Here is a 288,358-nt window from a genome sequence, read left to right as displayed (position 1 = left end):
AGTCCCGCCTCCCCACTTCAATAGGGAACAGACCCAACCCTCACTCGTTAGCCCATCCCACTAAAGACTTCACGTTCCTTAGTTTAAACTGCCGCTCACTCCCCAAGCACAGAATGGATATCTTTGACCTTCTTCTTGATGAACAACCAGACGCTCTATTCCTTATGGAGATCTGGCTCCATGAGAGTGCCGGCCCTGATGTTGTAGCAGCACTACCACCGAACTATGCCATTGTCAGAAAGGATAGAGTGACAAAAACGGGGGGGGGGGGGGGGGGGTATAGCTATCATTTTAAAAAATCATTTCCTATGCAAATTTGATCCGCTAGATTTCCCCAATTGCGAAGCCGCACTATTTAAATTATCCCTCAACCCCAATTTTATGTTTTCTGGTCTTCTAGTATACCGCCCGCACCCCCTACTCCTTGGGCTACATCCTTTCCCAGCCAAATAACCCCCTTTCTTATGAGCTCCAAAAACTTCTCGGTCCTTGGCGACCTAAATTTACATCTAGATGATCTCCTAAATTCCACATGCAGCAATTTCATTTCTGACCTAGCAGCTATGAATATCAACCTACTAAACTCGGGCCCTACTCACATAGCTGGCCACCTCCTTGACCCTATCTTTTCAAGCCTTCCTCACATCCACTGTACCCCAGCAGTGCCCATATGCTGGTCTGTTAATTTTATATCCAAGTTCAGCTTTGCTCCCCCTTCCACCCCCACTCCCTCGTTCCCCTCCTTTAAGATTCCAAAAGAGACTGGAAAAACTTGATCTAAACGTCCTTAACAAGCTCCTATGCCTTAATCTACCCACATCCGATTCGAAGGTTGAGGTACTTTCAGGTAATGTACATAATTGGCTTTCAGGTGCTATAGACTCTTGCCTCCCCCTTACTAATAAAAAACTCAACAACCATCGTCCTCCGGCCCCATGGTTTAATGAAACCTTTAAAAATTGAGAATTCTAAATGTAAAACCTTAGAACGGAGATGGAGGAGAGACTACGCGCCTGACTCCAAAGATGCTTACAAAAAGGCAAAAAAATGATACCACAACCTCTGTAACTCTGCTAGGGCCAGCTTTGTCTCCAAAACCATCTCTGAAGCTGCTAACTGTTCAAAGACACTCTTTGGACTAGTTAAAGAGCTTGCCGGCTCAGAGACCCTCTAAAAAAACAAGCGATGAGGGGTCTTGGACAAGAGTCTAGACCTTTACTCGGGGGACCAAGACAATGAGTCCGTTGAATTTCAAGCATTGGATCAAAATGCATACCAACCAGTTTGGGAAGAGTATCCCATAGAAAACCTCTAATATTCTGGCCTTCAATTCCCTCTGGAAAACCAAAAAAGTGAATATTATCTTCTGCTGCAATCTTCCGAATCAACCAGCTTGCTACGGAGAAACAATAGTTCTTGATTTCTGCTTTGTACTAAATCAAATTTATTTTCAACTACTGTTAGGCGCTGTTCCAGGCTTTCTGTTTTAGTATGAAATTGGACTATGTCTGCTCTTATTGATTTAGCCTCTGATGGAAGGGAAGAAATGTTAATATCCATTTCCGTTAAACGGCAGCTGATAGTAGAAATTTCTTAAAAAAGGCGATCCATAATATCTTCTGATAGTGCAGTTGAAGTATTGTGAGGCTGGTTAGATGATGGTGAGGCAGAGCTCTTTGTAGACATAGGGCCCTATTACGATGGCGCACCATAACGGTGAACGGGATGTCCGCCAGAGGTGTGGCGGTCCCGCTATGGCCATTAGGATGCCACCGTGGTGGTGGCATCCCCCATTCACAACATTGTGGTGGGCGGTGCTCACTGCACCGCCCGCCACAATGCTGTGAATGCACCTTGTGCATTCGCATGCACAAGGTGACAGGCACTGCACGGTGCCTGCCACCTTGTCCATGCCAATGTAGGGGGGTACCATAGGTACCCCCGAGTGCAGAGTGGAGGCAAAATCCACATGCCTTTCCATGGCGGCAACGCCACCAGGGAAAGGCACGTCTCCGCATTTATCCTAATATGGATGTCGGTGTCTTGCAGACACCGCCACCATATTGGAGCCCTTTTCCGCCTGGTCGCCTGTCTGACCGGCGGACGATCTTTCCGTCTGCCGGGGTCCCCCCCGCAATCGTAACATGGCTGGGGGGGGGGAATGGTAGATGGGTGGAGGGAGATGGCGATCCGCCCGCTATACTAATGACCGCCATAGTATTCGATTGCTTAAGTACGTCAGCGAAAAGTGGCTGGTTGGTAGACTTGTTCTCGTTCTTGTTCTTAGACATTACCTGCGAATATTTGAAGAAACAATAATGGTTCAAACTTGCCAGTAGAAATGAAATGATTTATGGTTATGTAATGTTTGTGACGGAGTGTCAAGCATATAAACTTTTGTTGGTTCTTTTTAGATAACAGCCCAGTATGTGGTCCTGGCCAGTTGTTTATGTGAGACGTAAATTCAGGTTAAGAATCGGTAAGTCCTTATTGATGAAGCAAATAATGACAAAGAAGTTTTAACTGAAAGACTTCATTCTCCAGAAATAGGCAGCTGAGAAAGTATTGCTTACTCAATAGGCGTGAATTCAGTATGCAAATGACTTGGTAAAATGTTCATTATATAGCAAGGCTTACAAAACCCAGGGTAATTGATATACAGCACAACGTGATAGCGCTTTTATTCCCTAATGTCAAGGAGGTGCTAACAGGATGTTAATACGGCATTTAACCTCTGAATCTCTGTTTATAAGTGACCACTGCGATGTGAGAAAGACCGTAATAGATTGACACTATTCAGGGCAAATACATCAAGCGCGAAACTCAGCTGAAAATAAGCTTCCTTTGTCTTTTGTGCATTGCAAGGTGCTCTATATGCAAATTGCAGCAAACTGCATATTATGAAAAGGAAAGGGTTGAATTTGAATGTAATAACCCTAGGAACACGATGGCAGGGGCCAGAGCAAGATTTTGGCTGATAGAGGAATTAACACTTATTTGGAAATAAATTGTTTTGGCACAAATAAGCTAAATGCTGTCAAAACTCTGAGCTTATTTATCTTCATTTTAAGTTCAGGAGTGCCTCACTTCAAGAAAAACTCCAGAAAAGAAAGTAAAAATACTCCGTGCCTGGAAAGCCTTCATTTACTCTTTGAATAGCAACCTTGACACTGACCTTATCTGTGAAGACCGTTGAAAACCTGAGAATTGTCTGCCTCATATATCTCTGCTGTCGAGTTCAGTTCATCAGGAAGGCAGGTGTGCGCATTACGCGAGGCCTGAGGATTCCAAATACGTCAGGAGGCCCGGTGTTCTAAGGAGCTGTGCTCCCCCATCGGTATGTGCTCCCCCTACGTCATAGGGGAGCTGACAATTATAGCATCAGTCTATTGAGCTGCGCTCCCCCATCGGTATGTGCTCCCCCTACGTTTCATGCTTGTTGTGGCGCTCGTCTCCTCAGACATTCCTCAGCTTGAAAAAAGCCCCAAAAGAAGGTCGCTAGTCAGAACAAAGCACACTGTTCATGACCACGTTATTTCACCTTCTCGAAAATGTCTACTTATTAGCCCCAAGCTCGCTGTAGACGACGCTGCCTCCGAATGGGTGCCGTCCCGGAGCTCTTCTCTTAGGCGGCTATTCTCCCTCGTGGATAGACCGTGCCCTCCCCCCCCCCCTCCCCCCCGTAACTGGGTTTTTAAAGGCAACAAAGAAAAACAGTTTATGGGGCATGCATGCTTTTATGGATCCCACTCCAGTCTACAAGGAATGTTTGCAAATTATATTATTTACCCGTTTCTTCTATTGGTTTTATATGGTAAGATACAAAATGTAAGATCACATTTTCACAGCACGCTGTTTAAAATTAAATTATTATATAGAACTATGTTCTATCTGCAAAGCTATTAAAGACAGACTCCATTGGGCAACTAATTCATTTAAATAGAAGATTTAATGCATTTTAATGTTGTCATTGTTTTGGGATCGAAACCTGGGCAGAATAACCAAAAGGTTCCGATTTAAATACCCTTTCCTTCTTGGAAAATGGTACAAATAGCTTTGTGTCTGTTAAGATGTGCCCTTTATGAAACTACACTGTACACCGGTTTTCTTTGCTTGCTATTGCATGTAGGAGATGTATCATCTCAGCAGGTGAGTATGAATGTAAATATTTATAACATGGGTTACAAGGAATTAATCTCCTATAAATGGCGCTACCCAGACCAACTGCCTGTGGTGTAAATGTGGAATAACACAAATTTATTGGAAAAGGCCAGGGCTCCTATTTGCACTCGCTTCACAATAATTGTTTCAATCAGTGAACGTGCGCACACACTACTGCACAGAAAAACATGCGCACACACACATATCAACGGCCCAGCGCTGATAATGCTGTCTGTCTCCCTTGCTTAGCCGCTCAGTGGGGGGTGACGACTGGTACTGTAATTTATTTGTGTAAGCCAAGCTTGCCAGTGCCTGCTGCTCACCGGCTACCAAACCCTCTAATGTTGCACGACTCACATAGCTCAGCAGTTAGGGTTGTGCTGGAAGTTAGACACTGCGTGCAGCACACACCACCAAGAGGCAGAGTGATCTGACTGGAATTGGTGGTGTGTACCCAGCACAATGATGAGGGAAGAATATGGCCAGCCAGCTTTATTTCTAGACAGTGAGGCATACACAATTAATTTCCTCTTCACGTGTAGTGCCTTGGCAGAAAGCTTCGTCCTGCACCCACGCAGTCCTAGCCTGCCTCGCCCCAGCTCAGTCACGGGTTGGCCTCAGACCCAATTATCTAATCAGCATCAGCAAAATATGAGAAACCTTGACAGACAGCCATGCTGACATCACTAACGTCTGATGCAGTGTCATCATGATGCCCGGACCAGCGTGGGCTTGCTTGAGAAGACACACCAGGCAGTGACCCTGAAGGGCAGGTACATTTGTTTTGATTAATTATCGGGCCCCACCACTGACGAAGGAAACATTTTATAGCCCCGGCCCTGTAAAGTAAGTGACAGTGCTGAGCACCGGATACCACCTGCAGAAATTAAGCACTGCTTTACTACCCAGAGCTCACTATTTCTGCCCTCCTAAAGATTGCAGAAATCATCTTTAGGTTTAAAGATCAGGCTGCTCACGCTGGAGGTGTGGCCAGCCTTCATGGAGGTGTACACCTCCTGCATACCCAATTTACCACCTTGCCTTGGTCCAAGTGCATCTGGGGCGCAAGGGGCTGTGTCCTCCTCAGGGGAACAGCCCAGATGCATATCAGAGGCGGTGCAGCTTTGAAGCGCACTGCTCTGATGTGTCACTTCACTACCCCTGCTTGGGAGGAGGAAGGTGTGACCTCCTTCCTGCCCACACCTTTGTTCTGACTCCCGGAGTGCTCACACTGCCCGGCAGGAGGTCAGAAGTCTGTCTTGACGGTAGCTGAGTTGAGAAAATGCTGGCTTGTCACCCAAAGCACATGTCAACTAGGGTAACCATGTGGGCAAGTGCTAGGTAGTCACCTGTTTGCATGCCAGCCTTCCTTTGACACCAGTTCCATGTCAGGGGAGAGAAGGCATGTTGTTTGACATCAAACCTGACATATTTAGGTGCTACCGTAAGGGAGCTTCCAACCCGGGTATGCTTGGGTGCATGTCCCATGTTATCCCATGGACCGCCTATCACTTATAGTGAACTTTAATGGTAAAATCAATATAGAGACATATACGCTTGCACTTACATGTCTACACTCTTAATATATTTCACCCTGCCTCCTGAGCTGAAGAGAACTTCTATAGGGGTGACTGACATATACCAAAAGAAATGCTGTGACTTTGTCACCCATGGTTAGGACAAAATCAAAATGGAGCAGTGAACACGGTTCCTGCAGTCTGCAATGGCAGGCCTGCTGTCAACTGTTTACCTGTGTCACTTCAGGGTGGCACAACCAGTGCTGCAGCCCTGAGTACCCCTTTACCACCCCTGCCCTGGGTGCCACAGTAAGACTTACTAGGGACTTATAAGGGCGGGGGGGTAAAGTCCTTGTCAATTGGAGATGCTAAATACACATGTCACTTCTGGGGAAAGAGCACTGGCACTGGATCCTAGTTAGCAGGCTTCAGTGCACTGTCAGAGTCGAAAACCAGTATCCAATAGTCCAAATGGTGGCAAATAGTGGATGGACACCTGCAAAACACCCTGTTTCCTAACACCCTGGGAAGCCAATGGTGTGGTGGCCCATTCCCGCACACAGGAGAATGCCCTGCCATGAGCAAGAAGTGTTTCAAATGCGGTTAAATGAATCATGATGCCACGGTGTGTCAGTCAACCCCAGAGCCAAAAACCAACCAAAAGAACCTTGTGAACACCATAGAACCCCCGCTGAGCACTCTGGAAGATGAAGACGTGGACGATGATAAAAAGGAAGGTACTCTAAATGTCATTCAGGTGGTGAAGCCATTCTACTCTCAGGCAAGGACCACTCCAAAGTGCACAGTGCAACAAGAGGAACAGACCCTGAGGACGTAATTGACACTGGGGTGTCTATAAACATCATGAGTTTTTGAGACTATAGACAAGAAACCCAAACTCCGAGTAAACAGCGTGAAGATATATGCATACTGCAGTGCCAACACTTCCTGCTGGCCAGCATGTTTGCAACTTATATCAGTTATGAAGGGCGTTCCACTCACAACAATATATACATCCCTAAACAAGCCACTGGCTGCTCAGTTGTCAGACTGTTGAAAGAATTCAACAAATACAGTTTATGGTCAGCATATGCACAGTCTGGATTAGTTGCTGGAAGAATTCCTGACCTTATTCCTGCAATACAGTGCTTGAAGCAGAAGATGTTGTGGCCATTGACCGATCTGTCCAGTCAGTGGCCCTGCCCCACTGTCTATGGCTTTACATCTCTGTTCTGAAGTAGAGGAACAGCTGAAGAAGTAAGAGGCAGCAGACATCATCGAAACAGTGGAAGGCCCTACCCCTCGGTATCCTCAATTTTGGTAAGCAGGAAGTTGAAGTAGCCAGGTGCCGTAAGGATAGGCATGGGCAAGCGCTTCCCGAACCTAGCCATCAAGCAAGAATAACACTTGACCTCAACAGTTGACCTTGGATATAGAATTAGATTCTGCAACTCCAAAAGTACCAGTTCACCATCATGTACAAGCCGGAAACTCAGAACCCTGCAGATTTCTTTTCCCGCCTTGCGCAACAGAAGAAGAAATGATCACCGTTGACATTAAAGAATATGCAAATGCTGTAGTGGAACAATCCAGACCATTACCAATGTCACTGAGAGCAATAATTGAAGCCACCAAACTGATTGTTACATAAAGCTGGCGGTGAAAGTCATCAAGTCAGGAGATTGGAGGATTCCCTGGAACAACCTACACTGCCAAACAAGTGCTGGCCCGTAAGTAGTCATAATGTCGAGCACATAATATCGTTTAGACATAATATCGAGTGCAAAATATTGAAAGTTAAAAATATCTTTCAAAAACATATCTATGTATTTAATATCGATTTTGTGTGTTGTAAAAAATTTCGTTGTAAAAAAAATAGATGACAAAAATATCGGTAGTAAAATATATCGATATAGTAATTTTTTTATATTGTTAAATGTTTTTAAATTATATATATATTTTTTAAAATAAATAAATTGTATAATAATTTTTAGGAGCGGGTTAATAGGGGAGAACGATGGGTAGTGTATTAAAAAATTGAGAGTAAAAAATGTATCAATTTTAAATATATTTGAATAATTTGTAATATATTTTTAGGAGCAGGGTTAATAGGGGACAAGGGTGGGGAGTGTTTTAAAAAATTGAGAGTAAAAATGTAATCATTTTTAAAAATATTTTAATAATTTGTAATATATTTTAGGAGCAGGATGTTGGGTTAATAGGGGATAAGGGTGGGGCGTGTTTGAAAAAATGGAGAGTGAATATTTAATACATTTTAAAATTATTTTAATAATTTATAATATTATTTTTGGAGCGGATGTTGGGATAATAGGGGATAAGGGTGGGTAGTGTTGTAAAAAAGTTAATTTTTACTTTTTACATTTTACATTTTTTTTTTTTTAAATTTGGAAATATTTCTATAGTGGAATGTAGTGTTAATATGGGATAATGGTGGGTAGTATATTGAATTTTTTTATTTTAAAGACAATTATTAAATATTGAAATTAAATAAAAAAATTAAATTCACGAGAGTGATTATTTGGTGAATATTTGGTAAGATTATTTCATTTTTATTAAAGTATTTAATACACTTTTATTTAAAATTACAAAATTACATTTCTAAATGTAGAAAAATTTATGAGTGCAATATTTCTGTATTTTTTTTTAATTATGTAAATTATTTATGGTATACTTAGGATTACATATTTTATTAATATTAACATTTTATTAATTTACTACTGCTATATTTAGTTTATAGTGCTTATAAATTAACATATTTTGTTTGAAGTAAATATTGAATTATTTAAATATGATAAATTATTATTTAAAAAAAATCATTTTTATTAATATTATTGAGAGTAAAGATTGTGAGTATTGTGTACAATTTTGTTTAATGAAGTGTTTTATTTTATATTTGTATAAATATTTTGGAAAATATTTGGATAGTATAATTTAGATTTGTTATCACTTTAAACATACAGTTTTTATAAATATATATTTCTATTATACAATTTATATTTTTGTAAAGTAAAATAGATACTTTATGTGTGTATTAATATTTAAGAGTTTATATAATTTATAATGGGAATAGCATATTATATATTTTTTGTACAGTAATTTTTATTATTGTATATATTTAGGTGCCGATTCCGATCTGGGTCGGAAAGCCCTCGACCGAGCCGGATCCGGAGTGTTTTCCGAGCGAGCCGGAGGCCTGCAGTCCGACCGAGCGAGTACGATGTGGCCGTATGCTGCCGGACTCGGTTCGGTCGGACTACCATAGAAGTACAAGTGCGCCCCCTACAGTGGGTACGTGTCGGTGCCATTCGCACCGTCCATGTCTGTGTTGGGGAGACCCATGGGTTTCCCCTGTGTCCAAGTCGTAGGGCTGCGGGTGTCAGGGGGTCCGACGTGGACCCCCAAAGGCAACCACCCGGACGTTTTGCGAGCCAGACACTCCGGCTCGCACAGGCTGTCCGACGCGTGCATTGTACTGGCTCGGTCGTAAATCGCATCCATTGCACACCATGGTTAGCTTCCGACCGAGACATACGGAGCGGTTCGGACCCGGAAATGACTCGGTCCGTGAATTTCACGTAGCTCGCATCGTACTTGCTCGCTCGTACAGCTGTACGAGTTGGCTGGAAAACACGAGTACGGCTCGTAGTTTTTCCGGCCGGATCACGTTCGGTCCCCTTCCGACCCGGATCGGAATCGGCCCCTTAATAGTGGGGATAGTAAAATATATATTGTAAGTGTGCAGCACTTTTACAGATTTAGGTGCCGATTCCGATCCAGTAAAAAAAAATACCGTACGACTCGTATCCGTATTTTTTTACGTATGAGTCGTACAAGTACCGTACAAACGGCCAAGTACGATCTGTACGCGAAAAATATCTACGAATAGCATCGGGAAAAGTCTACGAGAGTGCGCCGGAAATTTTTTACGTCCGAATATCATCGGGAAAAGTGTACGAGAGTGAGCCAGACATTTGTACGTGCAAATCGTAAAACACAAGTCCGAATGCGCAAGTACGATCCCGACCGTCCGTCCGAATACACAATCGCACGGAAAAAGGCCCGTATGGAGCTAATGCAGTAGCACACATGTACACGGGTAAACCTATGCCCGTGTACGAGCCGTACAGCCCCCCCACCCCCAATTCTGTCAGCACCATACACCAGCCTGTCCGCACTGTACCCCAGCCCCGCAACTGTACATGCTGTCCCCCCTGTACGCGCATCACCCCCGCATGTACGCGCCGTACCTCCGCATGTATGCACCATACCCCCTGCCCCCCACCGCATGTACGCACCGGACCCGAGCACCACCTGTACGCACCTTACCCCCTGCCTCCCCCACCACATGTACGCACCGTACCCCCTGCCCCCCACACCGCATGTACGCACCATACCCCCTGCCCCTCACCGCATGTACGCACCGTACCCCAGCACCGCATGTATGCACCGTACCCCAGCACCGCATGTACGCACCAAACCCCCTGCCCCCACCGCATGTACGCACCGTACCCCCTGCCCCTCACCGCATGTACGCACCGTACCCCAGCACCGCATGTACGCACCGTACCCCAGCACCGCATGTACGGACCGTACACCAGCACCGCATGTATGCACCAAACCCCCGCCCTCCCACCGCATGTACGCACCGTACCCCCTGCCCCCCACCGCATGTATGCACCGGACCCGAGCCCTGCCTGTACGCACCTTACCCCCTGCCTCCCCCACCGCATGTACGCACCGTACCCCCTGCCCCCCCACCACATGTACGCACCATACCCCCTGCCCCTCACCGCATGTACGCACCGTACCCCAGCACCGCATGTACGCACCGTACCCCAGCACCGCATGTACGCACCGAACCCCCTGCCCCACCACCGCATGTACGCACCGTACCCCCTGTCCCTCACCGCATGTACGCACCGTACCCCAGCACCGCATGTACGCACCGTACCCCAGCACCGCATGTACGGACCGTACACCAGCACCGCATGTACGCACCGAACCCCCGCCCTCCCACCGCATGTACGCACCGTACCCCCTGCCCCCCGCCACATGTACGCACTGGACCCAAGCACCGCCTGTATGCACCTTACCCCCTGCCTCCCCCACCGCATGTACGCACCGTACCCCCTGCCCCCACCGCATGTACGCACTGCACCCCCCCATGTACGCGCCGCCCCCCCCCCTATACGCGCAGTACCTCCGCATGCACGCGCCGTACCCCAGGTCCGCCCGTGTACGCACCGTACCCCCACCGCATGTACGCGCCGCACTCCAACACCGTACCCCAGCACCCACACCCAGCATCGCGTATGTACGGATCGCACCTACGCGAAAAAGACTCATACAGAACCAGGACACTGTAAAACAGCACAAGGAGGGTCAATTCGACTCGCACAACACCACCAAACACAGCCACACGACAAAATACATCTCAATGACTGACCTATAACATCCAAACAGCCAAAAAGAGGCCCCAAATCACAACCACCTCTTATAACACACCCACCAAAATTCAAACACAGCCACACCCAAAAATGGACCAATAAAAAGGGTCCACACACACAACCCATGAGCCTTTGCAACAGACCCACTGCTGCCAGAACCCACACACAAACAACTCCACATGACTCATACCTTGACTACACCTTCACTCACACACCTTCACACAACCTCCACCACAAACATCCCCCTCTTCACATTCACACACACACACACACTCACATATACACCCACACACCCACAACCATCCACACCCACACCCCACACCATGCCCACAGACAAGAATCCAAAGTTCACTACGGCGGAGCTCGAGCTCCTTGTCAACGAAGTCATCAGAGTCGAGCCACAGCTGTTTGGAACATTGGTCAGACAGACCAGCATATCTGCAAAATCTGCCATGTGGCAGAGGATTGTCGACAAGATAAATGCTGTTGCGCCCGTCCGAAGGACCAGGCATGAATGCCAAGCCAGGTGGTACGGGCGGTCAAGAGGAAAATGAATGAAGAATATGCCCAGACTAACATCACTGGAGGTGGGCCGCCCCGCAGACCCGTACACTACCATCCCTGGGAGGAGAAGGTGATGGCCCTGCTACCGCCGGTGGGAGTACACGGAGTGGAAGGAGTCGCAGAGCCTGGTGAGTACACAAACAACTTACGTAACATGGGGGCAATGGGGTCCACACAACATATACACCAAATGCACGCAACTTCCCCCAAGCACTCACCGCACACAACCACACTCACAAACCACGCTCATGCCACTAACGTCTCCATGCACCCTTCACAAATCAAGGCAAGGCCATGTCCAAGGCTACAACAACCACAAACACAAGACTGGATGGCTGGGAGGGTGGGCCCCACACAACACATTGTGGAAATGAGACGCAGACAACAATGCCCTCAGCCCATATGGCATAGGTACATACCCATGCACAATGCACAGGGACTGGCAAACTACTGACAAGGTAGCTGACACTGGGCCCTGCTGTATGCAGCACAAGGCCCTCCTGGGACCACTGTACACTCAAACTCCAACTCCACAAGCACAGGTATCTAGCACAGGAACTCACACTCACTGTCATGCCAGCATGCACCATGAGGGGACAGACACATCACCTGGGAGACCCAATGACAACTCACACTACACACGACAGCACGCCCGGTCACACCCCCCCCTAACACAAGCACACACCCCCGAGGCAGGCAACGGATTTACACACTCCCACAATGGACATGTGACACAACTACACCAATCCAGAGCCAAATAAGCATCAGAGCCACCAATCTACAGGTCAAACACTCAGGAGAACATCCCAATATGTCCCCCGCAACATACCCATACCCAAGTGGACATTGAGAGGAATGCTAGGGACAACCAACTACCTGGAGGAACTGTGTCAACTTGAATATGTATGAAACATAGATGTGGCAGGAAACACCATTTACATTGTCTCTCTCGCACACAGGGCAACGTCGTCGATCTCCCCCCAACACTGGGGGGGAAGAATCACTGTCCCAGGCTCCACGTGAAGACGATCCCACCGGCAGCGACGACTCTCACCATTCTGTGGATGACCCCGACCAACCTGGCCCCTCTGGTGCCCAAGCACCTGCAGCACCTGCGTCAGGTACATCTGTGCCAACCACCACCCCCATTCCTGCCACATCCCAGGACACACCCAGGAGCCCTGCTCACACTGAACAACAGAGCCAGTCTGACCAGGAGGGACAATGTTCTGCGGGCACCCAGGAGGAGGCAGGCAACCCTGCAAATGCCATCCTTCAGGGGTCCCGTAGACCCGATGTGCCCACAAGGGCAGGCCAGGCTCAAGTGGGCAGGGGTGGTGAGAGTGGAGGCAGGCGGAGGCGCGAACCTGACCAGCCAGCTCAGAACCCCGGTATGTCACACATACGCAACATCCTGGACTCATACCGGCGTGACACTAGAGACATCGACCAGGTCGTGTCCAGACTTTCCGGGATGCAGGGGGCCCTCGATGAGATTAAGAACCTGCAGGTCGAGCATCATGCCAGTCATCAACAACACCAAGGACGGATGGAGGCAAGACTGGCTGAGCTCCTGGCGGTGCACAGGGACGTGAGCCAATCACTCCGTCAGATCGCCCAAAGCCTGGCAAACCCTCCCTGTACCACCAGGCGTAGACCTGCACCAGACACAGGGAGGGACGAGGAGGAGGAAGATTCGTCTGACGGAGCGTCCCTAACATCGTCAAGGCCTGCATCTGAGGGTCCCCGGAGGAAGGTGGGTCGTCCACGTAAAAGACCGTGAGAGTCAGTGGACCATCCCCATCTCCCAGGTCACCTGGCCTGGCACCTGGCCCTCTGGCGCAACAGCAGCACCTCACGCAATGACATTCTCTGCCACATGGACTTGCTGGTCACAGTCTGACCAATGATGACCAACACTGTGGTCTGGACTCTGATGACTCCAACTGACAAGGATGCCATCTCCCCCTGTGAACTTTGGATTCTATTCCCCCGGTAGTGCACCTTAGCACATCTACCAAAAGACTCACCCCAACAAAAATAAAATCTTAATTTTCTGCACATGAGATGTTGCTGTCATTTGGCATTATTCAACGACATATGTGTGTGGAAATGTCTAACTATGCCTGAGTGTTGAACTAACTCCAGCCATCCATACCCTGAGATCAGAGTCTGGTACAGGACACACATGGGTCACAAGGTATCATACAATGTAGGCATGGAGCACAACATTCACCTGTGATGGCCTCTGGCTGCTGAGGGGGTGCTTGCTAAACTGTGCGGAGAGACCTATTTGGGAGATTATCATCAAGGCGTAGGGGTCATGGCTCATGTGGAGGTACCCGGGGAGGGAGTCCCAGGTATGTGTGGCCAGGTGGGAGAACAATGTCCTGTATGCTGGAGTATGGTGGATGTGAAGAACGGTGCCCAGGGCAAGGTTGGATGCACGGAGATGGCCCAACGGGATCTAGGATGACAGACGTACAAGGTTGGTGTGGGGTCGGGTTTGTGGACTGCCTCCTGAGTGTGGGTGGAGAGTGTGGAGGTCATCCTGCAGCAGACAGTGATCCATTGCAGCTATCTATGCTGGACGGTGAGGTGGCTGGGGCGCAGGGTGTTGAAGCTGAGGTGTACAGATGCCCCGTGGAAGTGGACCAGTTTCCTGGGAGTTTGGATGTACTTGCTCCGTAGAGGGCAGGGCAGTTTTTGACACGGATGTTGCCATGGATCTGGGGGATGGTCTGTCTTTACTTGGAATGGATCCATCTGTGGATCAAGTGCATAATGCAGAGGGCGTTGCAGCAAGAGGTACAGATGCTGTGGACTAGCATGGCATATGTGAGCCAGCCAAACATGATGCACACCATCTTGTGTGTGTGGCCACTGGGTGCTTGTGCAGGGCCCGCAGCAGCAGGCGCCATCTCCCTTCAATATGCCACATTTTGCACACAAAGACTAGGATGTCAGAAGGACAACTGCAACAGGCGCGGGTGTAAAGTAAGGAGTGTCCAGTGTCACACCCAGCGACAATGCATGCACAATCACCAAAGAGCCATTACAGCGGATCAGGAAACTGAAGGCCGGCCTGCGCACAGGAGACACACCCTCAGCAGCTGTTGATGGCCCATTGTGTGGTCGACCTAGCAAAAAAAAATACACGACCATGTACTACATGCCCAATCGGGAGCCTAATCCATGAGCAACTGCATGCATGTCGCTAAACTACACATGGACTCCTATGCATTATCTACAACAAGTATGCCAGATATGCCGCATGCTAAGTGGCAAGAGACCTGCATTGACAGAGATGAGGCACCTTGGAGTGTTACGAACACCTTTATTACTCAGCCTCACACTAATGGAAATGCAACCATTGGAACAGACTCACAGGTCATTTGGCTGAACATGTGTGACCTACACTGGACACCCCCTTCAACACACAGATGTGGTAAATCCTACAGAGCTGGCACACAAGTGAAGGGGTTGAGCCTAACACCACTGCAATTCCCCATTGAGGCTGTCATGGGGATGTCCCACACCATGTCCACCATTAGCATCCCGTATGTTCCTGAGGGACGTTATACACACATTGATGCCTTCATCAGAATTCACAATCCATGACAGATGACTGTCAGGAAGGGTGACTATCAATTCATGGGAGCCATGCAACACGTCATGTGGCCCATGGTGAGTCGACATGTATGCATGGTAACACAACATGCACAGGAGCAGTCCCCACAAATCACAAACACGTACCACCCACAAAACGCCTTGCTGCACTCCTTACCTCAAATGAATGTTCACCATGTCTGTGCATGTCACTCTGATCCAGCACACGTTGCAATACTCATGAGGAATAGCAGGACGGCAATGATGACATGAGCAGACGACAGCCGCAGGAACCTGGGGAGGACAGACACACAACAAGTCAGCTAAGAGCTAGTAATCCGCAGACATGTACATGTACTCTACAGGAATGATGCTGTCGCCATGCTATTAATGATTTTTGTGTTCCCGCAAAAATGTGTGGATTGACATCATCACTTGAATGACACATCAGAACACACCTCCAAGTCACTCAGCACACAGTCAGCTCGACACACACATTGCAACACATGCCACACAAGGCTCTAAGCGTGCACACTCAGACACAGGGACTCACCATCATGAGAAGAAGTTGCGGATAAGCTGACTCCGGATGTCCTCATCCTCATCCTCCTCCTCATCCTCACTTGCCCGGTGCCCAAGCCCTTCATCCTCCACGGGTGGATGATCCTGCTCATCGGGATCCAGGATGAGTGGCACGGCCTTCTCCACTGCCATGTTGTGCAGCATGCAGCACACAAGGAAGATTTTGCAGACCTTCACCGGGGCATATGGGAGGGCGCCGCCGGTCTTGTGGAGGCACCGGAATCTGCTCTTCAGGAGGCCAAACGTCCTCTCAATAACGCGCCTCGTCTGCCCATGGGTGTCGTTGTACCAGTGTTCTGCGGCAGTTCTGGGGTTGCGGAGAGGCGTCATCAGCCATGGCATGTTGGGATAGCCAGAGTCCCCTACATGGAAACATCATGGGCAGAAGTGGGTCAGGAGAAGCAGTAAGATATTGAGATACCGCAAAACACTGGACTAACAAAGTAAACCCACCAACAAGACATGCACGTTCGTTGCGCAGCTGCAGCATCATTTCAGGCACCCTGCTACGCCTCATGATGTAGGCATCATGTGCTGATCCTGGAAAACGGGCACAGACATGGGATATCAGCATGTTAGCAAGACATACCACAAGGGCATTGATGGAGTGGTAATGCTTGCGGTTACGAAAGGCTACCTCCTGTGCCTGTGGTGGTGCCAAAGCCACATGTGTCCCATCAATGGCCCCAATGACATGGGGCATCCGTCCCAGGGCATAGAACTCACCCTTGACACCTGTCAACTGCTCACGAGTTGGAAAATGTATAAATTCATCCAGGTGTAACAACATGGCCTCTAACACACGGACACGGCTGAACATGGTCTGGGACATGCCACCTACATCAGCTATGGTCAATTGAAACGTACCCGTGGCAAAGAAATGTAGGGCTGCCATCACCTTCCTCTTGGGTGTCAGTGCAGTAGGATACCTGTGTAGCGGTTGGAGGTGTGGTGCCAGCCTTGCGGTCAAGTTGTCAATCAACGGTTGTGAGAAGCGGTAGCGGCGTATACAGTCACGTTCCCTCATGGTAGCCAAGTCTGGCATTGGTCGAGGGAGAGGCGGTACCCTGCAGAAATTTGGAATCAATAACGAAGATTGAGTACATCACTACACAAATGTCAATGAACAGAGCACATGTCCAACAGCTAATACACATATGCTACATACACAGTCTGTTCTGTGCAATGCATCCAGGCCACGTATGGCAGCCAGGTGATACTCCTACCAAGAGTCAGCTACACACGTGGGTGCTCAAGGTCAACACGACATGCCATGAAACTAGCTGTGGGCCAGTGTAAGTGAAAAGCCAGACGCATTACAGGAGTGACAGACATCCACATATCAGCATTTGAAGGATGTCATCTCATAGAGCGAGCTGGCGGGAGTCTAGACGCACAGGTCACATGTAATCTTGAAAAGGACAGACAACACACATTACCATGAAGGGGTACATGTCAAAAACTGATGACACAGACATTGAGAGAATGCAGATATTGCCTCATGTCAGGGAGTCATCTTCGAACCATCATGACACATGTAACGTGTGAGTCCACATGTGGCATGGTGTGCATATATGTGTGTCATGCACATATGCACACAGACACATGTTGGATGCTGCAACAGCAGATGGATTTGACGGAACACCAACCGCTCATGGGAACACATGACACACACTTGACATAGTCACATCGTGGCACGCTGGGAGTCACATGTGAGGTGTAATTATCCGTGTACCTGTCATCAGGGGACAGTTGCGGGTGTTGCTGACTGTGCCATACCAGTGATGCAGTGCTTGACACGTGTGTCCTACATGCACACATGTGCAAAGTGTGAATGGGAAGTGTGCCACGTAGTGCCCCATCACACATGACATGTGTAAACAGCTCATCACACATCTATTGTGCCACAACATGAGGAGACATGTGCCACATCACTGCCTGACACACCTAGGCCCTGCACATGAAGGACTGCACTGACAATGACTTGATGTACAGCCTTGTGCGAGGCTGACGCCTCCATTCCTTTCGTGTGCGCCTCCTATCACCAGTGTAAGCTGTGAAAGGCAGTACACACGGTCTGAGGGCGTGTGTAGGGCCCGTACTCACGCGTGAACGGGCCGTACACATGTGAGTACGTGCCTATCACTAGGACCTACGGTACCCCCAACTATAGTGATACGGGCCGTACTGATGCGTGTATGGGCCGTACACGCGTGAGTACGTGCCTATCACTAGGACCTACGGTACCCCCAACTATAGTGATACGGGCCGTACTCACGCGTGTACGGGTCGTACATGCGTGAGTACATGCCTATCACTAGGACCTACGGTACCCCCAACTATAGTGATACGGGCCGTACTGACGCATGTACGGGCCATACACGCATGAGTACGTGCCTATCACTAGGACCTACGGTACCCCCAACTATAGTGATACGGGCCGTACTGATGCGTGTACGGGCCGTACACGCGTGAGTATGTGCCTATCACTAGGACCTACGGTACCCCCAACTATAGTGATACGGGCAGTACTCACGCGTGTACGGGTCGTACACGCGTGAGTACGTGCCTATCACTAGGACCTACGGTACCCCCAACTATAGTGATACGGGCCGTACTGACGCGTGAGGCCCGTATCACTATAGTTGGGGGTACCGTAGGTCCTAGTGATAGGCACGTACTCACGCGTGTACGGGCCGTACACGCGTGAGTACGGCCCATATCACTATAGTTGGGGGTACCGTAGGTCCTAGTGATAGGCACGGACTCACGCGTGTACGGCCAGGAACACGCGTGAGTACGGCCCGTATCACTGTAATGATGGTGCCCTAGGGGTACGTGCGAAAAGCGCCGTACCTGTGTGGGGAGTTAAGAATTACAATGGGGACACATGAGGGACAAGTATTAGGGCCTAAATGCATGCAGGTTGTCATGGATACCGAGTTTCACGTTCAAAATTGAACATCATGTGGTTTGGAAAAATCAGTTGGCCACATTTAACAATGTTGCAAAGTGGTTGTTGACTTGACATCATGCTGCAAAGTCGAAAGATGCAAAGGCTGTCACTGGTGTCTGTTTAAAGGGATTGGAGGAAACGTAGGATGCAATCACTCTGTCCTCCTGTAAATGAAATAGCCCAGCAAGGCAGATATAAGGCAGCCAGGACCCATGAGAGGGCACTTCCTGCACAACATGTCCGTCGATACCACTGCTGCTGTATTGTCTCCCTCTGGCACCATGTCAAGGACTGTGGAGAGGGCCCAGCCTTTCACCCAGGAGGAGAACGAGGCCCTGCTGGATGTGATCCTCCCACAGTACCCCATGCTGTATGGTCGACCAGGGGAGCAGGTGAGTGCTGACTCCACTATCTTTGCCTGTGCACCTTTCTTGTGTCTGTCACTTCTGGCATTGTGGCCAGGTGTGACAGACATGCAAGGTTGGTTAGAGTGGGTCCCAGGGAGGGGGGGCTTATGTCTCTCATGCAGGGCTTGATGTAGTTCATGTGTGCACTCCTCACTTGCATTGTGCTTACTGTGACATTCACTGCATAGTGCATGGCACATTCCGCCAGCCTAATCCTCTTGGGCATTCTTGTTCTATTGTCCTGCGGTGATTCAGTGGTCACCCCGGTGTGACAGGTGACTGCACCCACAGATGTGTGTGAGAGTTGAGTGGAGCTGTGGTAAGAGTGGTGAGAGTGTCCAAATGATGTGTACGCCCCCTGGACATTGATGTGTGTGAATGTTCCTTGTCATGTGGGTGAGTGTCCATGTGGAGTGTTGCACCACAGCTGCATGGAGGAGGCAACTGCTCAATCCATATGATGTGTGAAGTAAGCCGTGCTGTGTGTCTGACTTGCTGAGGTAGCCCCACACCTGTGACCCCCCCTGGCAAGTGGCACATGTGCAGAGTGAGGTGTGCATCCGCAGTTGGCCATGGCAGGTGATTGATGTGTGCCTGTGTGTGTCTGTGTACTCTGCTGAGGTTTTGTCAGTGGCCTGGGGCATGTGACTGATTTTCGGTGCTGTCCATCAGCCTTCTGTTGCTTGGGATGCACAGTGTGTGCCATGACCAGGGATTGTTTCGCACCCCTCATGCCACCTGTGCACTTACTATGCCATGTTGTGCATTGGTGCGCCCACAGTGGAAAAAGTCCCTATGACTAAGGTGCTATTACTTGCCAGCTTACTATGCCCTGTTCAACAGATCAAAGATGTTCAAATGTGTGTCTCTGTAACATGGTGCAGGTGTAGTGATGTTGTCCCACTTTGTCATCCACACAGGTATCCACCTATCACAAGAGGAAGATCTGGAAGGATGCCGTCAAGGCCGTACAATCGGAGGAGGGTCGAAGGCGGCGCCTGCCACAAGTGAGGAAGAGATGGCAGGACATCCGGTGCTGGACCCGGAGGATCGCCCGGGTCATGCTGAAGGAGGAGGAGCCTCGCAAGCATGGCGGGCGCCGGCGCCTGACCCACCAGATGCGGCGTGTCCTGGCGGTGGTCTTCCCTGACCTGGATAGGTGGATACGGGAGTTACAGCAGCAGGAAGGGGGTAGGTACATGTGTGTTTGTTGTGTGTCGCCAGCTTTTTGATCTGCTCAGTCACCTGGATACACTGCCAGGCTATATATGTGCAGTGCATATCCAGTTCCCCAAAGTCAACCTGTGCTGTTCTTCCTCCCTTCCCCTCCTTGACATGTGTTACCTGGTCTGTGTGCCATCACTATTGCACATGGTCATCTAGGCTGCCAGTTTATCAAGGTGCACACTGCTTTCAGCATCATGTGTGGGGGTGGTCTGCCTGTGCCCTGTCCTGTTTGGTCATTTTGGGCTGCTTAATTGTTGGCACTGATGCTGAGTCTCAACATAGGAGTGTGAGGGTTCAAATGAACAGACTTGCAGCATGCATTACCAATGTTGTGGCCTCAGACATGATGTGCATGAGTGGGACATATGCTTAGTGCCGGGACGGTTGCTCCTGCGACAGGCAGCTGATTCCAGGACCATGGAGCAGTGTGCACACTACAGTCCCCTGACACAGCCTGCCCTCCTACTCATGTGTGTCATCCAACACTGTGCACATTCACTGTGGGTACATCATGGCTCTGCCTCTGTGGCATTGTTCCCTGGCCTAGGTTGTATTTTTCACATGTGTGATACATTTGTCCACTGGACAGGGATACACCAGTTTGCTTGTGCATACTCACACTGGGCAGTGCCTGTGTGGCTATTCACAACAATCTGTTGATGTTTGTTTCAGGCCAATATGTTTTGCCAGCCCTTCAAGGTGATGTCGTGTTAATGAAGCTAGTTTTCAAGCACAGTTATTGTAACCCTGAATAAGAGGTGTCACTTCTTGATCGGTATCAGTCACATTGACTCAGGTATGGGTGGGTGTGTGCGGGAGGGGCGTACATGTTCAACCCTGATGTTTCATTGCCAGTTCTGACTTGTGTGGGATGAGTCGTAGTACAGACAGTCATCGTGCAGTGCCCCCGTGATGTTGGCCAGTGCTTAATGTTCGTGCGTCATTGCCAGTGTCAGTTTTTGACAATCATGTATCCTGGTTGTACATTTTTGCCACCTGTGTGTGGTTCAGATGCTACACAGTTGTGACTTTGTGTGCTGACATCTGTGGGTACATTCTGCCTTGCCATGAGGGGCAATCCACAGTACAGCTAGGCTTTTTTGCTACACAATTGCAGGCCCATTAGCTTATGCATTGTCCTGGGTGTGGACATGTGTGCCACTCCAGATGACAGTCAGTAGGTCATATGTGTAGCCAACTGTGTGATCAGGTGACGGATAGCCATGTGACAAATGACATGATTCAAGTTGTTACACAGAGAAAATGTCCATTGGCACTCACCACACCTGTCAACATGTCTCAATGTTTCATATGCGTGACCTTGTTGTTTTGTTGTGAAGGACAATGATGTGCCTGCATGCCAGATGTCTCCCAAGGAAGTGCACAAGACACCACCTTTACACTTTCCAGGGACATGCTGGCACATTTTACAGTAAGGCACAGTTTGAACAAAACTTGTTTGGAGTTCATACATATACATCTTTCCACAGTGTGCTAGCAATTGGGTTCGGCCTTGGTTGTTGCTGATACCAACTTACGAGTGTCAAGTCATCCAGACCACCCTGGTGCCATGTATTTGTACTTACTGATACGCCATTTCTGCCTAACAGTGGCTCATTTGAATGAGTCTGGCAGCTCAGACAATGACTGTGTACATGTAGTTTGGTGTGCACCTCCTTGTGTGACTTCTGCTATACAGACACATGTGTGTTGTGTTCACAGAGTGCCACATTCACACATGCTAGACATGTCCATTATGTAAAGGGTTGTGAATCTCCAGGAGTCACAATGTATTGCTTTGGGGTGTCAAAAGTACTCACAGGTCTCTGAGTGTGGGGACACCTTCTGCATTGGCATGTGGTCTTTGGCCTTCGTTGCAACAATACTGTTTGTTTCACAGTGAACAAGTGGTGGCATGCCTTCATAGTCTCGCTGTGCTCAACTGATCCCAGACACTAGCTTCTCATGATCTTGTGATTTCAAGTTATTTGCTGTTGTGTCCTAATTTTATTTTTATCCAAGTGGCATGGTGCGTCAACCAACTGGGGAGTGCAGGCCTTACATATGTGGGGAGTATCCTAGATGTGACTCATGATGCCTTTCCTGATATGCAGTGTTGCCTATTTTGTTTGGACTCATGTGTCAGATGTATACAGGTGACTGATTTTTTCCTGTCTCTTCACCTTGCCCACAGCATCATCTGAGGACACCGAGGGAGACACCGGCACGGACGTCGAGGAGGGATCGAGCAGTGGTGCCACCACTGCTGAGGAGTCGGTGGAATCCAGTGGCATGGAGGGCGAGGGGATTGAGGCGGAGGACCTGCCCAGTACCAACACAGGCTACGAGGCAGACAGGTCCGAGGCTGAGCTCCCAGAGAGGGTGGAGGCTGCTCCCACAGCTGAAAGCAGCAGTACATCTCTCGCCGCCCCCTCCATTCCCATCACCGCCCTCCCACTTGCTCGGGTCCCTTCTGTCCGTGCTAGGCGCCCACATGTCTCCTTTGTGCCAGGCACCGCACCCCCTACCCCTGTCCCCCCTACTGCCCTCGCTGCCGAGTCTGTGGACATTCAGCGGCAGTTGCAAGTTGGGCAGACATCGATCTTGACTGTCCTCCATGGCCACACCAGACTGCTGACACAGATGGTGTCGTACATGGAGGGCATGTCATCATCATGTCTGACCAACGGAGGTTGCTGAGGTCCATGGACTCAACACTGACGGCAGTAGCAAATCACCTGCAGCGCTGCGTCCCCCCCCACCCCTGCCCCATCCACAAGTCCCACAACCATGCCTGTCCCAGTCACACCAAGACATCCACACACACGCACCCCACCAGACACAAGCAGCACACCACCACGTAAGGGCAAGCGCACACCTCCTGACACGCACACTCAGGGGGAAGCAGGCACACCCACTGGGTCTGGGGTACACAGGCAGGCATGCAGCCACAGTCCTCGTCCACATGACTCACTCCCTAGTCCCTCCGATGTCACTCCCCTTGGCTCCCCTGCCCCAGATTCGGAGAAGGAGGCCTACTTTGCTGGGCTGGGCCTCAGCCCCACTAGTTCACCTGGGCGGAAACGGTCAAGGCACTCCACGGGTAGGGGAGTTAAGTCCCCCAGCCCGTCCACCACCTTCCCCAGTAGCGCTGCAACCCATCCCACCGACCCCCCCCCCCCTCCTTGGGGCCTGTTGTTTCTCCGGGTGCAGGGGAGACGCTTGAACAACTGGCAGAAGTGTGCAGCGCCGAGCTCGCCTCCACCTTTGGTGCTGCCCCACCCCCTGTGGTGGAGTCGTCCGTCCCTGCACCCACCACACCTACCCTTCCCCTTCCTGTCCCTGCGGTGCCTGGTCCTTCCCCACATGATGCCCCCCCCCCAGTCGACGACACAGTCTTGTGATGTGCAGGCAAGCTAGGGGAGACGCATGGCCATGTGGCCCCCCCCCAAGGACTGATGTAATGGACTGGCCATTGGCCTTTGTGAATAGTCTTGTTTACACATTATTATTTTGCTGCTGAATAAAGCCTTTTCTTTTTCGTTTGGAAAGTCTTGCATTTCAGGTATTCATGTTGATGCTGATGCTACAGGAGTTGGGGTTGTGGGCATGCGTTATGTTTCAGGGACATGTTGTACTCTGCTGCTCATGGGGTGGAACCTGGTATCTGTGTGCCATCACATGGTCTCTGCAAAGATTCTTTGTCGTGTCTGCTCTTTGTGTTTGGAGACATTGTCCCAAGGAGTGTTCTTTCATCTGTGTCACCTGGCATCTCCCCTGCAGAGAGTTGCACAATTGTTGTGTTGCCCTGTGTCTACATATCCTTGGCTGGTGATGGATCCCTTCAACTCTGGCCATGCCTGCTCAGCAATGTGTCCGGCTGCATAGTCTGTGCCATCCTTGGTACTCACTGTACTCATGTATAGAGTGTTTTGCCATGCCTTCACGGAGACATTGTCCCTTTTCCGCACAATGCATGTGTGTAATCCCAGCCTAGTACACATATGGTACTTGTCCTGCTGGGTATTTAAACACCTGACTCACAATTGTGGCCTTTGTATCTGTGGGAACTCCACCAGCTTCCTTCCGTGACAGACAACATCTTGGTGGCTAGGCCAGCACCTGAACATTCCTATGATGTGCGTGTCAGTGTGTGTTCTCTTTGGCTCTCTTAGTTTATTAGGCAGTGGCATGACTATACAGTCTTGTGGCATGATCTCAGTGTGTGTATTGTGCTGCATCTGCCAGGGGTGGGTATGCATGTGTTATTTGTCCTCACACCCACATGTGGTGTGTCATGCAGTGGGGGAATGACATCCATCCTCCTGGGAGTGGGACACTGCTGTCAGTGATGTGTTGCTATGGCACTATCATCATTGTCCTAAGTTATGGATACGTACATTGACCCATGGAGCTGTGGTCATCTGAAAATGATGTACACCCCCCCATATGTCTGTCCACTGCTGGGAGTCCTCTGTACCCACCCCCATGGCTCTGTCCACTGCTGGGAGTCCTCTGCACCCACCCCTCATATGTCTGGGCACTGCTGGGAGTGATAGGCACCCACCCCTCATATGTCTGGGCACTGCTGGGAGTCATAGCCACCCACCCCTCATATGTCTGGGCACTGCTGGGAGTGATAGGCACCCACCCCTCATATGTCTGGGCACTGCTGGGAGTGATATGCACCCAACCCTCATATGTCTGGGCACTGCTGGGAGTGATAGGCACCCACCCCTCATATGTCTGGGCACTGCTGGGAGTGATAGGCACCCACCCCTCATATGTCTGGGCACTGCTGGGAGTAATATGCACCCACCCCTCATATGTCTGGGCACTGATGGGAGTGATAGACACCCACCCACCCACTTGCGCCCTTGCTGTGGTACACTGCTTTCCTGGCCATTCACCACCCCCAATTTACAGCTGATGTGCTGCACCAAGCCGTACGCCGGCATCCGTGGCGTGTGTACGCCTTGTGTCCATCATGTAATGGGGCTGTAGGGGTACGCGTTTACAGACCGTACCCATGCTCTGGGGGCGTGGGTACGGTCCGTACACGCGTACCCCTACATCACCACTACTATGGTGGTACGGACCGTACCCACGCTCTAGGGGCGTGGGTACGGTCCGTAGACGCGTACCCCTACATCACCACTACTATGGTGGTACGGACCGTACCCACGCTCTGGGGGCGTGGGTACGGTCCATACCACCATAGTAGTGGTGATGTAGGGATACGCGTGTACGGACCGTACCCACGCTCTGGGTGCATGGGTATGGTCCGTACCACCATAGTAGTGGTGATGTAGGGGTACGCGTGTACGGACCGTACCCACACTCTGGGGGCGTGGGTACAGTCCGTACACGCGTACCCCTACATCACCACTACTATGGTGGTACGGACCGTACCCACCCTCGGGGGGCGTGGGTACGGTCCGTACACGCGTACCCCTACATCACCACTACTATGGAGGCACGGACCGTACCCACGCTCTGGGGGCATGGGTACGGTCCGTACATGCGTACCCCTACATCACCACTACTATGGTGGTACAGACCGTACCCACGCTCTGGGGGCGTGGGTACGGGCCGTACCACCATTGTAGTGGTATTGTAGGGGTACGCGTGTACGGACCGTACCCACGCTCTGGGGGCGTGGGTACGACCCGTAACACCATTATGGTGGTGACGGGTACGCGTCCACGTCCACTTCCGTTGTGGTGGGACGTGGGATTGGTGGACACAACCCCCAAAGTGACCAGACCATGGAGGTAATTATTGTGCAGGTTGTATTTGTATTTTGTGGGGTGTGGGTTATCTTTCCTGCCCCTTGCACCCCACCCCTTTGCCCCTGGGGGTTGTTCTGACCTTCTGCGGCATCTGCGTCGGTTTCTGTACACGAGGTGGTAGGCTATGAGGGCCGGGATGACGTGTAGGTTGGGGTCCATCGCTGTCCGTCGCGTACCGGTGCTCCATGTTCGCGTCGTCCTCAATTTCCCGGCAGTTTTTGGCTCCCGTAAAAAATGCTACGTGCGGAGTGACGTAGGCACGACTCGTACTTGCTGGTCCGTAATCGCTGCCTGACTCTGTCCGGACGTCGCGTCTGCGCCGTCCAGACTCAGATTTGTATGTATTTTTTTGCCGGTCGGTGTTTTTTACGACTCGTACGGAAATGGTGTTTCTGTACGATTCGTACTTGCGAGTTTGTAAGGTGTTTTTCCCGGGTACGAGTCGGACGGAGAAAACGCTCCGTACGACCATTTGTACCCGGGTTTTACTGGATCGGAATCGGCACCTTAATGTATTTTGAAGTGGGAATAGTGCTTTTTAAAATGTTAGTGTTCAGTGACTTTATATAAATTGCAGTCGGAATAGTAAATAATATATGTTTAATGTCCAGCACCTTCACTGAATTATTATTCATTGAAGTGGGTATAGTAAATTAAATATATTTAGTATCCAGCACCTTTCATTAGTTAATGTAGTTTGGAGTGGGAATAGTAAAGTTTAAATACTTAGGGGTCGATTAGGATGGCAGTCGGAAAACCATTCCAACCGCCGTGGTAGCAGAAATTAACTGTCTGCGTGTACCACGGGAAACCGGCGGTCAGATTAGGATGATCCGCCAGAAAAATCCGACTGCGGCGGACGGATTCCACGAAACTCCACCAGGACCGACCGGAGCAGGTGAAAATCTGTCCGCTGTGGTCAGATGTGCTGCAGAAAGACCCAAAACCGACGCACGACCAGCGGATTGACCACACTTGAAATTAGGATACGATTGCGATGCCAGCGGACCGAACAGTTGTTTCCGACCGCCGCGATCACAACAATTGATGAATGGGAGAGCCTTTAGAAGGGCTGTTGTATTCCGACCGCCGCGGTCGCTCCGGAAGAGTAATAGCGGTCGAAAGCAACCACACAACAAAGCTACCAAGTGTGGCCATTAATCTGGCTCAGCCTCAAAAAACACCTAACACACCCCAATGACACATCCCCATGGCAAGTAAAAAATACAACTCCCAGGTTAACCCGCACAACACACCTGACATGAATACTCCATTTTGACCCACACACGTAGCTGAGTATAAAATCAGCCCCTTCCCTGACCAGAATCCTTTGCACAATTCCACAACTGAAGGGCCCAACCCCACAGCACAAAGGAGAGGCATATTTGCACACATCACACCCTCACAACCACACACACTCCACACACATCACCACCACCACCACCTTCACAACTGCACTTTTCCCAAATTTGCACATCGCACACCATGTCACAGAAGAAGATGCCCAAATTCACTGACAATGAGTTGTCAGTGATGGTAGTTGAGCTAATCAGAGTAGAACCACATCTGTTTGGAAGCATGGTCCAACAGACACCACTAGCCACAAAAAATCAAATGTGGGCAAGGATAGTCAACAAAGTCAATGCAGTAGGGACCACCCCGCGCACCCAGAATGAGATCAGAAAGAGGTGGAATGACCTCCAGACCAGGGTGAAAGAGCGTGCCAACAAGAACCATGAGCTGACTCAGAGGACTGGCGGTGGCCCTCCCATTCCACCACGAACATTCACCGAATGGGAGGAGAAGGTGCTTGCCATACTGCATCCAGAGTCTCACAGGAATACCCGGGGGAATGGAGGCTGGTAAGTACGAACACATGTCTCCCATTACACTGCTATGTACTGTCTTGCAAAACTACAAAGCTACACTTCCTAGGCCCAAATGCACTCATGTGCAACACACTCTTCCCAACACATGTCTCACAGATCTAACATTTACTCCCTCTGAATCACCCCAAAAGTAGCTAGCAACATTACCAGTGGGGCATGTGTACAGGCAGCCAGCACTACATCTCCCTCCCGGCCCTCTTGTCCCACAGCAGACCAGGTTGGAACACTCCTCACACCCACAACCATGTGGCAGCCATTGCATTGCTCTCTTCAAACTCACAGGTAGGTAACCATCAAAACAGGCAGGGGTGTTTGCGCGGGGGAAGCCAGCACTACAACTCCCACCAGGCCCCCTTGTCCCACAGCTCAGCAGGATGGAGCACCCCCCCCAGCCAGAACCATGTGGCAGACATTGCATTGCTCTCTTCAAACTTACAGCTAGGTAGCCATCCTAACAGGGGGGTGTTTGTGGGTGGGAAGCCAGCACTACAACTCCCACCAGGCCCCCTTGTCCCACAGCTCCTCAGCAGGATAGAGCACCCCCCCAGCTAGAACCATGTGGCAGACACTGCAATGCTCTCTTCAAACCTACGGGTAGGTAGTCATCCTAACAGGGAGGGGTGTTAGTGGGTGGGAAACCTGTACTACAACTCCCACCAGCCCCCCTTGTCCCACAGCTGAGCAGAATGGAGCACTAACCCCCCTACCACAACCATGTGGCAGACATTGCATTGCTTCCTTCAGACTTACAGGTAGGTAGCCATCCTAATAGGGAGGGGTGTTTGTGGGTGAGAAGCCAGCACTACAACTCCCACCAGGCCCCCTTGTCTCACAGCTAAGCATGGTGGAGCACTCCCCCCAACCACAACCATGGGGCAGCAATGGCATTGCTCCCTTCAAACTCACAGGTAGGTAGCCATCTTATGCTCTCCTGTCCCACCCCTGAGCAGGATGGCACACTCCTCCATCCAAGAGCCATGTGTAACCTATTCCCTCCTCCTGCTCCACTGCACAGGGAGTTAGCCATCTTAACAGGGAGGTGGGTTTGGGTGTGGGAAGCCAGCACTACAACTCCCACCAGGCCCCCTTGTCCCACAGCTCAGCAGGATAGAACCCTCCCCCCCAAGCCAGAACCATGTGGCAGACATTGCATTGCTCTCTTCAAACTTACAGTTAGGTAGCCATCCTAACAGGGAGGGGTGTTTGTGGGTGAGGAGTCTGCACTACAACTCCCACCAGTCCCCCTTGTCCCACAGCTCAGCAGGATGGAGCACTCCCCATAACCATGTGGCTGCCATGGCATTGCTTTCTGCAAACTTACAGTTAGGTAGCCATCCTAACAGGGAGGGGTGTTTGTGGGTGAGGAGTCTGCACTACAACTCCCACCAGGCCCCCTTGTCCCACAGCTCAGCAGGATGGAGCACTCCCCATAACCATGAGGCTGCCATGGCATTGCTTTCTCCAAACTTACAGGTAGGTAGCCATCCTAACAGGGAGGGGTGTTTGTGGGTGGGAGGCCTGCACTACAACTCCCACCAGGCCCTGTTGTCCCACAGCTCTGCAGGATGGAGCACTCCCCCACCCACATCCATGTGGCAGCAATGGCATTTTTCTCTTCAAACTCACAGGTAGGTAGCCATCTTATGCTCTCTTGTCCCACCCCTGAGCAGGATGGAACACTCCCCCATCCAAGAGCCATGTGAACCTATTCCTTTCCTCTGCTCCACTTCACAGGGAGGTTAGTCATCTTAACAGGGAGGGGGGTTTGTGTGTGAGAAGCCAGCACTATAACTCTGACCAGGCCCCCTTATTCCACAGCTCAGCAGGATGGAGCACTCCCCCCCAGCCAGAACCATGTGGCAGACATTGCATTGCTCTCTTCAAACTTATAGGTAGGTAGCCAACCTAACAGGGAGGGGTGTTTGTAGGTGGGAAGCCTACACTACAACTCCCACCAGGCCCCCTTGTCCCACAGCTCAGCAGGATGGAGCACTCTCCCCAGCCAGAACCACGTGGCAGACATTTCATTGCTCTCTTCAAACTTACAGGTAGATAGCCATCTTAACAGGGAGGGAGGTTTGTGGTTGGGAAGGGAGCACGACAACTCCCACCAGGCCCCCTTGTCCCACAGCCCAGCAGGAAGGTAAACCCCTCCCACTCATAACCATGTGGCACCAATTCCCCTCCACTGTGTCACAGAACAGGTAGGTACACAGTGCATGCACCCTGCCATTCCTCTCAAAAAGCATGGAGCCATATGACCACACCAGCCCTCACATGTCACCCAAATTGGCATCGATCCAAAGCCATATCCAGTGTGCAGACAGCTAAGCATACATAACAGTCACTGAAATCAAACTTTGACTCACCAAGTCACATGTTGAAGAAATTCAGGGCCCAATCATGCACAGCACTGAATGCTATGTGTAAGTTCCATGGTGTCAGAGCATGAAGGCCCATATGAACACAAAACATGCATGGTCAATCGGAAAAACATATGAAAAAGGTATGCATAACATTACAATGGCTTGTTCTTGCTCAGATGAAACGTCTTCCATGCAGAGCAAACCTAAAAGACGCATCACATAAAGTTGATGTGCCACAAGTTGTTAGATGACGATGTCCTTGTAATCAAACAATCTGGACGTGGAACTTGGTATCTATTTACATGTCACACCATGGACAAATAATGTATGCACCTCCACATCATGTCATGGTGCTCAGTACCTTGCAGCCATACAAACTGATTTCAATGTAAACTGTGTGGTGTATTACATGTAACATCCAAACGTCTATCACCAAGCTTGTGGAGTGCATTTCAATGACCATTACACCTCTGTTCAACAGGAGATCCACAAGCAACTGCTGCAGAACACAACACCGACCTGTAGAGCCAGTCTCCCCTCCCACCCCTGGAACATGAACTCTTGGAAGTAGACTCCCTACATTTCCCGGATGAGGAGTGTTGGAAAGGCGTTCGCCGGAGGGGGGTTCGATGCCCGTCTCGCCCACCCCTTTGACCCACCTCTCCCACGTAGGCCGAACTAGGCGCGCACACCCTGATATACACTACGAACAGAGTGACACCACACGTATTCTTTGTAGGACGATAGGTTCTTTTATCGATGATTTTCAAGGGATCTTTATGATCCAAGATGCAAGTAGTACAGCAGTGGCACAAAGTACCACAAATCGGTCGTGGGGAATGGGGGTAGCGGGACAGTCTTTCAAGATAGTGTCTCTGCGAAATACCCTGCGGATAGCTCACAATCTTCGAGCTGGAGGGTGTCGATTCTCTGGGCGATCTCTTGCCGAGTCGTCCTCAAGGGGAGCGCCGCGAGTCTCTCAGCAGGCACAGGTGGTCGGAGTTCGGGAGCCGCGATTCCGTCAGCAAGGCTCAGATGGTTCAATAGCTGGGGGCCGCGAGTCACTCAGCAGGCCCAGGTGGTTCAGTGCTCGGGAGCCGCGACCTCGTCAGCAGGGCTCAGATGGTTCAATAGCAAGAGGCCGCGAGTCACTCAGCAGGCCCAGGTGGTTCAGTGCTCGGGAGCCGCGACCTCGTCAGCAGGGCTCGGATGGTTCAATAGCAAGAGGCCGCGAGTCACTCAGCAGGCCCAGGTGACTTCAGCGTTCAGGAGCCGCGACAGCGTCAGCAGGCTCGGATGGTTCCAGGTCTTCTCTACCTTCGTTTCTCCGGCACCCCTTGTTATACTCCGCTTGCTCTTTGAAGTCCGGGGTCCTCCCAGAGGGGGGACTGGGGTGACGGAGGGGGTTCGGCGGGATTTCCTGCCGCTCACTTCTTTGGTCTTTTCAGGTGGGTCTGGGAGGGACCCCAGACGCTCGGCAGGGGAGGCGCCTGCTCCCCAGGGGCCTGGTGGCCGATCGAGTCTTCCCGGGGAAGGCGACCCGAGGTGTGACTGGGCTGGCGCCTTTGGGTCTGGCTCGAGGGTTCCCGCTCCCTCGGTCGGACATGCGTGGTAGGGTGTCGAGTCTGTCAGGGCGCTGGCCGGCCCTCGGATCTGGGTGGCTGGGGCGGCCGGAGTCGGAGATGTCGTGTCTTGAGGGTGGTTGCAGGTTGGCTGGATGATTGGGAGGGCAACGCCGTGAGGCCGGTCTCACACGCGTCCCCCCCAGCTGAAAGGCGTGGAGAACTACCCATCCACTGGGGGATTCTCCTCGCCAAAGCGGAAGAACCGGGACAGGCCGTCGGCGTTGGCATGATCCGCCCCGGGGCGATGTTCGACAGTGAAATCCATCCCTTGGAGAGAGATGGACCATCGTAGTAGCTTGGGGTTCTCCCCCCTCATCTGCATTAGCCACCGCAAGGGCCGGTGGTCCGTCTGTACTCGGAAATGGGTTCTGAACAAGTAGGGCCGTAGTTTCTTGAGGGCCCAGACTACGGCAAAGGTCTCTCGTTCTATAGTACTCCAACGCTGCTCTCGCTGCAGCAGCCTTCGGCTGATGAAGGCTATGGGCTGATCGATGCCCTTGTCGTCGAACTGCGAGAGGACGGCCCCGATGCCGTGTTCGGATGCGTCAGTCTGGACCACAAACTCTTGGGAGTAGTCGGGGGCCTTGAGTACGGGGGCGGTGCACATGGCGGTTTTCAAGGCGTCGAACGCCTGCTGGCACGGGGTGGTCCACTGCACCTGCTTCGGAAGCTTTTTGGAGGTCAACTCCGTGAGGGGCCCCGCGATACTACCATAGTTTTTAATGAACCTCCGGTAGTACCCTGTAAGGCCCAGGAAGGCCCGGACCTCCGTCTGCGTGGTGGGGGGCTCCCAGGACTTGATGGCGTCGATCTTCGGTTGGAGGGAGGCGACCTGGCCGCTGCCCACCTGATGCCCCAGGTAGACCACGGAGCCTTGCCCGAGCTGGCATTTGCTGGCTTTCACTGTTAGGCCGGCTTGGCGCAGGGCCATGAGTACTTGTCGGAGGTGCTGGAGATGCTCGTGCCATTGAGAGCTGAATACGGCGATGTCGTCAAGGTATGCTGCGCTGAACTCCTCGACTCCGGCCAGGACCTTGTTCACCAACCGCTGGAACGTGGCCGGGGCGTTCTTCATCCCGAACGGCATGACCCTGAAGCGGTAGTGGCCATCTGGTGTGGAGAAGGCAGAGCGTTCTTTCGCTCCCTCCGTGAGAGCAATCTGCCAGTATCCGCAGGTCAGGTCGAAAGTGCTGAGGAACCGGGCGGCCCCCAGGCGGTCGATGAGCTCGTCGGCGCGGGGGATAGGGTGAGCGTCTGCTCGGGTGACCGCATTGAGCCCCCTGTAGTCCACACATAATCTTAGTTCGGGGGCGACCCCCGGGGAAGCCGCCTTCGGGACCAGGACCACCGGGCTGGCCCAGGGGCTGTCGGAGGGACACACCAGTCGGTGACCCTTGGAATGAGGGAGAAGAGGTCTGCGAATTGTCTGAGCAGCTGGCGGCAGTCGTCGGACTGTTGGGGAGTGAGGGTGGTTGAAAGTCTTACTCCCTCCACGGAGCCATCCAGGACTTTAGCGCACAGGGGGTCAGGCAGGGGTTCGGTGTCTTCTTCCGCCCCATCATCGGTGGCCAGTAGCAAACTTAATTCCGTTCTCACAAAGTGGGGCTTGAGACGGTTCACGTGGAGGACCCGGAGGGGGTTCCAGGGGGACTGTACATCGACCAGGTACGTGACCTGGCTCTTCCGCTCGATCACCTTGAAGGGACCAGTCCATTTGTCTTATAGGGCGCAGGGCTTCACCGGGGCCATGACCCAAACCTGCTGGCCCGGCTGGAACTCGACCAGGGTTGCGTTCTGGTCATACCAGCGCTTCATTTCTTCTTGGCTGGCCTCGAGGTTAGCCTCTGCGAGTTCTCTGAACTTCCTCGTCTGGTTGCGGAGCGCCAGGATGTAGCGGAACACATCAGGGGGTGTCCCCCGGGGGCTTGTCTCCCAGCCCTCTTTGACCAGGCTCAGGGGCCCTCGGACGGGATGTCCGTATAGCAGTTCGAAGGGGCTGAACCCCAGAGACTTTTGGGGAACTTCTCGGTATGCGAACAGGAGGCAAGGGAGGAGGACGTCCCATTTCCGGCGCAGGGGCTCTTCGAGGCCCAGGATCATTCCCTTTAGGGTACGGTTGAAGCGTTCCACTAGGCCGTTGCCCTGGGGGTGGTAGGGGGTCGTGAACTTATACGTGACTCCGCACTGCTGCCACAGGGACTTCATGTAGCGGGATATAAAGTTAGTGCCGCGATCACTCACAACCTCGCGGGGAAATCCGACACGGGAGAAGATCCCCATGAGAGCTCGGCCCACCACGGGAGCCGTCACGGTGCGGAGGGGGATGGCCTCGGGGTAGCGGGTGGCATGGTCCACCAGGACAAGGATGAATCTGTGGCCCTGGGTGGTCTCCGGATCCAGGGGTCCCACGATGTCAATGCCGACCCGCTCGAACGGGGTACTCACAACGGGGAACGGTTGTAAGGGAGCTTTGCGTTTTCCGCCACTCTTCCCACTGCCCTGGCACGTGAGGCAGGATTTGCAGTGTACTTCTACATTCGCTCGCATCTTGGGCCAATAGAAGTGGGTAACCAATCGCTGATATGTCTTGTCTTGGCCTAAGTGTCTTGCCAAGGGTACATCGTGGGCCAGGCCCAGGAGGAAGCTCCGGAAACGCAGGGGTACCACCAGTACCCGGGCTGCGCCTAGCTCGGCGGACTTTTGCTCGCTGTATAGGAGGCCATTGTCCCAATAGATCCAATGGGTTCCGGTTCGGTCACCGGCGGCCTGGGCTTTGGCTTGTTGTCTGAGTCCCACGAGGGAGGGGCAAGTGGCCTGTTCCTGGCAGAATTCTTCCCGGGAGGGGAGGGCCCCCCCTCACAGCGCCACTGGCCCATCTCGGGCAGTTCTCCGAGCTCAGTCAGGGCCTCCGGGGCGGAAGGTTCTGGCCCTTCTCCCGGGTTAGTGTCTTCTTCTCCTTCCGAAGGAGGGTTGTCCGCTTCTGGTAGAGGGTCCCGGCTCTCGGGGATAGTGTTCGGTAGGAGGGCCTCACTGCCCTCGGAGAGAGGCAATCGCGCGGCCATGGAGAGCGTGGTGGCGCAGACCCATTCTGGTAGGCCCATCATCTCCAGATGGGCTCTTCGTTCTACTTGCCCCCACGGGGAACTCTCCAGGTCGTTGCCCAGGAGGCAGTCTACGGGCTGTGATGTCCGGACCGCTACCTTCAGTTCTCCGGAGACCCCTCCCCACTCGAAGGGCACCAGTGCCATCTGGCAGAGGCTCTCAGAATTGTCGGAGGATACGACCGGACAGAGGGCACCGGTTAGGATCTGGTCTTCTGAAATTAGGCTGCGGTGGACCGTGGTGACACTCGCCCCGGTGTCGCGGAGGCCCTCGACTCGGTGGCCGTTGATGGTCACCTGCTGTCGGTATTTCTTTGTGTTGGCGGGCAAGGGTGTCCCGGGGACCATTTCTCGATCACCAAGGGAGACCAGGGCCATGGCCGCCGGTTCCCATTCTTCGGAGTCCTCCATCTCTTCCCCCAGAGCCACGGAGGCCATCTGCCGGGCCGGGGGGTTGGTCGTTGTGGTTCGCTGATACTGGGGACACTGGGGGTCATTGGCGTAGTGTCCGGGCCGTTGGCAGCGGAAGCAGGTGATCCTAGCTCGTGGACCTAGCCGTCCTGCGACTCCGGTGCTTGCTGGAGACGGGGCTGAACCCGCCGCTGGTGGGCTGCCGGGGGGGCTGGTTGAGGACCCCCCGGGGAAGTCTCTTGGTCGGCCGTGGTTCCCTCCGCCCCTCTGGCGGGGGGGGCCTTGACTGTGGCGGCCGTAGTCCCCCACGGGGCCTCGGGTGGCTCGGGTATTCACCTAACGATCAGCCTCAGCGGCCAGCTTCCGAGGGTCGGTGAGTTTGCTGTCCAGGAGATGCTGGCGCAGTTCTACAAAGCAATTGGCCGCTAAATGTTCCCAGGCAATCAGATCAAACAGTTCTTCGAAGGTGGAGACCTTGCTGCCCTTGATCCACCCGTCCAAGGCTCGGCTGTAAAAGTTCACGTATTCTACCCACGTGGTGCCCGGTATCTTCTTACAATCTCGGAACCGTTGTCGGTACATTTCGGGGGTGAGTCCATACCGGCCCACGAGGGCTTCCTTCATGTGGCTGTAGGAGTTCATGACCGTGGAGGGCAGATCTAGCAGGGTGTCTCTTCCTTCGCTTAAGAACCGGCCCCATAGGCCAGCCCCCCAATCCTTCTGCGGGACTCGGTGAGAGGTCATGGTGACTTCGTAGGCCTTAAACCACTGCTGGATATCGTCGTTCTTGTAATACTCTTTTACCACATCCTTTGGGATGTGGACTTTGGTTTCCCCGGTGGGAGCGGGCGATGGATTCCCGGGTGGCTGTGACTTTTCGTTTTTAGCCCGCCACTCGATCTCCTTCAGGCTGCGTTCATGTTCTAGCTGGAGCTTCTTTTCGTCGTGCTCTCTTTGGCGTCTCTTCTCTTCGAGTTCCCCTTGTAGCCGTAACTGCTCGACGGCCAACTTTTTCTCTGCTAGTTTTATTTCTCCCTCGATTTTTAGTTTTGCCAGTTCAAGTTCGTGGTTGCGGCTTCTCTCTCGGTCCGCTAGCTCCTCGGGGGACAGGTTCCCCTCTGGCCCGTTGTTTCTCGCCGGGATGCTTTGTGGTTCATGGGCAGAGTCTCCTTCCGTTTGGGTCGGGGGCGCCCCCGTCTCGACCCAGGTTTTCAATACTTTCTGGAAGTCTTCCTTTGTGCTTAATCCGGTGGTAGCGATGCCAAGGTCTTTGCAAAACTGTTTTAATTCTCTATGTGTGTAATAGTCCAATTGATCCTCTCGGAACGGTGAGCTTATTTCGGTACCTGCGGCACCCAGGGAGGTTTCTCCTTCCATCTCTGTTTGGTAGTGTGTCAGTCGTTTACTGCATGCTCTCTTTCGGTGTCGGCTCGGATCCCGTCGTCTGCCACCAAATGTTGGAAAGGCGTTCGCCGGAGGGGGGTTCGATGCCCGTCTCGCCCACCCCTTTGACCCACCTCTCCCACGTAGGCCGAACTAGGCGCGCACACCCTGATATACACTACGAACAGAGTGACACCACACGTATTCTTTGTAGGACGATAGGTTCTTTTATCGATGATTTTCAAGGGATCTTTATGATCCAAGATGCAAGTAGTACAGCAGTGGCACAAAGTACCACAAATCGGTCGTGGGGAATGGGGGTAGCGGGACAGTCTTTCAAGATAGTGTCTCTGCGAAATACCCTGCGGATAGCTCACAATCCTCGAGCTGGAGGGTGTGGATTCTCTGGGCGATCTCTTGCCGAGTCGTCCTCAAGGGGAGCGCCGCGAGTCTCTCAGCAGGCACAGGTGGTCGGAGTTCGGGAGCCGCGATTCCGTCAGCAAAGCTCAGATGGTTCAATAGCTGGGGGCCGCGAGTCACTCAGCAGGCCCAGGTGGTTCAGTGCTCGGGAGCCGCGACCTCGTCAGCAGGGCTCAGATGGTTCAATAGCAAGAGGCCGCGAGTCACTCAGCAGGCCCAGGTGGTTCAGTGCTCGGGAGCCGCGACCTCGTCAGCAGGGCTCGGATGGTTCAATAGCAAGAGGCCGCGAGTCACTCAGCAGGCCCAGGTGACTTCAGCGTTCAGGAGCCGCGACAGCGTCAGCAGGCTCGGATGGTTCCAGGTCTTCTCTACCTTCGTTTCTCCGGCACCCCTTGTTATACTCCGCTTGCTCTTTGAATTCCGGGGTCCTCCCAGAGGGGGGACTGGGGTGACGGAGGGGGTTCGGCGGGATTTCCTGCCGCTCACTTCTTTGGTCTTTTCAGGTGGGTCTGGGAGGGACCCCAGACGCTCGGCAGGGGAGGCGCCTGCTCCCCAGGGGCCTGGTGGCCGATCGAGTCTTCCCGGGGAAGGCGACCCGAGGTGTGACTGGGCTGGCGCCTTTGGGTCTGGCTCGAGGGTTCCCGCTCCCTCGGTCGGATATGCGTGGTATGGTGTCGAGTCTGTCAGGGCTCTGGCCGGCCCTCGGATCTGGGTGGCTGGGGCGGCCGGAGTCGGAGATGTCGTGTCTTGAGGGTGGTTGCAGGTTGGCTGGATGATTGGGAGGGCAACGCCGTGAGGCCGGTCTCACAAGGAGCAAGAACCTGGCCCATACGGACTACCAGGGCGTACCACGTCCCAGTCCCCCATTGTGCCCGCCACCACCAACTCAGCAACAACAACAGCGCTGACCCCTGCTGCAACGGCCTGTGCGGCCTCAACCACCACCACCACCAGCAGTGCTGCCTGCAACACTCTCCAAACCACCACACAATCAGAGGAGGGCAGGGAGAGTCTGCGGGTGCGTCGAGTGCCAATGCCACAGATGCGGGACAGCAGGGCAGGTGGGAGGGCAACTGAGGGACAAATTCGAGAGGACACTGGGACCAAAGCCCTGGCCAACATCGCAAGAGTCCTTGGGGCATATGAGCAGACCCAGGGACACATGGGCCAGGTTTTGGAAGAAGAACGTGAGCTCCGTCTGCTGCTGAGGTCCAGGGACACGCATATGAGCAAAATTGTGGACCTTATGGGCCAGCTCGTGGGTGTTCTGAGGGACAGTCATGCGGCCCAAAGGATGCTCAACCCCCTTCCAGTGGCCCGCAGGATGATACTACCGCCACCTCAGCTGCGGCCACAGAGAGGAGTGAGCTGCATAAGATAACTCCTCAGACACTGCTGAGCCCGCAGCAGTGGCCCCCCAGCAAACCGTAAAAGGGGCCATCCGAGAAACACCACGGGAGGATCACATGGCAAAGCACCATCCAAACGCTAGTCGGCGAGTCAGCCATGATGGCACATCTGTTTCCCTTGACATTGACTTTGTTGACTATCCTTACCCACACTGCCATGTTGATGGCAGGTGTCTGTTGGACTGTGTCACTACATCAATGTGGTGACTACTCTAGTGTATCATTTACCATCACTGACAACTCATTAATTCACTTAGCACCATTTTGTAAATCATCACTTTTCGGTTACAAATACTCATTGTAAATAAACACTCTTTACACCCCTTCTTTGCGTCAACTTCATGTTTATCACAGTATGTACAATGGCTACTCAGATTCCAATATACCACAAGCTCTGATTGTGACGAGACATTGAGAGGGTGAAGAGACCTAGAAAGGCACAAGAGAATGACATTTACTTGTCAGGTGATGGAATCACAGCTAGTACACAACACTAGTTATCAAGGTACACAAACCAGTACACATTACAATGAGTAACAATATCAATATAGACATCATGTAGCTGGTCATAACTAGCCTGTGCCACAAACATCAGCCATTAGCACAGAGCCAACAACAGAAAGCAGTCAAAAAGCTCTTCTAAGCCTTGTCACTACCATCAACGACAGCAGACAATGTCACTGTTGTACAATGTCACTCACACTCAAGGGAAGTAGTTGTTGATGAGCTGTTGACGCAGGTTGGCACCTTCCTCCTCTCCACTATCGTCGTCACTGGACATGTGTGGGTTTGCTGGGGGGCATCTGCTGCTCATCATCGCCCATGAGCAGGGGGATCTCTGCGCAAGGCCAGGTTGTGGAGCATGCAGCATGCAACTACGATCTGACACACCTTTTGGGGAGAGTAGAGTAGTGCACCTCTGCTCTTTTCCAGACACCGGAATCTAGACTGCAGAAGCCCAAAAGTACGCTCCACCACACACCGTGTCCTCCCATGTGCATCATGGTAGCGGACTTCAACCGGGGTCCTGGGATTCCTCAGTGGGCTCAGCAACCAAGGCCGGTTGGGATATGCAGAGTCACCTAGGAGTGAGATACACAGTCCAATTTTGTAATATAACAGTAGCTGAGGACAGCATGTCACACATACAGCACACTACTTGACTCTGCGTACTCACCAACAATCCACGCACACTCCGGATGCAGACTTGCCATCAGCTGTGGTATGATGCTGTTACGCAATATGTAGGAGTCATGTGCTGATCCTGGAAATCTGGCACAGACATGGGAGATTATCATATCCGCTTGGCATACCACTTGCACATTAATGGAATGGAAATGCTTCCTGTTCCTGTATATGTGCACACGTGCCTGTAGTGGAACCAGGCCAACATGTGTGTAGTCAATGGCGCCAACAACATTAGGGATGCAGCCAAGGTCATAAAAATCACCTTTTCATAACTGCAAATTCATGTCTCCTGGGCAAATGGATGTAGCGGTCCTTGTATGTCATCATGGCGGACAGGACATCACGTAGCACCATGCTGAACATTGGTTGAGACATCCCACCTGCGCTGGCCACCGTGTACTGGAATGAACCAGTTACAAAGAAATGCAGAGCCGCCATCACCTTAACTGTTGGTGTCAAAGCAGTCGGATAGGTTCTGCGAGGCCTCAGATGGGGCTCCAACTGACCACATAGGTCTTGAAGGGTGGGTCAATCCAAACAGAATTTCTGTATGATGTCCTCATCCTCCATGTCCGCCAGCAATGTGAACGGACGATGCACATTTGGTCGTCTCCTACATAAAATGAAAGTGGACACATGTCAAAATAAATTTCCCTATGAGATGTGTCCAACATCTTACGTCTTGACTGACAACAATGACTGGACTGAAACAACAGCTTAAAGCACAAGTCACATGCAGAGACACCTTGATCTCAAGTAGTTGTACATGTGTTCAGTATGTACATACTGACTACCCCCAAAACAGATTCTGACTATGTGAATGGAAAATGGTACATTCCGACATCTTGTGTCACCAGCCCTGAGAGTAGTTGACACAGCACATGTTTGAAACAGCAACACTGCTGGCTTCTACGTAGCTGCTGTACCTGCCACACCTTCTTGCGTAAGTCAGACAGAGCACACATTTTCAACACAATGAGCACATTGTGTGTAAGCAGATCAACTATCAAAATGATTTCAGCAATCCACACAGTTAAATTGGCACATTATGTAGTCAGTCCATCATTACTGTGGGTTGATTAGCCATCTCACACATTGACATGTTCACAAATTTGAGAGTCAATTACACAACAGATCTGTGTACATGCACACAAACATCATATGTGACATGTGAGGAAGGACATGCCAATGCATGTTATCCTGTGCACTGACATGGCATGTGTAGTCTTTTTAACGCAAATAATAAGGACCCCCTGAAAATTCCTAGGACAGGGTAATATATGTTTGAAAAATAACAACCTAGGCAATTCTTATAAGTAACAGCTGGAAGTGTTTTCTATCTAGTAGTCAGAACAATTTAAGCAGTGAGACGAAAAATGAAAATTATAATTCTTTTTTAATTATAAGTGTTTGGTACATTCACAATTAAAAACAAATTTATTATATACATAGTAAAAAATCATGACAAATGATAAAATAGGTTGTAGGTTACATAGGGATGAAAAGTAAACAAATGTGGTGGCACAACTGTATACTATTCGACGCGCGTTTCGGCGTAGTTAACGCCTTCGTCAGGAAAAAAAGCCACAATTCCTGTGCTCCAAGATGCAAAAGTGAGGGTTCCAGGAATTTAAGTAGGTTATTTTTCTTGTAAATGGACACCTTGATAGATGTTTATTCATTCAGTTACAGTCAGTTGATTTTGAGAGGGGATGACTATTCTTTTATACTTTTCGTTTCGATAAACCCATGTAAATAGCAAGACCTTATTTGGTGGTAATTTACGAATGAATGATAGTTCTTTTATACTTCATTGCGAAGAGTTCATGTGTATATTAAAACCTGGTTTAATGGTGAATTCTTGCAAGTGCCGAGTCTTGATAAAATGATTGATGCATAAAACAATGGTAGTAGAAGCGTAGTAGGTATGATATAACCTTCGTGCTAGACGCGTTTACGATGTCGAGCCCGGTCATCCCCTCTCAAAATCAACTGACTGTAACTGAATGAATAAACATCTATCAAGGTGTCCATTTACAAGAAAAATAACCTACTTAAATTCCTGGAACCCTCACTTTTGCATCTTGGAGCACAGGAATTGTGGCTTTTTTTCCTGACGAAGGCGTTAACTACGCCGAAACGCGCGTCGAATAGTATACAGTTGTGCCACCACATTTGTTTACTTTTCATCCCTATGTAACCTACAACCTATTTTATCATTTGTCATGATTTTTTACTATGTATATAATAAATTTGTTTTTAATTGTGAATGTACCAAACACTTATAATTAAAAAAGAATTATAATTTTCATTTTTCGTCTCACTGCTTAAATTGTTCTGACTACTAGATAGAAAACACTTCCAGCTGTTACTTATAAGAATTGCCTAGGTTGTTATTTTTCAAACATGGCATGTGTAGTCACCAGTGAGTTCAATGTCACACTAGCATTGAATTTACCAATCAGGTGGCATGATTCATTGTAAGTGTCTAGTGTTCAAAGATGAGAAGTGGCCATTGCCATTGCCATTGCTACAGCATGATGTGTCCATAGGTGCCATATGTGTGCACCGCTACCGCAATCATGGTCATTGGCACCAATTGAAAAATGACAATTCACGGTAGCAACTGCCTGGACCCCGCAGTGTGACACCGCCAATGCCCATGCCCTACCAGCCAATGGGAACCGCGATCGCGGTAGTGAATTACACATTTGAAAATCGCAGTAGGCGTGCTCCGCTACCGCGGGCCCGGTCATTGGGTACTATCAAAAGATGCACAATTGCGGTAGCAGCCGCCTGGCCCCCGCGGTGTGACACCGCCAATGCCCATGCCCTATCAGCCAATGGGAACCGCGATCGTGGTAGTGAATTACACATTTGAAAATCGCGGTAGGCGTGCTCCGCTACCGTGAGCCCGGTCATTGGGTTCTATCAAAAGATGCACGATTGCGGTAGCGACCGCGTGTCCCCCGCTGTGTGACACCGCCAATGCCCATGCCCTACCAGTCAAGGAAACCGTGATCGCGGTAGTGAATTACACATTTGAACATCGTGGTAGGCGTTCACCGCCACCAAGGGTCTGGTCATTGATTACATTTGAAGAAAGCTGACCAGGAACACCAATTACAGCAGCCGAGTGCAACTGAAACAACCCCAGGGGCTATATATGTCTGTGAGAGAGCCACACATTTCCACTGCATCCAGACACTGCTGTCCGCCATCCTTCATCTCCATCTGCTGATGTTCCTGTCTCATGGACCAAGTGATGGCGAGAACTGAGAACATCAGGGCCCGTCCCTTTACCACAGAGGAGCTGGAGGTCCTGGTGGATAAGGTGCTTTCACAGTATGGGAGGCTATATGGTGCTCCAGATGTACTGGTAAGTGTTTCAGAGTGACAGTTTGAGAGTGCTCACAGTGCTCACTTGATAGTGCTCTGCAGTAGTATGTGCCTGTGTGTGCAAGTTAATGTGCACGCATCCTCATTCTTGATGTACCATGCTCCATAAATGGCCTAGTAAATATTGCACTTGACTATTTGTGGAGAATGGCAACATGGACATTTCCACATCCCTTCTCCAGCAAGTGATATACAAATGTAGGTGTGAGACTTGGTGATGTAAATGAGTGATGAACTGCCCGGCATGCTGACGTCATGTTGATGGGGTGTGTAGCCTTATGTCCACAGAACCATGGGTGCATTGAAAGACGGGAGAGACATGCAGTGTTTTGCAGCCATACTGTCACACTGCTGGTTTACACAGTCGAAGTCTGAAAAAACATTGCCTGGGCTATGTGATGACATAGTCCACGAGGTTTTCACATGCTCATTTGTGACATTACAAAGGTATGTCTTCCAGAGTGTAATGAAGAATGGGTTTACAGGTTTCACATTGCACCCATGGATATGTGTGCATTATGCACAAGAGTACAATGCCTGAGTGTAACACTTTTGGGGGTAATTCACCTGTGACGCATCAGATAAATTTAATTTGGAGATATCAGCCTTCCATTGTTTTCATTATGTATACTCACTCGCATGTGTAGGCACTGTTTGCCCTCTCATATTGTACATGCATGTGAATGTTCTGATGGCCCACGTTTAACCTCAGTGTGAGTGCCCCTGACCTGCACAGAAATTGCCCAATTTGACAAGGACCCATCAGTAAATAGACAGAGTCAAACACATGTGTTGTCTGCCACCCTATTCCTCAATGAGCAATCTTAGGCCTGAGGATTGCACAAGACAGGACTACACCTTGTGAGAAGAGTGTGAGAATGTAAGATCATGGCCGTAAATGTGACCTCCATTATACAGGTAGCCATTCACTGGCCAAGGATATTGAGGGGTGTGTAGTGTCGGACACATTGAGTCTGCCCCAACACATCATTACAAATGTATTGTATGTATTGCTCACTCACATACTGCATCACAGATGAGTCTCTTCTTCACATTGGTTTCTGTGCTGGCACTCTGCATGTGTATGAGATGGCCATGTACTGTGTCCCTGCTCATACATGTATACGTTTCTATGAAAGTATTTGATGCAAGTATACTACGTGTCATGCTGTATGGCCTCTGCTCAACATTTATGTCTTGGTGTGCTTTGTTTTTTCATGCTCCTGTACTGACACACAGTGGTACATGAAACAGTGTCACTGAAACTTCCTCTTCTTGTCTCCCATGCTTGCAGCTTAAAGTCCACCAGCGTAAGGCCATATGGAGGGCCATTGCATGCAAGGCGCGGGCTCTGGGTGTTTCCAACCGACGACACACACATTGTCACTAGAGGTGGGTTGACATCTGCCGGCTAAGCAAAAACATGGCAGAGATGACGCTGGGGGTGCTCCCTTGGACTGGCAGGTTGGCGCGCAGAAGCATGACACCACTAATGACCCGCATCTTGGCAGTGACACAGCCAGAGCTGCGTGGACGTTTGAGGGCCATCAGCAGCAAGTTGGGGGTGGGTATTCTGCGAAGGGTGACTTTGGGTGTGAGTGACTGCATGAATCCCAACCCTGAGCCAGTGCGGAGCTCTGTGATGTTTCTAGTGTGATGCAATGGCTTGTAAGTGGCCTCTGTGTTGAGTGCAGCTGTCATGCATTTTCGCTACATGTAGTTTCTCATGTGTTTGATACAATGACCCTTTACATTGCAAGATGAGATGTGGCCTTGTGACATATGCTGCATCGTGGGTATCGTAGACATCCCCTGGCAGTGAACAGCAGTGAGCATCATCTTAGTGTGCTTTTGTAGATGTGTGCTGTGCACAACTTAAAATTTGTGAGAACTACACATCTGACACCAATGTGCACCTGTAGTTGTGCTTCAAAGTATACCATGGTAGATATCAGGAGCAGGGCCAGACTGGGAACTGAAAGCAGCCCTGGCAAATTTTTCCACACCAGCCTCCACCCGGCATGTAGCGAGGGAGCGCAGCGAGCGAGCCCGACCACTACTATGGGGGTTTGGGGGGGTTCTCCCCCCATGAAAATTTGGGAAAAAGACAGACCAAAATGGTGCATTTGACAGCACATTTTTCATTACATATTTAATTGTATTAACTTTCAAAGCACAGCAAATAGTAGATGACCTTAAAGAGCACCAGGTTACCAAGTCATATGTACCCATAGACATTATTACAGAGAGCACCAAAAATAGACACATGAGTAGTGAATCAGAGAGAACAAAGTATAAGTGAGACCAGCCCCCATATGGTGTGTAGCGAACAAGTGCAGTGAGCAACCACTACTAGGGGGAGTTTGGGGGATTCTCCCCCTAAGAAAATATTGGAGACAGAAAGGGCAAAACAATGCATTTTCCAACACATTTTTCATTACATATTTAGTTGTACTAACTTTTAAAGTATAGTAACTGATGACCTTATGGAACACAATGATACCCAGTCACAAATTACAGACATTCCTACAGAGAACACCAAAAAATGAAATAATGATCACGAAACATGAATTTAAATATAACCGAGCACATAACATGAGCACCCAGGCCAGAAAGCATGGAAACGTCACACATAAGCACCCAGGCAGCCAGAAAGCACCGAAATGTCATATATAAGCAGACAGGCCAGAAAGCATGGAAACGTCACACGTAAGCACCCAGGCAGCCAGAAAGCATGGAAATGTCACACATGGCACCCTGGCCAGAAAGCATGACAATTTCACAAAAAAAGGCAGCCAGGCCAGAGAGCATAGAAATGTCATACATAAGTACCCAGGCCAGAAAGCATGAAAATGTCACAGGCAGCCAGAAAGCATGGACATGTCACACAGGGCACTCTGGCCAGAAGCATGAACATTTCACACAAAGGCACCCAGGCCAGTGGCACTGGAACACTTTTCAGAGTGTGGGTGCTGCCATCAATGTTACATCACTGAAGTCATGGGATTGTGAACAATTAAAGAATCACACAAACAGCAAGGGTGGCAATTGAGCCTCGCCTACTCCAGGACAGATAAAACTCAAAAGTATATTTAAATACACTGCACTCTGCATACTGCACCATGCCTTGTGGACAGTTAAGGAAGGGCTTGCGCTAGTGGTGACATCCTGGAGACATATGTATTAAAAGGTAATATTTTTAGGCCTGGCAAAAGGTTCCCTTTGCCAGGTCAAAATGGCAGTTTTACAACTGCACACACAGATTGCAAAGGCAGGCCTTGAGACATGTTTAAATAGGCTACTTAAGTGGGTGGCACAATAAGTGTTGCATGCCCACTAGCAGCATTTAATTAACAGTACCTGGGTACACGTATAACCACATTTCTAGGGACTTACAAGTAAATTACATTTTCCAATTGGGTGTAAGCCAATTTTACCATGTTTAAAGGAAAGAGCGCAAGCACTTTAGCATTGGTTAGCGGTGGTAAAGTGTACAGAGTCCAAAGAGCCAACAAAAATGGCTTAAAAAAACAGGAGGGGTGAAGGCAAAAAAGTTTAGGGGTGCCCCCACAATGAGCGGAAGGTCCAACGTTACTGATGTGTATTGCTATTTATTTTTGTTTAGTTTAAGGGCATCAAACCCCTCTCCCACTCCTGAGGATCCTACACAACTTTCCTCCAAGGATAAATAAAAAGAGCCATTTTGTAGAGTCAGACATTGTGGCCTGAATCTGTGCCTGAAAAAACCATTACTCATTATGGCAGGGGTTCGCATGAGCACCCAAGGAGGATCTGAGTGCCACCTCCTGCCCGTTAAAATAGGAACATAGAATATTCAAAACCCATCATTTGCATGCTAATAATGTCCTAATTGCCCTACTTTAATGCATCAGCAGTCGTTAGCAGAACTCGAGCAGGGCTGGGCAGGCCGGGATTCTTCACTGTTTGGCCACGCTGCATGACAGGACTGTGTGTTATGTGAGGGATAAATGGGATGGTATGGTGCGTGTAACCTACACAAGGTCAGGCCACAGCTGTATTAAGCCCAGGGCTGGAGATAATCAGTGAAAACCCTAAGTGCCTCAAAGCCATTCCATTTTTGTGAGCCTAGAAACATAAACACCACATACACTTTTAATGCTGGGTAGTTTTTCTTAAAGTCTGGAAATACGCATACTCTGTGAGATCTTGCCCCATTTTTTACAAATTTGCTTGAATTTAAAGCACGCACCATGCTTTGCATATTTGAACATTTGAATTTACATCTAGGAACATATTAATAGCACATGCTCCCATGAGAAAAGAATAAAACAGTCTCCAATTACTTTACATTTACCCCTGCGATGACTACCCAGTGCAAGGGTTATCACTGTAACGTAATGATCACGTGGAAACATGGATTTTGAACTTCTGTGAACACCCCCAGTCCTTTTTGCGGAGATAAATCCTGAAGTATAAGTGTGGGGATTTCTGCTTGCTATTGATTGCTGTTTTGAGACCCAGTCTGAGGCTGGACCCTTTACTAAGATGAAAGCCACAGAAAAAACAGGAAATAGTCCATTTAGTAGGCCCGCCACATAACAAACAAATTCAGGTCCAATCAGTCCAAGCTCACCAACCAACTGATTCAAACTTACCAGCAACTTGAAAGAATTCGATGATAACATGAACAATCTACATGCCAGAACTTGTGGTAGAAAGTTAGCAACAATAGCACAACTGAATGGAATAATGAAAAGATATAACGCTCTTTCTTCAATGAGACAAATAGGTATATATCCCTTTGCAATTTTGAAATTTTGTTTGGCCTGGAGCAGTTAAATCTATTAAACAAGCCCCTTCAATAAGAAAGCCTGGACAATTTCCACTCCCGAATGTTCGGAGGTGCACTTTTGATTCCGACAGTGTATTCATTTTGTACAATATGGAACAGCCTTTTGTCACCACATGCCATTCCTAAAAGTGATTTCTAATGTTTACGCCTTAAAGCACTTAGGTATACAGAGAGTGCAAGTTCTTACTTTTTAGTTGTCGATCATGGGTTCAAGATGTTGCTTATTCCTGACACCTTCTCTCGCTTTTGACTGGGAACACTTTCTATGGTAAAGGCATTTTTGATACTTGTGTTGCTGTTGCCAAAAGAAGGTTTTGACTTGCTATTTTGGGGCAGATGAGGACGACCTGTCGATTAAAATTTGGCATGCTCTCTCAATTCCAAGCCTACAAACGTAAGTATGTGCTTCCATCGTTACACTGACCTGTGACCTCATCGACTCGCAAGGCCTAAAAAACATTATGTTTATGCTGGGCATCTAATTACATACCTGGGTCCCTCTGTCATGGATCGCCTCATCAGGATACATAACAAGGGCAGCCTCCCCTGCTGTAGCACCATCCGCCCCATTGCACCTACAATTTCAATTTAAGGACACTTACTTTATACAGAGGAGGACGGCTCAGGCCTATGCACTTGACTTAGCACTCCACTGCTTGCTGGCAGCTTCTACTCTTGTGGTGCCTCCATGCCTGCGATGTGTGTAACAGGACCAAGAGTTGATGTGCGTACTAATATGCAGGCGGGCAAACTTGGGGAGGGGACGCAGATCATTGGTCAGACTCGTGCGTCGGACCAATGATCTGCACCCCTTCCCCAAGTTCACCCGCCTGCCTCCCGTGGCCGCGCCCTGAGGGGATGATTAGTCTCTGGCCAGGTGACGTGACGGTCACTCCCTACATGAAGGCGGGTGACGTCCGGGCCTGGTAACGAGTTGTGACAGTGTGCATGGTGCCGAAATGTTAACGCGGCCTGCGTGCACCCTGCACACAAGCACTAGTGTAAATTCACCCGTCCACAGTACACAGTATGCACCACCACTGCCATTTGTGAGATCACCTGCACCTCCCCAATGGTGCTTTTTACCTGCACGGAGGTTAGAGTGCAGAGAGACTGACTCTGGCATGGACAGACCGGTGGTGGCCTTCTGATTTTGTTACTGGGTGACGATTTTGCTAAAAAATCGTCCCCCAGCAACAAACCCAGCCCCCTGTGAAAAAAACAGCCCCCACTTCATCCGGCCTACTGGAGGATTGCCCAGTGCCCGGATTCACCAGTCCGGCCCTGATCAGGAGCTTATGGCCATTGCAAAAGGCCATTGTGAGTCAGTATCTGTGTTGTTCCCTTAAATTGACTCCATATGTGACAGAGACAACAAGTTGAGATGTATATCTATCTCACCTACAGGTACACAGGTATGCTTACAGAGATTAGTATGTTAGGTTACAAGGAGGCACGGGCCAGCTATTCGGCTGTGTCAACGTCACATGGGTCATTCATGTAAAGTATGCATGTTTCCATGAATCGTCTAATGATTGCATAAAGGTTGCACATGGTGGTGGGCAACATGGGGGGATCATTTACTAGTTTTGTGCTTTGCTTGTATATGATGTTTGTGAGTATAGCACTATACTGAACCTACATCTCTGTCTATTGCAGCATCTACCGAGGGCACGGAAGGACAGGGGACGGACACCAGTGGTGAAGTTTCTGGCACGACTGCTACACATGAGCACACTGACACTGATGTGACCAGCGCCTCGGAGAGGGACAGAAGTGCCCTGGATGAATCACACCCGAAAAAACCAACCTCAACATCATCTGACTCCAGGGGTGACTCCTCGATGTTGGCGGGCACAGGGAGTTCAAAATCTGCCTCATCTTCCACCACACATCGCCCAGTGCCCACCCTCCCGGCTGCTTCCACTAGTGCTGTCCGTGCCCGCAGCCCCAGGAAGGGTACAGTTTCCTTACCACCAGCCACCCCTGCCTCCCCTGCTGCCCTCAGTGTGGAGGCGGTGGACCTTTTGCGCCAGCTGTGTATGGGTCAGGCTGCTCTCCTAAATGCCTTCCAGGATCATGACAAGAAGTTGGCACAAGCAGTTAGTTGCCTTCATGGAGGCATTCATTCTGACGTGGGTGGGCAACAGAGAACTGTCCAGTCTTTGTCCTCCACAGTGACAGCAGCCATTCAGCTGTCACAGGCTCCCAGTCCAGCTCCTGTCCCTTCAGCAACCACTCTGCCAGTGGCACCACCTGACGAGAGTGCCCACACGCCACAGCCCTCAGGCGCCAAGCCCTTCACATGCAGCACACAACAGCAGCGCTCCAAGCGGCGCAGAGCACAGACACCATCCCCAAAACACAAAACAGGCACACAGGAGCGCAAAGGCAAATGCTCATCACGTGACACTCAGGGGCATCGGGCTAAGAAACAGGCCTCAACCTCACATTCATCCATATCACCCCCATCCAACGGCACTCCCATCCCCACATCTGCTCCCACAGACAAACAGTTGCCCTGTCTGCTGTGAACCTGGTACCTGCAAAGACTCAGCACAAACACTTCTCTAAGGCCCATTCACCCACAACCTCAACTCCCACTCACACCCCTGTGAAGCTGGGACAGGAGAGCAAAGTGGCGGGCAATCCTGGACAACAGGGGATGGAGTCGAAAAGGCAAGGCCATCACAAGCGTACCACCAGATCCAGCAAATCCATACTGGGCGAGCCACCTGCACCTGACACACCTTTGGTCGAAAGTGAGGCTGTTGTGCCCACCTTACTTCCCACTCCGGCCAAGACAATTGTGGGATATCGAATCCCCAAGAAGTTGAGACCCAGCCCTCATCATACACCCTCACACACTGTCTCACGGCAGCATGTCTCCGCCTCCCTGTGCCACAACACCACCCGGTCCAAGCAGCCCTCAGGCTCCCACAGCCACTGATGCCTCTACCTCAGCTGGTCCTCTCTCTCCCAGGTCCAGTCATCCAACTGGCCCTGACAATCAGCCACCTCCCAGTTCAACTGACAGCCAAATCTGAAGCAAAGTCCTCCTCCCAACACCATCTCTCCAACAGCGGTGCCTGGACTGCCCATTTGTATCCCCAGAGCTGTGGTGATTCCCATGGCAGTGGACGGTGTTACCCATTCCATGTGCAGTTTCTCATGCACACATGTGCACACCTGAACTCATTTTTATTATTAAAATTTGTTTTTATTGATTTTCAACAGCAATTATCCAGACATCTTAGAGTGAGACATGAACATACATGGCATAGTTACATATGTTTACAACCAAATTAGAAGAGTACACATTCACATTGCATAGGGTCTATGAGAGTCCCTATATGTCATTGCATAAAAGTCTTAAATCGCTGAATGAGTCTCTAACAGCAGGACATTACGGATAGTACACAGCATTCTCGCCTACATCAGAAGTGCAGCATAACATATCATGGTTAATCAAATCTATCATGACCTATCACATTTATACCATCCTAACAAAACTTACCCAACCCTCCCTCTCCCCGCAAGCTCAGCAATAAGTGCCTATAGTAGCACTTTCACATGTCCAGATCTGAAATGTGCGTGTATCTCAGTTCCACAGTCTGTCCTAGGTGTACTGTGCATTCCTGCTATATTAAGTAATAGATCCCCCTGACGCTGTAAGGAGCTTGTGTGTCCCATGCCAGTGGTCCAAGACCCCCGCAGAGGGCGTCATGACCCCTTAGTAGGATAATATATCTATCGCTGCATATTCCTCCATTGCATTCCAGCTCATCGATATCGGTGTTTTCCGTAGGCCTCTATACTCCTCTCTTTTTAGTTCAGTCCCTTCCACCGTACCCCATCTCACTACTTCCGTATGCCAATCCTGTAGGGACAGAGCCCTAGCGGCTTTCCATTGTGTGGTTATGGCTCTTTTAGCTAGAAGGAGCGCAAGATTAGCAAACCGATAAATGGGATTACCCTTCTTTCCACGGGCCCTAGTTCCAATATACAGTATTCCAGTGTGTCGTTATGACACACCGGGGCTATAGCCGTCATTATTTTGCATACCGTCGTCCAGTAGTGTCCCAGTCTAGGGCAATCCCATACCATGTGCATCAGCCCCGCGTTGGGAGCGTAGCAGAGTCGGCAGGTATCACTTGCCCCCGGAAACATAGCACACAATCTGCGCGGGGTTAAATAGGCTCTGTGGAGTAACATCAATTGAATAAATTTAAATTTAGGGTTACAAGACACCTTTTTGGGGTAGCCCAGTATAGTGTCCCATTCCTTGTCTGTAAATTTGCAGCCTACGTCCTCTTCCCATCTGTTGCGCGATGGTCCTAATGAGATCGCCGTTTCAGTCCGAATTCCGTGAGTCATCCATTTTGTCAGGCGTGCCCCATGTCCCAATTAGGTATTGCATGGTAAGTAGCGTGTTTGTGGTTGGTTCAGTATCCTCTGGTGACCATGTAGTGCGTATATATCTGGATATATGTGCATGCAGTAGGAACAGTGTATCGGGGGCACCATGTACGCGTATAAACGTTGCATGTGTCATTAATACACCCTCAGAAAAGAACTCTCCTATCGTGGTAATGCCCTTATCAGTCCATGCCTGTAAAGCACGGGTAGTGACCTGTCCCGTTCGTGTGGGGACACCTAGCAGTGGAATGGTGGGAGCATACGGTGGTGGTGCACACCTGAACTATTGACTGGTCAATGGCCTAGCTGTTTGTCCCTTTGGATGCCCATTCCCTGTGCAGTTTCTCATGCATACATTTACATACTTTGAATTTGTACTGGCCAATGGCCTTGCTGTTTGTCACGTTGGATGCCCATTCCCTGTGCAGTTTCTCATGCACACATGTACATACTTAGAATTTGTACTGGCCAATGGCCTTGCTGTTTGTCACTTTGGATGCCCATTCCCTGTGCAGTTTCTCATGCACACATGTACATACTTTGAATTTGTACTGGCCAAAGGCCTTGCTGTTTGTCACTTTGGATGCCCATTTCTTGTGCAGTTTTTCATGCACACATGTGCACACCGGAACTATGGACTGGCCAATGGCCTTGCTGTTTGTCCCTTTGGATGCCCATTCGCTGTGCAGTTTCTCACGCACACATGTGCACACCAGAACTATGGACTGGCCAATGGCCTTGCTGTTTGTCACTTTGGATGCCCATTCCCTATGCAGTTTCTCATGCACATGTAAATACTTTGAATTTGTACTGGCCAATGGCCTTGCTGTTTTGTACTTTTGATGCTGTCTGGGTATTATGTAATAAAGACAGTTACTCCTGTTGTGTGCTTTGTCAATATCCTTGCTAAATAAAAGGTTTTATGTATGGCTATGGATTCATGTGACACATGCTCTGTATGCCACTTTAACATTGCCAATTGCTTGTTTTATTTTTGCAGAGGTTGCCAGAGGTGACAGGCACTTTTGTTCTTCTTGACTCTGAGGCTTGAGGGTGCAATGATGATTGTTTGTGATGATCTACTCTTATCCTAATCATTCTATGCTCAGCTTTGCTAAATTCTACACACGTCATGTTAGGATGCAATACCACAACAGAGGTGAATTCTATCCACAGGATTACTTGCAGGGTGGCCAGGGTCCATCATATCTGTGGGATCTTTCTTGATGTGTGAACAGCAGTATTGATGTGTAGTCATCTTGTGTAGGCCTGTCTTCATAGTCACATGGGTACATTTGAATATGTGAACTTGAGTAGTCATACAGTGTGAATGGGCTGTCATTGTCAGTAGTGTTGATGTGTGTGTGCCCCTGGAATGCCAACTACACACATGTATAATCCAGGTAATGAGTGCCTGTTGTTTAATTTGTCAGCCATGTGCTTCAGATTATGGGCACACAATAGAAGCTGGAGTGAAGTTACACTCCACCGCCGGTTGCACATCTTTTTGCATGATTATTCACCACAACAACTTGATCCACTTTTCAATGATTTTATTTTCATTTCCTGTAATCCAATGAGTATTCATTCAATGTTTCTTTCCGTTTTTCAACTTTTCACATATGCGGCCTTAATGAATATAGAGCCCGAAATGCATTGGGTAAAATTAAGAACTTCTGGATGTTTAATGGATTCATCATGTGCTAGAAAAAGGCCCGAATCGGCATATCTGCGCACGAAAAACTATTGAATACATTAAGGTCGCATATGTGAAAAGTTGAAAAACGGAAAAAAACATTGAATGAATACTTGAATAGTTTGTGCATTGTGATACATTCAGATGTGTGATGCATGTGTAGTGTGCATTTCTTGTGTGTATGTCAGATGCAGCAATGTGGCTTCATGTCCATGAACTTGTTTTGAGTGCGCAATAGTGGTTTGTCCTCCTATTTTTGGCCTGTCACTTGTCAGGATTGTGCATGTGCATGCTTGTGGTACACTTAGACACCATTTTCACTTGCTGACTTGTGTGGTGTGTATGTGTGTGATAGCTGATTTGTCCCCTAGATCCCACTTATTGTTCATGATTGTTTTTTGATGATGCAATTCTTGTTTGTGTTGGGGTATGGTTTCCGTGCATTGGTCCTGAGTAACAATGTTGTGTATTCCTGTTCTGTCTAGGTTCACATTGCCTTTCCACTGTTTGGCTGCACATGTCTGGGCTTGTTGGACTTCTGTGGATGTTGTTTGTGAGATTTGTGTTTGGCTATTGGTTTTCTGTCAGCACTGGTTCAGGCATCCCTGAGTGTGAGTTTGATATTTGTGGATGCACCACAGGGTGTGTGATTGGTTGTCAGTGAACTCACAGGACATCATTTGCACCTGTATGTGTGTTTCTCACAGGTGTTGAGTGTTGCAAGTGAGAGGTGGGTAGATATGGGGTATGTGTGAAGGTCCTACTTGGGTTTGACAGTCAGGGAGTGTGACAATGAGCCGTGTGTGTTGTGCTGATGACATACACATGTCAAGTAAGTTGACACTGATGTGTGGCTGGTCACTGTATGAATTCTGACACTTGATATCATTCCTATGCCTATGCCTATGCATTGCTTGCATTGATGTATCCCTGAGTTGTTGCACAGAGGTCACTGTGGTTTAATTTCACTCACTGTGCCACCCATGTCTGATTTGAGGGCCTAAGGGTGGTGTGATATGTCCCTCCTCTTGCATGTGATGTACACATGCTATGTGGCTTGCTCCATGGCTTTCCAGCATTGTCCTCTTAATTTTGGGCCAGCCCATTTATTGTCCTCCATTGCTGCTGACATATGGTATGAGTATGTGGCAGAGTGTCAGTGTGGGGTCTTTCTGAGGGACTTGCCAAGCAGTGTGAACAGTTCAGTGAATGTTCATATGCAGTGTGAGTCTTTATTTTTTAATTATACTCTGTTTGAGTCACATGAGTAGAAGGCGGAGGGTTGTCCAGCCCCTGACCTTCTGTGCAGGGTGTTCCTCTTCAGCACCACCTTCCCAGTCAATCTACCTTGTCCTTTGATGTGTGAGGTGCGAGGCCTGTCTACACCTGGCTGATAAATTGTGCAGGGGGCACAGGAGGGGCACACAGCCTGTGCCCAAATGGGTCTGGGAAGTGTACTGTGGGAAGGGTGAGGGTGGAGCCCTGTGAATCTGGGCATTATGCACATGCCTGGCGCCGGCCCTGCCTACTACATCGTGCGCAGGGTTTCCTGCGTCTTCACCGCTGCGGTGACTTTCCCGGGACATTGCAGTGATTTCGCGGTTGATGGGTGACCCGGATGCGGAGGTGTGGGTTTCTATCAGGTAGGACATGTGTGAGTACACTGGGGAATATGTTCCTGTCCCCACCAGAGTGTCTGATGTGGACAGGAACCATATGTCAGCACAGTAGTTGTGTGTTCTGGTTGTATGCGGAGTTGTGTTTATGCTTACCTGCAGTGTTGTCCGCGGCGATGTCTTATTTGCTGGTAGTGGATGAGGTACAGCAGCAGAAAGGCTTGAAGAGCTGGATCCATAGCGGGCAGGACCGCATGGAGGTGACCGGGATTCGAGTTTCACTTTCTGCAGTAGTGCTTCCGCCGTCTCCGGGTGGCTGGATTCTCCGCTGCGGTGTGATGGGCTGTTTGGGACATCGTGATTTGTACGGCGGACGGGATGTCATACCGCACGATGGTGTTTCTCTATTGGCTCCCTCCACCACCGTTGCGGACGGAAATTTCTGGCGGTTCACGTAACTCCGCAGCAGACGGAAAATGGGCTATGTTTGCCCATCGTAATATGGCGGCCGCGAAGACCGCTGATGGAGTGCGGAAAAGCACATTTTCCATCAGCACCGCGGATGTGCCTCCGTCCGCATCGTAATGAGCCCCTTAGTGTCCAGCGCCTTCCCTGACTTTATATAAATTGGAGTGGGAATTGTAAATAATATATGTTCAGTGTCCAGCGCCTTCCCTGACTTTATATAAATTGGAGTGGAAATAGTAAATAATATATGCTTTCTGTCCGCACATTACCTGAATTATTAATAATTGAGGTGGGAATAGTACATTAAATATATTTAGCCTATAGCAATTATCATTATTTAATTTATTTCGAAGTGGGAATGGTAAAGTTTAAATACTTAGGGGTCGATTCAGATCTCGCTGATAATGCCCTCCCAGAACCATCCGTAGTCTTACCTTCCGACCAACTCGTTCCGGGAGCCGGTCCATCCAAACAACAAAGTACGATGCGCAAATGTGTCCAATTCCTAAGCGACACATACGCTCCGATTCCAGCACAATTTACCGTACGAGCCTGATCCTTCAACTCTGAATGAAGTCGTCCGGAGCAATTACCAAAGCAGTTTCCAGCCGGCCAAGTATGATACGTACTTCCTACGCGCCGAACAGGTCGCCACCTCCAGCACATCACAGCATCCGGTACAGCTGTATTTCAGCTCCGATTCGCGCCACAACTCGATCACCATGTATGAGACAAAGCAGCCATGTATCCGATCGCGCATGTCATCCCTATACTCTATGCTTACGGTCGAATCAACAATTGGAACCGACGCGTACATCACAGACGGTAAGTCAGACACCGACCACACACAAAAACGACACAATCCCGCGAAAGGCAACACACCCATAGGGGGTGTATGCCTAACACTATCCAGCATTGCCCACCCCATAGGGGGTGTATGCCTAACACTTCCAGGATTGCCCACCGCATTGGGGGTGTATGCCTAACACTACCAGCACTGCCCACCACATAGGGGGTGTATGCCTAACACTACCAGCATTGCCCACCACATAGGGGATGTATGCCTAACACTGCCAGCTTTGCCCACCCCATAGGGGTGTATGCCTAACACTACCTGCATTGCCCACCCCATAGGGGGTGTATGCCTAACACTACCAGCATTGCTCACCACATAGGGGGTGTATGCCTAACACTACCAGCATTGCCCACCTCATAGGGGTGATTGCCTAACACTACCAACATTGCCCACCACATAGGGGGTGTATGCCTAATACTACCAGCATTGCCCACCACAATGGGGGTGATTGCCTAACATTATTGCCCACCCCATGAGGGTTGTATCCTGAACACTACCAACATTGTCCACCCCATAGGGGTTTATGCATAACACAACCACCACATTGGGGGTGTATACCTAACACTAGCAGCATTGCCCACCCCATAGGGGGTGTATGCCTAACACTACCAGCATTGCCCACCTAATAGGGGTGATTGCCTAACACTACCAGCATTGCCCACCACATAGGGGGTGTATGCCTAATACTACCAGCATTGCCCACCACAATGGGGGTTATTGCCTAACATTATTGCCCACCCCATGAGGGTTGTATCCTGAACACTGCCAACATTGTCCACCCCATAGGGGTTTATGCATAACACAACCACCACATTGGGGGTGTATACCTAACACTAGCAGCATTGCCCACCCCATAGGGGGTGTATGCCTAACACTACCAGCATTGCCCACCACATAGGGAGTAATTGCCTAACACTCACCAGATAGGGGATGTATGCCTAACACTACCAGCATTGCTCCCCATGTAGGGGGTGATTGGAAATCTGAAAATTCTATTTTGAATAACTTTGGCGCCGGTTGACTTAGCTTTGTGAAATTTTCAATACTAATGGGGCGCCCCGCTCAGCTCATACCCTGAAAGTCTCAGGGTGATTCATCAAGCGGGGGCTGAGAAAAAAGGGGGGTCCCAAAACGCGTTTTCCCCATGCATTTTCCCATAGGACCTTTAGTCGAAGGTACAGCCCGAACGGCTGAACAGAATTACTTGAAATTTGGCAAAGAGGTAGTCCTCAGGTCAGGCATGTGCCTTTTGCTTAAATGGTGTAAATCCGTTCAGTAGTTCCTGAGAAAATCAAAAGTAAAATCACATATATATCTGGGCGGAGCCTAACCACACATCTCATCGTGAGATCTGATTGGCTGTCAGCACTTCATCCAAGAAGTGTTGGCAGCCATCTTGGGACCAATATACATGATAGCACCTCATTAACAAGCATTGCAGTTAATAGAAGGTTTTAAGACTTTAGTTACATTATAAATCATTTGTTGATGGTACCATACTCATTTTAGGAATTGTGGTGTGTTCTAAGGTGATTTAACCATGTGAAAAAGCCTTCTGCTGTGATATCATGAATCATGTTTGAGAGAAAACTATTTTCTCATGCTTTTCCCACAGAGGTTTGGAAGGTGATCTATAAGCTAACTGAGAGCATATTTTCTGTAAATTCACATTATCTTTCTCAGTCATGTGAGAATGAAGTCTGACATTCTCAGTAAAACATGTACATCCAACAAGGGCAGAGACTGTCAGTTGAGTCTTTGTGTTCTACTGCAGCTTCCCAGAGTGTTCTAAAGAACAACTAGAGCGCTAACAGTCCTACTTATGACAAACGTATGGCACACCTGAAGCCATCTTGGTTGGAATAAAGTGGTAATTCTTAAAACATTTAATTTAAAAAGGAACAAAATGACGGGGTTCATTTTGCCATAGAAAGTATGATTAGTGCTGCAGAAAGAAAAAATAGGGCATATTTTGAGTGACTTCTCAAATCCTCTTCTATTTCATTAAAAAATTCTGACATGCAGACTGAAACATGCACTTTCAATACCAGCAGCAGACTTCCCTGGTGAGCAGTAGCTTTACTACAGTGATCTAATAAGCATCTAGAATGCTAACATTCTGAATTTATGGCAAATTTGTGACACATCTGAATGCCTTCTTGATGGAATCAAAGTAAAAAACTGAAAGTATTTCCTACTGAGGAGACTGTAGTAAATGAGGAAATTTGGAAACATCATAACAAATAAGTCTCCCAAAATGGCCACCAGAGACAAAAGAGCCCAAATGTAGCCCAAATATCACCCAGATGTAGCCCAAGTATAGCCCAATGACAGAATGTCCCAGAGTGTTCCAACGAACAACTAGAGCACTAACAGTCTTACTTATGACAAAAGTATGGCACACCTGAAGCCATCTTGAATGGAATAAAGTGGTAACACTTAAAACATTTAATTTACAAAGGAACACAATGAGGGGATTCATTTTGCCATAGAAATTATGATTAATGCTGCAGAAAGAAAAATTAGGGCACATTTTGACTTCTCAAATCCTCTTCTATGTCATAAATAAATTCTGACATGCAGACTGAAACATGCACTTTGAATACCAGCAGCAGACTTCCCTGGTGAGCAGTAGCTTTACTACAGTGATCTAATGAGCAACTAGAGTGCTAACATTCAGAATTTATGGCAAATGTGTGACACACCTGAATGCCTTCTTGATGGAACCAAGTAAAAAACTGAAAGTATTTCCTACTGAGGAGACTGCAGTAAATGAGGAAATTAGGAAACTTCATAACAAATAAATCTCCCAAGATGGCCACCAGAGACAAAAGAGCCCAAATGTAGCCCAAATATCACCCAGATGTAGCCCAAGTATAGCCCAATGACAAATGTCCCAGAGTGTTCTAACGAACAACTAGAGCGCTTACAGTCTTACTTATGACAAAAGTATGGCACACCTGAAGCCATCTTGATTGGAATAAAGTGGTAACACTTAAAACATTTAATTTACAAAGGAACAAAATGAGGGGGTTCATTTTGCCATAGAAATTATGATTAATTCTGCAGAAAGAAAAATTAGGGCACATTTTGACTTCTCAAATCCTCTTCTATTTCATAAACAAATTCTGACATGCAGACTGAAACATGCACTTTGAATACCAGCAGCAGACTTCCCTGGTGAGCAGTAGTTTTACTACAGTGATCTAAGGAGCAACTAGAGTGCTAACATTCAGAATTTATGGCAAATGTGTGACACATCTGAATGCCTTCTTGATGGAACCAAAATAAAAAACTGAAAGTATTCCCACTGAGGAGACTGCAGTAAATGAGGAAATTAGGAAACTTCATAACAAATAAATCTCCCAAGATGGCCACCAGAGACAAAAGAGCCCAAATGTAGCCCAAATATCACCCAGATGTAGCCCAAGTATAGCCTAATGACAGAATGTCCCAGAGTGTTCTTAAGAACAACTAGAGCGCTTACTGTCTTACTTATGACAAAAGTATGGCACACCTGAAGCCATCTTGATTGGAATAAACTGGTAACACTTAAAACATTTAATTTAAAAAGGAACACAATGAGGGGGTTCATTTTGCCATAGAAATTATGATTAGTGCTGAAGAAAGAAAAATTAGGGCACATTTTGAGTGACTTCTCAAATCCTCTTCTATTTCATTAAACAATTCTGATATGCAGACTGAAACATGCACTTTTAATACCAGCAGCAGACTTCCGTGGTGAGCAGTAGCTTTACTACAGTGAGCTAATGAGCAACTAGAATGCTAACTTTCAGAATTTATGGCAAATGTGTGACATATCTGAATACCTTCTTGATGGAATCAAAGTAAAAAACTGAAAGCATTTCCTACCGAGGAGACTGCAGTAAATGAGGAAATTAGGAAACTTCATAACAAATAAATCTCCCAAGATGGCCACCAGACACAAAAGAGCCTAAATGCAGCACAAATATCACCCAGATGTAGCCCACATGTAGCCCAATGACAGAAGTGTGCAAAACACTTATTTTTTGTGTATTTGAAGTTTTATATAGTGCAGACTTGTCAGGTATTGGAATGCTTTACATGAGCATTGGTTACATCACACAAGATCAAATTCATTTTGGTTGTAGACATGGGGAGATTAAGTGATTTGACCACAATCACAGAATGTTGAGCTGCAGCAGAAACTCCAACCTGGTTCCCCAGTTGCAAAGTCTGCAGCTCTGGATGTAACACCACATCCTCTCCCCTACGTGCAACATTTAATCAAGTGGTCAACTGGATAAAAAAACATAAAGATTACAAATAATTTAAAAGTTCTTTGTCGCTATTTGAAAACTCAGAAAATATGTCCTCATTTTAGTTTTTTAGAGCACTAACCATAATTTTGATGCAAATAAGACCCTCTCATATATGTAATTTCTAAAGGAAATACTCTAGGTATTAGAGTTTTGATTACATCAAGCAGCAGACTTCCCTGGTGAGCAGTAGCTTTACTACAGTGATCTAATAAGCAACTAGAGTGCTAACATTCTGAATTAATGGCAAATTTGTGACATATCTGAATACCTTCTTGATGGAATCAAAGTAAAAAACTGAAAACATTTCCTACTGAGGAGTCTGCAGTAAATGAGGAAATTAGGAAACTTCATAACAAATAAATCTCCCAAGATGGCCAGCAGACACAAAAGAGCCTAAATGCAGCACAAATATCACCCAGATGTAGCCCACATGTAGCCCAATGACAGAAGTGTGCAAAACACTTATTTTTTGTGTATTTGAAGTTTTATATAGTGCAGACTTGTCAGGTATTGGAATGCTTTACATGAGCATTGGTTACATCACACAAGATCAAATTCATTTTGGTTGTAGACATGGGGAGATTAAGTGATTTGACCACAATCACAGAATGTTGAGCTGCAGCAGAAACTCCAACCTGGTTCCCCAGTTGCAAAGTCTGCAGCTCTGGATGTAACACCACATCCTCTCCCCTACGTGCAACATTTAATCAAGTGGTCAACTGGATAAAAAAACATAAAGATTACAAATAATTTAAAAGTTCTTTGTCGCTATTTGAAAACTCAGAAAATATGTCCTCATTTTAGTTTTTTAGAGCACTAACCATAATTTTGATGCAAATAAGACCCTCTCATCTATGTAATTTCTAAAGGAAATACTCTAGGTATTTGAGTTTTGATTACATCAAGCAGCAGACTTCCCTGGTGAGCAGTAGCTTTACTACAGTGATCTAATAAGCAACTAGAGTGCTAACATTCTGAATTTATGGCAAATTTGTGACACATCTGAATGCCTTCTTGATGGAATCAAAGTAAAAAACTGAAAGTATTTCCTACTGAGGAAACTGTAGTAAATGAGGAAATTAGGAAACATCATAACAAATAAGTCTCCCAATATGGCCACCAGAGACAAAAGAGCCCAAATGGAGCCCAAATATCACCCAGATGTAGCCCAAGTATAGCCCAATGACAGAATGTCCCAGAGTGTTCTCATATATGTAATTTCTAAAGGAAATACTCTAGGTATTACAGTTTTGATTACATCAAGATGACGTCAGGCGTTCCACACTTTTGTAATAAATATAGAATGTTAGCAATCTGGTTGTTCATTGGGATACTGTTGAGAGGCAGAGGCCAGGGGCACGGACTGTGAAAATTGAAGGCAGGTAGGAGAGTGCAGAGGCAACAATTTGACCACACTGGGCAGGCAGGAAGGGCAGTGGCAGCACAACAGACTATGGAGGGCAGTGGAAAGGTGGGCAGGGGCAACAAACCAACAATACAGGACTGGCAAGAGAGGCTGTGGCAATATAATACACCATTATGGGCAGAAGGAAGAGGCAGTGGTAGTACAACCATACATGCCAACAGACCCATTGCAGCCAGGAAACGTCCAATGTTTTTAAGCTCAAATGGGCTTTATTTGATCTGTCTCCTGTCTACAATCTCCTCTTTTTCAATGTAACTGAAAGGGGAAAATCAATACCCAGTTTTTTTTCAAAATCTCCCTCTTACCAAGTTCAAAATGTTCGCAAGTATGGTACATTGAATCATGGTAGGCAGGAGGAATTGGGGTAGGGACATGGTCTCCGATAACAGAGGACAGGAGGGACATGGAGAGGTGCACCAAACTGACCCTACAGGGCAGGCATCAGGGTTTGCAGCAGCACAATACACCACACAGAGCATGCGGGACGGGAGTGCAGCACAACAATCCATATAAAGCAATAGGGAGGGGACAGGACCATGCACATGGACAACAGAGAACAGATGGGAAAGAGGCAATGGTAGCTAGCTGACCATAATGGACAGACAGGAGAGAAAGCTGCAGCATAACAGACCATAAAGGGCAGGAGTGACGGATCAGGGGCATTACAATGGGACAGACAAGCCAGGAGGGAGGGATTAGGGGGTCTGCACATGGAAACAGAGGGCTGGGGGCAAGGTGGCAGGGCAGGAGCAGCAAGATGACCATGGAGGTCATGAAGGATGGGCACTAGAAACAAGACACACCATGGAGAGCAACAATGAGACTATGGTGGCATACACACAGGCCATGGAGGGAAGGTGGGAGGGGGTCAGGGGCAGCTAGCTGACCACACAGGGAAGGTGGGATGGGCCATGGCAGCACAGAAGACCATGCATGGCAAGCGGGAGGGTTAGTGGCAGCACAATGGCTATGATGGGCAAGAAGGAGGGTGCAGGGGCATGCACAAAGGACCATGGAGGATAGAAGGGAGGGTCAGGACCTGGGCACAGACAAGAGAGTTCAGGGGAAGAGGCCTCACAACAGACCGCGCGGCAGGCAGGAGGAGCAGTTGCAGCACAACAGATCAGGGAAGGCAGATGGGTGTGGCAGTAAAATGGACCATGGAGGACAGGAGGAAGTGGATAGGGGCATGGCATGTAGACAGGCAGGGTGGAGGTGGCAGGGACAGGTTACAATCATCTGACAATGCTAGGCAGGTGGGAGGGGAGTGGCAGCTCAACAGAACACTCAGAGTAGATAGGAGTGGCAGGTCCATGGGAACATAGTGGGCAAAAAGGATGGAGCAGGGGCATGCACAAAGACATCGGAGGGCAGGGGGAAGGAGAATAGGGGCAGCAAGTTAAGCACAGAGGCTAAGCAGGAGGTCAATGATGGGCCATAGAATTGGGCAATGGAGGGCAGGAGGAGTGGACTGGTACATCATGCTAAATGGAGGGCAGTGGCAGCACATCAGAACATGCATGGCAGGAGGGAGGAGGCTAGTCCATGGATTCAGACAACAGAGGATAGGGAGAAGGTGGATGGGGCAGCAAGCTAACTGTTCAGAGAAGGTGGGTATTAGGAACTTTATGGTTTTTAAAATGTGTGTCTGTGCGAACTACTTAAAATATGAACAAGTATGCAGCATAATCTCACTTTTATTCAGGAAGAAGAGGACGTTTGTGACTGTGACTCCGGGCTCACTTGGCAAAAACACCCCCTGACCCTCCACCCCATCGCAAAATGTAATGCCCGTGAAAAGGGTAGGTGGACGCAGTGTTATATAGAACATAGTCCAGAGAGCACGATTGAAAATGAAAACTAGATGTAGTATATGGTATAAACTATGCACCAAAAAGTGTGATATAAGATGAACCGGGGCGTGAAATATAATATGCAATACATTGTGCGCAATGACAGATTCATTGGAGAGCGCGAGATAGCACAGGCACTAGCGTGTGCTATGCGATATGCGCCTTGGAGTGTAATATGCACAGGGCAGTGTTGTGTAACATAACTAGTCTCTAAAGTTGTTATATAAAATATGTGCTGGGGAGTGTAACGTTGCATATGCACTGTGACAAAGATATGGATCCCAGATTGTAATATGTATGGCATAGCGCTGTGCGTTATAACATACACATCGAAGAAGGCACATTAGATGGGGCAATATAACCCGTGCGAAGGCAAGTGTGGCATGACATATTCACGGGGTGGTGTTACAGTGCACATGGGCTAGAGAGTGTCATAGCATACGCACTAGCTGGTGGAATACAACACAGAGGTGTGAGGCAATCGGCGGGCACTGGTGGGTGTAACACAGCATTGGGCTCAGCCAGGAGCACGCTGTGACTCTCAAGTGAGGTTCGTCTCCTTTCCAGAGAGTAAAATGAAAAGTACTACACATCCGGCGGTGGATGTGTTTTTTATTAACCGTGAGGGGGGTTTCTTGCATAGTGTGGTTGAATTTTTGTCGAATCCCCTTTGAATGGCTTGGTGTGCGTGTATATTCAATGTGCCCGTCAATAGCTACCCATGTTTGTATAAATAAACGACAAGGGTGTCTACTTGGAGAGTACCCACCAGCGGGGGCGCCGGGATTAGGCACGGTAGGGCGTCAGACACGTCAGAGCTTCACTAGCGGTGTAAATACATTCCATGTGGATTCATTCTATGCATAGTCGCCTTTTAATGAACATCACGCAAATCGTCATGGTGATAGGTACATATGGTTTGTCCAGCATGTCCTAGGTGTTTCTATAAATATATATATTTTTAAAATAATAAAAAACAAAGGCCGGCCCCGGGGGATGTGGTCCCCGGAGCCATAAGTGGCCTGAGGAGGGGGGCAACGCAGCCCCCTCTTAAAGAATTTAAATAAAAAAAAGGCCATGACACGGGGGTTGGGGTCCCCGGGGCCAATTAAGGTCTTGGGAGGGCCAAATTAATTTTTTTCAACAAAAAAAATTAGGGTGCAGGCCCTGGGGGATGGGGTGACCAGGGCCAGTAAATTAGAAAAAGAAGGGGGGCCACACAGCCCTCCTTCTTAAAAAAATAAAATTAATAAAAGACCGGCATCGTGCTGGAGGCCACGCCCCCTCCTTGCAGCACTCTGCAAACGCGCCCCCTGGCCAGTTGTAAGTTGGGGAATTAATTCCCCTTCAATTCTGAGGGTCCCTGAGGGCCAACTAGCCCAACAGGTATCTCCAGTGTGCGCCAGGGAGCTGCGTTGCAGACAGGTGTTCTGAGGCCACGCCCCTTTTTACACCTCTATGCAACGCAGCTCTGTGGCGCTTACTGGAGGTACCTAGTGGGCTAGTTTGACCCTAGGGACCCTTAGGATTCAAGGGGACTTAATCTCTCAACTTAGAACGGCCACAGGGCGCGTTTACACAGTGGTGAAGGGAGGGGACGGAGCCTGAGGTGACGTGTGCAAACACGCCCTGTGGCGCGTTTTAAGTTGGGGAAATAATTCCCTTTCAATCCTGAGGGACCCTGAGGGCCAACTAGCCCACCAGGTGCTTCCAGTAAGTGCCACTGCTCTGCGTTGCAGAGAGGTAGTGCAGGCCGTGCCCCTTTTTACACCTCTCTGCAATGGCGCGTACTGGACGTACCTAGTGGGCTATTTTGCCCCTAGGGATCCTCAGGATTCAAGGGGACTTAATCTCCCAACTTAAAAAACGGCCACAGGGCATGTTTACACAGTGGGGAAGGAAGGGGACGGGGCCTGAGGTGACGTGTGCAAACACGCCCTATGGCGCGTTTTAAGTTGGGGAAATAATTCCCCTTCAATCCTGTGGGCCCCTGGGGGCTAACTAGCCCACCAGGTGCTTCCAGTAAGCGCCACTGAGCTGCGTTGCAGAGAGGTGGTCCAGGCCGTGCCACTTTTTACACCTCTCTGCAACGCAGCTCTGTGGCGCATTCTGGAGGTACCTAGTGGGCTAGTTGGACCCTAGGGACCCTCAGGATTCAAATTAACTTAATCTCCCAACTAAAAACGGCCACAGGGCGTGTTTACACAGTGGTGAAGGGAGGGGACGGGGCCTGAGTTAACGTGTGCAAACAAGCCCTGTGGCGCGTTTTAAGTTGGGGAAATAATTCCCCTTCAATCCTGTGGGACCCTGGGGGCCAACTAGCCCACCAGGTGCTTCCAGTAAGCACCACTCCGCTGCGTTGCAGAGAGGTGGTCTAGGCCGTGCCCCTTTTTACATCTCTCTGCAACGCAGCTCTGTGGCGCTTACTGGAGGTACCTAGTGGCCTAGTTGGAACCTAGGGACCCTCAGGATTCAAGGGGACTTAATCTCCCAACTTAAAACGGCCACAGGGCGTGTTTACACAGTGGGGAAGTGAGGGGACGGGGCCTGAGGTGGCGTGTGCAAACACGTCCTGTGGCGCGTTTTAACCCTTTCTGTGCCCATGACAAGCTGGACTTGTCATGGAGCACAGTCGCGTTGTGCCCATGACGAGTCCAGCTCGTCATGGCACCCACCCACGGGGGAAGCGCTGGCGCTCCCCCCGTGAGTGGTCGATCTTTTTTTTTTCACTGGGAAGGCAGGGGAAGACCTTCCCCTGCCTCCCCCCACCCCCTCGCCCGCGTCATCAATGACGTCAGCGCGCGAGGCGCGCTGACGTCATCGGAGGTTTCCCCTTTGCTCTCCGAGGCGCAGGAAGCCATTTGCTTCCTGCGCGTCGGAGAGTAAAGGTGAGTTTTGGAGCTGGGGAGGGGGGATTATTGCGATCGGTGGGTTAGGTAGGGTGGGGGCACAATGTTGGGGGGGTAGAAATGTTTTATTTTGGGCTCCGCTTTGTTAGTGCGCATGGATCCTTCAATTGCAGTAACTTTGAAGGTGAAATGGATCCAAAAAATAAACGCACGCTCTCGAGAGATGCCCTTTTCCTCTCGTTTTGTCTGTGAGGGGTGCTTCTAGCGTCGGATGGGGGGTGGGGGGCGAAATAAAGTAAGCCATAGGGGTTGCAAAGTGGCCAGATTGCTTTTATTTGCATCCAAATACACCAGCATCACATAGTTTGCCAGTGAAGTGCTACTTTCGTTTTCTCGTCTTCCTTTGAGCAGTATTGTTGTTCCCGGGGGGCAAAATGAAGTTAGACAGTGGGGTTGCAAAGTGGCCAGATTGATTTCATTTTCATCCAAATACACCAGCATCACAGAGTTTGCCAGTGAAGCGCTACTTTCGTTTTCTCTTCTTTCTTTGAACAGCATTGTTGTTCCCAGGGGGGTTGAAATAAAGTTAGACAGAGGGGTTGCAAAGTGGCCAGATTGGGTTTTTTTCATCCAAATACACCAGCATCACAGAGTTTGCCAGTGAAGTGCTACTTTCGTTTTCTTGTCTTCCTTTGAGCAGCACTGTTGTTCCCGGGGGGCAAAATGAAGTTAGACAGAGGGGTTGCAAAGTGGCCAGATTGATTTCATTTTCATCCAAATACACCAGCATCACAGAGTTTGCCAGTGAAGCGCTACTTTCGTTTTCTCTTCTTTCTTTGAACAGCATTGTTGTTCCCAGGGGGGTTGAAATAAAGTAAGACAGAGGGGTTGCAAAGTGGCCAGATTGTTTTTTTTTTCATCCAAATACACCAGCATCACAGAGTTTGCCAGTGAAGTGCTACTTTCTTTTTCTCGTCTTCCTTTGAGCAGCATTGTTGTTCCCGGGGGGCAAAATGAAATTAGACAGAGGGGTTGCAAAGTGGCCAGATTGATTTCATTTTCATCTAAATACACCAGCATCACAGAGTTTGCCAGTGAAGCGCTACTTTCGTTTTCTCTTCTTTCTTTGAACAGCATTGTTGTTCCCAGGGGGGTTGAAATAAAGTAAGACAGAGGGGTTGCAAAGTGGGCAGATTGGGTTTTTTTTCATACAAATACACCAGCATCACAGAGTTTGCCAGTGAAGTGCTACTTTCGTTTTCTCGTCTTCCTTTGAACAGCATTGTTGTTCCCATAGGGGGCGAAATAAAGTAAGACAGAGGGGTTGCAAAGTGACCAGATTGATTTTATTTACATCCAAATACACCAGCATCACAGAGTTTGCCAGTGAAGCGCTACTTTCATTTTCTCTTCTTTCTTTGAACAGCATTGTTGTTCCCAGGGGGGTTGAAATAAAGTTAGACAGAGGGGTTGCAAAGTGGCCAGATTGGTTTTTTTTTCATCCAAATACACCAGCATCACAGAGTTTGCCAGTGAAGTGCTACTTTCGTTTTCTTGTCTTCCTTTGAGCAGCATTGTTGTTCCCGGGGGCAAAATGAAGTTAGACAGAGGGGTTGCAAAGTGGCCAGATTGATTTCATTTTCATCCAAATACACCAGCATCACAGAGTTTGCCAGTGAAGCGCTACTTTCGTTTTCTCTTCTTTCTTTGAACAGCATTGTTGTTCCCAGGGGGGTTGAAATAAAGTAAGACAGAGGGGTTGCAAAGTGGCCAGATGTTTTTTTTTTTCATCCAAATACACCAGCATCACAGAGTTTGCCAGTGAAGTGCTACTTTCTTTTTCTCGTCTTCCTTTGAGCAGCATTGTTGTTCCCGGGGGGCAAAATGAAGTTAGACAGAGGGGTTGCAAAGTGGCCAGATTGATTTCATTTTCATCTAAATACACCAGCATCACAGAGTTTGCCAGTGAAGCGCTACTTTCGTTTTCTCTTCTTTCTTTGAACAGCATTGTTGTTCCCAGGGGGGTTGAAATAAAGTAATACAGAGGGGTTGCAAAGTTGCCAGATTGGGTTTTTTTTCATCCAAATACACCAGCATCACAGAGTTTGCCAGTGAAGTGCTACTTTCGTTTTCTCGTCTTCCTTTGAACAGCATTGTTGTTCCCATAGGGGGCGAAATAAAGTAAGATAGAGGGGTTGCAAAGTGACCAGATTGATTTTATTTACATCCAAATACACCAGCATCACAGAGTTTGCCAGTGAAGCGCTACTTTCATTTTCTCTTCTTTCTTTGAACAGCATTGTTGTTCCCAGGGGGGGCGAAATAAAGTAAGACAGAGGGGTTGCAAAGTGGCCAGATTGTTGTTTCCAGGGTGGGAGAGTGTACCATTCCTGGAGGTACTGCAATACCTGGTTGATGGGTGAATTGGAAAACACAATGTGCACCATGGCTCTGTGTTTATGGATGTGGTCTACCATACTGCTTATGTTTTGTAAGGATGTAAGCAATGGGCAGTGAAACGGTTCCCTCATGTCCATAACTTTTCAGGTGAAACCACTCGCTGATTTCTGAATAGTTAGTGAGAGATCGTTTAGGTAACCATGTTGTTTCTGCTTACATTTCACATGCTTTGCATTCCCTATGAGTGGTTGCTTTTTTTTTCTTTTTAGGCAGCGTATTACTCTTATCAAGTGCATAATTTGAATTGAGCCACATCCAAGACCTTAGACCTTAGAAGGCTTGATGTCTTAGAACAAGCAGGTGTACTGTAGTGGTGTCAATTGTGGGTTATCCTTGAAGGCCTGTCCACCACAATCCATACTGAAGTTCATCTCCAGTGTTGCTGACAGGCCTACGAAGCAGCACACCCTAGAGCAACAGTGATCCAGTCGCTGTGACTGTCACTGAGGTCACATGAACCTTGAGCAGGTTAGGGCGATGCGAACGGTGTGACCTCACTGGGTACCTATTTCGGGTGGGTGTTTGCATTGTGCTGAGGGGATTACCAGGTAATTGTTCACGCAGCTCTCTGATGGATGTCACATGAGGTAAAATACTGCAATAAATGGCAGACACTCTGAAAACAAGAGCAAACATTATGTTACGTGAGGCAATGGTGCATGTATCAAAAGCAAACAAAATACAAGAGGTAGCAAACAATACGTTACAAGAGGAAAAGTGACATGTGTGCAACTTACAAAAGAGTACAAAGTACAAGTAGAGGTATAAAAGTGCAATAAATGGCAGACACGCAAACCACAGGAACACACTGGGAAGGCACTTCTACGGTCATGGAGAACAGAATTTCCTATAATGTAAAGACTTCCTTCAGACAATAGAGAGGGCGTGAATTAAGTTTGGAAGTGTCTTTGCAGGAGGAGAACTTTGAGGTCAGTTTTGAAGGACTGGGAAGAGGGAGGGGGTGGTCCGGAGCTGAGGCTCAGTTCCAGATTCTCGCCGCGTTGCTTGTAAAGGATTGGGCCATCGATCTTTCCTTCTTGAAAGTGGGAGGTTCTAGTAATACATTTTGCGCAGTACGTGATGGTCTAGAGCATTATATGCATATGTGACAATAACGTTTTTTTCTCCTTTTTATTCTAGTCTACAGCTTTTCGACAGTGGTTGTTCTGCAGTTCTGTGTAGTTGCATTGTTTTGGTAAGATTTATTTTTGTTGTTGTATTTACTCCAAATGAGTAATATTATAATGTCTGAATGATTTTTTTTGTAAGTGATGTCATAATGGCGGCATATTTAGTTAGTGGCTTGAGCATGAAATTCTCTGCAATGTGTTTTGCATAGTCTTATGTGTAATTGCTTTTCTCTTTCTTTTTTAGTTGGATATTGTTGATCCAGACTGTGTCTGTACAGAGTAGGTGGTGGTGAGTAGTTTAGCTGCCTCTGGCAAGTGAGTGGTATTGTTTTGGAGTATATATGAGTTTTTGATAAAGGTGCTTTTTGTTTATTACTTATTTTATAAAGTGTTTGTTGTTGTTGACTTGTTTGACAAGTTTCCTTTATTAGTAAGCAATATGGCTAGCCGTAGAATGACTGCTCAACAGGTGGTCGGTATGCTTCTTGAATCTTCCTCTGAGCATGATTATGAGACTGACAGTGCGTCTAAGGGAGAGGAGGGAGGGGAAGATTCTGTAAGTGAGTTTTCACTCAACATGGAATCATCGGATGATGAAGGTACTCTCAGTGCAGATGAAGGTACTCTTGGTGTGGATGAAGCAACTCTGAGTGCGGATGAAGTGCCTGTCTTAGAGGAGGAAGCTGCTGTGTCGATGGTGCAAGAGGCATCTGGATTGCAGTCTGAGGCTGCTAGGCTTCCTACTGGAAGTGCTGGACTTTGGGTTGATCCAAACATGGTGCAGCCGGTGTTGCCTGCCTTTAGCGGTGATGCAGGGTGTACAGTGCTTTGTGAAAACGTTTTGCCTATACAGTTTTTTCAGTTGTTTATGGATGATGTATTTTTGGGTGAGATTGTTGAGCAGACGAATTTGTATGCTGAACAGTTTTTGAGGGACAACAGCGACAAACTTAGGCCCCAGTCTAGAGCTACCCGGTGGACTCCCACATATCTGGAAGAGATTAAGAAGTTTTTGGGTTTGACTTTATTGATGGGTGTGGTAAGGAAGCCAACCTTGGCTTCATATTGGTCTACTAGCCCCTTGTTGGCAACTGCCATATTTCCTGCAGTTATGACTCGTAATCGGTATTTACTTTTGCTACGTATGCTGCATTTTGTTGATAATTCTACAGCGTTGCCACGAGATCACCCTGACTGTGACCGTCTTTTTAAGATTCGGCCCGTTCTTGATCACTTTGTAGATCGATTTTCTGAGATCTATACTCCAGGGAAAGAAATATCTATTGATGAGTCTTTGGTCTTGTTCAAGGGCCGTTTGGTTTTTAGGCAGTACATCCCTAGCAAGAGGTCACGCTATGGAATTAAGCTGTATATGTTGTCTGAGAGTAGGACAGGATATGTTTTTAATTTTCGTGTGTACACTGGTAGAGATTCTACTATTGACCCCCCAGGTTGTCCGTCCACTTTTGCGAGTTTCAGAGAAAATTGTGTGGGATCTTGCTAGAAGACTGTTTAACAGAGGCCACCATTTGTACCTTGATAACTTCTATACTGCTGTGCAATTGTTTAAGGAATTGCATAAAGTGGACACTTTTGCATGTGGCACAATCCGCTCTAACCGTAAAGGTTATCCGAAAGAGCTTGTTTGCAAAAACCTTCAGAGGGGGCAGTGCAGTTCCTTGCGTAGTGATGAACTACTAGCTGTAAAATTTGTGGACAGGAGGGATGTATACATGCTGACTACCATCCATGATGAGAGTACCTCACCTGTGGCTGTTTGTGTCAGGTTGCTGAAGTGCGCAAACCTGTGTGCATTCTAGACTACAATAAGCACATGGGTGGTGTTGACAGAGTAGATCAGAGGTTGGAACCTTACTCTGCTATTCGGAAGGCTTATGTTTGGTATAAGAAGTTGGCCATCCATTTCTTCGAATTAGCAATGTGCAATGCTTTTATTGTGTTCAAGGAGTGTTCTCCTGCGTCAAAGTTGACATTTCTTCAGTTTCAGCACTCTGTGATAGCTAGCCTTGTTGTTGTGGAACAGGCAAGTGTTCCTAGATTTGGAGTGGTGGAGGATGTGGTTCGATTGAAAGATCGCCACTTTCCTGATGTCATCCCTCCCACACCGGCAAAAGATTTTCCCACTAGGAGATGCAGAGTCTGTTGGCGAAGAGGTACGCGGAAGGAGATTCGTATGTACTGCCCTGACTGTCCATCTAAACCTGGGCTGTGTGTCCCTGCTTGTTTTAGAGCGTACCACACGCAAAATAATTTTTGGGAGCATTCATGAGTGGTAAAATGAACTGCCTGGTCTGTATTCTTTAAAAAATTTGATTCTGTTTCAAGGTTGGCGTTAGTGCAATGTGTTTAGTTTCTGATTTTGTGTTTGTAGATTTGTATCTATTTGCGATTTGTTTGTGTTTTTATTTTTGTCTAAAATAAATCCTAAATGTGTTGGCGGTGTGTGTGGACTGGCACTTGGTTGGCGGTGTGCGTGGACTGGTACTTGGCTGGCGGTGTGCCTGGACAGGGGCTTGGCTAGCGGTGTGTGTGGACTGGTGTTTAGCTAGCGGTGTGCGTGGACTGGCGCTAGGCTAGCGGTGTGCGTGGACTGGCGCTTGGCTGGCTGTGTGTGAGTAGAGACTTGCTGCTGGTCACTACACACACTGCTAGCTGAGTGCCACTCCACGCAATCCATCAGCTTGTGTAGTTGCTGTGTCAGGAATGTGGGCGTGTGAAAGTGATGGGCCCTTGAATGGCGCTGTGTGCTGGTGTGAGTTTTGTTATGTGATGGGCCCACGGCTGGCGGTGTGAATGGTTTTGTATGTCTCACATGTATGAAAGGTGTATGAATGGCCTGTAAAGAGGTTGGTGCCTTGTCGTGGCTTTACAGCTCACGAGCTGTGAGTCAATGGTTCAGTTTCTCGCCCTTTCAATTATTATCAGTGCATTTCATTTTTGTGAAATCACTTGCTAATACAATTGTACATACTGAACCATCACTCACCCTCGTGCCAAATCCAACCAGTGTGTGTGTGTGCTTGAGGATTAGATGGCTGTGCAGTAATATTTGCCTTTCTGAAGCAGGGTGTACCTTGTCCCTTTTGTGAATTTTGTAATGTGTTGGTTTTGTGCCTGGTGGTGTGAATGGTCTTGTGTGTATCACGTATGAAAGGTGTGTGAATGGCCTGTAAAGCGGTTGGTGCCTTGCCGTGGCTTTACAGCTCACGAGCTGCGAGTCATTGGTTCAGTTTTTTCTCCATTTAATTATTGACAGTGCATTTCATTTTTGTGAAATCTCTTGTTAATAAAATTTAATATACTGAACCATCATTCGCCCTCTTGCCAAATCCAACCAGTATGTGTGTGCGTTTGAGGAATAGATGGCTGTGCAGGAATCTTTGTCTTTTTAGTTTCTCTGCCAAGGTGTATGTTCCATGTAAGAATAACCCACCAACTGTACATATTGTTGTAAACCCACGGGAGTTCATGGTGAAGTCTCTCTTGTGAATTCCAAAAAAGTTATTTTATCCACAATGTCCTGCAAACCTCAAAATGTCTGTCACATTTTCCATGCAATATTGTTCCGAAATTCTCACGCTGTAGAAACAAACAATGTCAAAACGATCTGGTTTTGCCTGTCGCGGGTACTTGGGCCTCCCACACAAGTGAGGCACCATTTTTACCGGGAGACCCAGGGGAACGCTGGGAGTTGGGAAATTTGAGTGAGCCCGGTGATGCCACAACTTTCCCACACAAAAATGTGTGAAAAAAGTGATTTTTTCAGCTAAAATTGAGGTTTGCAGGGGATTCTGGGTAAGGAAACGTTGGGGGATCCACGCAAGCCATACCTCCCTGGAAGACCCCGGGTGTCTAGTTTTCAGAAATGTATGGGTTTGGTAGGTTTCCCTAGATGGCCGCCGAGCACCGGGCCAAAAACCCAGGTGACCCCCCTTGCAAAACCAGGTGGTTTTGAGATAGGCAATGTTGATGTCACCACACTAAGTTTTGGGACCTTGCCTGTCGCGGGCACTTGGGCCTCCCACACAAGTGAGGCACCATTTTTACTGGGAGACCCAGGGGAATGCTGGGAGGTGGGAAATTTGAGTGAGCCCGGTGATGCCACAACTTTCCCACACAAAAATGTGTGAAAAAAGTGATTTTTTTCAGCTAAAATTGAGGTTTGCAGGGGATTCTGGGTAAGGAAACGTCAGGGGATCCACGCAAGCCATACCTCCCTGGAAGCCCCCGGGTGTCTAGTTTTCAGAAATGTATGGGTTTGGTAGGTTTCTCTAGATGGCCGCCGAGCACCGGGCCAAAAACCCAGGTGACCCCCCTTGCAAAACCAGGTGGTTTTGAGATAGGCAATGTTGATGTCACCACACTACGTTTTGGGCCCTTGCCTGTCGCGGGTACTTGGGCCTCCCACACAAGTGAGGCACCATTTTTACCGTGAGACCCAGGGGAACGCTGGGAGGTGCAAAATTTGAGTGAGCCCGGTGATGCCACAACTTTCCCACACAAAAATGTGTGAAAAAAGTGATTTTTTTCAGCTAAAATTGAGGTTTGCAGGGGATTCTGGGTAAGGAAACGTTGGGGGATCCACGCAAGCCATACCTCCCTGGAAGCCCCCGGCTGTCTAGTTTTCAGAAATGTATGGGTTTGGTAGGTTTCCCTAGATGGCCGCCGAGCACCGGGCCAAAAACCCAGGTGACCCCCCTTGCAAAACCAGGTGGTTTTGAGATAGGCAATGTTGATGTCACCACACTACGTTTTGGGCCCTTGCCTGTCGCGGGTACTTGGGCCTCCCACACAAGTGAGGCACCATTTTTACCGGGAGACCCAGGGGAACGCTGGGAGGTGGGAATTTTGAGTGAGCCCGGTGATGCCACAACTGTCCCACACAAAAAAGTGTGAAAAAAGTGAATTATTCAGCTAAAATTGAGGTTTGCAGGGGATTCTGGGTAAGGAAACGTTGGGGGATCCACACAAGCCATACCTCCCTGGAAGCCCCCGGGTGTCTAGTTTTCAGAAATGTATGGGTTTTGTAGGTTTCCCTAGATGGCCGCCGTGCACCGGGCCAAAAACCCAAGTGACCCCCTTGCAAAACCAGGTGGTTTTGAGATAGGTAATTTTGATGTTACCTCACTATGTTTTGCGCCGTTTCCTCTCGCGGGCACTAGGCCAACACACACAAGTGAGATACCATTTTTCTCTAAAGACTTTGGGGAACGCGGGGTGGGTGGAAATTTGTGGATCCACGCAGATTCCGGAACTTTCCACGACAGAAATGTGGGGAAAATGTGTTTTTTTTGACAATTTTTTAGGTTTGCAAGGGATTCTGGGTAACAGACCCTGGTGGGAGGCAGTCAAGTCACCCCATCCTGGATTCCCCTGGGTGTCTAGTTGTCAAAAATGTATAGGTTTGCTAGGTTTCCCAAGGTGCCCGCACAGCTAGGGTTCAAAAACTACAGCTAGTCATTTTGCCCAAAAAAGGGTCATTTTTCACTGCGAAATTGAGGTGTGACCACGTCGCCTTTTGCGCCGTTTCCTGTCGCGGGCACTAGGCCGACCCACACAAGTGAGGGACCGTTTTTCTCGTAAGACTTTGGGGAACGCGGGGTGGGTGGAAATTTGTGGATCCACGCAGATTCCGGAACTTTCGACGACAGAAATGTGGGGAAAATGTGTTTTTTTTGACAGTTTTTTAGGTTTGCAAGCGATTCTGGGTAACAGACCCTGGTGGGAGGCAGTCAAGTCACCCCATCCTGGATTTCCCTGGGTGTCTAGTTTTCAAAAATGTATAGGTGTGCTAGGTTTCCCAAGGTGCCCGCAGAGCTAGGGTTCAAAAACTACAGCTAGTCATTTTGCCAAAAAAGGGTCATTTTTCACTGCGAAATTGAGGTGTGACCACTTTGCGTTTTGCGCCGTTTCCTGTCGCGGGCACTAGGCCGACCCACACAAGTGAGGTACCGTTTTTCTCGTAAGACTTTGGGGAACGCGGGGTGGGTGGAAATTTGTGGATCCACGCAGATTCCGGAACTTTCCACGACAGAAATGTGGGGAAAATGTGTTTTTTTTGACAATTTTTTAGGTTTGCAAGGGATTCTGGGTAACAGACCCTGGTGGGAGGCAGTCAAGTCACCCCATCCTGGATTCCCCTGGGTGTCTAGTTTTCAAAAATGTATAGGTTTGCTAGGTTTCCCAAGGTGCCCGCAGAGCTAGGGTTCAAAAACTACAGCTAGTCATTTTGCTAAAAAAGGGTCATTTTTCACTGCGAAATTGAGGTGTGACCACGTTGGGTTTTGCGCCGTTTCCTGTCGCGGGCACTAGGCCGACCCACACAAGTGAGAAAACAATCCTTAGCACACGTACTATTTATACAAAATAAAGATGTAACGTGTTTTCACAGTGCATTTCAATCCAGTGTACAAAAGAAATGATTTAGTCTTTTTCTTCTAGATGGTTATTTTATTCATTGCCAGTCTTCTCAGTGGTTCATAACAGCCAGCCAACACGTGTTTCGTCGCTACAAGGGAATGTGGTCCCGCGACTTTTTCAAGGCTGTGTTTGCAGAAAAGATTAAAAGAACTATAGTGTCTCTCTTTAAAAAACATGTTGTACTTAATGACAATATCACAGCAACACGGTAGTGGAACTCGAAACCCAACGAAATGTGGGTGAAACTTAGATCCAATTAGAGAGACAACATATACGACCAAAGTCAACGTCACCATATATTGTGAATTCAATAAATGAGCAGAAAATCTATGACTCTAATCACGATGGAGAGAGCTAAAAATGTGCATTTAGTGAAGACGTTCGCTAAATACTAAACGAATCCTTAATTGTGAACAACACACCCACGTAGTGAGTTTCAGAACGAAGTGAGGTGGGTGTGGTTTGGTGTATATAGGTTCTAGGGAGTGTGAGTTCGCGCATATTCAAGTGGATAAAAATGTGTGCTGTATGTTGGTGCCAGAACTGTGAAGAAATATATAATAAAGTGCATATGATCATAGCTACCTATTCTTGGCTTGGTATATATATCTGGAAGGAATAATAATATCTATATCACACTGATGCCAAGGCGAAAGTAATCTTAAGAATAAAGAAATCTAAGAGTAGAAATATCTTAAGTGAAAGACCTACTTAGTAGGTGGTGATAATTCCAAACCACCTATGGTTTCTGAGGTAATGGCGTCACTTGTTATTGTGGGATACTGCAATCCTTGGCGAAATCCTGTTTCCCTTCAGTACTGTGAAAACAAGTTGAATCCTAATTAACCCATAGTCATGGTCTCCAACCAGTTAGGCTACAAATGATTAATAAGTAGTATGAGATGTGGTTATAATCTAGTGGAGCATGATATTTGTGCAATACTATTATGACAATGTCCCATTATAAGAAACTGGGTGGTCGAGTAACAGTATATCGGGGGACTAGGCACGTACCGATATAAAAGCGCCAATAAACGTATCTCGTGCGTGAAATCAAAATCTAAATAACCCCGGTTTTAGAGCAGTCTAGTCCTGATCTCAATATGCAAATTTCCCAAAATAAGTGGATCTTTAATATTATAAACGCTAAAGTGACTATGTCTCTACTGTGGATATTTGATCCGTTCAAAATCCCAGGCTACCAACATACAAAGTAATACCGGTGTATCGGAAGGTAAATTCCAGGACCTTCCCTATGTTCTACACCCTTCTGCAAGTCTCCAACTCTGTCAGGCTATTGGTATAATCATGAACTAATCTTCATAGCTAGTAATGTATAATGGGAACCGGTCAAAATGCAGTACTCAGTTTTGATAGAAAAAAAGAAAGAGAAAAGGGGAACGTGGTTCTCACTCGGTAAAAATATAACCGGCAAAGTAACCTATTTGTATCTCTCGTTAATGCATTCTATTCTATGAACAGCACCGTGTTTGGCAAAGCTTACCTTATTCGACTGAACAGTGATTCTGACGTGACGCCCGTCCCTGGTATCCCGGTCTCGAGTGCGTGCATGCAAGAGGTTTCCCTTCCTTATATTCAAAGTTTAGAAACCGGGAAGTGTATTCACGTGTGTGGCTCGGTCTCGTCCAAACTCACGTAACGTGAATAAAAGAAGGACTAAAGATATCTGGCTAATACGGCGGCCATTTTAAAACATGTTTGGTTGTGCGTAATACTAAGGGTCCCAACATATACGGTGGAAATGGAAATAGTGCACCTGTCTTGTGCTTGGTGAGTATCAACGAATCTTTAAGAGCCTATTGTTCTCTCCATCTATTAGACTCAGTACATACCTATTCAACGGTGTAACGTGAAATTCGAAAACCAATATTTCTTTGGTAGAGAATATAAGAAAAAAGAACAAATATCACACATGTACAAATTATAAAGAACACGTATTATACAACTGAGAATTGAGAAGAAGGTTGCTCATTGGAAAAACGGTCATATCTAATGCATTCGTGGCGTAAAACCCATTCGAATCTGTCATTGGTATTTACCAAAATTAAATTCTTTCTAATAGGAGTTACATTAAGTAGTGTTATGCTCGGTATGTATAGTTCTTTTTAGCCCTCTGTCAGATTGGGTATAGGCAATCAGGAGCTTAGATTTTAATCAATCTGATATAGTCCCATAAAAACTGACAGTGGGGGTCTTAATTGCCCAGAAAGTAGTGTAATTCATGATCAATGTTAAGACCCTGTTCCACACTGTGCATTTTTAAAATCCAGTGTGCCTCTTTTTGTCTTAGTGTGAGTTCTCTGTTCCCTCCCCTTGGATTTCTTGGGACATGTTCAATTCCGTAGAATTTAAACGTGCGATTGGGTGACTGGGCAGGGCAGATTGACATGTGTGCTGCCAACGGGTATCTCATGTCCCCCTGTTTAACTGCCCTGGTGTGTTCCCCTATGCGTTCACGCAATGGCCTGATTGTACTACCAATGTGTTGTTTTTTACATTTACACTCAATTATGTACACCACAAATTTTGTTAGGCAGTTAATGTTAGAGTGTATTTTGTATCTTCTGTCTCCTGGTCCTGCGAAGTCTGTCTTGCGGTCATCAGCCCATTTGTAAGAACTGCAGTGACCACATATGTAAAAGCCCTGTGAGTGTTGGCTTAGCCAATTTGTTATGGTTGTTGGTTTTGGGTAGCTTGGACTGAGTAAGCTCCTCAGTGAGACCCCCCTCCTGAATGTGATGTTAGGTTTGTCTGTTATAAACTCCCTGAGAGTATTGTCCGCCTTGAGTAGATGCCAGTGCCTGTTAAGGCTCTTTCTCAGGATTACTGCCCAGTTGTTATAGCCAGTAATAAGTCTGATTTTTTGGTCTTGTTCTTTCTGTTTGGGTTTGTCCCTTAGGGTTTCAGTTTGGGTGACTTTGTCTATTCTCTCTTCAGCTCTGGTCAATAAAGACTTGCTGTAACCCCTCTTTTTAAATCTGGTCAATACTCCTTTTTTGTGAGTCTGAAATTCATCATCCCTGCTGCAGTTGCGTCTAGTTCTAATTAGCTCCCCATATGGAATTGAGCGTATTTGGTGAAAGGGATGTGCACTACTTGCATGCAACAGGGAAGTGCATGCTGTTGCCTTGCGGTACAGTCTACTTTCTATTTTGTTGTTGTGTATGTAGAGTTCTACGTCTAGAAATGAGATGTTAGTTTTGCTGTGTTCCATGGTAAATCTGATGTTGCATTCATTATCATTGAGAAATTCGAAAAAGCTTAAAAGTTTCGAATGAGTCCCTGTCCAAATCATGATGCAATCGTCTATGTATCGACCCCAAAACATTATTGAGTCGTTCCATTTGGCGCCCAGTGAGCCCCAGATTCTCATCTCCTCGAACCAACCCATAAACAGGTTGGCATACGAGGGAGAAAATCTGGAGCCCATTGCTACTCCCTGTGTTTGTCTGTACCACTGTTCCTTAAAAAGGAACACATTATTGTCAAGTATTAGTTCTACCATCTCAATTAACATCTCTGTGTGGTTCCAGGAGCTAGCAGCCCTTCTGTTTAGCATCCTCTTCACTGCTCTTATACCAATGTCCCTTTTGATACTGGTGTAAAGAGCTGTTACATCCAATGTGACCATAGTCATGTTGTCATCCCAGTTTAAATCAGCTAAAGTACTCAAAATATGTTTCGTGTCCCTTATATATGAAGCTAGGTTGGTTACTAGTGGCTTCAAAAAGATATCCACATATTCTGATATCCTTTCTGTGGGACCACCTATTCCAGATATGATAGGCCTACCAGGTGGAAAGGGAAGGTTTTTGTGTACTTTTGGTACGGTGTAAATGCAAGGATATCTCGGTCGATCTACCTTCAGATGGGTGACCTCATTCTCGTCAAGTAGTCCCTGTTCCTGCCATCGTTTGAGTTGGATGTTAATATACTTAGTTAGTGTCCAGATTGGGTTGCCTGTTATGATCTCATAACATTCTTGATCATTCAGTTGGGTCAGTATCTCATGTTCGTAATCTGTGCTGCGCATGGTCACCATATTTCCTCCTTTATCAGCCTCCCTGATTGTTATGTTCCTGTTGGAGCTGAGTGTTCTGAGTGCTATTCTTTCTTTATGTGTGATGTTGTCTTTCTTCATACGGGAAGCAGTGTTCTTAATGTCATGTTTGTCTAGCTCAGCAGTGACCAATTTATAAAAAAGATCTATGTTGTTGCCTGCTGTTAGTGTAGGTGTCCATTTAGATTTTTCTTTTAGATTACTAATGATACTATAGTCCATGTTGATATTTAAGTCTCTCATGATCATATCAGATGATACAACCTCATCTTCACAATCTGTCAAAGACAATAACAGCCTGGTGTCTAGTACATCTTGTATTGTTTGCTCGTTAGATATTAATAAGCCAAGATTTTGCTGCATGTCTTTATTTGCAAGTTTGTTTAGTTCAAAATGTTTCTTTAATTTGATACGTCTCATAAATTTAAACAAGTCAATTTTTGTTTCACAGATGTCCCCAATACTACTAGGACAAAAGCTCATCCCTTTGGATAACACAGACAACATATCATCAGTAAGATCAACATCAGTTAGATTCATAACGGATAAGTCATTCACTTTCTCACATTCCATGATCTGGTCCTCACCCCGGGGCGTTCCGTTTCTCTTGCCCCCTCGTTTTCCCCTCCTTGTTTTTCTACCTGGATTGGTCTGCGATTCTCTCTGTTGCCCTTTTTTATTCTTCTGACCTCCAATAAAAAACTACTTTCATTGTTGGAGACATTCCCTGTGCCTTCCGCTCTATCAAGGTCGCTGTCACTAGTATGCTCGGTGTCCAATGAAGTGGTGCTAGAGTGTACTGATTTTCCTTCCCCAGTTTTAGCTGGTATTGTTTTGGGAATCAGGTGATCATACTTTTTAGCAAAAGTGAAAACTCTACCGCTAGAGTAGTCTCGTTCATCCCTTCTAATTTTTCTCATTTTACGCTGCTTAATGTCTGCCACATGTCGTTCTATGATATAATTTAAGATTACATAGTTTTTGGTCATTATTTCCGGTAGGTTGAGGTCTTTAATTTCAGTTTCTAATGTTTCAATGTCTTTCTGCAATTTCGCAACCTTCCTTTCACAGTTCTCTATTAAAATTTCCATTAGTCTGTTCGAATTATTGTTAAGTTCTCTCTCCCAATCTGCCAGTAAGTCAGCTTCTAAATCTTCGTAAGTTGGTATTATTTGGTATCTCAAACCCCTAGGTACCCTTTTCACTTTTATATATTGTTTCAGCGTCGCTGCGTCCCACCACCTGGACATTTCATTAAGTCTCAGTTTTTCAAGTCTGATGAATTTTTCTTTCATACCCTCTTTTTTAGAGGATTGACTAGATAGTGGTGTGGTATTGGGTCCCTGATTGGTATTGGATTCTGAGACTGAGAAGCAGCGAAGGCTGCCACGCTACTCTGCTCCGTGAATGCTGTTTTTAAAATTACATTTTATGCTTACTTGTACTTGTACTGTGTGATTACCCTCTGTGTTCCTTTCCCGCTTTGACTCGATCCGCCTCGGCTGGTGCCGCTAGAGCGGCGTGTCCCTGGCAGCGGCACTTCCGCCCTCAGAGATTCGGGGAAGGGGATTGGACTAGCCGCCCCCACCCCTAGGCGCAGTATTGGCTACTTAACACACGTGTTGTGACCGGGCTCATTCTGAGACTGAGAAGCAGCGAAGGCTGCCACGCTACTCTGCTCCGTGAATGCTGTTTTTAAAATTACATTTTATGCTTACTTGTACTGTGTGATTACCCTCTGTGTTCCTTTCCCGCTTGGACTCGATCCGCCTCGGCTGGTGCCACTAGAGCGGCGTGTCCCTGGCAGCGGCACTTCCGCCCTCAGAGATTCGGGGAAGGGGATTGGACTAGCCGCCCCCACCCCTAGGCGCAGTATTGGCTACTTAACACACGTGTTGTGACCGGGCTCATTCTGAGACTGAGAAGCAGCGAAGGCTGCCACGCTACTCTGCTCCGTGAATGCTGTTTTTAAAATTACATTTTATGCTGACTTGTACTGTGTGATTACCCTCTGTGTTCCTTTCCCGCTTGGACTCGATCCGCCTCGGCTGGTACCGCTAGAGCGGCGTGTCCCTGGCAGCGGCACTTCCGCCCTCAGAGATTCGGGGAAGGGGATTGGACTAGCCGCCCCCACCCCTAGGCGCAGTATTGGCTACTTAACACACGTGTTGTGACCGGGCTCATTCTGAGACTGAGAAGCAGCGAAGGCTGCCACGCTACTCTGCTCCGTGAATGCTGTTTTTAAAATTACATTTTATGCTTACTTGTACTGTGTGATTACCCTCTGTGTTCCTTTCCCGCTTGGACTCGATCCGCCTCGGCTGGTGCCGCTAGAGCGGCGTGTCCCTGGCAGCGGCACTTCCGCCCTCAGAGATTCGGGGAAGGGGATTGGACTAGCCGCCCCCACCCCTAGGCGCAGTATTGGCTACTTAACACACGTGTTGTGACCGGGCTCATTCTGAGACTGAGAAGCAGCGAAGGCTGCCACGCTACTCTGCTCCGTGAATGCTGTTTTTAAAATTACATTTTATGCTTACTTGTACTGTGTGATTACCCTCTGTGTTCCTTTCCCGCTTGGACTCGATCCGCCTCGGCTGGTGCCGCTAGAGCGGCGTGTCCCTGGCAGCGGCACTTCCGCCCTCAGAGATTCGGGGAAGGGGATTGGACTAGCCGCCCCCACCCCTAGGCGCAGTATTGGCTACTTAACACACGTGTTGTGACCGGGCTCATTCTGAGACTGAGAAGCAGCGAAGGCTGCCACGCTACTCTGCTCCGTGAATGCTGTTTTTAAAATGACATTTTATGCTTACTTGTACTGTGTGATTACCCTCTGTGTTCCTTTCCCGCTTGGACTCGATCCGCCTCGGCTGGTGCCGCTAGAGCGGCGTGTCCCTGGCAGCGGCACTTCCGCCCTCAGAGATTCGGGGAAGGGGATTGGACTAGCCGCCCCCACCCCTAGGCGCAGTATTGGCTACTTAACACACGTGTTGTGACCGGGCTCATTCTGAGACTGAGAAGCAGCGAAGGCTGCCACGCTACTCTGCTCCGTGAATGCTGTTTTTAAAATTACATTTTATGCTTACTTGTACTGTGTGATTACCCTCTGTGTTCCTTTCCCGCTTGGACTCGATCCGCCTCGGCTGGTGCCGCTAGAGCGGCGTGTCCCTGGCAGCGGCACTTCCGCCCTCAGAGATTCGGGGAAGGGGATTGGACTAGCCGCCCCCACCCCTAGGCGCAGTATTGGCTACTTAACACACGTGTTGTGACCGGGCTCATTCTGAGACTGAGAAGCAGCGAAGGCTGCCACGCTACTCTGCTCCGTGAATGCTGTTTTTAAAATTACATTTTATGCTTACTTGTACTGTGTGATTACCCTCTGTGTTCCTTTCCCGCTTGGACTCGATCCGCCTCGGCTGGTGCCGCTAGAGCGGCGTGTCCCTGGCAGCGGCACTTCCGCCCTCAGAGATTCGGGGAAGGGGATTGGACTAGCCGCCCCCACCCCTAGGCGCAGTATTGGCTACTTAACACACGTGTTGTGACCGGGCTCATTCTGAGACTGAGAAGCAGCGAAGGCTGCCACGCTACTCTGCTCCGTGAATGCTGTTTTTAAAATTACATTTTATGCTTACTTGTACTGTGTGATTACCCTCTGTGTTCCTTTCCCGCTTGGACTCGATCCGCCTCGGCTGGTGCCGCTAGAGCGGCGTGTCCCTGGCAGCGGCACTTCCGCCCTCAGAGATTCGGGGAAGGGGATTGGACTAGCCGCCCCCACCCCTAGGCGCAGTATTGGCTACTTAACACACGTGTTGTGACCGGGCTCATTCTGAGACTGAGAAGCAGCGAAGGCTGCCACGCTACTCTGCTCCGTGAATGCTGTTTTTAAAATTACATTTTATGCTTACTTGTACTGTGTGATTACCCTCTGTGTTCCTTTCCCGCTTGGACTCGATCCGCCTCGGCTGGTGCCGCTAGAGCGGCGTGTCCCTGGCAGCGGCACTTCCGCCCTCAGAGATTCGGGGAAGGGGATTGGACTAGCCGCCCCCACCCCTAGGCGCAGTATTGGCTACTTAACACACGTGTTGTGACCGGGCTCATTCTGAGACTGAGAAGCAGCGAAGGCTGCCACGCTACTCTGCTCCGTGAATGCTGTTTTTAAAATTACATTTTATGCTTACTTGTACTGTGTGATTACCCTCTGTGTTCCTTTCCCGCTTGGACTCGATCCGCCTCGGCTGGTGCCGCTAGAGCGGCGTGTCCCTGGCAGCGGCACTTCCGCCCTCAGAGATTCGGGGAAGGGGATTGGACTAGCCGCCCCCACCCCTAGGCGCAGTATTGGCTACTTAACACACGTGTTGTGACCGGGCTCATTCTGAGACTGAGAAGCAGCGAAGGCTGCCACGCTACTCTGCTCCGTGAATGCTGTTTTTAAAATTACATTTTATGCTTACTTGTACTGTGTGATTACCCTCTGTGTTCCTTTCCCGCTTGGACTCGATCCGCCTCGGCTGGTGCCGCTAGAGCGGCGTGTCCCTGGCAGCGGCACTTCCGCCCTCAGAGATTCGGGGAAGGGGATTGGACTAGCCGCCTTCTACAGCGGACTATTTAATATGGGGGAGTGGCGGAGGCGCAGCGGACGGGCGCAGCGAGGGCGCCGACTTCGCGCCGAAGTTGCGCCAAAGTTAAGCCCGTCTGCGCCCGTCCGCAACCAGACGGGACCAGGGACCACCCCCCCTGCATCGTGCTCCACAATCCCCAGGCTTTACTATTCAAGCCATGCCTTACGATCTCTTCGTTCCCCTATGAATAATACTTGCCCCTGCTTACGGGCCTTGGATGCCCCTACATCTTGTCAGATTTGCTCCCTGACTTTAACTTCGGCACCCTCACTCACCCATATTCCTAGTTCTACGTTTTGGAAACCCTCTTCATGTCAAATTATTCCCTCCCCCACTCATCATTCCACGGAGTTCACTTTCCTGAGCTTGAACTGCAGGTCCCTGCCGAAACACAAGAGGGACATTTTCGATCTTTTGGTTTCTGACAGTCCAGCGGCCCTATTCTTAACAGAAACTTGGCTGTCCGACTGCACGGGACCTGACGTTGCTACAGCTCTCCCTAATAACTACACCTATGTGTGCCGCAATAGACAGGGCAAGGAGGGAGGTGGCATTGCCATCATATATAAACGTACCTACTCATGTAAGTGGGAAGATTTAGCCATACCCAACTGCGAAGCTGGCTACTTCAAACTATTACTTAATCCTAACTACACCTTGTCGGGTGTATTACTCTATCGTCCACCGGGCGCTGTTGGCGCATGGGCTTCCTCTTTATCGGAAAATTTAGCTCCTCTATTGCTTCAAACCTCAAACTTCCTTCTCCTTGGCGATTTTAATATCCACTTCAACAACTCACTCTGTCCTATCCGTACACACCTTCTTCAAGATTTGGCCGCTCTTAATCTACATCTCCATAACACTGGCCCTACACACAAGGCAGGTAATTTACTTGACCCCATCTTTTCGAACCTTGACGACATTACCTGCCTCCCTTCCAAACCTATTACCTGGTCCGACCACTACATTATCGAGTTTAACATCCTGACGAGTGTCATTGCCGGTCCATCTGTGCATATTCAGACTCTCAGACCGAATAGAAATTGGAAAAAACTCAAATTGTCACAACTGAATCACCAGCTTGCCTTAACCCTACCCTCTCTACCCAACAATATTACTACTAAAGATGAAAGCTTAATTAACACATGGCTTTCTTCAGCCGTTGATATCTGTCTTCCGGCCCGTAATGGAAAACATAATTTCACTCACCCCCCTGCCCCCTGGTTTAATGACCAACTCAAATGCGCCAAATCCAAGTGTAAGAGACTGGAACGCATATGGAGATCTGCGTATTCCCCTAACGATAAAGAAATTTACAAAATGGAACTTCGAAACTACCATTCCCTGTGCAAATCTGCTAGGGCTAACTATGTTAACACCTTTATTCTATCAGCCCAAAACCGACCAAAAGCTCTTTTTAAAGCAGTCCAAGAACTCTCTGGACAATCAAACTCGCCAAAAGCCCCCTGTTTGGACACAGTTCAGTGTAATACTCTTGCCGAATTTTTTACGGAAAAAATAGACCGTATTTATGCCGGTTTTGATGCCTCCCCACGAGCACTCGACATTCCTTTCAGTACTGATCCTGACAATGCCATCTCTCAGGACACTACTACCTTTGTCCCGCACACTTCTATTGACAAATGGGATTCGATCTCTTTGGAACTCTTCTCCAAACTCATGGCTAAAATCAAATCTGGCTCCCCACTTGATGCTATGCCTCCTCAAATTTTAAGCAGTCTTGATACTCCCGCTCTTTTACCCATCTTAGCCCTTCTGAACGCATCTTTGTTGGAAGCCACCGTCCCTGCAGTTTGGAAACACGCTATGGTGGTTCCCCTTCTCAAAAAAACCAACGCCGATCCCAATAACCCTTCCAATTTCCGACCCATATCTCTTCTCCCTTGTCTTTCTAAGGTTTTAGAAAAACACATTAACCTCTGCCTCTCCTCTCACATTGAGGCCACCAATTTCTTGCACCCATCCCAGTCTGGTTTTAGGGCTGGATTCTCCACTGAATCCACCCTGCTAGGTGTCACTGAGGCAATTAGACAACAGGTGGACAGAGGAGAGACGGTGGCGCTTATCCTGTTGGATTTAAGCGCGGCATTTGACACCGTCTCTCATGACATCCTCCTCTCCACCCTAAAGGCCGCTGGCATCCATGGCATGGCTTTAGCCTGGATTGCCAGTTTTCTGTCCGCACGCACTTTCCAGGTTTTTTCCCCTACTTCTGTTTCCTCTGTTCTCCCGTCCCCTCACGGTGTACCCCAGGGCTCTATCCTGAGCCCTCTCTTTTTCAATATTTATGTTAGTCCTCTCGCCTTTCTCGCAGAACAATCTGGTCTCTCTATATTTTCATATGCGGACGACACCCAAATTATTTTCTCTCTTTCTTCTAATAAACACGCCCCTACTTCTTCTCTTCGATCTGGGCTTATCAATATTGCCAACTGGATGCTGACCAATAAATTAAAATTAAACGGCGATAAAACCGAACTTCTTTTATTCGGCCCTGACACCTCTCTCTGGGGCCCTAAGCATTGGCCTCTGCAAATGGGTCCCCTGCCGGTTCCATCCACCATGGCTCGTAACCTGGGAGTTACATTTGACAGCCAATTGTCTATGAAGCAGCATGCTGTGAAAGTCTCAGCCATCTGTACTAATATCATGCGATGGCTGAGAAAAATAGCATGGATGCTGCCGCCTGATACCCTACGAACTGTGGTCCAGGCTTTAGTAACCTCCAGGTTAGACTACGGTAACGTGCTCCTCCTTGGGGTTAACAAGGAAGTAACACGCAAATTGCAAGTGGTGCAAAACATGGCAGCTCGCCTGCTTTGCAATTTGCCCAGAACTGCCTCTGCTGCTGTTTCCCTGCGCAGCCTTCACTGGCTGCGCATCGAATCTAGAGCAAAGTTCAAAGCTCTCTGTTACATGCACAGGATTAAAACAGGCAACTCCCCCCCTTACCTTTCCACTCTGGTTCAACCATACTGTCCTGTGCGTACCCTCAGATCTTCTTCTCTTGGCACCTTCTCCGTGCCACGTTTCAATCGCACCAGAGTTGGCGGTCGCTCCTTTTCCTATCTGGCGCCATCACTCTGGAACTCACTCCCTATTTCTTTGCGCTTTGAAACTTGCTACCTGAAATTCAGGAAGGGCCTAAAAACCTGGCTTTTCTCTGCTTAATGTCTACTTTCATCTTGTCTCCCTGCTTCTCTTCCTCTGTTAGCGCCGGGAAACCCCCGGGTATCTGTGCGCTTTATAAACTCAAATATAATAATAATAATAATAATAAGTTATTGAACAGATCCTCTGCCTCTTTGTCTCTTTTTCCCTTATCATTAGCAAAGGTAGTCATAATGCTTTCCCGGCTGCCACCTAGATGTATAGACTGAAATGCTGCAAACGGGGGTTTTGGGTTTAGGTAAAGGCGCCACAGGGAAAATACATATTTATATGTCCTGAACTTATTAGTTGACGGTGCTACAAGGTGAGAAGTACCACCTGACTTCCCAGAATTATGAGCCTTTGCCCAGTACAATTCAGAAAACAGTGTGGAACAGGGTCTTAACATTGATCATGAATTACACTACTTTCTGGGCAATTAAGACCCCCACTGTCAGTTTTTATGGGACTATATCAGATTGATTAAAATCTAAGCTCCTGATTGCCTATACCCAATCTGACAGAGGGCTAAAAAAAACTATACATACCGAGCATAACACTACTTAATGTAACTCCTATTAGAAAGAATTTAATTTTGGTAAATACCAATGACAGATTCGAATGGGTTTTACGCTAAGAATGCATTAGATATGACCGTTTTTCCAATGAGCAACCTTCTTCTCAATTCTCAGTTGTATAATACGTGTTCTTTATAATTTGTACATGTGTGATATTTGTTCTTTTTTCTTATATTCTCTACCAAAGAAATATTGGTTTTCGAATTTCACGTTACACCGTTGAATAGGTATGTACTGAGTCTAATAGATGGAGAGAACAATAGGCTCTTAAAGATTCGTTGATACTCACCAAGCACAAGACAGGTGCACTATTTCCATTTCCACCGTATATGTTGGGACCCTTAGTATTACGCACAACCAAACATGTTTTGAAATGGCCGCCGTATTAGCCAGATATCTTTAGTCCTTCTTTTATTCATGTTACGTGAGTTTGGACGAGACCGAGTCACACACGTGAATACACTTCCCGGTTTCTAAACTTTGAATATAAGGAAGGGAAACCTCTTGCATGCACGCACTCGAGACCGGGATACCAGGGACGGGCGTCACGTCAGAATCACTGTTCAGTCGAATAAGGTAAGCTTTGCCAAACACGGTGCTGTTCATAGTATAGAATGCATTAACGAGAGATACAAATAGGTTACTTTGCCGGTTATATTTTTACCGAGTGAGAACCACGTCCCCCTTTTCTCTTTCTTTTTTTCTATCAAAACTGAGTACTGCATTTTGACCGGTTCCCATTATACTTTACTAGCTCTGAAGATTAGTTCATGATTATACCAATAGCCTGACAGAGTTGGAGACTTGCAGAAGGGTGTAGAACATAGGGAAGGTCCTGGAATTTACCTTCCGATACACCGGTATTACTTTGTATGTTGGTAGCCTGGGATTTTGAACGGATCAAATATCCACAGTAGAGACATAGTCACTTTAGCGTTTATAATATTAAAGATCCACTTATTTTGGGAAATTTGCATATTGAGATCAGGACTAGACTGCTCTAAAACCGGGGTTATTTAGATTTTGATTTCACGCACGAGATACGTTTATTGGCGCTTTTATATCGCTACGTGCCTAGTCCCCCGATATACTGTTACTCGACCACCCAGTTTCTTATAATGGGACATTGTCATAATAGTATTGCACAAATATCATGCTCCACTAGATTATAACCACATCTCATACTACTTATTAATCATTTGTAGCCTAACTGGTTGGAGACCATGACTATGGGTTAATTAGGATTCAACTTGTTTTCACAGTACTGAAGGGAAACAGGATTTCGCCAAGGATTGCAGTATCCCACAATAACAAGTGACGCCATTACCTCAGAAACCATAGGTGGTTTGGAATTATCACCACCTACTAAGTAGGTCTTTCACTTAAGATATTTCTACTCTTATATTTCTTTATTCTTAAGATTACTTTCGCCTTGGCATCAGTGTGATATAGATATTATTATTCCTTCCAGATATATATACCAAGCCAAGAATAGGTAGCTATGATCATATGCACTTTATTATATATTTCTTCACAGTTCTGGCACCAACATACAGCACACATTTTTATCCACTTGAATATGCGCGAACTCACACTCCCTAGAACCTATATACACCAAACCACACCCACCTCACTTCGTTCTGAAACTCACTACGTGGGTGTGTTGTGACGGAGAATTTCTTTGAATTCAAAGGCCAGATCTATAAACAGACACAAGGAACTTGTATGGGGAGTACAGTTGCTCCTAGTCTGGCTTGCCTGTATATGTCTGATTTTGAGACCCGGTACATTTATCACGACTCCAATCCCTTCAACACAGACATATACCTTTGGAAGAGGTTCATTGACGACATACTCATCCTCTGGAAGGGGGATATGTCGACCTGCACTGAATTTTGTGATTGGATCAACACTCTTGACCCACACCTCAAGTTTTCACAGACAGTGTCCGACAATACCATTCCTTTCCTAGATCTAAACATCAGTCTACATAGGGGCACGTTATCTACCTCCCTGTACAAGAAACCAACAGATCGTAATAGTCTATTACTATACACAAGTCATCATCCCCGCAGTCTGAGGGATAATTTACCCATCGGACAGTTCCTTCGGGTAAGACGAAATTGTAGTGACTTATCAGACTACAGAGTAGAAGCGAAGAAATTGGCTAATAATCTTCGGGCACGTAACTATCCTGCCAAACAGATAGCCCTAGCGAGTAAGAGAGCCCGAAACAACAATCGTGAAGCCCTTCTGGAACCCAAAATGACAGCTTCAAACAAAACCCTGACCTGTGTCACATCATTCACCCCATTGTCAAATCAGATCACTAAGACAATCAAAAAACATTGGAACATTTTGAACACAGGTACCATGCAACTTGAAATTCCTAGATTTGCATTCAAACGCACAAAAAACTTAAAAGACACCTTGATTCACACTCGTCCACGTCCACAGGGGCAACCAATCCAAAGACAATTATGGGATTTGCCACCTGTAACCGGACATTACCCCTGTGGCTCATGCTCGGTATGTCCCATGACTACAACACACAAGTCTGTCCTCTTTGACAAGAATTTTAAATGGGAGCTACGTCGCCACACTAATTGCAACACAGCGAATTGCATATATCTTATCACATGCCCCTGTAGACTGCAATATGTGGGCATGACCACCCGCCCTATTAAAATACGCATGACTGAACATCGCAGCAATTTTCGCTGCAAAAAAATCAACACTAGAATGTGTACCCATTTTCTAGAAAAGGGACATCTCCCAGAGTCATTCACCTGGCTCATATTGGAATCGTTTCCCAATATCACCAAGGAGGCGTTACTTGCAAAAGAACAGAGGTGGGTGTACAGGTTGGGCACTCATGTGACAGGATTAAATGACGCCATTCCTTGGGCTTCCATCAAACCTCCTTGAATCACGCCTTTACTAATACTAATGCTTGACATACTGCACTCTCCTTAACCGATATATAGGTTTGAGTGGATAACAGAGCGTTCTACAATTGGAGAGCCTAAAGAAATAATCAGAATGAATCATACAGACCCACAATACAGACTCTGCTCCTTGGGGTGATTGCCTCTAAATGTACATGCAACATCAATCGACTTTTTACAAGAAATGTTGCCTTTTCAGAAAGTCATGATAACAATGAAATCAAGTAGACTCGTAAAATATACCCGGGTCCTAGGGGCGATATGCACAGACAACTACAATCGATTATAAAATTAGACCCACTGCACTTCACGAGCTGTTATACGACACATAATCGACAAACCCTCACCCTCACTCAAGATGGCGACCGTATTCACCACCGGTCGCTATTGAGCGATGCAATCTCCAGTGTCCCTGCAACTTCCGGGTCTACGTCTAACAAACGCCGCCTTCAAATACTGAAACGAGACTCTACACACCGCCGCCCAGTCCTGGTAGAACGGGGTAGGTGTGTACGAGACACGGACTCGGCGTGTCAGTAAGTAGACTTACTGTTTATTTTTATCCCTATTGTTTGGATTCATAATTCTCGAAAACAAAGGTGGGGCATTTGATGATTATACTTTGTAATACGGGACCCGCTGTGTCAACAAATAGACGGGAACCTGATAGTGTTAAGGCAGAGGTTTTAACGAGGACGCGACTCGATAGTTTACCGCGACCCCTCCAAAGCTCATAGATTTACATTACGTGTGATATTTATTCCTGGGCTTCACACTAATAGAAGAAAGCTTTGACTATGAGAGCCAGCCTCTAATGAGATACCATTATACGCTAACCCAGTCTGTGTGGTGCTTGATCATATGTTTTATCGACGTAATCACAGCACACAGCTACCCTGATAAAAAGGTTGGGGCAGCCATTTCGACATCGTCCAAATAAATTTATTAAGTAAGAGACTAGGGACAGCACTATCACCAGACATTAGGGTTATAGTCATAGCCCTCATCGACTGTAGTTCTCTGAAAAGTATGATCCATCCATACCTTCACGAATATAGAGAAGGGAGTGTTTTAAATCAGATAAAATGTGTTTTTCAACCATATTTGCCAATTTCACGATGTACCTACAGCAATAAGAGAAGGGGTTACCATGACCCTGGAGTTTGTCATTTTTAACTACCCCCGTTCCTCTAGCTGTGTCCATATATAATTACAGAACGCGAGGAACTCCTTGCGTTTATCTACCAGGATCTGCAGTGGACTATCCTTATGAATTGTTAGGGTAAGTCCATTTACTAATTTCACCACCACCATGTATAGTAGAAGTCACTTCACAGGGTTCAGTCTCATCTAGTTTTTATCACCCTTCACGTTTAGAGTGCACTTTCACCACATTTGCACTCAGTTGTTCACGAGATATTTAATGTCAACAGACAGTGACTATACCATGCTTTCTTTAACCTCCTTGGCCTTTATCCCCCTACAGGTAGACCGAGCTGCAGGTAACACTACATTTGTGACAGAGAATGCTCACTGTTTATTTAGACATTATGTTGAATTCTAGATGTAGATAGAAAAACATCTTTTTGGTCCTGAGGAATGGCCAGAGTACTTCTCTAATGGAGCGAGAAACATGTCGACCCGACTGAGGCAGTGTATATAACTTAGTTGATAACCCTAGGTTAATAACACTTAACCTCAGAATTTTTTAATTAGGGGAGAAGACTTCCTAATAAATTGGTTGAGTAAGTACTTCGACCCCTATTTTTAACAATCAACGCATTTCATCTACATCACTTTAGAGCCCCACACACCCATGCATCCACCGGCTTCATTGGATTAAAAAGATCTCCATAAAAGTGCTCCTTAAAAAAGAGCCCGTCGGGTATTGCACCAGCCGACTCGACGCAGGAGCAGCCCGATGATGATGCAATACATTCGAAGGGGTAACGTGAATTACGATACCCTTTAGTTTGTGTGAGGGCCTCAATATCCAATATTTTAAGTGTCCGTGAACACATTCCTTCCCATTTCCTTTCCTTGCCTTTTCACTTACAGGAACAGCTTTGTTATTGTTGTTGTACTTTCTGAGGGCACACATAGCTGGACCTTTTTCATAAAGCGCCCTTACGCCCCCCCTTTTCATTTTTGTGGTTATATTATGCACGGATTTCTATCCGTGGGGCATCTTCCGGTGGGTTAACCTGTGCATATCCCCCACTTTTAAGGTTTTAATGTTTCTTCCCCTTTCAGCACAAAAAGAACTCCTTTTTGTCAGTTCACCTGAACCCTGAAACTGGCCTCTACATTCGATAACATTAATACAATAGAGAGAGTATCTTATAACCGTAGACCATTACTAAGATCATTACCACAATGGAAGGTCAAGGGTTAAGTTTTGGGGATGATTTTGTCGATGAGATACTCAATGCCCCCTCAATCCTGGGAGCCGATGGTGGGGCAGCCACAGGGAGCCAGTCGGAAGACTGGCAGTCCTTATCCTCACTAAAAAGAGACTGGGTGAAGATCACACTTCATGGCGCCCTGATGACAGAATACCTGAGGGCAAACATCGCCCCTAATGGTTTAATAGTGAAAATCTTCCCACGTATTTTCCTAGAGGACGGAACATTCAAGACCGATTGGTCACAGGTGTCATGGAAATGCACCAGAGATCTCCTCATATTGATTATTAAGACAGCCAAGAGACTAGCAGATACTCTCTTAGCAAGGATCCAGTTGGCAGAAAGCACGTTGAAAAGTGCGACATCTACGACTCTTTTTAAATCGAAGTTGTCGGAAATCAATAATGAGATCGCGGAACATCGCGAATATTTAATGAGACAAAAGGTTAAGAAGTTACAAAAAGACGTGAACAACTTCAATAAAGAGAAAATGTACCCCTATTTAAAAGAAGATTTTGTACCTCCGAGCGCCAACAACTCTGGAGATTCTGACGCAAATTCTAACTCCACTAGAAGAGGCTCCTCGAGCAACAGCAACTCGAGCACTGACTCAACCAACCATGGTACTTCACGTAAGGGGAATCGTCAAACCTACCCTACCTTCCAACCGGCTGCCTTTCAATATCCAACCTTTTGGCAATACCCCATGAATTTGCATGGCCAACCTCAATATCCAATACCACCACAGGGCCCGCCACAGCTCTACCCCCCGGTATACAACCAGCCTTTTTTAGGCAGAGGTTGGGGCAGAGGGCGCGGGCGAAGAAGCGGAAACAATCAACAAATCCAACAAGGAACCAGAGTCCAGTGGGAAGACACTCCGAGAACAATGGAAACCCGGAGCCATACCAACACCAGGAAGAAGACCTAGTTGTCAACCTTTCTCAAAGAAATCTCACTGAAGTCGAACACAAAGTACTTCAAAAAGGGTTGGGCTTTGTACCAACACCTCAGATCGATGAATTTAAACAACAGTGCGAAATTCAACAATTTTTTCGCAAAATTAGGTTAAGATCCTTTTTTGATGGAACTGAAACCACAGAACGAACAGACAGTGGTTTGCACACAAAGTCTTCCTTCACTCCGAATATGTCAATGATCCCACCGGAAGTCTTGACTTTCGAACAAGCCGTATTAAAAGACCTTGCCAACATAACCAAACCTAGGAAATACAGCAACATGTCTAAAGTGGAGATTGAGGCTATTAAGAACTTGTCTCATGATACATCAATCACCATAAAGCAAGCGGATAAAGGTGGGGCCACGGTAATAATGGATACATCAGAATATGAACTGGAATGCAGACGACAACTGAGTGACAGAACTTATTACACCCCTGTCTCCATCAACCCCACCCAAAGCTTACTTGCTACTATCACAGCCTTAGTTTTCTCGGCTGAGAGTGAAGGCTGGATTAGCAAGAAGGAAGCCATATTTCTGGTCAAGAAGAATCCACGCACTCCATATTTTTATACCCTACCAAAAATCCATAAGGGTATTTCACCTGTCCCTGGAAGGCCCATCGTATCAGGGATAGACTCAGTCTTAGAACCCTTGTCCCAATTCTGTGACTACTTTCTGCAACCTCTGGTTAAAAAGACTGCATCTTATATACAGGACACCTCAGACTTATTAAGACTCTTGAATGAACTACCATCCACGGATGAGATCACACTATTGGTGACCCTAGATGTACAAGCACTGTACACAAATATACCACAGAGGGCTACTTTGAATGTGGTAGAAGAAGTCCTGAATCAGGGAGTTTGGGAACACAACACCCCCACTGGTTTCATCATGGAATGTGCCACTCTAACATTGACGGAGAATTTCTTTGAATTCAAAGGCCAGATCTATAAACAGACACAAGGAACTTGTATGGGGAGTACAGTTGCTCCTAGTCTGGCTTGCCTGTATATGTCTGATTTTGAGACCCGGTACATTTATCACGACTCCAATCCCTTCAACACAGACATATACCTTTGGAAGAGGTTCATTGACGACATACTCATCCTCTGGAAGGGGGATATGTCGACCTGCACTGAATTTTGTGATTGGATCAACACTCTTGACCCACACCTCAAGTTTTCACAGACAGTGTCCGACAATACCATTCCTTTCCTAGATCTAAACATCAGTCTACATAGGGGCACGTTATCTACCTCCCTGTACAAGAAACCAACAGATCGTAATAGTCTATTACTATACACAAGTCATCATCCCCGCAGTCTGAGGGATAATTTACCCATCGGACAGTTCCTTAGGGTAAGACAAAATTGTAGTGACTTATCAGACTACAGAGTAGAAGCGAAGAAATTGGCTAATAATCTTCGGGCACGTAACTATCCTGCCAAACAGATAGCCCTAGCGAGTAAGAGAGCCCGAAACAACAATCGTGAAGCCCTTCTGGAACCCAAAATGACAGCTTCAAACGAAACCCTGACCTGTGTCACATCATTCACCCCATTGTCAAATCAGATCACTAAGACAATCAAAAAACATTAGAACATTTTGAACACAGGTACCATGCAACTTGAAATTCCTAGATTTGCATTCAAACGCACAAAAAACTTAAAAGACACCTTGATTCACACTCGTCCACGTCCACAGGGGCAACCAATCCAAAGACAATTATGGGATTTGCCACCTGTAACCGGACATTACCCCTGTGGCTCATGCTCGGTATGTCCCATGACTACAACACACAAGTCTGTCCTCTTTGACAAGAATTTTAAATGGGAGCTACGTCGCCACACTAATTGCAACACAGCGAATTGCATATATCTTATCACATGCCCCTGTAGACTGCAATATGTGGGCATGACCACCCGCCCTATTAAAATACGCATGACTGAACATCGCAGCAATTTTCGCTGCAAAAAAATCAACACTAGAATGTGTACCCATTTTCTAGAAAAGGGACATCTCCCAGAGTCATTCACCTGGCTCATATTGGAATCGTTTCCCAATATCACCAAGGAGGCGTTACTTGCAAAAGAACAGAGGTGGGTGTACAGGTTGGGCACTCATGTGACAGGATTAAATGACGCCATTCCTTGGGCTTCCATCAAACCTCCTTGAATCACGCCTTTACTAATACTAATGCTTGACATACTGCACTCTCCTTAACCGATATATAGGTTTGAGTGGATAACAGAGCGTTCTACAATTGGAGAGCCTAAAGAAATAATCAGAATGAATCATACAGACCCACAATACAGACTCTGCTCCTTGGGGTGATTGCCTCTAAATGTACATGCAACATCAATCGACTTTTTACAAGAAATGTTGCCTTTTCAGAAAGTCATGATAACAATGAAATCAAGTAGACTCGTAAAATATACCCGGGTCCTAGGGGCGATATGCACAGACAACTACAATCGATTATAAAATTAGACCCACTGCACTTCACGAGCTGTTATACGACACATAATCGACAAACCCTCACCCTCACTCAAGATGGCGACCGTATTCACCACCGGTCGCTATTGAGCGATGCAATCTCCAGTGTCCCTGCAACTTCCGGGTCTACGTCTAACAAACGCCGCCTTCAAATACTGAAACGAGACTCTACACACCGCCGCCCAGTCCTGGTAGAACGGGGTAGGTGTGTACGAGACACGGACTCGGCGTGTCAGTAAGTAGACTTACTGTTTATTTTTATCCCTATTGTTTGGATTCATAATTCTCGAAAACAAAGGTGGGGCATTTGATGATTATACTTTGTAATACGGGACCCGCTGTGTCAACAAATAGACGGGAACCTGATAGTGTTAAGGCAGAGGTTTTAACGAGGACGCGACTCGATAGTTTACCGCGACCCCTCCAAAGCTCATAGATTTACATTACGTGTGATATTTATTCCTGGGCTTCACACTAATAGAAGAAAGCTTTGACTATGAGAGCCAGCCTCTAATGAGATACCATTATACGCTAACCCAGTCTGTGTGGTGCTTGATCATATGTTTTATCGACGTAATCACAGCACACAGCTACCCTGATAAAAAGGTTGGGGCAGCCATTTCGACATCGTCCAAATAAATTTATTAAGTAAGAGACTAGGGACAGCACTATCACCAGACATTAGGGTTATAGTCATAGCCCTCATCGACTGTAGTTCTCTGAAAAGTATGATCCATCCATACCTTCACGAATATAGAGAAGGGAGTGTTTTAAATCAGATAAAATGTGTTTTTCAACCATATTTGCCAATTTCACGATGTACCTACAGCAATAAGAGAAGGGGTTACCATGACCCTGGAGTTTGTCATTTTTAACTACCCCCGTTCCTCTAGCTGTGTCCATATATAATTACAGAACGCGAGGAACTCCTTGCGTTTATCTACCAGGATCTGCAGTGGACTATCCTTATGAATTGTTAGGGTAAGTCCATTTACTAATTTCACCACCACCATGTATAGTAGAAGTCACTTCACAGGGTTCAGTCTCACCTAGTTTTTATCACCCTTCACGTTTAGAGTGCACTTTCACCACATTTGCACTCAGTTGTTCACGAGATATTTAATGTCAACAGACAGTGACTATACCATGCTTTCTTTAACCTCCTTGGCCTTTATCCCCCTACAGGTAGACCGAGCTGCAGGTAACACTACATTTGTGACAGAGAATGCTCACTGTTTATTTAGACATTATGTTGAATTCTAGATGTAGATAGAAAAACATCTTTTTGGTCCTGAGGAATCGCCAGAGTACTTCTCTAATGGAGCGAGAAACATGTCGACCCGACTGAGGCAGTGTATATAACTTAGTTGATAACCCTAGGTTAATAACACTTAACCTCAGAATTTTTTAATTAGGGGAGAAGACTTCCTAATAAATTGGTTGAGTAAGTACTTCGACCCCTATTTTTAACAATCAACGCATTTCATCTACATCACTTTAGAGCCCCACACACCCATGCATCCACCGGCTTCATTGGATTAAAAAGATCTCCATAAAAGTGCTCCTTAAAAAAGAGCCCGTCGGGTATTGCACCAGCCGACTCGACGCAGGAGCAGCCCGATGATGATGCAATACATTCGAAGGGGTAACGTGAATTACGATACCCTTTAGTTTGTGTGAGGGCCTCAATATCCAATATTTTAAGTGTCCGTGAACACATTCCTTCCCATTTCCTTTCCTTGCCTTTTCACTTACAGGAACAGCTTTGTTATTGTTGTTGTACCAACATACAGCACACATTTTTATCCACTTGAATATGCGCGAACTCACACTCCCTAGAACCTATATACACCAAACCACACCCACCTCACTTCGTTCTGAAACTCACTACGTGGGTGTGTTGTTCACAATTAAGGATTCGTTTAGTATTTAGCGAACGTCTTCACTAAATGCACGTTTTTAGCTCTCTCCATCGTGATTAGAGTCATAGATTTTCTGCTCATTTATTGAATTCACAATATATGGGGACGTTGACTTTGGTCGTATAAGTTGTCTTTCTAATTGGATCTAAGTTTCACCCACATTTCGTTGGGTTTCGAGTTCCACTACCGTGTTGCTGTGATATTGTCATTAAGTACAACATGTTTTTTAAAGAGAGACACTATAGTTCTTTTAATCTTTTCTGCAAAGACAGCCTTGAAAAAGTCGCGGGACCACATTCCCTTGTAGCGACGAAACACGTGTTGGCTGGCTGTTATGAACCACTGAGAAGACTGGCAATGAATAAAATAACCATCTAGAAGAAAAAGACTAAATCATTTCTTTTGTACACTGGATTGAATTGCACTGTGAAAACACGTTACATCTTTATTTTGTATAAATAGTACGTGTGCTAAGGATTGTTTTCTGAATTGTACTGGGCAAAGGCTCATAATTCTGGGAAGTCAGGTGGTACTTCTCACCTTGTAGCACCGTCAACTAATAAGTTCAGGACATATAAATATATGCAAATTTTCCCTGTGGCGCCTTTACCTAAACCCAAAACCCCCGTTTGCAGCATTTCGACCCACACAAGTGAGGTACCGTTTTTTCTCGTAAGACTTTGGGGAACGCGGGGTGGGTGGAAATTTGTGGATCCACGCAGATTCCGGAACTTTCCACGACAGAAATGTGGGGAAAATGTGGTTTTTTTGACAATTTTTTAGGTTTGCAAGGGATTCTGGGTAACAGACCCTGGTGGGAGGCAGTCAAGTCACCCCATCCTGGATTCCCCTGGGTGTCTAGTTTTCAAAAATGTATAGGTTTGCTAGGTTTCTCCAGGTGCCCGCAGAGCTAGTGTTCAAAAACTACAGCTAGTCATTTTGCCAAAAAAGGGTCATTTTTCACTGCGAAATTGAGGTGTGACCACGTTGTGTTTTGCGCCGTTTCCTGTCGCGGGCACTAGGCCGACCCACACAAGTGAGGTACCATTTTTCTCGTAAGACTTTGGGGAACGCTGGGTGGGTGGAAATTTGTGGATCCACGCAGATTCCGGAACTTTCCACGACAGAAATGTGGGGAAAATGTGTTTTTTTGTCAATTTTTTAGGTTTGTAAGGGATTCTGGGTAACAGACCCTGGTGGGAGGCAGTCAAGTCACCCCATCCTGGATTCCCCTGGGTGTCTAGTTTTCAAAAATGTATAGGTTTGCTAGGTTTCCCAAGGTGTCCGCAGAGCTAAGGTTCAAAAACTACAGCTAGTCATTTTGCCACAAAAGGGTCATTTTTCACTGCGAAATTGAGGTGTGACCACGTTGCGTTTTGCGCAGTTTCCTGTCGCGGGCACTAGGCCGACCCACACAAGTGAGGTACCGTTTTTCTCGTAAAACTTTGGGGAACGCGGGGTGGGTGGAAATTTGTGGATCCACGCAGATTCCGGAACTTTCCACGACAGAAATGTGGGGAAAATGTGTTTTTTTGTCAATTTTTTAGGTTTGCAAGGGATTCTGGGTAACAGACCCTGGTGGGAGGCAGTCAAGTCACCCCATCCTGGATTCCTCTGGGTGTCTAGTTTTCAAAAATGTATAGGTTTGCTAGGTTTCCCAAGGTGCCCGCAAAGCTAGGGTTCAAAAACTACTGCTAGTCGTTTTGCCAAAAAAGGGTAATTTTTCACTGCGAAATTGAGGTGTGACCACGTTGCGTTTTGCGCCGTTTCCTGTCACGGGCACTAGGCCGACCCACACAAGTGAGGTACCGTTTTTCTCGTAAGACTTTGGGGAACGCGGGGTGGGTGGAAATATGTGGATCCATGCAGATTCGGGAACTTTCCACGACAGAAATGTGGGGAAAATGTGTTTTTTTTTACAATTTTTTTAGGTTTGCAAGGGATTCTGGGTAACAGACCCTGGTGGGAGGCAGTCAAGTCACCCCATCCTGGATTCCCCTGGTTGTCTAGTTTTCAAAAATGTATAGGTTTGCTAGGTTTCCCAAGGTACCCGCAGAGCTAGGGTTCAAAAACTAGAGCTAGGCACTTTGCAAAAAAAAGGGTAAATTTTCACTGCGATATTGAGTTGTGAGCACCTTGCGTTTTGCGCCGTTTCCTGTTGTGGGCACTATGCCTACCCACACAAGTGAGGTACCATTTTTATCGGGAGACTTAGGGTAATTCAGTTTTGTAAAGAAACTGTTATTATCTATTGACTTTCGATGCATTTCTGCCTTCCAAATGAAAGATATTGTGTAAAAAAGAAGTCATTCTAAAAAATGACTGATAATTCTCATGCTAGTATGAGTATTCCCAATTTCAGAAATGTGCAAATATCTACTGTTTCTAAACTCTATATTTTGTTCCCATTTCAGAAATACATAGGTGTCTTTCATACCAAGTTTTCCATGTACACTTTTTTACAGAATTATTACTATATACCCGGTACAAAATAAAAAACCATTGCAAGTTGCTGCTCAGTTTTTGGCTCTGGGTTCGTCGGGTTCTTGGTGAACCTACAAGTCCTATATATCCCCACAACCAGTAATGCCCAGCGGATGCAACGGTATATTGCTTTCAAAGAGCTGTCATAATTAGAAAGAGTTACAGGTGAAAACGTTAACACAAACGGCAGTTTTTCTCAACTAATTTTTAATTTATCCTATATTTAACTGTTTGTTTCTATAAAAAAACCTTGATGGATCTACACAAATGACCCCTTGCTGAATTCAGAATTTTGTCTTCTTCTCGAAAATGTATAGTTTTCCAGGATCCATTATTGCTTTTGTACCCATTTCTGCCATTAACTGGAAGGAGGTCAAAAGCACAAAAAATAGCAAAAATCGGCTATGTCCCAAAAAAATGCCAAAACTGTGTAAAAAATGTTGGGTTTCTGACAAAAGTCTGGTATCCCCGAAAAGCTGGGAAAATGATGATTTCAACCCCACAAACCCTTTTTTGATAACATTTACAGGGAAAATCCCAGATGCTTTCATTTGCAGCCCATTTTTCCAATTTTTCCCAAAAAAAACAAAGTTTTGCTGTATTTTGGCTCATTTCTGTGACCCCTCTAGGATAATCCACAAACCCTGAGTACCTTTAGAATCCCCATGATGTTGGAAGAAAAGGACGCAAATTTGGCGTGGATACCTTATGTGGTCAAAAAGTTATAGGGGCCTAAGCGCGCACTATCCCAAATAGCCAAAAAAAGGCTTGGCACAGGAGGGGGAAAAGGCCTGGCAGCGAAGGGGTTAAGAGGTAGTTTTAATCCCCTGCCCTATTATATACTAGGGGCTTACAGAGGAGGTCATGCTGATCACAGGGGGACCCCAACGCATAGTGTTCCCTAGTGTATGTAGGTGTTTTCACTGTATTCTGAATGTCTTTTAACATAGCACTGGCTCTAGGACTGGTTAGTCAGACTCAATTACCACCAGTATCTGTCTGAAAAAGTTGAGGGTACAGGATGATTTTGCAGCAAGGCTTCTTTCTGCTCTTCTGTTTGTTCTTTCTGCACGTTATCCTTCTTCCTGCACTTTTGTTTGTCTTTGAGGACTTCTGTTGCTTCTTTCTGCATTTTTTTTTTCTTTCTGTGCGTTTTTTCTTCTTTCTTCACATGTCCTATCTCTGTAGGCATAGTTAGAAATTAGCATTTAAAAAACCTTTGAAATTCACTGAAAAAACCATAGGTTTCAGGCACGTTATAGTTAGGAATTAGCATTTAAAAAACCTTAGAAATTCACTGAAAAAACCATAGGTTTCAGGGGCGTTACAGTTAGCTGGACTTTTCACTCGTACAAAACCATTGAAATTCTCCCGTTATAGTTAGTTCAGCTAACTATAACTCGCGCGCCCGCAATGCACTGCTGATGACGTCACATATTACATCACTCACGACATGGTCAGTGACATCACTCATGACATCACTAATGACATCTCAAATGACATCACTAATGACATCACTGATGACATCATCCTTGTGTTAGAGTGGCAGACCTCCTCTTCCCCTAATATAACCTTTGATACACACATTCAAAAATAGAAACTACAATGTTCAAAACAATGGACATACCAATACCAGTTACAACAACCTATTCAGTAATTCTAAGCTCCACATACACATCCACTCATTCACCAACAGTCCTATACAGTCACTCATACATGTACTCAATCATCATATGTACTCACACACCTATACATCCTGTTACACAACGCCACTCATCCGTAGAGTTACTCACACACATAGTCACTCATGCTAATAAAGAATCAAACATCCATTTACTTGCATATACAGTTATACACACACCACCACACTTACTTCTACAGAAACTTACACATACTTAGTCTTTTAAACAATCACTTATAGAAACACATACTTATTCATACAGGAACTCTTTCAATCTCTCACATATACTCACTTATATACACCAATAGTCACATATACTAGTTTAAAACATATGTAGTTACTCATAAAGACACTATTGAGACAGTCTATCACTCACTAACACACCCATGCACACACTCATCCACCCATACAGTCCTGCACACATGCTGTCTTCAACACATACAAACAGTGAGTCACTCATTTATGCACCTATGCACTTCGTAATACCCCCCACCGAACCATACAGATACTCAGACACTCATACTGATACTCAAAAAAACAACTAATAACCTATATAGACACTCATGTAGCTACTCACCAACCCATGCAGCCACTTATACACAAAGTGAGAGACTGATACAGATATTTACACATTTACACATTACTCACTAAGCCATGTATTCACTAAGATACACTTAATCAGTCAGTTATACAATCAATTTTTCAAAAACAAATCATCCATTTAGACACTTATATACCCATTTATTCTTCCATCGACCTTGAGATATACATATATAAAACATATGTAATTTTCAGAAAAACACACATTCACTGGATGATGTCATCAGTGATGTCATTTGAGATGTCATGAGTGATGTCATGAGTGATGTCACTGACCATGTCATGAGTGATGTAATATGTGACGTCATCAGCAGTGAATTGCGGGCGCGCGAGTTATAGTTAGCTGAACTAACTATAACGGGGGAATTTCAATGGTTTTGTACGAGTGAAAAGTCCAGCTAACTATAACGCCCCTGAAACCTATGGTTTTTTCAGTGAATTTATATATATATATACACATTTTAAAAATAAAGAAACAATTTACATAATTATACATTTTTTAAACCTTTAATATCAAATAGAAAATGCTGTTAATTGATTAATTAATTAAATTTCCACACTATACTCCCACATACCTAGTAGCCCAAATATAAAATGTAATTCAAAGAAAAAATGATAACACAATTAACATAGTAAATAACAAATAAAATAATTAATAATTAATTGTTCACTAATTATTACTTAAATAACTTCCCATCATATCCCCTTAAAAACACAACACACACCTAATATATAACATAAAAAATATATTTATTAAATAACTATAAATAAATTGCATATTTTAATTAAAATAATTCAAATGTAATATTCACTTAATTTAACTTAATTATTAATCTATTATTGCTTAATTAACTTCCCACATCCCCTACAAACCCAACAACCTGCACCAAAAATATAATAAAAAAAATAATAAAGACACAATTTACATAATTATCAATTAAGTATTTGATATAAAAAAGTATTAATCATTAATTAATTATTATGTAATTAACTTCCCAACCTATACCTCTACAAACCCAACATGCACCTAAAATATAACTTTAAAACATATTTAAACAATTTACATATATAGTTATCTATTAAATAATTAATAACAAATACAAAGATAATTAATAATTAATTTTACTTAATAAGCTTCCCACCTTGTACCTCTATAAACATCACAACCTGCTATGACACTATAAATTATAATTAACAATTAAATTAATATTATAAATAACTTAAAATGACAAACTATATTTAAAAACATGAACAACAATTATACAATCAATACATAACAGATACAATTAAAATATCATTTAAAACACAGATAATTAAAAAACTATTTTGTTTTTACAAATATCTTACAGTAAACGATATTAACAACAATATTCTTGAAAACAATATTACTTACCTTAAAAAACCGATATTTTTGTCAACGACATTCCTGCATCACGATATTACTGTGACACGATATTAAAAACTCAATATTAGAGTCACTCGATATTTATGACTCAATATTTTGTCCAAATACCATTTAGGTGTAAATCTACACTTGGAAATGGTGACTGCAATTCTGGAACAACAGAGGCAAGATGGCGTCAGAGTAACTCGCCTGTAGACTCCTCGTCCTCCCACCTTCCTCGTTCTGCGGTGCTTCTGCCACAGGGATGTATGCGGACCCCGACTCATCTTTCTGTAATGCCAGATCAGTGGCGGCACATTCACACCCCCCGAAGAAATGCTGATCATTTGTACGGTGGGCGCCTGGAGCAAAACGCAGTTAGACGGAGCGGCGCGGCACTCATCGCCCTGGTTTTCCCGATAGTGCCACAGGAGCTGACCTTCCCTGAGCTGCCCACCAAACTGCTCACCTTGTTTGCAAGACTTTCTAGACCAATGGCGGGCAGAGGACCAAAAACGCTGAGGACCAAAACTCCAGCTGCAGTGCCGACCTCGGCCTCTCTTCCAGCTAGTTCGCTCACCCAGAGCACTCCCGAGAGACCAGCACAGAGGGGAGGGGCTGGAGGAGAGGTGATGATGCAACTGGCATCGGCAGAAAGTCCAGCCAAAAGCCGAGCCGTAGAGTAAACAGCAACGCAACCGCTGAAGGGCAACCGGCGATCTCAGACATAAAAGAGATGATTACTGCTGTTCCCCTGATTACCACTACAGCTGCTTCTGCACAGTCGGATGAGGCTGCAAGTGTGGATTCCCACCTGAATGAGAATCTTAGAGTAAGTGGAGACAAGGCTCAGGTAATCAGTTCAATTGTGAGCCCAGTGAGTGACTTACCTACTGAAAATGTACTCTCTAACACTGTTCACTGAGCAGGTATGACCCGAAGGGTTGGGGGCCACCTGCTAGCTTCCCAAGATCTGTAAGCACCATTCCCTCAGAATCTGGCTCTCTGGGGGATGTGACGGCGATCTGTTCTCTGGAACCAGTGGGGGGTGGAGAGAATGTTTTGCCTCCCACCGACAATTCTGACTCCTCAATGCCGGTTATAGAATCCTCAACTCCCACATTGTCGTGCTCATCCAGCTGTGATTCCCTGGACGAGTCTGTTGTCCATACCAGAGGCAAAAGTTGGTCGAGCGGACGAAGAGACAAGAGGAAATCTACGAGCCTATGGAAATACACGCGGGAAGCGGCAAGAACATCGATGTCTGGCATAAAGGCTCTCCCCGGAAAGACACCCTCAGGCTGAGATGGGACTACTCGTCAATCCAACTACTCCATCAACATGGGGCGGAGCGGAGAGGTCAGAATCAGGCAAACTTCTATACTTAAATGCGTGTTCAGGACCAGCGCGTAGTGATACTAGTGAATCGTCATTCCCCATTATTCTGGCTGCCATCAATCAGACGCAGGAGAAGGTTAGGAACGATAGCCGGAGTGCTAGGTAGGCCTAAAAAAAACTACAAGGCGCCGTCAGGAAAATAAGTAAAACCTGCTCTGAGATCTTTGATAGGATGACTATGGTGGAAGCGCGCACAGAAAACCTTGAAGCAGAAGTGTCTGAATTAAAAACTTTGCATGTCTCTCAGGGCCCCAAACTTACTGACATGATGTGGAAGCTTGAGGATCAAGAGAACAGACAAAGGAGGAATAACCTGAGACTGCTGGGCTTTCCTGATGGTGTCGAAGGGCGAAACCCTAGAGACTTTGTAGTCAGGCTCCTAAAAGGCACCTTCCCAGAACTTATCGGATGGGACAGGGAGAAAGAAATTTAGAGGGTACATAGATTCCCCCTAATCCTCAAGAAACAATAAACCGGCAATAATGCATACCCTTGGGTGGTTTTGGTGTACTTTGGCAACTTTTTGTTAAGACAGAGCATTTATGATCTGGCACGTCCCAACTCTAAAAGAGTTTTTGAGGGAGTCTCCTTTTTTGCTCGGCCAGGCTTTGTCCATGCCACCGTTGAGTGACGGTGGTGTTTAAGATGAATGTTTGCTCCTTTTCAGAAGCTAGGCGCCGAGGTATACCTGCAAAACCCAGCAAAATTAAAAGTAGTTTTCAAGGGGCGCACAAGACGTTTCTTCTCAGAGGTGCAGGCACAGGAATATCTGGATGAGTTAAAAGGGGGGTCTCAGTCAAAGAGTCAAAAATAAGGCAGAAAAAAATAATAATATAGGTGATCAAAGAGGTGAAAGGAGATGATGAATATGTACAGAGAATGAGAAATAAGCAGCTGAAGAACAGGGAGGGGGAAAGAAGAAAAAAAGGTTGTGAGGGGCAGAAGATAAAAAAAAAAGAAAAGGAAAAAAGAGAAATCTATGGGGTGTTGCACTCCGACTGAGGAGTTAGGGAGCGGGTGCAGGTGAGGTTGGGGGGAGGGGTAGGGGGGCCCCACACACTCGGAAAGAAAACAGGTAGAAATGGGGAATCGCCTAGGAGAGTGAATACGCTTAGTAGTGTTGCTACGTTGAGAACCAGGAGCCAGATAGCTCTCTTCTTTTTTTATCATCAATAGGATAAATGGGTGACAAATAGAGGATACGTATTGCCTCCATCAATGTCTGTGGCCTGAATTATCCCAGAAAAAGATCAACAGTTGCAATAGGAATACAGGTTCTGAAGGCAGACATCATTTGTTTACAAGAAACACACAATGAAGCCTCACAAAGGGATGTTTTAAACACTATTGAATACAATCTTATTGGTGCAACCTCACAAGGGGCACGTTTATAGGGGGTGGCAATTCTGGCCAAAGGCAATTGGTTGAAATTTACACATGTGGGTGTAGATACTCAGGGCCGATGGGTGGTTGCAGTTTGTCATACTGCCAGTTGAGATAAATGTATTCTCTGCTCAATCTATGGTAGTATCCTAGATGACTCCTCTGTTGTTGACCAGCTATCCAGGGAATTCATACTTCGGCCCCAACCCATAGTGTTATGCGGGGACCTGAATATCAATCTCCTGAGTGATTGGAATGTAGTGGCTCAATTTCCATACACCGGTCGGAAACCCAAAGTATTTAAAGCCCTAGAAGGGCTGTCTAAAGAACATGGTCTTTTTGATGTCTGGGCTAGAATGAAGCCAGCAGAGCATGGTTACACAAATGTTTCTGCTCGACATTCTACACATGCCCGTCTGGACTACTTCCTTGTCTCACTTGGTTCCTTGCTTCTTGCAAAATCAAGCGATACCCGTGGTTCCTCTTAGACCATAATCCACTGGTATTAGAAATCCCAGGAATTGGGGGTAAAACCAGAAATGCATGGAGCTTTGAGCGTGCCCTGTCGCTAATGAAGACGATTGCACACATATTAGTGAGTGGATCCCAACAATCTTTAAAGAAAATGCTAGTAGTGCCCCACTGGGCATAGTCTGGGATACTTTCAAGACCTGCCTCAGGGGCGAGACACTTAGGTTTTCATTGAACAGGCCAAAGATAGAGAGGCAGAATGTGCAGATCAAACAAGACAGCTTAGCTGCCGCAGAGGAGAACTTGATTAGAGGTTTACAGCAAGGAGGGGATGTGAAGGCACCCCAAGTCGGGGTAATAACAGCCAGTGCTGCGATCGATGCAATTTTGCAAATAGAGCAGCAGAGAAATATACAGCCTGGAAGGAGAGAACATATGAATTCAGCGAGCATGTTGGGCACCAGTTGGCAGTCAGAGCAAGGCAGAAAAACGTGAATGGCGTGATACAAGAAATTTGCGATCCTAATCTCGGGTTGGTCTCAGATTCAAGCAAAATCAGAAGAACTTTTCAAACTTATTATCAAGCCCAATATACCAAAGATATCAGGAGCAGATTGCCACATGCTGAAGAATTTCTTCAAACGATGGTCGTAAATAAATTGTCCATTGCCGAGGGGGAATGCCTAGAAGGAGAACTATTATGAGAGGAGATTCTTCTAGTCCTTTCCAGACTACACTCTGGCAAAGCGACGGGAGTGGATTCCATCCTCTCGGAATTTTATAGAAAATGTGCCCCCCAACTTAAAAATCAGCTAACTGCACTATTTAATCAAATATAAGATGACGCTACTCGTGGTTTGTTGCTAAAATTGTAGTCTTTCTGAAAACAAATAACTCAGCAGTGGAGTTAGGGTGCTATCGGACGATAACATTAATAAACAGCGACTTACTCTGTTAACCATGAAATTAGCGCAGGTCATAGCAAAATTGGTGGCAAACCAACAACATGGATTTATTGCGGGAAGGGATACCACTGACCATATCAGACATGTTATATCGCTTTTCGATGCGGTACAAGAGTCAGGAGACCCTATGGCTTTAATTTTACTCGATGCTGAAAAAGCGTTCGATAGGGTCTCCTGGCACTATCTTTGGAAGGCTATGCAAGCAAGGGGCATTGGCTCAATATTTTTTCAGGGAGTAAAAGCTTTATACTTTAACCCGGTAGCAAATGTCTGCATATCTGGGGATATGACAGAGCCGGTGATGATAACCCGTGGAACATGGCAGGGATGTCCCTGTTCTCCACTCCTGTTTGCCTTGTATATCGATCTGCTTATAAGAAAGATCACTCAAAATATCGCGATTCCCCCTAATAATCCTCCAGGGATTTGAAAGTAAAATTTTAGCTTATACGGACATCGCAGTAGTAACCCCAAACCCTGAAACAGCTATCAATGTAAGAAGGAAGCATTCCTCTTTAGGGGCATCTCTGGCTTCTCACTGAATAAAGAGAAAACCCAAATTGTTAGCAACGATAAAATTGTACGGGCAGATAAACGAGTAATCTACCAAGCAGTATACCTTAATCGGAATAGAGGAGTGGTGGTGCCTCTGGAGGCAATTAGAAACGAGTTACTACAACAAAGTATGGTTTAAGTGCCTCGTGGGAGCCTTTAAGGTATGGTCAGCTTTGTGGAAATTGCTGTGCCTAAGGAGATTGAACTATTATACCCTGATTCAGAACAATTCAACTCTACCTGATATCTTTAGGGATGGCTATATACAAAATTGAGCTTCGGGCGGTATAGATAAATTGCGCAACTTTTTTCCCGCCCATTGTTTGGTTACGTTTGACAAGCTGAAGGCGCATTTTGCCATTGACAACAAGGATTTTTTTTTGTACCTACAAATAAGGGACTTTTTACAGCGTAAAGGGAGCGGGCCTAATAGTTTTGACAAGAAAGAGCTGATGGACATTTTACGGGCACAGACCTATATACGCATTGGGACAGTATATCATCTATTAAATAATGAAATGAAGGATGACCTTGATAAAATCTCCTGAAAGTGGCAAGAGAAGATTGTAATATCAGAAGCCGATCTCTCAAAAGTTCTTAGCATTTTCCATACTGTTTTAATGTCTGCTAATCTACAAGTGCAGATTTATAAAACCTATTTTATGTTCTGTTATTCGCCTGCGAGAATTGGGAAATGGGGTACAGGCCGTGGGACAAGTTGTCCGTGTTATGCATCATCCTGTGCTGTTATAGTCCATATGTTCGCCAATTCAAGATTTTTTTATGTAATAAATTAAATATAGAAGTGTTACTGACTCCAAAATTGATTCTATTAGGATTACCTGGGGAGGAAAAGGCGCAGGATACAGAACAGTTCCTTGCGGTCGCAATGGTGATTTTAAGACTGTCAATTGCCTCAACATGGTTCGATCTACAACCCCCACTGTTTCAGTTGTGGCTGGCTCGCCTGCTTTCAGTTTCTAACCTTGAGAAAGCGATTTATGCTAGAAAAGGCCATAAAGCAAGGAAAAAAATGCGTTCAATCTGGGCCCCCTCAGCAAAGTGGGGAACCTAAGTTAATATATATATATTTTTTTATCGATTGTGTATTGCCTGGCGAGGCCTTTGCACCTCTCTGCACCTGTACCTCAACATTTTGTGATGCTTAGTGGAATATTACACTGTCTTGCATATTTTAGACGTCCAGCTCCTAGTTCCTATGAATTTCTTAACATCTGTTGTATATTTATTCTCAACCCGACAGTCATGAATTGTCTTGTCTTTGGTATTCTGATATAGCTTCTGAGCGTGTGGGGGGTGGGGAGGGAGGGAGGAAAAGGGGGTTTGTCTTGTAAAAATAAAAAAGGAAGTCCTCTTTTTGATGAAGAGACAAAAAAAAAGGAAATGGTTACTGGCAAGAAAAGTGTATCCTCATTCTCATGTGCAAGAGTGTATTCACATGTAAATAAACCTACACGTGCAAATTTACCTTTGGGATTAGGGCCCAGTATGTACTGGAGATCGTGGTAATACTCCCCTGATGCTATGCCCTTGTGTACAGGAAATGTGTATTTGAACACAGAGACTGCCATGGCATTACAAGGCAGACCCTCTGTTAATCAGTCAGAGTTTCAGTTTCTGAGAACTTAAAAGATGTTGTAGTATCCGGCTGGATACATTCTAGTGTTCCACCAGGATGTAACATACACTCTACACCCACCCACCACAGGCGTCACCAGTCAGGTGACCCTGTCAATAAAAAGGGTCCGGGCGCACGTGCCCTGGGCCCAGTAACTGTACCTCACTAGCCTGTGTCTGTGTCCGTTACTGTCTCACCAAATGGGCCTGAGGCCCAACACTACAGATATGAGTAGGAAGAAAACACCGTGGGCCTCATGTAGGTAAATAAATTTTACCGGTTCTTAAATTCCGAGCCGTACCGAATCGGTAAATTAGAATCGGTAAGTTATATGTAGGTAAAAATTCGGTAACAGTTACCGATTCGGTAACATTCGGTAATCACGAATCGGAATTCACCGAATCGGTAAATACCGAGGTGGTATTTACCGAATCGGAAAATACCGAGGATACTACCACCTTCCCTTAACTAAGTAGCAAATATCATAATTATGTTATAATAGAAGGTCTCTTAGGCTTGAATAGGGGACCCCATACCTCAAAAATCAGCTCAGTGAAATCACATCACAGGAGCATCAGGAGCCGTCTCGCAGGAAGGCCCGTCTTCGGTCTGAATAATAAACATGATGTCTGTGATATGAAAAGCACCAACTGTCAGGTATTTGCAGCTGCGCGTGTGTCATGGCTAAATAGTGGGCCGAACAACCTAGAGTGGAAAACATGCATCGTGTAAAATTCCAGACTGTGTGTCACAGCATGTACAGACCAAGGTCGCTGCGCAGAGCTTGGGATGGGAGCAACAGAATGCACTCGTCTGAAGGAAGTCTCGAGTCAGCAGTTTATTCAAGAAAGAACATGTAAACGCAGTGTCGTGTGCAAAGACAAAAAGATGGCTACATAACATTCAACGTGGTGATGCTAACTGAACAATGTATGTACGTATTCAGGGAGAACTCACTACACGCCCCCTTGAGCGAAGCAATATTCAATAGGCAAGAAAAGAGAGAACGCAGAGTTCAGTTTCGTCAGAGCAGAACAAGGCGTAACCAATGCAGCGCCAAAGTCCTAAAGTCCAATTAATTGCAGCAAAAAATTCCAAAAAACACAATGCAAGTATAGTAAAAAACTCAAGCCTACCATCAGGAAGAGAAAAAAGAGAAATAAAAGAAATAAATGTTGCGCCAGGGTGCTGTCCAGTAGCACAGGCGCAATGGACGACAATCCAGTTAATCCATGAATGTATAGACAGCATATGTGGCCACGGCTTCCAACAAAAAATCGTTTGCAGGGCCACTAAAAGTCTCAGCCATCCAATTAAGTAAAGAAAAGGAACATACGTGTTCTCCAACCAACGGAGCCTCTAGCACAATCAGAGGGCACCCGGAATGTTCCTCCAAATAGCTCATGGACAAGAAGTCGTAGGCTGCCGCTGAGATGTCCCAATTACCCAGGATACCATGCGCCGCACCACACGCCATGATCCGGACACCAGAACAGGACAACTCGTGAGACACTAAGGGCCTCATCAGTCGATCGAAATCCGGCACCGGAGACACCATGTTGGTCAAGCACAAATCCAGAGGCCATTCAAAGGGACAATCCAGGCAGTGTAATACAGGTTGTACGCAGGTGAAGTAGGAATACCTGAAGGATAATCCATAAGCCAGGCTCAAAGTCGCCAATGGCAGAGTACCATAAAAGTCAAGCATCCTATCACGAAGAAGATGCAGAACGGACAGGTGCTCGTGTGGCACAGAAGGAGCAGCCATTCCGGAGTATGAAAAGGACAAGCAGCACACCTGCCACTAGCGCCAGGAGCAGCGGGACACCTCCAAAGATGCTCGAGAACAGTGAATGAACAAATGCCGGAATTACACCAAAAATAGGATGGAAAGAGGTCACGAGACCCGAGCCCACATGTGTAAAAAAATGAGCCAGGCCGGCCGTGGACGAGGCATTGAAAATAGTTTGGATCAAAGAGCCGAAATGCAGGGGGAGGTCAGTATTCAGAGGCGCCTGTACCTCAGTGCGCGTATTAGCAACGTGAAGGACAAATGTTTCACGAGAGGAAGTCAAAGGCACCTGTTTGTGGGACAATAGCGCTCTATTCTGCTCAACTTGTTGAACTCTGCTTTCAAGGTTGGAATCGAAGGCCAGATGGAAACATCCAGCCGCCCATGCGGGGGTGGAAGAAGAACAGTATTGCAGCAGACAACTTTATGCGAGACAGTCATGTACGGGATTCCCACTCACATCCCGCAGCAAGCTTCATTATTCAACATTAAATAAATGCCGTTTGCAGGCAGAGTGGAAGGAGGTGTAATCACAGGCACTGGGATACCTCGTAGGACGCACGCCAAATTCGGGGCTTGTACATTGCATGCGCCGTGTACTTGCATGTGCCTATTGTCTCATGTATGAATCCTAGAAGAGAGAGTGCAGAAGCTATTATCTATAACGGCTAAAGCCTTCTCCATGTTTGCTTGGTCAATAGCTCTCAATCTGGAAGCCGCCTCACTGTGCGACAACTTGCAGACTTCGTTGTAAATAGCATACGCCCACCTTTTGGTTGTGCCACCCACGGGACCATTCACAAAATCATTCAATTCGGTATGCACATTGATGGAGTGGGTGGACTTCCTGATCCTGTAGATGTGCTCTGTGTCAGCTGGTGGACAGATTGGGATGTGTGTACCATCAATGCAGCCAATGAAATGGGGGAACTGTGCCATGTGAGAAATGTCTGTTTTTGTTTACTGCAGTGCAGCCTGTGTGTTGTGGAAGCTGATGTAGTGGTGCATTCTCTGCATCATGGCATCCAGGAACTTCCTGAAGGAACGGGACAGGCAACTCTGGGATACACCACCCACCGCAGCTGTCACCACCTGATAACTGCCGGATGCCAACAGATGTGGGCTGCAGAGCACCTGCACATGTGGGGGTATGGCGTGCGCCCTTCTTATTGGCTGGTCCAGGAGTGGGTGCAGGTCCCTGATTAAGGCCATGATGTTTTCGGGGTGTAGCCTGTACCTCTCATGTATCTCTGCATCAGTCAGCTGGAATAGTGTGATGCGCTGTCTGTAGATGCGTTCCTCCCGTCGCCAAACCCTCAGTCCTGCTGCCTGTAGATGTAGGCGCCTTGCAATGACGTACATAGCGGGCATGTTGTCCACGCTGTTGCATTTTGGGATTGCTTATCTGCACTGTTGATGGTTACCACCTGCTTTCAATCCGTGTTAATTACCGACTCTTATTTACCGATTTTCTTGGATTTCTTAATTACCGAGTGCTCCTACATGTCATTTTCATTTTTACCACTTCATTTTTACCACTTCATATTTACCACTTCATATTTACCGATTCGTTAATTATGTATTCGGTAACTCTGAATCGGTATTTTGGAATTCGGTAAATATGAATCGGTATTTACCGCCTCATATTTACCGAAAAGTGGTTTTTGGACTCCTACATCTCACTTGTCTGAATACCGGTCGGTAACGGCATATTTACCGAAAATCGGCCGTTACCGACCGGTATTTGGCTACCTACATGAGGCCCCTAGTGAGGCAGGGGCCTGCATCGACCTATCACCTGCAATGACCGACAGGTGGGGGGCTGGTTTTACAAGACCTATAATCAGGGCCTCTGGAATTATGCAGCAGGGGAGGGTCAAATTATGTGGCAGGGTTGACTAAATTATGTGGCAAGAAACGCCAAATTATACGGCATTTTGATGCGCATGTTGTGATAGTATTATTTCATTATTTTGACATTTTTAAACTTGATAGCACTGTGTGTGCATTAGTTGTACCTCATTACTACCAGTTCAACACCCAAATATAGCAATAAGTTATAGAAAGGTGACCAGTCAATCTTTGCAAAGGTCTCTCCACTGCGTGGAAATGTGTCACTGTGTTTTTTCTAACTTTTGAACAGTTTGAGTTGGAAACATTTTTTTTTGTTAAACTCTGCAGATTATGCGGCAGATGATGGATGGATTATGTGGCAAATATACAATTATGCGAAAAGCGCTGCTGCCCCACAGTCACATAATTCCAGTGGCCCTGCCTATAATCCATGAAAGGCTAAGGGGTGTAAGAAGGGGGCTGCTCAGTGACCAAGATTCCCAGAGAGCCAGCCATCTTGAATCTCCACACCGCTTTGCAGAATGCAACTACCTGCACTGTGGCATGCTTCTGATATATGTACGTGGGTCTGTAGGGCTTCTCTGCGCACACTGCTGTGGGTGCCTGGGGATTAATGTTGTCTGTTTGTGTGAGAGAAAACAATTGCATCTTTCCAGTGACGCATCCCTTTTACGGGTAAAAAGCATTCTACAGATTTATCATTAGCATCTAAATGCGAATGCGCCTAAATAATTCAGAGCAGTATCCAGCTGGCATGTCCTTGACCCTCCCTGTACATCCCGGCAGAGCCACCGAGGGATTATCTTTCTGCCACCTTTGGAGGGGGCGGAAAACGTGCGCCTTAAAAGGCGGATGTGGGCAGAGAGCGAGGAACGGGAGACTTTTTTTTTTTTTTAGCTTTTACTTTATTTAACTTCTAAATTTAGACCCGGGCTCCGGACCGCGTGTCATCAAATTCGCGTCCAAATTCTCCTTTAATAATCCTAATGCAGAGATTTCTCCAATCAAAGCTCGGCCTCTCTGATACCTGACGCCAGCTTGCCTGCTAATGTAGGCCACAGTAGCAAATCCAGAGAGATTGAGTCGGACGCTCAGAGTAGCCCTGTCGATCTTGCTGGTTTCCCCTCCCTCCCTCGCTCCCTGTCTCTCTTTGTTTCACTGTTGTTTATAATAAGAGGGAAGTCATAGCAGGGATCATTAGCTGAGAGCATCCCAGCTGGGATCCGGGCTGAGAGCAATGGGTGGGGAAGGGGAGGCGTCACTCGGGGATGGAGCGCGCGGCGAGGAGATGGACGCGCTCGCGGCTCAGGCGGACTACCGGGTTAATGAAAGCATGAGGTGGCTTTTAGGCAGCAGCTGGCGGAAATTTGGACATGCTGGCAGGGGCACGTACGAGTGGTTAACCAGCGAGCCGGGCCTGCCGCTTCTGGAAACCCAACTGCAGGTCAGTCGCACGGCCTTGCGCGGCGCAAGGGGGTACTTTGTGTCGCGAATTGCACTTTTCTTGTGTTTGGGGCTTGGGTTTACTGGAGGAAGGTCCAATGTGCTTGTCAGACTCACTTGTGTCATGCTAGCTTATGGAAGGGAACTTATTGAATTTTCTACTTTTCCTAAATGAAGAGCAAGTTGTGTGGAGCATGACTTGAGTCTCACTCTTTAGTAGTGACACTCTACTTGACAGTTTGCCAGCGACTCACTTTCTTGCTCTTTGTCAAAGTTTTGTTTTGTATTTGAGCACTGTTGAACAAAGGAGAGCATAAAAACAAGTACAACTTTTTGAGCTTTTGTGTGTATAAATGCCACACGCAGTCACCTCTATTTACTCCAAAGACTTGCGTTTAGAACCCCCCAATCTTAAATGGTGCATAGGATGAGAAACAGAGACAGTTGTGGTGTTTTAGAATAAAAAGTTGCAGGTTTGTCACTTCGTTCATGTTCAGTTGTGTTAGAAAACCACCTTCGGTCTCCAGTGTGTGCGGACAGGGACTGTGATCTGACTGCTGCCCCACCTTTGCTCCTGTCTCTCCACCCTGAACCCTGCCTCTGCCCAAGAGCTGTAATAACTAAGCCAATGAGCTCCTACAATAGGTGTGGGACTCCTGGCCCTTTAAAGAAGGCAATTATTGGGTTTTCTGTAAACCTCCCTTGTAGGTGTTCCTAAATGTTGGCATGTAAGGGTAAAAAGAGAACTTTCCATCATGTCCCGCGCCCTGGTTAATGGAGGGGCTGAGTCCAGAATCAAGCCTCTAGTAGAAGTGGATGTGAAGTTTGCTTTTGAGGTCCATCTATTCAAAGCAAAGTCTCATAAGTATGTCATAATTTGGTTATATTTATTGTTGCTCTCCTGTAATGTTAGGAACAGCCCCTCCAGAGAGCCTCAGACCACCTTACTTTCAATGGGACTTAGTCAGCAGGAAAGTTCAGACATCTCTCAAAGAGATTCCCCATTGGCAGGTGCCATTGGTGGGGCTGCACATGGTACAGTTTTCTCTTTCTTAATACTGGGGTGGGTTTCTGCCTGTTTCACAGTGAAAGGCAGGCAGGCGTTCAGTGCAGAGCTCCTGAGGGGTTTGCGTAGAGTTGTCGCTGCCTCTAATCTGCAGGAGACCTCTCACCCATGAGCTGCTCTGAAGGCGCATTACGCCGCTCTAATGCTGCTTCACTCTCTAAGCTGTGGCCGTGATTACTTTTCAAAGGAGCCGAGGGCAAACTTGCTAAATTGTGTAGGGGGCTTGAGGGACTCTGTTGCAGGGGGATATGAACCATGCACAGCGTTTGTTCGCGTGCCCTACTATAGTGGCTATAGACGAAACCCCTTCTAAGAGGGTTCGAATCAGGGTAGCGGGTGGACGGAGCACCCCACTGTTTTTAGAAAGGAGGCTCCATTCCCCTTGGCCTGAGAGGTGTCACCGTGTGCCACTGCCCTACAGCTTCCTACAATGGCAAACACTGTCCTCAGAATGTTTGTAAACCTCCATCCGACTGCAACATCCCCTTCATGTGGGAGCATGTCCCAGGAGGGGTTATCTTTTAATCCCTCATCAGAGGAGCAGAGAACTTGACAAAGGTAATCCTTCTATTGCTGAGCGCACTGGAAAAGAAAAGCACTCTTTTTTGGGCTTTGGTGCTGGATAAAGAACACTAGCAGGAAACAAACACAAATTAACAGCACATTTTATTTATTCACTAAAAGGGGGTTAAACGTGTAATTTCCAAGTTTCACGCATCTGTTTAAAAATATTGTCACTTTAAGTCAGTTCCAGGCTTAATTATACATTGACAGTGCTGTATAAAAAGTAAAACCAGAAATATTCTTTTGACATTCTTTTGTGGTTATGTTAATTTGTTGTTTTAGTAAAATAGACCCTTGACCATTTAAGCGAGAATTACAGGGGTGTAGTTTGGCCAATAATTTTGGAGGGGGGGTCACATTTTTCAAAATCAGGCTGGTGTATAATATTAAAATACATTACATGACAAGCAGGTGTCATGAGCGGGCCTTGGGGGCAGTGGAAAGGTGAGGAATGTAGATTGGTAGGAATTCTAAGAGAGAAACCACAATATTTTGCAAAATATCCAACATTTTTTAGGACTTTCAAAACTGAGAGGGGGAGATTGTGTGTGCGTTTTTGTCTCTGTATATGTAAAGATTCCTGTTGAAATCTGAAAGACATCTCACATGCCCGACTGAAAGCACCTCTAGCCAACTACTTATAAAAAAAGCTACATTTATTAGGGGGGTGTAACACCTAAACACTCGTGAAGCTACGCCCCTGGAGAATTATTCTGAGTGCTTTACATCACTTCCTGTGACGCCCCAACATGTGACGTCATTGTTGTTTGCATATGATAATTGGATTCCTTACTATTTCCTTACAACGTGTACCCTGGTTGGAATGGATGCAGCAAAATAAATGTGTGAGTTATAAATTGTGTCAGTATAGATTGCTCATTTCAGTGATTGCAATGGCTACTTTGGTAATCTCTTTTAAAACTTAAAAAAAGGCAAAAACGGGATATCTGTGCTTGAGGGCTGCTTTCCACTTCATGTGGAGCAATGTGTGAGGAAGACAGTGCAAGAGGTCAAGTTATAAAGAATCCGAATTCTTTATTGTGCCAGCCTGTCAAAGGCAGGCCATGCAATATACAATACATACATGATCGACAAACATTAAGCATTTGATAACATACCAAAAATATGGCAACATTTAAGTAAAGTCATAAAGAAAACCAACCAATGGTGCATTTTTCAAAGACACACTATTATTGGATAAATGAATGTAACAAACTGTGCACTATTATGACTTCTAATAAAGGTCCAATGCGAAAAGAGAAAAATGCTCATTTTTTACGCTTGTAAATGCGTGATTTAAGCTCCAATCCCAAAGCTATCTGTGCATTTAAATTCAGCTTAGAAGTGAATATGAATGTATTTATTCTCCGCAAGTAGGATTTGCTCACACTAAAATTCTCACACTTTGGTGGAATTTGTATGTGAAGTATCAGCGTTGTGTTTGTGTCTTTCCTGGGAATCTCACCAGCACAAGCTGTCAAACACACAGAAATTGATCCATTAGTGAGTATTTACCGAAGCTTTGCAGCTACTTTCCTACTCCACAAGTTCTTGCAAATTTACAACTGTCAAGATCAGATATAAATGCGTTTTCAGGCTACGCATGGGAAAGGAGAAACCACAATATAGAAGGAAGATTTCTTTTACCAGAAAAATATTTTCCCTAAGGAAATGCAAAACAAAAAAAGTCTTGATATGAAAATGCGCATTGGCGTCAAATTTATGCATAGAGAAATCTACAGCTGTTACATTTTCCATCGCAGCAATGGTTTCTAATGTAAGTTATTTAGGTATTCTCTGTGAATTAATAAAAAGTCAGAAATCTTTTTAAAAAATAAGCATAAGCTTGGAGAAGAACATTTTCAGCAATTTTTCTGCAGCAGTTTGTTTTCTCAGCCACTAATAGAGAGTGAAATCTGTACTACTAATGACAACGCTTTATTTCTTTACAAATTATTATTTTCAAACACCTGAGAAAAGCAGCGGGTAGTTTTATTTTATGAAGGTATTACTCTTGATAGAATAAACAGCCCTGTCATATTTAAATACACCTTGAAAAAAAAGTTGAGTGGACACCAGAAGGAAATTTTAAAAAATCGCCCAGTAACTGGGTGATTTAGGGGACAGCAGAAAGTATTAGGTAATGTAGTCCTTTCTGAGGAGAAATCTTTGTATACAGGCCGGTAGGTAAGGTGTATCTCTGGGCACAAGACACAAAGATTTCTTGTTGGACAGGTTTTTTTGGGTGTTAGAAAACGTAGGCACACATTGCTTAGGCATTAATAAGTCCAATAGATCTGACTTTTGTATAACAGATACACTCTGACACACAAAGCATACATGCTCCAGTCAGACATAAATCACACATACACACACATGCAGATCTACTGGCTCCCATCCATACTGATCAACAAACACAAAGAAACCTATACACATAGGCTAACAGACATACCCACACCCATACACACAGACAAATATGTGCCGGTGCACACAGAGTAGCAGACAAACATACACTTATGCAGACAGGGTAACAAATATACATGCGGTTAGGCGTGTATCTAACACACATTAAGGCTTCCATGCACACAGGCAAATAGACACAAAGCCACCCGTTCACAAAGAACAATAGAGACAGAGGCAGTTTATGGATTTAGCCTAAGAAACACAGATGTGATTGTCCACGCAGACTTACAGACACATGGACATGAAGGTACTCACACGCCAAAAACAGACACACAGGTGCTTAATGCATATTGACTAACAAAAACCCATGCACAGCGACCTACAGACATATAGGGGGATATGTACAATGAAGTGGCGGAGCGTGTTGTTAGCCTCCTGGGCTTAACGACACGCTCCGCCACTTCGGAATGCAAGGCTGTACCATATTTACAAGAATGTGGTGCAGCCTTGAGTTTCCCCCTGCAATGGTGCTAAGTTTAACAACTTAGCGCCAACGCAGGCACCCTTGCACCAGAGTGCAAGGGTGTCTGTGTGCAGGGGAGGATTGGTTATGTGTAGGAAGGGGTGCCTTCCTGCACATAAACAATCCTAAAATGCCATTTTGTAACTTGCATGTGTGCTGCTTCATTCAGTGGATGAACTCTCAGAGGACTGGCCATTGCTGTGACCTCCTGTGCACTATGCAAGACTGTTTTGCTGTACTTGGAAGGACTGCCTTCCTGGAACCCTTGGAGGCCAGCCCTGCATCTTCACCTGAACCTACCAGTGCGACTCCAAGGACTAGTTTACTGGCCTCTTCTACAGAGCCACAGGGACACAAAAGGCACCCACCATCTTCAACCCACACCTGTACCCAGCCTGAGTGAGTCCTGAACCCCAAATGGGTATTCCAACAGTCCTGGACCCTTGGTTGTGGTGCTAAAGGTACCTGATGCCCAATTCCCAAAACAGAGTACTTAGAAACATTTTGTCCAAAAACTGCTCTGAGAACCGGTAGGAGACCAGGACCAACCTACTCTCCTATCTACCTGAGATGCCTTCTCCTGTCAATTGACTTTGTAGCTTGTCCTGCTGCGTTCTTCTCCACAGCAGCAAATTCTTTTCAGTGGTCTGGCCTCGTGGCACTGTCTTTTGCTACAGCCGTTTGCCTCTTCTCGCTGGAGGATTTCAGCTTCCATTTCGGAGACTAAGTATGAATCTAGAAATATTCACCGCAGCGTCGACCCAAGGCCATCCGGCGATGATGCTCCCTCTTCGAACATCTCCTGAAGCCCTGCTGGCTGAACTTTACCTTCTTAGGCAATTTTTCTCAGAATTACTTCTAAACTCGAAGGAAAGGACAGATTGGGCCCAATCCACTTCTTGTATCGGAACTGCGCTGCATCACGGTCGGCCATATTTTTTTACTTTGACCTGGTTTCGTGCAACTGGATGTTTGTTAGTGGTTTGATCTTTTAGGCGCTAGTTATTACTAGAAACTTTAAAAGTTCATAACTCCAGTTCGACTGATTGGAGTTTTGTCGTTTTGGTGTCAAATCATTTATTAAAATGTACTCTATTTTTCTAAATTGGATTGGGATTTTTCTTCTGTTGTGTTTTCACTTTATTATCGTTTGTGTGCTGCATGAATACTTTACACATTGCCTTTACGTCAAGCCTGACTGTTTTTTTGTGCCATGTTAATCGGGGTCGAGTACAGGTTAATTCTGTGACTTTTTGTGGTTCACCCTGCAAGGGATTGTGGCTGTTATTTGACCAGGGATTACAATCCAGTAAACTAGCAGCTCAATTTCTCCCAGTCCTCGAGGGCGATACCTTTTTTTAATGGGAAAGGGGCAAGAGGTCCCCCTCCCAGAGCCACTTAAGGGCCATGGGAACCCCCATCCTCCTGGCCTGATTTTTGATTTTTGGGGAGGGGTGTGGGTTCTTGTTACCCCTCTCCGAGCTATTTTTTATATCATTTGTTTATTGGCATTTCAACAATATACATACATTATCGCATTGCTGAATGTGTATTGACACATGTAAGTGCCAATAAGTTGATCTGTTAACTTAACAGCAACTGCAACATAACAAACATAGGCCAAAGAGTCAGATACATGTCCACACATGGTCACCTGGGCTGTATCCTGTAGGAGAGTAGGATCTGCTTCACATGGGTACCCCACTTTTTGCTGGTGTTTCACTGTTTTTCGACCTTAGTCTGGCTGTGGCCCTGCTAATGTGGACCACAGCCTAGCTGCTTCCTCTCTAAAATGGTTTCCATGTACATTAGGTACATATCTAATTGGATTCTGGAGTGCCTTATAAACCCCTAGTATATGGTATACTATGTACCTAGGGCATAGGTACCTCAGAGGCCTACTAGGGGCCGCAGCATCTATTATGCCACCCCTGGGAAGCACTCCAAAATGGAACCACAGGTCTGCTACTGCAGCCTGGGTAAGGGTGTGCTTGCACCCCTTACAGTGGTATAGGCTACCTATATCCACACATATATACAGACACATATAAACCTATAAGCCACTCCTATGGCAGGCCTTGACAATCCTGAAGGCAGAGTGCTTGGTTTTATGTGAGAGGGTGCCCAAGCATGAGCTGAGCCCCTCTGCAGCTTTCGGAAATACTTCCTTATGGCTGTTCTGTGATACAGCCATACCATATACTCTTAAGTGCACTATAACCTCGCGGTAAATGCTAACTTTGGAATGGCTGCATCAAAACATGTTGTGTTTGGTGTCAAACATCTTGGAATACTACCGCCCCCCCCCCCACCAGTTCTGGCGGCGGGGGTAGCATTCCACCCTTCTAGAGGGAGAGATATGTTCACACTGGTCAAACCCGGTAGGACTTTCCTGAGCCCTGGCATCACAAAATGGATGCCTCTGCCACAGACATGGGTCTGTCCTCCTGCTGCTGACCGAAACTCCGGCAGGGGAGGCCTGGACAATAGGTTTCCTGTCGAAAGGAGGTGTAACCACCTCCCCAGACAGGCAGAAGTGTATTGGGGCTGGGCGGGAGCACTCTCTGGTGCTTTGAAGTCCTGCACTGGGGGCACCTTTGCTGTCCCTGTGCATAGTCCAGTTCAAACCGGTTGCAGGGCCTACCTGCCCCTGCTCTGGCGCGAAACTGGACAAAGGAAATGGGTGTAACCACCCCTCTTTCCAAGCCCACCCATAGGTGGGCCCTTAGAGTTAGTCCATCCCCTAAACTTGGTATAAGTATAGGAACCCAGTCCCTAGGACTTAAGATTACCCTGGACGAAACTCTGCAACATATATCCTGGACCTTCAACGTTCTACTTTAACTAGAAGACTGAAGAAATCTCCCTTGGGGTCAAGGAGTGACTTCCCTGCTTGGTAGGCACCAAAGAAGCAAGTGACCGGTCTGCATCGCTGAAGCTCCCGCCGGACGCTGAAGTCTTTGCATCACCAGAGGTAGATTTCCAGACTTCCCCGAGGCTACCCTGAGTCCACAGCAAAGCTGAGGCCCGTGGGCTATCGTGGGTGATGTGGAACCGTGACCCCTGGACACCGTGACATTTTGCAGCAACACTATCTTCCTGGTCCTCCTCGAAGTTGTGCTTTGGGCTCCGAGTAGCCCCAGCCTTGAGCATCTCCTGCACCGAATATTGTGGGCCTCCACTCCACGAGTGACCCGTGGGCCCGTTTCAAGTGCGACCGCTCGAGGCTCCTTCGCGATCACTAGCTCGTTGGCTAGCAGATCCCCCACGAAGGCAACTCCTCTTCTTCTTGGGCTTTCCTAGTTGCTCCAGACGTTCCCTGACTTATCCTTGCTGGGTGAGTCTCTCAGACCTTGCTGGTCTGCACTGCAGTCCTTTCTCTGAATTCCAGTGACTTGCCGTTGCCAAGGCTTGTTGGGTCCAATCTGGTCACCGATACCGCAGCACTCGATAGACTTCATGGGGCAACTCGAATCCGGCTCATGGACTTCGTCGACGCCTCCTGGACCTCGTGGCTGAAGAGTTAATACACCCATCAACTCACCTGAAGCACCCGACATCTGTGGGCATTGGTCCATCCTGCCCTCGGTCACTGGCTAGTGACCCAGATGCTGTCCCCTCTGCTTTCAGGTTCCTTACATCCTAGATCCAGGCTTGGATCTCTTCGGATACTTCTCCTCTTCACGGTAGCAGCAGTTCTTTGCAGGCTTCCTTTGGAATCGACGACGCGACCTGACACCAAAAGACACCTATGAACCCGGCTTCCCTGGGTGAGGTAACTCGAGTACTCCGGTGCTCCCGTGGGTGCTAGCCCTAGAACTGCTTAAGTCCAAATGGGTTTGGTCCTGACTCGATTAGAAGTGTCCCTAATCTTTAAATTTCCAACCGCGACATTGCCCATAGAAGCTAACGGGAACCCGTGGTTGTGTTCACACACTGCATACAGTCCCTGTGGGTCCCCTGTGTCACTACCTTGGGTGGTTTCTTGGGGTCCCAGCAATTCTAAAAACTCTAGGCCTTGTGTCTAGTTCAGTCGTGGTTCTTATACCACTTTTTTGGTATATGGGTTGGTACGCCCCTTGGGCCCAAACGTGTATTTGTGCTATTACTGATGCTTGCTCACTTGTAAACTAAGTACTTCGAACTCTAGCCTCATAAAGAGACTAGAGGGGAGGTGCTTTATCTTAAATACATATATTTTGAATATATATCTGGTGTGGTTGTCCTTTCATTTGCTCTTTCAAGAGATTATAGACTGGTAAAACAAGCTGCTTTACATTCCTTCAAGACTTAGCCTGAAGGCTGCTCTCCATAGCTACCACTAGGATAGCTTTCAATAAAGGTTGTCTTTAACCTATCACCATAAGGGGTTGTTTGGACTGATACAGGGTGCCCACTAGAACTAGTGGACCGCATATATCAGGCCATCTTCTCACATATCCCATCCTAGTTTTAGGTCTAGAGTGTGTCAGAGCAATCTGAGACAGTTTACGAGAGCCCCTTACATTATAGCATAATGATCTACAAAATGCCTTGCGCCATATTAGGAGTGTATTGGAGAGCTAGTTGTGTTCTCATGACTTGGTGTAATTGTTGGATTAGCATCCGCCCTGTTGGGAGAGCTAGTATTGTCTGGTTGGAGAGTGCGTAGCCACTCAAGGACAGGACCCCAGATATCTTTAGGCCTGGATGTCATTGGCATTAATTCCCAGAATATGGACAGCTGGTTTTGACAGAAGGTGACATCCTGTATCTAGGCCTTAGCCAGTGGGGCTCTTTGCTTCCCCCAGTACATAGCCACCCTGCGCTTCGCCAATAGTAATAGCATAGCATGGAGTTTACGGACTCCTACCAGAGTTTCTCTCACATACCCTAGTATCCCCAATTATGGTGTAGGTTCAACCTGTGCCCCCAGAATTTCATTTATCTTACTAAAAATGGCAATCCAATAATTTGCAATTGGGGGCAGTTCCAGGCCAAATGTAGGAATATTGCAGGTATAGCGCTGCACCTCCAGCACCTGGCATCAGGCCGGAGTCCCATGCGATGGAGTTGGGTATGTGTTCTGTAGAAGAGGTGCAAAAACTTAAAGTGATTCAGCCTTAACTTGTAATTGGGAGACAGCATCTGCAATTGGCCACAGCTGAACAGCCACTGCTCGTCTGTAATCGGTGAGCTCAGTTCTGCATTCCATCCAAGCAATGCTTTCGGCTTGGTCACCGGGGCGGTTCTGCATAATATTATAAAGCCGTGTTATAAGCCTCCGCGGCGACGGTCCCGCTATTATGTGTTTGAGGGCCTGTAGTGTGGGTGGGGGGCTGGTAAAAATGTGGTGTAATTGGCTGCATGTCACACGGATGCGGTGGTACAGGAATATCACAGAGAAACGTGGTTCGGATCCCTCCTGCCCTGGTGGTGGGAGACAACATTTATCCTCTGGGTATAGGTCTACAAAAGTCTTCATGTCCAGCTGTCTCGCTAGATCCATAGACCCTTTGTCTTCCAATGAGGGGATTTGTGGATTATGTGCCAAAGGGACAGAGGGGGCATACAGTAACTCCAGCTGTGCCTCCCAAGCTCAACGCACTGCCTCAATCGTGTTTATTTTATTTTGAGGGTGTCAGCATGGCTGATAAAGTGCTACTGTAAGGGAATGGGTGCCGCCCTGTCCAACTCCACCGCTACATGAGGCTGAAACGGGATTGGATGAAGCCAATAGTGCCGAAAGTGAGCCTGCGCACAATATGCATATAACGGAATGTCTGGAGCACCCAGTCTGCCTTGAACCAGGGGGAGAGTTAGGAGTTCCCATGAAACGCGAAACTGTTTTCCAGCCCATATTAGAGCTAGCATTAGAGATCTCAGTGGGAGAGGGAGATTTATGAACCTGTATAAAATATGGGTAATACAATCATTTTAGCTACCGCAATTCCCCCAGCCAGGGATAGCTGCAACTTAGACCAAGTGCCGATTTTGCCTTCTAGCTAGGATATATCCTGCCCATAGTTCATACTCCGTAGCTCCTGCTCACTGCAGCTCAGCCAGATCCCCAGGTAATGTACCAGACCATCCACCCATTTAAGTGGATATTCTAACATGAAGGATGTAGTTTCATCAGTCAGCGGGAATAAGACTGATTTTGCCCAGTTGATATGAACACCTGATAGCCCTCCAAATGTAAGAATCTCCCGAAGCACTGGGTGTAAGTTTTCCGTCGGGTTATTTATGTATTAAGAGTGATCATCCGCGTAGAGTGAAATGATAAGCCCTCTTGTGAAAAACCCCAATCCCCTAGCTGCATGGTATTGCCTAAGTCGGCCAGCTAGCGGCTCCATGGCAATGGCAAAGAGCAAGGGGGAAAGAGGACATCCTTGCCTTGTTCCCCAAGTAATCTGAAATGGAGACGAGATTAACCCTGGGCGTAGTGCCTCTACGCATATTTCCACGGAGTTTAAAAAAAACTCAGTGGAAATACGCGCCGCTCCGCTACACTCCCTCCCCCCTCCAAAAGTCTTTAAAAATGTAAAAGAAGCCACTTACCTGTTGTCTGCCGTCTCCTCTGCCTGGCAGCTCTCCTTCCTGCTCCTCGCTTCCTTCTGGTTCTGTAATTTAAAAAAAACACTACGTTGTACGTCTGACACGCGTGCACACGCGCGTCAGACGTAAAACATAGTGTTTTTTTCATTACAGAAGGACGTGAGGAGCAGGACGGAGAGCAGCCAGGCAGGGGAGGTGGCAGACAACAGGTAAGTGGCTTATTTTACATTTTTAAAGACTGGGATGAGGGAGGGAACGGCTAACTCCACTAGTTTTTGCCTAGTCCGCGTTCGCCATGGAGCGCGGAGTAGGCAAATCTCTGCAAACTCCGCCGGCGGAGCGGAGTTACCCGCCCAGGGTTAGACGAGATCAGGCCATTTAACCGAATTCTGGCCATAGGTTTGGAGTATAATAGTTAAATCTATTTTATAAAGGTCGGGCTAATTCCCAGCCTAGCCAGAATAGCAAACCGGTAAGGCCATTCCAACTAGTCGAAGGCCTTGGTGGCATCTAATAGTGCCGCCAGTGCTTATGTGTGAGGTCTAAATAATGCAGTACAGCAAAGAAGGTACAGAGGTTATGTGCTGTAGATTTTCCGGGGAAGAAGCCCAACTGGTCTGGTCTAGCTATTAAAGGGAGCAGTGGCTGTAATCTATTTGCCAGCAATTTAGCATATATTTAGGTATCAATGTTTATCAGTGATAAGGGCCGAAACAAATGTTTCTCGTTCAGGTGCTTCACTGGTTTTACCAATCACAGTATGATCGACTCTGGCATAGTGGGAAGGAGCAGACCAGCCTCCTGTGCCTCCTCATATACTGTCAAGAGGTGGGGTGCTAATAAGGGAGCATAGCATTTATAAAAGGCGGTAGTGTGCCTGTCTGAGCTGGGGGCTTTATCAGAAGGTAAACTGTTAATGACTTGAATAATATCTTCAGTCATGAAGGGCTCATCCAGATATGCCCTCTGTGCCCTCCCCAACCAGAACAATTCAATGGAGTCTAAGTAGGACTGGAGTTCTTCCGATATTGCAGCAGAGGTGGGGGAGTATAGAGTGGGATAGAATTGTGTGAATTGACCTAATATTTCCTGAGGGCCCCTAACAGGGACGCAATTTCTGTCTGAGATTTCTGTAATATATGTAGCATCGTGCTGCATTCTAAGTAAAGTGGCGAGAGTTCTGCCCAGTCTGTCTCCTTCGCCATACCTTCTAGCTTGTTTGTATTTACCCAGGAATTTCCCCTCCCTTTGAGTTTCCTCTTCGTATTCAATAACTTTTTCCCTTAGTGTTGCCAAAAGGCTCGAGTCTTCAGTAGAATAGTATTGCAGTTTGATATCTCTATGCTGGTTTCTAAATTTGCGAGGGATTGTCTGATTGATTTCAATACCCCTGCTTGCCCAGCCATGCATTTCCCATGAATTACGGCTTTAAAGGCCTCCCATAGTGAGGCCTGAGAGGGTACAGAACCTATGTTTAATGCAAAGTATTCCTCTATGTCACCTCTGATTTCTTCCCAAAAAAAACGCATGTAATAGAAAGCATTAGGGGGGGAGTCTCCAGATAAATGCCCATTGTGGTAATTGTGGGATAGTCAGTTGAAAGCAACAAGGGGCGTGGTCTGACAGTTTCCTGGATAAATATTTTTTTTTTTTTTTTTTATATATAAAACCTTTTACACATTAAAAAGGATACAAACAAGGGCCGGCTGCTAGAAAGCTCGGGAGCCAGCAAGGCAGCGCCATACATTCAAATGAGCCAGAAGCAAAAGCTCCCGGTAGTTCGTAAGCGCATATAACAGGCCGCGGCCACAGTCCAAGGGCGATCATAAAGGACGGTTTCATATTTTTTAATAGAAGAAGAAAAAAAAAAAACAATAACACACAAACAAGGCAATGAGAGTCCGAAATAGCAGCGTGCGCTCCCCAGGACGGGGGAAGATCCACATTATCTGGAACAACTCTTGACAGGAGGTGGCAGTGGGGGGCAGCAGAGAAGAGGACAAAGCATACACAATCACGTAGAATGTGCGGCTAGGGGGACAAAGCGAGGTCGACCTCTCGCGGCAGAGGCGGAGCGCAGCTATTTCCACAATAGGAATTCCATGGACCCCACACCTTAGTCCACCTCCCAGGCTTGCCTCTCGCCACATACACCGTCTTCTCCCTGAACATACAACAATCCATATTCTCCTTCCATACCGAAACCGTAGGCGGCCTCGGGGAACCCCACAACTGTGCGATATTGCGCTTAGCCACCATGTACCCCAAAGTCACCCGCTGCGTCTGCGCCGCATTATAGTCATTTGGTTCCCAGACATTCAGCAAACACCTCCTGGCCTCTGGTAACAAAGCGACATGCGTGACCTCCTCCATTACAGTATGTACTCCGTTCCAAAATCGCACGACCTCCGAACATTCCCATAGGATATGAAGAAAGGTACCCAACAAGCCACAGCCACGCTTACACGTTCCATCCCTCGAATAACCCATACGTATCAAGCCAGGCCCTGTGACATACACTCTATGGAGTATCTTCAGCTGCACAAATCTAAGGCGGGCCGGGATCGCCACCTCTTTCGGGGAGGCCACCGCCGATACCCAATCCTCATCGTCCAGTTCCACTCCGTCGGCCGTCCACGCCTCCCGCAGATGGGTCAGCAAGTCCGTACGATCATTAATAAGTTTTTTATAGATCAGAGAAATAGTGCTGTCGGGCACATAGCCATCTAACACTCTATCTTCCAACGGGGAATATTCTGGGATAGCAGCAACATCCGGAAAAACCGAACACAGCGCATGGTAGACCTGTGCATATCGGAAGTACTCCCTATCATTTAATTTGTATTCAGTTTTGAGCATTTCAAACGTTTTAAAGGACCCTTTCGCCCAGAGGTCACCCACCTTACTTATACCAATCATATCCCATTTCTCGAAGCCTTTCGTTTTCCACAGACAACCCAAGCGCTGGGAGGCATACAACGGCGTCGCTCGAGTCAAGCGATCCCTCCACCCCATCGCAGCATTCGCCGCATGCCACACGCGTAGTCCTGGATAAATAATTAACCCCGGTCATCCAGGCTGCTATATCTCTTGATACAAGCCAGTAGTCAAGCCTGGACCAGGCACTGTGGTGCGCCGTGATGCAGGTGTCCTCAGCATTCCCAGGGTGCCATAGCCACCATATGTCAGTTAGGTTACCATTTGATATGATATTATTTAGAGTTTCACAAGATCTGGGGTGTAGCTTACGAGAAACTCCCTTTCTATCTAGGGCGTCATCTAAGATGGCATTAAAATCCCCTCTCTAGATGATCGTGTCGCATCCCATCATGGTAATTTTCGCCCATATGTTTTGGAAAAAGTCAGGCTGGTCCTCATTTGGTCGATATATTGCAGCCATGGTTATTCTCACAGTCCTCAAGATACCACCCAGAATGACATATCTACCTTCCGGGTCTATGTGTTATTCAGTCGTCGTCCAAACCAGACCCAGGCGTATTAGTTTAGCCACCCCTCTGGCGTAGTTAGAGAATATTGAGGATTATATATATTACCCCATCTTTTGTGGTGAGGTTTGGCAGAGGAGGTGCTGTTTAGATGTGTCTCCTGAATAAAACAAATATCTATGTTATGCCTGGTTAGTTGGGACTGTATTAATCTGTTTTTTCTATAGCCCTCGAATGTTCCAGGTATGGTAATTGTAGGACTGCGTAGCAATCTGGAGTGAGTATGGGAATGTGCAAGGTAACTCCCAGTTGTCACTATCCACTTTACATCTTTGTATGTACCAGCCTGCTCCGCCTTCGTGCACGGGCATGGGCCTAACCGTTGTACTTTCCTAGGGATTCGTTTTGACCTATAATGACCTAGCAAATGGTGATGCAATGACGCTCCGACCTGAACATCTACAGTAACAACCCCTTCCCACCCACACAAATCCCCCAACTAGGTTGTGCTAGAAAACCCTCCCCTACAAAGAAGCCCAATACAATGCCCCAGCAACAGGCATAGGGTCTAAAAATGGGAGCTCTTCCTGGGAGCATGATTTCACTGGCTTACTACCCTGCCATAAGGCAGGGTGCCCCTCAGTTGTTGAACAGCCAGAAATCACTGTTCGAATGTGATGTTCTGAAGGTGACTGCCGGCTACATCTCAAGTTGCATGTTCACTAAACTCTGGTGTCTCTGCAGTGTAAGTTTAGCAGATCATACTTGCAGTCTGACCAGGAAATAGCATTCTGTGGCACGCCCTTATGCAAGATCCAGTCATTATCACTTTGTCTAGTGTTAGAGGGGCAGCTCCTGGCAGTCTTTGGAGCTCGTTTCTTACCCCCTACATGTTTGGCAAACTTCATGGCCCACTTGACATCTGTAAAATGATGCACAGTTCCATCATATGTCACCTTTCATTTAGCCGGATATAAAAGAGCGTAGGGAATTTCAGCTTGCAGCAGGATGCGTTTGACCGGTGCAAATTCCCATCTAGCCGCCTGCACCACCGGGGTGAAGTCAGGATAAAAAGAGATGGTGTTTCCTGTATGGCTGATGGTGTACTGCTCTCTGGCCAGGCGCAGGATGGTATTGTGGTCCCGATAATTTACTAGGCAAGCCAGGATCAGTCTGGGCGGAGCTCCCACAGGGGGCCTGGGACCCAAAGTATGATGGGCTCTCTCGACAGTGAACATGTTGGAGAGATCTGGGCCAAACAATTCATGCAATAACTCTTCCACAAAAGTCTCCATCTTGGATACTGCTGTGGTTTCCGGAATGCCCGTTATCCGAAGGTTGTTTCTACGTGAGCGGGCTTCCAAGTCACCATTCTTGGCTCTGATAATGTTTAGTACTTTGTCCATTTGTAGCAGTTGGTCCTTTGTTTCCACTTGGAACTCATGCGCCTCGGATGTACGGTTTTCCAACTGATCTAGGCGGGTTTCATGAGTGTCATCTTGTCTCTTGACTTGGTCTAATTGAGAGGTAAGTATATCCAGCGTATTGTCAATTGTTTGTAGGCTGGATTTCATGTCTAGTAGGAGAGACCGGAGGTCATCATTTTGCCCATCCACCTCCTCCCTTTGTCCCTGCTCAGCATCCGGCTCAGTGTCCGCGTCCGTGTGCCTTGTGAGCTTCTTGTTTTCAAAAGTTCATTTGGATTGTCAGGAAACATATTTCTCCATTTCTTCGGATGGAATAGATCCATGCCCAGTGGGCTAAGGGTCCGGCGGGGAGTCTCACTGTCTATTTGTGCATGTCTGCTTGGTCTTGCAGGTGCTCAGATTACTGTCTGCCACTTGGGTCTTCACTCACCGCGAGGGAAGGAGTTGCTCACAGGTACTGCCTGTTTCTAGAACTTATTTAAGTCCAATCCTTCCCCCTCTAAGTTCTCTCCACGCAGCCTCGTGGGGATGGCACCAGACCCACCTTTAGGCCCCGGAAGGCGTCGCCCAGGTTGGAGAGAAGTCTGTCAGGGCCTTTACCTCTCCAGCCCAATCCCTCGTTTGTGGACCAGCGCCGCGCCCCCCTCGTCCAGGGGGAGTGATCAGCGTTGTTGTTCCCGGTGCCCCAGGGGCCTCCAACCCCTCGCTGAGTCCGCTCTGCGTTGGCGCTCTGTAGTGTTTTTGCACCCTGTTGATCCACCTGAAAAGAGTTCAGCTCCATATCACCCTGAGCCCCAGGAGCGTCGGAGTAGCTCACACTCTACCTGTTCCCTCCCAGGCAGACCAGCATCAGGCTCAGTGTATGTTAGGGCTGCGGCCCGGAATCCGCCATCTACCCGCCGCATAGCAGATACATTATGAGGGTGGACATTCAACTCTCGGGCAACACGGGGTTGCAGTCACGTCTCCAGCTGCCCTACTGTTCCTCAGTTTCGTGCTCCTCTCGCCAGGCCCCGGCTGCCTCCGACCTCGGGCCTGTCCTCTTTGACAGCAGCTTTTCGTGGCATCCTGGCTAGACCCGCTCTCCGATCCTCCGCACCTCAATTAACCGTCAAATTGGCAGGATGGTAGGACGCAAATTTCGGCTCCACTAATGCACGGCCCGATCACGCTTAGATCCCCATGGAAAGTAGGTGCCTCTGGCCCCTCACTGTTTAGGGTTTTACAAGGATTATGCTACGACTGGCAGAGCCCTTTCAACGCGCGGTCATCTTTCTGCTCAGCTCGACCACACCCCCCCTCTGAGCTATTTAACAGCCAGGGGGCACTGTCTCCTGGGGCCATCTTCGTTTTTGGAGAGGGGGTATGTGGTCCCCCTCCCCCAGCCATCAAGTGGCCCCAGTGACCTCATCCCAGGTGGCTGATAGCAGCAGTGCCCTGGGGACAACAACGCCCCCGATACTGCAGTTTCCTGCCTGCACATGGACCGGGAAGAACACAGGGAATGCAAGTTTGCTCCCACCTGGCAGGAGCGAAGAAAAGCTGGTCTTGCTGGAGCAAACGAATGCAGCTGGCTCCCACTGCACTGTGCACGGTGCAGAAGAGGGAGCCAGTAGGGGCCGCGGGGGTCCTTGGGTACCCCTGCAGCTCCATGGCCAGCAATTGCTGTGGGTGTCACAAATCCTAAAATGGCTGCCATCACAACTTTGTTCATGTGGTGGTAGCCAATCAGATCTTATATCTAGATCTTTAGCTCTGTGAGTCCTCTGCAACGTGATATATACATACATTTTGAACCTTAATTTCTCATTTGCATCAAATTACAAAAGCACGCTTTCTGGAGACAGATCGAGCTTTGTGCCAAATTTGATGTTATTTTGTTTGCCATTTTGATTGTAGCTGTGTCTAGTTTTCCACACAAAAAATTGCACGGGGAAAACGTGTTTTGGGGCCTCACTTGATGGATCACTCCATATATGTCCTGGAAGGAGCTGAGGTGGAATAAGCTTTTATTGGAAACATTCGTGAAGATTCATAAAATGGTGCCAATGTTATTAGCAAACCCAAAAATACTTTTCCTATGGAAACATGGACTGTATGTATATTTATATACACACACATATATACACATGTGTATATATATATATATATATATATATTCACTAAAAAACATAGGTTTCAGGGGCGTTATAGTTAGCTGGACATTTACCTCGTACAAAACCCTAAAAATTCCCCTGTTATAGTTAGTTAAGCTAACTATAACTTGCGCCCCCGCAATGCACTGCTGATGACGTCACATATTACATCACTCATGACATGGTCAGTGACATCACTGATGACCTCACTGATGACATCACTGATGACATCATCCAGTGAATGTGTGTTTTTATGAAAAGTTTAAATGTGTTTTATATATTTATAGTGAAAGGCCTATGGAGGAATGAGTGGGTGTATAAGTGTGTGAATGGGTGATTTTCTAGGTGCGTAACTGACTCTATAAGTGAGTCATTAAATGTATCTTACTGCAGACTAGTGACTAAACTGTGTGAATGTCTGTATGTGTCTGTGTGTTGGTGTATAAGTGGCTGCATGGTTTTGTGAATAGCTATATGAGTGTCTATATGGGTTATTGATTGGTTGTCTGAGTATCTGTATGGGTGCCTGAGTGTTTGTGTGGGTAAGGTGTGTGTGACTCTGTGCATAGATGTGTGAGAGGGTGATTCAGTGGGTGCATGGTTTTAAGAGTGCAATTGTGATGGACTGTATGGTTGGGTGAGTGTATGTATGGGTGTGTTAGTGATTGAATGTATATCTCAGTTGTACATGTGTCAGTAACTACATATGTGAAACGCAGTGTATATGTGTGTAAGAGTATATAACTATCTATATGTGAGAGTGTGTGATTGCGGGAGTGGCTGTATGGATGAGTGTGTGCTTGTATTAGTAATTGTATAAAGCGTCAGAATTTGTTAGTATTTTTATGAGTAAGTGAACTTGAGTGTGTTTAACTGTATAGGTGAGTAAATTGGACTGTTTTTAATTATTTGCATGACTGACTAGGTGTGTCAGTACCTCAATGGATCATTGGCGGTGTGTGAGTGTCTATATAGGTGTATAAATGCATATGATAGTCTTGTACGGAGTGACTGTAAGTATGAGTGACTGTACAGGTGAGTGAGTGGAGATGTTAGTAGACCTAAGAGTCGATGAGTGGGTATGTAGTTATTGGTATTGGAGTATCTATGGTTTTGAGAATGGCCGTCTGAAATTTTGAGTCGGTGTATCAAAGGTTATATTAGGGTGTGAGACGATGCACTAATTTATCACGTGGATGATGTCATCAGTGATGTCATCAGTGATGTCACTGACCATGTCATGAGTGATGTAATATGTGACGTCATCAGCAGTGCATTGCGGGAGCGCGAGTTATAGTTAGCTGACCTAACTATAACAGGGGAATTTCTAGGGTTTTGTACGAGGGAAAAGTCCAGATAACTATAACGCCCCTGAAACCTATGTTTTTTTAGTGAATTTCTAAGGTTTTTTAAATGCCAATTCCTAACTATAACGCCCCTGAAACCTTTGGTTTTTTCAGTGAATTTTAAAGGTTTTTTAAATGCCAATTCCTAACTATAACGTGCATGAAACCTATGGTTTGTTCAGTGAATTTCAAAGGTTTTTTAAATGCTAATTCCTATCTATAACTTATCTCTAATCATGTTTAATGATTTTCATTGGATTTCTATATTTTTCAAATTCAGTGTGTCAATTTCATTACTTATGTTTTTTTGAAATTCTTTTTTATCACCATTTTTTTTAAATTTATTTTTTTAATTCTTTTAAAAATTAAAAAATATTATTTGTTTTTATTGGGTTTTTCAAACATATTTTTTTATATTTTTAAAAATATTTCTTTAACTATATGTTCAAAACTTTATTTTATATATAGTTTTTCCATGTTTTTGGATCCGCGCACCCTATGCGCACCGTTCTCGATCCCTACGCGTTAGCATCCGCGCATGGTATGCGTTGGGTACGTGTTTAGTGCGCGATCGCAATGCGACAGGTACGCGACTCCCAGCCTATACGCGACACGTTCGATGTACGTAACGTGATGTTTGTTTATCTCCCAAAAATGTCAGGTTTTTTTTTCCTTGGATCTGCGCACCCAACGCGTTAGGAACTGCTCACCCAACGCGTGAGAATCCGTGCACCCAAACGCGGTAGGATGCGCGCACCCTGCGCGCATTTCGCCGTTTTTTTTTTTTTTTTTAAACGGGGCCCCAGGGGATCCTTCTGGGACCCCCTAAGCACCTCTAGAGGGTCAGAGTATTTCCACTCTGCCCCCTTTATGTGTTTTACACGCGTATTCCCCTTGCTTCTTCAGCCTCGCTTCTACCGAGGCAGAAAATGGCCGCCAACAGTTCCTGGTTTCGAATGTAGAGAGACACTCGACAGCCAATTAGCATTCAGCAGGCGATCAGGAGGGTGCTCGCTCGGTTCGGGGAGGGTGCGCATACGGTGCGGGTAGGGTCCGCGGATGCTCCCCGGCAATAGATATCACTAACTTTTTTACCCTAATTTTCTCAGGAACTACTGAACAGATTCACACTATTTATGCAAAAGGCACGAGTCTGAACTGAGGACTACCTCTTTGCCAAATTTGGTGTCATTCCGTTCAGCGGTTCGGGCTGTAGCTGCGACAACAGATCCTATGGGAAATTGCTTGGGGAAAACGCGTTTTGGAACCCCCCCTTTTTTCTCGGCCCCCGCTTGATGGATCACCGCGAAACTTTCAGGGTAGGAGCGGAGCGGAGCTGGCCAAAAGTTTGGAACATTTCGCGAGGATTCATTAACCGGCGCCAGACTTATTGGGAATAGAATGTTGCGGATTTCCTATGGAAAATAGGTCCTAACTATAACTATCTACTGGCGACTGCCAGTAGATATATATATATATATATATATATTATTACCTACTGGCAGTCGCCAGTAGGTAGTTATAGTTAGGACCTATTATCCATAGGAAATCCGCAACATTCTATTTGGAATAACTTTGGTGCCGGTTGACGAATCTTAGCGAAATTTTCAAAACTGGTGGGGTGCTCAGGTCTGCTCCTATCCTGAAAGTCTCTGGGTGATTCGGGAAGCGGGGCCGATAAAAAAGGGGGTCTCAAAACGTGTTTTCCCCATGCAATTTTCCATAGGAACCTTAAATCGCAGCTACAGCCCGAACTGCTGAACGGAATTTCACCAAATTTGGCAAAAAGGTAGCCCTTGGTTCAGAGTCGTGCCTTTTGGTTAAATGGTGTAAATCCGTTCAGTAGTTCCTGAGAAATCAAAAGTGAAATCACATATATGTCTGGGCGGAGCCTAACCACACATCTCATCGTGAGATCTGATTGGCTGTCAGCACTTCATCCAAGAAGTGTTGGCAGCCATCTTGGGACCAATATACATGATAGCACCTCATTAAAAAGCATTGCAGTTAATAGAAGGTTTTAAGACTTTAGTTACATTATAAATCATTTGTGGATGGTACCATACTCATTTTAGGAATTGTGGTGTGTTCTAAGGTGATTTTACCATGTGAAAAAGCCTTCTGCTGGGATATCATGAATCTTGTTTGAGAGAGAACTATTTTCTCATGCTTTTCCCACAGAGGTTTGGAAGGTGATCTATAAGCTAAACTGAGAGCATATTTTCTGTAAATTCACATTATCTTTCTCAGTCATGTGAGAATGAAGTCTGACATTCTCAGTAAAACATGTACATCCAACAAGGGCAGAGACTGTCAGTTGATTCCTTTGTGTTCTACGGCAGCTTCCCAGAGTGTTCTAAAGAACAACTAGAGCGCTAACAGTCCTACTTATGAGAAACGTATTGCACACCTGAAGCCATCTTGATTGGAATAAAGTGATAACTCTTAAAACATTTCATTTAATAAAAAACAAAATGAGAGGGTTCATTTTGCCATAGTAAGTACGATTAGTGCTGCAGAAAGAAAAATTAGGGCACATTTTGAGTGACTTCTCAAATCCTCTTCTATTTCATTAATACATTCTGATATGCAGACTGAAACAAGCACTTTCAATACCAGCAGCAGACTTCCCTGGTGAGCAGTAGTTTTACTACAGTGATCTAATGAGCAACTAGAGTGCTAACATTGTGAATTTATGGCAAGTGTGTGACACATCTGAATGCCGTCTTGATGGAATCAAAGTAAAAAACTGAAAGTATTTCCTACTGAGGAGACTGTAGTAAATGAGGAAATTAGGAAACTTTATAACAAATAAGTCTACCAAGATGGCCACCAGAGACAAAAGAGCCCAAATGTAGCACAAATATCACCCAGATGTAGCCCAAGTATAGCCCAATGACAGAATGTCCCAGAGTGTTCTAAAGAACAACTAGAGCGCTAACAGTCTTACTTATGACAAACGTATGGTACACCTGAATCCATCTTGATTGGAATAAAGTGGTAACACTTAAAACATTTAGTTTAAAAGGAACAAAATGAGGGGGTTCATTTTGCCATAGAAATTATGATTAGTGCTGCAGAAAGAAAAATTAGGGCACATTATGAGTGACTTCTCAAATCCTCTTCTATTTCATTAAAACATTCTGACATGCAGACTGAAACAAGCAGTTTCAATACCAGCAGCAGACTTCCCTGGTGAGTAGTAGCCCTACTACAGTGATCTAATGAGCAACTAGAGTGCTAACATTCAGAATTTATGGCAAATGTGTGACATATCTGAATACCTTCTTGATGGAATCAAAGTGAAAAACTGAAAGCATTTCCTACTGAGGAGACTGCAGTAAATGAGGAAATAAGGAAACTTCATAACAAATAAATCTCCCAAGATGCCACCAGAGACAAAAGAGCCCAAATGCAGCACAAATATCACCCTCATGTAGCCTAATGACAGAAGTGTGCAAAACACTTTTATATTTTTGTGTCTTTGCAGTTTTATATAGTGCAGACTTGTCAGGTATTGGAGTGCTTTACATGAGCATTGGTTACATCACACAAGAACAAATTCATTTTGATTGTAGACATTGAGAGATTAAGGGATTTGACCAGAATCACAGAATGTCGAGCTGCAGCAGAAACTCCAACCTGGTTCCCCAGTTGCAAAGTCTGCAGCTCTGGATGTAACACCACATCCTCTCCCCTATGTGCAACATTTAATCAAGTGGTCAACTGGATAAAAAAACATAAAGATAACAAATAATTAAAAAGTGCTTTGTCGCTATTTGAAAACTCAGAAAATATGTCCTCATTTTAGTTTTTTAGAGCACTAACCATAATTTTGATGCAAATAAGACCCTCTCATATATGTAATTTCTAAAGGAAATGCACTAGGTATTACAGTTTTGATTACAACAAGATGACGTCAGGCGTTCCACACTTTTGTAATCTAGTTGTTAATTAGGATACTGTTGAGAGGCAGAGGCCAGGGGCACGGACTCTAAAAATTGAAGGCAGGTAGGAGGGTGCAGAGGCAACAATTTGACCACACTGGGCAGGCAGGAAGGGCAGTGGCAGCACAACAGACTATGGAGGGCAGTGGAAAGGGGGCAGGGGCAACAAACCAACAATACAGGACTGGCAAGAGAGGCTGTTGCAATATAATACACCATTGTGGGCAGAAGGAAGAGGCAGTGGTAGTACAACCATACATGCCAACAGACCTGATTCAGCCAGGAAACATCCAATGTTTTTAAGCTCAAATGGGCTTTATTTGATCTGTCTCCTGTCTACAATCTCCTCTTTTTCAATGTAACTCAAAGGGGAAAATCAATACCCCAGTTTTGTTTCAAAATCTCCCTCTTACCAAGTTCAAAATGTTCGACAGTATGGTACATTGGATCATGGAAGGCAGGAGGAATTGGGGTAGGGACATGGACTCTGATAACAGAGGACATGAGGGACATGGAGAGGTGCAACAAACTCGCCCTACAGGGCAGGCATCAGGGTTTGCAGCAGCACAATACACCACACAGGGCATGCGGAACGGGAGTGCAGCACAACAATCCATAGAAAGCAATAGGGAGGGGACAGGACCATGCATATGAACAACAGAGAACAGAGGGGAAAGAGGCAATGGTAGCTGACCATAATGGACAGACAGGAGAGAAAGCTGCAGCATAACAGACCATAAAGGGCAGGAGGGACGGATCAGGGGCATTACAATGGAACCGACAAGCCAGGAGGGAGGGAATAGGGGTCTGCACATGGAAACAGAGGGCTGGGGGCAAGGGGGCAGGGCAGGAGCAGCAAAATGACCATGGAGGTCAGGCAGGATGGGCACTAGAAGTAAGACACACCATGGAGAGCAACAGTGAGACTATGATGGCATACACACAGACCATGGAAGGAAGGTGTGAGGGGGTCAGGGACAGCTAGCTGACCAGACAGGGAAGGTGGGCGGGGCCGTGGCAGGACCGAAATCCATGCATGGAAAGCAGGAGGGTTAGTGGCAGCACAATGGCTATGATGGGCAAGAAGGAGGGTGTAGGGGCATGCACAAAGGACCATGGAGGATAGAAGGGAGGGTCAGGACCTGGGCACAGACAAGAGAGTTCAGGGGATGGGGCCTCACAACAGACCACGCAGGGCAGGCAGGAGGAGCAGTTGCAGCACAACAGACCAGGGAGGGCAGAAGGGTGTGGCAGTAAAATGGACCATGGAGTACAGGAGGAAGGGGATAGGGGCATGGAATGTGGACCGGCAGGGTGGAGGTGGCAGGGACAGGTTGCAGTCATCTACAATGCTAGGCAGGTGGGAGGGGAGTGGCAGCTCAACAGAACACTCAGAGTAGATAGGAGTGGCAGGTCCATGGAACATGGTGGCCAAAAAGGATGGAGCAGGGGCATGCACACAGACATCGGAGGGCAGGGGAAAGGAGAATAGGGGCAGCAAGCTAAGCACAGAGGCTAAGCAGGAGGTCAATGATGGGGCATAGAATTGGACAATGGAGGGCAGGAGGAGTGGACTGGTACATCATGCTAAATGGAGGGCAGTGGCAGCACATCAGACCATGCATTGCAGGAGGGAGGAGGCTAGTCCATGGATTCAGACAACAGAGGATAGGGAGGAGGTAGATGGGGCAGCAAGCTAACTGTTCAGAGAAGGCGGGTCTTAGGAACTTTATTGTTTTTAAAATATGTGTCTGTGTGAACTACTTAAAAAATGAACAAGTATGCAGCATAATCTCACTTTTATTCAGGAAGACGAGGACGTTTGTGACTGTGACTCCAGGCTCACTTGGCAGAAACACCCCCTGACCCTCCACCCCCATCGCAAAATGTAATGCCCGGGAAAAGGGTAGGTGAACGCAGTGTTATATAGAATATAGTCCTTAGAGCACGATTGAAAATGAAAACTAGACATAGTGTATGGTATAAACTATGCACCAAAAATTGTGATATAAGATGAACCGGGGCGTGAAATATTATATGCAATACATTGTGCGCAATGACAGATTCATTGGAGAGCGCGAGATAGCACAGGCACTAGCGCGTGCTATGCGATGTGCACCTTGAAGTGTAATATGCACAGGGCAGTGTTGTGTAACCTAACTAGTCTCTAAAGTTGTAATATAAAATATGTGCTGGGGAGTGTAACGTTGCATATGCACTGTGACAAAGATATGGATCCCAGATTGTAATATGTATGGCATAGCGCTGTGCATTATAGCATAGGCATCGAAGAAGGCACGTTAGATGGGGCAATATAACCTGTGCGTAGGCAAGTGTGGCATGACATATTCACGGGGTGGTGTTACAGTGCACATGGGCTAGAGAGTGTCATAGCATACGCATTAGCTGGTGGAATACAACACAGAGGTGTGTGGCACTCGGTGGGCACTGGTGGGGGTAACACAGCATTGGGTTCAGCAAGGAGCGAGCTGTGACTCTCAAGTGAGGTTCGTCTCTTTTCCAGAGAGTAAAATAAAAAGCATTACACATTCGGCGGTGGATGTGTGTTTTAGTAACTGTGAGGGGGGTTTCTTGCATAGTTTTGGTCGAATTTTTGTCGAATCCCCTTTGAATGGCTTGGTGTGCATGTGTATTAAATGTGCCCGTCAATAGCTACCCATGTTTGTATAAATAAACAACAAGGGTGTCTACTCGGAGAGTACCCACCAGCGGGGGCGCCGGGATTTGGCACGGTAGGGCGTCAGACACGTCAGAGCTTCACTAGCGGTGTAAACACATTCCACGTGGATTCCTTGTATGCATAGTCGCCTTTTAATGAATATCCCGCAAATCATCATGGTGATATGTATGCACGGTTTGTCCAGCATATCCTAGGTGTTTCTATATATATATATAAAAAAAATAATAAGGAACAAAGGCCGTCCCCGGGGGACGGGGTCCCCGGGGCCATAAGTGGCCTGAGGAGGGGGCAACGCAGCCCCTCTCCTAAAGAATGAAAAACACAAAAAAAGGCCATGCCCCGGGGGTTCGGGTCCCCGGGGCCGATTAAGGTCTCGGGAGGGGGCCCACGCGGCCCCCTTCCAAATTTTGTTTTCTAAAAAAAAAATTAAGGGGCAGGCCCTGGGGGATGGGGTCCCCAGGGCCAATAAATTAGAAAAAGAAGGGGGCCGCACAGTCCCCCTTCTTAATAAAATAAATAAAAGACCGGCATCGCGCCGGAGGCCACGCCCCCTCCTTGCAGCACTCTGCAAACGCGCCCCCTGGTGAGTTGTAAGTTGGGGAATTAATTCCCCTTCAATACTGAGGGAACCTGAGGGCCAACTAGCCCAACAGGTATCTCCAGTATGCGCCAGGGAGCTGCGTTGCAGACAGGTGTTCTGAGGCCACGCCCTTTTTACACCTCTCTGCAACGCAGCTCTGTGGCGCTTACTGGATGTACCTAGTGGGCTATTTTGACCCTAGGGACCCTTAGGATTCAAGGGGACATAATCTCTCAACTTAGAACGGCCACAGGGCGCGTTTACACAGTGGGGAAGGGAGGGGACGGGGCCTGAGGTGACGTGTGCAAACACGCCATATGGCGCGTTTTAAGTTGGGGAAATAATTCCCCTTCAATCCTGAGGGCCCCTGGGGGTTAACTAGCCCACTAGGTGCTTCCAGTAAGCGCCACTGCGCTGCGTTGCAGAGAGGTGGTCCAGGCCGTGCCACTTTTTACACCTCTCTGCAACGCAGCTCTGTGGCACTTACTGGAGGTACCTAGTGGGTTAGTTGGATCCTAGGGATCCTCAGGATTCAAATTAACTTAATCTCCCAACTAAAAATGGCCACAGGGCGTGTTTACACTGTGGGGAAGGGAGGGGACGGGGTCTGAGGTGACGTGTGCAAACACGCCCTGTGGCACATTTTAAGAGGTAGTTTTAATCCCCATGCCCTATTATATACTAGGGGCTTACAGAGGAGGTCAGGCTAATCACAGGGGGACCCCAACGCATAGTGTTCCCTAGTGTATGTAGGTGTTTTCACTGTATTCTAAGTGTCTTTTAACATAGCACTGGATCTAGGACTGGTTAGTCAGACTCAGTTACCACCAGTATCCGTCTGAAAAAGTTGAGGGTACAGGATGATTTTGCATCAAGGCTTTTTTCTGCTCTTCTGTTTGTTCTTTCTGCACGTTATCCTTCTTCCTGCACTTTTCTTCGTCTTTGAGGACTTCTGTTGCTTCTTTCTGCATTTCTTTTTTTTCTTTTGTGCGTTTTTTCTTCTTTCTTCACATGTCCTATCTCTTTAGGCATAGTTAGAAATTAGCATTTAAAAAACCTTAGAAATTCACTGAAAAACCATAGGTTTCAGGCACGTTATAGTTAGGAATTAGCATTTAAAAAACCTTAGAAATTCACTGAAAAAACCCATAGGTTTCAGGGGCGTTATAGTTAGCTGGACTTTTCACTCGTACAAAACCATTGAAATTCCCCCGTTATAGTTATTTCAGCTAACTATAACTCGTGCGCCCGCAATGCACTGCTGATGACGTCACATATTACATCACTCATGACATTTTCAGTGACATCACTCATGACATCACTGATGACATCTCAAATGACATCACTGATGACATCATCCTTGTGATAGAGTGGCAGACCTCCTCTCACTCTTTGATACACACATTCAAAAATAGAAACTAGGAGGAGGAGCTTAGCGCGCATCCAAGATGGTCGCGTGAGCACAGGGCTCCCCGGACCCTCGCCACTCCTCGCAATTTATCCTGTTGATATCTTGATTTCTCGGACGGACTCTTGAAGGTGAACCTCGACTGAGTCCATAACTCTTTCCAGAATTTGAATCGGACTTGGGCAACCAGAATTATAGCACTTTGAACTTTTGAGGCCCACCTGGAGGCCGTGCCGGGGACTTGGTGATTTGTGGAGCCGGGACGTAGTTGAACAACAACGGCAGTGGGACCTCATCGGTGGCCGTACCCCCACTTTCGGTTTCGTTTCCGGATCCTGAAATGGTCTGATTGAGAGACCGTTTCGCTCGGCCGGGGACCAATCCACCCCCCATTTAGTGACATTTGCTGCCTCCTCATTATAGCCTCTTGGGTCAAGTCGTGACTTTCTCCGGACCGTACGAGCCAGCTTCTTGGCCTGTCGGTGCCCGAACCTGCCGGCGGCCATTTTCACCAGGTCTTGCGGGCCCCTCCGGGGTGCATCTTCCAACATGACGGGCAGGGGTGAACCAGAGAAGCGGAAGACCAAGACGTCTCTTCGTGGGTGACCGTTCCAGACAAATGTTATGGACCGTTACACTCAAGCCAAAGGATCCCCCGGGCTCTCCAGCAGTACCCCGGAGGACGCCAGAGACGACCCTTCTGCCCCTGTTGACTTGTCCCTGCAGGACATTATGGGCGCCATCACCGGCATGAAGGAGACCATCGGCCAGCAATATGAGGCTTTGGCTTGTAAAATTGACACGGTCGCCATTGATGTCACTCGAATCATTGCCGACCTGTCTAAGACTAACGAGAAGGTGCAGTCATTGGATTTGAAGACTTCCAGCCTCACGGCCGATGTGTCGGAACTTCAGACAGACCTTGGCACTCTGAAATCGGCCAACGACCTGATGTCCCATCGGCTGGAGGATTTTGAGAACAGGGCAAGACGTAACCACATTCGCGTCATAGGTGTTCCGGAGAACCCTGAGACTCGTTCGGTTGACCTCCTGGTCGAAGATTTAATCCTCACCCATCTTGCCCCTTCTGGACTGAGCAAGTTTTTCGCTGTGGAGCGTGCACATCGTGTCCCGGGCGGTAAGCCCAAGCCTGGCGCGCCTCCGAGGCCTATCATCGCAAAACTTTTTCATTATAGAGACCGTGATGCGATCTTGCAGGCTTCGAGAGTGCACGGCCCGGTGAAATTTGAAAACTCCTCTGTCAATTTTTTCCCGGACTTCACTAAACTTGTCCAGAGACAGAGGATGGGCTTTCAGGGGGTTAGGCGACGTCTCCGGGACCTGGGACTGAAGTATGCTATGCTTTTCCCTACCAGGCTTCGAGTGGAATACGAGGAATGGACCTTCTTTTTCGAGCGACCGGACAATGTGAGTGACTGGTTGGATTCCCTGCCTGGTCGGGGCGATCGAACTGGGCACCCTGCCGGTGCCGAGGGTGGTGAGCCTACACAGAAGTGACCTTTTGGTCCCTAACCCTGACAATCGGACATTGTTCAGTTGGGTTCTACTTCTTTTGTATATTTTGCCTTATAGTAGTTCGCGTCCGGGTGGGGACGGGCCTCTCTCCTCCTCCGGGGTCTTTTTGTAGAATGGGATTGTTAGGGCCACAGGCACACTGCATTTTGGGGTGGCTTTTTAGTCTGCAGGGGTGCAGGGAGGGGGGAGTTGTAACGGGTTTTGGTTGGGGGGTGGGAGGGGGTGTTTGTGTTTGTGTTTTCTTTTCTCAAGGCGACATATTGGTTCTTTCTCTGCATCAGGTGTCCTGCTCTCTGTGGGGGGACTCATGCAACTCTTGTGGGGATGGGGGGGTAGTGGGTTGAGGTTGATATCTTGGAACGTCAATGGATTGGGGGATCGTATTAAACGGGGTGTTGTACTGCAATATTTGCGTCGTCTGACTCCTGATGTAGTACTCCTGCAGGAGACGCATTTGGTCGGCAATGTTTGTCATGCTATGAATAGGTGAGGGTACCGATTGGTTGCACACTCCGGGTTCACCACTGGTTCCAGAGGGGTTGGTATTCTGGTCTGGTCTTCCCTCCCACTAGAGATTGATAATGTCATCCTTGACGACAGAGGGCGTTATGCCGCCCTAACCGGTAGGTGGGAGGGTAAGACTCTTTCCTTATAAACAACATTATGTAGTGAGATGCACACCGGCGTACTCAAGAATTTAGAACATGTACTCCTTCAAACTGTCTTTGGCGTGCAAACATGATTCGCGCTCCATCCAGTTGCGCGTAACAACATTAACAAAACACATTGACACCTCGTTCGGTGCCACTTCAAGATGCACAGCCGTTAAAGAATGAATCCAATCAATCAAAAATTGCTGCTTCTTAACTTGTTAGTTTGTCCATAATTTACTCTATCTTTTTTTTCTTCTTAATTATTCAATCCATTTTACTCATTCCAATCAAAACGTAGGAAGCGTTCTGGTTTCCACATGCCACATCTTTATTAAAAAATGGCCCAATGCATTTCGGGATAAAATCCCTTCATCAGGGGTATCTAGAATACAAAATTAATATTGAAAAATGTTGACAACATTGTGCCCTCTTAATGCAATAACACAGAGTTATCAATGTGTCTACCTGTGTTTTCATGGCAGAAACATATGCATGAGTGTCCATCTAACTCCATCATAGCAATGTCTAATCTTTCTGCTTCACATTACGACCATCTCCCCGAGCTAAGTCCTTGAACCTTCCACCTACTTTCCGTAATTCTTAATTCTCACATCTACTTTACACCCGTACTTTATAAAGCTTTACGCAGCAAAAACGCTTACCGTGGCACATGCATCATCTCGATTTTAAATAAGCCAAGTTCGCTCTTAAGCCCTGTTCCTGAGCACATCTCAACAACGCGCCACAGCCCCGGTTTACTTGTAGGTTAAACTGAATCAGCTACTGGAGACTGGTGCATTGTGTGTCCCACGTCCCTGATTCTCCCCAGGTAAATAACCATGTGCACACTAATCGACAAGCCTGCCCCACACTGAAAAACAACTACTGATTTAACCCTTTGATCCAGTGTTGTGTGAAACTACAATTCCCAGAACCTCACGCCTCGGGTCTTATCTCACTCTTCCAGCCCAAATTTAAACTGGCATAGTCGTTAATAGATGATACATACTGATAACTGGTATCGTTTAAAACAATGTGTTGCTGTCCGGCAATCTGGATCGCCACCCCCCCCAGGGCCCTTCCCGTTTCCCAAACATGGCTTGGTGGGTTCTTGGACACCTTTGGTTTGGTGGATTGCTGGAGGTTAATGCATCCGATGCAATGTCAATACACCTTCCACTCCGGGGCTCATGGGAGTCTCTCCAGGCTTGATTACTTCCTCATGCCCGCAGCCCAGTCCCCCCACATTGGGGAGGTAAGACACTTGGCCCGGGGCATTTCAGATCTCCCCTGTGTGGCTTCTTTTCGACACGGGGACGCAAGCCGCGGGGCGGATCGCATCTGCGCAACCCCAAGACTCGCAACAGCCTCATTAAGTCGCTCGACCACTACTTCCTGGAGAACGAGGGGTCTGTTTTGTCCTCAGTGTCCCTGTGGGAAGCATTCAAAACCGTTATTCGTGGACAGGCCCTATCTTTAATAGTCGAGACCAAGAAAGCTAGGAATGGGGAGGTCGTGAAGCTGGAGGCCGAAATACTGGAGTTGGAGGCTGATCTAGACTTAGGTGTCACCCAGGATAGGCTCCACGCCCTTAGCTTGAAACAGTTTGAATATAAATCCCTTGTTACGGATGCTGCCAAGACAATGTACAGGGAACAGCAAGGTAGGCTGTATGATGTCGGGGATAAGGCGGGTAAATTGATTGCATGGCTTGATAAGAAGGAGAGAGCGAACCGTGTGGTCCCTGTGCTTCAGAATTGTGATGGTGTGCGTGTGACTGACCCTGGCGAGATTGTGGAGTGTTTTGCTGACTATTCTCGTGTGGTCTACTCCCCGGTGTCCGATAGAGATGAGGATGACTCTTGTTTCTTGTTGAGGGATATTGTGCTGCCCTGCCTGTCTGCGGAGGATCGAGAGCGTTTGGAGGCGTCGTTGTTGGCCGACGAGATTGCTACCGCGATTCGTTCCCTTCGTTCTGGCAAAGCTATGGGCCCCAATGGCTTGCCTATTGAATTGTACAAGTTGCTCCCTGATAAATTCGCACCGTTTCTCCATGATATGTTTCTGGAGTCGCGTGAGCTCGGTTCCCTCCCTTGCGACCAGCGTCTGGCCACTATAGTTGTGATTCCTAAGGAGGGCAAGCCTTGTGATCGTTGTGCCTCCTACAGGCCTATTTCCCTATTGAATGCTGAACCGAAGATTCTCGCCAAGGTCCTTGCTAATCGTTTACTCGCTGTCATCTGTGACCTGATTCATCCGGATCAATCTGGTTTCATTCCGCACCGGAACACTGCTCTCAACTTGAGGCGCCTACACGGCGTTCTCGCCAGGGCGGAGTTTCTCTCCGAGCCGGTCATCTTGGCTTCCTTGGACGCCACGATGGCCTTTGATACGATAGAATGGCCATATCTTTGGGCATATCTTTGGGCCACTCTGGCGAAGTTTGGTTTCGGTGCGGGATTTATTAGTTGGGTGAGACTTCTATATACGGATCCGCTAGCTCAGGTTGTTGTCAATGGTAGGGTGTCCCAGCCCTTCGCTCTCGGGAGGGATACTAGGCAGGGGTGTCCGTTGTCCCCCCTGCTCTTTGCTCTTGCTCTAGAACCGCTTGCAGCCTGGCTCCGATGGGAACCATCGATAAAGGGCATTCAGTGGGCCCCTGAATTTGAAGACCGGGTTTCGTTGTACGCCGACGATATTCTTTTGTACCTCACCTCCCCGCGTGAATCCCTTAACGTCCTATTTGACGTCCTCACTTCTTTCGGTAAAAACTCCGGTTTGATCATTAATTGGTCTAAATCGTGTGTGTATGTTATCTCCGGTGGCCTTCCCCCCCCTTACCGAATAGGTTTCCCATTCAAATTTCGCAATCCGGTTTCAAGTACTTGGGGGTCTACGTATCTTTGAACCCGGCGGTCCGTCACGAGCATAATCTCCTTCCCCCTCTCCGGCGATTGAAGTTGGACGTGGCTCGGTGGCGTAGATTGCCGTTGTCGCCACTCGGTCAAGCGGCACTTTTTAAAATGATGTCCCTGCCCCGATTTCTCTATGCACTCCAGAACTCCTTTGATATTATTCCGGCGGCCTACTTCCGGGAGGTGGAGGGTTTACAGAGGAGACTTGTTTGGGACGGTCGCGCACGCATCGCTCTTCAAAACTGACTCTTCCCCTGGTATGACGGGGGCATCGCGCTCTCGGACATCAGGAGGTATTATTGGGCCTCCCAGTTGTCCGCCATCAACCACGCTATGTATGCACCCGGTCCAAATCCGGCTTTCGAGATGGATAAATATCAGTTGCCTGGTGGCAACTTCAACAGAGCGCTCTACTCTCGGACGGCGGGGAGGAACCTAACGGGACCCACTAAGATTGCAGTACGTGTGTGGAAGGATGCCAATGTGGCTGTGGGATGGAATGATCGCCTGACACGAGCGACCCCCTTGTTTGCATCAGACAGATTGGGATCCCTCTGGACAACGAAAGGTTTTGAGAACTGGGATACGATTGGCATTAGCAGAGTGGTTGATCTCTAGGTGAAAGGTGCGGTCAAATCCTTTGCGGTGCTTCAGAGTGAGTATGAGTTGAGTGAGAGGGAGGGAGTTCTTCAGATATGCACAGGTTCGCCATGCTCTGCTGTCGGTCTTCGAGGCCGGTACCACAGTCCCTGCATCTTCACCACTCAAGGACCGTATACTTGATGGTCATCTGCCCGATAGTACGATTTCCTTGATCTATAAGAAATTAATCAACAATCGGGTGGACCTCCTTGTGCATCTTAGGGAGGCCTGGACCGGAGACGGGTTGGAGTTGGACGACGAAGACTGGCAGTCCGCGCTGTCCTCCCCGAAAGAGGTTGCCATTCCTGCCCGTCTCCGTCTCATCCAGCTCAAAATTGTTCACCGTGTTCATGTGACGGGTCCTCGTTTGGTTGTGATGGGTTTCTCTTTGGACGGGTTGTGTAAGCGCGGCTGTGGAATGAGCGCCACCTTCCTTCATATCCTTTGGGAGTGCCGCGAGGTTGCGGCGTATTGGCACCGTGTGCATGCTGTAATGGAGTGTGTCACTGGGGTCGCTCTGTTGCCTGAGGCTCGTCGATGTTTGTTGAATGTATGGGAGCCGAATGACTACAACGTCGCCCAGGCCCGGTGGGCGGCGCTTGGGAACATGATTGCAAAGAGAGACGGCCTCCCACCATGTCAGTGTGGAAGGAGAACATGGACTGGTGCATGTTCAGAGAGAAGACGGTGTACCTGGTTCGGGGCAAGCCTGGGGCGTGGGGTAGAATTTGGGGTCAGTGGAACACCTACCGAGGTAACATCTGTATGCCCCCTTTTGTAGATACCCCGGACATCTCTCTGTCCCCCTGATCCTGAGGTTCCTAGAATACTGTATCATTTCGGCTGATTGTTCTGACTCCCCCCCCCCCCCCCCCCCCCCCCCCGGTCATCTCTATTGTCCTCCTGATTCTCTACCTGGTGTGGTGGGATCCCCCCGTCGGCGCTCGACACCGTCTAGACTGTTTCTCACCTTGAGTTTTGTTTTATTGTTTCTATGTTTGTTCTTTTCTCTTAAAATTTAAAATATTTGTATCCTGCCTAGCTCCTGAGTTGCCGAGAATATCTCCTGTAACCCTGCTGAGCCTCTGGGGACCAGTCGCTGCTTCGTGATGTCACGCAATTGCTATGCATATACTAGCGGCCGGCCCTGGTGGTTGTAGGCCCATATTTGTAATGATGCTATTTTGCACAATAATGTTTTTTAAAAAAAAATAGAATCTAACATTTTCACAACAATGGACATACCAATACCAATACCAGTTACAATAACCTATTCAGTAATTCTAAGATCCACATACAAATCCACTCATTCACCAACAGTCCTATACAGTCACTTATATATGTACTCACTCATCATATGTACTCCTACACCTATACATCCTGTTACACAACGCCACTAATCCATAGAGTTACTCACACACAGTCACTCATGCTAATAAAGAATCAAACATCCATTTACTTGCATATACAGTTATACACACACCACCACACTTACTTCTACAGAAATTTACACATACTTAGGGGCAGATTTATGATAACTGGCGCATCCCTGCATATCAGCAGGGATGCGCCAGTTATTATGCGCCACAGCTGCGCCACCATGGATGCGCCGCATTTATAATGCGGCGCACCATGGGGCAAAAACGGCACAGATGCGTGACGCATCTGTGCCGTAAAAGTGGCGCATTGCTGGAGTTGCGTCGCAAGCGCGACGCAGCTCCAGCAATACTCTGGGGAGCCCTATCTGTACAATGCTGCGTCAATCCTTACGCCTGCTCCAAGCAGGCGCAGGGTTTTGACGCAGCATGGGCCTAAAAGTGACTGAGTGAAATCTTGTAGATTTCACTCAGCCACTTTTAGGAGGCGTTCCTGCGCCGGAACGCCCCCATCTGCCCTGGAACGCCTACATGTGGCGCAGGGCTTTACAACGTGACGCATCTCCCAGATGCGTCACGTTGTAAATACCCCGCACCATGGCGCAGGATTTGCGCCGCTGCTGCGTCACAAAAGTGACGCAACGGTGGCGCAAAATTGGCGCAAGTGCAACATAAATCTGCCCCTTAGTCTTTTAAACAATCACTTATAGAAACACATACTTATTCATACAGGAACTCTTCTAATCTCTCACTCTCACATATACTCACTTATATACACCAATCGTCACATATACTAGTTTAAAACATAAAGACACTATTGACACAGTCATTCACTCACTAACACACTCATACACACACTCATCAACCCATATAGTCCTGCACACATGCTGTCTTCAACACATACAAACAGTTAGTCACTCATTCATGCATCTATGCAGTACGTAATACCCCCCCACCGAACCATTCAGAGACTCTGACACTCATACTGATACTAAAAAAGCAACTAATAACCTATATAGACACTCATGTAGCTACTCACCAACCCATGCAGCCACTTATACACAAAGTGAGAGACTGATACAGATATTTACATATTTAAACATTACTCCCTAAGCCATGTATTCACTTAGATACACTTAATCAGTCAGTTATACAATCAATTTTTCCTAAAAAAATCATCCATTTAGACACTTATATACTCATTTATTCTTCCATCGACCTTGAGATATACATATATAAAACATATTTAATTTTCAGAACAACACACATTCACTGGAGGATGTCATCAGTGATGTCATTGGAGATGTCATCAGTGATGTCATGAATGTTGTCACTGACCATGTCATGAGTGATGTAATATGTGACGTCATCAGCAGTGCATTGCGGGCGCCCGAGTTATAGTTAGCTGAACTAACTATAACAGGGGAATTTCAATTGTTTTGTACGAGTGAAAAGTCCAGCTAACTATAACGCCCCTGAAACCTATGGTTTTTTCAGTGAAAAAAAAAAAAAAAATATATATATATATATTCACTGAAGAAACATGGGTTTCAGAGACGTTATAGTTTGAAATTAGCTTCTAAAAAACCTTAGAAATTCACAGAAAAAAACATTGGTTTCAGGGGTGTTATAGTTAGCTGGCCATTTCACTCGTACAAAACCATAGAAATTCCTCCGTTATAGTTAGTTCTGCTAACTATAACTCGCGCGCCCGCAATGCACTGCTGATAATGTCACATATTGCATCATTCATGACATGGTCAGTGACATCACTGATGACATCACTGATGACATCTCAAATGACATCACTGATGACATCATCCAGTGAATGTGGTTTAGTTTGAAATTTAAATATGTATTATATATATACCAATCTGTATCGAAGATAACTGTCTGGATGGAGGATTGAGAAGCTGTCTGACTGTCTGTTTAAGTGAGTAATTAAAAGTGTCTCACTTAATACATGGATTAGTAACTAAACTATGTGATTGTGTGCAGCACTGTCTCTGTTGTTGTATAACATGCTGCATCAGTTGGTCACTAACTACATGAGTGTGTATATTAGTTATTTATTAGTTGGGTGAGTATTTGTATGGGACACTGAGTTTGTGTGTGGTTGGATGGGGTATGTATAACTCTATGCATATATGTGTGAATGGTTGATTGACTAGGTGTATAGGTTTAAGAGTGCATGTGGAAACAGTTGTTTGGGTGACTGAGTGTATTTATTTGTGTGTTGGTGAGCGAATATATGTTTTAGTTGTACATCTTCAACAAAGTAAAAAATAAAAGGCATTCTATGTGAGAGTTGGTGTATATAAATAAGTATGTGTAAGAGTCGGTGATTGTGAGATTAACTATATGTATGAGTGTATAATTGTAATGGTGATTTTTTAACATATTAACTATGAGTTACTATGTGTTTGAATAAATGAGATGTTGTTGGATAATTGTGTAAGTAAGTAAATGTAAGTGTGATTAATTTTTTTCATGAGTGAGTAGGATGACTGCATAACCGACTAAGATGACTGCTGATGTGTCAATGTCTATATATGTGTATAAGTGCATTTGATAGTGTTCTATTAATTAGTGACTGCATGTATAAATGATTCTGTTGTTGAATGGGTAGTTGTTTGTGTAGACTTAGGAATCAGTGAGTGGGTATGTAGTAACTGGTATTGGTGTGTCAATGGTTTCAAATATGGTACTCTGTATTTTACAGTGAGTGATGAAAGGTTATACTAGTGTATGATGAAGTGTATCAGATTGTCACATGGATGATGTCATCAGTGATGTCATTTGAGATGTCATCAGTGATGTCACTGACCATGTCATGAATGATGCAATATGTGACATCATCAGCAGTGCATGCGGGCGCGCGAGTTATAGTTAGCAGAACTAAGTATAACGGAGGAATTTCTCTGGTTTTGTACGAGTGAAATGGCCAGCTAACTATAACACCCCTGAAAACTATGTTTTTTTGGTGAATTTCTAAGGTTTTTTAGAGGCTAATTTCCAACTATAACGTCTCTGAAACCTATGGTTTTTTCAGTGAATTTCAAAGCTTTTTTAAATGCGAATTTCTAACTATAACGTCTCTGGAACCTATGTTTTTTTACAGTGAATTTCAAAGGTTTTTTAAATGCTAATTTTTAAGTGTGATAGTAGTTATACTATTTTTTTGTACTGATTTTCTACAGTTTTTTAACTGTTTATTTATAAATATTTTATTCATTAAATAACATTATATATTCTTCTGAAAATTGCACAAATCTTTTTTTTTTAAAACTTCAAACTGAAATATTGATGAATTTTCTTGTTTTCATTTTTTATTTTAATATATTTATATTATTTCCTTTTTAAAAAAAATTTTTAAATTTTTTTTCAGAGTGGCGCACTCAAAGCGTACACATCACCGTGGGTGCGCGCATTCTAGCCGCCATTTTAGAAAAGTCGTGAAGGATCCGCGTACGGTGTGCGACGGCTGCGTGTTTTTCAGTTACATCATATACATTTAATATTACGTGATTGGCGAGATTGGTATGCGACCAGTCTGCGACTCCTGCTCCTGTGCATTCGCGACACATGCGCATTACGGTACGAGATGCTTGCTCGGTTGCGGGTTTCGCGTGACGTCATATACGTGCTGGGGCGCACTGGGTGCGCGACTCCCGCAAAAAAAATGATGTTCCAAAATGATATGTATGTGTCTTTAATATACATATTAGGGCAAGAGATTATCTAAGATATTCATAAAAATAATATATTTGTACTTATAATAAATTTGTACTTATAATAAACTTATATTATTTTTAAATATATTTTCACGAAGTCGGGTGCGAGCATCGTGAGTGCAGAGAACCAGGTCAGCAGAGCTGCTGTAGAGCCAAAGAAACCAGGTAAGCAGAGCCGCTGTAGAGCCAGAGAACCAGGTCAGCAGAGCTGCTCTAGAGCCTAAGAAGCAGGTCAGCAGAGCTGCTCTAGAACCAGAGACCCAGGTCAGCAGAGCTGCTCTAGAGCTAGAGACCCAGGTCAGCAGAGCTGCTCTAGAGGCCGAGAACCAGGTCAGCAGAGCTGCTCCAGAGGGAGAGAACCAGGTCAGCAGAGCTGCTCTAGAGCCAGAGAACCATGTCAGCAGGACTGCTTTAGAGCCATAGAACCGGGTCAGCAGAGCTGCTTTAGAGCCAGAGAACCAGGTCAGCAGAGCTATTGTAGAGCCAGAGAACCAGAGCAGCAGAGCTGCTCTGTAGCCTAAGAACTAGATCAGCAGAGCTGCTCTAGAGCCAGAGAACTAGGTCAGCAGACCTGCTGTAGAGCCACAGAAACCAGGTCAGCAGAGCTGCTTTAGAGGGAGAGAACTAGGTCAGCAGAGCCTGACTGACACTGACTGACTGACACTGACTGGCACTGACTGACTACTCTCTACTACTCTACTACTTACTCTCTACTACTTACTCTCTACTACTTACTCTCTACTACTTACTCTGTACTACTTACTCTGTACTACTCACTCTGTACTACTCACTCTCTACTACTCACTCTCTTCTACTCTCTACTACTCTCTACTACTCTCTACCACTCACTCTCTACTACTCATTCTCTACTACTCATTCTCTACTACTCTCTCTCTACTACTCACTCTCTACTACTCTCTACTACTCACTCTCTACTACTCACTCTCTACTACTCACTCTCTACTACTCACTCTCTACTACTCACTCTCTACTACTCTCTACTATTCACTCTCTACTACTCACTCTACTACTCTCTACTACTCACTCTACTACTCTCTACTACTCTCTACTACTCTCTACCACTCACTCTCTACTACTCTACTACTCACTCTCTACTACTCTCTACTACTCACTCTCTACTACTCACTCTCTACTACTCTACTACTCTCTACTACTCACTCTCTACTACTCACTCTCTACTACTCACTCTCTACTACTCACTCTCTACTACTCTCTACTATTCACTCTCTACTACTCACTCTACTACTCTCTACTACTCACTCTCCACTACTCACTCTCTACTACTCCACTACTCTCCACTACTCACTCTCTACTACTCGCTCTCTAATACTCTCTACTACTCTCTCTCTACTAATCACTCTACTACTCTATCTACTACTCACTTTCTACTATTCTCTACTACTCACTCTACTACTTTCTACTACTCTCTACTACTCTACTACTCACTCTCTACTACTTACTCTCTACTACTCTCTACTACTCACTCTGTACTACTCACTCTCTACTACTCTCTACTACTCGCTCTCTACTACGCTCTACCACTCACTTTCTACTACTCTACTACTCTCTCTACTACTCACTCTCTACTACTCTCTACTATTCCCTCTCTACTACTCACTCTCTATTACTCACTCTCTACTACTCTCTACTACTCTCTACCACTCACTCTCTACTACTCTACTACTCACTTTCTACTACTCACTTTCTACCACTCACTCTCTACCACTCACTCTCTACTACTCACTCTCTACTACTCACTCGCTACTACTCTCTACTACTCACTCTCTACTACTCTCTACTACTCTCTCTCTACTAGTCTCTACTACTACTCTCTACTATTCACTTTCTACTACTCACTCTCTACTACTCTCTACTACTCACTCTACTACTCTCTACTACTCTCTACCACTCACTCTCTACTACTCACTCTACTACTCTCTACTACTCTCTCTCTACTACTCTCTCTCTACTAATCACTCTACTACTCTATCTACTACTCACTTTCTACTATTCTCTACTACTCACTCTACTACTTTCTACTACTCTCTACTACTCTACTACTCACTCTCTACTACTTACTCTCTACTACTCTCTACTACTCACTCTGTACTACTCACTCTCTACTACTCTCTACTACTCGCTCTCTACTACGCTCTACCACTCACTTTCTACTACTCTACTACTCTCTCTACTACTCACTCTCTACTACTCTCTACTATTCCCTCTCTACTACTCACTCTCTATTACTCACTCTCTACTACTCTCTACTACTCTCTACCACTCACTCTCTACTACTCTACTACTCACTTTCTACTACTCACTTTCTACCACTCACTCTCTACCACTCACTCTCTACTACTCACTCTCTACTACTCACTCGCTACTACTCTCTACTACTCACTCTCTACTACTCTCTACTACTCTCTCTCTACTAGTCTCTACTACTACTCTCTACTATTCACTTTCTACTACTCACTCTCTACTACTCTCTACTACTCACTCTACTACTCTCTACTACTCTCTACCACTCACTCTCTACTACTCACTCTACTACTCTCTACTACTCTCTCTCTACTACTCTCTCTCTACTACTCACTCTCTATTACTCTCTCTCTACAACTACTCACTCGATAACTACTCACTCGATAACTACTCGCTCTCTACTACTCGCTCTCTACTACTCGCTCTCTACTACTCTACTACTCACTCTCCACTACTCACTCTCTACTACTCCACTACTCTCTACTACTCGCTCTCTACTACTCACTCTACTATTCTCTCTACTACTCACTCTCTACTATTCTCTACTACTCACTCTACTACTCTCTACTACTCTCTACCACTCACTCTCTACTACTCTACTACTCACTCTCTACTACTCTATTACTCTCTCTCTACTACTGTCTCTACTACTCACTCTCTACTACTCTCTATTATTCACTCTCTACTACTCACTCTCTACTACTCTCTACTACTCACTCTCTACTCACTCTACTACTCACTCTCTACTTCTCTACTACTCTCTCTTACTCCTCATTCTCTACTACTCTCTCTACTACTCTCTACTACACACTCTCTACTACACACTCTCTACTACTTGCTCTCTACTACTCGCTCTCTACTACTCTCTAGTACTCTCTCTACTACTCACTCTCTACTGTTCTCTACTACTCTCTCTCTACTACACACTCTCTACTACTCTACTACTCTCTCTACTACTCAGGCTCTACTACTCACTCTACTACTCTCTACTACTCACTCTCTACTACACTCTCTCTACTACTCAATACTACTCTCTACTACTCACGCTCTCTCTACTACTCTCTCTACTACTCTGTACTACTCACTCTACTACTCACTCTACTACTCTCTAATATTCTCTCTCTGCTACTCACTCTACTACTCATTCTCTGCTACTCACTCTCTACTACTCTCTACTACTCTCTGCTACTCACTCTACTACTCACTCTCTACTACTCTCTGCTACTCACTCTCTACTACTCACTCTACTACTCTCTACTACTCTCTACCACTCACTCTCTACTACTCTACTACTCACTCTCTACTACTCTATTACTCTCTCTCTACTACTGTCTCTACTACTCACTCTCTACTACTCTCTATTATTCACTCTCTACTACTCACTCACTACTACTCTCTACTTCTCACTCTCTACTACTCTTTCTCTACTACTCTCTACTACTCACTCTCTACTACTCTCTACTACTCACTCTCTACTACTCTCTACTACTCTCTACTACTCACTCTCTACTTCTCTACTACTCTCTCTTACTCCTCATTCTCTACTACTCTTTCTACTACACACTCTCTACTACACACTCTCTACTACACACTCTACTACTTGCTCTCTACTACTCGCTCTCTACTACTCTCTAGTACTCTCTCTACTACTCACTCTCTACTGTTCTCTACTACTCTCTCTCTACTACTCTCTACTACTCACTCTCTACTACTCACTCTACTACATGCATATGCATTTATATATGTATGTGTGTGTATATATATACTTACATATATAAACATATACATAATCTGCATATCTATATAAATACAAATATAAATGCATGCATACATATACATATATGCATACATATGCATGTTATGTACATGAAAGTTTGAAAAACACCAATACAAGCAGAGCTAAAAAGCTACCTAAATACAAACAGAATTGCTTTAACTTAAACGAGGGCGAGACCTATTGCATTTTCAATGCTTGTTTACTTTGGTTCCATCCAGAAGGCTTTTAGATGTGTCCCACATTTGCCATAAATTCTGAATGGTTGCACTCTAGTTGCTCATTAGATCACTGTAGTAAAGCTACTGCTCACCAGGGAAGGACGCTGCTGGTATTCAAAGTGCATGTTTCAGTCTGCATGTCAGAATTTTTTAATGAAATAGTAGAGGATTTGAAAAGTCACTCAAAATGTACCCTAATTTTTCTTTTTTTAGCATTAATCATAATTACTATCATTATCATTGTGTTCCTTTTAAATTAAACTATTCACTCTCTACTACTCACTCTCTACTACTCACTCTCTACTACTCACTCTCTACTACTCACTCTCTACTACTCTCTACTACTACTCTCTACTACTCACTCTCTACTACTCACTCTCTACTACTCACTCTACTACTCTCTACTACTCACTCTACTACTCTCTACCACTCACTCTCTACTACTCACTCTCTACTACTCTTTACTACTCTCTCTCTACTACTCCCTCTCTACTACTCACTCTCTACTACTCACTCTCTACTACTCTTTACTACTCTCTCTCTATTACTCCCTCTCTACTACTCACTCTCTACTACTCACTCTCTACTACTCACTCTCTACTACTCACTCTCTACTACTCACTCTCTACTACTCTACTACTCTCTCTACTACTCACTCTACTACTCTCTACCACTCACTACTACTCTCTACTACTCACTCTCTACTACTTTCTACTACTCACTCTCTACTACTTTCTACTACTCACTCTCCACTACTCACTCTCTACTACTCCACTACTCTCCACTACTCACTCTCTACTACTCACTCTCTACTACTCTACTACTCCCTGCTACTCTCTCTCTACTACTCACTCTCTACTACTCACTCTCTACTACTCACTCTCTACTACTCACTCTCTACTACTCACTCTCTACTACTCACTCTCACTCTCTACTACTCACTCTCTACTACTCTCTACTTCTCACTCTCTACTACTCTTTCATTACTACTCTCTACTACTCACTCTCTACTACTCTCTACTACTCACTCTACTACTCTTTCTCTACTACTCTCTACTACTCACTCTCTACTACTCTCTACTACTCACTCTGAATGATTTATAATGTAACTAAAGTCTTAAAACATTCTATTAACTGCAATGCTTTTTAATGAGGTGCTATCATGTATATTGGTCCCAAGATGGCTGCCAACACTTCTTGGATGAAGTGCTGACAGCCAATCAGATCTCACGATGAGATGTGTGGTTAGGCTCCGCCCATATATTTCTGTGCTTTTGATTTAGATTTTCTCGGGAACTACTGAACAGACTTACACCATTTAAGCAAAAGGCACGACTCTGAACCAAGGTCTACCTTTCTGCCAAATTTGGTGTAATTCCGTTCAGCAGTTCGGGCTGTAGCTGCGACTAAAGGTCCCTATGAAAAATTGCATGGGGAAAACACGTTTTGGGACCCCCCTTTTTTCTCAGCCCCCGCTTGACGAATCACCCCGAGACTTTCAGGATAGGGGCGGACCGGAGCTGGCCAAAAGTTTTGAACATTTAGCGAAGATTCGTCAACCAACGCCAAAGTTATTGGGAATAGAATGTTGCGGATTTCCTATGGAAAATAGGTCCTAACTATAACTACCTACTGGCGGTCGCCAGTAGGTAATACACACATATTATATATATATAGATATATATATATATATGTGAAACGCTGAAGAAGCGAGGCTGTATTCTCTGCAACTTGCCAAATTAAAAGGATATTGCACAGCCGTGTGTGGCGCCTCACTTTTTGGGCTATTCATATGGATATATATATATATATATATGACATACTGCGCTTTAATGTGTGGTTGTAGGTTGCATTGCGGTTTGCAACGTAATGGTAAATGTCATAGTGTTCTTGAGAATGTAGTCCTTGTAGTGCTTGCATTGTAAAGCCATTCACAGCATCACCTTGCAATGAATCGTGACATTGTTTCTTCACTTGGAACTCTGTTGTTCTTCACCCTGTACCTAGGCTCACCCTATCCTACGCTGTCTAAGCTAAAACTGCACATATCCTTACACCTCATGCTATATTGCATCCTCACTTAAATCGTCTTGCTAACGTTCCTAATTGATCAGTGCTTCCTGCTGTATTATACCCTCACTTATGTTGTCTTGCTAACATATCTCATTGAGTCTTGTTTCATGCTCTATTGTTTGTAATAAAAACCTTTAGGCCCATGGTAAATTCACTTTCATTCATCTCAAGACTTCCATCCCAAAGGAATATAAGGAATATGAGTATAACTTCTGTTTTATGACATACTGTCATTCAAGGGACACAGCCACCTCATTCTTATTTAATGATGTCCTTTCGGTAACAATGAATGAATCTCCCAAACAGAAGAATCATATTGTAAAAAAACCATAAACTATCATAATTAGTAATGATCCAAATACATATCGGTATGACAATTATTCAGACAGTAACCAACATGTCTATTTTCGAATTCATAAGCATTGTCTAAATGCTAATTATCCTATTTCATCGTGATCATCACTTTCCCATTTTTATTTACTTAAAATAGGTAATTCTGTGGATCAAAAAGCATGTGCATGAGGCCTTTCAGTGAACCTACATTCTTCAAGTCACCTTCATCAGGTCAACATGCATTAAAACCATATGCATAAAAATGGCACAGGTCCAGAGATAGAGACACATTGTAACTTTGCAAAGTTACCTTCTTCATTTCATGATGAACTAGTGCTTTAAGTAACACAATTCCCTCACAGCAGACTATGTTTGTTAGATTCCCATTAATCCCCTGATCGGGCTGTGAATGCCCTTTATCTTCTTCTGGTACAAAATGCCAGAATGCTGTTCAGCATCTCTCGAGCATCTCATAGAATACATTCATACTTTTTACAGCCCAGATGCATCAAGTGTCCCTGTTTCACCCAAAGGCATCCTCTTCGTGGGAAAAGAGCACGCCTCTCTATAACCAGCCCTCCCAATCCGTTTCACTTCAAAGTTCACTCCTAAACCCTAAATCATTTTACTAAAGTGCACCCTGCCTTATAATATATTGCTAGCATTGTCCATTGATCAATACTTTGTCCTACATTGCACACTGAAGAATGTTGTATTGCTGGGATTGCTCATGGATTACCTACCCACTACCCTTCCTGTTTGTATTAGAATTTTTATACATTGAAGTTAATGCCTGCTGGCCTACACCATCTTCAAAATCAGATGCATCATTTAGTAAGCCTATGCTGTCCTCAAATGTAGAGTTTCTGTTTCCAATTGCTACAACATCGATGCACCATCCTCGTTCATGAACTTTCTTTATGAGACCTTGCTTAGCCACTCCACTGACATTCTCATACTCATTCTTGACTACACAAAAATGTTATCTTCAAACAGAGTCATCTGGGGTAAATGGGGATGAGTTCCTATCATCTACAAAAATAATCTGAATTGTTTGCCCATTCCATGCTATCTTTTTCCTTTTTTAACCCTTTGATCTCTTCCTTTCTAACATGAGCAGACTGAAATTTTCTTAATCTGTATCAACCTTCTGGGAACAGCTTCACTTTCTTAATTTGGCTCCTTCAACTCTACACCGGAATCCTCCTTCTCCCATTTGACACCATTCTTCTGGGGATTTTCATTAACAGGCTGAATACATCCTTTAACTTGACCACTTCTAAACTAGCTTCTGTTCAACCAATGGTCTCCTTCATCTCTGTAGTAAATGTATGCAAATGAAACCATGACCTTTTCAACGCCAAACAAGATTGCTTCAAAACCTTAGAACCCCTCATCTTTGGCATGTCTGATCATTTCCTTATTCCAGTCATATTACCGCTTACTATTGCTATGCAGGCTCATACTGAAAGAATACAAGTGGAGCCATGACTATCTGCTTCTACTTAGAGATAATCAAAGTACTTTGACCACCACTACCTCTGTCCAACCACATACCTCCCTTCTCACTAATCTCCTCTTTGAAAAATACAACTCTTCTGTCAAAGCCCTTGGTGATCATCTAAGCCCTCTCTCCGGTAAGATCCTGAAGAACAACAAAACCTGTTATTGGTATCTCATCCAGCCTCCAACTTAAAACATGTTCTGTTAAAAGAGATGAAAGGTTGCAGAGAGTCACAAAACTCCTTTGATGCTTACCCAGATAAAAGATTTGTTTTAAACGAAGCGTCTTCAATTCTTTGGGGTAAAAGCAGCAAGGTTCACTAAAAACAGTCCTCATGAACTGTTGGAACTTAAAAAATCTCAAACAAATACCTTCTCTCTTTTTAGTTCTCATGCTGCATGATGCAAATGATTTGCTTCAATCTTTTCTGACAAAATAAACACAACATCGCCAGACGTCGCCTTCCTCACAGAAACCTGGATGAACGCCTCCTCAGCGCCCGACATCGCCACAGCCATCCCGGACGGATACAAGATCACCCGGAGGGACGGCGTCAACCAGACCGGAGGAGGCACCGCCATCGTACACAAGAACACCATCCACATCACGACCAACTCCGACGACACCTTCACCGCCGCCGAACACCTCCACTTCCAGATACACACTGACCCCAAGACGACCCTCAGAGGCACCCTCATCTACAGACCCCCGGGACCACGCACACAATTCAGCGAAGACATCGCAGACTTCATCAGCCCGCACGCCCTCCCCTCCGCTGACTACATCCTCCTAGGGGACCTCAACTTCCACCTGGAGAACAAGGACTGCAACACCACCCTGCTGGACAACCTCGCCAACCTCGGACTCAAGCAACTGGTGAACACCCCCACCCACTACGCCGGCCACACGCTTGACCCCGTCTTCTCTTCCAGCAAGCACATCTCCTTCAGCCACTCCACCGGACTTCATTGGACTGACCACAGCTGCGTCCACTTCAGCTTCAGAAGAACCACGACCCACCACCACCCGCAACAGGTTCCTCCCTCGCCGGAGCTGGAGCAAGATCACCACCGAGCAGCTCACCACCTCCCTCAGCCAGAACCCTCCCGCCAGCACAACGGACCCCAACGAAGTAGCCAGCAACCTCACACAGTGGCTGACCGCCTGCGCCGACGACCTCGCACCACTGAAGAACCCTCCCAGCAGACCCGGCAGCAAGAAAGCCCCCTGGTTCACCGACGGACTCAAGGACTCCAAGAAGAACTGCCGCACCCTCGAGAAAGCCTGGCGCCACGACCAGACCACAGACAACATGACCCCCCTCAAGCACGCCACCCGCAAGCACCACCAGCTGATCCGCACCACCAAGAAGACAGCATTCAAAGAAAGACTGGCCAACAACGCCCACAACAGCAAGGAACTCTTCAGCATCGTCAAAGAGCTCTCCAACCCCAGCGCCGGAAACAACAACATCACTCCTTCACAAGACCTCTGCGACTCACTCGCCTCGTTCTTCCACCGCAAGATCGGCGACATACACAACAGCTTCGGTGCACCAACCACGCACCCAACCGCCGAACCAACGCCCCCCACCCTCTGCGCCTGGACCCCGGTCAGCACCGAAGACACCACCCGCACGATGAACACCATCCACTCCGGATCTCCAACCGACCCCTGCCCCCACCACGTCTTCAACAAGGCCGACTCCATCATCGCACCCCAACTCCGGGACATCATCAACACCTCCTTCCACACCGCCACCTTCCCTGAGAGCTGGAAGCACGCCGAGCTCAGCGCCCTCCTGAAGAAACCAACAGCGGACCCCACCGAACTTCCGCCCCATCTCGCTCCTCCCTTTTCCTGACAAAGTCATCGAGAAGACCGTCAACAGACAGCTCGCCGCCTTCCTCGAGACGAACAGATCCCTCGACCCCTTGCAGTCCAGTTTTCGAGCAAACCACAGCACCGAGACCGCACTGATCGCAGCCACCGATGACATCAGATCCCTGCTCGACAACGGAGAAACAGCGGCCCTCATCCTCCTGGACCTCTCTGCAGCGTTCGACACTGTCTGCCACCGCACCCTAGTACAGCGCCTCAGCAACATCGGGATCCAAGAGAAGGCACTGAAGTGGATCATCTCGTTCCTCGCCGGAAGAACTCAGAGTCCGCCTCCCCCCGTTCAGATCCGACGCCACCGAAGTCATCTGCGGCGTACCACAATGATCATCACTCAGCCCAACCCTCTTTAACATCTACATGAGCCCCCTCGCAGCCATCGCACGCCAACACAACCTCAACATCATCTCCTACGCCGACGACACCCAGCTGATCCTCTCCCTCACCAACGACCCCGCCACCGCCAGAACCAGCCTCCAGGAAGGGATGAAAGACGTCGCCGAATGAATGAAGAACAGCCGCCTGAAACTGAACTCGGACAAGACGGAAGTCCTCATCCTGGGATCATCGTCCTCCGCCTGGGAAGACTCCTGGTGGCCCCCTGCCCTGGGCACCACTCCCAAGCCAACGGACCACGCACGCAACCTGGGCTTCATCCTGGACTCCTCCCTCTCGATGACCAGACAAGTCAACGCCGTCTCATCATCATGCTTCAACACCCTGCGCATGCTCCGTAAGATCTTCCGATGGATCCCCACCGAAACCAGGAGGACGGTCACCCAGGCACTCGTCACCAGCCGACTGGACTACGGGAACACCCACTACGCCGGAACCACAGCCAAACTTCAGAAAAGACTCCAACGCATCCAGAACGCCTCCGCACGACTCATCCTGGACATCCCCCGACACAGCCACATCTCCGGCCACCTGAGAGACCTGCACTGGCTCCCCGTCAGCAAGAGGATCACGTTCAGGCTCCTCACCCACGCACACAAGGCTCTCCATGACCTGAGCCCCATGTACCTCAACAACCGCCTGACCTTCTACATGCCCACCCGCCAGCTACGATTGACCAGCCTCGCCCTCGCCGCCGTACCACGCATCCGCAGAGCCACCGCCGGAGGAAGATCCTTCTCCTACCTGGCAGCCAAGACTTGGAACTCCCTCCCCATCCACCTTCGGCTGACCCAGGGTCATCTCTCCTTCAGGAAGCAACTCAAGACCTGGCTCTTCGAGCAGTAACGGACCCCTCTCCCCCAGCGCCTTGAGACCCTTCCGGGTGAGTAGCGTGCTATACAAATGCCATGATTGATTGATTGATTGAGAAGGGAACTTAATGTGCCCAATAAGTTTTATTTATTCAGGGCAGAACTTTTGAGTGTCCCTTCTCATCTGTCCTCATGCCATCTTTTCGCCAAGCCCAATTCTTGGGGTTCTATCTCTCCGATCGTTGAAGACATGTCTCTAGTACAAAACATTCTTTGTACTAGGATTACCCACTTCCTTCTTCGATGGTCAAAGATCATAGCCCAGATTTACCAAGGACTTGCATTGTCCTTGCCTGACGGAAGTCATTGTTAAGCAATGCAAGTCCTTAACTAAGATTTACTAAGCCAGGCAAAGGGCGATTTGCGCCATCTTGTGTGGCTTTGTAAAGAAAAAGTCAAGCAATTCAGCCCCTTGGGCTGCGTTGCCGTTCACTGCATGTGGCAGGCGGTCCATGGATGGAGCATGTACGTTTCCATGCCTCTTCCCATGGATTTCGTCACATTCCCAGATTTACTAATGAGAGTAAACTTGAGAATATGTCAAAATGCTAATCCTGTCCCAGTGAGGACTAGCAAGGAGAAATCTATTTATTTCTCCTTTTTCCTCTTTCGATGCGTGATGCATTCTGCATCACGCGTAGAAATAGGAAAATGCCTCTAAGGATAGTTTTTGTGCAGGAAGGTGCCCATTTATGCACAAAAACAAGCCTGCCTGTGTGTAAAGTAAGAGTTTAGGTTGAAGGGGGAGGGAGATTAGCTAATGTAGAGGGCAACATAATATATTAATGAAGATGCGAGCGATGATGGGTCCTTGAGGAATGCCAGGAGTCGAGGGAAATGGAGCTGAGCAGAAGATGGGTAATGATAGCATGAGGCAACTGTTAGAGTGTAAGGAAGCAATAGTGTAAGGACAGTGGCTTGTACTCCTGTGGTTACACAGGTCCAGAGCGATATATGATGATGGACCATATTAAAAGCAGAGCAAAGGTCCAATAGTAGAAGAGCTGCTGCTCCATTTGAATCCACATCTCCTGTCACAATCAGTGCTGATTCCTGATTGGATGTCCGAGAGAAGGTTCTTTTCTTCTATGATGACTGATAATATAGCCTTTGAGCCCTACGTAGTAGGTTCTGCCGGCCATTAAATGCCCGCTCCAACATTGAAGGCCCGAGCCAAAGGCGAGGGCCTTTAACAAGGAAGCAGGCCTTTAATGGCCGGTAGAGCCCACTACAGAGAGCTCTAAGGCTATTAGAACATTCCACCCCTAAAGGGCAGAAAGTTCTAATTTGTAAAACAAAGGCCTCTTGAAGCCCAAGGGGACTGAAATCCCCTCGGGTTCCATGAGGCCTTTGTTCACAGCAACAGCTGTTCCTGTGAGCAATCATTGGAATGTTGATGCTCTGGGCTTCGGCTCTGCCAATAGAAGCCCGGAGCACTCCATTGTCTTCAATGGAGCTCCCAACATTCCATTGTTCTAATTAAAAGTAGTTAGATCTTTCTAGCACTTGCCTAGGACTAGACCATTACAGACTGGATTTGTAGGATCAGAGAATAGTGTTTTTTAGAACCGATTTGATGTCTGTAGTTTTGATTTCATTCAGTAATATACCTGATTCCAGGGAATTGTTGATGGTACTTTTGGCTGGAATGGCTGATGAGCTGTTAATGAGGATGTCCTTAAATATGCGTGCCAGACATGGAATGGGAGCGATCATGGTTTGGCACGAGCTTTTTGCACGGTTGGTGATACCACCTTCAGACAGAGGGCTGAAAAAGCATATTCTGTTGTAGGATAAGTTGGGAGTTCAACCAAGCACGTACGTTAAGTTGCATATGGCTCCTTGGTTTTTACTTCAAGGTGATTTTTTTAGACCATTAGCTTTGGTTAGGAAGTGTTATGCCGGGGTGCCCATATGTCTGGAAAGTGGGTAACTTTGGAAATACAGCATTCCATATTCTGTTATTTACCAATTATGTTATCAAGTTCTTTAGATGGGCAATAAGCTTCAGAGATTCCCTTGGAGACAGTGGCTTCATAGGTTTTGGATTAGAATGATACTACAGTGGCTGTTTATCATAATGGTTGTCTGTCTTTTTCCATTGCCTCACCAAAGATCTTTTGTTTGGCTTGAGAGAATTTAGGTCTGGTGTCATGACATTGATGGGTAGTTGTGAAAGTCTTGAGAGGGGTCATGTTATCAAGGACAGGTGGCAGCTAGTGAGGAAACTGCTGAACTTAAATTGTCGGGTTGTTTGGTAAGGAAGATATGATTTGAATGCAGAAGGTGGGTAAGTCCAGTTTTTCCCAAGCTATAGCAGTTGGTGTGTTTTTATGTTTGTGGTGATAGACTTCATTTGAGGCGAAGAGATGTGGAGTTTAAATTGAATTATAACATGACCAGTCTAAGTAACATGATTTTTTCAGTCGCTTTAAATGTGGTTTTGATGAGCGAACATTGCCTCAAGTGTGTTCCTATCAGTGTGGTAGGTTCTAACATTACCTAAATGAGGTTCAGTGATTCTAGATTGGACTGAAGGCATGTGGACATGGACATGTTTGTTAAACCAGGGAAGGAACTCACCAGGTGTGCAGAAGATAGGGGATCACACAAAGACCAAGAATGGTTGAGTAAATAAATGTTTGTAGGTAGAAGTCTGTAGACAAGGTGAAATGATGATGTAAAGCTTGGAACAGGAGAACATTAGGAAAGCAGAGATTTACATTTCGGGGCGGTATAAACTATAATGTATGTTGTAGGTATGGATAATGACTGAACTTCCACCTTTTGTCTTTAAGGTGCGAATCCTTAAGAGAATATTGTCGCCCCTGGGGATGACTTCACATAGGTTTGGTGTTGAGTCATCGCGCGGCCTGGTCTCCGCCATAGGTCAGAGGTCAGATATGGATGTTTAAACGATTCTTGTCCATTGACCCTGCTTTGAGGAGAATCTTGAAAAAAGGTGAGAGGATGTAGATGGTAAATTGGGGTCAATCGTAGGCAAGTTGGTGGGGAATAGGGCGGAGGTCTCTTGCCATCAAGGAGGCTGCGTAGTGACGTTGCAGGGTTGGGAAGAAGAGGGCAGGGAGTCGAGACTAGAGGGGGAAATATGCGTTATTAGGGCAGGTGCTTGAGGGAGAGGGAGTTTTGTGCAAAAGAGGTTACGGGTGAGAAGCTGAAGCAGGCAGATGAGTTGACATGAAAGAGAGTGTGGCTGTGAGAGGGAACATGGTGAAGGTAACAAGATGGTAGAAGCAGAGGGCAGGTTAGGAAATAGAGATGCATTAGATTTGATAAGAGGTCACCGAGATGGTGTTGTGTAGGTTAGTGGAGGAGGAAAAAGGAAAATTAAAAAGCTAAGGGTGAATTTATATATACAATATATTACATACTACATTACAGAGAAAGGGGGAATGAAGGAGCAAGAGAAAGAAAACAAAGCAAAAGGGAAAAAAAGCAAAGATGAAGAACCTGCAGAGTGAGATAAAGAGACTGGAAGTATATAGTCTAATGGAAAAAAAAGAAGGAAGTGGAGCCGAGTCTCGACAGTCTTGTTATTTGCGGTCCTGGCGTTTCGGTAAAAGTGGGCTACTACGAAAAAAGGTGAGCCTCTGTACCTATTTTGTGTACACAGATTAAGCACTGCACACACGTTTCAAAGCTCTGAATGGATCGTTTGCCTGGGCAGAGCACAGGCCTTTTAAATGTTCTCCCCCTGTAGACACGAGGGGGGAACTATGCCATCTATGGTCCAGCCATTAGCACTCCCATTAAGATAGTGAATACAGAGCAAAAGACGTAGGGTACTCAGGGAGAGACATCTAGGTCAGAACTGTGACGACTGTAGAATGCATTTGTTGGTGGTCTCAACTGAGGGCTAACTTTTCCTTAGGGTGAGATAAGGCAGAAACCTCAGGGCACAATCACTTGGTTGTGCCACATTAAAAAATACTGAAAAATGGGCTATTTGAAGTGTATGGGGAGCACACCAGCAGGCAAAATATTATTTTGCCTGCAGTGCTGAGCTAACTGCATGTTTCTCTCTCATCATGTAGGGGCTTGTAAGAGGTACCTCAATTTTTAAAGAGGTCTGGCCGATGGAGAGAGATGTTATCGATGCACACTACTCATAGTGAGATAACATAATTCAGGGGCATATTGAAAGCATGAGGACACACGGGGACGAATGATGATGTCTACAGGAAGACAGGACTGAGTCTCTTGTGCGTATGTTTCATGCGGGGGATTTCAGCTGTCCAATAAAAATCTAAGATAACGATGTAAGTGATCTGGAAGCTCGTGCTCAATGAGATATTTCTGCACCCACCACCCCTCTCCCCTTTCTTCCAAAGCAGGGCTAATGATTGTGCAGCTGACTCCATGTGCTGGTGCAGGTTGTTTACTGGGAGAGCCAGCGCGTGTTCTGTTTATCGACAAAATGCTTTCATTTGCACAGGAAGAATTTCAACCTGAACTCAAGTACTAAAATCCAGTATTGATTTATTTATCCTTTGGGGTATTGCACTAAAATATTTTGGCTTCGTGGTTTATGATGTCACCAGAAGCTCTTGTGTATTAAATGATTCCCCTTGGGTACAGAATGGGTAAAACCCTTTTTGGGGTCAAGTCTGCGAGAGCATGCGGCAGCGCATGCGTCTCATTTGGGAGACCCTGTTGTATATGTGAAAGAGCTTGAACCCCACCTGTTGCTAACCATTTGTTGGCTTGCGTCTCACTTTTGTTTACAGCCTCCTAATTCATCAAGGCAGGCCTAATATAATTTCCGTACCTCTCTGTGGAGCAGGGACCAAGCTCTGATGGATTCAACTTAATCAGTGCCCGTCCGCTGCTCCCGACGTGATTGCAGTACTACTTTGTTCAGTTTAACTTTTAGTGTCCTGCAAATAGAAGACGTGTGACTGGCAAAAAAGTGCCCAGCTAGACAAACAATATTGCAAACATTTATTTTCTATAGTTAAGTTTCTTTTATTTTGCCAAGTCTTTTTTTCTCACTTTTCATTCATGTTTTTATTGTTTTGTTTTTGCTCGTGGGTGCATTTCTCAGAAGAGGATGATTCTTTTATTGCAAAGCGTCTTTGTTTCTTTCTTATTTGAAATGATGCTTTAACACATAATTGTGCAGTGTACCCAAATACACCCCATCTCACCCCACACCAATCCGCCCCACTCAATCCAGTCCACCCCAGACCAATCCAATTCTCCCCACTCCAATCCACACCACTCAGCCCAATCCAATCCATTCCAATCCACCACACTGCAATCCTCCCAACCCACCCATCTGCCCCACTCCAATCTGCTCCACTCCAATCCAAAACAATCTGCCCCTCTCCAATCCAAAACAATCGGACCCACTCCAATGTGCCCCACTCTAACTCTGCCCCACTTCAATCCAAACTAATCTGCCCCACCTCCAAAACAATCTACCCCATCGAATCTACCTCAATCCAAAGCAATCTGCCCCACTCTAATGCAAAACAATCTGCCCCACTCCAGTGTGCCTTCTACAACCTAAATCAATCTGCCCCACTGCAATCTAAAACAATCTCCCCACTTCAATCTGCCCCATTCCAATTTGCACCACTCAAATCCAAAACAGTCTGCCCCACTCCAATCTACCGCACCTCAATTCAAAACAATCTGACCCACTCCAATCTGCCCCAAGCCAATGTAAAACAATTTGCCACACTCCAATACAAAACTATATGCCCCACTCAAGTCCACCAACTTAGATCCGCCCCCTCCAATTCGTCCCACTCCACTGCAATCCAATCCACCTCACCCCAGTATACCCACTCCATCCAAATTCACCCCACTCCAAACCACCATAATCCACCATACTTTAATCCAATCCACCCCACACCAATTCAATCCTCCCGATCCAATCCAGCCCAATCCAATTCACCTCACCTCACCCCAATCCAATCCAACCCACTCCCTCCCCAATCCACCCACTCCAGTCCAAACCACCTTACTCCAATCCAAAACAATCTACCCCACTCCAATCTGTCTCACAATAATCTGACCCACTCCAATCAAAACAATCTGCCCCACTCAATCCAAAATAATCTGCCCCACTCCAATACAAAACAATCTTCCCCACTCCTAATCACCCCACTCCAATCAGATCCAATCCAAAACAACCTGCCTCACTCAAATTTGCATTATATTAAAGCTTGACAAGGGGAAACCCGTAAGGTAGGAAGGACCCAGGGTGCTTACTATTTTGAAAAACAAGAGGTCCTTCAAAAACGATGCATCATGCGATAAATATAGACCAGAATCGGCTCTATATCACTTATACAATGCCCAGCCGGACATTGAAGTTTTAATGATCAAATAGAATTAATTTCTGACATACAATTAGAATGTAGAGTGGGACACAGTCCTGTGTCCTTACAAACTAAACAGAGAGTGCAGACAATCAAACACAAAAAACAAAAAACATACATCAGGCTGAAGAATGAAGCTTATAGCCAGTACGAAATACAAGGGCAAGCTTTCTTAAAGGTACAATAACATGCACAATTTTTAACAAATGCGTTTAAAATGCATGTTTGTACATGGGGTCGACGACGTTTCGATCTATTCAACCAATACATAGATCATCATCAGGACTAGAAAGAGTAAAAGCCTGAATTTACAATTCCTGTACGAATAGAAAGGGAAAAAATAAGAGAGAAGGGAGAGGTACATTAAAACCTAACAATACTGTGAGAAAAATATTGTCAGTAACCATGCACGGCATGCCATACGTGAGAAACACACCTGACGGCTGGTTGTTGATGCGAAGGTATTGGTATGACCGGTGAAGTGAACCGAATGAACGAGGCTAGCACATACGCTCAGAAGCTGAGTTGGCAAAGTGCAAGGGACTAAGATGGTACGTAGTGGAGTGTGTGGTGAAACGCCAGATAGTGTTCGGTGAAGTAGTACATGATCACGCTAGCGAAAAGTCAAGAAGACGTGAGGACTAACGGTGAGCCGGTAGCGTCGTGACTGGGAACGTAATTGAGGCGGGAAACTAACCCAATTCAGAACCGAATCACTCCTAGAGTAGTTTGCACAAGGGTCCAAGTAAGGAGTTGCTTGCGTGGATCAGCCAGGATATTACCAGGGGTTCAGCTGAAAACTAAGGACGGAAACCAATTACAACCAGAAAAACCAGGGAAGGGAAGGGCGGAATGAAGGAATATGGGCTCACCAATAGTTCGCTGCAACAAGTTGCGGGAATTTGAGGGAACGACCAACTTCCCAGCAAGGCGGCCTGAGAATCCAAAGTCCGCCTGTGGAGAACCATAGCGCGGGAGTTAGGGGTGAGGGGAGCAGGGTCGTGGAGAGAGAACACACTAGCGCGCCGATATAGCACTTACCAGCATCAAAGGGAACTGCACGATCGCCAGTTGGTAGTGACTGGCTAAGCTGGAAGGTAAAAGAAGGCCTCCGGAGTCACGTGATAACGGACCAGGGTCATGTGACAGGAAGTACCGGCTGTGCTGGGACGTGATTACGTGAGTGAATGGATGGCGGCCATGTTGGGTCAGTGTTAGGTGAAAAGGTGAATAGGGAACCAGAACGAGGTTGAGTAAAACAATACGAGGATTAGTTAAAACAGTATCGTAATTTCTACAATTGTCACAGGCAGGGAAAAAAAGTTACAGAATTTCCAAAAATTGCAGAAGGGTCTAAATAAGAGAAAGCCAATCTTCATTTCTGTTTAGACCATTGCGAATTGTGTCAAGTTGAATGATAAGTTTCAGCTCTTCTTTGTTCAGGATTTGTGCCAGATCACCACCTCTTGGTGGTAGCTTGATGATTCGCAGAACAGTCCATTTGATCTCATTGTCCTGGTGATTAGCCTGTTTAAAATGTTCGACCAGTGGTGCGTTGGGGACATTACAACGAATCCTGCTGCGGTGTTGACCAATCCTTGTTTTAATCTTCTGGGTAGTCTGCCCAATATAGTTTTTCTTGCATGGGCACTGGATCAAATAAATCACATTACATGTGTTGCAATTTGAAAAACCATTAGAATTAATGACAATGTCACCAAACGAAAAGGATTTACCTTCTAACGTCAGATCACATAAATTGCAGTTGCCACATTTTGCATGCCCCACCAGTGGCGTGAGACCCCAATATGAATTAAGAGTTGTGGAAGGTGTTTTTTTGGGAATTACTGCACGCACTAGGTGGTCTTTTAAATTGCGGTTTTTGCGGAAGGCAAATAATGGTCTTTCCAGATTAAGGCTGCCCGCATTCAATATGGGCCAGTGTTTCAGGACAGATTTGCGCACCTGGTTTGAGATGACAGAGAAGGTGGTGACACATACAATTCTTTTGGTTTCTTTTTTGGGGTTGGGTGTGAGCAGTGTTTCCCTAGGGCAATACCAAGCCCGTTTCTGGGCGTTGCGAACAAGACGTTTGGGGTAACCTCGAGCTTTAAGTTTTTCAGAAAGGACTGAGGCCTCGGTGAAATAATTTTCTTTAGAAAAGCAATTACGCCGAATGCGCAAGAATTGAGAGTATGGTAAAGAGTCCCTCAAGGCCCTAGGGTGATTACTCTCATATCGGAGCAGTGTGTTCCGTTCGGTGGGCTTCCTGTAGAGTTTGGTTAGGAGCTCACCTTCAGAGTGGTATATGGTCAAATCAAGGAAGGGAATGGATGAGGAGTCACTGGAGAGTGTGAACTGGAGGCCTAAACAATTGTTGTTAAGCCAATGCTGGAAATTGGACAGTGAGTCAGTGCTATTGTGCCAGATAAGGAAGACATCGTCTATATATCGACGCCATACTTTGACGCCCGATATAAAGGGGTTAGTGGGTGACAGAATAGTGGTAGTTTCAATAAAATCCATGCATAAAATGGCCAAGTTCGGGGCAAAAATAGCGCCCATCGACGTGCCTTTAACCTGCTGGAAAAATATGTCATCAAAGCAAAAGAAATTCCTAGTGAGGCAAATTTCAAGTAATTTCAGAATGAATAACGTGGGGACTCCATGCGGTCTCGGTCTAGAGTCAAGAGTTTGTTGAATAACTCTGAGGGCAAAGGGCTGTGGAATATTGGTATAAAGTGATTCCACGTCAAGGGTACAGAGGAGGTGCTCAGAAGGATCAAATGGAAGGTGTTCTATCAAATTGATCATGTCCATGCTATCTCGAATATAGCATTGAGTCTGGGGTACGAAGTCTTTTATAAAATAGTTGACATACTGGCCTAGCGGTTCTAAAATAGAGCCGCAACCCGAGACTATAGGGCGGCCAGGGGGAGAGGTGAGGTGTTTGTGTATTTTTGGAAATTATTATGTAAATTTGCAGCACTCCAGTCTGCCCCACTCCAATCCAAGACAATCTGCCCCACTCAATCCAAAATAATCTGCCCCACTCCAATCCAAAACAATCTTCCCCACTCCTAATCACCCCACTCCAATCAGATCCAATCCAAAACAACCTGCCTCACTCAAATTTGCAGCACTCCAGTCTGCCCCACTCCAATCCAAGACAATCTGCCCCAATCCAATCCAAACCAATCTTCCCCACTCCTAACAGCCCCACTCCAATTTGCCCCAATCCAATCCGAACCAATATGATACACTCCAGTCTTCCCCACTCCATTCCAAACAATCTGCCCACTTCAATCTGCCTCACCCCAATCCAATCAACCCCACCTCAATCCAAGCCACCCCAATCCAGCCAAACTGAATCTACCCCACTCAATCCACCCCACCCCACCACAATCCAGTTCACCACACCACACTCCAATCCAACCCCCTCACTCCAATCCAATCCACCCACTGCAATGCAATCTACTACACTCCAATCCACCTCACCCAACCCCATGTCAATCCATTCCACCCCAATCCAGTCCACCCAACTCCAGTCCACCCAACTCCAGTCCACCCCACTCTAGTCCTCTCCACTTCAGTCCTCTCCACTCCTGTCCAATCCATCCCACCCAATCCAACCCGGCATACCCCATTTCAATCCACCCCACTCCAATCCACCCCACTCCAATCTAATTCACCCCATTCAGTCCACCCTACTCCAATCCACCTCCTTCCACTGTAGTCTAGTCCACCCCACTCTACTCCAGTCCACCCCACCCCAGTTCAGTCCACCCCATGCAATCCAATCCACCCCACTCCTGTCCAATCCATCCACTCCAATCTAATCCACCCCACTCCAATCCACCCCACTCCAATCCAGTCACCTCCGCGCCACTCTAATTCACCCCACTCCAAACCACCCTCCTCTAACCCAATCCAGCCCAATCCGCCCCAAATCAACCTAATCCACCCCACTCCAATCCACCCCAATATCATCCACTTCACCGCGTTTCAATCCACACCACTCCAATCCACCCTATCCAGCCTACCCACTCCAATCCACCCCACTCCACCCAACCCACTCTACCCAGTTCCAATCCACCCCAATCCACTCCAATCCAATCCACCCCACTATCTCAATCCACTCCAACCCACTCCACCCTATTCCGGCCCACTCCACTCTATTCTACGGCACTCCACACTACGACATTGCACTCTACGAGACACTCTGCTACTAAACCACAGAACTCTACTCCACTCTAAGACACTCTACTCCAACAAATCTAGTTTACGACACTCTACTCTCCCAACTCCACTCTAGGACACCCCACGCCACAAACCTTTAGCCATGCTGAACAGCTGCTACACTGGTGTAGAGAATGGCAAAAACACATTGCCAAAGCCAATAGCTCTTGTATAAGCGAGACCGATTGACTTTGCCAATGCTTTTTAAATTAAGTCCTACTTTCCTTAGGGTGAATTTATACCAATGCCTCAGATTTTTTTCCCTCTATTTTTTCTTCCAAAGTAGTTTAGCTTGACTTTCGGTTCATCAATAAATTATATATTTGTGGTGAATCTGGCCGACCCACAAAACACGTGCTCGTGACCACTCAGCAGGGGCACAAAAGAACTGAGTGCACCTTGATTGAACTTTCAGCTGAATTATTCAAACCTTCTTATTGACGAAGCTTGAGGTAAATGTAAGCTATACCACAATGGGAGTGTAGTCAAAAATGGAAAATCTATTTTGTTCAATTATTCATCTTCTGAATGAGTAGTTTGCCCTTCGAAAAACGCTGTGGCCTAAAAGGTCATCAAAGCAAACGTAATCATTTCCAGAAGCAATTCTCAACACAGTGCCATTTTAAGAATTTTGGGTGGTTATCGAAGGAATTTTCTGGGGCCCCTGTTAGGAACATTTTTGAATTTAGTTACCCATTTTCTGCTAACTCAAGCTCCATGATGCCAAAGAATACAGAATTCTATGTTAAAGGTTAGATCGAGAAATAGACAGGAGTGAGATAAAGAGAAAGTTCCCCTTCCCCGGGCCTCCTTGGAAGGTGACTGACTTTACTCATGCCTTAAAAGATCTCTATCTCACCATTAGTCCAACATCACAAGCTTTACATAAACTCTCACCGCTTTCACCTGATGTGGCTTCCAAAGGAGTTCTGTCCTGCAAGAGTCGATGTTCCCCACTAGTGGACATCCACTTAAGCGTGGTACCATCGGAGAGCCTGGAAGAATGATTGTCGTACTCTGGTGTTGAGAATGTTGTTAGCTATCATGAGGAGGCAGTGTAATGCTGCGCCTGTTGATGTATGTTACCGCTGCTGATGCTTATCTCGTGCACGCCTTTGAGGCTACTGGACAGATTGCCCATGGTCATGGAGAGAGTATAATGTGGTGGTCTGTTTGACAAATCAAAATGGCGCCCTTTTGAACATGTACGATTTTCTGTACCTGCTTAAAGTGGCACCTTGCCAATAAAACACGGCTCCAAGCAGCCAGTATTCTTGTATTCCTGTTGCAAAATCCTGTACTACCCAAATTAAGATATGGGATGGAAGTTTAGCAGAGGGAGGAAGGGAGGAGTGTGTTACTTTCAATTGCTCCATATGAATTGTTGGTGATGTTTCTGGCACAGAATGCATTGCAAACACAAGGAGATGATGGACGGAGCACTGAAACTTTTCAGACACTCACCGCCAGTCACAGATCTCGGTTGAAACCATTATCATTCTTTAGCTCACTTCGCAACCCCAGTTCAGACCCAGCCATACGCCAATCAGTCTTGAACCTGTGCCTTATGAAAACAGTCCAGCTCGAACTGCCAAGTCAGGTCTTCCCTGGACCGGAAACAAGCATACTGGGATCGGTTTCGGGGTAACACCCCTCATAAGCCAGGCTAGCTTGAATCCAGTGGCAAAGTGAGCAAGGGACCCACGTCTAGGCATACCCTGCCAACATAGGGTGAACAAAGCAAACACAAAGAGAATGCATTGCTCCTAAACTCTGAAGTGCCATTGGGCATGGGCATGATGTAAAGGGTATCTTAAGCTGGATGTAGACACATAGGGCCTAATTAGTATGCTGGTCGGAGTTACCTCCGACCGACATCCCTGCTGTCTCAAAACCGACCGACCTCGGGTCTACGGTCCCAAAGTGCAATTACAATGCGACTGCACATGGTGCGGTCGCAGACTCCCATTTCCCTATGGGAGCTTGTGCAGCAGTCGGAAACCGGCCACAGCACAAGATCCTATAGAGAAATGGAAGTCACTGTAAATAACTGCACTGTGTGGCAGGCACTCACAGTGCCTGCCACAGGGTGCAGGGAATTACGGGGGGGCACCATTCCTGTGAGTGCTAGCCATTCCTAATGGGGTCGCAAATTGCGCCTGCCTCATTAATATTATTGAGGCATGCAATTTGCGACCCCATTACGAATCGTAAACAGTGTTTGAGACACTGTTGTACATCCCAATTTGCGAGACACAATTGCGACGCAATTTGCGAGTCGCAAATTGGTGGGTTGTACATCTGGCCCATGGTACTGGTCACTCTCTTGTAGCGCTTTGCAAATAGCGTTATTATTTTTCTTATTATTAAATCTAGCCCTTAGAATAAATCCAGAGACCTGTGGGCAGCCTTATGCAAAGCTTCGGGACATTGGATACTGTGTTCTCTCCAGTCTGTAAATGGTGATAAGAGATACTTGTAAAAAGAAAGAGGCGCATATTTACAAGGGGATTGCGCCACCGGAAGTCACTTTTTTTGACGTTACGGTGGTGCAATGCCTTCTGTGGCTTAACATCACCTTGTAAATATGATACCCTTCCACATACGTATTTGCATTAAAGAAGTGTGCAATTGGTGCTGCTGTGGGCGTTCCACTGCAACACCAATTGCTTTTTGACACCGCCCCAGGTTTACAAGAAGGTGTAAATCTGAGGTAGCGCCAAAAACGAATGCCATGCAAAAGTAGGCGTTATAATGGCACAATGAGGAGAAATACTTTTTTTCTCCTCGTTCTTTCTTTTTCTATGTGTGCTACATTCTGCAGCACACATAGAAAGAGCAAAATGTCATTAATGATTGATTATGTGCAGGAAGGTGTACTTCCTGCACATAAACAATCATTAAATAATGATGATTTGCTTCTTCTATGTGTGCTGCAGAATGCAGCACACATAAGAGTAACAAATGGTCATTATTGATTGTTTATGTGCAGGAAGGGGCACCTTCCTGCACATAAGCAATCATTCACTGCAACGCAGACACCCTAGCACTATGGTGCAAGGGTGACTGCGTTGGTGCTAGGCAGCTATTTTTAGCGCCTGCACTAGGGAAAACATAGGGGTGCGCCATATTGTTGTAAATGCGGCACATCCCTGCATTTTGGAAATGGCGGAGCTTGGTGCTGCAAAATTTTACGCAGCACCGCGCTACGACATTTCCTTGTAAATATGCCCCAGAGTTTACCAATCCACTGAGGTGCCTTGGATTGGCCAAGAGTGGACAACAACAAGCAGGTCACTGATGCACTTTTCACTTTCCTACAAACAACAGGTTTCGTCAGGCTTACCATAATGGCGTCGCTAATGTTTTTTTAAACATGTTGCAGAGCAGCATGGGCTGCTGTGTAACATGCCTTAAAGTAAATTAGAAAAGCGCTATGACGCGGTCAACGCCGACTGCGCCATAGCGCTTTGTTTTATATTTTAAACAATGTTGCACAGCAGCACGCGCTGCTCTGCAACATACCGAAAAAACATTGACAATGTCAATAGGTCTTGCATAGGTGAAACTAATTTGCATTTCCAATGCTTGTTTTGTTTTAATGTGGCCAAGCTTCACCTCAGGGAAAGAGTCCATGTAGAAACCCAATCAAGGTGCTACTTTTTAGATTGTGGTTTTGATTTTTTTTTATAATTGAAGTTGTTAAAGTTAGAGTGACCTCACGGTTGTTCTGTTAATATATTTCCTCAGGATGGAAAGATCTTATTTAAAGAGACACTACATTTTTATTATGATTGACAATGTCACACGCTTTTACTTGGTAAAATGGGGAACAAAACAGTGGAAAGGTTATACATGGAAAAGTTAGTTATAAGAGCGCATGGGGGAGGAGCTTTACTTGCTTATTAATTATAGTTGCGCATCTTACACTGCTATGCTTCTCCTCTGAACTCCGCGTTCCTTAATACTGTGCTCATTTCTATGATTGGTGGTTCTACAACAGGAGAGACATCAGGACAGTGCTGTCCTACTGAAGCCTATGTGCAACACTTCAATAGTCATTAGCAAAAAAACGGGAGCAGATTTATATAACCCCAAGTCGACCCAAAGGAATTGGGGCATTTTGCGTGAGCGAAAGTTAAAGTACACATTTGTTTTTTGTTTATAGGCATGGGGAGATTAAGTGATTTGCCCAGAAACACAGGATATTGAGCTGACACCAAAACTCGAACCTGGTTCCCCAACTCCAAAGTTAGCAGCTCTACCCATTACACCACATCCTCTCCTCTCAATGCAGAATGCTATTCTTCTTAGGAAAGAAGATGAGCACGGAGTATAAATCAAAGCCACATCCCTCACATTTTTTATTTATTTTGTGCTGTTTGTTTATGAGTGTGAAAGAAACATTCGGTCAGCAGAAGTGTGTTTGCCATTGCCTTTCCTGTAAATATGACATTTTGAAGCTGGGAAGCAAGTTGAGTGAGGAGGGCGGGTGGGAGGGAGCCAGACAGTGAACACAAGTGAAATGGAGCAGTAACAGGAGGAGGAGGATGTGTGGTGAAGTAGAGGGACAGAACTAAAAAACAAAAGTACACAAGCCTGCAGCCAGGGGAAGGACACTAGCTGAAGGAAGCAGTTCTTGGTCCAAGCTCCACAGTCTGGACTAAGACTTGAACCCCAGGAAGAAGTTGTAGGCAAGGAGGAGGCAATGACCAATATGAATCAAGCAAATGAGAGTGACATGCGAGCTAACCAATGTTAAGTAAAGGTAAGTTACAAGCAGGCTCTAAGCTCCTTTTACAATTGTATTTTATTTTACAAAAGATTTCACAAGCACAGTGCAATGCTACTGGATTAATAAACTACAAACTGTAGAAGTGGAGTTGAACATTGATTGTGAGTTACACATTTTTTAAAGAATGAAATTGAAGAACTATATGTATAATAATGGATATGGCTGAAGTTAGACAGAGAAGCGGATCAAATGGAACAACTATATTGTGTGTTTGTTAGATATGGTATGGTCACGAAGGCTGTCTTTTTGTAACAATATTGTAGATATGTGGGTGATCCTATCTACGACTGTTGTCCCATAAAGAACAGTAATAAAATTAGAAGATTGAAAAATGGTTATAACCTTATTTAACAAATGATTTTAAATAAAAATACACAATAATAGTTAAATGTACACATTAAATATGTGGGCAGGCTATATAGACAGTAAGATTGGCGTGTTTAAAAACAAATTAGTAACATTGTTAAAAAAGGATTACACAATATACATTTGCAGGGTCAAGAATAGTGGGCCAACAAAGATCGAATCAATCTGGGAATTCTTAAAAACGACAACCTGTGTTAATAACTATACCAGAGAATACAAAGAATTGGTAAAGATATTTCGCTATTATGTACTGATTACTCTCCACTTAGAATGCAGTAATGCCATAGAGAAATTCAAAAGTGAATGTAGAATACGAGACTGTAGTGGGTTACCAGATAACTACTATCTATGAACTGTTGACAATTATACCCAGATATGTAGCTCAACCACCAAGAAAATTTGAACTGTTCCTGCCTCCCGCCTCCCCACTGCTACCTGCTTTTTCTCTCCTGTGTCTTCTTCTCCTACACAGCCCCACCCACTGCCCCAGCACCTCTTTCAAGATCTACACTAATGGTGGCTGCTGCTTATCTGTGCCGCTCCAAAGGCAAGCTTGTTTGCATCTGTCTGTGCATTGACCACGCCCAGCACCACAAAACCTGACCAACCTCCCCCATCGATACACCGCAGCGCTCCTCCATTCACTCGTCAGGGGATGCCTCTCCCTCCGCTGCTACCGCACTGTGCCACACACAACAGTGGAAGCTTTCCCCTACACTCAGTGCCGTTTCACCGGCAGCAACTTCCCACCACCCCCTACACAAACACCAGCCACCACAATGACTCGCCCAGGCAACACTTCATGCAACAACTAACCAGCACTCCCAACCTCACTCACATGCATGCTACTCAACATCCCATCGCTCTGCACACAGGCTACCGAAATATGGGACCTGTTGAGCAGAGATGCACTAGGCCTCTTCTTCCTCACAAAAACCTGGCTCAACCCAACATCGGCACCCAACATTGCCACGCAATCCCAGCAGGCTGCTAGATTGCATTTGAAGTTCACTATCAGAAGCAACGAGGGGGACTCATGATCATCGATAAAGACGCCATCACATTCTCAACTACCACAGGCAGCACTACCCTGTTTATGGAACATCTTCATTTTACGCTTCGGATCACTAAAAACTGCAACCTAAACGGAACACCTATCTTCTGACCGCCAGGGCAATCCGCTACCGTCAGCGACCTCATCACAGAGTTCATTGCCCATCACCATCAACTCCAAAGCCTTTGTACTTTACAGAGTCTTCAACTTCGACCTGGAAGCTGCTTACAGATCAACACACCACAGATCAACCCACCAACCACAGCCTATTCAGCCGCAGCTGGAGCAAAATCTCAGAAACTGAATGGCTCATCGTTCTCCACGCAGACCTACCCAACCCTACAACATCAATGTGGACGTAGACATCTTGAACAACTGGATCAAGGCCTGTGTAGACTCCCTTGCTCTCATCAAGCTCAACAAACAGAGAAGACCAAACAAGAAAGACAGTTGGTACACAAAGGACCTCAGTGAAACCAAAAGACACTGCAAACAGGTTGAAAGAGAGAGGAGAGTCAGCCACAAAGACCCCAACAGAGCCACACTCAAAACAGCACTCATACAATACCAGGAGCAACTAAGAGAAACCAAGAAATAAACAGTAGCAAGAAATGTTTGGGATAACCAGAGATTTCACCACAACCACGGCCTCCACCAAAAGAATCACACCCTTGCAAGAGCTCTAGGTAGGTCTATCCAACTTCTTTCACAGAAAAATCACAAACATCTACAGCAACTTCGCACCCCAACCAAAACTCATCACCAACCTGCCTGTCACCAACCAAGATAACGTGGAAGTTTTTTTCTTCTTTCATATTGAACGCATTATAAACTGAATCTAGATTGTGTGTATAATGTCCTCCATCTTGCAATCAACATCACAATATATCACGCAATGACTATTGCTGTCAACTGTTCCAGGCTATTGTTATAAAATGTATCAATTTAACTGCTTGTATAAGCTGTGAGAATGATCAAAATCCAATGTATTGCTACCATGAGAGAATTCTTGAATGTATTCTGCATTGAAATGTTTCTTCTTGCTCATTGCCGATTAGTGCATATCCTTAGAACCATGTTCTCGGTTAGAATGTATGGATGTCTTTGTCTAAAGACCTATAAAAGGACATGTGGATGTCTGTATTGAGGAGACCCCTTTTCCCCCCACCTTTAGAAGGCCAATCTATCACAGATTTCACTTAGAACTGTACTGAGTTCTCTGTACTTTTGATTTCTATGCTTTGGCTGCTAAGTGTATTTATGCCATGTTTATGTAATTGCCTATACATTCTTTATATAAAGCTTTGAAATGACAAACCTTGTCTTCATTATACCAAGAAAGCCATTGAATGTGATAAAATAGAATTAGTGGCGTCCCTAGTCGGGTTGCACCAATGTCCGTATTGGGACTACTCCGCTCCCAGTCCCAGCTTTTGGCTTTTCCCATGGTTTGGTTTTTATGATATGTTTGCACACTGACAACAACTACCTGACCAGATGGCAGCCCCTCATCTGCAAAGAAACAGCCTCAGTCAAGCAGACCAACCACTCTGGGGCCCCATTGACCACTTGCCCCCACCACACATTCAACCTCGGTGCATCACCAATTAGTACAGCACTCACCCACATTCTGAACACCTTCATCACCTCCCTCTTTCTTCCTGGAAGCATGCAGCAGTCAACGCCTTCCTCAAGAAACCTTAAGCCAACCCAATCCACCTGGCCAACTTCTGACCTATCTCCCTTCTTCCCTACTCAGCGAAAGTAATCCAAAAAGCCATCAACAAATAGCTCACTAGTCACTTCGAGCTCTCCCACCTACTGGACAACACACAATCAGAATTCAGAAAGAACCACAGCAGAGAAACTGCACTCATTGCAGTCACTGATGATATCAGGACCATCCTTGACAGAGGATCAATGGTCGCCCTCATCTGGCTCAATCTCAATGCAGCATTTGACACACTTTCCCACAATATACTTATCAGAAGACTCCAAGAATGTGGGATCCAAGGGCCTGCCCTCAACTGGATCTGCTCCTTCTTCACAGGAGGAACCCAAAGAGACAGACTGTCACCTTTCAAATCTGAGACCAAGAAACTGGTATGCAGAGTCCCCCAGGGTTCTTCTCCCAACCCAAACCATTTCAACATCTACATGACTACACTAACTAGCATCATCAGATCTCAAGGCATCACCATAATTTCTTACGCAGAAGACACACAACTCATCCTCTCTCTGTCAGACAAGGCACCCACAACCAGAATCAAATTCACCAACTGCATGAACCTGGTGGCAAAATGGGTGAGAACAAATTGCTTGAAGCTGAACTCCGACAAGACTGAAGTACTGGCCTTTGAAAACAAGAACTCCCAGTGGAACAACCTAGTAGCTGACAGAACTGAAACCCACACCAGCACCAACACCCACTGACCACACCAGAAACCTGCGGATCATCCTAGATGTCAAGCTCGACATGGCGGCACAGGTCAATGCAGTGACGTCAGCTTGCTTCCACATCCTATGAATGCTACGAAAAATCTTCAAGTCTCTTCCACAGAACACCAGATGAACTGTGACGCAAGCACTCATCACAAACAGACTCAACAACAGAAAGCATTGTAATCCCCAAACAACTCACCCACTGCACCCACACCTTACCTAACCTCCGTGAGCTCCACCGGCTCCCCATTCAGTAACGCAGGCAGTTCAAACTCCTCATGCACACCTAAAAAGCCCTAAATATTATGGGACCCACTTACCTCAACAGCTGCCTACACCTTCACAACCCATCAAGCCTCATATGCTCAGTATCGAGCTCACTCACACAACACACACCCGTATTCACAAATGCAGAAGAGGAGATTACTCTTTTTCTTGCATAACACCTAAACACATGGAATGACCTCACAACATACCAATGCCTTCTCCTCGCTGCTTGATTTCACAAGAAGCTGAAGACCTGGCTCTTCAAATATTGCAGCGGGGACCCCATGCCTACACACCTGCTCAAGCACCTGGATACTCTTGAGGGTGATTAGTGTTCTTTACAAATCAACATAAGATAACAATGCATTATCATGCACTCATTATTTTCGACTCCCAATGTAGTAAAATGAGAACCTCAGAAACTAAAACCATAGAATAGGTCGAAAACTAAAAGAGTTTTGAAATTGGGAACGGCGATGGGCAACTAAGCATGGGCCGTTTACCAATCATGGAAACTACAAACAGAGCAAATTGGGCTACAGAGTATTTAGAATAGGAGATGACATGGCGTTGATACACATGGATCGTTCGCCAATCTGATTGGGGTATGTAGGCGCAAATGTTCATATGTCATTGTGCTGAAAACATGGGTCAATTGTAAATAGACACCCAGCTGGCATAATGCCGAAACACCAAAGAGATGGGAGACGTGAACGCCGATGGGTCGCACGAGGGAAACACCAAGGTATAAACTATAATAAGTACTATATTCTCTCGGATCTATTGACTAATCTAAATTAGATATAACTAAATATAGATTTAATCACGCATTGCAGGTAGAAGTAAATCCTTCCAATTGTTGTATCAAGGGCAGGGATGTTTAGAAAAACTTTGACACTCTAAAATGAAGAACAAAATATTCTAATTAATTCAGAAAAAGAATAAACTTAAAGGTATGACAATGTTAGCAGGTTCTTGCAAAGATTCATTATCTAGAGGGATATATAAACATTATTTGAAACTAACGGTTGATATAGTCGAGAAGTAAAATAGATTTTGTGAACAATGCATTTTATAATATGATAAGCCAAAACTATTGGTATAAATGCTTGGATATTGACGTCACTTCAAATGACAAAAATGTAAAAAGGAAGTTTATGTAGTGTCTTGTGAATATGAATTGCAGTACCCTTCTGGTACCTGATGGACTGCGTAGGAGAATGATGTAATTGGTTGGTGTTATTTTTTTTTTTTTTTTCGTTTTATATAGTTCGAACTAGATTTGAAGGTATCAGATCGGGTTACATGAGCACAATTTGCTTTACAGACAAACACATTCATTTTTGTTAGGAATGGAGAGCTTAAGTGATTTGCCCAGAATCACAATCCCTGCCGAGACTGTAACCCAGCTCCCAGCTCGACCGCTCTAGCCGTTAGGCCACATCCTCTGGTTGTTAATTAAGTTTATGACACAGTACGGGCAGTTACCAGTTGCACTCTGAAGAATAAAGACGTGCACTACAGAGCTCCATGTGTGGCATGGTCATTTGCATGCTACTGGGCTGGGAAGGACGCTACAGTTAATGTGTCCAGATATTAATAGATGACGTTAAGAATGCTTATTAAAACTAATATGATCAAATAAGGTGCAGCTATATCAACTTAAATAAAAGAATAACGCCTAATATAGGTAGATATTAACCTGATTGGTGTACCATGATTGAGATCTACAGCAAGTCATATAGTGTCAAACATATGAAGTGCATATTCAATAGATATGATACATCCTCTCTTACGAACTAAAAATTGATTATATAAGTATGGTGCTAAAAATGTTGGTTTAGAAACCAATGATCAGGTTGGAATTTTAACGAGGAGAAAGTTTAATATTTTTCTTCTTTTAATGTTTATGCTTTTTAAACCAATGACAATAATGTGAAATGTAGTGTAATAAAGTGGAGAAATTAACCATGCATTCCTATTGGATGTGTTTTACCTGAAGCAGTGTGAAGCGAAACACGTGTTGGCAAAGACAGAAAACGTTTGAGGATAAGGATTAATGTATAATTACATGTTTATAAAGAAATGCTAATAAAATACGTTTAAAAAACAAACAAACATATTTTATTGAATTTTCACAATACCATATGGGCAATCGCCCGACATATACCATTTTGAAACTGGATATTGACAATTTACAGAGTATGGACATATCATTGGATACATTTAGTATATATAAAAAAAGTGTAAACTAAAACTTTACGCAGGCATTACCACTCCACCCACACCGGCAAGCATGTTTAGAAATAGACACATGTCCAGAGAGAGAAAATACCATGTCGTATAATATGTCCTCTAACATCCTGTGGAAGCTAATGTTTAGGGGGTTTGTGAAGGAAGGGGGGGGAAGATCTATGCCCCTGTAAGCAGCCCATCGAGACCACATTTTTCTATGCTTTTGAGGGCAACCCCTCGCTTGGAAGACTGCGATTTCTGCACCCATACAATTATCTAGACCCTTTCTCCATTTCCCTATTGTCGGTGGGAAAGTTCCCTTCCATAACTGATCGATATTGCGTTTGGCAATTGTGAGAGCAAGGAAGAGTAGGTGTTGCTTGTAGCAATTCCCTCCTATCTCATCCGTGCTGTGGAGGAGGAACAGTCTAGGGTTGAGTGGGATGTCCCAAGACAACACCTCCTTAAGGCAGGTCAGAACTCTGTGCCAGAAGGGTTGATGTGCAACGCAGCTCCATACAGTATGAAAGAATGAACCCTCTTCCCTGTCGCAGCGTAAGCATTGAGGGGATGTAATGACTTCCATCTTCCAGAGGCGAAGGCATGTATAATAGACGCGGTGAACCTATTTAAATTGAATAAGACGGTATCTAGAGGACACCGTAGCACCCCTGGGACTTGCTATAGCCTCCCCCCAATCGTCATCGGTTAATTCTGGGATATCATCTTGCCATGTCTGCCTGGTCTCATGAAGAGTGTTACAGCAAACAAATGATGGACGGAATGCTGACATTGCAAACATTCTCACCCAGTCAAAAGATCTGGGTTAAATCCATCGTTCTTTTGCCCACTACGCCACCCCAGTTTGGACCCAGCCATATGCAAATCAGTCTTGACCCTGTGCCCCATGGGAACAATCCAGACCGAACTGCCAGGACAGGTCCTCCCTGGACCGGAAACAAGTATACTTGGATCGGTTTCAGGGTATGTTACCCTTCTTCAGCCAGGCTAGCTTGAATCCAGTGGCACAGTGAGCAAGGGACCCACATCTGGGTATACCCATCCCACTTAGGGCGAAAAGTGTTACAGCAAACAAATGATGGACGGAATGCTAAACAATGCAAACATTCTCCCCCAGTCAAAAGATCTGGGTTAAATCCATCGTTCTTTTGCCCACCACGCCACCCGAGTTTGGACCCAGCCATATGTAAATCAGTCTTGACCCTGTGCCCCATGGGAACAGTCCAGACTGAACTGCCAAGCCAGGTCCTCCCTGGTCTTATGAAGAGTTTTGGTTGAGTGTGTTGTCAGTGTCTGATATATCTGCCGAATCTTGTGTGCACCCAGATCACACATAAGAAGGTGGCCTTCCAATGGATGAAATTCAGGGAGGTCCTCTAAGCTTGGAAGCAAGAGGGTAAGAGCGTGGCGCAGTTGGAGATACTTGTAGAACTGGGTTTTATGGAGCTGAAAATCTTCCTGCAGGTGTAGAAAGGATTTTAGGGTGGTGGGTACCCCGCATAATGTCTCCCAGTGTGGAGATGCTGATCTGATCCCATTGACGGAACCCCTTCAATGTCGTCACCTGGCATAAGTAAGTACCATGCCACAGGGGCATAGTCTGTGTCAAGCGCCGGTACCATCCCATCCGCCGGACCGTGTATCGCCACAGCCGAATTGTTGTTCTGCTGGTGGGAGGTAGGAAATCAAGATTCTGTGCACTGTACAATAATCTAAGGAGGTGGATCCCTTCTATCGCAGTGTGTTCTAGAGCAAGCGCCGGGTCTGAAGGTGAATTATACCACCAGTCATTGATGACCAGGAGATGGGAGGCTGCATAGTATGAATACACATCTGCTGCGGCTATTCCGCCGCAATACGTAGATTGCACACAGGTCTGCAGCGCTACTCTAACCGCACCCCCACCCCATAGGAATTTGTTAAGTATGGTGTTTATTTGCGCAAACCAAGACCGCGGTGTATGATATGGGAAGTTTTGAAGACGATCAAGCACTCTGGGGAGAGAAACCATTTTTAAAGATTGCCGAACGCCCATATAATAATAGAGATAGGGAAGACCATATAGAGGTCTAATCACAGAGGCCGGCAAGGAGTGGGTTGATGTTGCGTGTCCATGAAATCTTGGGGCAGGGAGATATATATATATATACACCTAAGTATTGTAATCCGTCTGTAACATGTTTCAGCTGCGATGCCCATGTACTTCTGCCCTGTTGCCCGCATACTGGGAAGAGCACCGATTTGGAGGGGTTAGTATGGAGCCCGGTGGTCTGGCCAAAGACTCAGAGGATCTGTAAGATACGTGGGCCTGAGATCCAAGGATCCATCATGAAAAACAAGACGTCGTCTGCATCTAATGTAATACGATCCGGTTGCGATCGCGGCCAGTCGAAACCTCGGAGCACCGGATCCCGGCAAACCTAAATGGCCAATGGTTCCACCGCCAGGGTGAATATGAGCGGGGACAGGGGGCAGCCCTGTCGTGTGCCGCGACTGATGGGGAAAAAAGGGGGAACGATGACCACGATATGTATTGAGGCTGTAGGCTCTGAGTAGAGCAAGCAAATGTATGCCATGAAGCGTGGGCCGAAACTCATCGTCAGGAGCTGGAATAAATACTCCCAGCTCAGGGAATCAAAGGCCTTATCTATATCCGTGAGAAGGATGGCCGCGGAGCGTCCCAGCTCTGGGTCCAATGCCATTGCATTATGGACCTGGCAAATATTATTGACCGGTGGCCCACTGTGGCATAAAACCAGTGTGATCCGAGTGGATCAGGTCTTGAATGCAAGCCTGCAGGCGGTCTGCAAGAACTTTTCCCAGTAGCTTGGATTCGACGTTAATTAGGGAAATAGGACGGTAGGAGGAGGGATCTTCCAGGGGGCGTCCGGGCTGTAAGAATAGGACTATCTCGGCCTGACACCAGTCCCAGAGTAGGATATGCATGTTAAGGGCCTCGTGTATTGTGGTCAGTAAGTGTGGGCGCAGCGTGGACATTTGGGTGCAGAGGAATCTGTTGGGGCACGGGGCCCGGCCAGGTCGCATCGCGGTTAATGCTGCTGTTAATTCATCTACTGTAATGGGGGCATCCAAGTGGTCTCTTGCCTGAGCGGTTAATCTCTGGGGGGGAATATCCCGAAGGAACTCCGCTATGAGGTCCCCTGAGAGCTGTACCCTCCGAGTATATAATGTGGAGAAATACTGTGCAAATTCTGTGACTACTTCCATGGGAGATGTAAGCAAGACACCCTCACTATCTCTAATAATTGGGACTGGGGCTGGGGCACGGGCAGTTTGGCAGAGTCTGTGTAGCATTTTACTCGATTCGTCCCCCCACTGGTATATTCGATGTTGAGATGCCAGCCAGATATCTTTTGCCTCCTCCATAAGGTGTTGGTGCAAATGTTGCTGCATGAGGGATAAGTTTCGCTGTAGGGTTGGACTTGGATCTAGCGTGTACTGCGCTTCTAGGGATAAGCACTGGATTTCCAGGTCTGTCCGCTGAGCGGAGCGTTTACGCCTGTCGTTTGCCTTGTAGCTGATATCTACCCCTCTAATTGTGGATTTCAAGGCTTCCTAAAGTCACTCTTTGGATGGAGCGGAATCAGTATTCAGTGCACCAGCCAGTGAAGACAACATAGAGGTGGCGGCGGGGGAACTCGCTCCCGATCCCCGCCTCCTATATAACTATGACATAGTATTGTTCCAATCGTCTCCCAGATAAGCCCTCTGGACGCTCACTCCAGTGACAGGTGATGCTTTCTACGAACGTATTCCCCAGAGGAGGGGGCGCATAAAAGCTACCTATAATAAATGGTTCCCCATAGAATGTGCCTGACAAAATGACATATCTACCCCCGGGATCTATCTAGCGCTTATCTATCTAGTGCTTAAAATGGATTAAGGGGACACGACGGTGAATGAGGATGGCCGTGCCCCAGGAACCCCTAGTGAAACCCGCATGATACACCTGCTGGTATCCAAACCTGGCTAGGCAGGGAGCCTTATTACCCAATAGATGTGTCTCCTGTAGGAGAAGAATGTCTGCACTATGTCGCTTTGCTTGCCGAAGAAGGGCACCCCGTTTGACTTTATTCAGCTGTCCTCGGACATTCCACGTTAATACTGTTAGATCACTCATATGTGGTCCAGCTGGTTGGGTGGCCATGGATTGATTTGTGGGTTAGTATTACTGGCCTGCCTACTGAAGGGTGGGATGTGTGCCTGCATGTGTGAAAGAACTGAAAACAACATAACTCCAAACCCCAAAGACACCCCTCCCATCCACCCCCCCGATACTGCCAAAAACTAGGAGCATGTGTCGTGGTGGTGAACACCCCAGGACACCAACAATAACATTGGGGTATGAGTGTCTGGGTCAAGTCAGCCATTATGCACATTGTCCACCTCTACTTGGTGCAGAGTAGACGGAGTAGTTCCAACTACAAACAATAAAATATGGTCGAATGGAAGCCTTGCCCGCCATAGATTGATCAAGATGCGTGATTAGGACTGGAGGAGCGCCGGTCGGAACCGGAGCGGTGTCATCACTTTGATTTCATCCTGCGCGATCTGTTCCTTTGCGAGCCCCTGGAGGAGTTAGATTCTAATGGCGGCGGAGAGTGAGGTTTCAAGTGCCCCTGGAGGAGTTAGATTCTAATGGCGGCGGAGAGTGAGGTTTCAAGTGGGTGCTTTTGTCAGACCAGGCAAAGACCGCTTCAGGCGAATCAAAAAAGTGAGTCTTAGAGTTATACACAACTCGGAGCCTAGCAAGATAAAGCAGCATGTATGAAATGTTAAGATCTCGCAATCGCCATTTCGCTGCCGTGAAGGACTGTCTTTGCTGCTGCACTAGACGGGTATAATCAGGGTAAATCATTATGGGCCTGGAGTCGAAGATGAGTTTCTCCTTATGTGACCGAGGGAACTGCAACACTGCGTCCCTATCCGCATAGTTGAGGAGCTTAGCAATAATTGGCAGAGGATTTTCCTCGGGGGTCAGTTTTCTCGTAAGTGCCCGGTGGGCCCTCTCGACAACAAAGCATGCGGAGATCATTTCGGCAGGCAGCAAGTTTTTGAGCCACGACGTGAGGAAGCGGTTCATGGAGTTACCCTCTCATCCCTCCGGGGACCCAACAAAGCAGAGGTTATTGCGCCAAGCGTGGCATTCAGCATCCTCGACCCGAAATGCTAGCTCTTGGGAGATCACCATTCATTTGTTGACATGCTGTTGCAGAGTCGTCACTGTATCTTCCACAGTGGACACACGCGTCTCGGCCTCTGTGATACGGTCAACGGCTTTCCTCAGGTCCTGTCGTTGAAAAGAAACTTCAGTGCCCACTGCACTAATCTTGGCATCTAGCGTGTCTCTTGCTTCGGTAATGGCCGCCAACAGAGCTGCGTTGTCCAGGAAGGACTGGGCGCAGAGCCGCCACTCGCCATCATGGCGTACTGGTCCAAGGTGCTTTGCTTGGAGCCTGCGGCGCCAGGTTTATCTTTCCCCATCACATCACCACAGATCAAGTACCTCGGGTATGGCAGGGGGACTCTGTTCAGGACTCAGCGTGCCTCGTGGGATCGCAATAGGACCAATTCGCCACTCTAAGGGCTCACCATGGAGAGCACTGTGAGCCGGCCATCTCTGAAACTCTCCACCACTAGGCCACAAGCCGCACCGGGCCTAGCCCGGCCACCTCCGCAGCCCGTGGTAGAGAGCCAGGCAGGCCCCTCTATCAGGACCTAGCCCACTGGACCGCCAGCCTGCCACTCACCCCTGACAGCCCCCACGCCGCAGGACTATCTTCAGCCGTTGTGAGATTCTATTACACTGGTCCCCTTATCTGCAGGGTGCCATATGTGATCTCACTCTGTCTGCCAACTAGGCGGCTCGAGGGTATTCCACAGTGCCACGGTCTTTGCAACACAGTCCCTTGTCAATGGCAGGGAGGCACACGTACGAGCCACCTCACGGCCAATCCTATCTCACAATGGCCCGTATGGCGCCCGATGGGTGTAGAAGGTGCCTCCAGAGTGAATGCAGAGGCATAAGTAGATGCCTCAGGGTCGTCTGGTCCAATCTCTCCAAGGGCTGTGTTCAACGTGCTGAGTCTTAAGGGAATGCGGTGCTTCTCCTCCATAGGCCGGGACAACAATGCCTAGGTGCTATTCCCAATGAGTTTACCCCAGGAGAGCTTGGTTACGCCACTAGAGAGGCCCCATGAGTACAGCGTGCTGCACCCCCTCCCGCAACCAAAGGCCTGGAACAGCCGCACCCTAGCCCGAGAGAGTCCTGCGACCCCAGCAGCGAACCAAGCTGAGCCGTCGGTACTCCCCCGCGACCGGAGCCGCGGCCGGAGACCGAGACGCCGCCACGGACAGGCCCCCACGGGGCAAGAGAGCAGGCACACCGCCACACATGCCTTGGCCCCCCCTGCACCACCTCACTCCTTACCCCAGGGCTTAATCCCTGGCCCAGGCCCGGTTGCGTCTCCTCAAGGGACGGATGGCAATCTGGCGGTGTCCGGCCCAATCCACGTTGTATCCACGGCAGCTTCGACGTCCTTGCCTGTTCTGCGCCTGGCGACCGGAGCACGTCCCCACGCCGGGCGCACTCGGCAAGTTAGTAGTCCTTGGATCTTCGGATGAGATGCATCGAGGTAGTGCAGGCAGGATTTACGGCAGATTATGAAGGTGGACCCGCGGAGCTCGATCAAGCTGCGTCCGCCATGTTGGCTGACCAAGCCACCACCCCCCAAAAATACAGATTTTTTTAAACATCATCCATCATTAACAGTAATATTTTTAGCACCCTTAGTAAAAGATTGTCGAATACTACCCTATATATAATAGATGCAAGCCTTCTGGGCATATAAGGATGACAATGACCTCAAATGAGAAGTGACCATTACCATGATCCTGCCGAAAATAACCAGCTTGCTGGCCAACGCATAGCAATTATGAGTGTTCTCATCTGACAGGCAGTGAGAGAGCCCAAAGACTAGCTGAGTGCCATTGTATCATTGACCTACAAATAACAAGCATCTGCAATGCAATAGGTCTCGCATTTACGCGAGTTTGAGCTATTGGCATTGTAAATGACACTGCCTTTTATTTATGTTTTGGTTTTTATAACATAAATAAAAGGCATTGTCATTTACGATACCAATAGCTTAAACTCTCGCAAATGTGAGACCTATTGCATTCCAAATGCTTGACCCTCCTGCAGTAAGAGAAACTCATTAAAAAAAAAGAAGACGTATGTGTAACAACTGAAGCAAAAGAGCCAGTCCTCATGGGAGGTTACAAATGAAGACAAAGTAGTACTAAGGAGGAACTAACAAGCCTAATAAGGAATCAGAAGTCAGCATTTATGAAGGACAATGACACAAGCCAATGAGAAATATGGGCGAAGAGTGGGCGGGGCTTCCAATACAGTATGGCTCGCAGACAGGCACATGCGCTGCCCAGGCTCGACCTAAAAACGAGCCCTAGCCTGGCAAAGTAGGCTATCCAAGGTCCTCAAGAACAGATTAAACAAGAAGGGAGACAGTATAGATTCTTGGAGGAAGATACAAGGCTGAGTTAATTTGCTCTGGAAGTGAATGGCGGGAGAGCGGTAACTTGTTTCCTGTCAGATAGTCATTACTTTAGCCCTTTAGCCATAGGAGAGCTGTCGTGTAGAAACCAGCCTCAACCAAGGTGTTTGTGAGGATGGAGCGGTCGATGGTGTAGAAGCTTGCCTACATATCTAAAAGTATCAGCTCCCCAAAATACTATCTACTATCCGCCATGGATGATCAAGCAGTGATAGCGATACCATTTTTTGCACCTGCAGAAATGCCAGAATCTGGAGCAATTTGTGTAAATAAGGATATAAGCAGCTTGGAAGAGAGCACGTTTTTTAAGAAACAGTTTTAAGATGACGGACTTCCAAATTGTGGGATGATCCCAGTATCAAATGAACGTCTGTCATTAAGAGTGGACTACATGGGTTCATAACTCTGGAACTGAAGGATCATTTGGAAAGCCAGTGGCTCTGCTGTATATGATAACATTCATTAGATGGGACTCATTCACAATCAATGAGCTATTTAGCGGTGGCCCTGATGGAAGCAGTACTGATGGAGGCAGGGATAGACACAGTTTGTAAGGCGATATTATCGCAATTGTCTGAGATTTGCTCTTCAAGGAAAACAGGAAACATTGATTCCAATCTGGCTGCTGATAGCAGGGCTCATGATTCTTTCTCTCTCTCCTGAAAGTCCCGCTATCCTCGAAAAAACTAGAACTGGATGAATTTGAGAAGATTTCCATGGCGGAGTCTGAAAGAGTGCTCCTGAGGGCCAAATCTGGATCTGCACCTGACCCCTGTCTACCAAGGATTCTAAAACTGGTGGCGTCAAAGGTAAACAAACGGATAAACATGCTTTTTAACCTGTCTTTGAAAACAGGCACTTTTTCCTCAATCATGGAAGAAGACATTAGCTCTTCCTCTGTTAACAAAAAGCAAATTGGGATCCAACCTGTATGAGTAATTAAAGACCATCTCTCCCTCCCTGCCCTGGGAAAATGCTCTAGCAACTAGTTAACACTCAGGTTTCCCAATTCATAGAAAGCAATGCCTCTTTGCATTGTACCCAGGGAGGGTTTTGTACGGGTTTTAGCACTGACGTCGCCCTCCTAGAGGTGGCAGGATTTGTTAAATCCAATTTAGATACAGGTAAAAAAGCAGTGGTCCTCTTTTTGGACCTATCTGCTATTTTCGCTATGGTCTCACATGAGTTCTTACTGGACTGGCTGAGAACCGTAGGTATAACGGGTGCGGCAAACAATTGGATCAAATCATACTCATCGGACAGAGAGCAGGCAGTGAACCTTAAACCATAAACCTCATGCTTCAAGGAGATGAGCTGTGAGGAGCCGCAGGACTCAGCATTGAGCCCCACATTATTTACTTGGCACCCCTGGGCAAGATAGTAGAACACTGGGGTATTAATCTGGTTTTGTATGCTGATGATACCCAGCTGATGCTTTCCTTTCAGCAAATGGATAACTCTGTGGAGGAAAATGCACACAGATGTTTGATATCTGTAGTAAAGTGTGTGAGACATAGCTGTCTAAAGCTAAATTCAGACAAATCAGAAATCTTGGTCTTTGGAGACACTTGCTCTCTGGATACCAGACTACTGAAGCCAGAAGCCATGAGGTCTCCCGCAGAACTCAAACGAGAAGTGAGGAGTTTGGGTATAATTTTTTACAGTAACCTGTTGTTCAAACCACAAGTTAGGGCAATCACTGCGGTATGTTTAGCCTTGCTGTAATTACTAAAGAGATTTTCACTTTTCTACCTGACCACACATGCAAATTAGTTGTGCACGCTATGACCACCGCGAGGCTGGACTATGCCAATCCCCTTTATTTGTGTTTACCAGCTGGACGTCTTAATAAGTTACAACTGGTCCAAAACGCAGCTGTGCAATTAAATTCTGAATTGTTCTAGGAGACAATCCGTCACAAAAAGTCCTAATACACATCATTGACTCCCTATCAAACAGAGGGTAATGTTTAAGGCGCTTATAATTACCCACAGAGCTCTGCATAAAGCAGGACCCCTCTAACTACAAAAGAGATTTAAGAAATACGACCTTACTAGGACGCTATGCTCTTCCAATCAGGGGCTGGTGTGTATTCGCAGGATCTACAAAGACAAGCTAAGAGCACAGTGCTTTTTCTATCTGGCAGTAGAAAAATAGAATTTACTCCCCAAAGTACTGATAGCTCTAGCTGTAGAGAAGGGTGTTAAGGTGGCACTGAAAGCATACCGTGTTAAGGGAATGCTAAATATCTACTTCTATATCACACACTTGCCGAGGCACACTTAGTAATATTCCAAGCCAGTGAGGCTGGCTTTCACCGTTTGTTTACATAAATCACTCGAAGTTCACAAGTTGCTTCAAGATTTTCCTTTTATGGTTCTTTATTTTTGTCTTAGAAACAAAATATATGTACAGGCAGCCGACACGTGTTTCGTCCCAAGGACTTTCTCAAGGCTAATATAAGTCGATGTGTCCAATAGTTACTCCATAGTTGGTGAAATAAATAAAAGACCACTTGAGAAGTATGTGTCCCACGTTGAGTCACTAGTCCTGAAAAGCACTCATCGTGTTATGGTATGTTATGTTATGTTAGGGTTACTTCTAGAGCGCACGACTCACCCTGGGGCATCTCGGCGCTGTGCCTGGTAGCAGACTGAGGGAAATAAGAAAAAAAACAACGAGGCAGCAGAAAATGATCACAAGTGATCAGAACAAAAAGGTTTTCAATTGTTTTCTGAAAGTGGTGAGGGAGGGGCATGAGCGTATGGTAATGGGGAGCATATTCCAATAGCGCGGCGCAAGATATGAGAAGGCCCTTCCCCCAGAGCGGGCGAGGCGGATTCGGGGGGTCTTCAGGAACCCAGCGCATTAGACCTAAGATTGCGAACTGAAATTTGTTTAGTGAGTCTGCTTGACAGATATTGAGGACCTTTACCATTTAAGGCCTTGTAAGTAAGACAGCAGGTCTTGAAGTATGCTCGTTTCGCGATCGGAAGCCAATGAAAGTCTAGCAGGAGAGGAGCTGAAGGTGAGCCCACCGGGCGGTTTAAAATCATTTGCGCGGCGGTATTTTGAATGACCTGCAGTTTCCTAAGCAGCGTCGGGCCTAATTCTGCCAGTAGAGCGTTGCCGTAATCGAGGCGACAGATCACCATGGCCTGGACTAGGGTTCTGCGATGCTTGGTAGCCAGATAGGGAAGAATCTTCTGTAGAAGCCGCAGGCTGAAATAACAAGAACTGGAAATTGCTGCTATATGTTCCTTCATGGAGAGTGCCTGATCAAGTTTAAAACCCAAGTTTTTCACCACTTGTTTAGTGGAGGGGGCGGCACCCAGCTCTTTAGGCCACCAGACATGGGACCAGAACAGAGAAACTTTCCCAATTAACATAATTTCAGTTTTGCTTGGATTCAATTGGAGATAATTCTCAGTCGTGCAATCGTGCAATTTCCGTTTCAGTAATCAGTTTGACCAGGTCATAATAAACCTTTCCAATTTCCTTCGTCTGGAATCTGGCGAAGAGTTAGGGAAAAAAAAAATATCTACTTCTCTCTGCTCTATGGGTTTTTTAGAGCCAGGACGCTTATTGGAAAACAGCTGTGCGCTTTGCAAATGTCATTCATTCATTCTTTCATGAGTCCTCATGCAGCTGAAGTGAGGGAGATAAGGCAGATTGACTAGCTCTCAACCGCTCTTATGGAACTGTGGTAAATAAAATACCGGACTGAGTTTCATACGGAATCCTAAAATAAAGTAAAATAGCTCAAAATAACAAGAGGCAGAATCCGTGGTATAAGAGGTTTTCTAAATGGGCTTTATTCCATTCAAAATGGCCGACTCGAGTCGCGGCCTTCAGGTTCCGTCACCACGAGGGTTCAGGAAGTGAAGTACAATAATTTATTGACAGACATGTATTTTTATAATAAGTGCATTACAATGAAACGAATGTAGAAGGCGTAACATTTGATAAGAAGAGTGACAAAACAGGTACGTAATCGAAACTAGGCGTAATAAGGAATAAAAGAAACATGATTGGTTTGCATTATCAGACATAGGTGGATCTATAAGATAATACTTGGCATAGATGCGCGCGCAACAGCATGACGTGTAATTGACGTGCAACTAGGGGGTGAAGGGGACTTGACATTTAGCTCTACATGTGGAGACGAGAAGTCTGGGGGGTCAAGTCAACCTAATCCCAAATCATATCTACCATCCTATGTTTGGAGAACTATGTTATCCACAAGGAAGGACTCTCGGACAGAATCTATTCTATACTAACTGTGTGTGCGTGTACAAGCGTCTAAGTGTCTATATGAGATGCGAGGGGCAGAAAACTTTCCATGGCAGCAGGGCTATGAATCACTTGCAGGAGGACGGAAAGGCTGAGTCCTTGCTTGTGAGCTAAAGGAAATGTTTACCTAAATCACTAGACAGGAATGCATCGGCTGAAGAGCAAAATAGATAATTCGAAGGTGAAATACAGCTTCTTGGCAGGCATGCGAAAACTGGCCGAGGCAGGCACCGTTAGCTGCACAGGGAGTAGGACAAAGTTCATGGATACAGATGCGAGCTCAAGCTGAAGCTGTCAAAGACAGAGAGCAGGGAAAGGCTTTGAGGACAGAATCGGGCCTACTTGCCTGAGCTGTAAAAATGTAGTAACTTAGCCATATAAAGTCGGTGGCCTTTCATACCTAGGAATCGAATATCCAGCCCATCAATGGCGGATCTGACAGAGAACATGTCGACGGTAGACACACATATGTTTGCGTCTTAGAAACTGGAACTGGAGGGAACATACATGTACTTGTAACATGCATATAGAACCGTTGGGGTCCAAGATAGGGGACATAACTGATCAGGAAAATCCACATTTCCACATTCCCTCCTTGTCCCCTTCTTGCCCTTCAAGAGACATCAATCTTCATTATTCCATCGATTTGCTCATGGAGCATCATTTCTTCTTCCTTCTTCTTTCGGTATTTTGAACGAGAACTGTGATATGGAATGCATGATGTGGCACACAGACCACAAATCGCTGGTCCACATTGCAGGCATAAACAACAACTGAAGAGCATAAGAAGGCCAATACCTAGGAAGGATAGAACTCTCCATCCCCAGGCTGATATCACACTCCAAAACCACCCGGACCACGTCCAAGTGCCTGGATTCTCGTGTATCTGGCTTACAATCTTATGAAGGCGTGTTATAGCTTTATATACAGATGGCGAATTTTCTGGTATGAATATGCAGCAGCTGGATCCGATGACCCTGCAAGCTCCGCCCCTATCGGCCAGGATGACGTCAAGGACAAGACGATTCTGGAGAACAACAATTCTCATCACTGATTGTTCCTCTGTCAGATTGCCTAGGGCGGCTATAGTCTCGTTTACTACAGCTTCAAGAGTCTTGGTGAGTCTGCGTATCAGCTTATTATTTGATATAGTACCTATATAGGGAAAGATACCTTTATTGAAATCTACATATTTGTCCCATGCTGTCTCAGTATAATCGACAACTGGGAGATCTCTTCGCTCTCTATTGTGTACTAAATGAACATTTCGATAATAATCAGGGGGAGCTAGGAAAACAGGTGGCAAAAGGAATGCTATGTAATAGGTACCATCCCAATCTAGAGGCAGACGCATATATGCCGTCTGACCACATATAAAGTAAGAATGGCGAGAAGCTCTAAATGAAGATTTACCTTGATCACTATATTCTACTATAGTAACGCATTGGCTATGGCCCATATGTATGGAACCAACTTTTCTCACACATAATTCACCCTTAACTGGAAATACAGACATAGTGGGCAGAATTAGTTCAACTTCGGATTTAACATTCAAAATCATAAGATTAGGCGTAAAATTACCTAATTTATACACTTCATTTTCTAAATCAGTTCCTGTTCTACTGGGGTGACCCTCCTTATTGGGGTGACAGACTTTGAATAAAACTATATTCAGATTTCCCCATAATCAGTGTTGTTGATAAACTGCTGTGTCTGGGTCTATGGAATTTAATAAACTAAACCATGCTCCACAGGAGCCATTGTGTGTGAACGGATGTGGAAAGAAAGGCAGAACTCCTTTGGTATTCTGATAGGGAGGGAGTCGGCCACACACCCAACAATTGGTGGCATTACTAGTCTGATGGGAATGATGTAACATACTAATGAATGTGTTATTGCGCAGCGCAAGTCTATAGGACAACTCATGTGGGGGTAGGTCACTAAAAGAATGTTCATCAGTTATATTGAAAGCACGTTTAGAAACAGGATAATACATATGCAACAATATACTTGCAGTAACTATTAAAAAACTCAAGAAAAACAAAATTAATAAAGTCACAATACAGTGGCTACGCAGTGATTTACAATAAGCATGTCGTTTCATTATGATTCTGGACTCTACATGATTCAGACCTAAGGGATACATGTCGGGACAGATTCAACCGCTTCACCTTGGAGAGGACTTAAACAATCAAATCGTCCGACAGTTTAGATCTGGACCTGAGTTTCTGTTTATAGAGTTCGGTGCTACTGGCCTCAGCCAAAGGTAGCTTTGAGTCAATGGGGGAAGACACACGGGGAGTACTGTTTGTGTCAGGAGGAAGTCCATGAAATTTTTTTATATGGCTGGAATGCACCCAGCCTTTCCTCCCTTCGATCTTCACAGCTGTTCTGGTCGTCAGCAGGACCAACTTAGGAAGCCTCCACCTTGGCTCCAGTTGGGTTTTCCGATCAAAATTCCTGACGAGAACATAATCGCCGGGAATTACGTCATGAGGTTTCACCTCGGTGTTGTCAGGAAAAGCTGCGACTACCTGTGAACGACAAGATTGTAGTGCAGACATCAAGGAAGCCAGGTAATCTGTCAGCATATTACAGTCAACATCAGTTATTTTACGGGGTATAGGCGTCCCCCACATATTCGGTGGTCTACCAAAGATCACCTCATAAGGGGATAGCCCTGTTCGAGAGTGTGCTACCATTCTCATGTAGAATAGCGCAACTGGTAAGGCTACTATCCAGTCCACACCTTTTTCCTGACATATTTTAGACAATCTGATTTTTAAAAGTTGATTATGTCGTTCCACGAGACCTGCTGCCTCGGGGTGTCGGACACAGTGGAATTTCCACTGATATCCCAACAAGAGTGAGACATGTTTCATTAATTCGGATGAGAAAGGCTGACCGTTATCTGAATATACAACACGTGGTAAACCGTACCGTGGGAAGAATTCTCGAACTAGCTGCTTGGCAGTAGTCGAGGCAGTGTAATCTGATACGGGATACGCCTCTGTCCAACGGGAGAGAGCGCAGACAACTACGAGAACATATTTGAATCCTCGACAACGTTCCATCTGAATATAATCCATCTGGAGGACTTCAAAAGGATGGTCAGGAGGCTGAAATCCACCCTGCTCTACGGGAACACTCTTTCCTGGATTAAACTGACAACATATCATACAGGTACGAACTTTTTGTTTAGCTGCTGCTCGTAAATGTTTATTGAACCAAATGTGCTGAATGCTGTCTAGCATAGCCTTCTCTCCTAAATGTGCTGGACTGTGAACTGTAGCTATAATGGCTTGAACCATGGAATCAGGGAGATACCATACAGATTTCTCCTTCGTCATCCATCCTTGATCTGTCTGGATCCCTCCTAGTTCAGTCCACTTCTTTATTTCTTCTGCTGTGGCATGTGTCTGTATGTCAATTACGTCAAGTGCGGGATCCTTAATTGTCATACACTGTGTTGGTGTCTGAACTATTGGCTTTGTCATGTCTAATGTGCGATTCTGAGCAGTCTGTTTAGCTGTTTTGTCAGCTAAATCATTGCCTTGAGAAATGGTATCAGTAACCTTCGTGTGTGCTTTACATTTCATAATCGATATAGCAGTGGGTAGATGTATTGCGTCTAACAAAGCATGAATGAGGGGTCCGTGCTGAATGTGGGCACCATGGGAGGTTAAATAACCTCTCTCTCGCCACAGCACGCCGAAGTCGTGTACAACTCCGAATGCATAACGTGAGTCAGTGTATACATTAACTTTCTTATTTGTGGCTTGAATACAGGCTTGCGTTAGAGCAATAAGTTCTGCTGCTTGGGCTGACAGAGTATCTATACAATGTGTCTCAATAACTTCAGTGTCTGTTGTGACTGCATACGCGGCCACTAAATCTCCTGTACTTGTTCTCATGCACGATCCGTCTACATACAACGTCAGGTCTGGATCTAACAATGGAACGTCTGTCAAGTCTTGTCTAGGTTTCGTCTTTATTTCAATGATTTCAACACAATCATGAGCTAGTGGGTCTGTTCCAATTACAGGTAATAGTGTAGCAGGATTCAATGTATTACACCGTCGGATCTCTATGTGTGGTTGAAACAATGTCAGTTCATAACCGGTAAGTCTTGCTATGGTCAAGTGTTGTGTTTGTGTTCGGTTCACAAGAACCTCTACTGCATGTGGTACTTGTACTGTCAATGGGTGTCCTAATACTATGGCATCGCTTTGTCTGATTGCTAAAGCTGTCGCTGCCACTGATTTCAGGCATGCAGGCAAAGCCTGAGCTACGGGATCTAATGTACTGGAAAAATAAGCACATGGCTTGCGTGATCCTGCTTGATCCTGAGTGAGTACTGACAAGGCAGTACCTTCGCGTTCTGTAACAAAGAGTGTAAAATGTTTGCTATAACATGGTGTTGCTAAAACAGGTGCTTGACATAAAGCTTCCTTTAGGCTTTCAAAAGCTTGTGTATGTTCCTGAGTCCAAGGGAGAACAGTCGATGTGGCTGCCTCCTGTGTGGTTAACTGAATGAGTGGTTTTGCTAGAAATGCGTACTGAGGGATCCACTGCCTACAATATGAAGTGAGGCCTATGAAAGCTCGCACCTCCTTTTGTGTCTGGGGTATTGACATGTTAGCAATTAACTGGATGCGATCTGGTGTAAGCTGCCTTCCCTCCTTGGACAGCGAGTGACCAAGATAAATAACTCGCTGAACACAGAATTGCAGCTTAGAAGGGGACACCTTGTGCCCCTTGTCGGCTAGGAAATGTAAAACTGTCAGAGAAGCTTTTTCACATTCTGACTCGCTTCTCGCGGTGATCAGCAGATCATCGACATATTGAAGCAGTGCAGTATTGACTGGCATGTGGATACTGTCAAGTTCTCGTTTCAATGCTTGGCTGTAGATGCTGGGGCTTTCTGTGAATCCTTGGGGAGCGCGTGAGAATTTAAAGCTGCGCCCATTTAAACTGAATCCGAACAAGTATTGGCTTTCCGGATCTATTGGGACGCTGAAAAAGGCATTCTTGAGATCGATTACAGTAAAGAATGTTGCTTCGGAATCAATTGCTGTCAACAATGATGATATATCAGGGACCACAGGGAATTGTGGTACAATACACTTGTTTAGTTCACGCAAATCAATAACCAATCGGTATACTGGTGGGGCAGTAGGGTCAGTTCGTTTAAGAATCGGAATTATCGGTGAATTACATATATTGGAGTCTGTTTCTATAACTACTCCCTGGGCAATCAGCTCATCAATTATTTTCAGCAAAGCCACTACAGCATCATGCGGTAACTTGTATTGTCGCATTCGTGGTAGTACCACTCCTGCTTTCAATGTAACTCGATAGGGTGTAATGTTCATGCAGCCAACATCCGTAGGGCCTTGTGCCCATAGATGTACTGGTAAAGTCTGTAGTCGGGGATCCATGTCTCTAGACACATAGTGACCTTTAAAATCACGTAAAAACAACCTTACTCCTTCTGGAGAACAACATATTATGGCTCCTAGTGCTTTCAGAGTTTTAATTCCTAACAGATTTTCTGGGCATGATTTAGTAAGCAATAAATCTGTAGTTCGTGTCAAAGGTCCTATCGTAAGTGGTAGAGGCTGTGATACTTCATTAACAATAGGTTTTCCCGAAAAACCAAGGGAAACATTTTGAGAGCCTGAGAGGGGTGCCCCTGGAACTTCACTACGTTTTATAGTTGTTCGACTTGCCCCTGTATCGAGTAAGAATTTTCTATCTTGACCTAATAATTCACTATGTACATAAGGTCCTTCTTGATCTACAGGAATCTCGATAAGCGGTAAGTCAACTTCCCTCTCTAGGCTGGTTCATGCGTAATGCTGATATTCAGGGTATTCATACTGTGCAGTCTGATACATTTGTCGTGTTGTTGTTTGTGTGGCAGGAGCAGGCAACGGTGTTGCAGCTGGCACAAACTGTATGGGTTGCTGTGAGGCTGGCATTGCCTGTTGCTGAACTGGCATGGACTGTCCATGCTGCATAGGTCCTTGTTCATTCTGATCTTGTCTAACTAATCGTGGTCTCTCTTTTGCAATACCTGTAGCTATATTACGTTTCAGGACTGGACAATCATGTACATAATGGCCTAGTTGTTTACAGTAATTGCAGGTTCCTTTTACAGGAACTGCAGAATCACCAGAATGTGTCACACCCTTTTTGTGACCATCTGCTGGTACTGTCTGAGAAACTAGCATTTTCATTTTTGTATCCTTCATGCGTCTATGCTCATGTTCTTGTTCATCCCTAATTCTATTGTGATGATACTGTAACATTTGTAGCATTTGCGACGGAGTGTTACTTTGCCAGGTACTCTCGAATTTCAATATTCTATTCTTCACTGGAGGCAATGCATTTTCCACCAATTTTGTCACAAATAAATGTGGATATGAGTCACTACTTGCTTTTATACCACTATTTATACCAAAACATTTTTCAAATCGAGCATAATAATCGCTTGTGTCTTCATCTTGCTTTTGTTTGCAGGCTGTGATTGCACCCCAATCTTCCTTTTTTGTAGTTAATAAACGTGGCAGTACCTGTACTAGTAAACCTGGTAACAGTTTAACTTTATCCCCGAGCCCCGAACCTGCAGTTCGGCCCCTTTCTTCCTCTGCTAATGCTGTCCAGTCTATCTTTTGGTCTCCTACTTCCCACTCTTTTTCTTTCAGTTTTTCATAAATGCCAGCAGGCAAAAGCACCTTTAATATCGTCATAATATCAGGAAAGGTGTACTCTCCCATCAGTAACATGTCTTTAATTTCTCGGTGGAAACCCGCTGGGTCTTTGTCATGACTAGGTACTACTTTCTTCATTTCTAATAATTCCATTTTTGATATGGGTGTGTAAACAAATACACGGTGAAACTCATTGTCTTCGCCTTTTATTGGGTGCACTTCTCGTAAAGGATTTTGTCTATCCATATAGTACGGCGTTCTTTCTCTGTGGGGCAGCGAGAGAGAATCCGGACTTACAAAAAGGACATACTGTTTACGTGACACTAATATCTCTTTAATTAGCTTGTTACTAGAACCTCTCCATCTGTTTGTGAGTAGTTCCGTTAATATATCAGGTAAAGGACCAGGGTCAGCATGTTGGCACTTATATAATATGAGGAGTTGCTGAATCATATAGATTCCAGCTAAGCGTTGTTCATCTGTACTGAGATTGAGAAACGTGTGTGCTACGGTCTCATCACCGTATTTTTCAGGACTGTCAATCCAGTGAACGGCTGATCTGGCTAATTCTTGCTCATCCATGGAATCGAGGAGGTGGTAACCCCTTCGTTCTCGTAGTATCTTATCTGCGGCTTGAAACGAATGTTCAGGAGACTTCAGATTTATTACAGGCGTCGGATACGTTCTGCTGTTTTTTGGGCATACAGAATGTATTGGATCAGGAAAACATCTAGCATTATCACAGGATCTTCCTCTGCCTACATAGGCTATGGTCTCTGACTGTCTTGCGGAGTTCCCTGATTCGGACACTTCATCTTGCTCAAACTCGTCTGTTCCCAGTCTTTCTTCATGAATACGCTCTATTTCTTTACGGATTTTTCGGCACATGGCTATTATACAATTTTGCTTATCGTGTCTCCCTTCTGATATATTCTGACTCCATCTTGTAAGAATAAGCATTGCATTCGGGTCTACCCCCGGACGATCTTGATTTCTGATCATACAGTTTATGAGGAAACGTAACAGTTCCCCCTGTATCTCTACTTTCTGGAATTCCATAGCTCTGTTAATACATCCTGGATCTCGTCCTGTTTGAACAAAATGATATATGTTGTCTAGATGCGTAGTCATCCCTGGTAACCTCGCTAAATACTCTGCGGCTCGCCTGATACGTAATGATGCCAGGACCATTTCGTCCTCTTTACCAACCACCGGGTCATATCTACAATTTACAAGGAGTTCCTTAAGCGTACGTTCACTTACGAATTTAGGTGTACGTGAATGTGCTGACTCTTGAAAGACAAGTTTATTTATTCTAGGTGGTGTAAAAGTACTGCTAGCACCTCCCGTGGCCCTATCTGGGGCGTCGGGTGTGAATGGGTTCGTTGAACGTGACACAGCAACTATGGGTGTCGATACCTCTGTAGAGTCGACTGCGGAGACAGATGCGGAAACAGATGTGCTTGCCGACGCTTGTGTCGGAACTTGCTGTTGCACGGGGACAGATACCTGATCCTGACGTTGAACCCCTCCGCCAGACGGTCTATGTGGTGCGGCGTTAGCATACTCGGGAGCTGCGTCATCTAGATATGAGGAAAGAAAAACATCTTCTGCGGTTCTGGGAAGCCCCTTTGGATGTACCTTAATTGGAAATAATGGGGGCGGCAAGTCTTTTGGTATCTCTGGAGCAGCCTTAGGTAATCCTTCGGCTAGTAGGGGATACATACCATTCATAAGAGCATTTCTTTGTCTATTTACTTGTTCTGATCTCACTCGGATACCTTCCTCAATTAATAGATTTTCTTGAACTTTATTTGAACTTTCTTTACTCCTCTCTTCTTGTCTACGTGCTTTTTCTGTTCGTCTATGAGATTCTTTACGCCATAACTCAACAGCGTCTTTCTGTGACTGTCTGACCTTTCTTTTCCATAACTCTTCCTCCACTTTCATGATGCACTCTGCATCCCAGGTTCCCGCTATGGGCCACCTTTGACTTTCCGGTAATCCCTTGGTATAATCTACCCATAGATCAAGAAACAATATGGCATCTAAGCCATGTTTATGGTACATAAAATGCCCTGGAGTGTCCCTAGGAGGAATAGGAACTGCTTCTTCAAGCACCCCTTTTCTGGTAGTAATCTGTCTTAACTTCGAGAAGAGCGGCATATTTACAACTGATCTGATACTTACTCTTGAATTTACTTAATATGAAAAAACACAATAATGAACGGTGAACAATGAACAATCATTCATACCACAATATGCAAGACATTTCTGAATACTTTAAACATTAAACATTAAACATTTTAACAATGATCGACAATGATGACAGTCTGCCTAACTAATCACCACGCTGAATTCTTGACAATAACTGGATACTTCGGAATACTTGATATACTGCTAAACAGTACATATACACTGCTAAACAGTGCAGACCGGATTTGTGTACCCAAATCCGTCTTGACCGGCACAACCTATGTGCGCGTCAACACGCCTCCCCGGCGATGGTACTCACCGAGTAGCTCCTTGAAACGGAAGGCCTCAGAGAATGGACAGGACTCGATGACTGCGGACAGCGGACCCTCTGGACATCGGGATTTCGGAAAACCTGGTGGGCCTCTGTATACCTCGGATCTTGCTCTCTCAGCTAGGCTCTGGTCGGGACACTTCGCACTTCTCACCGCCTCGTCTGGGTTGATCGCAGCCTCAGTCGCCCCCGCTTGACCGGAGGGAGCTTACAGGAAATCCTGCTGGTACGCGTTTATGGTCCGTCCAGCTGTGGCAGGAGACCGGGCCTGCAACGCACCGCCGGCGCGTGAGATGAGAAAGTGTCCCTGTTCGGGCGCCATTATGTGGTAAATAAAATACCGGACTGAGTTTCATACGGAATCCTAAAATAAAGTAAAATAGCTCAAAATAACAAGAGGCAGAATCCGTGGTATAAGAGGTTTTCTAAATGGGCTTTATTCCATTCAAAATGGCCGACTCGAGTCGCGGCCTTCAGGTTCCGTCACCACGAGGGTTCAGGAAGTGAAGTACAATAATTTATTGACAGACATGTATTTTTATAATAAGTGCATTACAATGAAACGAATGTAGAAGGCGTAACATTTGATAAGAAGAGTGACAAAACAGGTACGTAATCGAAACTAGGCGTAATAAGGAATAAAAGAAACATGATTGGTTTGCATTATCAGACATAGGTGGATCTATAAGATAATACTTGGCATAGATGCGCGCGCAACAGCATGACATGTAATTGACGTGCAACTAGGGGGTGAAGGGGACTTGACATTTAGCTCTACATGTGGAGACGAGAAGTCTGGGGGGTCAAGTCAACCTAATCCCAAATCATATCTACCATCCTATGTTTGGAGAACTATGTTATCCACAAGGAAGGACTCTCGGACAGAATCTATTCTATACTAACTGTGTGTGCGTGTACAAGCGTCTAAGTGTCTATATGAGATGCGAGGGGCAGAAAACTTTCCATGGCAGCAGGGCTATGAATCACTTGCAGGAGGACGGAAAGGCTGAGTCCTTGCTTGTGAGCTAAAGGAAATGTTTACCTAAATCACTAGACAGGAATGCATCGGCTGAAGAGCAAAATAGATAATTCGAAGGTGAAATACAGCTTCTTGGCAGGCATGCGAAAACTGGCCGAGGCAGGCACCGTTAGCTGCACAGGGAGTAGGACAAAGTTCATGGATACAGATGCGAGCTCAAGCTGAAGCTGTCAAAGACAGAGAGCAGGGAAAGGCTTTGAGGACAGAATCGGGCCTACTTGCCTGAGCTGTAAAAATGTAGTAACTTAGCCATATAAAGTCGGTGGCCTTTCATACCTAGGAATCGAATATCCAGCCCATCAATGGCGGATCTGACAGAGAACATGTCGACGGTAGACACACATATGTTTGCGTCTTAGAAACTGGAACTGGAGGGAACATACATGTACTTGTAACATGCATATAGAACCGTTGGGGTCCAAGATAGGGGACATAACTGATCAGGAAAATCCACATTTCCACAGAACAACTTCTAGTCTTATGTAAAGAGGACTTTGCGGTGTGTCTAAGCGAGGTGGTGAGGAAGGATGCTGTTATAAATGCCTGTTGCCATATAACGAGTGGGATCAAAATTTATTAAGAGTGGAATCAGCACAGAAAGAGCGTAAGACCCGGGTTTGGTTTGATCAGTCTTGTACAAAGGCCTATTCAGACCTGAAGAAAGTATTACATACGAAGGACAGAAGCCCTGCTGAAATTAAACCGGCTAGAAGTACGTACAGGTGTGCCCTTAAAGCACGAAAGGAGAAATTAAGGGAGGATGCTTGGCAGGCATTGCATGATGCCTGCCTAAGGAGAGATAACATTGGTTGCTGGAAAACAGTTAATGCTCCCTTTCTGGGTCCAAACGATACTCCCTCAGTAGTAAATGCAATAAGCGAGGATATTTGGGTGCAACACTTTACCACCCTATATATTGATGATAATAAGGTTCAGACAGAAGGTGATTTAGTCTCAGAAATATCTGATGTTACCAGAAACGCACAGGTCCCATTGCTCCCGCTAGATACAAGTTTCTCCCTAGAAGAGGTAGTATGTGCCATTAATGCAAGTGCACCGGGAAAAGCTCCAGGACCAGATGGAGTCCCTGTAGACGTATATAAATCTAATATCTCCTTATGGGCCCCTTTATTAACCAACGTTCTTGACACTTGTTGTCAGCAAGGTCTGATCCCCTCATGGTCCAAGTCAATATTGATCCCAATTCTTAAAAAGGGGGATCGAAATGACCCAGCATGTTATCGTCCAATATCCGTGCTGGATTCACTCCTCAAGGTGGTAGGACGGGCTGTCTTAAATAAGCTACAAAACTGGGCGGATGATGCTGCCGCCCTATCAAAATTTCAGTATGGGTTTCAAACAGGTCTTGGAACCATCGAACAGGGGTTAAACCTAAGTCTTATAATACGTAAATATACACAGGCTAAGGAGGAACGGCTTTATATGCTATTTGTTGACCTTAGCTCAACTTTTGACTGTGTGAAGCATAATAGATTGTGGGACATTCTTGAAGAGATGGGAATTGACCTTCCACTCATACATTTCATGAGAGAATTATACAAAGATGCAGGGGCGAGAGTTCAGTTCGGAAAAGTAGGTGAGTGCACTGCCAAGTTTCCAATTAGAAAAGGAGTGAGACGGGGCTGTGTGCTCGCTCCTTTTCTATTTACTTTATATATTAATGGCCTTGGCCAGTTTTTAACAGAACATTGTCAGGACCTTCCGAGTATTAATAATGGCCCAGTACCGGTTTTACTATATGCAGATGATGCGGTTTTAAAGGCAAGAACCCCATTAGGTCTGCAAAGAATTGTTAATAGCTTTGCCTTTTTTATGCAATCCAGAGGTCTGAAAGTGAATGCTACTAAAACCTATTCTATGAAGTATGGGATGAAGAATGTTAAGGGCTGCAACATTTTTATTGATAATATAAAAATTGAAAGCACTAAAAGGTTCTCTTATTTAGGGATTAACTTTGATAACAGGGGGTCCTGGTCCCCTGCAGTTCTTGCTAGGAACTTGTCGTTCTTTAGAGTTGCGGGTGCTGTGATAAATTTCACCAGAAAATTAGCTCGTAGACCAGAGCCCAAATTATTACTTATTTATAAATCAAAGTGTCTCATGGCAGCCTTGTATGGTGCAGGAATATGGGGCTTTACTGATGTGCAGCAATTACAAGTGACTGAAAATGCTTTCTTACGATATTTGCTAGTGGTTCCAGATTCTACTGCTAACCACATTTACCACTCGGAGCTTGGCCTACCATTTGTAACCGATCTAGTCAAAGTTGAGCCTATCATGTTATGGCATAAGGTCTGGTTGACAGATGAGACCAGTTTTAATCGTGACATTATTAAAGATTGCTTAAGACTGGACAAAGCTTCTTTTATCCCCTGGTTTAGGTATATTAAGCAAATAACGAGTGAAATGGGCCATTCTGAATAATTTGATAGGCCTGACACCATGGGATCCATTTCTAGAAAGGTTTTGAAAGCCGAATGTCTTGCAATTCTCCAATCAGAAAGATGGTTTAGTGAGAGTGCGAAACCCACTGTTATGGAAAATCAGTTGATGCTATCATGTTTGGACATTCAACCATATTTGGTCCAAGTGCTAGAAAGTTTTGATCGTATGTTATTGACACAGTTTCGCTTGGGGATTCTCTGTAGGCTTGTTAGCTTTCCTACCATAAATGACTGGTCTAGAAATTTGGATCCCTGCCCCTGCGACGATGTGTCAAGACAATCAACGCTCCATATTCTTTTATTCTGCAAGTTTTACTCCAACCCTAGAAGAAGGTTTATTTTACCTATTTTAAAAACTTCAGGTTTAAGACAATGTTGTGTAGCATTTGTAATGCTACAAAAATTGGAAAATGAACTGATTGCAATGTATGTAGCCCTTTTTTTAAAAAAATGTTAAGTATAGGAAATCTGTGTAATTGAAATTTTGAGGTAGGACCATGCAGAACTGATGTATTTTATATCAGCAGTATATGTTAAAATTGATTTTTAATGTAAATTTGTATTTTACTTCTGTGCTTTTATGATTTACTTTTAAATCGAATAAAGCTATTTCTGATCTGATCTGATCTGACTAGCTCTCTGAATTTGTAGTTCTGAGACAATTTGAAATAGATTTGGAGCATTATGAATGAATTTTAGATTTATAAAGCGCCTGGTTACTCTAATGAGTGTCCCCGCACTGAGCAAAGTCAGGGCCTGGCTAGTCAGGTGCACGGCGGTCTACAGCGCCAGGACGCCTCAGGGCAGCAGTGCGCTTTACAAGACACATACATTTACATTTACATTTACTGTCTAAGGAGCCAGGTCATCAGGGTTTTCCGAAAACTTGCCTTAGACTGTTCAAGTCTTAGGTTAATTGGCATAGAATTCTAGAGCCTGGCTGCACACAGCCCATAAGAGCATCCTCCCTTTTTTGCATGGCATACTCTTGCTGCCAGTGCTGCTTCTCCAGATCTGAGTGTTCTGGAGGGAGTGTAAGCCTTGATCAAAGGGAAGAGATAGCTGGGACCCCTCCGATACATAATCCTTTGCGTGAAACACAGGGCTTTATACAAGATTCTGTGTTTAACTGGGAGCCAGTGAAGTTCGGCCAGACCGTGGCTAATGGAAGACCATTTTGGTAGTCTCAGAAGCATCCGGGCTGCAGCGTTTTGTACTCTTTGCAGCATCGCCAGCCTGCCTCTAGAGGTACCCAGATAGAGCACATTGCAGTAGTCTAGCTGAGACGTCAGCAGGGCCTGCACTACTGTTGTGCTGCAGCCGGTATTGGCCTCAGGAGCTTCTTTATAAGCCTCTGCACCCCGAAGCATATGCCCACTGTGGCCCTGATCTGACTGTCAAAAGAGAGCTGTGCATCAAAGAGGATGCCTACATTTTTCACTTTGGGTTTTGGGCTCGGTGTGGGGCCCAGATCTGCTGGCCACCATGTCGAGGACCAATTAGAGGGCTGTTTTCCCACATCCAGCACCTCTGTTTTCTCTGCATTCAACTTCAGGCAGCTGGCCTGCATCCATGTCGCTAGGTTAGGGAGGCATAGTTTAAAATTGGCTATGGCCCTATCATCCTTGATAGCTAGTGTAATAATAAGCTGAGTGTCATCAGCATATGACACCGTCTTCACCCCACGGCCCTCGATGACATCGGCCAATGGGCGCAGGTAAAGGTTGAAAAGAGTGGGGCTCAGTGCCAACTCCTGAGTCACTCCCCGCTGTAATGGGATAATGCTCGAGGTGTATGTATTCTGGAGGACCTGAAACGAGCGCTTATGAAGGAAATCAGTGATCCAGTCCAAGGCTCTACCCCTAATACCCTGTGTCCACAGTCGATCCAGTAACACAGTGTGTGAGACTTTATCGAATGCAGCGCTGAGATCCAGAATGATGAGAGCCCCAGGTTTCTCTTTGTCAGCCACCCTACGTAGTGTCTCAGAGGCCAAAAGCAGGGCCGATTCTTTACTATACTGCAGCCTGAAGCCTGATTGGGTCTTGTGTAGGTGTTCTTCTCTGTGATGAACTCAGTCAATTGTGAGTTGATGTGCCTTACAGCCAGTTTGGCCACAAAGGGAAGTAGAGAAATGGGGCGAAAGTTCTCTGGTTTAGAGGGATCATGAGAAGGTTTTTTCAAGATCGGGATCACCATAGCGTGTTTCCACTCAACAGGGAGTCGGCCGGCCTACTTACTAAGGCATACCAAAAGGAAGTACCCTTTTGGCTTCCTTGATCTTGGCTTTCTATGTTCCAGCTAGTGTGACATACTGCACTGTCAGTTCTCCTAAACAGGATTGCCTCCATTTCCTTTCCAGCTGATGCCCCTCAAGTTTCACTTTGGCAAATTTGAGGAGAAACATTTGTACAGTTTTAAGAATCAGACAGAATTTTAGGGTTGTGCAAAGTTTTCCCCTCATGAACTTCCAGGATTTCTCCAATTATCGTTACTAAGCATTGTTTGCAAAGGAATCTGCATGTGGGTTTTCACATTAAAAGGAGGACGTTCCACACCTTTTAAGTTGATTCGCGAGAAAAAAATGTTAACGTTCATTAACTTTCAAACTCAAGGAAATTACACATCCATGTTCGGCGTTTATTAGCACTCATGAGGAAATATAAGCACTTACAAGGAAATGTAGCTAGGTTGCAGAGAAAAGCTACCCAAGTGCCAGAGGATGTGACCTTAAGGCCAGAGCTGCCGACTTTGGAGCTCAAACTTGATTCGAGCCTAGGCTAAACCTCCTGTGATTCTGGGAAAATCACGTAATCTCCACGTGCCCACCAAAAATGAATGTCTTCTTGTGTAACGTAACTGGTGCTCATGTAAAGCGCTCCAATACCTGCGGGTCGAATTTGCGCTATATAAATCTGCAAATAAAAATATATAAGCTCTGCTAAAAACAAGTAGTTCTTAATTGGGATATATGCAAGAGTTCGCTCACTTAATAAAAACCTTGCACACCGCTACTTTCAGTACAGTTTTGGGAGTAGCATGGCCATGGAAGCACAGAACCCATAACACAGCTGTCTCCCTCCACTGGATTTCAATACATATGTTTTACAGCATTGCTTGTCCTAGCTGTCGATGGGGCCAGGGGGAGAGGTTGTTTCTTAGTTGCAAACCCTGCACTATGCAATTTAGCATTTATTTGTGTTTGCTGATACCCACATAGCAATGCAATAAAGTGACATTGCGAGTCACATATATCTTTACCCTGAGTGTAGTTTGCGTAGTACGCTGTTCGCGATGATTGCACAGTGCCGGAGGCTTGTCCGCATTGTGCAATCAATGCAAACGGCATCTAGCACAGTGCAAGCGGTCGTTTTCTGCCTCTCGAGTAGATTTTTACTCGAGCGGCAGCTTTCTCAACGCGGACTGGTAGTTTCTCTCTGTGAGTGGTCGCGACCACTCGCAATGAGAAATTTGACCTCCCCGTGTTGAGAATCTCGCTGGGAGGTTTATTTTCCACGCTCGCGATCGGCAACTTGATGTTGCGGATCGCGAACAAGGAAAAAGTCTCGCCGGGATGTCATTTTGCTCGCTCGCGACCACCAACTTGACATTGAGGACCGCGAGCGAGCAAAAAATGCCCGCTACGCTATGTGATTTTGCACTGTGCTACGTGCAATTCGCGTAGAGCGAAGTAGCACAAACTACGCAAACTTTGCGAGCGTAGCGTAGTTGTCCGCCCAGGGTTAATATATCTTTGCGATTCACACTGTTAACATATTGACTTCTTCTGATGGTAAAGGGGTGCATTGCCTTCCTAACGACTTACAACGATAGGCATCAATGATTTGCCAATGCTCCTAGGGTCACAGACCATTGAACGGTTACTATCTACCGAGGGTATTCAGTATCTGTGAGAAGTTGGCCTGATGTATGATGTCACTAGTTATAGTGCACACCTTATATCAGTCCAAATACCCTTATGGTGATTGGTTGTAAAGTCAACCTTATAGACCAGCTATCCTAGTGGTAGCATGGACACGAGCAGTCTTAGGCTAAACTCTGAATGGCATGTGAAGCCAGCTGTGATACCATATATAATCCCTTGAATACTAAATGAAAGGACACCACAACAGATATATATATAAAATAAAGTGTATTTATTCTAAGCAAACCCTCAGCACTCTTTATGAGATTAGAGGTAAGTACAACACAGTCTTATTTATGCATACATTAAGTCACACAGGTAAGTAATACAGTTAGGCCCTAGGGGCCACGCAAACCATATACTAAGTAAGTGGTATAAGAACCACTGTCACGGAAATAGAGTAGGCCTAGGCCTAGGGAATCGCTGGGGCTACACTACACTAGCGTTAGTTAGGAAGTGGGAGGCCCACGGGATTCGTGTGCAGAGTGGAAACACTCACGCGTAATGCGTAAAAGTCAATAGCAATAGTACAGTTTAGAAAACGGTAGATTTAGGACACTTCCGGAGTAGCTAGGAAGTTGAGACTTGAAAACTAGACACTAGGATAGTCACTATCCTGATGAGCACCGGAGTACCCAAGTTACCTAGCCCACAGGCTGCGGGTGCATAGGTGTGAAGATGCGTCGTTTTCGTCGTCGACTCCTATGGATGCCTGAAGAAAGATGCTGACAGGCAGTCAGTGAAGAGTGTCCGGTGGATCCCAAGGCTGGGATCAAGAAGAGAAGAAACCTGCAAGCAGAAGGGACAGAGTCAAGGTCACTAGCCAGTGACCACGTGGAACCAGGAAGGAACCAGGCGATGTCGTGAAGACTTGCAGGTGAAGGTGAAGCTTGTCGCTGTAGCCAGGAGGACCAGGAAGCGTCGAGGACGACCAGGACCAGGAGGCGAGCTGTCCCACGAAGGCTCTTGCTGTCGGCGGCGTCGAAGTTGGACTAGGACTCACCAAGCCTTGGCAAGCGGAACCCACGAAGAACGAAGGACTTGCTTCTGGTGCAGACCAGGAAGGTCTGGGGTGCTTCTTCTTTGCAGAGAAGCGGGAGCCAGTCTGGAGGAGCCAAACCAGCGCAGAAGATTTAGGGTGCGTCGTCACAGAGGCCACTAGCCAGCGGGCAAGCAACCGGACAGACGCGGCAAGCAGGAAAATGCTGAAGGGCCCCACGCAGGACTCGTGGAGTGTGGGGGGCTGATCTTCGGTGCAGATGGTGCTTGGGGTTGGGGCTTCTCAATCCCCGGTGCACAACTTCGAGGGTACCTCAGAAGCTGCGCTGTAAGTTACTAGCCACTTTTTCCAGGTAGCCGGTCCCACGTCGCTCGTCGCCTCCACGGATCTCAGCTCTGCTGCAGATGTGGATGAGGGTCGGAGAAGTCTGGAAGTCAAGGCTCTGGTCGGGCTCTGCAGTCGGTTCCTCGTAGAACGGTCGCAAAGCAAAGGGTAGTCTCTTGATGGTGCCTGTTTGCACAGGGTAGCCACTCCTTGGCTACAAGGGAGATTCTTCAGTCTTCTTCTTTCGTCGAATGTCGAAGGTCCAGAGTTTCTGTTCAGTTTTGCAGGTTCAGGATAATCTAAAGTCTTGAGGCCCAACTCCCACTCTTATACTAATCTGGGGGGCTGGGATACCTGCTAGGTCACGCCTTATGGGTGGGACCTGGGAGGGGGTGGTTACACCCACTTCCCTTTGTCCAGTTTCGCGCCAGAGCTGGGGCTGGAGTGCCCCAGCGCCGGTTTGAACTGGACTATGCAAGGAACACCTTGTGTGCCCCAGGCATGTCTCATTCCTTTCAGCCCACCCTGCCCCAATACACTAAAGGCTGTCTGGGGAGGTGCTAGCACCTCCCCAAGCAGGAAACCTATTGTCCAGGCCTCCCTGGCTGGGATCACTCCCAGCAGCAGGAGGTCAGACTTGTGTCTGTGGCAGCAGCATCCATTTTGTGATGCTGAGGCTTTGGTTAGAGTTAAACAGCAAAGTAGGATTTTAACATGTCTCTCCCTCTAGAAGGGAGGAATAATATCCTCATCACCAGAAATGGTATGGGGGTATTATTCCAAAGTGTTAGACACCTTACACGACATGTTTTGATAAAGCCAAACCATAGTTACCATAACCGTTTAAGATTATAAGGCACTTTAAGTGTATATGGTAGGCTATATCATAGAACAGCTATAAGGACATGGTTCCGAAAGCTGCAGACAGGCTCAGCTCATGCTAGAGCACCATCTCACATGTTACCAAGCACTCTGCCTCCAGGATTGTTAAGGCCTGCCATAGGAGTGACTGATAGGTACACATGTGTCTATATATAAGGGTAGATATAGGCATACTATATCTAAGCAAGGGGTGATTACACGACCTTGCCCCAGCTGAGTGATCAGCCAGTTGTGTCTGATTGGAAGGTCAGACCAGGGGTGGCATAATACATGCTGCAGCCCCTGGGAGGCCTAGGGTACACCTATACCCTGGGTACCTAGGGTACACTGTACAGGGTCCAATAAGGTGATCCTTACCAATTGGTTATGTACCTAGGGTACATGGAGTCCATTTTAAAGAGAGCAGACAGCCTGAGACCCTGAATGGCAGGATCTCAGGCCAACTAAGTCGAAAAACCAGCTAGACACTAGGCAAAAAGTTGGGGGTAACCATAGTCAGATATCCACCTTCCTACAGTATCCATACACAGAGTGGAAAGTATCCAGGAAGGGCAGCTTCCATTGTACTCGAGACAGCCATGGCATCAGAGGAAGAAGACTGCAGTACCATGGACAGCTGCCTGAGTTTCCCAAATGCCCATTTGAAATTGTTTACATTCTTTTTGTTATTGCAACCTCTTGTCCCTTTCTTGGGCAGCGGTCACAGTGATAATACTTTGTGACTATGAAACCAGAGGTCTTCTACACATTACAGGCTTTCACCTCTGAGTTTGCAGTCATTCACGTGGATTTGCAGAGGAAATCCTGCCTTGAGAATATTAATGCAGAAAGATATCTGTGATTCCTTGGGAACAGCCGTTTGTGCTTTGCTGGATTAGTACATCCGGCAAAGCTGCGAACATTGACGGACTCGCATTGCAGTCAGCTGGTCAAGCAGAGCATATGTGATGCCACCCTGACATGCGTGTATCTTGACCTTAGCACTGTGCAAATATAACCTTTTCATTGAATTACCAGGACCATATATTTTAATCTGTGGATAAAAAATGTACCTGCCTACAAAAGGAACAAAAGCAGTATTGTTCCTAATGGGAGGTTCACAAAATATGTAAATGTGTTGTACAGCGCACTGTTACCCTAGGGTGTCCTGGCGCTGTACTCATACCACTGTGGAACCCTTCCTGGCTTTTCCCTCTGAAATGTCCACTCCTGGGCACCCCCAAGGTGAAGCCAGGCCCCCCAGCGCTGTTGTGGAGATTAAGCAAGCTATTGCCCAGAGTTGGACCCATGATTAGAATAGGCACCGAGGCGAGAATTAACAGGACCAAGGAAATTGAGCCCAAGACCTGCCAAGGCAGGAATTGAACCCTGGTCCTGGGCCAGACCTCTGCATCAGGCTCTGCCGCTCTAACCATTGAGCCACACTTCTCCACAGCATGTAGCAAATACAATCGATACAACAAATGTCAATAGGGAAACCAGATGCTTTACAACATACATCAGTACAATTTGTCCAGTTTATGGACTCTTAAATACAATCTCGACAGTTACAATTTGTAGAAAAGAGAGTAAACATCAATAATACAAACTATCCTATCTCTACAGGTTAAATCTTTCAACCCCCCCCCCTCCCCCCCCCCCAATCGTGCTGGTGTCACCTATTGAGTTTATGGATAGAAACTTTTTTCAAAATTGCAACATGGAGCTTAATGTTTAATTTTGGCTTCCACTAACTTTTATTCAAGTACATAATCGTGAACTATAGTTATATATAGTGTCAATGTGATATTTCCTCACCTTCTGCATTAAAATGGAATATTCACCATCACGTTATCACGTTTCCTAGCAAGAATGGTGGGGGGGTGGGCGTGGCCACGGCGGCAGTGGAGTCTGATGCGTAGACTGGAGCTCCGACGCCACCGGCCTGCTGGAGCAGTTATCCTGTTGGTGTCCCTCGATCTCAGTGGCCCAAAAACATTTTGGGGAGGCCTGGAGTAGTGAGGTGGTGACAACTGGGACCGTGGCTCCTAGGACAGGGTTGGATTGGGATCAAAAATAGGCCCGGGCACGCTAAAAAAAATTGGTCCACATTTGCGGATTGCCTTTCCGCAAAACACTGCTTTCTGACAGAAGATTTTTTTTTTTTTAACTTCACTTGGATAAAAAAAAAAGCACAGATTAGTTCACACTGGTTAACCACACCTGAACACAAGCGAGGCCACTTCTGCTCAGGCTCCCTACCCCCGCTCAATCTGCATACATTAATGGGCGACCTGGTGAGAGAAAGGGTGTGACACCTCGCCCCCATTGGTAAAAGGGAGGTAATAGAGGCCCATCTGCCTCCAGAAAAGCCACTCAGACACCCACTGGGCCGCTGGCGGCATCTAAACAGCACAGACACTGCCCATATCGGGCCCCAGGCTGCCCAAAAAATCAGTCCACAGTTGGAACTCGGATACCGGCCATTGCCCACCTTACCAATCCGACCCTGCCCGGGGACGATTGCAGAGGCACAGCCTGCCCACATGTGAGACTGCGGTCGACCTCAACTGACGTGGTAGCTTGAGCCAGGAGCAGTGGTGTGGCGACAGCCCACAGCTAAATGTTTCTCCCTCGCAGAGGAAATCATGGGGGCCTGCAGACGTAAGGAGGAAATCACCGGGGACGTGGCTCCTGTGACGGGACAGGAGAAAGCTGCAAAGGCGCAGCCTCCTGGGCTGAGGTCCGAACAAGGTGGTGGCCTTCATGGTGTGGCAGTCTGAGCTGGCTGGTGGCGGTGCAGTGGGGGCTTGCAGCTGCATGTTTGTCCTTCGCAAGGAAGCGTGAGACGCTTTGGAGGGCGCAGTGGTGTCGAGGAAAGCCCTGGAGCTTAAAGGACACCACAAAACCACACACCTGTTTCTGGACATCTGGGGCGTTGGTGAATTCAGGCATGACTCTCTCCCCTCTCCCTGCACCGGAGACCTAGAAAAGAGTGTAGGGGCCATGGGAAGACCCCTGAGTTGGTGGTCCGCGCTGGAGGGGCACAGGGAGAGGTCACTTCCTGGTGGTGCTCCTGAGGACTGGTACCTCTGGAAACCTGCACCAAGGGGTGCCCCATGGAGCATACACAGTAGGGAATGGGCCCTGTGCAGGGGCTGAGGACAGGACACCCCCTCCAAGGAGACCCAAGGGGGGCCCCATGTGAAATCTGGGGTCGTCAAAATTAAGGAGACTGATGAGTGTTGCCCTCATTGTCTTTCTTGTGGTGGAGGACCCTGTGGACTGCGCCAGTGTTGTACTGCCAGCCGAGGGGCCCATTGAAGAGCTCAGGCTTGACTTCATTGTTCATCAGAATGTTTTACAATAAAGATGTGGGCCCAGGACCTGCTAGGGGAGATATGCTGCCGTCAAGGACCAGAACCCGGATGGGAGATGAGATGGACTTGAAGGCCCACCCGGCTACAATCCTGGCAGCCATATGTGCTACCAAGGACTTACTGGAGCGAAAGATCGAGGCAGTGGTGGTTGGTGTGGGCCTCGAGGCAGTGGTGGTTGGTGTGGGCCTCTTGAGGGCAGACCATACTAAACTGCCAGACAGGATCACGGACATTGAGTTGGCTGCAGCTCTGCTCAGACCCACCGTGGTGGACGATGAGGCTAGAATGCGGAAGTTGCAAAAATAAGTGGATGTTTTCTCTGCCAAAATGGAGGATGCCGAGGGGAGAGTCTGACAAAATAATATATGCCCTGTGGGTGTGCCAGAGAGGGCAGAGGGACCCTTGACAGAACTCTATGTGTAGCAATGGTTGCCCTTGGAGATGCTGGGTGTCAACACTGTTCTTGGTGGAAAGGACACACAGGGTCCTGGGTCAGTCCCCGGCATTCCACCCAGGACAATATTGTCCCGACTGCTCAACTTCAGAGACTGGGACAATATATTGCAACTGGCTTGTTACCATGGGTCCTGGTAGATCGAGGGAAGCCCGTTGAGCATCTATCCAGACTATACCTCGTTGTTACAGTGCCAGCGTGAAACATTCCAGCCATCAAGAAACACTTAACATCAATATGCCCTGCTGTTTCCAGTCCCCAGGTTTTTGCAGGCAGAGAAGCACATCTTTTCACTGAGGCAAGAGAGGTATGGGAATCGATGAAGAGGCTGGGCCACCCAATGTCAATGGATTGAGATGGAAAGCGTTCTCTCGAATGACAAATGCAGTTGTCATCACGACACCCAACCCTGATATACAGGGTAACCCCCACAAAGGTGGACGGAAAGGGGCAAGGTGAACCAGTGGGAAATCTTGGACAGCGATTCGAGAAAGTCGGATGAAGGATCGACTGAGTCAAATGACGATGTAGAGGGCCTGGGCCTCCCGAAAATCACCCTCATGAAGGGGGATGAGGTTGCTTGAAGCGGCCAGTGGGGGACGTCAGATGAGCTCATTAAGGGCCCAGAGGCCGAGTGGTTAGGATTGATGGGTATTACTTTTCTCCAGTTGGAGTGTGAGCCAGCTGGACCGGCTACGCTGATCCCTATTTTTCATGTTGGACACAATAGTAAGAATTACACAAAGTTGGCGAAGCAGGCAACTCAAGCATAGGGGAGGCAGGTGTTTACGTGCTCGCAGCACAAGGTGACAGGGAGGGGCATGGGGGAACAGTTGAAGGGAGCAGTGGTGACACAATCTAGACAGGGGTGCAGTGGTGGCAGGGAAAGGATGGGATGAGTAAGAACACACAAAGACATGGGGATGGATGGGTTCCCAACCACTAGGAAAGGACACCTCACTTAGGATTGTCTCCTGAAATGTGAATGAGCTTGGGATTTAATGAAAAAGAGAAGCGTTAATGAGGCATTTGGCATGGTATTTGCTTGACTCTATCCTGCTAAAGAAAATTAATTTAGGTGGCCCCAGTGCAATTTCCCCGGGAGGGTTCGCTACTAGACATTGGTACATGCGGGCTATTCTACTGGGGACAGGGAGGCTGAGATGCTTATTCATAGATCCACACTATTCCAGGTCACAAAAACATGAACAGGCCCATCTGGATGCTCGGCAGCAGTGGGGACCACCTAGCATGGGAACATCTGATAGTAGCCTCATGCTACCTTCCGCCTGGCCTACAGGGGCCTGGGCTGGAAGCAATGGTATGGGGAAATGGATGGCTGAATGCCCAGAAGTCTTGCTGCTGGTTTGGGGTGACCTCAATATGACCCTTTACAGAGAAACTGAGAAGTGAATCAAATGATCTAGGGGCGCCCAGGGACGATCATCAGCTCAGTACTTTTTGTGAACCCTAAGACTGTGGGGCCTCACACCCTGGGGACTGACAGTACTCACACATGGCCAACATGTCCCATTCATTGACATGAATAGATTACTTTTTAGTGCCTGGTTCCCAACTATACACAGATAAAAATACAACGTATTTGACAAGGGCCTTTCTGGACCATTCCCTGATCATCACAGAGCTGTGGGAACTGGGGTCCCACGCCAGCCCTTGCTGGTGCCTGGACCCATGGGAGCTGACGGACTGGGCCACCCATGGTCATATCCTGGAGGTGTCTAACTTGTACTTCCAGGAGAATGAGGGATCAGTGACCTCAGGGCTGATCTCTGGGATGCCTATTAGACAGTAATTTGAGGCCACCTGATAGTCTATGTGGTGGGAAAGAAGAGAGACAGACTCCGTACGGTGGTGGAACAGGAAAGGGGAATGTCGAACAAGGAGGAAGGCTTTGTGGTGGCACCGGACCCAGAACGGGTGCTGAACCTAGCCTGGTTCAAGCAGGAATATAGGCTTTTGGTCCATCAGGATGCCAGAGCACGGCAGAGCAGAATGTATGAGAAAGGGAATCAGGCAGGAAAGTTGCTAGCCTGGCTGGATGGTACGGCGGTAGGCCAGCGATGGATTCCAGCAGTTCACATGCAGCAGGGGTAGCTGGTGGAGACACCTACGGCCATAGGCCAGACCTTTCCCAAAGTACTTGTATGCCTCAAGCCTCTCCAGTCAGGTGGAGAAGGACATGGGCAATTTTGTGTGTAACTTCCTGATGATACGACTAGTTAGGGCTAGTTGGGGAGGCCAGAAACCCGCTAAAGGTTGTCATCACAGAGAGAGAAATTATTTTTTCAATGTGTTAAGCGCAAGGTGATTTAACCTCCGTATGACATGTATCGCAAAGCCCATGCATGGGGTGAGCTCCCTTGGGGTCTTAAAGGTGACCAATGATTGTTCTAATCCTCATACCTGGGAAGCCTCCGGAGGAGTGTACCTCATATAGGCCGATGTCCCTCCTGAATATGGAGACAAAATTACTTGCAAAGGTGTTGGCAAACCGCCTATTGCAGGTGATAGATAGCATTGTGGCTCATGACCATAGGGTTCATGCCCTATAGGTCCACAAGACACAATCTCTTGCATCTCTTCGGTTGCCTTGCCCGACGACTCCTTGTGCAGGAGTCAGTGCTACTCTTGGCGTTGGACGCTGAGTAAGCGTTTCACTCCATGTAGTGCCCCTACCTGATAGCCCTTCTAGAATGTATGGGCTTTTGTTCCATATAACGGGCATGGGTGAGTCTTCTCTATCATGAACCGACGGTAAGGGTACGACTAAATAGTACATTTTTGGAGGAATTCATACTGAGAAGGGGCACCCGGCTGGGATGTCCCCTCTCCCACTGCTCTTTTTGTTGACAATGGAACCACTGGCGAATTGGATTCGGCGGGATGGACTGCTGCACGGCCACCGATGGGACGGAGACTGGGAGGATGTTGTCCTTCTATCTTGTGGACCCAAACCCATCCCTGCTGTGAACCATGGAGATCCTATGAATTTTCGGGCCCTTCACTGACAGTAAGATTAATTAGGGAAAGTCCATAGCATACCCATTGTCTCAGTTGACGCCGCGGGCGGATGGCATATCTATGGGATGCCATAGGGTTTATCTATCTGGGAATATATGTGACCACGGATCGTAAATGATTTAACGACAATTATATGGGGCGAATCCTGCTGAATTTCCACAACGATTGTGGAAAATAAGCACCGGCTCCCCTCTCCCTTCTAGGAAGGGGGGCCCTATATAAAATGATTTGCCTCCATACATTCTTTTATGTTTTGCAAACTCCAGTGTTTCAGCTCTTGGCAGTGGAGGCGGAAGTTAGAACCCTTCACTGGGATGGATGCTTACAGCGGATTGCACTTGGAACGTTCACGAGATCGGTGATGGATGGGGGTATTGCCTTGCAGGATTTACAGTTATACTACTGGGCGGCCTTCCTCCTGATAGTAAATGATTGGTCCTTCCCGGACCAGAGGGAACCGGCCCTCATGGCCAATAGACGGGCAGTGGCACTTTAGCATCCGTCTGTGTCGCTGTCCACTCCATCACAGTCACTTTGCCAGAGAAATTTTTGGAGGACTTCTGTAGGTCTTGTAGAATTGCATAGAGGACTGCTTCTACTGTGTTAGATTGGTAAGGAGTCATGGGAGGTCCCTATCTTTTTCCGCCCAGTCCCATAATGCAGAAGTTTGAAGGGAGAAAAAGCCCTCCTGACCCTTTGAGATTTGCCTTTATTTATTTGTGAGGCGTTGATGATGTAGAAAGTAATCCCTGTGTGACTGATGGAGTTTGAGTCCAACTTTCCAATAAGAATTGAGGTTTTTTTTCTGGTTTACCAATAATTTATGATCCCTAACACATGGCTTGATGCTCTTTCTTTCTGCCGTACTCTGTACGCCCCACCCCCACATTCCAGAATGGACTCCCTGACTCAAAAGATGCTTGACTGCACGCAGGCAGCATTCTTTCACACAACATTACACACCTAAATACCAACTGTAAAATATCATGCTACCAGAATATTATGGGAACAACACTGAGGTCAGTTTATATAGGTAAGTATGGAATTACTTTACTTAACTCCATATATGTGTACTTTGATGATATATATATATATATATCTATATCTATCTCTTCAAGGTACATAGCTGTGGAGTTAGGAATAGTAAATATCTTCTTACCTGTATGTGTGCTTACCTTCTCGATATTTTGGTCCTCGATACTTTTGCCACAATATTATGGTGGCATTTTATTTTTACTGTCGATATTTCAACATACAACCAATAAGCAACACAGCTAAAGGTAGCACTCAATGTGTTCTCTGTTTAGAAGCTGGTGTATCTGGTCGCAATCAAGAAGTAGAAGGGGATTTGCAAGTGCAGCCACCCATCCCACCAGGTCTGAACCTGGATCTGGAGCACTCCTCACTCCTGTGTGCTACCTTCCATTGAGAGCCCCCCTACCAAATGCTCCTGTAATGTTTTGGATCTCTGGTTTCTTCGTCATGCCTTTAGGGGTTAAAGGGCTTTTGTTTTAGAGTGGATCCATGGGTTTGGTGCACCAGTATTCAACTAGGCTGGTCCCACGCCAAACACCACCTGCTTATGGCATAGCGCCAAGGTTGCAACAAATTCTCCTGGGCTGCCATCTCCGACATATGAGTAGTGGCCAGAAACTCAGCGCCCAGCCAGCCACAATATAATACACCAGCTCCGCTCCCATGACACTATTGTTATCATAGTGTCTACTTCCGTGAGATGCACCTCCATGGGTCATACATTACCCATATCAGTTTTATCCTGAACAACCTATGAAGTTAACACAGGAGAGGCGTGGGTGCAACACATAGAGATGCAGCTCCCAGAGACCCATTCGGTTTTATCTCTAGCAGGCTAAAGTGGTAGGCTAGAGAGCAAGCACTGGCTAGAGATTGAGGCCTCATTCTCAAAGTTAACTTGCACTTTTGAGTGATTTACACTTTATAGTAAGTTTACTACTTTTTGCTTATTCACATAATCCAAGTGTAAGTTAGTACTAACAAAAACAGTATTAAGTCCAGCACCACATACGGCCAACCACTGGTACTCCATAGACATTATTGGAGGTAATGAATAACAAGCATTTACAATGCAATGGTCTCGGCAATCTTATAGGTAGAGCTATTGGTATTGCTCATTATTTTTTTATCATTTTTGTATCCCTAAATAAATGGCATTGTCATTTCTATTGGCATTAGCTTTTTTTTTTGCATATGTGATACCTATTGCATTAGCAGAGAGAGATTGAGGTAGTGAGATAGAGAGAGAGAGTGAGGTATTGAAATAGAGAGTGAGGTAGTGAGAGAGAGTGAGGTAGATAGAGAGTGAGGTAGTGAGAGAGAGTGAGGTAGATAGAGAGTGAGGTAGTGAAAGAGTGAGGTAGTGAGGGAGAGGGATGTTGTGAGGTAGTGATATATAAGCATAGAGTGATGTTGGGCCTAGTCGCTCACTCAGTAGTAGTGAGTGCAGTCAACAGCGGCGGCGGCCATTGAACGAACCTGCACGATGGAGACCGTGGTGCGGGTATGCTGGGACGTGGCACTGACTGGGCGAATGCTAGCACAGTGCGCACACTGTGAAGTGCGCACGCTGCCGCGCACAGCCCCAACCCCCGAGAACCAAAATCCAGCAGTGTCCCGCCCACTGGCCTGGCAGCGACACTGCATCAACACAATCGAGCCACGGCCACGCCCGCGAGCCGACTTAGCCGAGCGAGCAGGACACTGATCAGAAAAGATTGAATCCATCACTCACACAACTTGAACGAAGTGAGTGACAATACTGCAGTGCAGACAGAGACAGTGTCTCCAGAGTCGGATGGACGAGAAGTAGTCAGTTAAAACACCGCAGGATCACTGTTGAGTTATTTGCCTGTTAACTAACTCCCGTTACCGGGCCGTAGCGATAGCAAAGCAAATAAATGTGTGCACTTGTATCCGATTCCTCGTGGCGGCCCCTGGGGTTTGGCGGCCCTGTGCAGGTGCACAGCTTGCACATGCCTAAGGCCGCCCCTGCTTGCATTGTAAATATAGCGCATCCATGGAGGCGCAAGGGTTTCTCTCACAGGTGCAAGGAAACTAGTGCATTGCAGCTTTAACACAGCGATGCGTCAGTTTCTTGTAAGCCCCTGTGTTGTTAGAAGTTTGTTAAATATAAAAGTAATTTAAAACTGCATTCTGTGACTCATAGTCCACGTTCTCTCGCTAGACTCATAGTCCACGTTCTCTCGCTATACACATATCTTACCAAGCACAATCATGGATGTCATTTAGATGTCGCAGCTGTGACCCCTGGATTGCCCTTTGCTACCGCCAGGGGTGCAACTAGAGCCCAATTTCGGGGGGGGGGGGGGCTGACTCTTCCAGCAATAGTTAGAGTGGGGCTCCAGAAGGAGTGAAATAACAAAGGCTCATTTACAAGAGAATGGTCTTTTAAAGACCTGTAAAATACTCGGGTGTGGCTGTGTGTGTGTGTGGGGGGGGGGGGCAGAGAAGCCCTCTGATCCCAATGGGCGTTGCGCACCTGGCTACCCCTAGCACTGCCTTTGCGACCCCTGGCCTCAGAGGTTGCAAATTCAATGCCAGGAACACAGGGGAAGCTGGGGATTCACTCTCTTTATTTTCTGTCAATTTTTCATTACATTAATAGTGAATAAATAAAATATATTATTTTCACTAATAGTGTAATAAAAATGGAGTACAATAAGCAGGAAAATGCCCTTCCATGGCAGCTGAGGTAAGTATAAATGCTTTTAAATGCATGTTGTGTGCATGCTTATGGATGAGTGTGTGTTTATGTGTGAGTTTATGTGTGCGAATGTGTGTATATGTGTAAGTGTGTGAAAGTGGAGGTCAAAGGACGTGTGATGTCACTTCAGTTACCCCTGGCATTTCGGTGTGACGTCCATTTGCCGTCATATATAAAAGCCAGGACTACCATAAGAGGTCGTTCACGACATGAGGAGCTATGTGACATCTATACGAAAACAGCTGCTAGAATTAATAGTGGATGTTTCAAGGCGCTTCAGACAAATCCATGAAATTCCCATTGTTTTTGCTTCCCCATATGGGGCCCGCATTTTACAGCCACAGCAGCGCGTGGACGCGAAGTTGGAGACCTCGGTGTTTTGAGAATATCCTCGCACCCCCAGTCCTAGCGCCACCACCCCGCCTCCATATTGACTGATTTATATTTCCCGTCAGTCGGAGAAGGAGTATGTTTGTCAGGACGGCGCCTCAAACACTGCCTATAGTTAGTCTCTGTTTGTGAAGCTCGCGCCTTCCAGTTGCAGCGGGCCGCATGAAGGGGAATCTTTTCATCGGAATGTAAGGGGGATTATGGGAAAACAGAACGTAGGCCGGGAGGGACCCTGCCTTTGTAAGGTTGGCAAGGCGAGAAGTGACGGGAGGCCAGAGCGTCACCATTCGCCCGAAAGAACCGACCTGAGCCGTCTTTATTTTTTATTTAATTTTTTAGTTATGCTTTTACATAACATTAGAAAACACAAGACAGTGACAATTATATGCCAATGTCGTCGAACGGAAATAACAAATCGTCCTTCCTGTTTGTCCCCCCCTTGTACTTGTATGGTATCATTTTCTCTCCAGTCCCCTCCCTGATTCTTCCTAAAGCATCGACATTTGGGCCGTCATTACGAGCGCCCCATATAATTCCGGTACGTCCAAAAATTACTGTTAGATCACACATCCGAATTTAAAAAGTTTGGCAGCTACAACAGCACATCCGCAGCTTACCCAGACATTTCGGCTGATCAACCCTGCCGAAATGTATCAAGAGGGAGGGCCTTAATGCCTGATAATGTTTATGCAGTTCGCCTGTTCATTCACATTATTTCAGACAAACTGGTAACCAAACGCTATTGGATTTGATTGGATCAGAGTTTCCAGTCGTGTGGCATTTATCACAACTAGCAATTACCAGGTGCAATCAAGTCTGCACCCCGACACTTTCCCCAGCTGCCTATCAGCAGATGGAACCTGCTGCTGACATTTACTTTGGGGGGGGGGGGGGGGGGGCTGAAAATTAAGTGACATATGGATTTTGGTGCAGAAAGCTCCGACATCTGCATGCTGTGCCCCATTTCAATGGGCTTAACTTGTAATACTGAAACCCAAAGGATAGGGACTTTATGAAGTACGATAATTATGGCACTCCTCACTGGGGGGGGGGGGGGGGAGGCTCCTCATCAAAGCCCAAGAGGAGTTTTTGCAGTCCACTGGCTTCCGGCGGAGCAGGAAGCAACTTCAAGCCGTGTTCAAGCCTCCCCTCCTGAGGTGGTTGTTATTCGTCCTCCCCTCCTCAAGTGATTGTGTTCTGCCTCCACTGAGGTTCATAGAGTCAGTCTCCCTTCCTGAGATTGATGTCTGTTACACTTCCTGAGGTGGTTGTCTTTAACCTCGTCTCCTGAGGTGGTTGTTTTCAGCCTCACCTCCAGAGGAGTTTGTGGTAAGCCCCCCCCCCCCTCCTGAGATGGGTGTGTTCAGCCTCCTCTCCTGGGGTTGGTCGTCAGCCACCCTTCCTCAGGTTTATGGTGTCAGTCAGCTTCCCCTCTGGAGGTGGTTGTACCTCAGCCTGTGTACACTCCTGAGATGTGGTTTTCAGACTCTTCTCCTGAGGTGGTTCTCTCCAGCCTCTTCTGTGAGACTGATGGTCAGTCAGCCTTGCCTTTGAGGTGGTTATGTATAGCCTCCCAAGGTAGCTGTTTTAGACCCCCCTCTTGAACTTGTGGTCCACCTCTCAGAGTGCCTGCGTTCAGCCTCCTCTCCTGGGGCTGATGGTCAGCCTCCCGTCTTGAGAGGGTTGTCTCCAGACTCCCCTACCGAGGTTGACGGTCAGACGGTCACCCGCCCGTCTTGAGGGGGTTGTCTCTAGACTTTCCTCCCGAGGTTGGTTGGTGGTCAGCCTCCCTTCCAGGGGTAACCGCTGCTGAGTCTCCTCCCGGCTCTGGCTGGTCTGTCTCTCTGTAAGTGCAGCTCTCCCCCCACCCACCCCTCCTCGCCCCCGCCGGGCTCCCCCTCCCCGCATCTGCCGGGAGGAGGGGAGGGCTGGAGATGAAAGGAAGCCGCCGCCGCTGATTGACACCACATTGATAGACACCCGGGAGGGGGCGAGGGCGGGACCCAGAGCAGATCAGACAGGAACACTGCGAGGAGCTGACCCCCCGGAGGTGGGGGGGGGGGGGGCGCTGCTAGGGGGAGCTGTTGGGGGAACAAGGAAACCAGAGCGGGAGGTAGAGGGAAAACAAACTTAAACAACGAGGAACCGCTGGCACTGCGCGGCGGCCAGATTCAGAGGTGTAAACTCATTTTTAATGGAAAGTTGAAAAATTACGATATCCTTTTACAAATTATTTCGTTATTTAAGAAAGCACAGCTGTACACACTGAATGTCATTTAAGCTGTGGTTTATACATATACGCCACCGGGAAAAAGCAATGCGCGGATGAATGAGAGTATTTGAGATATATTTTAATATGCTTTTTTATTGTTAATCGAAGATGTAGTGACAAACTTTATTAGTCCGCTTATTGTCTTATGCACGAGGCACTCCAGGGCCCCGGAACGCAATACTTGCAGAGACTCGCCTCTCACAAGCTGCCTTCCTGCCCTTTCCTACTCAGCAACTGCAGATCAAGTTGCAGAGCTCAGGTCAAGCGATAACAAGCACAAAGGCAGCGGCGTTTTCGGATTCGGGGGCGTGTTCCTGCTGTTCTAAAAAGGGCGTGGCTAAAAAGTGGAAAGAACAGCAAGGAACACGCCCCCGAATCTGAAAAAGACGGAGCCTATTTGGAGGGACGGCTCTCTCCTCCAATGGCTGGCCTCCGTTTAGGAAGCCAGCCAATGGAGGAGAAGCAAAAAGAGAGGCGGGCTAAATAGCCACTCTAGGAAACATTAAATCTCTGACTTCCGGTTCTGCCTTCGGCAGACCGGATAGTCCTCGACCTAAAAATAAATAACCTAGGGAAATGATGTTAAATTAAATTAGATTATTTTAAAAAAGTTACAAATATAAATACAAATAATTTAATATTAAAAATTGTAAAATAGTACATATTTAAATCTATTTATAAAATATTTTAATACCATATTTTGAATGTAAAAACTAATGGAGCAATAATTTTTATTAAAATATGAAAAGTTTAATTTGAATACATTCTATGCATCACTTTTCATAAATAATATTCAGGTGTCTATTTATTGTTAATTTGAACTGCAGAAAACTTATTTAAATGCAATTTGATATATTTCGATTAATTAAAGATTTATTTCAAAACGAAGTTGCTAGTGTGTGTCATTTTTTGTTTTTTCCTACATTAATATAAATTTACAAAATAAATGTACATTCATATTTAACGTGAAAACATTTTCAGTATTTATTTTTGAGATAAATAAACTTTTTCATTTCTCCCTATACTGTACCATGCGACGGTATGTGCCTGAACTGCCCGGTCTCCCTATGGAAAAGTATAGGGAAAAATACAAAAATCATTGATTTTCTGCAGTAAAGGTGTATTTGTGGTAAGGAATGGCACAAGATCTGAATTACAAGAATCTGAATAACACCTAAACCAGGCACACAATAGAATAAATTGCACTATGCTGATAGGGTCTTTTATCTATCTTTAGTGCTAAGACACTTTCGGGTATTGCGCGCTTTACAAACCCAATTCATTCATTCATTCATCTAGAGTTTCAATGAGTGTGAAAAATAAATACAAAACAACCTATCTCTCTAAACTCGTTGTTACTAGCTATAAGCTTTCATCAAAGAAATACAATAAAAATCCTATAGTAAACCGAGGAGACTGAAACTAGTGTTATATAGATAGGAATTACTAAAGCCAGCTGATTAAAAAATTGGCATGACAGATTCTAAAGGTTTGTGGCAGTAGAAACCAAGCTGTGTTTTGAAATTTGCGACACCGAGCCACAAAATCATACAAAGGAGGGGATTTCACCTTGGCAGTTTACTTCTGAAAAGCAAAATACTGATGGCCCTGGTGTGCTGGAAGTTTCCTCGTAGACTACATATACGTCATTTAAGTCCTTATTAATGGCAATACAATGCAGTACAAACATCTGTTGACATAAAACAGATGATACACTTTTGTTCTACGTATAGATTTTTCTCTAAAAATAAACATTATTCTTAACAAATACAAGATGACAATGCATTCTGTAATTTCTAAAGTTATGTGATGCAAGCCATCCAGTATTACTTCATGGCACATGCACTGGGCTCCGTTCGGGAACTCATGCATTGATGGTTAACAATAACGTATATTAAAAAGTATGCTTTTATTTATGGTGCTCAAACCACTAAATCAGAGGTTATACCACTGAATTGCAAGCTGCCTCACTGATTGGGGCTGCGTAAAATTAAAGCAAAGCCTACTTTGCTCATGAAATGAAAACTGGGGCCTCATTTACAAGCCTGCTGCGCCGCCCATTAGACGCACCTGCCCATATTTACAAGGCCACGTAAAGTCACCCTGCATGACTTTTCATGGCCTTGTAAATATGGGCCCCTTTCATGCATTACTCTGCATGAAAGGGGTGTTCCATGGGTGTAGCAGTGTGTGTTCCAAGCAAGATCTATGAAACCTGACGCATTCCCGGCTTACAAAGTGTTGTAAACATGGGAATGCGTCAGAATCCAGTGATGCAACGAGGATAAATATTTTTTTTCTCCTCGTTTTTTGCTCTTTCTAGGTGTGCTGCATTCTGTACACATAGAAGGAGCCAAACACCATTAATGTTTTTTGTGTGCAGGAAGGTGTCCCTTCCTGATCCCTGCAACACAGGCACCATTGCACTATGGTGCAAGGATGTCTGCGTTGGCGCACAGCTGCTGTTTGTGCGCTGGTGCAGGAGAGAAGGTCAAGAATTCCCTGTATCTTGTAGTTACTGCGCAATCCTGCCCTTTTATTTTGACACAAGGCCATGCTGTACATTACTGTTGTAATAGAAGGAGGGCATCCTTATATACATAAATACCTAGTTTAAAAGAGAAAGCCACACAAGGCATAACTGCAGCGTGTTGTAGCCTGATGCCAATGGTTATGGCAGTAAAGACTCTAAGTGCCAGACTTACACACATTTTACAAACAGTTGGCATCCCTTAACCAGAGCAAAATGTTTTTGTTTGGATTTACTTTCCAGCTGAAAGCTTGTTTTGTGCTGGAAATTTGCCTCAAAGTAAGGGAAAGTAGAGCTTTGCACTTCTGAGTGTTACTCTGCATCGAGGGGGCGTTCCATGGTAGCACATGGATGTTTCCATCCAAATACACATGGTTTTTGCCACAAAACCCATATCTACTAACAATAGTATATAGGGTTTTGCACAAAAATATAACACCACTTTGAAGCAGACGTTAAAAGTAGAAATTACCCATTTATTTACAGATAATCTTCATTAATCCGAGTCATAGTCTTCCTTGCCACCATCCTGACTTAGTGAGCTACTCAAGTTTATTTATTAGTCAAGTTTCACGTTTATTTTATTTATGATTACGGAACTCCGAGGAGTCCAAAGATTCTATTTTGATGATAAAATTAACACAGAAAGATGTTCCTCCCCACAAGAGATCAGGGACGTAAAAGGAGTCTTCTGAATAATGTCTTTGTCATGTACGTTATATTGCTGTGTTTTTCGTGCCTTTAGTGCAAAAGTTTAGGAGGTAAGTAACATAAGGTAATAAATATACCCTAAAATACTATCACAAGATAAAGAGTAAAATCGACCACGCAGAGCAAGTATTAGCAGCCACTCCCTACATATCTAATGTACCTTAGTATAAGTTTAAAAAACACTTTAAAAAGTTAAAAATTCTATGACAAAACATTTCATTTGGTGGATCATAAAGAGATTCCATTACTGCTGAAGCCGAAAGAATAGATAGCTGTATACATATTGGTCTCATCCATTTTCATTGACACAATAGCAATGCTGGCCAGACAAATAATACATGATTAACATCTTGCAGGCCGTTATTGCACAAATTACAGATCGGTGATGAAACGTACCATTTTGCCAGTAAAGGATATAAAGGGAGCATACCCTGCCGCAATAGTAACCAAAAATGGCGCACTCCATGCAGCAAGTTCCAAGAAATATAGGCCTGTACTTTATTTATCAAGCAGGAGTCAATAGCCGGATGGTTGCCCATCTTTAAAATGCAAGCTTCCCTATCCCTAGAGAAACTTGTATCACAAGTGGCCTGTTTCAGGATGGCCTTTACTTGATACGGCAATAAAGTCAAGAGCAAGGACTAGTCTAATTGCAGCAAATGAGTCGCAGTCATAAAATTTCTAAAAATTAATGACTGGTCTTTTAAACATTCTAAAATTAGTTTTTGAAGCAAAGACCTTAGTGTGCCATAATCACTCCATGCCAAACCTAAGACCCAACGTGCTACCCCCACGAGACCCTGTTGCCCAGTACTTCTCAATCCAAATTGTAACCTGAGGGCAGTCGCGGAATATGCCGAATTAACTGAGGCTACACTTCTTAAAATTCGGCATTCCGTTGCATTTAGAAAGCCCCATTTATCTACATCGATCCATTCTATACACAGCAAGAAGGCAAGGATTTTTGTATGAAAGACCTCCAATAAAATTGCAAGATGTCTATTGTGTAGAGGGGAGGCAAATTCTATGCAGTAGCCTTCTCCCACTACTTGTACGAGCCATAAACCCACTCTATCTGCCTCCTATTCAGTGACAAAAGGCCTTTATCCTCCCTCCAACCAGATAGTCATGCTTTTGGCGTGACTGAAGAGGTTTAGAGGGCTCTGAGTTGTTGCTGGGACTTGTCAGTGGAAGGAGTGCCACGGCCTCGTCCCCTCCCACGAAAGGACGGACTAGAAGACTGTTAAGAAGAAGACCGGCCAAAAGCTTTTCTAAAATCAAAACCACTACCTTTCCCTAATGGCTTTACAGGAGCAATCAATTTGCGGACCTCTGTAGACCTCTTGACCAAATCCTCTAACTTTGAACTAAACAGCTTTGCGCCAAAAAATGGAAGGGGCTGGCCAGGGATGTCTATCAGCTTTCTAGTATCTAATTCAAATGTGACTTCATGCAGAAAAGGAAGCCCTGGAAGCTGAAGCTGCCACAGAAAAGGAGTCAAACGGAATTTCAGACAAAAAATCTGACCTGTTGCTCCATGATGGACAATCTGGAAGTAATATCTTCACCCTAATGAAACCCTTCAGCAAGAGCGTGAAAATCATGTAGCAGGGATTTAACTGTATTAGTGGAGTAGGCTCCTGCCCTTGTATAGAAATTGGAGGCAAAGGTGGATCTTTTCACAGCCGACTCCACCTTCTTATCTTCCTGATCCCAAGGAGAGGCCTCTTCGAAGATGATCATACCAATAGAAGGCAATGCGCCCATAAACTTTTCCGAAAAGTTATGCAGGGATTACTGTTTTTTCTATATGTGATAATTCTCAAGTTGAAACTCCCCGAATCGCTTTGTGTACGAAGAGACATGGGCTCTTTTCACCTGTACTGACCCAAAAAATTGTCTCCTTCCACAGATGATCATGAATCGAGAAAGGAAAGATTCTCACGTATGTGAGCAAAATTTCCTTGAGCTCCCTGCTTTGTATGTACTTGCCCCTATGTTCTTCCTCCTGTGAAGAGTCGGTGTCAGGATCATTAAGAGGAGATAAGAGCAGGAGCATACTTGTAGCTGGCTCTTGCCTGAACCCAGAATAGGTGCTGGCCGGAGAGTCGATGGGGGATGCGGGGCTGCTCCACAGTCCACAGCAGATATGGCCATGTGGATACTCCGGGGGGCACTGGGACACCCAAAAAAATGACTTATAATTGATTGGCAGGAGCTGCTAACTTATTATTCACTGCTCCGTGCAAGGAGCGACGCATATTACCCTAGAACTTTTCTTTATTATATGTCTTCCTCTTGATGATGTCCCTAGAAGGGCTAGAGCACCACCAAACCTGTTTTAATGTTGTGGGGGCTGCAGGAAGTGCTGCAGCCCCCCAGCACTTTTACAAAAAAATACAGTAAGTTTCCTGGGTCATTAGATTCATGACTCCAGGGGCTATATTACAGAAGGTGCCCGAGGGGCACAACTGGCGTTTGTGCCCACTTTGCGTGGCCCTGGGGCACTTTGGTATTACAGAATGGGCGACAGAAACTTGTGCAGCCCCTTCTGTAATACTGATAGCACTGGCGCACCTATAGCGCCAGCGCTACCTTCAGAGGGAGTTCCCTCATTTGCATGGGGCATGGCCCATGCAAATGAGGAAATCCCTTAGCCTCTGCACCCACGCCCTATTGCGGGTGCAAAGGCAAAGAATCTGTCAGGAGGCGCACTGAGAGTGTGTCACCTAAAAGGTGGCGCACTATCAGTGTGCCCACTGAGAGCAGCCCTCTGGAGGGGGAAAGGAGGTCCCATGGACCCCCCAGACATCCCCTTACAGGTAGGTGCAGTCACTCATGGCCCACTGAAAGCAGCCCTCTGGAGGGGGAAAAGTAGTCCTATGGACCCCCAGACATCCCCTTACAGGTAGGTGCAGTCACTCATGGCTCACTGAGAGCAGCCCTCTGGAGGGGGAAAGGGAGTCCCATGGACCCCCATACATCCCCTTGCAGGTGGGTGCAGTCACTCACGGCACCCGCCTGCAAGGGGATCTCTAATCCCCCTTAAAAGTGCAGGCAGGTTGCCGCCTGCACAGTGAGAAACGGAGCAACTGCTTCAAAGCTGCTCCATATTTCACTTGAATGCACTTCCCCTAGGACAGCATGAATTCCCGGCTGCCCTGGGCGCAGCGCATTCTATGTACCTTGTTTTAAGGTGCACCAGGCGCAAACAGGGAAAGTGCACCCTAATACATAAAATGGATGCAGGGGAGCTTACCATATTCTTTAAAGCACCCTGAGCTGGAGCTGTATGCTCTTCGAGTGGAGTGCAAAGACCGCTCGTGGTTAGGTCTATGGCTGCAATTAGTGGCCTGAAGAAATTTATAAGAAAGACTCAATGACATGTTGATTTTTTATTAACCAGGCTTTATTAAACACATTTTATGTCAATCACTTGTATGTGTTAATTTATAAAACATACATTTGATTATAATTATTGGTGACATTTTGACAAAACATCTGCTTTATATATGTTGTTGTGCTGACCCCTTGATAAAGCCAATATTCCCACGTTTTCTATTTTGGTGTTCTGACCCTTTGACAAAGTCAGTAGGTCTGCCTTACTTAAAATTACGACTTTTGATAATTTTACTTCACATAGTCAGCTGTGCAGACCTGCGCCCATAGGCCAGGCACAGCAGGACTTTGGGCTTCAGGCCAGGCTCTTCATCCAACCCCACACCATGCATGGCCTGAAGGCAGTACGCTGTGGGGGCTTAGGATACCTGCAGGGGGTTGGACACAGGGCCTGGAGAGCATGCGCTATGAGGAGTAGAGTGTCCATGGGCACGTTGGGTACAGGAACAGGAGCACAGTGATAGACATCTTTTTACGTTAAAAAAACGATGACATTCATTGATAAGAACACAGTGTAAAATAACGTTATTGTTAAGAATTATGATAATATCTTATTTTAAAATTTAAAAAAGAATTTAGAAATTCACTGAAAAAAATATTTATACAAACAAAACCACTGAACTTCTCTAGTTATTGTTATCTCAAGTAACTATAACTCATGCCCTATATTAACTATGCTTGCACCCTGATTGACTGGCCACAACATGTTTTTGGGGGGGTCGCCATGATCCCCCAAGACTCCTGCAGGATTCCAGAGGGACTGGGAAAATGAATTACAAAAAATAAATGTGAGTGGGTTTTTGTGGTGAGTTGGCACCCCACAGGGGAGTGGATGCAGGGCCTCACGTCGAGCCATACCCTGCATCCAACTCCACACCATGCACAGATGAAAGTCATGCATGGCCAGGCTTTGGCTGCCTCCTGGGGGTGGAGTATGGTGATAACATCTTACTTTACATTTAAAACTTTAGAAATTCACTATAAAACAAATGATAAAGTGATGTTATAGTTAGGTATGGTAATAATATCTTACCGTGCATAAAAAAAAACTAGAACATTCACTGAAAAGAAAACAAAGGTTAAAATGACATTATAGATAGGTGAAAATGTCAATTTAAATGTAACATTTTAACTGAAAAAACAAACACGGACATTCATCAGTTATACTTTACTGAGCTAACTAGAACTTGTGCCCGCAGCGTGCTCTGCTTATGACCTCACAGTCATTTCCTGAGTACTGTAAAATTGGGTTATGAAATCTGATATTTGCTCTGTACAATGCATGTATCAGGAAATTATATTACTTTATTTTAACTTCCTGTGAGGCTGGTACTGGGAGTGGACAAAAAGACAAACTAATTAATCAACTTCTACATTTTTCACTTTTTAAAAACAAATACACACAAAGAAATAGATTACTTTTGTTAAGCAGTTATGGGAATAAATCAGTAAAAGTGGAAAACTGTGTGCCTATTTTATGACTGAGACGATATAGTCATTTTAACCATGCACCTGGAGACAGTAGTCAATGGTGTCCAAGAATACTGTGCCAGAAATCTCCTTGTTACAGTGGCGGCACGTATAGGATGTGCTGCGGGGCGGAGGGGTGGGGTGGGGGAGTTGCAGGGTGGGGGGGTAGTAAACTCGAACATACGACGGAACGGAGGAAAGTATTAATTACTTTCCTCCGTTCCGTCGGAAGTCCGAATTTACTACCCCTGCTACTCCCCCGCCCCACCTCACCGCCCCGCAGCACGCCCTATGCGAGCCGCCACTGCCTTGTTAATATGTTACATATACAAATAATGAGTATTAGCAAAAGAAAATAAATTAAGGGGATGCATTTCTTTTAAATAGGAATTCAGCAGGATATCAAATTATCCTGAGAGTGAATATTTAGTTTATTAAAGGAAATTGGTAAGCATCCTCATGTCAATAAACTTTATGAGGGATATACAGAGGACATCTAGGAATCTGAAAAGTTGTTCCAGTGTGTCAAAACATATGTAGACTATCAGAAATCACAGTGTGCTGGTGTGAACTGGGCCATAGAGCAGCTACCAAATAAAGTGATCAGTCAGACTTAGGGCCTCCTTTACAAAAAAAATGTTGCGGCGCCACAAGCCATGTAATTTTAAAAGCACAAGGGTGCGTTGTCTTAACAACAATACGTCGCATCCGTGTGCTTTCCCCTGCGCTGTCACACAATTGCTCCAGCGCATGCACCATTGCGTCATATCGCAAGGGTGCCTGTGTTGCTGGGATGATTAATTTTGTGCAAGAAGGAACACTTTCATGCATAAATATAGAATGCAGCATGCATTGAAAGAGTAAAAAACTAGTCATTTTTTTTTTATTTCTCCTCGATGCGCCACTCCTACGCCTTCCCTGGGAATGTGTCAGGTTCCATGGATGCTGCGCGGGAACACCCACGGAACACCCGTTTCACACAGAGTAATGCGTGATAGGGGCCCGTATTTACAAGGCCATGAATAGTCATGCAGGGTGACTTTGTGTGACCTTGTAAATATGGGCAGGCACACTTTGCCGTCAGTGTGTCAAAAAAAAGTGATGCACCGGCGGCGCAATTACCTTCTGAACGAGGCCTTTAGAATGTACTCTGGTTAATCTATATACCTGCTGTCAGCTCTACGTTCATGGGCACATCTCTGCCGTGTGCCAGAAACTATTCTTTCTATACTGATCTTTAATGTCTTGTCTAAAAATGAGTTGAGTAACAATGGAGTATATTTGACAACGTGTAGTTGGTAGTACTAGATCTTGAATAATTGTTGAAGGTTTGTTTCAAGATGCAACAACATCACGCATACAATAAAATCTGCAATGTGGATGAAACAAGATACCCACATGGATGAAATTGAGTCCCCATTGTCTACTGCCTCTTAGAATCTATAGCTTAAGGTCAAAGAATAATGCGAATGGATTTGCAGTTTGTTTTCTTTCCATGAAGGTGTGCCTTGTGATTAGGTTTGTAGAAGGATGTACTGTTTTTAAGCTGACATTGAGACAATTATGGCATAATTTTGCAATGTACAAGGGTACAGAAAGTGTATTCTGACCCATGTATGAAATTCACTGCAAAATCTCTCCGTGTTTCTTACCATATTGCCTTTCCCATGAACTCAAATAATGTCTGTGTATGTGCATATATACATATTTTTCTGCAATTCATCTTTTTTTATATATTGACTCTTTTAGTGTTTTAGATTTTATTTAATAGTACTAATTTTCTGTGTTTTTTCATTAATCTTGAGTAAACAAGAATTTTATTTATCAGAATAACCCACACAATCTTATAAAACATCCCTTCTGCTACTGCCTTAAAAACATGGGGATTCCTGACACAGTTTACCTCATTACACCACTTACAGTGTCTTGAATTTCAAAATGTTGAAAATACGTTGCTAATGTTCATGCACACCCACCAAGTTATTGCTTTGTGTACGATTCAGATTACACAAAGGGTTTTATACCCTTTAAGGGAGAGGATGTGGCCTAACGGCTAGATCGTCCACCTCAAAGCTGGGGAACTGGGTCCGGCTCTCGGCAGGGACGCTCAACATCCTGCGATTCTGGGCAAATCACTTAATCTCCCTGTGCCTAACAAAATCATTGTGTCCGTCTGTAGCAACTGGTGCTCATGTAAAGAGCTCTTATACCTTGATAATGACATTTGTAAGGCACAACAAAAACCCGGAGGTGTCCTGGCGCTATCTAGATCCTCTGAGACTGCTGGCGGTAAAAGACGAAAATTAAAAGACCGACTCATTGTGAAAAAAGCCACGATTTTAGCCCTTTACGAAAGGACAAAAGATCCATAGTGTTTCTTAAATGGAATGGCAAATCGTTCCAAGCTTTTGCTGCACCGTAAATGAAGCTTTTGCCACCCCATCGGGCTTTACTTATGCGCGGCACCAAGACCAGCTTGGCTCCTTTTGACCGCAGTGTTCTTTCAGGAATATACCTTCGGGTCGAGTCGAGTTTGCGCCATATAAAAGTTCAAAAATAAAATACACTTTAATCTGAATATAAGTCAATTGGAACAGGCGATAGAATCTTTTACTTCAACTAAACTGAGCATGAGGCAGAATCTTCTCATGAGAAGAATGTGAGGAGTCCTTGGGACACTGATAGTGATACATAAACATATTGCTGCTCGCACTACTTGCTGAAAATCATGCATCTGAATGCTACATTGGAAACAACACTAAAAAGAATGGTTTGGGGCCTAAGAGATTCATGAGTCTTAGTATGAATATTAAGGCAATGAACACTTCTGATTAATACAGGAACGGCATCAAAACTTGGTCATGTAACATATCAGTGGACATTAAGGAATACGGGGCATATTCTCAAGGACTTATCGCCGAGTTATCGGCACGTTATCGCATCCAAAGTGGTGATAAATTCATCGCCCCATTCACAAGCTGGTGCTAACAGCCAACATCACCAGATTACCTGCAATAGCAGCTGCAAAAAACATTGCCACAGATGACGCCGTCAACTAACGCTAATGGGATGCAGAGTAGGCTTTCCCGTGCAAAAAGCCGCGACAACACCACTTCACAACATTCTCAACCACCAGCCAGATCGGCAATAAGATCACAAAACATGCGATAAGGTGCGCTAGCAGCAGGGATTTAACACCTGCTCTGACCTGGTGTAAAGTCGTACGACAACCTGCACCAGAAGAGGGAGCCCAACCCAGAGCCACACCTGAAGAACAACAGACGCCATGGAGATACTGATCATGCACTTCGGACACCAAAGAGGGCCACAACACGCACCCCCCCCCCCCCCCACCCTGGACAAAGATACTGCACATCAATATTAGGAAATCCTGAACAAAACATTCGTGATGTCGCACAATTACAACAATTAACATTCATGTGTGGTCAGAAAATGGAGAATCATTCATTCATCATTGGAATTCCCAAAACAAAATTTAATTCAACTAGAACTCAAAACAACTATTCGGAAGAGTCATAGCGGGTCTTCACTTGACAATCAGTAGGGCACAGCCTGGAAGACAAAATTCAAGAGAAGGTGTGTCATGCGCTCATCAAAGGACAGAGAGAGAGAGAAAGAGAGAGTGGGAGAGAGGGAGAGAGAGAAAGAGAGAGAGAGAGAGAGAGAGAGAGAGAGAGAGAGAGAGAGAGAGAAGAGAGGGAGATAGAGAAAGAGTGATGGAGAGAGAGAAAGAGAGAGAGAGAAAGAGAGAGGGAGAGAGATTGTACAAGGAGCGCAAGGCCGCTTGGGCTCTTGGCTCTACATGCCAACTGGTGTGTGTGTATCGCTATTGGTGCACCATAAGCCTATGGCCTGGCCTCAATTGCAGCGCTAAAGCCACATCACATTTCCAAAATGCAAGCAGTAGTCACTCAAACATTAGGGATGAAAGCTCCTTTGTCTCAATACATAAGGCGGAAGGACATCTGCACCTCTGACCTTGGTCTTGAATGCGGCTGGCACCCCCTGAGAGGGATATCATGGCAGATGATGATGACTCCCACACCACAAACTGTGCTAATGAAAGACCAACTTATCCACACCCCACATACAGATGCTTGTGGTACCCCTGCATGGGATGCCCTTGACACTATCGTACACAACAACCCATTCTTCCAAACGTTGCACACACATAGGAATCATTGCTCCGAGCTGTGGCATATCATCCACATAACTGCCTCAGGTCAGAAGAGTGCCGGTTCTACGAGACCCACCAACGTAATGGCAGGCCATCCCGGGCACATGCACCAACCCCGTCACGTGGAACAGGACCATGCACGCATGCTGCATTTGTTGGGAGCACTGCCACTGGCAGTGTTGCGCATCAGTTACCATCTGAGCTTCCGTCTTGCGTACGTCACCTGCGTCCAGCCCTGGTTCCACTGTCGATCATGCACATTCAAGTGGCCCATGGATGTCTGCCTATCCAACACAACAGTAGCTGAACCACATTATGCCTTGTGTGTGCGCCCCCTATTGGATCACGAACAGGAGTGTAACCGTGATACCCGTGCATGGGATGCCTTGATATTTTGCGTACGTGCTGGCAGTTGTTTATGTGAGATTGCACAGGTCCTTGTGTGCAGTGACCACATCTAGGCGCTCCCCTATTGGGCTGTGTTGCGGATTGGTGAAACGGCGTGGATGGAGCACATCTGTCCAGACCAGTTAATGGATTGGCACACCCTCGTGTTCGTTGAACTCGACAACTATGTACTCTTGGAACTGATTGCCCATGAGGCTGCGCTGGCATTCATGGAAGAGTAACTACGTTCCTGCAGCCACAACTCCTTGCAACCCAGAGCACAGGTCCCAACACCTTGTTGCATCTTTGAGGAATGGTCACATATCCCACCACAATAGTGGACATGTCTGCATTTGACTGGACTCAGAATGCATGTGTGTGCACCTAAGCGTGTTGACACACACCTGTGCAAGGTGAGGCAGTCCCATGGGCGAAACTGCACAGCGTCGTTTAGCAACGTTCCTAAATCGTCGGACATACTGTAGGAGGGAGAGTACACACATGGCAACGTAGTGCTACATGTGACCTTGTTGGAACCTTTCACCTGCTCACTGTCAGCAGAGCAGACAGTCTGCGCAGTCCGGTGGTACAGCACTATGCAGATCCCATGGGCTGTGAGTCGTGTCCCCTGACAGGGGGCAATGAGCAGACGCCAAACATCACATGACTCGTTCAGCTAGCAAAGTTGGGCTGAGAATGTTGCCATCCTTAATGATTGGGGTTTATTTTTGCCTCCCCGTTTCTTGCACCTCTACATGTTCCTATGTTGCCTGTTAGTGTCTGAAGCCTTAGTCTGCATGTTGTGGCCCTTCTCTTGCCCATACTGACACACACATGCTAATAAAGTCTATGCAACTTCACTAGTGTTCAACTGTGATGAGTGTTGATTAGAAATCGTGTGCCTCAATGAGCATTGTCCGTACACAGGGAGGTAGTGCCCATTGACAGCTCCACCTCTGTGAGCCAGACATTGTGGTTGGGATAGTTGCTGGTAAACCTGTGCTCTTACGTGTCTACAGCAATGTGAGTTTGGTGTCCAAATTCTTGTCATGTGTATCAATGTGATCCATCAAAACAGGCTGTGTCCACACAGTTGAGTGTGAGTAGGTACGCAAAGAGATGGTCTGTTCTCACATGTGATGGGGGACACTACTTCAGGGCTGCTACAGAATTTGCCATTTCTGCAAACAGCCCTATTTAATACATGGACGTGGGCTACGTTGGGGGTTTGCGAGATTGGTGTTCATGAGCAGTGAGGCCACAGCTTGTTCACACCATCACAGTCATCTAATTGGCCATGTGGGTCAGGCTCAAACATGCGCATTGATGTCATTTCCCAGGGTGTACCTTTTTGTGCAATCAATGTCCATACATTCATCCATACTGTCATACTTGATTGAACATAGACATGACCCATCTCTGTGATTTGGAATGTTTTATTCACATTCTGTGGAGTGTCGGAGCTGGCGCGGTACATGGCCATGCAAAGCCCACGTTACATGATTGCCCAGTGGAGGGCCAACCAGAGTCCTTTGGGGAATGACAAGTTACTTGGAAGAAGAAGAGTTCAGTCCGCAGCCTGATTGCTATGCCATTGGTAACCAGAGCAGAAATGGCAGTCCATGTCGGGATCCAGGTGAATGTTGCAGAGTGTTCCGGGGGACAGTGGAAGGTGTTGTTCCAGGGCATGATGCAGAGGGATGAACCAGGCAGGAGCAGGCAATATGGCGGGGATCAATGCTACAACCTCCTTTGTCACACAGTCATTACCATCCATATTTTACTCCTCTGATAAGTCTTTTGTGTTTGGTGTGTCAGGTGTGTGTGGTGATGTTATGGCTGCACCACTGTGTGCCACCGACACATCAGGGTGCGGAGGTGTAATGGCCGCATCATTGTGTGCCACTGACACATCAGAGGGCGGCGATGTGTGTGTCAAAGTTCCTGCAGCAGTCATCTGGGCCAGGCTCTGTGGCAGCAATGGCAAGATGAGGATCTGCAGGGCATGGAAGATCCAAGCTACATCTCGCTGGTGTTCAGCCGTGGCAGCCATCCTTCCAGCCTGCATTCGCTCAATGTTCTCCATTGTCCTCTGAAGCTGTGCCAACTCTGTGCTGTCCTCGCTGGAGCCTGTCTGACTAGACAGTTCTTGTATCCGAGTAATGGCTCCAGCGAGGTCAGGCAAAAACTGTTGTAGAGCATGGAACGGACTGCGTGTGTCCGATAGGGACTGTAAGTGGTCTCTGATGGGGCTTATACACCCACGTATGGCATCCAGTTTGGCTGCCATGAGGTCGAAACCCACCCGCACCTGTTCAGCCAGCTCCTTCTGGCAGTCTAACACACGGCGTTGGAATGCCGTGTGTCCTTCCGTGAGGTGCTGTGAACCAGCCGTGGTGGTGGGTGCTTCCTGCTGTGTGGTCTGTGCAGGGGGTGGGCTCACCTCAATGCAGCTGGGCTGCCCTGCCCCTTGGGGCGGCATGTGGAGGCTGTCCACGACCCGTTGGAGGGTGTCGGAACAGATAGCAAGGGGGTCCCCTTCATCATCAGTGAAGGGATGTCTGGTCTGCTCTGCAAGAGGTGTTGATTGTCTCTCTGCAATGTAAAGGGTACATGCAGGTTAACAGCGTGTTCCATGTATGTTGACACATTGCACATGTTACCAGAAAGACAGCGTGACAATGTACACTGTGACTGTTTTGGGTGAGCTGGCTATTTGATGGGAGACAGTGGACATTTCAACTACATGACGGATGTGAGGTTGTACTCGTACATTATCACCTCACAGTTGCCTCCTATGCCAGATGTGATTGGCCAGTTTCTGTCACAAGTGCCACCAGTTGTGTCCTCTGTCCTGTAGTGAAAGTGTTGCACTTTGTACCACAGTCACATCAATATTGATGTGATGTGATTGCTATGTGTGTGTGCTGCATTGTGGGAGAATCTCCCCTACAGCTCTGATTTAGTGTCTCCTTATCCCTTTGAGGCGGTGTGCCTTTGACTTGTGTGCTTTTGCGGTGCAGAGATGTTGGCGACTTGGGTCATTTGTGCTCTTGGATGGTTTTTGTACTCTGGTCGTTACTCACCCTGTTGCTGTTGGGTCAGTTCGTATCGAGCTGTGGCTGGACTACCAACTCCTTGCACCCTCTCTGATGACTGTGGCCACCATTTCCTCCAGCTCATCCAGCTCCTCCTGTGGTGCTGGACTCCCACCTCCAGTCGCCGTTGCTGCCTTCCTGTTGGCAGCGAGTTTCTGCTTGGTTTGGCCGTTCACGTCGTGCCAGTGCCTCTTGACCTCCTCCATTGACCTCATCGACACTCCGACTGCATTCACGTTGTTCACGATCGACTGCCATATTTCCCTTTGTGTTGTCAATGTCACAGTGAAGGTGATGAACAGTTGTTGGTAGTGTTGTATCACCTCCGTGATGATGATCCGGTTTTCCTGCGGACTGAACCCCGTCTTCCTCTTCTCCTTGCTCTTCCTCGAACACGGGGTTCCTGGCTGGTCCTCCGTGGGGCTTGTGGGGTTTGAGTCGTCCTCTGCACTCGGCCTGGGTGCGTCCATGGTGCTCCGCAGTTTATTTTGGTTTAGGTGTGGTTTTTTTGCTGCTTTTATAGTGCATTTTCCCGCATGACGCATGGGAATTTCAGGCCTGTTGCTGGTTGTCGCTGATTTTTGTATCGCGATTTGGGGCATCGCAACTTTTTTCGTGTTCGGGTTTCGCATTTTTTCGGCGTCTATTTAATTTTTTTTAGTTTACATTTCTTTTATTGATTTTCAAAACAAAAAAAATAACGAACGAGCCAGTGTGCTCTATGGTCATCAAGGTGCAACTCGGCAATCGCATTGCTATGTTCGGCCAAGCAAAAAGCAAAAGTAGTAAAAGTAGAAACACCCTCCTCCCTCCCCATTCTCCTCCTCCCCAGTATAGAACATACCTCTATGAGATGGGAATATTAAAAACAATCTAGGGAAAGTCCATATGACATACGCTAGACAGTGGAAGTGTTGGGAGCAGGTTGTCTGGGCGGGTCCGCAAGTCTCAGTAGTCGCAAGTATTTGGGGCAGGTGAGTTCTGTGAACTCTGATGTCAGTAACGTGAGAAAGGGTGCCCACAGATCATGAAAGGAAGCCCTGGATGAGCATGCGAAAGGGAGATCTTTACCATTCCCAAAATGGAACACAGTCTATGAAGCCATCCGAGGCATGAAGGGACCATCTTGGTACCCCAGTGAGTCAGAACATTTTGGACCACCGCCCCTAGGGCGAGCGCCATCTGTTTACCCCACTGGGATTTAAGGGGAAAGGTGATGGTGTTAGGGAGGCCCAGAAGAGCATATACTGGGAATCTGGGGATCTGGGTGTCAAAGTGGGAGTCCACGTCATCAAGGATCCCGTTGCCAATATGTCCCCAGGGAAGGACACTCCCACAGCAAATGAGTAAGGGTACCCAGCGAACCACAGGCTCGCCAAAACTGTGTGCTTCGGTAAGGGTTAGCTCTATGAAGTCTTACAGGAGTTAGGTACCAATAAGTGGCCACTTTAGTGGCAGTCTCAACAGAGGCGATACGTGCTGTGCATCGGGCCCTATAATAGATATCAGTCCATTCTTTCTGCGTCAGGGCCCTACCTAACTCCCCCTCCCATCGTAGTTGGCCGGGAGTCTTCCCAGTGTCATAAGAGCATTTGGTAACTTATATAAGTCCGACATCAAGCGTAGGTCACTATGTCATGTGAGCAGCCACTTCTCAAATGGAGTAAGGGGTCTCTCCGCACCCTCCCGCATAGCACTGTGGAGAACCCAATGTCGAATCTGCAGGTAGTGATAACGCTCCGTTTCTGGAATGCCTTGTTCTTTACAAAGGTCAGAAAAGGAGCTTGGTCCCGAAAGATCGAAAAGATGACCTATAGAGCGGAAAGCTTCTTTGGTCCAGTGGTGAAACCGCCCCGGGGTCAAGACCTGGCGTGAAGTCAGGGTTTTGTGGTATAGGTGTGATCGGGGACGGGAACATCGTAAGCCCTGTAGAAGCCACAACCATGTCCCAGGCCAACAGAATAGGGCGAGTCACCTTGGAGAGGTACAAATTGCGTGGTCGCCCTGCGCGCACAAGGAAGGGGACCCCACCATAGAGTCTGGCCAGCAAGAGACCTATCCATAAATAACCAGTGTTTCTCAAATTCCGGGCAGGACCACTCCACCAGTGCTCTCATTTGGGCCGCCCGCCTGTAGGCTAGAAGGTCAGGGACTCCCAAACCCCCCTCGACCAGGTCTCTATAGGTAAGTTCCCAATGTAACCGAGCCCTTTGATCCCGCCAGACAAAGCGTTCTATATCCCGTTGCAGCGAACGAATGACCCCTTTCGGTGGCACCAGTGGAAGCGTGTGGAGTCGATAGAGAATTTGGGGCAGTATCACGCTTTTCACAGGCGCTATACGGCCCAACCATGAAAGAAAATGTGGTCTCCATTTCCGAAGGGGCTCACGGACTTGTCGCAGGATTGCCATGTAGTTCGTAGTTCTGGTGGCTTTTATAGTAGCGGAGACTTGCAATCCTAAGTAAGAAATGGAGTCGCGGGCCCACTGGATCGGGTAAGAACGCTGTAGCATCCCCAGTGTCTCAGACCCCAAGGAGAGATCGAGGGCCTGTGACTTGTGCACGTTCAATTTAATTTTTGTGCGGACTTTTGGCACGCTATCATGTGACTATCGCATGGTGCCGCCGGGTTGGGAATACAACGTTAACACTGTTATTTTGTCGCGATAGACTGCGATGTGCAGAGTTGCGTTAAGCTAATTTTGCAATGATTATCACACGTTCTTGAGAATATCCCCCTACGTGTGTTAGAAAGTATTGTTATTAAAGGCAACGTCTCCTGCCAAGGACATGCTGCTAACTCACATGGCAACACGACAGAAGGCGCTCAGTGATGTCATTTGGTTTAGTTTACAAACGTTACTGTGTAATCCAGCATGAAACTCTCTAAGCACACGCCTTGGCCACTGGAGGGTTTTCGGAAGTGGTTCTGCAGGTACAGGTCACCTGTTGATTTCTCGTCCCATTTTGACACCTGTCTGGGTTTTCGCTTACAGTGTTACTTTCCATGGGAAACTGGCAACAGTTAAATAGCAGTTCCTTAGGATTTTTAAAAGATGATATAAAACATTCAAGCATATCTTTGTTCAAATTATCATTGTTTGGTTGGTTTAGAATACCCGTACCATCATCCTGTGTGTGGGTTTCACAAATGCTAAAATATACCTCATTATCCTCTCACCATGTTCCAGGAGAATTTTCTCTCAAATGTCTCCACTCACTCCTGAACTCACACTGGCATCTTCACATATTTTTTTTCTTTCTCCTGGTGGGGCTTCCCACACCTCAAAGAGTGTACAGAAAACCCCCAGGTCTTTATATCCAATCCTACATCTCTAACAATCGCCAACAATAGGCATTCTAGAATGTTCCTTTGTTTGATGGTTTCTGTTTGGGTTTTCACATGAGGTGTTTTGAGGTGTGGCAGAAGGCACAATATCATCAACCATTGAAATAGTTACCAATGGTTGTTTTACCCAAATGTGATGGAGAACTGGGAATGGCTGACAAAATATTTTAATATACTGCTGGTTGGAAAGAGCTTGGTATGTAATTCAAGGCCAGATCTAAGAGTTGATTTGGGGCCGGGTACCACACTGAGAGTGTTTAAGCTTTGGTCAGAAACGCTAAAGACAAATAACTTGGACAACTGACGAGGGAGTCTTCTGTGTGGGTGCGCACATACTTCAAACAAACATCATTCTGGGAATTTCTTGGCTGAGAGATATGACATAGCAAATGTTTTTAAGACGTTGATTTCACAACTTGAGTTAGGCCTCAAGAATAATCAATTGTTTTGAAGTTAAGGCACATCCTTCAACCATATCTTGTACACTTGAACACCATGCATTGAAGCCAAACTTACGATTGGGGAGTTGGGTAGTGAAACACTTTCCAGATATACAAATCTCATGTGATTAACACACCTGATATGATCTACCATATGACAACAGCATGTGAGGTAAACAAGGGGGAGGGCCAGATGATAATTGGAGAGGTTCTCTCCTGGAGTTCGGAGAAGCAGAAATACCCACCTGTTTCAAGCTGCTACAAATCAGTTAGATACATGTACATGTACTACAGACATAGACATTTATGGCACATGTGAAAAAACTTCTCATCAATATGCCTTATGTGTAACTCACAGGTGGATCCTCCTAGTTGCTTTGATTTAAATGTTTCACATTTCTCCCACTCTCTTAGCTCTGCACTGGGTGTTGTGGTACCTGAGAAGCTATTTCAATCTAGGCAACTGTCCCTGTTAGTCCCCTGGCACTCTCCTGAGCTGACCATGCCAAACAGCACTCTAAAGCTCTGGAGCAGAGCTGCAGGAAAGACTATGATCCTGACAATAAAAAAAATATTATCTTGAATTAAAAGCATTTAAATCCCTCTGCAGATCTGCAAAAGCTCAATATTTCTCTCACTTGATTTTTTCTGCTGACAGCCAGCCTAAGGAAATGTTTAAGATTGTGCAACATGTTTTCACAGCTACTGTTGTTAAGGATATTACTGAACCCTCTACAGTACTATGTGAATCAATTTCAATTTTCTTAATAACAAGATTTCTAATATCCATGATACTTTGGGCAGGCCTTTAGAGCCCATTGTTTCATGTCAGTCCCCGGTGGGAGTCTTTGATCAGCCTCTGTCCAACTCCATCCATTTCATCCATGCGTTCCCCTTTTAGGTCTCCGCTCTAGACAGCGCATGCGGTGTCTCAAAGAGACATGTTGTATATACTTTGTGTGCTTCAGCCCGCCTATAAGCTTCCTATTTGCTGGCTTCATTGTCGCTCTACTATTCTTTCTCCTCATTTTGCCATGGGATGCATGCGTTATGCTTCGTCTTGTGTTTAGCCCTCCCCGAGAGCATGGACCAATCACTACTATGCATCCACTGCTCTCATTTTAGATAGTGTTTTAGGATCTACTTTTTTTGTTTGTTTTGAACACTTAACACGAAGGCTCATGTTTTCAGTTACTCTGAGCTCTGACAGCCCTGTAAATCCTGATCTTATCTCATCACATTTCATGAGCATTCAAAGACCGAGATCAAATGTCAGACGCTCTTTTCAGGGGGCACCTGTTCCGTGCCCCAGCTCCCGCCCGATTTGCTGCTTGTTTTGTTAAGCACCCAGTGTTGCCTGTCCATCGCCACTACTGGGAAAAGAAACATCATCACTGTGTGAGGCACAACCTTCATGCTACTACTGCTTGATAGGCTGCTGGCAGATGAACCAACTGGGCTACCTGTGAGGCATTAGCCATTGCTCTCGTCTATGATAGTCCTACACCCTCGCTCAAGGTTTGAAAACCTGGTGCTGCGGGCAGGCAACTGCACATAAGAAGTGCGTTTTTTGAGTCTGGTACTTTTGAGGTTTTATTCAATTCCGTGGGGTTGGTTCTAAGCAGCGATGATGTTTAGAACACCCTGTCTGAGACTATTATCCTGCTTGAGCATTTTTAGCAGGATGTTGCCTTTGCTGTGTGCATTACTCCTCAGCAGCTGTGTGAAAGTTTTGGGTGGGCTTGGTGTGTGCATGATTGTGGCTCAGTGTTTATACTCGTACAAACTGGCTTGCTCCCAGTTGCTGCCTGGCATGCCCTGTTTGCTTCATGATTTGCCCACACTTGTATTTACAAGTGACATGTTTGACACAGAAGTGCTTGCTCCTCCTCTCCAAATATACAGTTAGGCTATTGGGCGATTATTATATTGATGATTTCACGCAGAAGTATGTCAAGATACTTAGAGCCTGATGCAAAATGTCAGGTCACAAACCAGATGCTGTTTTTGGACAGTGACTGGTTTGATCTTTGAGAATATTTCTGTGCTGCAACTCTTGTGCGTATCTATAACCGCAGGATTTGCAAAATCATGCCTTTTAATATTAATGAGGTAGAGCTCTATTTACAAATCCATTGATAGAGTTAAAAAGCAGTTTTGAAGGTTAGCAAACTACTGCCACTGCATTCTCATTCGCGATACAACTTTTTTATTGCCACCCCTGTCTCTTAAAGGGTCAACGGCTGTGATAAAATGTTTCCTTCCATCTGTAAATTGGTGCCCAGATACACCTGCCAAGCTTTCTTCCATTTCTGCCCTTTCCTCATATAGAGCCTGATTTTAGAGTATTTGAGGGATATTCCCATACAGTCCATACCATCTGAAGATAAGGAGACACTGGAAACCTTATTGACTATGGAGGAGGTTTTATGGCGCAATTAGCAGTCTCCCCTCTGGTAAGGCAGTCGGTCCAGATCAGATCCCATTGGAATTTTTTAAAACTTTTCTTAAGGTAATTGGGCAAGATTTAGTTAATACTGTTCAACAAGCTCAGCAGGGGAACTCGGTTCCGGAGTCCTGGGCCGGGGCAGTTATCACTATTTTTTTAAAAAAAGGGTAAGTCACCTAGAGAACCAGGCTCCTATAGGCCAATCAGGTTAATGAATAGTGATACTAAAATATTATCTAAGGCCCTGGGGACTCGTCTGAATTATGTTATTGGGAAGGTGATTCACCCGCGCCAACACAGTTTTATTTCTGGGAGGGGAACTACCGACCATACACGTAGTAACATTGTTTGATGCTGCCGAGGTCTCAGGAGACCCTATGGCTCTAATATTGCTCTATACCGAAAAAGCATTCGATAGGGTCTCCTGGAACCATCTATGGATGGTCTTGAAATGGTACGGTTTTGGGAATTCCTTTCTTGGAGCGATACAGGTTCTCTATAAAGCACCTGTAGCACAATTAAGATTGAATGGGGGGCTAACTGCACCAATAACAATTACACGGGGCACCAGGCAAGGTTGTCCCTGCTCACCCCTGCTATTTGCGCTATACATTCGAAAAATGGAGGCTAATAATGCAATTAAATCAGTGAAATTCCACGGGCTAGAAACTAAAATCCTAGTGTACGTGGATGATGTCGCAGTGGTCACTCCTGATCCCTGCACAGCATTAGCTGCAATAGAGAATGAAGCTCAGGTATTTGGGATAATCTTGGGCTACGCATTGAATCAACAGAAGACTCCGGTACTAAAGAATAGGAAGGTGGAATTAGAGGACTTCCTGGTTGCTGAGGTAGCAACATATTTAGGTATCTCTATTACATCCAACCTGTAACTGTTGGTAGAAAGAAATATGACCCCAGTAATTCGGAAGGCTAAAAAAGATTTTGATAGGATACACAACCTCCACTTGTCTATTGTAGGGCGGTGTAACATGATAAAGATGGTTTTTTACCCAAAGTGCTATATTTCTTTAGGGCTATCCCGCTGGAATTTGAGAAACAGTGGTTTTTAACTTTGGAGAATATCTTGAATAGGTTTATCTGGGCACACGGGAAAACAAGTAGTGCCTTAAGGTATATGAAGCTACCAAGGGAAAGGGGAGGCTTGGCAGTACCAGATTTTAGAATTATTGGGCAGCTGCCTTTCAATATATGCAGGGGCTACTTGGAGGGACTATTGAAGATCCATGGATAAAAGCAGGCTCCCCTGATGTTTATAAATTATTGCTAGGGGAGGAAGCACAAAACTGGTTATTGAAATATAGTGAACCTAGCTACTATAAAAAAAACAAGATTTAAGACACTGAAGGCAGTATTTAATATCTGGGCGGCATTTAAAAGAAAAACTGGTCTAGGCAGGATTAATTTTTTGTACCCCAATGCATAGATATCCTATGTTTCCTGGAATTTTCTCAGACGGAGTAATGTTAGAGTGGGAGAGGCATGGGTTGCAGAAAGGAGGGAATTCGAACATTTGGAGATATTCAGGTCGAATTTGGATTGGAAACTAGATATTTTTTTAAATATCTTCAAGTACGGAGCTTTTTGGAAAGTAAAAAAGGGGGATTGACCGGCTTTAATGAAGTTAAAACAATTGAGGCTGTAAGAGATACGGAGAAATGTACCATTAGGGGAATTTATGCAGAATTAGCTATTCTGAAGCAAGATGACCTAGAGAAGAATGAGAAAAAATGGGTGGATAAACTTAATACTAATCCTGAGATATTTTTGGAGTCTCTCTCTCTAGGGCAGACTATACTGTATTCAGCAGGACCCCAAGCTCAACATTTTAAAACAATATTTTCATTGTACTACACGCCTGCTAAGGGGGGGACAAGAAGGGACTAGATGCCCTTGCTGTAATAGTATTGAAGCGGATATAATCTATATGTTCTCGACCTGTCAACAGCATGAAGCATTAGTAAATGCAATTGGGAAATTCCTAGATCAAAGTTTAAATTTAAAAGTAGTATTGTCACCTGAACTAATCCTTTTGGGGGTTAATGGAGAGAACATGTAAGATCAGTCTCATTATTTTATTTTTCTGGCTATGTCAGTGATGAGAATTTGTATAGCCTCTAGGTGGCTGGATAAGATGGCACCATCATTTCAGCAATGGCTTGCTAGGCTTCTTTCCATTTTCAATTTTGAAGTTGCCATCTTCAAATGTTCCTGAAAGCTGTGCAGGAGGGTTGGGACAGGAGTGGAATGATGTGGCACCCTAGCATGTGGTAGCGGTGCTAATCTTCCAGAACTTTCTACTCCCACTTGAAAACCCCTGCACAAGGGAGAGACACTTGAGAACTAATTGGACCTGTGAGCGATTATGCCGGAGGATTGCTCAGCTGAAAGGAGAACTACATGACTCCACTGCAGCAAACACAACCGCAGACACCGCCCCGTATGCCTGGATGGGGGTGGGAAAGAGAAGCAGAATGCCAGCTCCGCAAAGCACACAACAGCTGCAGTGAAGCAGGAGCACCCTCCCTGAGATTTTGTTTGGCCCTGGAGACACCATCCCTAGGGACCAACATGAAAATAAACTGTCCCTGAGGACTCCATCTCCCTGGGACAGCAGAATCTTAAGGAGAGTGCCATCCGCTCCCTCGATGGGGGGGCACCCTGCTCCCTATGCCTGTGTCTGGAGGGAATACGCAGCCCAACAATGATGCATGCCAGGTGCACCCAGCCTTGTAAAAAGGAAATGTAAAGCGCAGCAAGTAGCCATAATTAAACATGAGAAAACCATTTAGAAGGAGTGGCTAATCTGCTCACAAAATATCCATGCTGGGATGAGGGAGAACCTCATAAGCCCTTGGAAAATTCAATATCTGTATATTTTACTTTCCTCTGTCATGCCCCAGGAAGGGTAGGGGCACCAACAATGATTAGAAAGTGCACTGGGGGTTAGCCATGTGTCAGGAGGCAATTGAACAGGGAATGCTACCTGCCTCTCTGAGAGAAGCATATATAATGATACTGCCTAAACCAGGGAGGGAGGGATCCAAATGTGAATCATTTCGCCCAGTAGCCATGACTAACGTGAATGCAAAGATCCTGGGGAAGATTTTAGCTCACCGTCTGGCTAAGGTAGAGAGGGGTCTGATGCATCCTGATCAGGCGGGGTTCGTGGGAGGCCGTACTACCACCACTAATATAGGGAAGGCATTTCTTACAATAGAACAGATTCTAAAAGGGGAGGAGCCTTGTGTGCTTGCCAGTTTGGATGCCCATAAGGCATTTGACACTGTTAACTGGAAGTACAAGACTGTTGTATTAAAATGTTATGTATTGGGCCACACCTACTTAAAGTGGATACAGTTATTTTATACAGACAGTGAAGCCAGGATGAAGGTGGGTTATGGGCTTTCAGATAGCTGGTAGGTGGAAAAGGGGACCAGACAAGGGTGTCCCCTATCCCCGTTGATTTTTGCATTGGTTATTGAACCGCTAGCAAGATTACTGTGATCTAGGCATGCAGAGGAGGGTGTGATGGTTGGCAACAGGCAGGAGATTGTCTCTTTGTTTGCAGATGACATGTTGCTGACCCTACAAAACCCTGAACATTTGTGGTCAGCGTTACATGACACAATCACAGAGGTGGCTATTCATTTGAGGTTTACACTCAATGCAGATACGTCTGTAATTTACAAAAATCACAATAAACATATATTTCACACAAAAAAAGAAAGAGCACTGGGGGCAGAATGAAGTGCAGCAGTCCTCAAAGTTGGCCCACAAAGGTTGCCCTAAGTCTCCCTGGGGTTGCTGTAATGCTCTTGGGATAAGTGATCCTTATTTGCAAGTACTTTTTGAGTCTGTGCTTTTGCACATAAGCTCTGGGGTGAGTGAGTGAGTGTGTGGGGGGGGGGGGTAGGTTGGTACATCCATCCTATGCCTGTGAAGGCAGAATGTTTAAAAATAGAAATAAGATTCTTGCATACATTTTATTAAATGTATAATTTTCGCTGACAATGAGGTGATTGACAGTGAAAGGTTATGTTATGAGTATTAGTAAAACACACTATCAATTGTGAGAGTATCCAGGAGGTAAATAGGTGTATGTACCTAGTCTTACCTGAGGTAGGTTGGTTAATTGAAAAGCCAGGTCTTTTTGTGGAATTCAAGAAGAGAGGAGGAGGCTCTGATGTGTAGCGGGAGGTCGTTCCACGCTTTAGTGCTGATGTAAGAGAATACGCGTCCTTCGGATCTGGTTCTGTGTATGCACAGAATGTGTGCGAGTAGGAGTCCTGCAGAGGTGTCTGGACGTTGGTGGAAGGAGATGTAACTGTTCAGGTAGTTTGGGCCTCAATTGGGGAGTGCCTTGAATGTGTGTTAGGAGTTTGAATTGAGCAGGTTTGTGTATTAGCAGCCAGTGTAATTCCCTGAGGTGTGGAATAATGTGAGTTCTTTGAGGGAGGTTGAGGGTGAGTCTGGCTGCCGAGTTCTGGAAGGTATGTAGTCTTCTAGGGAGTTGCTTGGTGATCCCAGAGTAGGCGGTGCTCTTATAGTCCAACTTGCTGGTGACTAGGGCATCAATAACAATTTTTCTTATGTTGCTTGGAAGCCATTTGAAGATCTTCCTCAGCGTCTTCAGGGTTTGGAAGCAGGATGCAGCGGCGGCTTTGACCTGTACAGTCATTGCCAGTTTGCCGTTGATGATTACTCTGAGGTTCCTGGCTGGGTTCTGTGTGAGGATTCAAGTTTGGCTGGCCACCAGTTGCAGTCCCATGGTGACTGTCTTGTCCATGTTGAGTTTGAGACAGTTGTCTTTCATCCAGTTAGCAACATCGGCCATGCAGGCAGTAAACATGTTTCTTGTGTTCAGTGTCTTGTCTGAGAGGGAGAGTATGTGCTGCATGTTATCTGCATAGGAGGGGATGTTGTTGTTATGTGCTTGGATGACATTCGCCAAATGGATCATGTACGCATTGAAGAGGGTGGGGCTGAGCGATAAACCATGAGGGGCTCGGCAGATGTGTTTGTGGGCCTCTGATGAGTAAGGTCTCAGGCTGACAGCTTGTTTTCTATCTTTTAAGAAGGAGCAGATCTAGCGGAGAGCAGATCCTTGGATGCCAATCTGATGTAGGCGCTTGATGAGGATGGGTTATGGGACTGTTTCAAATGCTGCAGAGCGGTCCAATAGAACGAGGTTTGGCATGTACATGTAGTCTCTGGCAGCAATGAGTGCTATTTCTGCACGGTGGTTGGGCCTGAAACCAGAATGAATGGCATTGAGGAGCTGGCAGTTGCTGAGGTGGTCAGTGAGGCATTAGTTGATTAGTTTCTCTAAGAACTTTGCTGGGCATGGAAGAAAAGAGATGGGTCTGTAATTGGAAAGAGTTGCTGGGTCAGCAAATGGATTCTTGAGCAGTGGCATGATGGTGGCATGTTTTTAGTTGTCTGGGAATGTGGCTGAGTCGATGGAGGCATTGAAGATGGGTGTTAATGATTCACTGATTAGTAGGAGTCCTTTTTGTGAAGGCGTGGTGGGGGCAAGCGCCAGATGGAGCCCCCAAGCGGTTGGTCTTCATGGTAGCAGCAATTGCAATAGTGGTAAAGACAGGCCATGGGGTCAGGGTTTGTTCATTGGTTGGCAGGAGGCGTGGTGAAATCTTTGATGATGGCAAAGATTTCCTTGCTGCTGTTATGTGCTGCATCAATGCAATCTGCATGAGATGTGAGCTTTGTGTTCCGTATCCGCTATTGGTAGCGTCTAAGGGCTGATTTGAATATGTCTTTATCTGCGGTGTCTTCACTTGTTCTCCATTTGTGTTCCAGTTGCTTGCAGTGGCGTCTGAGTTCTTCTGTGTACCAGCTGGCCTGTGGTTGGTCTCTTACCTTTGGGTTATGCTTGAGGGGAGCCACGGTGGCAGTACATGTAGTGATCCAGCTTTTGAGGTTTTGCTGGCTTTCAGCAAGTTGGTGTGCTTGGGCTGATGCTCTGAGAGGGTGGATGGCCACTCCTCTTGTGAGTTGTTTTTTCAGCTCCGGCGGGGGATTTCTGTGCTGGTGTGTCTTTGATAGTGCAGGCTGGGTATACTGAAAATGACGAGGGTGTGGTCAGTCCAAGTCATAGTTACTGGCTTTTTGGCTGTGATGTTCTGTGATGTTACTGATTGAGGAGAAAATTGGGTCAAATAGGTGTCCGGCAGTGTGAGTGGGTTCGGTAACACATGCTGGGTGAGGTTTTCTAGAACAGCCATAGAGTTTGGGTCAGTGCGGTCTTCTATATCAAAGTTAAGGTCTTCAAGGAGGAGGAATGTGCTGGCTTTGACACAAAGTCTGTGATGTTGCGGCAAAATTGGTGTGGGATTCAGCTAGTCTATATATGAGGGTTCTGCCCAGGGAGAAGTTGGCTGTGACATGTATCTTGATCGTGAATGTAAAGTGCTCCAGGTAGCTGGTGGAGGAGTCCGTGTAGGTGGTGCAGCTGATGGTATCTTTGAATATAATGGTGACTCCACCTCTGGGCTTGCGCTGACGGTCTTGCCTAACGATCTTGTAGCCAGCAGAGATGGCTGTAGTGATGTCTGGTGCTGAGGTCAGGTTTTCCCATGTTTCTGTGAAAAAGAACAGGTACGGAGTGTAGTAGTGCAGTATGTTCCGTTATCTCCATGTATGTTTGGTGAGTGAGCAGGCGTTGAGGACCATGCATGTGGGGTTTTATTCGGATGGTGTTTAGTCTGTGGGAGCGAGTGGGGTGCTGGGTGCTGTTGGTGCATGAATGGCGGGTGTAGGGTGTGGGAGAGTCCATAAGAACTTGCAGGAGGTGCAAGTGCAAGTGAACACTACTTCCATGTTCTACGGTGTGGTATGGCAGAGGTGCAGCAAGCAGCCACAGTAAAGAGCAGGAGGAGCACAGCAGTGTACTATGAGGAAGGGTAACAATCAGGGTTCCTGGCACTGGGTGCGGTCCAGGCGCAGATGGGTGCAGACGGGCTTGCGTTTGTTGTGCCAAAGGCGCGTCCGCACTGCAGCTGCCATTAAATAGGTTCTCGGAGGAGAGAGGTGGGCAGAAAACCAGTAAAGTCACTTCCTGAGGTTATGTGGTTTAAGAAATATCACTGAATGTTGGTACATCCCCACTGATTTCAATGGTGTTGCATGGGGTAATCTCAACATGTTTCCCTCTTTTTATTATTGTGGGGAGACCCTCACAAAGCCAGTAGGCCTGCCTTTTTTGATAATGACACTCCCTGAAATGGTATTTAGTATAAGTGGGGGTATTGTGGTAATAGGGGTCAGGGCGTGTTGCGCTGTGAACTGTTCTATTGGTGTCAGAAAGGCATAATTCTACATATTTGTAAATTAATGCATCATATTTAGGAGTGTGTGTATAGCAAAGTACTTTTCCTTTTTTTGTAAGAAAACTGAATAGACAATGATTTATTGAGTGGTGTTGTTGCGTACAGTGAGCTGGGGGTACTAGCCCACACCCCCTCTCCTGAGTAGGTCTTGGCCTACTCTACTTCGCTGCTCTTAGAGAGTCATGTGTTACAATGGGGTATTTGGTTCACATGGAAGGGAAGTTGCAGACTTATTACTTGTGAAGGATTCATATCGTTCACAACCATTAATCCAATTTCTTCCAGCACTATTGACTAATAATAGATGCTTGTTGCCCAATTCACTGGTACTCTGTTTATGGATCCACAGAAGGATAATAGGCTGAGTAGACCCGACAATATTAAAATCTGTCACAGTGCTGCCAAACACAGAATTCTGCAATGGATGCATGAGAGTACGAATACATCTGACATGTGTGCAGTGTATTATCTACAAGCATCTAAACTATGATCACTGATTGCCTATGAACATATTGTATCTAGTACCCACACAAAGTCAGTTTGACAAGAACAAGTGTCAGTAACACATGCAGCAGCTCGCCTGGTTCACATGTGTCCAAGGAGAGCCCCATCGAAGATGGCACTTGCTTCCCTCCACTGGTTACCGATACGAGAACGAGTTTGGTTTAAGGCGCTGTGCATCTGCCACCGCATTATTTACGGGACTGCTCCGTCCTACCTGCTTGATATTCTCACTCCTTATGTTCCAACTCGCCGCCTCAGATCTGAGGGGAGAGGTTTGGTATGCGTTCCGGTTGTTAAGAGAGCTAGGATGGGGGGTCGGTCCTTTCGCCTTCTGGTCGCACAGCTCTGGAACAAACTCCCTTTGAGCCTGCGGTTGGAGCCCATGGAGGGCGCCTTTAGGAAAAACTTGAAGACTTACCTATTCCCTTCAGGATAATGGGATCTGGGGGGGCCGGGACGGTAGCTCACCAATGTAGCTTGCACCGCAGCGCGGGGACACACTGGCTGAGTGTAACCAGGCGTTTTATAAATATGCTAATAATAATAATAATAATAATAATGTCTGCCAAAGTTATGCAATTGGAAGTGAACTGTGGAAAATGTAGTTGTTGGTGTTCACGTGAGCATTCCCATAGGAGTCCATGCACATGGGCAGTCAAATGTTAGGCAGATGAGGTAAACACCCATAGACTCTCTGTGGATAATCCCATACATTATCAATTATTTGCCCAAACTTTTGAAAATATTTTGTTCACAACAAAACAAGAACGCTGCATTGGGGTTTACTTGCCTTATGGGAACTAAATAAAAATATCTAAGAACCACAGTTGTCAACAAGCAAAGTATGAGCTATCGAAGTATGGGGAAAACACAACTATATAATGTTCAAGTTACTCATATGCTTGAACTATCTAAGCTTCTAGTCAGCACTTCTGAACTTAAAACATTGAGGGGCATCTTTAACATAGTTATGGATAAGGGCTTGAGCTTGTCCCAGTTTTTCAACTTTTGTAATGGAAAGGATAACTACACAGGGGAAAATGTTTTCAAAGTTAAGAAAATATGCAAACAAGAAATGTCATAAATTTCGTGACTCTATAAATGCAGAGGTTCTATGATGTGAACACAACACATGTATATTAGGAATATGTGTGACTATCATACATTTCTAAGCACAGATTCCAATCCTCTGAGCTAATGGACTTGGATGTATAGGGGTTTGTGAATTTGGGGCACAGTCAGGGTGTGTGTGTGTGCATGCCCACTCCTGTACGTGACTGTGCGAGGAAGAACACACACAGTTTATTCAACATTTACTTTTTGCTCTTGGCTTGTGGTCTTCCTGGGAAATTCATTTCAGTGCCCACAATTCCACTGAGTCTGGACATGCCCCTCGAGTAACTGTTACTGTATTTAAGCAGAGTGTGTCTGCACGGAACTGGGACATGCCGCGGGGAGCAGCTGTCTCCCCATTTCTAGGAGCCTCCCTGGAAAATGAAAGGCAGGGCTCCGGCCAAACCACTGAAACCTTTTTACGGACACCGCACATGATTCAGCTTCTTGGAAGTATCTGCCTGCCTACACACCGAGCTGCTGTCAAATCATGAGCAGTTCCAATGTGGCCTTTAAACCTTTAGCTGCTGAAACCTTTCAAACCCAGGACTGAGCCTTTTTAAAGCTTGGGGCACTTCATGCTCAAGACTTCATAACTTTCTTTCCACAAAAAAGTATCCAGGCCAAATTTGTGTCTCCCCCCCCCCCCCCCCCCCCCCATATCTTACAGAATTTGAAGGTACCGAGGGTTTCTGGGTTCCCCTGGAAGGAACCAAGAAAATAGCCAAAATATAGCAAATTGTGGTGGGTTTTTTAAAAAACAAAATGGGTCGTGCTATGCAAGAAAGCACGTTTTTCCCTAAAAATGGCACCAACAAAAGGTTTTCTGTGCCAAGATCACCCCTTCCCAGTTTTGAGCAGCAAGCACAACTGTAAAAAAAACATTTTTACCACTAGTTTTGAATTTTTCTTACTGGTAGTCCATTTTTCCTATTTTATGTGTTTTCAACCTACTAGCGGTTTGTGGTGAAGACAGAAGTGACATCCATGGGTGAACCAAGAAAGCTATATATTTAAGAAAAGTAGACAAAATTCAGAACTTAGCATGGTAGTGAAATCTGGGTGACATACATCAAGGATATGCTGCTACAAAACGAGTATTTAAGTATAGTCATGCTAACAGTCCTCTTCAGCGGTAGTAGTCTGCACAGGGTGAGAATACCAACCAGAGACAAAGTAGTAATTGGGTGCAAAAGAGCGAATTGTAGGAGTTCCACCGACATTACTTCTTACCCCAAAGTCTAAGTGTGTCTACAAATTTGTATGGTAGCTTCTGAGAGAAGAATGATTCTAGTGCTTGTACAAGAGTCACAGTCATAGCAAAGTAATGGTGGTAGAGTCTTTGATGTTTCAGTGTTATTTTGTTTGGTCGGCCATTACTGCAACATTGGCAGTTCTCAGGGTCAGTTTCCGGTTTATTGATCCATGCGAAAATGTCTGCATGAGTGCTGTTTAAAAGAATGTTCCCCGTGCCAGCCATTGCTGAAGAGCCGGGTATGTCAGTGCGGGAATGTTGGGGGCTGGTGCTAGGGAAGGGGAGAGTGAGTCAGAGAGAAGGGGAGAAGGGAACTGATGTCAAGAGAGAAGCAGAGGAGTGGAAGAAATCAGGAGCCACACTTTATTAACAGGTTGCCGGAGGAGTGACTCATGTTTTGAGGGTTACCTTGGACGTCTTTCAGAGAAGTCCTAGGTTCATGGCTTCACAACTGGGTTTCAGTGAACTACCTTTCCTTCTTCGATAGAATTGATGCTGTATGAGAGGATAACTGAAGTGTAAACTCACTTCAGGTGAACTGCCAGGATTCCACAGAATGGAACAGCATCAATGTGATTGAACCATTCCCTTGCATGCCTGAACATGCAAGAGCACAGTCAGATGAGGCTGAAAGATGATGCTGGATGGTAATGGAGAAACAATCCGGGTCAACAGCCCCATAGCCCTCTGAGCATTGGTGCCACTGCACCTGCTGCACCATTGGTTGCAGCGCTCTTTCCAAGGTGACCCTGTTATTCAAGTCTTGCATACGTAGCACATGCGCTATGCTTTCAGACGTATTGTTTACAGTGCAGTGGGCTTATAACCCACCCACAGCATACCATTAATTGTTTTCATTTTCACTCTTATTTGCAGTCTTTTGATTGCTTAGTTCCCATAGGCTTCCCTTCCTTTCTTTTGTTAGCTCCTCTGGGAGTATGGACCAAGTAAATGTGTTCTTCCTAGTCTTTGTTCTTTCTTGTCTTTTTGCAATGCACTATTGTTTAATTCTATAAGAGTTTTTGTATTATTTCTGGATGTGCACTGCGCTTTCCTTCTTTTAACACAGGCATATGATTTTTGATTTCTATTGCTATCACCCTATCTGCCATCTCCATTGACATTTAAATTACTTACTCCCACAACTGTACTACTCAGCGCTACTCTACTCTACTCCGCTCCATGCCACTGCACACCACTCTCTGCCACTCTACGCCACTCTACTCAACTCTACTCAACTCAACGCCACTTCACTCTACCCCACTCCACTCTACTCCACTCTGCGCCACATCACTCTACTCTACGCCACTACATTCTTCACCTCTTCACTCCACACAATGCCACTCTAGGGCAGGCCACTCGACGCCCATCTACTCTATGCCTCTCTGCTCTGTCACACCTCGCCACTCTATGCTAATCTATACCACTTTACCCCACTCCATTCTACTCCACTCTGCGCCACATCACTCTACTCTACTCCACTCTTTCACCACTTCACTCCACACAATGCCACTCTAGGGCACGCCACTAGATGCCCATCTACTCTATGCCCCTCTGCTCTGTCACTCCTCGCCACTCTATGCTAGTCTATACCACTTTACCCCACTCTACTCTACTTCACGCTACTCTACCCCCACCACTCTACTCCACTCCACCCCACACTATGCCAGTCTATTCTATGCCACTTTAGTCTATGCCACTATATACACCCTACTCCTCTTGCCTCTCTACTTCACTCCACCCCTCTCTATATCATTCTACTGTATGTCAATCTACTTTATGCCACTCTGTGCCGCTCCACACCACTCCAATCCACACAATGCCACTATATATCACTCTACTCTCCACCACTCTACTCCATGCCATTCCACTCTACTCTCTGACACTCTACTCCACCCAACTCTACTCCTCTCACTACACCCCACTTTATACCACTCTACGCCACTCCACTTTATGCAAATCCACTCTAGGCCCCTCAACTTTACGCCACTCCACAGCACTCTACGCCACAACACTGCACGCTACCCCGATCTATGCCACTCCACGCCACTCTATGCCACTCTACTCTAACCACACCACTCTAGTCCATATCACTTCATGCAACTCCACTCCACCCCACTCTATGCCACTTTACACCACTCTATTCTAAGTCATTCTACTCTATGCTGCTCCACTCCATGCCACCCTACTCAACTTCATGCCACTCCACTCCACTCCACGCCAATCCATACCACTCTGCACTACGCCACTCTACTCCACTTCGCACAATGCCACTCCATGCCGCTCCACTCTATACCAATCTACTCTGTGCCACTGTATACCATTCCACATCAGTCTACGCTACTCTATGCCACTCCACTCTATGCCACTTCACTCCACACAATGCCATTCTACGGAACTCTATGCCACTCCACTCTATGTCACTCTACTCTACACCACTCTATGTCACTCCAGTCAATGCAGTCTATGCCACTCTCTCTACTCTACTCTACACTACTTTCCTGTACACCACTCTACTCTACGGCACTCAACTGCCCGAGACCTGAGTTTTGCCTAACGCCCCGAATCTTAGCTTTTAAATTTAACATTCCAAAATAAATCCTCATAAAGCGAAGGATGTGACAGTGCTGAGAGCACAACAAGCCCAGTGTAAATAATACATGACAATAACAACGTGAAAATGCAAGGTTGATGATCCCTGAGCTGCTGTGTGAGTGCACCGCTGCACTGCAGCACTTTCCGCGGGGCTCATATTACACGTCGATAATGGTATTTTGTGTAAAGAGGGAAAGAGCGGATCACTTACCGTAATACAGTAAGATGATTGCCGTCCTTGAGGACAGAGCAGGGCAGAACAAAAACAGAACATCGTGACGCGACGAAAAACCAGGAGTGCGCGCTTTCTGGTTTTTATCACTTTGATAAAACTTTTAATCTATAATGACGAAAGGATTGAGGTGGTGACTGGAGAATATTGAACTTTAAGACAACTAAGGGTTTTTTCTTTTGTTGTAGTTTTTGTCAGACAATGAAAACCTGCATTCTGCCTCTTATTCAGTACCTTTTATACAGTGCTTACAACCAATGTGATCATATTTTCTTTTGTTGTCAATTGCGACTGGATGTACAAACAGGCCCGATTCTGGAGGGTGGGCATGGCTTTCCCAAAATAGTCCCATGGCCCACCCAAGTCCCATTTGCAAGTAGAAAACAATCCTTTGTTTTTTTTATTTAATGAAAAAAATAAGAGGGGACTGCCCCTTGCTATCAAAGCCCAATTGTGCAGCTTTCATGTAAAATTCCACTCCCTGGGGATGGGGGTGCGGTCACAGGGGGCTGATTGCTATTTCTATGCAACTCTAAATAGGAGTACGGAGACACCCCCCCATTATATCGAGACCGCAAGCTCTGAGATATAGTAATTAAGCGATAAAAACAGTGTCGCTGATGGATTTTGTCATTTCAAAAAGTGTAAGTGAAATTACCCAGCAGGATTGACTTAATTATGTGGCACGAAAAGGCATATTATGCTGCGCGATGCAGCTCATTTTATGATAGGATTACTTCATTATTTCTATACTTAAACAAAGTGTTGGCAAAGGTGCCTCCTCGTTAGTACAAGTTGTGAGAAGATGGGTTTCTGTTGCAGTAACTCCCCCCCCCCCCCCACCTTTTTGCCAGAATACTGATGCACTTTGACTTCATGTGCCCTGGGTCCCTGCCAACCAGGGCCTGTGTTCTTTCCCCAAAACGAACCCAAACCCAATGGCATCTCTGGCTACAGGTCAGCCCCTGGTAAATAGTACCACAGGTACCCAGGGCACTGTGACCAGGGAAGACCTCTAAGGGCTGCAGCACTTATTGTGCCACCTTTAGAGGCCCTGTACCTTTACACACACACACACTGCCTTTGCAGGCTGCGTGTCTTGGTGCAGAACAAAGTGAAGAATCGACATGGCACACATTCCTGTGTGCCATGCCTGCAGTCCACTGCCCTGGCATAGATCAGTCACCCCTCTAGCTGGATGCACTATGCCAGTGGTTAGGGTACAGGTGCATGAGCCCTGTACCCCTACAGTTTCTAAGTCCATTCTTAGACATTGTAAGTGCAGTGCTGCCATTAAGAGTATATGGTGCTGGGAGTTTGTCATTACAAATTCCACCATAATAGCTACACTGAAAGCTGAGAAGTTTGGTATCAAACGTCTCAGCACATTAAACCCCTACTGATGCCAATGTGGGATTTATTGAAAAATGCACTCAGAGGGTATCCTAGAGATGCCCCCTGAAAAACTACCAGCCTCTGGTGGGTTCTCTGACTGGTACACACCAGCCTGCCACCATGAGAGATGTTTCCCGACCCCTAGGGTGGGAGCCTTTGCTCCCTGAGCCCAGAAACAAAGCCTTACCTGGGGGGTGGTGTTCACGCCTCCCCAGGCCAGGAAGATCATTTGTGGCAGGGGAGCTTCAAATGCCTGGCAGCCTTTGTAATGCAACCCTCAGCCTCTCCTGCTATCAGGAGCAGGCCCCCTTCCTGTCTACCCTCCTTTTTGGCAGGAAGACAGGCGGGAAAAACTAGCCAGCGCAGAAGGTGTGCCCACCTCTGCCAACTCCACCCCTTAGATAGGGGAGGCGAGCTGAAGCCCACTCTTCAGTGCCCGCCATTTACAGATGGCAGGCACTCCCCAATCAGGATTAGGGATTGTGCTCACTCCCCCACGTGGGGTGAGCACACCAAGGGTGTAGTCACCGTAAGGTCAGTAGCCCATTGGCTATTGACCTGAAGCCCCCTAAAACGCCCCTTAGATCCAGTATTTAGGGGGCAGCCCTGAACCAAGAAAGCAGATTCCCGCAACCTAAGAAGAAACAGGACGAAAGAAGATGCCCAGCAGAGGAGACTGCAGAGAACAACTGACTTGGCCCCAGCCCTACTGGCCCGTCTGCAGTTTCCAGAGAAAATAGTCTTGTCCTGCAGCCAGCGACCTCCAGAACCCCTGGGAGGACTGACTGCCTTCAACAAAGACCAGATATCCTGTGAGCAGCAGCTCTGTTCAGAAGAAACACCAAAGGAAGACGCTGAGCCCGCTGAGGAAAAAGAAACCAGACGCCTGGAACCACCACTGCACCCGTCGCCTGCGGCCTCAGTTCGAATGGCCCACCAGTCCCAGCGAGGTATCCCAGCACTCCAGAGTCCGAGTCCACCGTGGGTTGACCCCTCCAGGACTCCCCGATGTCGCCTGCAGCCTCTGCACGGAGACCCACCCCAACCTCCAGTGGCCGGTAAGGTGAAATCTGACCTCAAAAGACACCACTGCATCCAGCGCCCCATGCCCTGGAGAAAAAAACCCGAGGTGCACCTACGTCCTCGAGCCCTCCAACTTACCCGAAGTCTTCCTGAACCGAGCCTGCAGCTAAAAACCAAAAACCGAAAATCCCCATTGAAAAAAACAGGGCACCCAACGCCAAAACAGCACCCTGCATCCAGCCCCACTGCGCCGCTGCAGGTGCACGCTGTGTGCTAAACTGGATCCCCTTTTGTCCTGAGCCTAACTCTAGGAGCTTGGCTCCCACAACCTTGTGGCCTGCTCGCCAGCAGCCACCAACCAGATGCCCCCTATCCCCTATTGGATAACATTGGGCCTCAGCACCCGGCTGCCCTAGTGCCGCTGAGGGTGTAAAAAGAGTGTATCCTTGACCCTGGGGGACCCCTGAGTCTAACCCCAGAACACCAACTCCCACAACCAAGTACTTACCTTAAAACCGTTAACACTATTTTCCTCCATAGGATAACATTGACTGTTTTTATGTGAAAAGTTTCGGGGTGGAGTTGGAAAACCTAAAGAAATTCTTTAAAATTGTACTAACAAAAATGCTGTTACTTACCTGTTCACAGGAAATGTCCCAGTGCAGTATCCAGGCATACTGCACTGTGTAAGAAAAGTAATTTGAAAAGTAACTTACCTGTACTTTACTAAAAATCCTATACAAAGTACATGTACTGTATTTACAAAGCATTGCATTTCTCGATAACAATATTATAAGTCAAAACAAAGTGCATATACAATTACAATCCAAACTGTATTACATTTACTGCAAAGTATTTATCATTTACCTGTGCCAGGCTTGCTTGGTTCTAGGAAATAAAATAACTAAACAGATATTTTTTATACAAAAACAATTGGTCCGAAGTTCGGTCTTTGAGTGTGTGAATTCATTTGCCGACTGAGTGTGTACAAAAAATGCTTAACACTGTCCTCTAATACTGCCTTACTGCTCGACCACACTACCACAAATTGAGAGTGAGGTGCTATCTAACTTTACCTCTGCCTACCTTTTGGGTTCCACTGGACTCTGTGCACACTATACCTCACTTTGGTATAGTATATACAGAGCCAGCTTCCTACACCAGTTAAACACCAAATACAGCAATAGGCAACTGAAAAGTGATTAGTCAACCTATGCGAAGGGCCTTCAACTGTGCAGAAACATATGTCACCGCGTTTTTCGTAACATTTGCTCCATTTGAGCTAGATACATTTTTTGGTGTTAAAATCTGCAAATTAAGCAACAAATGATGGATTAAGTGGCAAATCTGTAATCATGCGAAATACCGCGCAGCTGAAGAATTGCATAATTTCAGTGGCCCTGGTTCTGGCACTATTAAAGCAAACAAACATTGGCAATGGCAACGTTTTGACTCGCCTTAAATAAAAACGCTTGTTAAGTTTCGCTAATACTACACAGATAGAGAATGGGAAGGGCTTGTGCAAGTGTCTATTATGCAAAGTAAAGCACTGGCAACATGCTGACACTCTACTGATTACTCTCAAGCTTATGAGGTGCTCGCAGAAGGCAAAGCTCACTTGTGTAATTAGAAGGAACTGTGGGCCAGATGTACGACCATTGGATTTAGCGCCTCACAATTTGCGACAAATTGTGAGTCGCAAATTGCGAGGCACTAAATCCAATGTACAACAGTGTCAGAGATACTGTTAGCGAATCCCAATGGGGTCGCAAAATGCGAGGCTCATCAATATTCATGAGCAACTCGCAATTTGCGACCCCATTGGGATTGGCCAGCCTCTCATCAATATTCATGAGCAACTCGCAATTAACGACCCCATTGGGATTGGCCAGCCTCACAGGGATGGTGGCCTGCTGGGGTCAGCAGACCGCCATGTCTGTGACTGCTTTTCAATAAAGCTGTTTTTTTTTCAAATGCAGCCCATTTTCCTTAAAGGCAAACAGGATGCATTTTTTTTTTTTTTTTAAATGAAACGTTTTCGTTGCATCTTTTAAGGGCAGGCAGTGGCCTCTGGGACCACTGCCTGCCCTTAAAAAATATTTTCCCCTGCGTTCCCTTTTGCGACCCCCATTACCATCCTCTTGAAGAGGGTGGTAATTTGCAAGAGTTTTACAACCGCAATTGCGGTTACAAAACATTTGTACATAGGGTTGCGCTCACTATTAGGAAGGGAACGCCCCCTACCTAATAGCGAGTCGCAGAACTCTATTATGCGAGTCACAATAAATTGCGACTCGCAATATAGGGTTTGTACATACCCCATTCCATTTTTGCATGCGCAAACGGGTTCGCAAACCTGATTGCGCATGCAAAAATGGTCGTACATCTGGCCTTTAAAGAACAAACACCCCATTTTAGGACACCACTGACTGTGCATGTATTCTCTCCCTACAGAGTCTCTCACTTTGTCACATGATTAGACAGAAATATATAATTGGGATGGCCCCTGGAATTATGTGATTCTGCAGCCCCAGCATTTTACCCGTAATTATGGATTTTTCGCATTTGCCATATTATCCATCATCTGCTGCATAATTTTCAGAGTTTGACAAAAGCCACATTAAATGGATCAAAAGGTACTAAAAAAGTGGACTCACATTTTAAACTGGATACCAATAAGGTAAAACCTTTATCCAGAAAGTGTTAACATGTCAAAAATGGCAAAATAATAACATGATTCTACCTGAAAATGTTGCAAATGCGAACCGTTGACCAGTGTTACTGCTTTCCCCTCCCACCCACTGTTTCTCCATGTGTTCTCCCCTTCACACCTTAGCTTTCACTCATGATCTACAGAGTCTGGGTAACTGAAGATTGAGTTAAGCTATCACAAAGTTAGAATGTTAGAAATTTGACTTTACTCACCAGCTCCCTTTCATCCAATCTTTAGTTTTTAGCATTAATTATGTTTCACTCGCTCTCTCCGTTTCTGTAAACAGGGCTGTAAATCTTGACCTTTATCTGGTCACAAATGTGGCAGCTGTTTCTGTTCCCAGTGGTAATTCCCCTTTCTTAGTCCTCTAGACAGTGCTGCAGTTGCGTCTCTGTTCACAGTGGCAATTCCTCATTCTTAGTCCTCTAGACTGTGCTGCTGCTGCTTCTCCGGTCCCATTGGTAATTCCTCATTTTTGGCCCTCTAGCCAGTGCTGCTAGCTGCTTCTCTGGTCCTAGTGGTAATTCCTCATCTTTAGTCATCTAGACAGTCCTACAGCTTCTTCTCTGGTCCCTGTGGTAATCCCTTATTCTAAGTCTTCAAGACAGTGCTGCAGCTACGTCTCTGGTCCCTGTGGTAATTCCTCATTCTTAGTCCTCTAGCCAGTGCTGCTAGCTGCTTTCCTGATCTGTGGTAATACCTCATTTTTAATCCTCTATACAGTTCTGCAGCTGTTTCTCTGGTCCCAGTGGTAATTCCTCATTCTTAGTCCTCTAGGCAATTATGCTAGCTGCTTCTCTGGTTCCGTCTGTAATTCCACATTCTAAGTCTTCTATGCAGTGCTGCTAACTGCTAATGTGGTCCCCATGGTGATTCCTCATTCTTAGTCCTCTAGACAGTCTGCCACTGCTTCTCTGGTCCCAGTGGTAATTCCTCATTCTTAGTCCTCAAGGCAGTGCTGCAGCTTTGGCTCTGTTCCCAGAGGTAGTTCCTCATTCTTAGCCCTCTAGCTAGTGCTGCAAGCTTCTTCTCTGGTCCCAGTGGTAATTCCTCATTCTTAGTCCTCTAGACAGGGCTGCAGCTGCTACTCTGGTCCCAGTGGTAATTCCTCATTCTATCTATTTTAGACAGTGCTGCAGCTACATTTCTGGCCCCAGTGGCAATTCTTTATTCTTAGTCCTCTGGTCAGTGCTGCTAGCTGCTTCTCTGGTCCCAGTGGTAATTCCTCATTCTAAGTCCTCTAGACAGTGCTTCTAGCTACGACTCTAGTGTCGTCAGTCTTTCCTTATTCTAAGTCCTCCAGACAGTGCTACAGCTGCTTCTATGGTCCCAGTGGTAATTCCTCATTCTAAATCCGCTAGGCAGTGCTACAGTGTGTCTCTCGTTCCAGTGGTAATTCCTCATTCTTAGTCCACTAGACGCTGCTGTTAGGTGTTTCTCTGATCCAGTCTGTAATTCCTCATTCTAAGTCTTCCAGACAGTGCTGTTAGCTGTTACTGCTACTCACCGAAAAAGCGCTTCGAAGCCTCGTCAGGGGTAGAAAGTGCTATATAAATGCAATTACAATACAATGCAATACTCTGGTCCTGTTGGTAATTCCTCATTTCAAGTCCTCAAGACAGTGCTTCTAGCTGCTTCTCTGGTCTCATCTGTAGGTCCTCATTCTAAGTCCTAGACTGCTGCAGCTGCTTCCCCATTCAAAGCCCTCTAGGCGGGGCTGCAGCTGTGTCTTTCTCCGTCGGTAATGCCCACATTTTAAGTCCTCTAGGCAGTGCTGCTAGCTGCTTCTGTGGTCTCATTGGTAATTCCTCATTCTAAGTGCTCTTGGCGCTGCTGCAGCTGCTTCTCTGGTCCCGTTTTTAATTCCCACATGTTTAGACCTATGGGCAGTGCTTCACCTGCTTCTCTGGTCCGATCAGTAATTCCTCATTCTAAGTCCTCTAGACAGTGCTGCTAACTGCTTCTCCGGTTCAATCGGCAATTCCTCATTCTAATTCCTTTAGATACTGCTGCTACCTGCTTCTCTGGTCTAATCTGTAATTCATCATTCTAAGTCCTAGACTGCTGCAGCTGCTTCCCCATTCAAAGCCCTCTAGGCGGGGCTGCAGCTGTGTCTTTCTCCCCAGTGGTAATTCCTCATTTGTTGTCCTTTAGACTCCTCAAGTAAAAAACTGTATAATTTACAACACCAGTAGCGCTAACTTTCACAAATGCGACACCGATTGCATTGCAAATGCTTGTGTTAAAATGAGGACTTACAAATGTCCTCGCCTTGTCCCAGCCGTGGTCGACTTGAAGCAGAATATTCTCATGTTCGTTGTGTGCCGGGATCTTCCTAAATTTTGGCAGGATTTTTTTGTCTAATTGATTTAATTTCTCATCAAAACTAGCAGTTATCACAAGCTCTTTTAATTCTAGGTTGGGATCTTGAGGGCTCCATAATTTCTGATCCTAAACCCTTGATAGTCAATACCACCTCAGTAGCTTCAATTACCCTTGATAGAGCACAACAGTATAGAGGCATCTGCTACTGCTCAGTGGCGGCACACATTTCTTTTACTCTGGTAAGGCATACTTAGGTTTGCATCTTTCAGGTCCAAATGGTTCACTCTTATCATGTGTATGAACTCGTAGGCTAAACATAGAGAGCATGCTTGCGTCCTATCTTCTATTTGAACTGATATTGGGGATTTGTTATGTTGTACTCATAGATTGTGTTGTATTTTTGATTGCTAGTACTTTGACTATAAATGAATGATCAAACTACTAGCAATCAATTTTATGTTTGCCGTACTTCACCTAATTCATATAAATATAATAATTTTTTTTTTTTTTAAAGTAGCCTCTGTCCCAATAAAACACATGGCCTGCTTAAAATACTGTTCATTTTTAGGGATTACGACCACAGGGAGGTAGATCTGCTCTCTGGTGCAGGCCTCAACCCTCGCGCTTTCTGGCATTGGCAGGGGGTCGCACAATTCCTCCTGCCTCATATATTTTAACTGGGCCGGTGGCGCCTTGTGCAGCAGTCTTTTTTGGTACACCCCCCCACCCCTTCTTCAAGAATTCCCCCACTACCACTCTCCCACAGCGCACCTCATCTCTCCATAGCCTCTCTGACGCACATTTCACACCAGTCGCACCACACTAAAGCCGTCCCTGTATTTTAATGAGGGAGGAGACTATGTGACTTCCTTCTGAAGTCCTTTTAGCTAAATGAGTGTTTATTACATCAGTTGCATTGCAAAATTAAGTCCAGGTCACAGACCAGTCAGTGTGCATTAAAAACTGACCGACTTGTGACCTGGGCTTAGTACATCGAGTTCCTGAGTCACAGGCGACTTCCAAAGAGGATTCCGTTACTCTCAGTCTGCTGCAACTGATCAAATAAACAGCAGGAAGAAGCAAGGCAAATAACAAAATGGTGTAGCTTATGGAATCATTGTGTTGGCGGGGGGCAGTGCTAAAATGGTGCCACGCCTCTCTGCCCAGCTTCCTGAATTAAAATGGTGGCTGCAGCAAGCCAGCCTAATGCATAGGTGGGTTGGTGCCACAAATGTCATCTGCCCTGGTCAGTGCAGCAGACAAGCCTCTGTGCAGTGCATGGGTGCATAACGCATTTTATCAAGTCAGATCCAAGATCATTCTGCATTCTCCTTACTTCCATTTATTGAACAGGCCCAGTGACGTAACATAAGCCCCCGCAGCCCAGATCCAGGGGACCCCCTCATAAAAAGTGCTAAGTGGTAGTTCAGGGGGGGGGGAGGGGTCCTTTCGTGTCATTTGCAGGGCCCCCCCCCCCTCAGGTTTTGTTACGCCACTGGACAGGCCATGTAATGCTGGGTTGGAACTATAATTAAAGTGGAGGCGTATGTATGGGAATTTGAAGAGTGTACTCTACCTGGCATTTGTAGAAACACGCATTGGGCTGTCTCTATCCTTTAAATAGGCAAATCAGGTGCCATTAGGGTCTACCAACCAATGAATGATCCATCATAATCTATGACTGGCCTGTCTAAGTCAATCAATCAATCAGGCACTTATCAATTCACTCATGAGGGTCTCAATCTCAGATCAATTTACTATAGCCTTAGAGCCCAACATAGCGAGCTCTACTGGCCATTAAAGGCCCGTTCCAGGGTTAAAGGCCCAAGCCGAAGGCAAGGGCCTTTAACAAGGGAGCAGGCCTTTAATGGCTGTGAGGGCCCGCTACGGAGGGATCTAAGGCTATTAGTACATTAATCACTAAAGGGCAGAATCTTCTCATTTGTAAAACAAAAGGCTCACGGAGCCCGAGGGGGTTGAAATCCCCTCAGCCTCCGTGATGCCTTTGTTCACAGCAACAGCTGTGGACAAACATTGGAATGTTGATGTTCCAGGATTCTACTGACCATTAGAAGCCCAGAGCATTGTCTTCAATGGAGCACTCAACATTCCAATGTTCTAATACAATTTATACTTGGGCTGCTGCATAATAAATAAATTAGGCAAATCAAGTTCCCCCTTCATTCACGATTATTGCATTAGGTGCAAAGGAACCCTGGTAATTCTTCTAGACAAATGTGACATAAGGTTCTTAAATTATGTACCTTAATTGGCAGGGCCTGAAAAAGTACAGGATCCTTGGTAATATGTTCATTTTTTCAGTGGTAATCTGTCCTAGCCAAGAGCAAAGCAAGGGTGTCCATTTAGCGGTATTTTTTAATCTCACTTAGAAGGGTAGGAAAGATGGAATTGCATAGGTTTATTATATAATTTTAATCCGTAAATTTTTAACAGGCTACCCTGGCAATTTGAATGGAAATTGATTTTTCAAATATTGCACGACATCTGAATGGAAGGTTAGCTTTAAAACCTCGGATTTCTTCCACCTAATTTTGTTCCTTGTACTGCCTCAGATTCATGCAGCTGCTGGATTTATTCAGGCAATGATGTTTAGGGGTTTGAGAAACAAGATGATGTCATCCCGATAAACTGAAATTTTATAATTTGTATATTCATTGATTGTTTACAGTATCAGCTTTCATAAATAGCTTGAGTGGTAAACCTTCTGAGTTAAGACACATTGATTATTTTTGCTAAGGTAATTTATTTTTGGGTTTTATGTTATGTTTTATGTGCCTCCATGTCTAAAATATGTCAAGATTTCCATGATCGTTTTTGAAAATGACATCTCTAGGCAACTAAAAAGCCACTTACATTATTAAAAGTTTTTCTTCATGCCATGTTAGTTGTATCTGTCTTAACACATTTCATTAACACTTTTCAGTTAAATGTTGAGGGCTAAATTTATCAAAGAGTTGCGTCGCCCTTGCGCCACACAATGGGGCGAAAGAGCGACGCAACTCTTAAGTTAGATTTATCTAGCCACGCAAGGCCACCTTAAGTGGCCCTGAGTGGCTTGATAAATCTATTCTAGAGTAACGCAAATCACTGAGTTGCGTTACTCTGCCCCAGGGAAGCGTTCCATTGGTGGATCATGGGTGTTCCCAAGCATCCAGCCATGGATTTTGGCATATTCCCAGATTTATCGTTACTTGTAGACCTGGGAATGCATCAAAATGCTATGTATCCCCAGGGGAGGTGTAACGGGGAGAAATATCTTTTTCTCCTCGCTTTTTCCTCTTTCTATGTGTGCTGTATACTGCAGCACACATAGAAAGAGGAATATGCCTCAGGGTATTTTTGTGCATGAAGGTGGCCCTTCCTGCACAAAAACAATCCCCCTTACAACATAGGCAACCTTATACCACGGTGCAAGGGTGCCGGCATTGACGCTAGGCAGCACATAGTGCGCCAGCACTGGATAATGCCAGAAATGCGCCGTATCATGTTAAACACGGAGCATTCTTGCCCTTTTCCTATCACGCAGTGCATCGAGGTAGCTTACTGTGCTGCGCTGCATGATTATTTGATAAATATGCCCCTGACTGTGCAAGTTACTTATAATCCATTCAAAACAGAGATTTTACTCCTCGTACCTCAGTTAACCACAAGATTTGAATACCCTCTACAGAACTGCATCACTATTAGACATTTCTATGCGGAAGTCAACCATTTACACATAGTTTGACACAAAGACCTTTTTTAGAGTTTGGTTGGCTAGAATTCTGTTTCCGTGGCCCTGAGAATCTGCACTTCTATCACACCAGTGGTAGGGAGGCTGCCAGACTTACACATATCCACCATTCAGTGGTAGTGGTGGTAGTTCCAGCAGTGTTATTTCCACCAATGCTGCAATTTCTCTGGCAGCGTTTCCTCAAATATATGAAAACACAGTAAATATACTTCTAGTGAAGAGGCATGCTGGTATTACTCAGGAAATAGCCTCTTCCTGTTTTCCTCATGCAAGATGGAAAGCCAGGTCACACCCAGAAAGAAGGGCATCAATACTCTCATTGGCAGAGGATGCCTGTAGTGATATGCAGGACCACTGGAATTACGTGATTATGTGGTTGCAGTTTTTCCACATAAATATGAAGTTACCACACTTGGTACATAAACCAAAATCTGCAGCATAATTTGCAGATTTCGACAAAAATGTGTTGTTAGGTCAAATATTAATCAAAAAAGCACATATATGATACAGCAAAATGGCGCATCCTTTGCAAAGGCCAGTCAACATTATGTTGATTATTTGCTGTAAATTAATCTAGAAAGGGGGGACTGAGGGCTTTATAGAGGTCCAGCATACATGCCCAAATGAAGTCAAACACTAAAAGTATGCAGTTCCTAACTGGGCAAGGGGGGTAAGGTCAGCTAAGTGGTGGAATGTCCTCACTTAATAGCAGGAGGAAGGGCGAGTCCTCCTTTTAGAATTATGGCCCTCACACACCCAGCCAGCTGGGTCACATGCTTCATCATATTGCTCCTCGTCAGGTCGGCGCTGCAATACCTGACGGGCTCCCTATGAGGGGCTCTTTGGCGGAGATCTCTTATTCCTTGCCGTTTGGTGCCATGGGTGTGAGGGGCCTAAAGGTCTAGATGTGTGAAGTGAGGGTCAATGGACCGTGCAGGGATAAAACAGGTTATGTATTGGAAGAGAGCCTGTTATGAATATTATCCCTGTTCTATCTTGGGTACATGTGACACTCAATCAAAAAGTGAAGATGTAGGATTAGTAAAATGCTGAATGCGTGTGATTAATATGAGGCACGGTTACTTTATATTACTGTGTTCTGCAATGTGATACTCAAGCTTACGTGAGTGTATTTACTGTATTTAATTTAAATGCTGATTGCTTTATTTTAGATTTGCTTGGTATTGATTTCTAAGGGTTTCTACAAGGTTGGCAACTACTACCTGTCTTGTTTACTGTTGTTATTTCAAAAGAACACTATGTTATAGAATTACAATAATTGAAAGGGCCTGAGGCCACTTTCTCTTAATTGTTATTTCTATGGGTTTCTAACAATGAGATTATGTTATAAAAGTTGAGTGCGGTAAGTGAAGGGCAAAGGGGGATCTTCAGGACGAGCAACTATGGGATGAACACATAGAATCATATCTCAGGCCCCAATGAAAGGCTACCAGGATGAGAGGCATTTAGCCTTTGCTCGCTGACTTGTCAGTACAGCTGGCCTCTTCAGACGAGAATAGCAGACCTCGCAGCCGCATTAAAAAAAAGATCTATTGTTCAACATGTATGCAGGTGTATACCATCTCTGCCCCTATAAAAAAACATGTTTCTGCTGAGGTAGAATAGATTTGTGCTTAGAAGTAACAGTGTGGTTAGGCTTCCCATAGATTTATCACCATAATCACATTAGAATGGCTCATTTTATTTATGCTTTTGATAAAATGGCTGTTGTCATTTTATATGTAATTATTGTGGTTACAATTCATATTAAGTGCACTAGACAAGGAATCTTATTTTAAATAAATATTTAAAATATATCCCCTTTGCACTATTGTTCTTGAGTGTGTAATTGCTTAATTGAAGAGGATTTGGGATTCCACTACCTCTCCTTGTAATGCCACATGGGATTGATTGTTACCTGAAACAGATCTCACACTAAAAGGGCTCTGTGGATTTTAATAATCGGTTTGGCACATCGACTAAAGGCCTGATTACGAGTTTGGTGGTGTGGGAGCATCCCACCACACCACCGTCCTGCTCCCACACATCCAAACAGGGCTGCCTCCTGCCTGATTACAAGTATTATCAGGGTCTGGCGGGTGGGCGGCATGCAGTCCCACGGCGGTGAGGTTTAAAGGACTCATATATGAGCCTTAAACTGCACTGCCGCGGGACCACCGGTGAACGTTTCTGCACAGCATGGACTGTGCAGCATGGACTGTGCAGTCCATGCCGTGTAGGAATGGGGTGCCTGCACACAGGGGGGAACAACGTGTGCCACCTTGCATGCATCCCCAAGCACAGGCCCTTTCTTTCCTCACCGCCAGCAGTTTCATGGAGATAGAACCTCCATGAGACTGCTGGCAGTGAGAAAATTCGTAATATGCTTGGCAGTGCCACAGGCCACTAGCATTCATATTGTGGCCCTCCGACTGATCTCTGGCAGTTGCCGCAGGGCTATGGAGGTCCAATTGCCCAAGTTGTAATCTGGCGGTTGGACCGCCAGTGCAGCGGTAGCCGGAACCCCACCGCTGCGCCACCGTGAGTTTGGCGGTCCTCAGACCATGAAACTCATAATTAAGCCATAATTACTGGCACTATTGCGCCGCCCGAACATCACTCTTTTGAAGTTCCAGTGATGCAATGTGTCTTTGGCATATTTATACGGCCACGTAAAGCCACGTTACGTGGCTTTTCATGGCCTTATAAATACGTGCCCCTTTCACGCAGAAAACTGCATGAAAGGGGAGTACCCAGCAACATCCATGGCTTTTTGACACTTCCCCTGATTTACAAGAAATCTTAAGTCAGAGGCGGTGCCAAAAACTCACGTCTCCCCAGGGGGGTCGTGAGGGGGCACAACGTGGAGAACTCACTTGATTTCTCCTCGTTTTTCCTCTTTCTATGTGTGCTGCATTCTGCAGCACACATAGAAAGAGAAAAAAGCCTCTTGTGATTGTTTTTGTGAAGAAAGGTTTCCCTTCCTGCACACAAATAATTAAGCCCGCAACGCAGACACTCTTGCACCATGGTGCAAAGGTGCCTGCGTTGGAGCACGGCAGCACATTCTGCGCCGGCGCAGAGGAAAAGGACAGGAATGCGCCGTATTTAATAGATACGGCCCATTACTGCCCTTTTCTTTTGTCGTAGGGCAGAGCAGCAGCAAAGCCTGCTGCGTTGTCCTACGGCAAAAAACCCATAAATGATGCCCAAGATTAATGCCAGGTGGTCTAGAAAACCGAGGAGCTCTGTTTCTCTAGTAAAATCCAGAGAACATATCAGGACTTCATCCATCCTAATTTTAACATTCATCTAACTAACACAATGGCAAATGAAAACCCCTTTATATCGGTTTTAGGGAAGCATTCAAGCACTGTACATATGTTGTACCCTAGGGCTTTGCTTAACGTGTGCATAACATCCTGCTAATTCCTATGGATAGCTAGGCATAATCACGACAAAAACAGACAAAAAATCAATTTAACTAATGTTTTATTATTTGATTGGTGTGGCTAATCTTGTAGGTTTATAGCACTGTGAAACACAGGTGCCATTATTAGCTACCTGTGTGCCATTACTCCATGTTGTGCTGTTTTCATGGTGTTTCATTATCTTCTGTCTCTCCTTGTGAAGGGCATAGTAATCACCGGGAATTGATATGGCTACAACTCTAGCCTCCCTGGATGTTATGCACATGTTAGTTAAAGCTCTAGGATACAACATATATAGATGATTTGACAGTTCCTCATATCTTGTTTGTGTGAATCAGGTTTTCTAGGAATTGCTGTCAGAGCCATATCTGTTGTATTCTTCAGTGCAGTTTATAATTGCAACAAGTCTAGTTAAAAGGGCGTTGTGGTTTTATTTAAGCCTATATCTACTTCTAACTAACAGGAGGTCCCAGGTGGGCAATCCTCACCTCTCCCTACAGGAGTGGAGAGGGCAAAGGGAGGAGAGAGAAGGAGAAGTCGAGAGGGAGAGAAGAGAAGGATAGGAGTGCAACAGGGGGACAGATCTGGGGGTTTAAACATGGAAGACTCTAATAAAACTGAAGAGATACCCACAGGCGTTTTAAGGCCTGGGCAAAGTGGGCTCTGGCCCAGGGCCCCAGCCTTTCAGGGGTCTCCCTGATAGAGCAAGCTCTGTTCTGCAGAGAGGCTTGCCTGATGACCCTGAATAATTCTTAATCAGATTGTTGCAAATAGAGTTTTCTTTTGATTTATGTTTAATGTGGGTATGTGGGTGATGTGTGTGAGTTTATTACAGATATTTTACAGACAAAGGTTGTGTTTGTTTCATGCAACATCCATAGAAAAGTTTCTTTTAGATCCAAACAGGATATCACAAATGAGAAAGGGGTGTCACAGAGATTATTTGCTGTAATATTAGTGAGCTGCTGCTGTGTTACAATATTGAAAACACATGTCACTATCCCTGAATATTAGATGTAAACACATTTAGATTTTGGACGAGTGCGCCTGTGCACTGTCAGTGACCTGGCCAAAGAGGGCATGAAAATGAGGAAACTGGATCATAAATCCAAAGCTAATTTGAACAGGGGCCCCAAAAGAAAGTTTGCCCAGGGCCCCAAAAATCCTTAAGACATCCCTAGAGATACCCCCACCAATCTAAAAAGAGCTTCACTGCGTCACAGGAAACTATGGGGGATTGTAATGTGATGCCATTTTACATAGCAGTGTCAAGATCTCTGCAAAACCTCATTCAATCATTGATATTTTCTATCAGAGAGGCTTTATATCAGGAGGAAAATTGAATTGATATAAAAAGTAGTAAAAAGAGATTTGTGCGAATGTAATAATAAACTCCTCTTGCTGTTTCTCTTATAGAGTGAAAATCGGCAAGAAAGCAGCTCAACCAAAGAAGACATCGAACCGTTCCTGTGCATCCTCTTGCCCACCGCCGCGCTCCTCGTCATAGGGTTCTTCTTCCTCTTCCTGTACCGCAAGTGTCGGCAAACTAGTCCGCAGGGACAGATCTTCACGATAGGTCTCCAGGAGAACCTGGGAGAGCGGGATGGAGACTTCTTCTCCGCACTATCCTGGAGCAACGAGCCCTTCCAGTACTCCACCTTGCTCCCAGAAGCTTCCATGCTAACCGTGTGCTTGCCGCCCACATACGAAGAAGCCACCACGAAGGCAGCCTGCAATGCCAGTGTCAGAATTGTACAGGAACCATTGCCCCCATATGAGGAAAACACAGACAAGTCAAATATTTGCAACAGTCAATGATGTTCAAGCAGTTTAATGTCTTATAAATGGACATTGGTGTCCATGTTGAGCAAAGACTTAACATAATGCAGTTTCCAAATGCTTTTAAGGGCTTTTAAAATAGAGTTTCATTCTATTTTCTCTCATTACCTAATTATATAAAAAGACTTACAAGTGCTAAACCATTATCGCAGAACTCAGGAAGTTGCACAAGTGTACTGGTAGCCTCTGAAGAAACACCCATCTGTGACAATTCCTTGGAACTACAAATGGCCATCATTTCCCAGAAGCCCTGGCGTTGATGACCGGTGATGTCACGTGACAGTGGGAAGGCAAGGTTCAGCACTGTGGTTGAGAAAGGACGAAGACTCCTTAAAACAAGGATCTTGGTGCATTTGAGTAGTTGCTTCGTAGATGCACAACAGCCTTCAAAGGAAAATTATTTTTTATTCATTTTTTTATTAAGTTCTTTGTATTGCTAAATATAAAATAATCTATAAAAAAAGCTGAAAATACAGATTGTGAACATTATTATTTCTGCTAATAAAGCAAATAAAAGTAGAAAGAAGAGTGTTCTTAAAATATATATGTACATTTTTATTTCATATTTTCTACTCTTTATTATACCATGTTACCTTAAAGCAGAATATATTGTCAAACTTTCATGATCAATGTTTACGTACATTAAAATGGAGTGATCAACAGACATTCTGTACTGACTGTTATAGAAGACACTTGGATATTTACAATGCCCCTGTGGCACTTTTATGCTGCTGGAGCGTCACTTTTGTGACACTCCAGAGGCGCAGTGTGCCGGCCCATATTTACAAGGCCATGTAGGGCCACCCTGCTTGGCTTTTCATGGCCTTGTAAATATGGCGTAAGGCCATGCCTTACTCTTTGTGGAAGGGGCGTTCAATGAGTGTTGCTGTGGGTGTTCCCACGCAACACCTATGGCTTTTGACACTGACCCAATTACAGCATAGCGTAAATCTGGGGCAGCGCCAAAGCTAACACCTTCCCAAAGCAGGCATTATGAGGAGAAATGTTAAAATTTCTCCTAGTTTTTTCCTCTGCAGCACACATAGAACAAAGAAAAATGCCTCGTTTGGGCGCCGGCAGAAAGAACAGGAATGCGCCGTATCTTGTAGATATGGTTCATTCCTACCCTTTTCTTTTGACCTAGAAGGCTTGCGGCACTGCCCTACGTCAAAATATTGCAAATATGCCCCTTGGTTTACCACAGATTTGATGTGCGCCCTACTCTTATTTGATTAATAATCTTAAACACTTCCAATGATATTGTACTTCTTTAAACCATCTTCAATTTCTCCCTTACACTACTCTTCAATCTTTCTTTTTACTTCAATACCCAAACTCACCTCAGATCTCAACCTTGCTAACTTTTCGTTAGTGTTTTAATACAGTTGACCTGGCTTTTTAGTGCATTCATGTTCTAGTGCACTTAGTGTTAAGACACCTCAGGGTATACGTGCACTTTACAAATTTTATTAACATAACAGTTATCTTCAAACCAGACTCTAATGTTATCACTGGTTTCTTTTGCCATGCCCTACGGGGAACTTCTTGCATTTTCCCTTACTTAATGATGATGTTGCTTATTTTTATTCATCACATCAGGTTCGTCTTTGGACCCTTGTATTACAACATCCATGAAGCTTGGTACCAGTATCATCTTTCCACTAATTACAGAACACTGCTGTTCCTCTCAGATTGCGGCATGGCTTCCCAAATCCTGGAACGGAGGAACTATGGTGGCACGGCTTCTCAGGAACCCATTCCATTCATGCCAACTATTGTTCTATATCATTTCTGCCATTGGCATCCAAAACCGTTGAATCCATTGTTTATACTCAAACGTGACAGATATCCTATCCGCAGTACAACAAGTGCCATAGGATCCGACGCACCTGCAATATGGCGGACAGGATATCCGTCACCTTTGTGACGGAGTATCCCATCCGCCAAAACTCTACATCAGGCCCTCAGATTCTGATTGATCCCATCCAAAGCCAGTTTTGACTGCATCCAC

At 46.2% G+C, this 288,358-nt stretch overlaps 1 protein-coding gene across 1 annotated transcript; it reads left to right on the top strand.

Moving 5' to 3' along the window:
• Window positions 1-118,096: 118,096 nt before the first annotated feature.
• Window positions 118,097-286,822, top strand: SMIM28 (small integral membrane protein 28). The gene is made up of 2 exons (XM_085612426.1): window positions 118,097-118,659; window positions 285,925-286,822. The coding sequence occupies exons 1-2, from the start codon at window positions 118,453-118,455 to the stop codon at window positions 286,324-286,326; spliced, it is 609 nt and encodes a 202-aa protein (XP_085468552.1). The 5' UTR covers window positions 118,097-118,452; the 3' UTR covers window positions 286,327-286,822.
• Window positions 286,823-288,358: the final 1,536 nt, after the last annotated feature.

Source organism: Triturus cristatus, chromosome 6, assembly GCF_964204655.1.
Source record: "Triturus cristatus chromosome 6, aTriCri1.1, whole genome shotgun sequence".
Lineage (NCBI taxonomy): Eukaryota > Metazoa > Chordata > Amphibia > Caudata > Salamandridae > Triturus > Triturus cristatus.
The sequence above is the reverse complement of the archived record's forward strand: the minus strand, read 5'-3'. Positions and strand labels throughout refer to the sequence as shown.

What these genes read in the sequence shown, in the direction of transcription:
- SMIM28 (XM_085612426.1), top strand. Translation starts at nt 118,453, where the DNA reads ATGGGTGGGGAAGGGGAGGCGTCACTCGGGGATGGAGCGCGCGGCGAG. An exon ending in TTCTGGAAACCCAACTGCAG is followed by an intron (nt 118,660 to 285,924) that starts GTCAGTCGCACG and finishes TTTCTCTTATAG; the next exon opens with AGTGAAAATCGGCAAGAAAG.